This window comes from Salvelinus alpinus, chromosome 9, assembly GCF_045679555.1.
Source record: "Salvelinus alpinus chromosome 9, SLU_Salpinus.1, whole genome shotgun sequence".
NCBI lineage: Eukaryota > Metazoa > Chordata > Actinopteri > Salmoniformes > Salmonidae > Salvelinus > Salvelinus alpinus.
In genome coordinates this window covers 78,577,972-78,866,329 of record NC_092094.1, presented here as the reverse complement: position 1 = coordinate 78,866,329, position 288,358 = coordinate 78,577,972, and the positions used below count along the sequence as shown (strand labels likewise).

Here is a 288,358-nt window from a genome sequence, read left to right as displayed (position 1 = left end):
AATTGTAATTACTTCGCTACTATGGGCTATTTATTGCCTTACCTCCCCATGCCATTTGCACACACTGTATATAGACTTTTTTTCTATTATTATTATTTTTCTGTTATTGACTGTATGCTTGTTGATTCCATTTGTAACTCTGTGTTGTTGTTTGTGTCGCACTGCTTTGCTTTATCTTGACCAGGTCGCAGTTGTAAATGAGAACTTGTTCTCAACTAGCCTACCTGGTTAAATAAAGGTGAAATAGAAAATAAATAAAATGACTACAACTTATCAGAGTGTGGACCTAAGTTCATCTGTCAATCACCCACATGGCTATATGCTCCTAAAAACCTATGAGGAGATGGCAAGTGGCTATATGCTCCTAAAAACCTATGAGGAGATGGCACGTGGGTATATGCTCCTAAAAACCTATGAGGAGATGGCACGTGGGTATATGCTCTTAAAAACCTATGAGGAGATGGCACGTGGGTATATGCTCCTAAAAACCTATGAGAAGATGGCACGTGGGTATATGCTCCTAAAAACCTATGAGGAGATGGCACGTGGCTATATGCTCCTAAAAACCTGAGGAGATGACACGTGGGTATATGCTCCTAAAAACCTATGAGGAGATGGCACGTGGGTATATGCTCCTAAAAACCTATGAGGAGATGGCACGTGGGTATATGCTCCTAAAAACCTATGAGAAGATGGGAGAGGCCAGACTTGCAGCTCGTTGAGCGTCACAAATAGAACCAATTTCTATTTTAGCGCCTGGCCACGTAGATGCTCGACACCCGCGAGCGGTGTGGGAGCACTCAAGAAAAGGAGGCAAGTGGATCTCATACTGAAACCCAAGCCAATAGCACACGCTTGCTGTTCCTGATTACTTGTTAACTCTTTCCCTGTGTGTGTGTGAATGGATGACTGGGTGTGTCAATGTGTGTTAATCGGTGCATGTAGTGTTTCTGCACTTTAATGTGCCATCATTATGCAGTTTTACATATTCATAAGCTTGATCAAGTTGTCACAGGTTTACTTTCAATTGGTAATTTCATACTTCAAAACATTTTCTTCAGAACAATTATACGATTATCTTGAACCATTATCCTAACATGGCCTGTGCATTGTTATATAATTAAACCCTCACGTAATTGTTTTCAGGTTAATCATTTTTACTGATAAAAGTCTTTACAGTATGAGTAGAATAACTTTGCCTTTGCCCCTCAACCCAATGGTGCAACACAATACAAAAAGGGATTGAACTGACAGTAATCAAACACGGAATACATGTATCAAATCAAATCATTGAATCAAATCAAATTGTATTTGTCACATGCACCGATGTCATGCCCTGACCTTTGATATCTCTGTTTTTCTTTATATTTTGGTTTGTCAGGGTGTGACTAGGGTGGATACGCTAGTTTTTGTATGTCTAGGGGTTTTTGTATGTCTATGTTGGCCTGATATGGTTCCCAATCAGAGACAGCTGTTTACGTTGTCTCTGATTGGGGATCATATTTAGGGAGCCATTTTCCTCGTTTGTGTTGTGGGATCTTGTCTACGTATAGTTGCCTTTGTGCACTTCAGTAGCTTCACGTTTCGTTTGTGCTTTTGTTGTTTTTGTTTATGAGTTTCTCTTCATTAAATATGTGGAACTCTACTCACGCTGCACCTTGGTCTCCTCTTTACGACGAGCGTGACAGAAGATCCCACCAACAAAGGACCAAGCAGCGTGCCCAGGAGGAAGAAGTATCCTGGACTTGGGAAGAGATCCTGGATGGGAAGGGATCCTGGACTTGGGAGGAAATCCTGGCAGGACAGGATCGACTTCCTTGGCGGGAGTCGCCTAGGAGCAAGAGAGGACAGCAACGACGTCGGGGAGGTAGGCCACAGAAACTCCAAGGAAATTTTGGGGGGGTTACATGGAGCAGTCGGCGGAGCCGAGGAGTGGACCAGAGCCAGTCTGGGAGAAGAAGGAGAATTCAGAGGAGAGAGAAATGGGGGAGTTGTTGAGTTGGTGGAGGACGCACGGATTTGGAATAAAGGAACGTGTTGTCAGTTTGGTGCCACCTGAGTCAGCTCCCCGTACTCATCCTGAAATGTGTGTTAAAGTTCCAGAACAATTGATGCCGGCTATATACACCAGGTCTCCAGTGTACCTTCACAACCCAGTGCGTCCTGTGCCAACTCCTCGCACTCTCCCTCAAGTGCGCTTTCCCAGTCAGGTGTGTCCTGTTCCTGCTCCTCGCACTCTCCCTCAAGTGCGTGTCCCCAGTCAGGTCCGTCCTGTGCCTCTTTCCCGCACTCGCCCTGAGGTGCGTGTCATCAGCCCGGTGCCACCTGTACCGGTCCCACGCATCAGGCCTCCAGTGCGCATCCACAGTCCAGTACGTCTTGTGCCTCTTCCCCGCACTCGCCCTGAGGTGCGTGTCATCAGCCCGGTGCCACCGGTACCGGTCCTACGCATCAGGCCTCCAGTGCGCCTCCACAGTCCAGAGCTTCCGGCAATAGTTCCCAGTCCAGAGCTTCCGGCGACAGTTCCAAGTCCAGAGCTTCCGGCGACAGTTCCCAGTCCAAAGCTTCCGGCGACAGTTCCCAGTCCAGAGCTTCCGGCGACAGTTCCCAGTCCAGAGCTTCCGGCGACAGTTCCCAGTCCAGAGCTTCCAGCGACGTTTCACAGTCCGGAACCTCCTGAGACGGTCTACAGTCCGGAACCTCCTGAGACGGTCGACAGTCCGGAACATCCTGAGATGGTCTACAGTCCGGAACCTCCTGAGACGGTCTACAGTCCGGAAACTCCTGAGACGGTCTACAGTCCGGAACCTCCTGAGACGGTCCACAGTCCGGAACCTCCTGAGATGGTCTACAGTCCGGAACCTCCTGAGACGGTCCCCAGTCCAGAGCCTCCAGCTACGGTCCCCAGTCCGGAGCCTCCGGTGACGATCCGCAGTCCGGAGTCTTCGGCGATTAGCTGCAGTCCAGAGCCCCCGGTGACAATCTGCAGTCCAGAGCCTCCAGTGGTGGTTCCCAGTTCAGAGCCTCCGGCGATGATCCACGGTCCGGTGCCTCCAGCGACGAAGCCTCCAGCGACGGTCGGCGATCTAGAGCCTCCAGCGACGTTTCGGCGGTCCAGAGCCTCCAGCGACGGTCGGCGGTCCAGAGCCTCGAGCGACGGTCAGCGGTCCTGAGCCTCCAGCGACGGTCGGCGGTCCAGAGCCTTCAGCAGGGGTTCTCAGTCCAGAGCCTCCTGCGACGATCTACGGTCCGGTTCCTCCGGCGACGATCCGCGGTCCGGAGCCTCCAGAGACGACCCACAGTCCGGATCTTCCAGAGCTGTATATTTTGGTTAGGTCTGGGTGTGACTAGGGTGGGTACGCAAGTTTTTGTATGTCTAGGGTTTTTGTATGTCTAGGGGTTTTGTATGTCTAGGGGTTTTGTATGTCTATGTTGGCCTGATATGGTTCCCAATCAGAGACAGCTGTTTATCGTTGTCTCTGATTGGGGATCATATTTAGGTAGCCATTTTCCTCGTTTGTGTTGTGGGATCTTGTCTACGTATAGTTGCCTTTGTGCACTTCAGTAGCTTCACGTTTCGTTTGTGCTTTTGTTGTTTTTGTTTATGAGTTTCTCTTTATTAAATATGTGGAACTCTACTCACGCTGCGCCTTGGTCTCCTCTTTACGACGAGAGTGACAGCCGAATACAACAGGTGTTGACCGTACAGTGAAATGCTTACTTACAAGCCCTTAACCAACAATGCAGTTTTTAGAAAAGTAAGTGTTAAGAAGGTATTTACTAAAATAAACAGAGGTAAAAAATTGAAAAATAACGAATAATTAAAGAGTAACAATAAAATAACAGTAACGAGGCTATATACAGGTGGTACCGGTACAGCGTCAATGCGTGGGGGCACCGGTTAGTCGAGGTAATTGAGGTAGTATGTACATATAGGTAGATGTAAAGTGACTATGCATAGATAATAACAGAGTATAAGCGGCGCAAAAAGGGGGTCAATGCAAATAGTCCAGGTAGCCATTTGATTAGCTGTTCAGGAGACTGATGGCTTGGGGGTAGAAGCTGTTAAGAAGCCTTTTGGACCTAAACTTGGTGCTCGAGTACCACTTGCCGTGCGGTAGCAGAGAGAACAGTCTATGACTAGTGTGGCTGGAGTCTTGGAAAATCCGCACGCATTATCCTTTGTAGTGCCTTGCGGTCGGAGACCTAGCAGTTGCCATAACAGGCGGTGATGCAACCAGTCAGGATGCTCTCCATCTGAGGACCCATGCCAAATATTTTCCTGACCTGACTAGGAAACAACATATTAATAAAGGATGCACAGCAAATGACTTGGCTAGCTAGCAAGCAAGCTTACATGGAGCAGAAAACAGCTAGCTGAATTTCTAAAGTTTTAATGAGATAATGTTACAATATCTTACCTCCACCCCAGTCAGGAAAGAGTGCCTTGTCTTGCCCTGGTTTTGCCCTAGAAATCCTATGTAAATGTAGATTGCCAGAATGGGCAAACCAACATTTGTAGACGGCAGTTTTGGGCTCTAAAATTTGTTTATTATGATCAAGTTGGATCCCCACGGTGAATTATTTTTAGTTCTCTACAGATCGAGATTCACTGAGATCCAAAAGTACTGGGAAAGTGACACGTGTTTTATTGTTTTGGCTCTGTACTCCAGTACTTTGGATTTGAAATGACACAATGACCATGACGTTAAAGTGCACACTGCTTTAATTTGAGGGTATTTTCATCCATATCAGGTGAACATTTACAAATTACAGCACTTTTTGTATATAGTCCCCCCATTTTAGAAGATCAAAAATATTGGGACAAATTCACTTATGTGTAGTAAAAAGGTCCCATATTCATAGCCACAATGACTACATCAAGCTTGTGACTACACATAACTTGGATGCATTTGCTGTTTGTTCTGGTTGTTTCAGATTATTTTGTGCCCAATAGAAATTAATGGTTAATAATGTATTGTATCATTTTGGAGTCACTTTTATTGTAAATAAGACTAGAATATGTTTCTAAACTGTAACGGTTGTCTTCGTCCTCCTCGTCTGAGGAGGAGTAGGAGATATCGGACCAATACGCAGCGTGGTGAGTATTCATATTTATTTAGAATACTTGAAACAAACAAACAAAATAACGAATAAACTAACGAACACGAAACAGTCCCGTATGGTGAACAAACACAGAAACAGGAACAATCACCCGCAAACCACAATACAAAACAGGCTACCTAAATATGGCTCCCAATCAGAGACAACGACAAACACCTGCCTCTGATTGAGAACCATACCAGGCCAAACGTAAAACACAACATAGAAAAACGAACATAGACAACCCACCCAACTCACGTCCTGACCATACTAAAACAAAGAAATAACAAAAGAACTAGGGTCAGAACGTGACAGGTAGCCTTTTCCCACCTGTGTTTTGTGGGTAGTTGTTTTCTGTCTTTGTGTCTGTACCAGACAGGACTGTTTCGTTTCGTTTCATTCTCTTTGTTATTTTGTTTAGTGTTCTGTTTTTAATAAATTAACATGAACACTTACCACGCTGCACTTTGGCCCGATGATTCCTCATCTTCAGACGACGAACATTACAGTGGGGGGAGGGGGGGGGGGATATTAGAGGGTATTAACTGCCACTACAAATAATGATGTGGCTAGGCTATGTAGGCTTTCTATTCCATGTAGTACTTTAAGAATAGCAATGTAATTTGCACTTTGAATATTGATGCTAAAAAGCGTCACTAATCCACACAAAAAGGAGCTATTTGTACGGAGTGAGATTTGTTTCTTTATTCTGTAATGTTTACCACGATCTGTGTGTCATTATTTACAATTCGGTCTAAGGCACTGCATATCAGTGCTAGTGTTAGTTGTCTCTGATTGAGAATCATACTTAGGTAGCCTTTTTCCACCTGTGTTTCGTGGGTGTTTATTTTCTGTCTTTGTGTATGTCACCAGACAGGACTGTTTCGTTTCATTCTCGTTTATCGTTAGTTTTGTTGTTTTGTTCGAGTATTCGTTTTCATTAAAAGGCATAATGAATAATTACCACGCTGCACCTTGGTCCTCCTCTCTTTCTCCCAACGATGAACGTTACACTACCTAAGTATGGTTCTCAATCAGAGACAACGATAGACAGCTGCCTCTGATTGAGAACCACACCCGGCCAAACAGACAGAAATAGAAAACATAGAACACAAAACATAGAATGCCCAACCCAACTCACGCCCTGACCAAACCAAAATAGAGACATAAAAAGGATCTCTAAGGTCAGGGTGTGACACCCACCCAGAAAGTGCTAACCTCCCCTGTTATTGGGGGTATGAGTCTGAAAGTCTGTAACTTTATTACTCATCATTATTCAACCCGGCAGCACTACACCCTTGATTATACTCAGTTTTACAAAATGACCACCAACCAGCTCCAAATATTTACCAGACATTGAATATCCCTTTGATCAAGGTTAAGTTATTAATTACACTTTGGATGGTGTATCGCCACAAAAATAAAGGTGTCCTTCCTCACTCAGTTGTCGGAGAGGAAGGAAACAGCTTAGGGATTTCACCATGAAACCAAACAGTTGCGGAGTTTAATGGCTGTGATCGGAGAAAACTCAGGATGGATCAACAACATTGTATTTACTCCACAAAAGGAACCTAAATGACAGAGTGAAATGTGTCATTTTGGAGTCACTTTTATTGTAAATAAGAATAGAATATGTTTCTAAACACTTCTACATTAATGTGGATGCAGCCAGGAATTATCCATAAAACATGCATCTTGTTTGCAGTAAGGCACTAAAGTAAAACTGCAAGAAATGAGGCAAGGAAATTAACTTTATGTCCTGAATACAAAGTGTTATGTTTGGGGCAAATCCAACAAAACATATCACTCAGCACCACTCTTCATATTTTCAAGCATGATGGTGGCAGCGTCATGTTATGAGTACTCTATGCTTGTCATCGTGAAGGACTAGGGAGTTTCAGTCTGCTTTCCAACAGACACTGGGAGACAAATTCACCTTTCAGCAGAACAATATCCTAAAACACAAGGCCAAATATACATTGGAGTTGCTTACCAAGATGACGTTGAATGTTGCTGAGTGTCCTAGTTACAGTTGTGACTTAAATTGGCTTGTAAATCTATTGGAAGACTTGAACATGTCTGTCAAGCAATGATCAATAACCAACTTGACCGAGTTTTTAAAGAATTGAGCGCAGGTGTATCCTGTTTCCATTGATCATCCTGGAGATGTTTCTACAACTTGATTGGAGTCCACCTGTGGTACATTCAATTGATTGGACATGATTTGGAAATGCACACACCTGTCTATATAAGGTCCCACCATTGACAGTGCATGTCAGAACAAAAACCAAGCCATGAGGTCAAAGGAATTGTCCGTAGAGCTCCGAGACAGGATTGTGTCGAGGCACAGATCTGGGGAAGATCTGTGCCATTTCTGCAGCATTGAAGGTCCCCAAGAACACAGTGGTCTCCATCATTCTTAAATGGAAGAAGTTTGGAACCGTCAAGACTCTTCCTAGAGCTGGCCAAACTGAGCAATCGGGGGGGGCCTTGGTCAGGGAGGTGACCAAGAACCCGATGGTCACTCTGACAGAGCTCCAGAGTTCCTCAGTGAAGATGAGAGAACCTTCAAGAAGGACAACCATCTCTGCAGCACTCCGCCAATCAGGCCTTTATGTGGTAGTGGCCAGAAGGAAGCCACTTCTCAGCAAAAGCCACTTCTCAGGCCGCTTGGAGTTTGCCTGAAGGCATCTTAAGACTCTGACCATGAGAAACAAGATTCTCTGTTCTGATGAAACCAAGATTTAACTCTTTGGCCTGAATGCCAAGCGTCACGTCTGGAGGAAACCTGGCACCATCCCTACGGTGAAGCATGGTGGTGGCAGCATCATGTTGTGGGGATGTTTTTCAGCGGCAGGGACTGGGAGACTAGTCAGGATTGAGGGAAAGATGAACGGTGCAAAGTACAGAGAGATACTTCATGAAAACGTGCTCAAGAGTGCTCAGGACCTCAGACGGGGCAAAGGTTCACGTTCCAACAGGACAACGACCCTAAGCACACAGCCAAGGCAACACAGGAGTGGCTTCGAGACAAGTCTCTGAATGTCCTTGAGTGGCCCAGCCAGAGCCCGGACTTGAACCCCATCGAACATCTCTGGAGAGATCTGAAAATAGCTGTGCAGCGATGCTCCCCATCCAACCTGACAGAGCTTGAGAGGAACTTTAGAGAAGAATGGGAGAAACTCCTCAAATTCAGGTGTGCCAAGCTTGTAGTGTCATACCCAAGACGACTCAAGGCTGTAATTGCTGCCAAAGGTGCTTCAACAAAGTAAAAGGTCTGAACACTTATGTAAATATGATATTTCCATTTTTTATTTATAATACATTTACAAAAATTTCTAAACCTGTTTTTGCTTTGTCATTATGGGGTATAGTGTGTAGATTAATGAGAACAAAAAGTATAATTGAATTAATTTTAGAATAAGGCTGTAACATAACAAAATGTGGAAAAAGTCAAGTGGTCTGAATACTTACCGAATGCACTGTATATATGTTTTCTGTTACAGGAAGTAGTGGCTTGTCATCATGATTCTTGCAGCTTTCGTCAATGTGATCGGAATTCCTCTTGCTGTGAGCTTCTTCACAGAGGTTCATTAAAGCACTTCATGGATTGTAATGAATGTGCTGATAGACATACTTTTTATAATGGATCTTGCAAAGAATTTCCGTATTCGGTTCACCAGCAATGACACCGAGGTAGGTGAAGTCTGCATTTTCCAAATCATTTTTTATTAAAGCTATCACATGGTTGTAAATACCTGTGGTGCAACAGACAAACACAAAGTATTGAAACAGTTTTTATATTTTCTTCAAGCTCACATTGCTTTTTGTTCTATCTTCATAAGGTTGGCATGGACTTGGATCAAATTAGGAACTATTACTTGAAAACCTGGTTCTTTCCAGACTTACTGGCAGGGACACCTGTTGAGTACTGTCTTCTGATCAGTGGGGTGAGTATATTAATGAAATCATTGGTTGTAACCAAATCATTGGTTGTAACCCCTCAATTATTTGTCACATTTCATGACTTTAAACTAAAATGTCTTTACTGGATATTGGAGCTTTTGATCCCAGTACTGGGCTTGCTGGGGATTGCGCTTGCGCTTGATCAAGCTGACCCGATTGTTCAGCTTACTGCGTTTATTGAGTTTCTCTAGACTGCTGCTGTGTGCTCGCAGTTGGGAAGAGCCAGGTGCACTTTGCATGTGTTATATATTGGCCGAACCGGTCCTCCACTGTGTTCAACTGTTACGAATATCTGTCTATTTATATTTTAATGTTGTCTTTCTATCTGTGTGTGTAGATTCATGGCTGGAATGTTGCAGGAATAGAGGCTGTCCTGCAGTTCCTGCACATGATTGTGATCATAGTTGGTGTGCAACTGGAACGCCTGCTTTCAGTTCCTGGTTGCCACTCTCATAGAATTCCCTGAGAACAGCTGGGTTTCGACACATCCAACTAACACACTACCTCTGTATTACTTCAGAGTGTCTGTGCTAAAGGCTCCAGTCTAGTCACCTTACATTATGATTGTGTTAATGACAATGCAATAGGAATGAACAACACAGCCATTTGAATTGCCATGTTGTCAGGGTAAGTACATGTTTCGTTCCTTATGTCATTTGATGACTCTGAACTAGGGGTCCATCGGAAGTCCCAAAGACCATTCACTGTAGGCCTACACATTTCTTAGTTGTATAGGCATTGTTTAATTGTGTTATACCTTGCAAATGTACAATGCGTATGGATGATACCGTTTATCTCCCTCTTTGATTTCAGGAGTACCAGAGTGTGGGTAGTCATCATGACCCTGATGATTGGAACAATGATGTATGCTTTGATGGTGGCCAGAATAACTTCCATAGTGACCAGCGTCAGCGAACACATAATATAAGGTAGTGTTACACATTCGTCTCTTAAACACTGGAGGGCAGCATGAGCATGATGATAAGACAAAGCTTTATTGTTGCCACTGGTGGATGTGCTGTCTCTCAACTTTACCCATGCACTCTGTCCACTAGCTCATGACTACAAGATTCATATGGGTCTCTCAAGATTTAAATACCTTCCCCAGGGTGTCTACTATACGCAACCACGCTACCACAGATTATAGCTTATTGTGTGTGTGTGTGTGTGTGTCTGTGACCGTGGTGCAGGTTAACAATGTGATCCTGCGCCACAGGATCATCAGCCACCTGGAGAACAGATACCAGGGCAAGTGGTTCGATGAGAACGCCATCCTCATGGAGCTCTCAGCACATCTCAGACGGGTCCGAACTGGAATGACATCCAAATAATGAGCTTTTAAGACACTGTTAACACAACATGAAGAACAACAAACTGCTAGTTTTGCACTGACACATTTTGTAATTTTGGTCTTCCTCAGTATCTGGTTTTCGTAATGGATTTTGTATTAAATGATTCACTTAATTTCTTATGCTGTGTGTTTTGTCTCAACAGGAGGTGATCAGCTACAACTGTGCCAACCTCATTTCCAACATGCCGTGTTTAAAGACGCAGACCCCTTTATCGCTGAGCTGCTGGAGGTGCTGCAGTTTGAGATTTACCAAACAGGGGACCTGATCATCCGCAGGGGGTTTCTGGGAGACTGCATTTATTTCATCGACAGGGGTACCTTTGAGGTAGAGACCTTCAAATTCACCAATAGACTGTCTGATGGAGACTTCTTTGGAGGTAGTTTCGACACGGCACCACTATCAAACTTTAACCAATGTTGGGGTTTAGGTAGTGCCTCACTATTTGACTTTGTGGACCAAGTGTCTAAAATGGTGGTAGCTTATCCAAAACAAGTAAGGTTATACATCTGTTTGGTTTTGTGAAGCACATGGCTCATTAGTATTCTAGACTAGAACTACTAGACTGATCTTTTTATATGAAACAAGATAATGGGGCCTGTAGATGAGATCGAGCTGATGAGCTGTTGCGTATAGTGCGGCTCATGTATGGCACTCTATGTTTTAATGGGGAAATTATAGTGAAATAAGATTTCCAGTTGATTGTGTGTGTGAATAAAATAAAAAATGTGTGCTCATGAAATAATAAGCCGAATGTGAAAACATCAGTGATTTTTGTTGTTGTTGATTTAGAGTTTATAGTAACATGTACAGGGTTGCAGATGTAATTACAGGGTACAGTGACATTATTGAGCTCCAACAATGCAGGCCAAAGTGAAATAAAACCATACAAATAAGAATAAAAAATAAATAATATATACATTTTTAACAAATGTGGCAATGATAAATGTCCATTGGAGTGGGGGCAGGGTAAATGGCCGGTGGGTGGGGGGGTGGGTGGGGGGTGCTCATATACTGACGATGCTCATATACTGCCCGCGTCTGAGTGATGGAAGCAGGTAGAACAGGGCATGGCTCGGGTGACTGAGGTCCCTGATGATCTTCTTGGCCTTCCTGTGACACCTGGTGTTGTAGGTGGCCTGGAGGGCAGGCAGTGTGCACCCAATGTTGCATTCGGCTGAGCGTACCACCCTCTGTAGCGCCTTGCAGTCAGCGGCGGTGGAGTTGCCGTACCAGGCTGTGATGCAGCCCGATAGTATGCTCTCGATGGTGCTCCTGTAGAACACTGAGGGCCCACGGGAATAGGCTGAATTTCTTCAGCATCCTGAGGTTGAAGAGTTGCTGTCGTGCCTTCTTCACTACAGTGTCCTTGTGGTTAGACCGTTTCACCATTGAGACCTGTACGCAGAGGAACTTGACGGATTTACCGTCGCCACCACGGCCCTGTTGATGAGGATGGGGGTGTGCCCAGCCTGGTTCTTCTTGAAGTCTACAATCAGCTCCTTTGTTTTATTGACATTGAGAGAGAGTTTGTTTATTTGGCACCACGCCAACGGAGTGCCTACCTCCTCCCTATAGGCTGTTTCGTCCTTGTTGGTAATCAGGCCTAATACTGTCGTGTCGTCAGCGAACTTGATGATGGAGTTGTAACAGTGTGATGCCGTGCAGTCGTGGGTATACAGGGAAAAGAGTATCCTAGGGTATCCTGGGTGAAACTGTTGTAATGTGCTTCAGCATATCCACCTCACACTTTCTCCATTTAAATATACACAGAATTATTTACACCTTCAAGACAGCTCCGATTGAACTGCACATCAGTCAATTACCAAATCAGAAATGTTCTATGATTCCAATTTAGTGTGGAGTCCTTGGCTCCCTTTGGTTCTCCCCTTTTAGATTTTCACCCTGACAGTGACAAATTACTCCTCTGCTTGGCGAGATTGAAAATTAAAAGCATTTAGAGTTGCTCATGCATTTATGCTAATGAGAAATTCAGATATGATTTGCATGCAAAAGAGGCCAGTCTGAAAGCTCATCATTTCCCCCTCTCAACCCCCAGCCTCTTTGCGTTTCTCTGGGCTTTCTTTGACTTTTTATGCAAGCGAAGAAAATCTGCACACTGAATACACTTCAAAAGTAACATGTCATACGCCAAAGTTGTATTATGTGCATAAAATTCTGTGATGACCGTGAGGTGATGTTAGTTTTTATCCAGCCAAGCATTAGTGGCAAGGTTATTAACATAGCTATTTAGTATGGTTGGTCACGCTCACTACAAAACATTGGGGTTTATAGACTTTACATGCTGTGAACATTATTATTACATTACATTTTAAGAACTAAAAAGGTTTGTTTTAATGCGAAACATTTATAGAGCCACTGAGATCATTTAGGTTGAAATACGTAGCTGACCTGTGATTTTAGTGAGTCCAACTACTTCTTTACACAGCAAATACATTTGTGCTATTAATTTGTTTTGTTTCAGTTACTATAATGATTGTAACCTTGGCAAAATATGCATTAATGAAGGTAGAAAATTAAATGCAGGCTTAATTTGTTTTGTGTTCATGGCTTCCGCAAAATAGGTTTGATTTTATTGAGGAATTTGATGAGTAGGGAAAGCGCTGACATGACACTTGTATTTGTCATCATGTCACTTCAAGGAGGATGGCTCCGCAATTATGAATACGGGTGCACAGCAATTAAAAACTGTAGCGTTCATTAATAATTTTTATATTAATTTATCAGCGCATACTAAAATCATTGCTACTGCACTGGCTTTCCAATTACATTGCTTAATTAGAAATGTCAATATTAAGAAATAATTAAATTTAGGAATAAATTAAGGTTGTCACATTTACTCCTTAAATGTTTACAACCATCACTCAAATGATATCTCCTGTAATGTGTTTTGTGAGAGAAAAAACGTAGGGCTTATCCACTCAGAGGCTTCTCCTGAGTATTTTTAATATACTGATTTAACAATAGCTGTTCTTCTCTCGTCTGTCCTTTGCTCCCGTTCTGACCTCTAATCTCTCAGAGCTGTGCCTGGTGATGCCGAACGGCAAGAGCAGTGCCAAAGTGACAGCGCTGACCACCTGCCGGCTCTACTCCCTGTACGTCAAGGACTACAGGAGGGTCCTGATCCGCTTCCCTGAGTTCAAAGCTCAGATAGACGACGTGGCCAAGGAGATACTCATTGTATATGACCCCTTACTGTCTTAGAATGACCCTATCACCAAACATTGCAATAACTATAGTTGAAGTCGTAAGTTTACATACACTTAGGTTGGAGTCAATAAAACTCGTTTTTCAACCACTCCACAAATTTCTAATAGTTAATAGCTTTGGCAAGTCGGTTAGGACATCTACTTTGTGCATGACACAAGTAATTTTTCCAACAATTGTTTACAGACAGATTATTTCACTTATAATTCACTGTATCACAATTCCAGTGGATCAGAAGTTTACATACACTAAGTTGACTATGCCATTAAACAGCTAGGAAAATTCCAGAAAATTATGTCATGGCTTTAGAAGCTTCTGATAGGCTAATTGACATCATTTGAGTCAATCGGAGGTGTACCTGTGGATGCATTTCAAGGCCTACCTTCAAACTCACTTCCTCTTTGCTTGACATCATGGAAAGATCAAAAGAAATCAGCCAAGACCTCAGAAAATAATTGTAGACCTCCACAAGTCTGGTTCATCCTTGGGAGCAATTTCCAAACGCCTGAAGGTACCACGTTCATCTGTACAAACAATAGTACGCAAGTATAAACACCATGGGACCACACAGCCATCATACCGCTCAGGAAAGAGACGCGTTCTTTCTCCTAGAGATGAACGTACTTTGGTGCCAAAAAGTGCAAATCAATCCCAGAACAACAGCAAAGGACCTTGTGAAGATGCTGGAGGAAACTGAAAGGCCGATCAGCAAGGAAGAAGCCACTGCTCCAAAACAACCATAAAAAATCCAGACTACGCTTTGCAATTGCACATGGGGACAAAGATCATACTTTTTGGAGAAATGTCCTCTGGTCTGATGAAACAAAAATAGAACTGTTTGGTCATAATGACATCGTTATGTTTGGAGGAAAAAGGGGGAGGCTTGGACGGGGGTGGCAGAATCATGTTGTGGGGGTGCTTTGCTGCAGGAGGAACTGGTGCACTTCACAAAATAGATGGCATCATGAGTAAAGAAAATTATGTGGATATATTGAAGCAACATCTCAAGACATCAGTCGGGAAGTTAAAGCTTGGTCGCAAATGGGTTATCCAAATGGACAATGACCCCAAGCATACTTACAAAGTTGTGGCAAAATGGCTTAAGGACAACAAAGTCAAGGTATTGGAGTGGCCCTCACAAAGCCCTGTCCTCAATCCTATAGAAGATTTGTGGGCAGAACTGAAAAAGCGTGTGCGAGCAAGGAGGCCTACAAACTTGACTCAGTTACACCAGCTCTGTCAGGAGGAATGGGCCAAAATTCACCCAACTTATTGTGGGAAGTTTGTGGGAAACTGCCCGAAACATTTGACCCAAGTTAAACAATTCAAAGGCAATGCTACCAAATACTAATTGGGTGTATGTAAACTTCTGACTCACTGGGAATGTGATGAAAGAAATAAAAGCTGAAATAAATCATTCTCTCTACTATTCTGACATTTCACATTCTTAAAATAAAGTGGTGATCCTAACTGACCTAAGACAGGTAATTTTTACTAGGATTAAATGTCAGGAATTGTGAAAAACTGAGTTTAAATGTATTTGGCTAAGGTGTATGTAAACATCCGACTTCAACTGTATTTCCTATTGCGTCTCACCAACTAGGCTACCACTGAGTTGCTACTAAGTTGCAGATGGTTCTACACCAGGCGATGATTGTTCATTCTGACACCATCCCAATGTTGTTTGAGGACATCATTTCCAGGGTTTCTTGTATGTAGTGGTTGTTAGGTGACCTGAATTTGTTCTAGTGAATCTTGGTACATTTTAGTCATTTATCCAGAGCGACTTACAGTAGCAATTAGGGTTAAGTGCCTTGCTCAAGGGCACATTGACAGATGTTTCACATTGTCGGCTTGAGATTTGTGCCAGCAACCTTTCAGTTAGTTGCCCAACACTTTAACCGCTAAACTACCTGCAACCGTAGTCTTGTCATTTTACTCTTTTAGGTTCTGAGCTGAAGTAAGCTGAGTCTCAAAAAGCTGCATCCAAAGTAGACAACAAGGACAAAGCTAGATCCAGAGAGGACAAGGTCTATCAAGACAAGGATGCATAAGGATCCCCATATTCCACGTGGTAAGTCTTAAATATCTGACTTGAATTACTCAAAACTTCAATACAGTGGTGCTTATATACAGTATATGCGTTGTTTTGATTGAATGTTATTGGCCAGAAATCTTTTTGTATTTCAGGCGAGAGCAAAGTTGGAAATGACACTGATGCATTTCATTACACTCAGCACTTTTGGTCACTGTTTCCACTTACAAAATAAAATCTAGACTTAATATGATGTCCACCTAAATAAACAGGCAAGTGACAATCTATGTACACTACCGTTCACAAGATTGGGGTCACTCCTCTTTCTATTCTGGTTAGAGCCAGTTTGCGCTGTTCTCTGAAGGGAGTAGTACACAGCGTTGTACGAGAGCTTCAGTTTCTTGGCAATTTCTCACGTGGAATAGCCTTCATTTCTCAGAACAAGAATAGACTGATGAGTTTCAGAAGAAAGTTCTTTGTTTCTGGCCATTTTGAGCCTGTAATCGAACCCACAAATGCTGATGCTCCAGATACTCAACTAGTCAACTAGTCAACTCAACTAGTCTAAAGAAGTTTTATTGCTTCTTTAATCAGTACATCTGTTTTCAGCTGTGCTAACATAATTACGAAAGGGTTTTCTAATGATCTTAAAATTATTTTTTTAAACGATAAAATTAGATTAGCTAACACAACTTGCAATTGGAACACAGGAGTGATGGTTGCTGATAATGGGCCTCTGTACGCCTATGTAGATATTCCATTAAAAATCTTTAATTTTATGTTTTTTTTAATGGACAAAAAATTTGCTTTTCTTTCAAAAACAAGGACATTTCTAAGTGACCCCAAACTTTTGAACGGTAGTACTCCGTGTGTGTGCTCGCTTTCGAGAGTATCTGTGAGAAATGATCTAGCACAAGATAAGTCAACCAGATATATTCTTGTCTTTATCTTGCCGAGATCATCAACACACTGCAGTGAGCACTTTAATACTCTAATAACACAATCATACTGTTGAACAGTGTGAATACCATGTTTACTGTACAAAGTGAAGGTATTTATCACTTCTGAGGTTGAGGGTGACTCTGGGCTTTTATTGGACTTTTAATCAGTTTAAACCAATCTCCTAAAAGCACCTGTTGGATGCAGTGCATCGGATGAAACGGAGGAAGACTTGAAAGTGTTTATTGCTCAAAGGAAGGAAGGCTGGGCTCCAATGATAGGATCAGTCTCTGGGCTACAGCATTTTCTCTAGCTAGTTTCGTTTAGCTCAAAGCACATGTGACAGCACACTAATTACACTGCACTATTCCCTCAGTTGTAAAATGTTATTAGCACAGGCCTTATTGAAGTTGCTGCCGACTAATTACTTTGTTATTTACCATAGTAAAGGAAACCTTAAACTCATGGAATACTGTTAGCTGAATATGTTTATATACTGTATGTTTAAACAAGGTTGTTTTGATACTCCCATTATACGACGAGGCATTTTAAATATGACTAAATCATGGTATTTATCTTCCCATAAACAAGAAGATACCAAGCACCACTCATGCATAAAAAGTGAATGAAGAACAAAGACTGTTTTGGGTGTTATATTTGAGCATTGTTTGTTTCAGTGGAAGGTCATTTTCAGAACCTTGTCCAATTACATTTCTGTTCACGAGTCGATATCCATGTTGTATGAATACATGTGAAAATGGTCTCACTGCCTCTCTCTCCCTCAGCGTTTCTCTCTCTCAGCCTCTCTCTCTCTCAGCCTCTCGCCTCTCTCTCTCAGCCTCTCTCTCAGCCTTTCTCGCTCTCTCTCAGCCAGCCTGTGATACTGATAGAGTGAAGTATGATGTTCTGCTGTTATAAACACACCATGACCATGTGAGGTTATTGACCTGACCCTGATGTTTTCCACCTGTCAACATGACTCCTCTGCTTCTCCCTGCTGAACCAACAGGGAGAATAAAGAGACCCTGGCGACTGAAAGACTGTATCAATCAGGAGAGAGCGAGAGAGAAAGAGAGTGAGAAAGAGAGCGATTCCATTCTCCAGCCAGCGGCCCCAGATTAGCTCTGAGAGGCAAAGGAGCGCCCCCGCTCTTTGACAAATGAGAAAAGCCTCCGCCGGCCTGGCCAAACTGACAGGGCAAATGGAAGCAATTCCTCCCGAGGCGGGGGAGAGCAGCTGTGACCAAGGCCTGGTGTTCCAGTGCCACTCCAGATGGGGGACGGCCTCGCCACAGTGGCCTTGCCGCTAGACAATTGGCGTTTCTCTCACGATGGCGAGCGGGTGAGCAGGCGGCCCTGGGAGACGGTGTGTAACGCTGACCTGTGTGAAACCCCATCAGTCGCGGATCACCGTCCCCCTTTACCTGCCGGGGGGAGCCGCCACTGTGTGTTTGTTTCTCCTCCCACCCCTTCTGAGAAAGAGACGTTTGTGTGTGTCATGTGAAGGCAACAATACAGAGACTTGTATTAAGAGAAAAGTGTGCAGTATGGCCTCATGTGGTGGGATAACTCATTGACCTCAGGCTAGAAGCAGCAGTTTCCAGTGTCTGGGCATGGTAACCCAGTCTCAGCCCAGAGCCCTGTGATGGAGTGAATTACACAGAGACCCTGATGGATTAAACCGTCCCCTGGTGAGATGTACTGCTGCTATCACCGGAGACACTCACAGAGGTGACTGGGATGGGATGGTGGAGAGGAGAGAAGTGAAGGAGAGGAATGGTAGAACGATAAGGATTTGGAAAAAGGGGGGAAGAGGAAGAATAGAGTGTATAGGGGAGCAGATGAGGATAGGGCAAGGAGGGAAAGGAGTGCAGTGGGAGATATCCAAGTAAATAGGAGACAGGGTTTGTGGGAGAGGAATGGAAGTTAGCTAACCTTTAGTTCCCCTGTCAGTGTTCAGTGTGTGGGTGTTGAGGCTGACACTGGGGAGGTGAGTGAGCAGAGCGCTGCATCATGGGTGAATGCTGCTTTATCCAGGGCTAAATGGTCCAGGCTTCACGAAGACACACAGCCACTATAATTATCTATCCCCGCCTGAGGAATCAATTGTAGCTAAGCCTCATTTTTACCAGACGGAGATCCTGGCATTAAAGTTTTAAAAACCTCAAACTATTTAAAAGTCATGCTTTCAGGGACACACACAGAACATTTTCTGTTAACAAATAACTTAATAACTTTCAATTATTTATTCATGGTCTGTGCCGAATTTGACTCTAGGTTAATTTCTCTGCTTTATACATTGTTTAAATATGCATCACCTCTTGACTCTTATATAAGTGTGGCTGTCAGATCTATCAGCTCTGTGCTGACTTTGAGGGAAACAGCTATGGTCTTATTGCTCTTTTATAGACCTTACAGACTAGTTTAAATAGTGAGTCTATACAAGTGTAATTACTGTTATGCATGTTTGCTCCCAAAGCTAATGCCCATAGGCTTTAGCTCAGTGGGTTAACACAGTCTTGAGGCCAACAGACATCTGCGACCAGTGCCAGGATAATCTCATTCTGATTTGCATATTCATATGAACTCCATAATTCAGCAAGTGACTAAAATGGGTCAGGAGGTGATGGAGGATCAGGAAAGTGGAGCTAGCTTTCCATAGCCCCGGTCCCACTGAAAGCATGAGAAACAATGTGGCAGACCTGAAATAGTTCACAGCTTCAGAACATTCCCTGGGGGGGGGGGGGGGGGGGGTTGCAAATTGGCTCTCAGAAGAGTAAAAAGAAACAATTGCCCTTTACCTCTGAGGTTGCATGTCGTCTCTCAACCACTCACCGCTGGGCAGATTAAGGTCAAGTAGACCATTTTCCTTCTTTCTCTGCTCTGAAGGCAGAGCTAGAAAGAGGGGGAGAAACAGAAAGAGAATTAGAGGGAAAGAGAGGGATTCTGAAGGTCTTTCAAAGAGGTTTTACAGCCATCCCTGGTGATTTTCTCCCTTTAAACGTTGATAATGGCTGCTTGTCAGAGACGATGAGCTCAGAACTCACCTGCTGTTTCTCAAGCCGACTACGAGATCTCCTTTTACACACATGAATTATGAAAGAAATGCCATGTTGATCCCATTGCTGTTGAATGTGACTCACACATATGTCCATGAATAGATTACAAGAGGCAGATATGTTGAGAATGTAGGCTACCCCCAATTTTCTCTCTCTCAAGAATTTAGTAAATACTTAGTAAATCAACTTTCGCCTTTGCAGTAATGTATAATGAGTCATTGAAATATCGACGCAATTTGTGCTCATGTACATATCTACCTCAAATACTGTACCTTGTACCTCTGCACATTGATCTGGTACTCCCTACTACTGGATTGCCAGACATAGCTGCTGAGTGGGTGATTCTCACGAAACTTTCCACCATGATGCCTATTGGGTCACTAAGGATCTATAGTTATCTATATCTTAATTATTATTATGTTTATTGATCAGATATTATGTATTTTACCACAATTTCCACAACTACCAATGGAAAAATTCTCATTACCGCAATAGTTTTTTAAGTCCAAAAAAGTCATAAACAAATCAATTTGTAATCATTTTTAACATTGCTCACCACTGAATTATACATAACAATAAAAGCAAATATATATTGTTGTGCCATTCATCCGCCTCATGTTTCAGCATGATAATACACAGCCCCCATGTCTCGGATCTGTACACAATTCCTGGAAGCTGAAAATGTCCCAGTTCTTCCATGGCCTGCATACTCACCAGACATGTCACCCATTGAGCATGTTTGGGATGCTCTGGATCGACATGTACGACATTGTGTTCCAGTTCTCGCCAATATCCAGCAACTTTGCACAGCCATTGAAGAGGAGTGGGACAACATTCCACAGGCCACAATCAACAGCCTGATCAACTCTATGTGAAGGAGATGCGCTGCATAAGGCACACATGGTCACACCAGATACAGACTGTCTTTCTGATGCACGCCCCTACCTTTTTTTAAGGTATCTGTGACCAGTTGGGAAATTCGTAGATTAGGGCCTAATGAATTTATTTAAATCGACTGATTTTCTTATACAGTATTAACTGTAACTCAGTAAAATCTTAGAAATTATTGCATGTTGCATTTATATTTTTGTTCAGTATATTTTCTATAGTCAAAAGTGGACTTAAGCATCAAAAGGTGACCTTTTTAGAAAAAGTAAGTTCTCCAATGTCTTTACGGGTAGTATTGGTGTAATACAGTGTTTTCCATTAAAGACGGCCGTCGGCTAATCAGCCGGACAAATTATCAACCGGCTACTTTTTCCACTTCCTATTAACTAGGCTACTTTTCTTTTAAATGTTCAATTCACCAGTCGGTCGAGCCCTCTAGAATGAACAATATGCATCTTCTAGCAATCTATTGATAGGATAGGTGCCTGTCAGTCACAAAGCGAGCGATGACAGGGAAACGCAGTCTGCTGTCTGTCCCGCCTCCCGGTATAATTTGTGTGTGCTGTGGTTGGTTGGAGTCACATTTCTTTACACAGAGAAGGGAGAGAGCATGATGCTCATGAATTTGCATGTGCCATGTACAGTAATGTGGTAACCTCACGTAGCGGGCGTAAAAAAACCCCGCCTGAAACTAGATCCCCTACATACTAGACTTAACGAGATTGAGAAAAACCTTTGAGAGGTTCTCTTCTGCACTGCTCAACCAATCCAGTAAATGGGGAGGAGGAGTTAAGATGGAGTGTCGCCTTAACGTCCAAAAGCAGAAGATGAGTCACAGGATCTCTTTCCATTTCTCATGAAAACCGGAACATCCGGTTGTTGGGGGCTCTGGCTGGGCCACTCAAGGACATTCAGAGACTTGTCTCGAAGCCACTCCTGTGTTGTCTTGGCTGTGTGCTTAGGGTCGTTGTCCTGTTGGAACGCTGTCCTTTGCCCCAGTCTGAGGTCCTGAGCGCTCTTGAGCACGTTTTCATAAAGTATATCTCTGTACTTTGCACCTTTCATCTTTCCCTCGATCCTGACTAGTCTCCCATGCTTCACCGTAGGGATGGTGCCAGGTTTCCTCCAGACGTGACGCTTGGCATTCAGGCCAAAAAGTTGGTTTCAGACCAGAGAATCTTGTTTCTCATGACCTGAGTCCTTTTGGTGCCTCCAAGCGGGCTGTCATGTGCCTTTTACTGAGGATTGGCTTCTGTCTGGCTACTCTACCATGAAGGCCTGATTGGTGGAGTGCTGCAGAGATGGTTGTCCCTCTGGAAGTTTTGTCTATCTCCACAGAGGAACTTTGGAGCTCTGTCAGAGTTACCATCGGGTTCTTGGTCACCTCCGTGACCAAGGCCCTTCTCCCCCGATTGCTCAGTTTGGCCGGGCAGCTCTATGAATCCTGTCTCCGAGCTCACAATCCTGTCTCCGAGCTCTACGGACAATTCCTTCAACCTCATGGCTTGGTTTTTGCTCTGACATGCACTGTCAATGGTGGGACCTTATATAGACAGGTGTGTGCCTTTCCAAATCATGTCCAATCAATTGAATTTATCACAGGTGGACTCCAATCAAGTTGTAGAAACTTCTCAAGGATGATCAATGGAAACAGGATGCACAAGAGCTCAATTTCGAGTCTCATAGCGAAGGGTCTGAATTCTTATGTAAATAAGGTATTTCTGTTCTTTATTGTTAACAAATTTGCAAAATTTATAAACCTGTTTTCACTTTGTTATTACGGGGTATTGTGTGTAGATTGATGAGGATTTTTATTTATTTAATCCATTTTAGAATAAGGCTGTAACGTAACAAAATGTGGAAAAAGTCAAGGGCTCTGAATACTTTTCAATTTTTGTGTATTTTATTCCTCTTTTTAAACTCTGCATCGTTGGGAAGGGTTTGTAAGCAAGCATTTCACGGTAAAGTCTACACCAGTTGTATTCAGCACATTTGACAAATAAAATGTGGTTTGATTTCTTGTGTTCATTTAAGTATTTGAATGACATAATGTCTGGCCTTTTCATATCAAGGGCAGTCACAGACTGCTTATAATTAAAGAATAATAGTAATTTTCTGAGTCTAGCACGGAGACATGAATATGCAGCAACTTCTTCAGCTCAAATCGAAATTATGCTTATCGGGTACCTCACCTCACAGAAGGTGAGAGGTCAGTCTGAGCAGGCAGCCAGCATTTCTCTACATAATTGAGAGGAGTTTTGAATTAATTGTATAATTAATCTTGTCAATTTAAGTTACACAGAAGTCTGACCCTGAATTAGGCAGTCTGGAATATTCCAAATTGCCTTAATGTGAAATCTGGCTCCATAATGCACTTTGTTCTCTCATGATGAAATGAGGCAAGTTATTAGCAGAGATAAAAAGTGCATGCTGTAATAACCAGTTATTAGTCCTTATCACGCTGTGCCTTTATGTGATTCATTTCCTCACAAAGTAATTCAAATATTTTTTTAAAGGACGGCTTATTTTATTTGGTCTATGTACATAAATGAAAGTCAAAAATAATGTGCTGGAATTTATGAAATACAAACTAAACGTAACATTAAACCAGATGAAAACTTACTCAAAATACTTTGCAGAAATAATAAATTACTTTCACTGTGTTTGTTGAGTAAAAAAAGTGCTAGAATTGTTGTCTGCTCCACGTCCTCTCTTTCTGAACATACTTTAAGGTTCTTTAGCATGTACACCATGTCACTCAAGTTTCATATCAATATTCAAACCTTTTAGCACATAATCTAAGTCCCTCCCACCTGCCTACATCCTCTTCCCCCTCCAGCCCTGGCTCCCAGCCCTCAGTCTGGACCAGGAGAGAGGAGAGCACTAGCAGGCTGCCTAGCGGTTAAGAGTGTTGTTCCAGTACCCGAAAGGTCGCTGGTTCGAATCCCTGAGCTGGCAAAGTGGAAAAATCTGCTGTTCTGCCCTTGAGCAAAGCAGCTAACCACCAACAACATGTGATGAATTGGACGTTGATTAAGGCAGCCCCCCGCACCTGTCTGATTCAGAGGATTAAACGCGGGAGACACATTTCGGTTGAATGCATTCAGTTGTGCAACTAACTATGTATCCCTTCCTCCCTTCCCTGTGTGGAGGGGACTCAGCAGGGGCAATAAAAACTCAGCATGCGAACTCCCTGTCTGCCTAAACGACACCCATTATCACCTGCTTAGCGGTGATGGAACGCTACTTGTTAGGCCCTGTGGCAGGCAGGCAGCTTCAGAGGCCTGGGAGGGAGGCAGGCAGGGTCACATTAGTGCCTGGATCTCTCTGGTCATGTTGAGTTTCTGTATTTTGGAAGCCCGTACTGTACCACGGGAAACTCAGCACCCCTTAAATTTAACAGCCTCCATAATGTGGAATCATTATCTCTAACGGTGCACTTGTGTTAACTGTCCGAGTTTTGGTTTTTGAGGGAAGGCTTCTGCAAACCCACTGGGGGGAAGATCATTAGATATACTGGTGGTGGCCGGGCCTCAGTGCAAACTCTCCAAGCAGGCTGGATTCTAAACTGTGTGTGTCGTAACTGTGGGTACACTTAGTATCACATGCTTCATTCAACATTTTATAGCACACTTGCCTCAATAGTCAGTTCTCACCTATATCTCTCCGCCAAATCTGTTACTGCTCAGTGTATTAAACATTTATATATGTCAAGGTCAAAACAAGGCCTTAACAGCATGTCACACATCACTCAATCAAGTATAACGTTAGAGTCCAGTAGGGCTGACCCCATTTAATCGACTGGTCTATTTTTTGGTCGATAGGTTGTTGGTCGAGCTAGATTTCTTTAGTCGATCAGTAGCAAAACAACAAAATATCATTGTGTACAAGACACCTCTCTGATTCGCGCTGATTGGACTGATCCGTTGTGGAGTCCATTACTCTAAGATGTGCTACTATGGTTCTATTACGTAGGAACAATGGTGCAACACTAATACAAATAATATTATTTTATAACAAATTCTCCCCCGTTGGATAGTGGTTGCTGTCCGCGGTTCTGAAACACATCACTGCGCTGTTGAATGTTGCTATGTGCATAATAGCAAAGTTAACCAGTATACTGGTGTTGAGAACAATGTGGAGGAGACAGCAGCGGAATGAGGAGATGAGAAAACAGCCCTTGTCTTATTGTCTAATAAAAGTGAGGAGAGAGGAAACCCCAACTTAAATAGGTCTATAATCAATAGCCTAACTGTTAGATGTGCCTGGCTTGGGACCTCCGAGTAGAAGGGCCGGGTACATGCACGCTGACTTCTGTCTCCAGTTGTACAGTGTTTCCTCTGACACATTGGTGTGGCTGGGATCCGGGTTAAGCGAGCAGTGTGTTAAGAAGAAGTGCGGCTTGGCAGGGTCGTGTTTCGGAGGAAGCATGGCTCTTGACCTTCGCCTCTCCCGAGTCCGTACAGGAGTTGCAGCGATGGGACAAGACTGTAACTACCAATTGGCGAGAAAAATGGGTAAAAAGTACTACTACTACTACTAATAATAATAATAATGTGCCTGGCTTTATAAATCATGCATATATATCTACCTCAGGAGCTTAGTGTCACCTTAATTGGGGAGGACAGGCTCATAGTAATGGCTGGAACGGAATGAACGGAATGGTATTCCATTTACTCCATTATTATGAGCTGTCCTCCCCTCAGCAGCCTCCTGTAATATCTACAGTGTTTGTTTAATAGCCTACTGATTCCGTGAGCACCAAGCCTCACGCAATGACATGTTGAGTTGAGTTGAGTTTATTTTATTTTTACAGGGACAGTGCACATTAATCAACGTTTCAGTAAAAGTGCCGGTTTTAGCCAGCCGGCTAATTTTCAACCGCAGTCCCTGGGCAGGTTATTAAAAACAATTACAATATAGACAATCATTGAGCAGTGAGCACACGCAGAGCAACATAGGACAAGCAAGACGTAGCATACAGACAGAGCAACATAGGACAAGCAAGACGTAGCATACAGACAGAGCAACATAGAACAAAAAGCAGCAAGACAAAATTCATAAAAGCAACAGTGTTTCTACACCTCACAAGCTACAGACAACAGACAACATGGAAAGCGGCAATACACAGCTAGGGATTATGTTCACAAATCTGATTGACCTTTAGCCATGTCTTCATGTATTTTGTGAAAGTGTGATATGTGGTGCAGTTATGTGTGTCTGATGGCAGTGTATTCCAGACATGGGAAGCTCTCACAGAGAAAGCAGATTTACTAAAGATGCTTTACCTTAAGGGAACTATACAGTCACCTCTCATGGCAGACCTTGTGGATCTGCTGCCATATGTTTGGGTTTTCTGTTTAACAAATAATATTGAGTGGAGGGGGAGCCAGGCCATTTAGGATCTTGAATACAAGACATGCGTCGGTGTATTGCACAAGATTTTCCCAACTCAGGAGCTCATGCTTTCTGAGGATGTAACAGTGATGATGGCTATTGGGCTTCCTATCAAGCACTTTGAGAGCCTCTACTACTACTACTAATAATAATAATGTGCCTGGCTTTATAAATCATGCATATATATCTACCACAGGAGCTTAGTGTCACCTTAATTGGGGAGGACAGGCTCATAGTAATGGCTAGACAGACTGAATAGGTTTTAATGTTGTACAGCAAGCTTGGGCCCAACTAGTCAAGCAGTATGTTAAGTGGGGGAGTATCATAGATTTGAAGTACAGTTTTGCTACCTCTGTAGTCAAACAATTTCGTATAAAACCAAATTCAACCTAGCTAATTTCCGATATCTGAATGACCTTTTTCACATGCTTTTTAAAAGAGAGGTTGGAATCAAGTATGATGCCAAGGTACTTAAAATCAGATACCACCTGGAGCTTCTCCCCTGACACATAGACATCTGGCTCAGTAGCATCTGTTGCCCTCTTTGTGAAGAACATGCAAACAGTTTTTTTCACATTGAGATGCAAACACGAGTCACTGAGCCACTTTGTAACCTGGACCATTACAGTAGTGAGTTCTTGTGCAGCTTGTTGTTTGCTCTTTGCATGCACATATATCACTGTATCATCTGCATACATTTGAACTTCAGACCCGGTACAGACAGAAGGCTGAACAGGAGGGGCCCCAGTATTGACCCTTGGGGCACGCCCACATCATAGCTAAGAGTGGGCGACAGCTCATTGCTCACTCTGACACACTGAGTTCTGCCTTCAAGGTATGATTTCATCCATCTCAAGGCATCGGGGGAAAAGTTGAACTTGGACAATTTTGTGATGAGAATCTCATGGTTAACAGTATCAAAAGCTGTCCTTAGGTCCAGAAACACAGCCCCAACAACGCCCCCTTTGTCCATCTTGGACTTCACATTTTCCAGAAGAAAGCAGTTTCTGTGGAGTGTTTCGCTCTGAAGCCAAACTGCATGGAGTGTAATGTGAAGGGGCTGTTGTTGAGGTGGGCAATCAGTTGTTCTGCTACACACTTTTCAACAACCTTTGACACCACAGGTAGTATACTAATGGGCCTGTAGTTACACACGTCAGCAGGGTCGCCCGATTTAAAGATGGCCGTTATTATGGCCGACTTCCATGCCCTTGGAAACACCCCGAGACCAATAGATGTGTTGGTGACCTTAGTAATGGGGCCAATGAGTGACTCTTTGTAGTTTTTAAGAAAGATAGAGTCCAGCCCAAACACATCTTTGGCTTTAGAGTTCTTAAGTGAGCTAACCACCTTGTTCACCTTTGACTCAGAAACCTCCCTTATGATGAAGACAGGTTGAGTGTCATTTACTAGCACTGAGCCCAAGAAACCAGTGGAGGGGTTCTGTGTCAGTACCCTGACAGAGTCAATAAAGTAGGAATTGAAGGCTATTGCTATTTCGACTGCATCCTGTGTTAGATTGTCATTCACCATGATTTCTAGTCTTTTTGCAGTGTTACTATGGTCTTTCCCTGTTAACTTTTTTAGATTCTCCCAGATCAATTTAGAATTTCCCTTTGCTTCACCAATTATGTTAATAAACAAGTTTGCCTTGGCCTGTCTGATTTCTTTCATCACCTTATTTCTCAACATGGTAAACCTACGTCTGTCATGCTCTAATTTGGATCTTAGGGCTATTTTTAGAGCATAATCTCGTTCTTTCATCAATTTCCAGATTTCTCCATTTAGCCAAGGAAGAGTGCTCTTTTGGCAAGGTTTGGTTTTGATTTTCTTTAGGAAACCATTTATTGTAGTCTGGATTGTGGATAGAAAAACCTGACTATCAGCTTCCACGTCTGTATCGGACAAGAGATCATTCCAGTTAATTCCCTAAATTGCATTTTCAAAATAGTTGAATTCACTCTTAAGTATTCTTAGTGGATCCGGCTTTCTAACAGTAGAGAGGTTAAACCTGCTCTTAGACAGCTTTCTGGCTATAAGTGTCAGATTATGATCAGATAGCCCAGTAACCATATTGAATGATTTAGTCACTCTCTCTGGTTTATTACTGAACACCAAATCAATCTGTGTTTTAGAGCAACAAGTCACCCTGGTTGGCCCTTTAACTAGCTGTGTAAGGTCAGAGGTATTAGTGATCCGTTTGAGGGTTTTCCTACTAGACTTGTCTTCATAATTAATATTAAAATCTCCCATTAAGATAACCTCTTTCCCAAAATCACATGTCAAGTAAACAATTTCACAAATTTGCTGTTTTAAATCTTTGATTTGCTGTAATAAAGGCTTTACACATTTTTGTTGTTGTAAATATACAGAAAAATTACATTTATAATAATAATAACTCTCCCTTTTCTTGATCTCCTTATTGTTATTATTATTATTATAATAATAAGTCATGTCATTATCATTAGTAGGCTTAGTATAGCAGCCTTGTACAACCACCATGGAGCTGTAGGCCTAAGAGCGCATCCTGTTTTGCATGTTATTTGGGCATTAATACGTGTCACATATCAGTTTGCAAACAATGTAAAAAAATGTATATTTTAGATTTCTTAAGGTAGCTCCTAGTTTAGTGTTTTCTGTGGTGGTGGGGAATCAGTGGTTAACTGCAAGCATTGCAAAGCAATCCCTAACCTGCTATTCACTGGAGAGGGTGTGTAGTCCAAGTCTGGGTTTAAGGGTCTCTTTTCTAAGCTTAAAAGGATAAACATTCACATGCAACACCATGGGCCAGAAAAGGTTGAATACATTGGCCATGCTGTCAATCCAGCATGACTTCTGCTGCATTCAAAACAACTGGAACCTCAGACTTCAATGAGTTCCTTGATGAAAACCTGCTACAGAGCGCTCAGGACCTCAGACTGGGGCGAAGGTTCACCTTCCAACAGGACAACAACCCTAAGCACACAGCCAAGACAACGCAGGAGTTGAATGTCCTTGAGTGGCCCAGCCAGAGCCCAGACTTGAACCTGTCAAGCATCTCTGGAGAGACCTGAAAATAGCTGTACAGCAACGCTCCCCATCCAACCTGACAGAGCTTGAGAGGATATGCAGAGAAGAATGGGAGAAACTCCCCATATACAGGTCTGCCAAGCTTGTAGCATCATACCCAAAAAGACTCAAGGCTGTAATCGCTGCCAAAGGTGCTTCAACTTAGGACTGAGTAAAGGGTCTGAATACTTATGTAAATGTGATATTTCCGTTTAACATTTTTTATAAATTAGTAAAAAATTCTGAAAACCTCTTTTTGTTTTGTCATTATGGGGTATAGTGTGTAGATTGATGAGGGGCAAAAACAATTGAATAATTTTTAGAACAAGGCTGTACCATAACAAAATGTGGAAAAAGTCAAGGGGTTTTAATACTTTCCTAAGGCACTGTATGTATACTGTAGCCAAGAAAGTAAAACTAAGTGTATGTTGTGTAGTAAGCTGGTAGTAGTCCATGTGCCTCGCCCTAATAATTTGGTCCCTTTCCCCCTCATAACTTAGCCTACTGTTCTGACTTGGTGGTGCAGATGTAGCCGATAGCCTGTTTTAGAGAAATGTCATCATCGAATATTGTAAGAGCTTTCATTGTCTGCGTATATGCCCCCTTTATTTATCCTACGGTTCTGACTTGGTGTACAGGGAGAATACTGTAAGAATGGCCCACATTCTGAATTCTGTCGCTGTACATTTCAAAAGTTCTGAACAATAGTTTTATTGACCACGTTCGTTTTAGCTCACTCAGTAATGTATTCATCGAGATTACGGACTGACGCTCATCGTTCCCTTATGCCATAGTTTGTACATCTCAATTGTCAGTAGAAGCCACATTTGTTTAAGCAAGTCAGCCATATCAGCTATGTTTTTAAAAAAGGCAGTAAATGAGGCTGAATGAAGTGTTTCGCTGCCAGACAAGGCTCCGCTGATAGCCAGGTGTAGCGGTGGTAAGGATTCACTCCATGGTGCTGAAAAGAAAGCTCTGCTGTTAGAACAGCTTTATGTAGGCCCTAACAGTTTGTGGGCACCGTTTGTCACTGTTATAGTGCAATGAATTATTGTTTAGTGTTGTGTTGTGTAGTGGCTTTGCTGGAATGCATGTCAACATTTTTGGGGGAGTTTGTCCCACCAAGATTTACATGCTAATATCGTCACTGTATATGCTACTGTATCAAACAATCATTCATTTGTTCATGTCATCACACAGCATAGGAGTTGTTTACTGATATGAATTGCAATCAAGTATTTTAGTTTTAAAATAAAATAAAGCGAGCCTAAATTAATTAGCTTAAACAAGAATTAAACCGTTTCATTTCAGAAATTGCATTCATGAATGAATGCGACTGTTTTAAGTCTTTGCTGTATAAAGACAAAAAAAAACTCTCTTAAGCAGATAACATCTATGCTGGCTGGGTAGCATACAGGTTTTTAGGAAATGTTCGAAAAAGGCCCCTTCACAAAAAAACACAAGACTCTCTGGTATGCTTATAATGTATTTAGTGTTGTTTACATTGTTCCGAACGGTCTGAAAATGATATTGTGATCTATACAGCACCTGTTTGGCACACACACATACTCAGTGCTTGCTCCTTGACTTATTATTTTTCTTGATCTCCAGTATTTTCCACAACTAGTCAAATTTATTCCACACATCTGACTTCCCCTTTACCTCCTGAGCAACCAGAAAACATTCCTCCGTTTCTGCATCCATTTTGCTTTTATGGTGTTCGGAGTTTGTTATAACCAATTTATTCATGTGATTATGATATGTTATAAGTCGGGCCCTATTGGTCACGTAAAGAGAGCAAGGTTTGAGGGAATTTGGAATCTTTTTCCTAAACAAATTAAGGATTTTGATAACAGAACCTTTCAGTCAGAAATGGCTGTAATTATTTTGCAGCTTCAGCAAAATGGACAGCGCTATACACACTGTTGATGTGTGGTGGTCGCTGCAGCAGGGAGGAGAGAGAGACAATAGGTGCTAGTCACACAGTCACTCACTGTCTTTTTTAACACAGTGCAGCAAGTCTGAGCCCGGCCCGGCACAATCAAATTAATTGCTGGTCGGACTACCTCTAGTAATTTGTGTGTCTTAATTATTTAATCAAACAGTGTGCTTAAAGCATCAGACAAGCTCAGTGAATATAGTTAATTTGATTAAAGCACATAGGATGTGTCTATATATGGAAAAATACACGTTTAAAAATGTGGACCGATTGATTGGTCGAAAGAACAGACGACTCTTGGTCAACTAAGATTTTTGGGGGTCTGGGACAGCCCTATGGTCCAGCACACTGCATGACAATTCCAACAGGCAACATATTATCTGTGGAGGGGTGTTGGAAGGTCAGTAGAATCCTCCATTATGCTGGTTGTCGTAGGAAGCCTAAAAGGGTACAACTTTACCGGAGGGAATGGCCTGATATACAGTATATGGCTGATGTTGTTTTACAAGTCAAGTCTTATACAAATCTACTAATTGGAACCTATTGATTTACTATATGTTTTACTGTGTTTTACATCAATGCTATTGTTTATCTAACTCTAATGACAATGATTTGAATGTGTATAAAAATGCATGCACAGCCGTCTCTCTCCTGGAAAGCTTGAAGCCCCTGGGGCAGGCCTATCTGCAAGCATAATTACATTTTTTTACGAAACGACCTTGCTACGTCCGCTCTTTTGTCGTTCGATTTAGTCACGGCAGTAGCATGAGAAAATAAGCAGTAAAACCTCTCCTTCAGTCAGTTTGTGTGGATGCCAGCTGTATGCATTTTCAAAGGGGCTTTTTATGCTGTGACGTACAGTACCGCTGAACTGTTCTCCATAGATGCCATCTCTCTCTGGGAGAGAACTGCTATCCCAGCAGAACACTGTCACCCAGAATACAGATGGACAATCTGTCCTTGTGCACTTCTGAAGTACGCTCACATGGATAGCTCTATCTTGTAATGGGGGATGTACTTTTTTCCAGAATATGAATAAAATACATAGTGTTTCCATGAGAATATATATGAGAATGTTTTGTTGTTCTGTCTCTGTAGTCTGTGCCAGTCCTTCTCTCCTCCACCCAGTGCTTAGTTCTCACACAGGGTCTGCTGATAGCTCATAGCTGTGGTTTGCTCTCCTCAGGCCAGGGTGAATAGTTTCCTCCCTCTTCTTAAAGAGCGCATCAGGATCTTATTTAGGCCCTGTGGTAGAGAACATCATCCCAGGCTGAGAATCCAGCCACTGTGACCCAGCATGTCTGCCCCATGACCACTGGCATGTTGAGAACAACCTCTCTCCCCTCTTCCCTTACGACATCCAGTGCTAATTACGTATTATTCACATATTATGCCAATTTTATTCCCAAACCAGGCACCCTGCTGGTATCCATTGGAATCACAGTGCACCTAACTGTCTTTGGCTTTATTTTTCTCTTGTGTGTTCTCTTTGATTGTTCTGGGAAATCTTGTAAATGCAAATGGGGCCAAACAGAATGTAATTGGTGCTGTGTGATGATTAGGAGAGCAAAATACTGATTTCCCAACCGTAGGGTCAGCCCGGGTTTAATTAGGGGAAGCACAATCAGTGTCAATCCTCTTGGTATCCTGCCTGCCAGCCTGTCTGCCTGCCTGGTCCGTGCCAGTACAATCATACTCCCTTCAAGAGGGTCGCAAGAAAATGGCTGCTGAAAAAAAATAGGAAAGGAGAGCAGCAGTGGCTTATTTTGTCCTCAACAGGATTGTTTTGGAAATTGAACTTCTGGAGAAGGAGAAGCAAAGGCCTGTCTGCTGGAAGAGTTCAGGGGTAATGAACGGGCCTGTCTGCTGGAAGAGTTCAGGGGTAATGAACGGGCCTGTCTGCTGGAAGAGTTCAGGGGTAATGAACGGGCCTGTCTGCTGGAAGAGTTCAGGGGTAATGAACGGGCCTGTCTGCTGGAAGAGTTCAGGGGTAATGAACGGGCCTGTCTGCTGGAAGGGTTCAGGGGTAATGAACGGGCCTGTCTGCTGGAAGAGTTCAGGGGTAATGAACGGGCCTGTCTGCTGGAAGAGTTCAGGGGTAATGAACGGGCCTGTCTGCTGGAAGGGTTCAGGGGTAATGAACGGGCCTGTCTGCTGGAAGAGTTCAGGGGTAATGAACGGGCCTGTCTGCTGGAAGAGTTCAGGGGTAATGAACGGGCCTGTCTGCTGGAAGGGTTCAGGGGTAATGAACGGGCCTGTCTGCTGGAAGAGTTCAGGGGTAATGAACGGGCCTGTCTGCTGGAAGAGTTCAGGGGTAATGAACGGGCCTGTCTGCTGGAAGGGTTCAGGGGTAATGAACGGGGCAAAATGCAAAAAGGTCTAGCTACTGTACAGGCTTAGACATCCCTCTTTTTAAGAAAAGCTGCTTGTGAAAGACAGTGGGGAAGCTGAATAGGACAGTCTAACAAAGGACTAGTGTCATCAGACTGAATATCATACATTTTTTGTATGCTTGCCTATGATTAATGCAAACAAATTGTGCACAGCAGGACAATAAATAATTTTACGGCAAAAAACCCATCAAGAATCCCCAAATACTTCTCCTCTCACTAATACACATATTGAAAACAGTACCGTTAGGACCCAGGCTGCACAAATGAGTGAGAACCGCCAGGTAAAATGACTGTGACCAATCTTCATGATTATCCAATCAGTGTTCTGAAACGTCAATTGTTCCCAGTCGATAGATAATTAAGGGGGATAATTGGCGGTGTATACTCTGTGGACACTGGAGTTGGTGATGTTCCATGCCTTGCCTCAGCATCCAACTCACGGCCTTGTGCCCTGCTCCCCGCCTGCCCCACCCTCCGCTCTTTTTTAAAATGTTCTTCATTTTACCAGGCAGGTCAATTAATAACACATTCTTATTTACAATGACGCCTGGCAAGAGTCAAAAGGCCTATGGAAGGGGGTGAGGTTTGAAAGAATGTGTAAGACAAGCTGGAAAACCTAGACAGAACACACTTGGCAACAACACAGATACATCAGCAGACAGACCGTGGAAACAAAGCATCAAGATAAGAGACACCACCACACTTCATCAAGATAAGAGACACCACCATGCTGCATCAAGATAAGCGAGACACCACCACGCGGCATCAAGATAAACGAGACACCACCATGCTGCATCAAGATAAGAGAGACACCACCACGCGGCATCAAGATAAGAGAGACACCACCACGCTACATCAAGATAAGAGAGACACCACCACGCTGCATCAAGATAAGAGAGATACCACCACGCTACATCAAGATAAGAGAGACACCACCACGCTACATCAAGATAAGAGAGATACCACCACGCTGCATCAAGATAAGAGAGACACCACTACGCTGCATCAAGATAAGAGAGACACCACTACGCTGCATCAAGATAAGAGAGACACCACCACGATACATCAAGATAAGAGAGATACCACCACGCTACATCAAGATAAGAGAGATACCACCACGCGACATCAAGATAAGAGAGACACCACCACGCTGCTTCACGATAAGAGAGACACCACCACCCTACATCAAGATAAGAGAGACACCACCACGATACATCAAGATAAGTGATTGGTAGACGCTAAACTTCCCAGGAGTCACGTGTATCCTCTGTCACAGGAGGAGACGGTGGCTATGGAGACATATGTCACCGAATCTCTGGGACAGGGATACATTCGGCCTTCCATCTCACCTGTCTCCTCGAGTTTCTTTTTTGTGAAGAAGAAGGATGGAGGTTTGCGCCCGTGTATTGATTATCGCGGATTAAATAAGATCACGGTAAAATACAGTTACCCGCTACCACTTATAGCCAGTATGACCGAGTCATTACACGGGGCGCGCTTCTTCACAAAATTGGACCTCAGGAGCGCTTACAACCTGGTGCGTATCAAGGGGGGAGATGAGTGGAAGACAGAATTTAGCACCACTTCTGGAAATTATGAGTACCGAGTCATGCCGTACGGGTTAATGAATGCTCCATCAGTCTTCCAATCCTTTGTGGATGAGATCTTCAGGGACCTGCACGGGCAGGGTGTAGTGGTGTATATAGATGACATTCTAATATACTCCGCTACACGCGCCGAGCATGTGTCCCTAGTGCGCAGGGTGCTTGGTCGACTGTTGGAGCATGACCTGTACGTCAAGGCTGAGAAATGTCTGTTCTTCCAACAGTCTGTCTCCTTCCTAGGGTACCGCTTTTCAGCGTCAGGGGTAGAGATGGAGAATGACCGCATTTCAGCCGTGCGTAATTGGCCGACTCCAACCACGGTAAAGGAAGTGCAGCGGTTTTTAGGGTTTGCCAACTACTACCGGAGATTTATCCGGGGTTTTGGTCAGGTAGCGGCTCCCATTACCTCACTGCTGAAGGGAGGACCGGTGCGACTGCAGTGGACAGCTGGGGCGGACCGGGCTTTTGGTCACCTGAAGGCTCTGTTTACCTCAGCTCCCGTGCTGGCTCATCCTGATCCTTCCTTAGCATTCATAGTTGAGGTGGACGCGTCCGAGGCAGGGATAGGGGCTGTGCTGTCTCAGCGCTCGGGTACGCCACTAAAACTCCGCCCCTGTGCGTTCTTTTCGAAGAAGCTCAGCCCGGCGGAGCGAAACTATGATGTGGGGAACCGGGAGTTGCTGGCTGTTGTCATGGCTCTGAAAGCGTGGAGACATTGGCTTGAGGGGGCTAGACACCCTTTTCTCATTTGGACTGACCACCGCAATCTGGAGTACATCCGGGCGGCGAGGAGAATGAACCCTCGCCAGGCAAGGTGGGCCATGTTTTTCACCCGTTTTGATTTCACCCTTTCCTACAAACCAGGTTCCCAGAACGTTAAGGCAGACGCACTGTCCCGGCTGTATGATACAGAGGAGAGGTCCTCAGATCCCACTCCCATAATTCCAGCTTCTCGCCTGGTGGCACCGGTGGTATGGGAGGTGGACGCGGACATCGAACGGGCGTCACGTTCAGAGCCCATTCCACCTGACTGTCCAGCTGGGCGTATGTACGTTCCGTTTGATGTCCGCGATCGTTTGATCTGTTGGGCTCATACGTCACCCTCCTCTGGTCATCCTGGTATCGGTCGGACGGTGCGCTGCCTTGCTGGGAAGTACTGGTGGCCCACTTTAGCTAAGGACGTGAGGGTTTATGTTTCCTCCTGTTCGGTATGTGCACAGTGCAAGGCACCTAGACATCTGCCCAGAGGGAAATTACAACCCCTTCCCGTTCCACAACGACCGTGGTCACACCTATCGGTCGATTTTGTGACGGATCTTCCCCCGTCGCAGGGTAAAACCACGATCCTGGTAGTTGTGGATCGGTTTTCTAAGTCCTGCCGTCTCCTTCCTTTGCCCGGTCTCCCTACGACTCTACAAACTGCGGAGGCTCTGTTCACCCACGTATTCCGGCACTACGGGGTGCCTGAGGATATAGTTTCTGATCGGGGTCCCCAATTTACGTCTAGAGTCTGGAGGGCGTTTATGGAACGCCTGGGGATCTCGGTCAGCCTTACCTCAGGTTTCCACCCCGAGAGCAACGGGCAGGTGGAAAGAGTCAACCAGGATGTGGGTAGGTTTCTGAGGTCCTATTGCCAGGACCGGCCGGGGGAGTGGGCAGCTTACATCCCCTGGGCGGAGATGGCCCAAAACTCTCTCCGCCACTCCTCTACCAACCTATCACCATTTCAGTGTGTGTTGGGTTACCAGCCGGTCCTGGCACCATGGCATCAGAGCCAGATTGAGGCTCCTGCGGTGGATGAATGGTTTCGGCACTCAGAGGAGACTTGGAACGCTGCCCATGTGCGGTTACAGCGGGCCATCAGGAGACAAAAGGCGAGTGCCGACCGCCACCGCAGTGAGGCCCCGGTGTATGCACCGGGGGATTGGGTCTGGCTCTCGACCCGAAACCTACCCCTTCACCTGCCCTGCCGGAAGCTGGGTCCGCGGTTTGTGGGGCCATTCAAAGTCCTGAGGAGACTGAACGAGGTTTGTTATAGGTTACAACTCCCCCCTGATTACCGTATTAATCCCTCGTTCCATGTCTCTCCTCAGGCCGGTGGTGGCTGGTCCGCTCCAGCAGTCTGAGGTGCTGGAGGTCCCTTCGCCCCCTCTTGACATCGAGGGGGTCCCGGCGTATATCGTAAGGGCCATCATGGATTCTAGACGTCGGGCGAGGGGCCTTCAGTACCTCGTGGAGTGGGAGGGGTACGGTCCGGAGGAGAGATGCTGGGTACCGGTGGAGGACATTCTAGATCCGTCCATGTTACAGGAGTTTCACCGTCTCCACCCGGATCGCCCTGCACCTCACCCTCCGGGTCGTCCCCGAGGCCGGTGTCGTCGCGCTGCTGGAGCCGCGCGTCAGGGGAGGGGTACTGTCACGACTTCCGCCGAAGTCGGCCCTTCTCCTTGTTCGGGTGGTGTTCGGCGGTCGACGTCACCGGCTTTCTAGTCACCATCGATCTATTTTTCAGTTTCGTTTTGTTTTGTCTGTTTATACACACCTGGTTTCAATTCCCCCATCATGTTCCCTATTTAACCCTCTGGCTTTCATTTCTGTTTTGTCCGTGATTGTTTGTGCGTTAGGTGTTGTGATGATTACGTGTGTTTATGATTATTTCCATTTGTGGAATTTTTGCATATATTTTGAGTAAAACACTGTGGTTTCACTCAACACCTGTGTCCTGCGCTTGACTCCGATACTTCTCCGCACACAACCCTGACAGACACCACCATGCTACATCAAGATAAGAGAGACACCACCACGCTACATCAAGATAAGAGAGACACCACCACGCTGCATCAAGATAAGAGAGACACCACCACGCTGCATCAAGATAAGAGAGACACCACCACGCTACATCAAGATAAGAGAGACACCACCACGCTGCATCACGATAAGAGAGACACCACCACGCTGCATCACGATAAGAGAGACACCACCACACTGCATCACGATAAGAGAGACACCACCACGCTGCATCACGATAAGAGAGATACCACCACACTGCATCAAGATAAGAGAGACACCACCACGCTGCATCAAGATAAGAGAGATACCACCACGCTACATCACGATAAGAGAGATACCACCATGCTACATCAAGATAAGAGAGACGCCACCACGCTACATCAAGATAAGAGAGACACCACCACGCTACATCAAGATAAGAGAGACACCACCACGCTGCATCACGATAAGAGAGACACCACCACACTGCATCACGATAAGAGAGACACCACCATGCGACATCAAGATAAGAGAGACACCACCACGCTGCATCAAGATAAGAAAAACACCACCACGCTGCATCAAGATAAGAGACACCACCACGCTACATCAAGATAAGAGAGACACCACCACGCTGCATCAAGATAAGAGACACCACCACGCTACATCAAGATAAGAGAGACACCACCACGCTACATCAAGATAAGAGAGACACCACCACGCTGCATCAAGATAAGAGAGACACCACCACGCTACATCAAGATAAGAGAGATACCACCACGCTGCATCACGATAAGAGAGACACCACCACGCTGCATCAAGATAAGAGAGATACCACCACGCTGCATCACGATAAGAGAGACACCACCACGCTGCATCACGATAAGAGAGACACCACCACGCTGCATCACGATAAGAGAGACACCACCACGCTACATCAAGATAAGAGAGACACCACCACGCTGCATCACGATAAGAGAGACACCACCACGCTGCTTCACGATAAGAGAGACACCACCACGCTACATCAAGATGAGAGAGACACCACCACGCTGCATCACGATAAGAGAGACACCACCACGCTGCATCACGATAAGAGAGACACCACCACGCTGCATCACGATAAGAGAGACACCACCACGATACATCAAGATAAGAGAGATACCACCACGCTACATCAAGATAAGAGAGATACCACCACGCGACATCAAGATAAGAGAGACACCACCGCGCGACATCAAGATAAGAGAGACACCACCGCGCGACATCAAGATAAGAGAGATACCACCAAGCGACATCAAGATAAGAGAGACACCACCGCGCGACATCAAGATAAGAGAGACACCACCACGCGGCATCAAGATAAGAGAGATACCACCACGCTACATCAAGATAAGAGAGACACCACCACGCTGCATCAAGATAAGAGAGATACCACCACGCTACATCAAGATAAGAGAGACACCACCACGATACATCAAGATAAGAGAGATACCACCACGCTGCATCAAGATAAGAGAGACACCACCACGCTACATCAAGATAAGAGAGACACCACCACGCTGCATCAAGATAAGAGAGACACCACCATGCTGCATCAAGATAAGAGAGACACCACCACGCTACATCAAGATAAGAGAGATACCACCACGCTGCATCAAGATAAGAGAGACACCACCACGCTACATCAAGATAAGAGAGACACCACCACGCTGCATCACGATAAGAGAGACACCACCACGCTGCATCACAATAAGAGAGACACCACCACACTGCATCACGATAAGAGAGACACCACCACGCTGCTTCACGATAAGAGAGATACCACCACACTGCATCAAGATAAGAGAGACACCACCACGCTGCATCAAGATAAGAGAGATACCACCACGCTACATCACGATAAGAGAGATACCACCATGCTACATCAAGATAAGAGAGACACCACCACGCTACATCAAGATAAGAGAGACACCACCACGCTACATCAAGATAAGAGAGACACCACCATGCTGCATCAAGATAAGAGAGACACCACCATGCGACATCAAGATAAGAGAGACACCACCACGCTGCATCAAGATAAGAAAAACACCACCACGCTGCATCAAGATAAGAGACACCACCACGCTACATCAAGATAAGAGAGAAACCACCACGCTGCATCAAGATAAGAGACACCACCACGCTACATCAAGATAAGAGAGACACCACCACGCTGCATCACGATAAGAGAGACACCACCACGCTGCATCAAGATAAGAGAGATACCACCACGCTGCATCACGATAAGAGAGACACCACCACGCTGCATCACGATAAGAGAGACACCACCACGCTGCATCACGATAAGAGAGACACCACCACGCTACATCAAGATAAGAGAGACACCACCACACTGCATCACGATAAGAGAGACACCACCACGCTGCTTCACGATAAGAGAGACACCACCACGCTACATCAAGATAAGAGAGACACCACCACGATACATCAAGATAAGAGAGACACCACCACGCTGCATCACGATAAGAGAGACACCACCACGCTACATCAAGATAAGAGAAACACCACCACGCTGCATCACGATAAGAGAGACACCACCACGCTACATCAAGATAAGAGAGACACCACCACGCTGCATCACGATAAGAGAGACACCACCACGCTACATCAAGATAAGAGAGACACCACCACGCTGCATCACGATAAGAGAGACACCACCACGCTGCATCACGATAAGAGAGACACCACCACACTGCATCACGATAAGAGAGACACCACCACGCTGCATCACGATAAGAGAGACACCACCACGCTGCATCACGATAAGAGAGACACCACCACGCTGCATCACGATAAGAGAGACACCACCACGCTGCATCACGATAAGAGAGACACCACCACACTGCATCAAGATATGAGTGGTAGGTACTGTAGCCTAGCGGTTAAAAGCATTGGGTCAGTAACTGAGCGGTCGCTGGTTCAACTCCCCGTGCTGACTTTTCGTAAAATATGACTGTGCCCTTGAGCAAGGCACTTAACCCTAATTGCTCCTGTAAGTCGCTCAGGATAAGAGCGTATTCTAATTGACTAAATTGTCACTCAATTCTATTAAGTGTCTGGGCTTTGGTAAAATGCCTCTGTAGCATTAGCCTGGAAAAAGAGCAATTGGACTGTAATTCCTTTCCAGCTATTAGCCCATCACAGTTTGCTGTTCATCTTGTTTCTCACCCCAACCGCCTTAATTCATTAATTCACAAACAAATCACATCTCGGCCCGGGCACCTCAAGTTCTCGTGACAAGATATGGGCTCTCATTTGGCTTAATAATTTGTGGGTTTGTCAAGTTTTGTTTACGCTCCGAGGAACAGCTACTGTATGGATCTCGTATATATCTGGCCCAATGAGGCAAATCAGTTGTGCTGTATTGATTTAGATTTACTGTGCACTCCTCCACCTCTCCTCCACCTCTCCACCACACCCCTCTGCACCTCCCTCCCCACACAGCATGCATTCATCTGGGCTTAGCCCTAGCCTTCAGACTGGCTCTTATTCAAAATCTAGCAGCTCCCAGGACACAATTCAGTCCCCATCATTCAACATCCCCATTATCAGACTCATTAGTTCAGTCATTGTTTTGCTCTCATTAAGGAGAGATCCATCGTCTCGGACACCTCAGAATTAACATGTCACCCCACTGCTGCTTCTGAAATATCAGCAATACGCTCTAAGCATAGTCTGAGCACATCCTACTGTGTGTGTGTGTGTGTGTGTGTGTGTGTGTGCCACGTCGACCTTGAGTTTGCTGACATGCAGGCCTCTCTAGAAACCTGCTGACACACTTCATGCATGCAGATGTGTATGCCCCCACCCCTCACACACACACACACACACACACACACACACACACACACACACACACACACACACACACACACACACACACACACACACACACACACACACACACGGAATTGCACAAACATCAACAGTAAGACAGGAGATGGCGGGCAGGGCAGGTTTAAGATGCGAGGCACCCTGTGTGTGTGTGTGTGTGTGTGTGTGTGTGTGTGTGTGTGTGTGTGTGTGTGTGTGTGTGTGTGTGTGTGTGTGTGTGTGTGTGTGTGTGTGTGTGTGTGTGTGTGTGTGTGTGTGTGTGTGTGTGTGTGTGTGTGTGTGTGTGTGTGTGTGTGTGTGTGTGTGTGTGTGTGTGTGTGTGTGCGTGCGTGCGTGTGTGTGCGTGTATCGATCCTGTTTTTGGCTCTCATGCCCCTTCCCCAACAGTGGAGGCTATTCATCATGGAGGACATGACTGGGGGCTGAGCCACCGCTCTCTGTCAGGGTAAGGCAGACCTGGGCTAGGCTGGACTGGGTGTTTCACAGGAGCCGGCTGCTGACATGGACTGGCCCACTAACTCATCTCAGAATGCACTGTCATGTGTTAACTCGGTTTCTGTTATTTGTGCACGATGTGGGTTTACTTTAGTCTGGAACTGGAACGTGGCATTGAAAATCCTTCTCAAAGAACCATCATCCTAAAAGCCCTATGTCTAAAAAGAATATAGTATATTCATTTGTCTTCAGCATTATTTTGCTTGGATTTACTGTATGCATGTCTCCCGCAGTCCCTTTATCACAACCTGCCACACCTTCGTAGTCTGTCAGGCTCTCCCAGAGACGCTTTGATTGCTAGCGTCTTCAGGAGCCACAGGGAGACATTTGTCTTGCCTGTACACAGCTGGCCCAGGGTTGGCGGTGACGAGGACGGAGCAGAGCGCAGAGGGAGCGGAGCGTGGCTCGGCGTCAGATGTGTTCTAAATAACTTTGACAGAGGAGTTTTACTGTCTCTCAGGGCTGCAGCTAATCTGATGTGAGGGAATGACACGCTGAGGCAGAGACAGGACACAGACAGAGAGAGATAGAGGCAGACATTCAGCTGGTAGGAAACCTGCCCTCTGAATCTCTCCATCTCTCTCGCTCTTTCCAGGCTCGCTTCCTTTCCTGCCTCTCCCTCTCTCTACAGATGATTTGGGAAGTTAGCCTTTCCCTTCCATTTATGAAATTGATCACGTATTTTCTCTCTCTCTCTCTCTTTCTCTCTCTCTATACGCTCAGCTGGTGGGAAATCTGCCACCTGAATAGGATTGCAAAACTACTGGTAATTTACCAGTTACCGGAATATTGATCAAATTTGGTAATTAACAGGTAATCTATCTGTGAACTTTGGTAATTTATACTTGAATATGTACTTATATATGGTATACATTTTTTATATACTTGTCCATATTTTTTTTATATACTTGTCCATGAATTTCCAGTGGATAGACCATATGGTTCAAGAGAAAAAAATTGCCTAATTAATGAAAAAAGCTTCTAATTAACAATGGCATTATTTTGAATGAACTCTGAAACTCTTGACTTTTTTCAAAACTGCCACCAGTTTGGAGCCAAAACATTTACAACAAAGACATATTGACAGTAAAATAAATAAATATATCAATTCTATTTCATGCTGAAACCCTCATATTTAACATCAATAGTATTCACTAAGTTGATGGTTTATATTTAGGATAATGTTTAACAGCTTTGTCATTCTATTGTTTATTTAAAAATCATCTTATTTTTGTATTTCATACATTTTACATGTGATAATGGCATTTACATTTTACATGTGATAAGAGGGCCAGAGATAATTAGACACCTGTGATAATCTGAAGTGCCCAAAAAGGTCACTAGATGTCATCTGATAAAATTCCCGCAAAAACTTGAAAGTTACCAAAATGATGGTCGTTTACTGGTAAACTTTTAAAGTTTCCAGTAATATACCCTCCCTTTGAAACCCTACCGTTGAATCTTTCCCCCCTCTCCCTTTCTCTTGCCTCTCGCTCTTTCCGGGCTCGCTTCCTTTCCTGTCTCTCCCTCTCTTTACAGATGATTTGAGAAGTTAGAGCCTTTCCCTTCCCATTTATGAAATTATATTGTCTCTCTCTCTCTTCCTCTCCTCTCTCTCTCCCTAAGTCGTGTATCAGTGTTAATGTTGACACTTTATTTATTTATTCTAGTCTTATTCATTTTGACAAAAATATCATTAAGTCTTATTCACATTTTTGTCATTTGAATAATTATATTGTCAAAAGGATGAAAATAGTGGGCCATTTTAGTCAAATAAATTCCCTTTCATTTTAGTTACATTACATTTGTATTGCCTCATCAACCTATAGTAAATATACATTTCTGGCTGTGTCCGAATACCCATAGTAGCATACTACAGTGCATACTTAAACTGCATACTATGTACTCATTGTCGCATACTATTTAACATGTACCGTTTAGTAAAAAGTATGCAGTATGCCACGGCCACAACATAGTAGTGGCTCCTGATTGGCTGAGTAGGTGGGGCGGGGCCGAGTGCGGGTGAATTTTTCCAACTTCAACAGACATGCATCACATTAACCAGCCTGATAATAGCTCATTTCCAATTCAATTAATTTCTCTAAATTCTGAATAGAATAGGAATGGAGTTATAGACCTACTTAGGATGGTATATAGGCAGACTATCACATTCGACCTATACTGCAGCCCATTGTCACACCATGACCATAGAGAGCTGTTTATTCTCTATGTTGGTTGGGGCGTGATAGTGACTAGGGTGGGTCATCTAGTTGATTAATGATTTATGTTGGCCGGGTATGGTTGCCAATCAGAGACAGCTGTTTATCGTTGTCTCTGATTGGGGATCATATTTAGGCAGCCATTTCCTCATTGTGCTTTGTGGGATCTTGTCTACAGATAGTTGCCTGTGTGCACACCAGTACCATCACGTTTCGGTTGTTCTTGTGCTTTATTGTTTTGCTTGGTGAGTTTCAATGCATTAAAATATGTGGAACTCTACGCACGCTGCGCCTTGGTCTGATCATTATGACGAACGTGACACCCATATAGCCCATATATCCTACTTAAAAAGGACTGAAGACAGAAACTGATCATTTGGTTCCATTTCAACATATTTAAATCAAATCAAATTGTATTTGTCACACGCGCCAAATACAACAGTGAAATGCTTACTTACAAACCCTTAATCAGCAATGCAGTTTTAAGAAAAATATGTGTAAAGTAAAAAAATTGATAAGTAAAAAATGATAAATTAAAGTAACAAATAACAATAGTGAGGGGGTACCGATACAGAGTCAATGTGCGGCGGCACCGGTTAGTCAAGGTAATTGAGGTAATTTGTACATGTAGGTAGAGTTAAAGTGACTACTAGTGATGCGCCCCAGGTTATTGGTGAAACTTAAGTACCCTAATACACACACCAAAACTGTTCAAATCAAAAGGCTATTGCACAGAAAAACGTGGACAGTGCATCGCAAATTCTGAATAGCTGGACAGTAACATAATAAACTGAAGCGCTGATCATTGAGAACGAGACCAGAATGATTGTTAAGGCTAGATCCATACATGTAGTAATTCAATAGGTAGCCTAGCCTACAAAACTTAAACAATCCATATTTCCTAATCAAAAGGCCTGATTTACATGACATCAATAACGCAGCCACATTCCGAGGCCCCGGAGCCAACACATTCTGAAATAAAAAGATTGTTTAGTATTTCACTTAAAAGCTCTGACGACGGCAAAGAGAACAAGTAACCCTTTTCATTGAGAACAGAAACAAGACATCTGTTTTCAACGATGTAGCCTACGATGCAATACTCGTGATCATTTTAAGGAGAACAAAAACTACTTAGCCTACATTTGAATACCACCGCAGAAGTTTTGCTATTCGCCATCTTCCCAATTAAGTAGCCTTGTTTTGTTGTTTGGCTACTTGAAGAGAACTAGGGCCTGTCACTCGCAGACCACCTCTTCCAATGCATTGTGGAAAAGTGTGCATCGAATTCTACTAGACGAAGAGCTGAAATGAGTATAACATCCTGGCATCTAAATCATACTTGATTTTTCGACAAACAAATAAGAATTATATTATATAAGAATTATCTGGCCATGTAAATTCCTAATTCAGCCAGAGAGAGAGAGAAAGAAAGAGACACACACAGTGAGACACACACAGAGAGGGATATACAGAGAGAGAGAGAGAGAGAGAGAGAGATGCAGAGAGAGAGAGAGAGAGAGAGAGAGGGATATACAGAGAGAGAGAGAGAGAGAGAGAGAGAGAGAGATGCAGAGAGAGAGACACACACAAAGAGAGAGAGACACACAGAGAGAGGTACACACAATGCGAGAGAGACACAGAGACAGAGAGAGAGAGAGAGAGAGAGAGAGAGAGAGAGAGAGAGAGAGAGAGAGACAGACAGACAGACAGACAGACAGACAGACAGACAGACAGACAGACAGACAGACAGACAGACAGACAGACAGACAGACAGACAGACAGACAGACAGACAGACAGACAGACAGACAGACAGACAGACAGATAGTGAGAGACACAGGCAGTGAGAGGCACAAGACAACAGACGGTAGTATCGGTTACCGCAAAGTAGTATGTGTTGCACCTCCATCACTCGTCGAGTCATTGCCATTGTTATCAACAGCGTTCCACAGACGCCGCAGCCCCATCAATGTCCAAAAGTAGAACAGGAGCTAATGACTGTTTCGCCCAGTGATGTAGTCGGGTCACTAAACCTCGAGTCCAAATCGAGTCCCAAGTGCCCTTTGATCGAATCCAAGTCCGAGTCACCAATGGTTGAGACACCTGTCCCTATGGCTGAAATCCGAGTCTCAGTGATGTAGTCCTTGTCCAAGTGCTCAAGTCTGAGTCACTGGGTCCACATTAACTCAAAGTTATTTACCCAGTCAGATATAGCATAGCAGCAAGAGGAATTTAGTCAATAAATAGCTTGCTTCCCCTTTTCCTTTCTTTCTGTGCCACCAAATGTTTGCACATAGGCTACTGGCAATGTACCAGGGCCACGTTCAGTTGAAAAACCTTCTTGAATGTTGCAGATAGAAATACCACGAATAGAGCCGACGTTATTCCTTATTCAACATGCCAAAGGCATGTTTGTTCTACATAGCATATTTCTATCTGAACTTTCCAAAATGTTGCGTCCTGCTGAATGTGCCCCAGGTTGTTAACTATAGCTAGCTAATGAGGTAACATGACTGAATAGGGTGTAGCCTAAACAAATGGTGAACGTTCCGGTTCACAACTAGCCTAGTTTTAGAAGGGCCCGCAATGTGCTTTATAAATGCAAAATGCGGCCCACCAAAGCACAATAGAAAGAAAAAAACAGCGTGGTATTATGGGCCATGTCTTTTGAACGGTAGCCTAACAGCAAGAATCAAGCCAAAAGATGGAGACTTGGCTATGTTGGCTACAGAACCTGTATAGCAAATGCAGTGGGAAAAGTGGGAGGTTTGAGCGAGATTACAAATTCAAAGACAGCCTACTTTCCTATAGCCTACTCAAGGGAGAGAAAAACATAGCTGGATAGACTGTTTAACTATTAAACTCAATGCTGCTATTGTTTTAATTTTGTAAATCCGCTGGTATTTCTTAACCAGGCAAAGGGTAGCTAACTAGAAGGCTGGTGGTGATTGGTTAGCTAAGGTGAAGCAAGAGAGTCGCCTGCACGATGTGTATAATCGGAGGCAGAGCCAGAGCAGTGCCTGTCTGCCCACACTCATCGCTTGCTCCCCCGCAGCACACCAACTGATGTTTGCTGTGTTCGACAGGTGTGACACGTCCTTCCCACAGAACTGCACTGAAAAATAGGTGTTTGACAAATATTTTTGTCAGTATTTTTGTTGACGAAGTTAACACTGTTGTAGATGTACCCTCTCAGCAGACTCTGAGAGTCAAATTCCATCCAGAGAGAGCAGCTATGTGGGGAGTTTTCAAAATTCATAGCAGGGTAATCCTTTCTCCCCATGGGATGACTGGCCCTGACATTCCCCCTGCATCACCGCCGCTCGCCCTTAATCCGCACCCGTGCCCTCGTATCACAACTAAGGACAGGCTCTGTGGTTTTAATGGCTGTAGTATTGTCATTGTGTGTCTGTGGTTGGTGTGGTCAGACAGGGAAAGGACCTTGAGTGCCTGTCTCTGTTTGCATGACAGACTGTTTCAGGGCCTGTGTTAGAGGGCAAACGGAGAATTATGGTTTTACATTAAATGGGATGACAGAGGCTGTCTGAATGACAGAGGGAGAGACTCAATTGCGTTCGTGTGTTTGTGAGTGTCTTTCAAGCTTGAGTGTATATGTGATGCACACACAGAGAGAGAGAGAAACTGAGTGAAATGGTGAGCGCAAAAGAGAGAGATGCCTGTCCTTGTGCCTCCTCTCCGCTCCTCATGCATCATTACCTCTCGCCAGCAGGCTGCTCCCTGGGAGTCTGTGAGGTGAACTGTCCTCCTGCAGACGGGCCGGCCTCAGCACTGCCCTCCAGAAATTAATCAACACACAAACCCCATGAGCACCTCCAACGGACAGACTAGCCACCATGTCTACGCACGCGCCTGCAAATTAGACAGTCCACTTCACAGTGGAGGAGGGGACGACATGAAAAAGTTTGATGGGGGACAACATGTTTCTTCCAAGTGAAGAGAGAGTGGACATTTACAGTAAAGTGAGTACACAGGCAAACATACTGTACCTCTTGACAAATCCATATTAAAGACAGCTGAGTTCAGATCTCCCTGAAGTGATTGATTACCAATGGTAGACTGTGTATGAATCGGCTTGTCTGTTTTAAACCTGTGACAGACTGCCAGGTGTGCCCTCGCCCAGGAGACTGGGACTCCTCTGCTCTCATCCTTCTAGACCTATCGGCTGCCTTTGATACTGTGAACCATCAGATCCTCCTCTCCACCCTCTCCGAGCTGGGCATCTCCGGCGCGGCCCACGCTTGGATTGCGTCCTACCTGACAGGTCGCTCCTACCAGGTGGCGTGGCGAGAATCTGTCTCCGCACCACGTGCTCTCACCACTGGTGTCCCCCAGGGCTCTGTTCTAGGCCCTCTCCTATTCTCGCTATACACCAAGTCACTTGGCTCTGTCATATCCTCACATGGTCTCTCCTATCATTGCTATGCAGACGACACACAATTAATCTTCTCCTTTCCCCCCTCTGATAACCAGGTGGTGAATCGCATCTCTGCATGTCTGGCAGACATATCAGTGTGGATGACGGATCACCACCTCAAGCTGAACCTCGGCAAGACGGAGCTGCTCTTCCTCCCGGGGAAGGACTGCCCGTTCCATGATCTCGCCATCACGGTTGACAACTCCATTGTGTCCTCCTCCCAGAGTGCTAAGAACCTTGGCGTGATCCTGGACAACACCCTGTCGTTCTCAACTAACATCAAGGCGGTGACCCGTTCCTGTAGGTTCATGCTCTACAACATTCGCAGAGTACGACCCTGCCTCACGCAGGAAGCGGCGCAGGTCCTAATCCAGGCACTTGTCATCTCCCGTCTGGATTACTGCAACTCGCTGTTGGCTGGGCTCCCTGCCTGTGCCATTAAACCCCTACAACTCATCCAGAACGCCGCAGCCCGTCTGGTGTTCAACTTTCCCAAGTTCTCTCACGTCACCCCGCTCCTCCGCTCTCTCCACTGGCTTCCAGTTGAAGCTCGCATCCGCTACAAGACCATGGTGCTTGCCTACGGAGCTGTGAGGGGAACGGCACCTCCGTACCTTCAGGCTCTGATCAGGCATCAGGCCCTACACCCAAACAAGGGCACTGCGTTCATCCACCTCTGGCCTGCTTGCCTCCCTACCTCTGAGGAAGTACAGTTCCCGCTCAGCCCAGTCAAAACTGTTCGCTGCTCTGGCACCCCAATGGTGGAACAAACTCCCTCACGACGCCAGGTCAGCGGAGTCAATCACCACCTTCCGGAGACACCTGAAACCCCACCTCTTTAAGGAATACCTAGGATAGGATAAAGTAATCCTTCTAACCCCCCCCCCCTTAAAAGAGTTAGATGCACTATTGTAAAGTGGTTGTTCCACTGGATATCATAAGGTGAATGCACCAATTTGTAAGTCGCTCTGGATAAGAGCGTCTGCTAAATGACTTAAATGTAAATGTAAATGAGACATGCCCAGGGTAACAGGGCAGAGTGCATGAATGCCAGTTTGGGTACAGAATGACTTGTCATTGACAGAGAGAGCGTGAAGATCCCTGATGCCTGTTGGTGACATGTTCTGGCTGACTTCCCTCTCCGTCTCGATCCCCAGGACTGTATTCCCACTGACTGTATAAGTGACCTCATGTCTCCGGGAGACGGACTCTCTGGCAGGAGATCAGAATATGAAATTATTATATTATTAAAGCTGTACCTTTGACATTGTCCTCTGGTAATACGTCTGTTGCAGCTCGTTTTTCTAGCATTGATTTAAATGCATGCAGCTACTCTTTACAGTGATCTGAAACTGTATCACCAGAAATCATGTGGGAAAGACATTGGCTAACTCATGTTCAAGTTTAGAGTTTAGTTTGGAGAGATTATTAGTCACATGCACAGGGTCACAGATGTAATTCCGGGGCACACTGAAATTCTGAAGCTCTGAGCTCCAAAGGTGCAGGTCAAAAGAAGTGAATGGGACAATAATACAGATCTGTAACAATGATAAATGGGGCGGGGGGGTAAAAAGCTATTGGCCAGTCTTTCAGTTTTTGGCATGATGCTCCTGTACTGCCCACGTCTGAGTGATGGAAGCGGGGGAGAGAACAGGTTGTGGCTTGGTGGCTGAGGTCCCTGATGATCTTTTTGGCCTTCCTGGGTCACCTGGTGCTGTAGGTGTCCTGGATGTCAGGCAGTGTGCACCAAATGGTGCGTCCCGCTGAGCGTACCACCCTTTGTAGAGCCTTAAGGTCAGCAGCAGTGGAGTTGCCGTACCAGGCTGTGATGCAACCTGACAATATGCTCTTGATGGTGCTCCTGTAGAACACTATGAGGGCCCTAAGAGACGGGACACATTTCTTCAGCCTCCTGAGGTTGAAGAATCGCTGTCGTGCCTTCTTCACCACGGTGTCCTTGTTGATTTACCCTTCCAGCTCCTCGGAGATGTGTATGCAAAGGAACCTGAAGTTTTTGACCGTCTCCACAGTGGCCCCGTTGATGAGGATAGGGGCGTGCCCAGCCTGGTTCCTCCTGAAGTCCACAATCAGCTCCTTCGTTTTGCTGACGTAGAGGGAGAGGTTGTTTACCCGGCACCATGCCGTCAAAGTGACTACCTCCTCCCTGTAGGCTGTCTCGTCCTTGTTGGTGATCAGGCCTACTACTGTTGTGTCGTCAGCGAACTTGATGATGGAGTTGGAACAGTGTGAGGCCACACAGTCGTGGGTAAACATATGGAAAAGTTATATATGGAAAAATACTGTATGTATGTTACTTATGTTTTAAATGGGCATATATGATGAAAACACACAGTGCATTTGGAAAGTATACAGACCCCTCCACCTTTTCCACATTTTGTTACGTTACAGCCTTATTCTAAAATTGATTAAATAGTTTTTTCCCCCTCATCAATCTACCCACAATAACACGTAATGAGAAAGCAAAGCAGTTTTTTCAACAACAAAAACCTAAAATATCACATTTACATAAGTATTCAGACCCTTTACTCAGTACTTTGTTGAAGCACCTTTGGCAGTGATTACAGCCTTGAGTCTTCTTGGGTATGACGCTACGCTAAGCTTGGCATACCTGTATTTGGGGAGTTTCTCTCATTCTTCTCTGCAGATCCTCTCAAGCTCCGTCAGGTTGGAAGGGGAGCGTTGCTGCACAGCTATTTTCAGGTCTCTCCAGAGATGTTTGTTCGGGTTCAAGCCCAGGCTCTGGCTGGGCCACTTAAGGACATTCAGAGAGACTTGTCCCGAAGCTACTCCTGTGTTGTCTTGGCTGTGTGCTTAGGGTCCTTGTCCTGTTGGAAGGTGAACCTTCGCCCCAGTCTGAGGTGCTGAGCACCCTGGAGCAGGTTTGCATCAAGGATCTCTCTGTACTTTGGTCCGTTCATCTTTGCCTCGATCCTGACTAGTCTACTAGTCTCTGCTGTTGAAAAACATTACCACAGCATGATGCTGCCACCACCGTGCTTCACCGTAGGGATGGTGCCAGGTTTCCTCCAGACGTGACGCTTGGCATTCAGGCCAAAGAGTTCAATCTTGGTTTCATCAGACCAGAGAATCTTGTTTGTCATTGTCTGAGAGTCTTTAAGTGCCTTTTGGCAAACTCCAAGCGGGTTGTCATCTGCCTTTTGCTGAGAAGTGTCTTCCGTCTGGCCACTCTACCATAAAGGCCTAATTGGTGGAGTGCTGCAGAGATGGTTGTCCTTTTGGAAGGTTCTCCCATCTCCACAGAGGAACTCTATAGCTCTGTCAGAGTGACCATCGGGTTCTTGGTCACCTCCCTGAGCAAGGCCCCTCTACCCCAATTGCTCAGTTTAACTGGGCAGCCAGCTCTAGGAAGAGTCTTGGTGGCTCCAAACTTCTTCCATTTAAGAATGATGGAGGCTACTGTGTTCCTGGGGACCTTCAATGCTGCAGAAATGTTTTGGTACCCTTCCCCAGATCTGTGCCTCGACACAATCCTGTCTCGGAGCTCTACGGATAATTCCTTCAACCTCATGGCTGGGTTGTTGCTCTGACATGCACTGTCAACTGTGGGACCTTATATAGACAGGTGTGTGCATTTCCAAATCATGTCCAATCAATTTTATTTACCACAGGTGGACTCCCAAGTTGTAATAACGTCTCAAGGATGATCAATGGAAACAGATGCACCTGAGCTACATTTCGAGTCTCGTAGCAAAGGGTCTGAATACTTATGTAAATAAGCTATTTCCGTTTTTTTTTTTTTATACATTTGCAAAACTGTCTAAAAACCTGTTTCACTTTGTCATTATGGGTTATTGTGTGTAGATTGCTGAGGAAATTGTTTTATTTAATAGATTTTAGAATAAGGCTGTAACATTACAAATTGTGGGAAAGTCAAGGGGTCTGAATACTTTCCAAAGGCACTGTATGGTAATACACTACATTACCAAAAGTATCCAAAATCATGGGCATTAATATGGAGTTAGTCCCCACTTTTCTGCTGTAACAGCCTCCACTCTTCAGGGAAGACTTTCCACGAGATGTTGGAACATTGCTGCAGGGACTTGCTTCCATTAAGGCCTGGCTCGCAGTCGGCGTTCCAATTCATCCCAAAGGTGTTCGATGGGGTTGAGGTTGAGGTCAGGGCTTTGGTGCAGGCCAGTCAAGTTTTTACACACCTGTCTCGACAAACCATTTCTGTATGGACCTCGCTTTGTGCACGGGGCCATTGTCATGCTGACACAGGAAAGGGCCTTCCCCAAACTGTTGCAGCATAATTGGAAGCACCGAATCGTATAGAGTGTCATTGTATGCTGTAGCCTTAAGATTTCCCTTCACTGGAACTAAGAGGCCCAGCCCGAACCATGAAAAATATCCCCAGCCCATTATTCCTCCTCCACCAAACTTTACACTTGGCACTATGCATTGGGGCAAGTAGCGTTCTCCTGGCAGTCGGACTGACAGATGGTGAAGCATGAGTCATCGCATTTCCACTGCTCCAGAGTCCAATGGCGGCGAGCTTTGCACCACTCCAGCCAACACTTAGCATTGCGCATGGTGATCTTGAGCTTGTGCTCGGCCATGGAAACCCATTTCATGAAGCTGCTGATGAACAGTTATTGTGCTGACGTTGCTTCCAGAGGCAGTTTGGAACTCAGTAGTGAGTGTTGCAACCAAGGACAAACTATTTTTACGTACTTAATCACTCGGAGCTTTCCTAGACGTTTCCACTTCACAATAACAGCGCTTACAGTTAATCAGCTCTAGCAGGGCAGAAATTTGATGAACTGACTTGTTGGAAAGGTGGCATCCTATGACGGTGCCACGTTGAAAGTCACTGAACTATTCAGTAAGGCCATTCTACTGCTTATGTTTGTCTATGGAGATTGCATGGCTGTGTGCTCAATTTTATACACCTGTCAGCAACGGGTGTGTCTAAAATAGCCAAATCCACTAATTTGAAGGGGTGTCCACATACTTTTTTATATAGTGTATATGTATCCACACATATTGGTACATATATGTTGAAATATACAAGAATTGGCTGTATTCAAATGTTTATTGCTTTTACACAGAGAACATGTCACGTTCTGACCATAGTTCTTTTGTATTTTCTGTGTTTTAGTGTGGTCAGGGCGTGATTTGGGTGGGTTATCTATGTGTTGTGTTTCTATGTGGGGTTTGTTGTTTGGCCTGATATGGTTCTCAATCAGAGGCAGGTGTTTGTCATTGTCTCTGATTGGGAACCATATTTAGGTAGCCTGTTTTGTGTTGGGTTTTGTTGGGTTTTGTGGGTCGTTGTCTTCTGTCTTTGTGTCTATGCACCAGATAGGACTGTTTCGGTTTTGCCACATTTGTTATTTTGTATTTCGTAGTGTTCACGGTTTTGTCGTTATTAAACATGATGAACACTAACTACGCTGCGTCTTGGTCCGATCCCTGCTACACCGTTACAAATCTGCCGTTACAGTACAAACCATTACGAACCTGCTCTTTCCATGACATAGACTGACCAGGTGAATCCAGGTGAAAGCTATGATCCCTTATTGATGTAACTTTTTAAATCCACTTTAATCAGTGTAGATCAGGGGTGTCAAACTCATTCCACGGAGGGCCTAGTGTCTGCAGGTTTTTGGTTTTTCCTTTCAATAAAGCCCTAGACAACCAGGTGTGGGGAGTTCCTAACTAATTAGTGATGTTAATTCATCAATCAAGTACAAGGGAGGAGCGAAAACCCGCAGACACTCGGCCCCCCGTGGAATGAGTTTGACACCTGTGGTGTAGATGAAGGGCAGGAGACAGGTTAAAGAATGATTTTTGAGACAATTGAGACATGGATTGTGTATGTGTTGCTTTCAGAGGGTGAATGGGCAAGACAAAAGATTGAAGTGCCTCTGAATGAGGTATGGTAGTAGGTGCCAGGTGAACCGGTTTGAGTGTGTCAAGAACTGCAACACTGCTGTTTAAAAAAAAACGCTTAACAGTTTCCCGTGTGTGTATCAGCAATGGTCGACCACCCAAAGGACATCCAGCCAGCTTGACACAACTGTGGAACGCATTGGAGTTAACATTGGCCAGTATCCCTGTTGAACGCTTTCGACACCTTGTAGAGTCCATGCCCTGATGAAATTAGGCTGTTTTGAGGGCAGTTAAGCAATTTGACGGTTTTCAGCAGTTCCCACAGATGAACTCATGAATCTCATTTTTATGTCTCTGCCTGCAGTTTGGAGATGATTGAAGTTAGCATATCGTTAGCTTAGCACAATTGCTGGAAGTCTCCCGGTATAGTAGCCAGCAGATCGCAACGTTGTATCTGTCTCAATGGCGCTGCCCATGCGCTCACAGATGCCATAGTGAGACAGATACAACACTGCGATCTCTATGCGACAATGGGACAGAGAATGAGGGCGTGGATAGAATCTTGTTTCTTATGATTATCAGTTAAATTAACGATTTATAAAATATTGATTACTATGTAAAGCTTTGTAAGACTATAAATGACCAACCACCGAGCTTTGGAGTACTTAGAAGGTGAAGTGTACATCGGCTGATGTAAAAAGGGCTTTACAAATATATGTGATTGATTCATTGATTGATCTAGTTCCCTGTTTTTGAGAGGAGCAGGCTACTGTGGGAGACTTCCAGTATTTGCACTAAATTAATGATATGCTAACTTCAATCATCTCTAAACACGCATGCAAAGACAACCTAAATCTCAAAATCTCGCAGTATCCCTTTAAGCCATGTCAGTGTCTGGAATAATATCCACCATTTCTTTCTGCCATGAGTCATTTATTAGTTATATTAGTTTTAAAACAACATAATGACGATACCCGCACACTGTCAAAGGCTCATTTGCAATCAATGAACAAAAACCTACTCACCAATTACTACGGTCACTCTTTCAGGATTCAGTCTGTCTTTTTTCTCCCCGTTTATCTTTACCACCTACCACCTAATTGTTTCAAATGAAATAAGATCAATGTGTCAAATAATTATCCAAAGTCATAATGACACAGACAGATATTTACATTTGAGTTAGGTCTGAAGTAAAGATACCTTAATAGAAAATGACTCAAGTAAAAGTGAAAGTCACCCAGTAAATTACTACTTGAGTAAAAGTCTAAAAGTATCTGGTTTTAAACGTACTTAAGTACAGTGGTGGGAAAAGTACTCAATTGTCATACTTGAATAAAAGTCCAAAGTAAATGTTATATATCAAATTCCTTATATTAAGTAAACCAGATGGCACAATTTTCTTGTTTCTTTATTTACAGGTGGGCTCAGACATAATTTACAAATTCAGTATTTTGTGTTTAGTGAGTCTGTCAGATCAGACGTAGTAGGGATGACGACACATTATATTGATAGGTGCATGAATTGGTGTTGATGTCCTGCCTGAGCATACAAAAGGTAACAAGTACTTTTGGGTGTCAGGGAAAATGTGATGGAGTAAAAAGTACATATCTTCTTTAGGAATGTAGTAAAGTAAAAGTAAAAGTTGTCAAAAATAAAAATAGTAAAGTACAGATACATCAAAAAAAATACTTAAGTAGTACTTCAAAGTATTTTTACTTAAATACTTTATACCACTGCATACATATGGAGATTTTTATATAGCGAGTAGAAAGGCCTTTCCCATCCGAAACAGTGTTGGTTTGTATGAACAGCAAGTAGCCTCTTTTCACAGGCGATGTATCTCCGACACAACACCTGTTATCCTATATGTGCATTCTGTGTTGGAGACCCCTCAAACAAATGACCCAATGTGATTGGGTCTTGAAACTTGGAGACAAAATTCTATTGAGCCTTAGAAAACTACTCCCTCACCCCAAAGGCTAAGCCCCTCCTAGCCATGATCTCATCAAAACGGAGCTGCTCTCCCTCCCATGGAAGGCCTGCCCGTTCCAAGACCTCTCCATTATGGTTGACAACCCTGCCCTCCAGACGTTCTTTGGGACAGTAATGTTCGAGACAGGGTGAATTTCGATCGGCAAAACACAAATAATTCACACAGATGCTGTAAAAAACTACAAAGTACTGTAACACTGAATGAAAATATACATGCAACATGCAACAATTTCAATGATTTTATAGTTCATATCAGGATAAATTTGTTAGGCCTAATCTATGGATTTCACATGACTGGGAATATGGATATGCATCTGTTGTTGACAGATACCTTTAAAAAAAAGTAGGGGCGTGGGATCAGAAAACCAGTCAGTATCTGGTGTGACCACCATTTGCCTCTTGCAGCACGATACATCTCCTTCACATAGAGTTGATCAGGCTGTTGTCCTACTCCTCTTCAATGGCTGTGAGAAGTTTCTGGATATTTGCGGGAACTGGAACACGCTGTCTTACACGTCAATCCAGAGCATCCCAAACATGCTCAGGTGGATGGATTATCTTGGCAAAGAAGACATTCTCACTAACAGGGGTGTAAACTAATTTGTGCACAACATTTTTGAGAAATAAGCTTTTAGTAAGTTCAATGGCTTGTCTTCCAGTGCTGTGTGCCTTTGGTAAAGGCTTGGTTATAGTTCTGTAGTATACCATTCTAATGGCTTGTCTTCCAGTGCTGTGTGCCTTTGGTAAAGGCTTGGTTATAGTTCTATTGTATACCATTCTAATGGCTTGTCTTCCAGTGCTGTATGTCTTTGGTAAAGGCTTGGTTATAGTTCTGTAGTATACGATTCTAATGGCTTGTCTTCCAGTGCTGTGTGCCTTTGGTAAAGGCTTGGTTATAGTTCTGTAGTATACGATTCTAATGGCTTGTCTTCCAGTGCTGTGTGCCTTTGGTAAAGGCTTGGTTATAGTTCTGTAGTATACGATTCTAATGGCTTGTCTTCCAGTGCTGTGTGCCTTTGGTAAAGGCTTGGTTATAGTTCTGTAGTATACCATTCTAATGTCTTCCAGTGCTGTGTGCCTTTGGTAAAGGCTTGGTTATAGTTCTGTAGTATACCATTCTAATGTCTTCCAGTGCTGTGTGCCTTTGGTAAAGGCTTGGTTATAGTTCTGTAGTATGCCATCATAATAGCTTGTCCAGTGCTGTCTCTCTTTCCTGGGTGTTCCTACACCCTCTCTGTTCTGATGGACTGGATGGACACGGGGGAGTTTCCTTTTCTTTTCACCACCACACTGTGCAATTTAAACCTGCCTCGGGCATGTAGATATTATTCCCCAGTGATAAGAACCAAAATTAATGGAAATTGTTTTCGAGGGATCATTATTACCATTCTCCTTTGGATGTGTTTTTTCTTCTTCATATCACCACAGACTCTCTTCACTATTCTTCTTATTTTTTCATGTTTGACAAATGTACGCAGATTTTCCTGTTGTGGGTTGGGGGTTGAGGAACCATTGTGTCTGCATGAGCAAATATGAGTTATTATCGTGATAATTAGTAATTGTGCTATTACTTTTATTTAACTTTCTAACTTATATCATCATGCCAGTTTGGTCAATGCTCAAAGTTATACAGTATGTTTTAGGCGCAGTCAAGAACATTTAATACCTTATTTTTAGGTCGTGTTTTCCCCTCTACTGTGAGTGCATCACTGCATATAGCAACACATCATCCTCATGTCAGGCGATGGAATGACATTCCCTCCATGCTGCTCTATGTGACACCTCTGGCTAGATAGATGAAGAGGCGTCTTTGCTCAAGGCCTGCTTGGGAAAGGGTAAATATCACCCTTGTTCCTGTGGCAGGGAAATCCGCTATTTAAATGGTACGTAATAGAATTGACATTTTCCAGTTCATTATGCAACCACTGACCTTCAGGATATATGACTGGGATCGTTCTGCAGCGTGTGTACTCACACTTCCCTCTAATGGGAAACGTTTGACCTTGTCAGAGACGCAGGGAGGTCAGGAATGAAGGAGGCTGAGCTTCACTTCACTCTAGAGAGAGAGGAAGTAAAGAGGACGTAGTGGATGAGAAGATATCAATAACACCTAGAACACCCTTCCTTGAGAGATGTTACATGGCCAAGACATGCAAACATGTAATTTATTATGGAATTAAGTAGGTTTGATGGTACCAGAATGTCAGTCAAACACACATTTTGGACATTTGTAGCATTCTTATTACAGTATAATAAGAAAATGATGTGTAAATAAATACAGTACCAGTCAAAAGTTTGGAATGAAGTAGTAACCAAAAAAAGCGTTAAACAAATCAAAATATATTTTTGATTTTAGATTCTTCAAACCCTTTGCCTTGATGACAGCTTTGCACACTCTTGGCATTATCTCAACCAGCTTCATGAGGTAGTCACCTGGAATGCAATTCAATTAACAGGTGTGCCTTAATTTGTAGAATGTTTTTCCTTAATGCGTTTGAGCCAATCAGTTGTGTTGTGACAAGGTAGCGGTGGTATACAGAAGATAGCCCTATTTGGTAAAAGACCAAGTCCATATTATGGCAAGAACAGCTCAAATAAGCAAAGAGAAACGACAGTTTCAAGAACTTTGAATGTTTCTTCAAGTGCAGTCGCAAAAACCATCAAGCTCTATGATGAAACTGGCTCTCATGAGGACCACCACAGGAAAGGAAGACCCAGAGTTACCTCTGCTGCAGAGGATAAGTTCATTAGAGTTACCAGCCTCAGAAATTGCAGCCCAATTAAATGCTTCACAGAGTTCAAGTAACAGACACATCTCAATATCAACTGTTCAGAGGAGACTGCGTGAATCAGCCCTTCATGGGCGAAACAACTACTGCAGGACACCAATAAGTAGACACTTGCTTGGACCAAGAAACACAAGCAATGGACATTAGACAGGCGGAAATATGTCCTTTGGTCTGATGAATCCAAATGTAACATTCTTGGTTCCAACCGTCGTCTCTTTGTGAGATGCAGAGTAGGTGAACGGATGATCTCCGCATGTGTGGTTCCCACCGTGAAGCATGGAGGAGGTGTGATGGTGTGGTGTTGCTTTGCTGGTTACACTGTCAGTGATTTATTTCGTGTTCAAGGCACACTTAACCAGCATGGCTACTACTGCATTCTGCAGCGATACTCCATCCCATCTGGTTTGCGCTTAGTGGGACTATCATTTGTTTTTCACAGGACAATGACCCAACACACCTCCAGGCTGTGTAAGGGCTATTTGACCAATAATGAGTGATGGCGTGCTGCATCAGATGACATGGCCTCCACAATCACCTGACCTCAACCCAATTGAGATGGTTTGGGATGAGTTGGACCGCAAAATGAAGGAAAAGCAGCCAACAAGTGCTCAGCATATGTGGGAACTCCTTCAAAACTGTTTGAAAAGCATTCCAGGTCAAGGAAAGGGTGGCTAATTTGAAGAATCTAAAATATGAAATATATTTTGATTTGTTTAACACTTTTTTGGTTAATACATGATTCCATATGTGTTATTTCATAGTTTGATGTCTTCACTATTATTCTAAAATGTAGAAAATAGTCAAAATAAAGAAAAACCCTTGAATGAGCAGGTGTGTCCAAACTGGTACTTGACTGGTACTGTACACTCTACACAGTGGTGTAAAGTACTTAAGTAAAAATACTTTACAGTACTACTTAAGTCGTTTTTTTGGGGTACCTGTACTTTATTTGACTATTCATATTTTCGACAACTTTTACTTTTACTTTACTACATTTCTCAATAAATTAATGTAATTTTTACTCTATACATTTTCCCTGACACCCAAAAGTACTAGTTACATTTTGAATGCTTAGCAGGACAGAAACATTGTCCAATTCACACACAAGAACATCCCTGGTCACCCCTACTGCTTCTGATCGATCAGACTCACTAAACATAAATGCTTCTTTTGTAAATTATGTCTGAGTGTTGGAGTGTGCCTCTGTCTATCCGTAAAATAATTAAACAAGAAACTCGTGCCGTCTGGTTTGCTTAATATAAGGAATGTGACATTATTTATACTTTTACTTTTGATACTTAAGTATATTTAAAACTAAATACTTTTAGACTTTTACTCAAGTAGTATTTTACTGGGTGACTTTCACTTTTACTTGAGTCATTTTCTATTAAGGTATCTTTACTTTTACTCAAGTATGACAATTGGGTACTTTTTCCACCACTGGCTGTACATCTGAATAAGATTTTATTTTGAAATGATTGTAATTCTCTGGTGTGAAGTGTCTAGTATGTTAGACCTTGATCTTGGTTGGTGTCTGTGTTTGTCAGTTTGTGTGGTTGTGTACAGAACTAGGAAGATTATGCCTATTGGACCAGTAGTATCTTCGTTCATTCAACTTCAAATTCAGCTGAACAAAATCTTTAACTGAGTTTTCCTGTTGCGTTTGGTTGTATTTTGAAAAACTAAAACTCTCACTGATGTATTCAGTGTTAAATCCATCTCTCTCTGTCTCCAGACTTAATGAAAGAATAATCATATTGGAGTCTTTCATGGATTAGGGCATTTTGAATATGACTTGTAATCTCTCCCATTTGTCTGAAACACAATGACGTCCACTGGTCGCTCTGTAGAGATAATCTCATTACTGGGTCGTCTTTTGTTTTTAGCTCCCTGCCTTTTATTCTTTATTAAAACATTTTGGTGCATTAAACATGCTAATTTGTAACTGTGCGTAATTGAGGTCCTGCTTTTAAAAACCTCTCCCCATTTGTCAGAAGATTATGAATTTCATCCCGTGGATTACATTTTGGTGGAGTTCAGTTCCATGAAATGGACTTGGTTCCAATTATTTATAAGGCTGTTCAAGCTTATTAACGTAAGAAGAGCATTTCTCATAGCCAAAAGCCTTGTCATACTAAATGTGATGGTGTGCCATTTAGACTTCATTTCCCCTTTGGTTTAAATAATTGAGTTCAGTTCTGGTTTAGGCTCCAGATAACAGGTGGATGTTGGTGATTTGCAGGTTGGCATTCTCAAACCGATCAGTTGATCAACATTCAGAAGGATCACGTCAACACTGTAGCATGTGATCTTTGTCCCACACATCTATACTTGTATGTGACTAGCTAGATTAGAAGATAGCTAGTCCAGAATGGAGTGGACAGCGTCCTATGGATGTTTGAACTGGTTTAAAAACAGGTATTACACAAAAAGTCATTGATCGTTGGATATTTTTATTTCATGGGACTTAGATGTTAGGAAATCGGCGATGAATGTGACCGGGAGATGATAGCTCATTTTCAAAAGAAAAATAATAAGATGAAAAAACGACATATCTGGTGAGGACGTCAAAGCGTGTAGCTGGGTGTGTTGTTCAGGTTGTCTGTCTGGTTCACGCTGCGGCTTAACAAACGTTCATATGGATCAGGGAATCTCTCTATTCAAATATTGATCAACTTTTGATTTTGTGTCAAAACATATTTAAATTTTAACACCACCGCCCTGTCTCCTGTGGAGGGATGCCTCTCTTCCTGGTTGTCACTAGAGGCGGGGAGCGTGCAATTTCCCGATACCAGACTGCTTTCATATCCTTGGTGACATAAGTGCCAGTGTGATACAAAGGGGTTCTTTTTAAAAATGTTTGGACAGATCACTCAGGGGAGAAGTCTTTGATTATGTGTGTTGGCAGAATAGGCACAGGCTTGCTGAGTGAGTGTAGTGTCTGCATGTCTGCCTGCTCCTCTGCCGCTCTGCTATCATTGATTGTGATAGGTTGATTGTTTCAGTCCTCCTCACCATGGCTAAAGGGAAGCCATAGCCCGACCCCCTGACACACTGGTGTTTATGGGCCTTCTCTTAAAATCGTTTACATTAGGGAAATGAAAATGTCATGTTCTAAGAATGAACCAACTGGACTTACTTAGCCTATACTCAATTATCAGTGGGCCTAATTATCAATCTCATTTTGGATGAAATGGCTGACTGAGAAGACTGAGTACGGTATATGAGAAAAGGTATGAGAGCGTACCTAAAGATGAAGGCTTGTGAGTAACATGTGGTGTTTATGTCGACACCTGTTGATGCCCTATAATCCCTCCTGTCTGTCTGTCTAATAGGAGAGAGCGGAGCGGTCCATGTCATTAGTATTCTAACAGCTGAGTCCGTGTCTTGGCTCTTTGCTCTCTTGTCTCAGCAGCACTGGGGAATGATTAGGTTGACGGGCGATAGGCGACGACACAAGAAAGCAACAACCCCTCCTCCTCTCTCCTCCACCACCACTCCCCTCCTTCCCTTCAACGCATCAGCCTCAAATTACCCACTTGGCTCGGAATATTATCAGACCAATCGTCTCTGTTGTAATTACAGTATCTGTGTCGCCTAGCCTCCATTAGCCTAACAAAAGGGCCTCAGAATCAGGCCACTTTCGGAAAATAACGGGAGCACACTTGACTTTTATGGAGAGATCGTCGCTCACATCTGACGCCATTACCGAACAAAAAGCCTTGAATGCCTGGCTGTGGCTGGTGAAGTCTTCGGTGCTACCGTGAGAGAGGCAGACAGTGCGATTTAAACTCTGCTCTGGATGTACTGCAGTGCACACAGAGAGGCATCGGTATTGTACAGTAGGCCTCATACAGTGACAGCATTTTCTCTCCATGCTCTTTCATTCCTTTGACAGCAACACAAAAACAAATATCATCAAACTGTATCCTGGGCTAGCGGAGCTTGTATTTCAATCACACTGCGTTAGACGCTGCGTTAGACGAGTTACTTTCTCTCAGGCTACGGAGGACGCAATTTGTATTCTGAAGCGTGGCGTGTGTTTGATCTCAGCCATGTCCCTAAGACATCATTGTGTAACACCGTAAAAGCAAGGCGATACAGAGCGTATGAAATACCAAGGAAGTTATTCATAAATATTAGATGAGATCAGAACAGCCGCTTGCTCTCCTGCGGCAAGTTCCTGGGTCAAGCCATCGAGATCCCTTTGATTTGTCCCACATGGGCTGAGTGGTGGACTACACAGCAGGCCTGAAAGAAAAGTGCTCTGAACTAAGATGGAAGCGCTGAAAAACATGAATCCAAATCTCAAGCAATCAAATTCTGTTCCTAATAATAAAATGGTAATAAAGCCTAAATGTTTCTATTTTGTTTCATTTTCTGATCCTTTTTTGTATGATTTATTATTCTTTTGTTTTGATTGTGTCCCTAGCATAAGCCCAACCTGAGGAGATTCATCTGCATGCATTCTCTCAGCCCTTCCTCTCCCTCCACCACAGCTGCTGACACAAATTGGTGAAATATCACTTTGATCTTGCCTCCTGAACAACAAACAAAACACACACCTAATTAGCTTCATTCAGAATCGTTCCAAATGCTCTGGTTTGTTATGAAAGTGCTCTATGACTTGGAGGAGTTGAAAACAGGAGTTGAAACGAGTCCCACGCCCTTGTATGGATTCTCTCTCTACAGCTAGGACCTTGACGTGGTCTGGGCACTGTTGGCAGACGTGCCCTTAAACTGTTGCGTTACTATACGACCTTTGAACTCTAGGCTCCGTGTAGTGATGATCGCTCCAAGAGGAAAATCTAAATGAAAGACAAGTACCTATATTCCGTGTTTTTAAATCATGTCAGTAAACCATGCCTGTGAGGTATTTCACTTTGAAGTATACAGTGCCTTCATAAAGTATTCATACCCCTTTACTTATTCCACATTTTGTTTTGTTACAGCCTGAATTCAAAATAGATAAAATAGTTTTTTTTCTCACCCATCTACACACAATATCCCATAAAGACATAGTGACACAAAATCTCAATACATTTCAAATTCAGGATGTAACACAACAAAATTTGGAAAAATGCAAGGGGTGTGAATACTTTCTGAAGTCACTGTAAGTGAGTATGGTATAGTACTGTATGGACTAAGCTGCAAACTCTCCCCATTACGTTTTGCAGTAGAAGTTCTTCCCAGGCAGTTAAACGTGGGCTCAGCTCGGTGGGGATCTTGTAAAGGCAGTCTTTGGATGTGTGCCTCTTGGGGGACACTTCACACAGTGCTCTGCACAGGAGTCTCTGTGAAGAGAGGACCAGTGACAGCCATCAAGGAGGGAGGCTGTGGGCTCTGCCACCTCACCGCATGGACAGGACCACCATCTTTCTCTCTTTCTGTTTCTCTCCCCCTCCGCTCTTCATGTGGAGAACAATTAGTGTTTGTATCGTTTGTACACATACACTGAACATACTGAAACGTGGTCTAAGTATGCAGTATGGCACACATAGTCGCTTGTGGTCTCCCAGTCTAGTTAGGTTTTACTCACTTTATGCATTTTTTTATCAAATAGTATGTAATGTATTGTTTATTGCATTCCACCTGCCTGGGGACTAAAGCTCCCTGTTTGTATATGCAGACACAAACACACACATACACACACTCAGGTCCTCACTGCCTCCCTGCCTGTTCTTGCAGACAGATCAATGCAAATGCTGTTATTTACCCAACCCTGAAATTAAAAGACTATGGATCAATCTGACTTGCTTCCTCAAGCCAAGGTGTGCTCACAATGGCAAGCTGGCTTTTTACATGTGCTAAAAGACCCATAGAAACGGCTGCCATTTTATTTCTATCTCTTGCACAGAGAGACACATGCAAACACCTCATATCCCTCTGTCTCCCTCTTACACATTCACACAAACGCATGCGCGCACACAAACAAACACACACACACACACACACACTCACATACTGGCGCTGTGGAAGAGGGCTGCATCCTGAGCTGTTTTTCGGGCTGACCCAATTTCTGTGCTTGGCCAGGCAGGCAGGCTTGTGCTGCTGCTGTGCTGTGCTCTCTGCTGGGGAAGATCCCGGCAGATTCCCCCTGAACAGCCCCCAGCCTCCTGACAGACTAGAATAGTGGCATGTTATCCCCCCATGGATTCAAGGCCTACGCCTGTTTGTTTCTAGATGTGTGTGTGTGTGTGTGTGTGTGTTCTCTCTCTGTCTGTCACGCACCCGCAGACACACACACACACACACACACACACACACACACACACACACACACACACACACACACACACACACACACACACACACACACACACACACACACACACACACACACACACACACACACACACACACACACACACACACACACACACACACGTACACACAGACATTGAGAAATACATTAAAACCCAGATCTGTATTAATCTGGTCCCTCCCCTTCACTGTGTTTGTGTGAAATTATTGTTTCAATCTTGCTGCATCAGGAGGCCCTGAAAGTTATAAATTAAACATAAATGCAAATGCGCTGAGCCATTGTTCCTCTTCCCATTCAAACAGATCAGTGTGTCTGCGGATTAATGCGAGAACAGTGCGCTTGATAATGAGCAGAGTGGAATATTTTAGTTGTAAAGCTACCATGACACACCCAAAGAAACACTATCATATACAAGAGCAATGTGTCATATAACCACATATTCCACCATTAACTATAGTATTCTTAATGATCTGTAACACCCTCAAGATAACGCTGTTACAGCCAGATGCATAGCATAACAGATGCAGCTGTTTGCACATAGAATGTGGTGTTGTTTGCTGGATTCCGCCTGCTCGTATGCTCATGTAAGACAACAATAGGCAATGCCATTGTAATAAACAATACATGACACCATATGCATTGACAGCTTTTCTATCCTGACGATTTACATAGAAAATGTCCTTGCGAATCTTCACACACGCACACGCACACAAACTACACACCAACATAAAGGTGAACTCTACCCAGGGTGTCCTAGAGTCACCTGATCAAGCTGTTCCTTCTCTGCCATCTGCTCTTGATGCTGTGATGTCTGGCCAGGCAGGCAGTTCTAAACGCTAGATAGTGTCAGGACTGTGTAGTTTACTATCATGATCTAATCTCTGTTACTCTTTACCATATGGACCCATCAAGACTAATGGGGAAGAGACTCTATTGATGTATTTTGCTTTCACTTTTCTGCTTTCGAACGAGTGTCTGTTTGGAGTGTATGCAAGGGAGGTAAGCCTACCTTTCCATTATTCATATTGCCATGTTATAAACAGTGCCTGGATTTCTATAAATGGTGTTTTAAACCAGGCCGTTGGAGCCATGAATGCTGATTGGCTGAAAGCAATGGTATATCAGACCACATACCACTTGTTTACTGTTTTAATTACGTTGGTAACTAGTTTATAGCGATAAGGTAATTCGGGAGATTGTGGTAAATGGCCAATAATCATTTACATTTACATTTAAGTCATTTAGCAGACGCTCTTATCCAGAGCAACTTACAAATTGGAAAGTTCATACATATTCATCCTGGTCCCCCCGTGGGGAATGAACCCACAACCCTGGCGTTGCAAGCGCCATGCTCTACCAACTGAGCCACACGGGACCACAGCTAAGTGCTGTATCCAGGCACTCCGCATTGCGTTATGCATAACAACAGCCCTTAGCCATGGTATATTGACCTTATACCACACTCCCTCATGCTCTATTTCTTAATTATAACATCAGGTGCACTTCAATGTTCTTTTTCATGTCTGGTCTACTTGTGCTTACACTCTGTCTCCACCAGGGGTCTTTCTAGGTCCCTACTGTCGATGGGAGCTGCAGATGACAGTGAGGCAGAGGAGTCTCATTCACTCGGAGCAGTCAGGTCAAAATGTCACATTCAAGAGCTTGCTATGACATGGGATATAATGTACAGTACCCTTGCGTTTACGAGAAATGTGTTCCTCGATTGGGTGCCGTCATCATCATCAGCATCATCTTCACCATTATTACTATCATCGTCATCATACTTCTGTAATGAACCGTCTCCATATCAATTTTATACAGCGTTTCCGCTGTTAATAATCTCCGTCAAGTGAGCTGCTCTCCCTCTACCTATGTAAACCCCAAAGGACTCTGACATCAAAAGCTTTTACTATATTTAGCTAAATGTTACATGAATTACATTGACCCCGTCATTATTGTAGGGAACTACCAGGGAATAATTTATACAATTATATTGTAGTACAAATGGTAAATACAGTCTGTTACATAGTACTTACTATTGTGAATTCTGTTTTCCAAGAAAATACAAAAAGAGCCTTACATCAGATAATTCACTGGTAGTTACTCTGTTCTAAAGGCCTGTGCACTGTCAGGTGCGACCCTTTATGTGTCAAATCGTTAGATAAATGTATACATTTCACCCAAAATAAAACAAGCTGAGAGAACAGACAAAGGGAAAATAAAGAGACCTAATAGGCAAGGGCAGTGACGTCACTCGTGTTTAAGTTCTGGAGCCTATTCTACATCAAGAGGGTAAAAAGCAATGTGCTCATAACGGCTGAAGATGATTCAAATGTTACAAAAGGTTACATTTCACATCTCGACTAGGGCAGTTACAGCGTGTGATTACATACTTATTCTGATGGCAACATTATTGCGCTCAGCAGCTTCTGTGGTTGCGTGTCTGTCTTTCAGAGCTGCAGAAACTGGATTGAGCCGAGGGAGAGCAGAGCGGAGTAGAGCAGGCAACACTCAAACCCAGATCTGGAGTTTTGGCATGAATTTAAAATGGAGCTGCCCATCTTTAGAGGACACACGCCACTCTGAGAGTTAGGCCTAGCCTACGTTGCAAAATAATATTGGTATAAAATGAAAGGTAGTATATTATGTAGGCTATTCCTCTTTTCAATAGGAATATTTCCTCCTGATACCATGCTATAATTCAACATTTGTCTATTGCAAAATAATAGTGACTTTCCTTCGATGGATAACATAGGAAACTCCAGTCCGGGTTTTCTTTGTGATGCGCGTTGGACCCTGGAGGAGGATAATAGCTGGTGGAGTCTACTCTCTCTCATGCCATGCTGGGCCAGAAGGGCTCCGGGAGACATGCACTTACCCATATCCGGGTTGGAGAAAAAAAGTTTCATTTAAACCTGGACGACAAACTTTCAGCATGATGCCTCACTGACAGCGCCACAGCCGCGGCTGTCAGCGACTCATTTCACCGCGGATTATTACGAGCATTACAGCGCTAGAACATAGCTTCGTTTTTCAATTGAAGATTTTTTTCCTGCTTGACTTTTTCCTCTGTCTGTTTTTTTTGTGTGAGAGTGTTCTGCTCGTGGGTCAGTGTCCCTGTCTGAAATGTTTAAGTGACAATGGCTGCGCAAGTGGCATCAGCACCGACGACAACTAATAATAAGAAAAATAAATTGTCTGGCAGTTTGGGTCAAGAGATACATTCGGGGAAATCGGGAGGAGGAACTATATCGAGGTCTGGAGCAATGCTTGGAGCTGGAGATGGGACTAACACAATGAATAATGTAGACCATCACCACCAAAACGAGCTCAACATGGTCAATTCAACTTCTCCGAATAACAATTCTGACACACGGGAGAAGGAGAGTGGAAATAACATAACATCGTCAAATTCGACGACCTCTCTGGAGGGAATGGAGACGGGTTTGATAGCAAACCATAAACAGAAAAATGTGAGTGTAGATCCCCCTCAGCACCTCACGCCGCCGCAACAGCAGTCACAATTTAACCCGTTTCCTCAGCATCAGCAGCACCAGATACAAAGTAACAACATCAACAACAGCCAAGCGACAAGGGGAGAGAGTGAGAATCAGCACCACGGAGGGAAGAGGGGTGTTTTGACGAGCCAGACAGAGCAGCAGATGCTGAGTAAAGGTGAAGGGGATCATACCTGTAAACCAGGGGAGCGAATGGGTGCCAGGTATGAACATGCCAACTTGGGACCAACGACCGACATCAACAGCCAGCCCCAGAGCGCAGGAGGGGACAGCGCTATTTCAGAGTTTAATAACTACTATGGCACTTCCAGAGTAGGGGCCTGCTATGATCAACATGGCGGACAAAGCACTGGGATGGGGATGATGCACTCCTCGGGACCCAACAACATGGACTCAGTGCACAACTCCCACGAAGGATACCACAACAGCCAGTACAACCACTACCCTGGCTACCGGCAGGGCTACGGTGGAGCGGGCTACGGTATGATGGCCCCATCCAGACAGGGCAGTAACATGCTGATTGGCCCTGGCAGCAACACTCCAGCTAGCCATGTCAAGGCTACTATGGGAGCTGCTTCCTCCGGTTCTGGTGGAAGTGTTGGGGGCTTTCAGAGATTCCCAGGACATACTCAGCATCCCTCGGGAGCCACCCCGACTCTAAACCAACTGCTGACGTCTCCAAGTCCAATGATGCGAGGTTATGGCAGTGGCTATCATCAAGACTATAACAGTCCCTCTGCACAACAACAAGCTGGCATCGGCTTAGGCAAAGACATGACTTCTCAGTATGGCTCCACAACCCATGGCTGGCCAGGGCAACAGAGAAATCACCCGTCCATGAGTCCTGGAAACGGAGGGCAAGGTATCAGCAGACCACAGGTGAGTACTAGTTTTACAAACTCAGCTGTAGCTCATTAACTTGAGAGGCACTCTGAGTCACACCTGTCATGAGCTGTCTGGCACAGTTGTTGAAATGCACTAGGCCTAGGTTACGTGTATTATTGCACTGTAATAACTTGTCCCTTTCGACTTCAAATAAATATGCTGTGTGCTGGTGAATATTGCACTTCTAATATTCATCTACAGGTAAAGTAATTGTAGAAGAGAATACTGTCTGGTTTCAGATCTGCTCAAGGTCACTCTTGCGAGAAAAACAATAGCCTGTCAGTCACGTATGTATGCAATACATTGTCATTCATAACATCTATTTTACACAATTAATTTATTTGTCCATGAAGCGTAAATATAGGCTTGGGAACTAAATATAATTTTGCGCGTAAAGGCGCGTAAAACGGAGTAAAATGATCATTATTAATATTTATTTGGTTAAAATCGATGCAATGCATTTGCTTATACTATGTGTTTATTCTTTACCACAGCGTTTTGACTTGAAGAGCTTTATTTGTGTAAGATATTATGCTATTATAATTGTTTTAATTAAAAACAATTAATGGCGTTGGAGATTCGCTCTCTTGCTGACGTGGTTGGAGACACGTTGCAAAACGCCCTCTGGAAGGACGCGCTGTATAGGCTCTCGTCGAATTATAGACTTTATTCATTAATATTGGTTTGAATTACAATAATGTCATATTGCTATCTTCAAAATGTCATATATTTTAATTATTAATCGATGTTTGCACAAATAGAATAGCCGCTATGACTATCAAAGACGTGTCTGTGTACCACGCTGTCCGCCTGCGCTATTGGTCTCCATCAAAAGGTTTGGCATTTGAATTGGAGGTAAAGTGGCTGTAATACTCTCCAGACGGCTGCCTCTGAGTTGACATCAAATCTGCCATCTGATTGGCGCTCCATCTCCCCACTGTGTGCTGAGCGCTGCTAATGTAAATCGAGCTGAACCCTCTGTTCAGGTGCGCGACCCGGGGCATGGTGAGAGCGGGATGGACCATTCACAACTATGCCTACAGATAGAACGTCGTCTTCTAATAGGGCTGGGCGATATATCGAAAGAATTCGATTAACTCGATTTGATGTTTTAGCGCAATGTTTCAAATTAGGTTTTTATTTTTTGTTCCAAATGAGGTTTTTATTTTTGTTTGTTTTTATGAGCATTCTGTCTTTTTGGTCTCATCTTTGCTCCTTCTGTGCTGTGTGCACTGTGCACCTTCCCACTTGCACACAGACACCAAGCCCCTCCCTCCCCCTGCCACTCACAATAAAGATGGAGAAAGAACTTCCTCCTTTCTGACAACAAGCAGTTTCATCTCCCCATTTCCACGTTTTGTCCCACAGAATGGGTCAAATGGACACCGAAACACAGATACATTATTTTGCTGTAATAGAGGAGAACTTAACCTTTCTAATGATACCCTTTTTATGCCTCAACTCCCAAAATGTAGAACAGAGCAGACCCTACGAAAACGAGAGTACTGTATGAATGAACATGTGGAAAATGAACGCTCAGTTTCTGTTGTGTGCTGCATTGTTGTACCACATACCACTAGCAGCATTTTAGCCACACACTCAGGGCTGGCTCCAGGCGACCTAAACGGTTGCTTAGGACACCCGGCCATTAGAGGTCCCTGACCCCCCCAAAAATAACTTTTTTTTTTACACATTTGGGCCGCAATTTACTGTTGAAAGTTAGAATAGCAGAATACACAAGGTGCCAGTTCGACATTTTATTGTCCTTTAGCAGTTTTGCTCTTGTTTTATCAGTCACTGACAGTCACTCAATTAGCTACATCAGCTAACAATTTTTAGATTGTTAAGTTAGTCTAGCCAGTTATCTAAACTTGCAGTAATCATGGCCGAATACCGACCGGGCAAGCAGGGCACGTGCCCAGGGGCCCCTGACCTACAGGGGGCACCCATTGATATTGTTAGTCACTCACTCAGATATCACTAATATGGCATAAGTCATGTGCAAAATGTGTAGAATTGCAGGAAATTTGCTTTAACACTGCAAAAACGTATTTCCACCCCATGGCAGAATGGGTAGCAAATTCACTTTAAAACAGCAAAAAGGTCTCTCTGCCCCATGGCAAAAATTTGTAGAATTGCATGAAATGTGTTATTAAATTGCTAAAATTTTGCTCTGCCGCATGCCAAAATGTGTAGAACTGCTGAAAACGTGTTTTGAAACTGCAAAAATGTCTCTCTGCCCCATGGCAAAATGAATAGAATTGCAGAAAACGTGCTTTAAAACTCAAATCAAATTTTATTTGTCACATGCGTTGAATACAACAGGTGTAGACCTTACTCTGAGATGCTTACTTACAAGTCCTTAACCAACAATGCAGTTTTAAGAAAAATAAGAGTTAAGAAAATATTTACTAAATAAACTAAAGTCAATGTGTGGAGGTACAGGTTAGTCGAGGTAATTGAGGTAATATTACATGTAGGTAGGGGTAAAGTGACTATGCATAGATAATAAACAGCGAGTAGCAGCAGTGTAAAAATAAATAAAAAGGGGGGAGTCATTTTTCTCTCTGCCGTCAAGAGGGGAGCGCAAAACAATATATGCCCTCTTGGTGGGGGGGGGGGCTTAAGGCCCCCAAACGGCTAGAGACGGCCCTTCACAGACTGTTTTGTGCTAACTGAGTTAGTCTGTGTTTTATAAATGTGCAATCAGCATAAAAATATGCATTTATATAAGGAATTGGCAACTCGTTCTCATGCTGAGAAATAAGCATCATCTTATCCAGGAAGGCCACTTGATTTCAATATCTAAACAAAGTGAACAAGCTATGTTGTTCAAACAGTTGGAGACAGACAGAAGGGTGTGTTCATAACAGTTCAACTGTTCTACCTTGTTAGCAAGCAAATAGATCCACGTTGGCTAGACTTGAAATATAAAGATCAGCTAGCTATTCACGAGCGCGTGAGCTTGTGCTTGAGAGATTGTTTGAGACCTGTGTTAAATTTCTATAATGTCTGCTACAACAAGTTGGCCATTATTAGTGGATGTGCATCGTTCTAGTAAACTTTGTAACAAAAATGGCATTTTCATAGACAGACTTGAAAGCCAGATCAGTGATTATTGCAAAAAAAAGTAGGTTAAACAAAAATAATTAAATGATGCATCCCGAGTGGCGCCAGCGGTCGAAGGCACTGCATCGTAGTGTTTGAGGCGTCACTGCAGACCAGGGTTTGATCCCAGGCTTTGTCACAACCGGCCGTGACCCGGGAGTCCCATAGGGCCCAGCGTCGTCCGGGTTAGGGGAGGGTTTGGCCAGGGGGGCTTTACTTGGCTCATCGCGCTCTAGCGACTCCTTGTGGCGGGCCAACCGCCTGCAGGCTGACTGCGGTCGTCGGTTGAACAGTGTTTCCTCTGACACATTGGTGCAGCTGGCTTCCGGGTTAAGCGGGCGGGTGTTAGGAAGAGCGGTTTGGTGGGTCATGTTTCGCATGACTCGACCTTCGCCTCTCCCGAGCCCTTTGGGGAGTTGCAGGGATGAGACAAGATCGCAATTGGATATCACAAAGTTGGGGAGAAAAAGGGGGTAAAATACAAAAATGTAATTATTAGTGGGTCTTATGGTTGTGGAAGGCTTATATTTAGCCTAGGTATAATTTATTAGATTCTTCCTGACTGTTAGAAATGCAATGTATTGACCTTTAATTATGCAACAAAGCTTATGTAGAGAAAACGTACAAAAAAAATCTAGATATGATTTTTAGGTCATATCGCCCAGCCCTATCTTCTAAGCTATTGAATAAAGAAGAGTGGTATACAAACAGTATGCCTCTGGTTGTGTTATTATGTGTGAATGCATTTTTGTTCTCAATGATGTGCTCTGCTGAATATGACCCAGATATTTGACCCCAGGGCAAAGTGGAGGTGTAGCCTACTCTCGGTCGGTCTCCCTCTTCCAAACAAAACGGTACATTTCTGTAGTTCCCAGGAAGACCAGTTTGCATGGGGGATTTTGATTACTGTTATCATTGTAGTAGGCCTAGTAATTCCATAGTAATTATAGCCCATATTTTATATCTTAGACATGTCATTCAACAGATCATAAATTCTTTGTCTGAAGTAGTTTTAGTATAGTCATAATTTAGGAAATGTGAAGGCCTATTTTGTAACACTCTTTATTACCACATGCCACAGTAGGTTTCATTCCACAATTGTTAATAATATTTTGGGATGCACAACAACCGCTGTGCTATGTATCTACAATACATCATACACCGCACATTGTCATGCATTTTGTCTTACATTACTGTACAGGAAAATAATTCAAAGTCATTTGTAAGATTATGCCAGGTTTCAGAATAGCGATATGGTGTATTTATTACAATTTTCCATGCCATCCAAACATTATGAACTGCGGTGGCTATAATAATAGTTAGTCCTTGGAAGGTAATGATTGGATATGATACATACCGTAGCCGAGCTGGGCAACCATTTAGATAATAAGCCTCTCCTTCAGCCTCAGACAATAAGGCCTTTCAAATTGTAATTGGTAAATACATTTTAGTAATGATATTTGTCCCTATTATTTAAAGACCTCTGTGGGTTAAAGATTGGATAATGGGTGCAGAAAAATACACAAGATCATACACATTAATTTACAGGCAGAAGATATCTCTAGAGGATATGAATTCAGAAATATATCTTATTATTATAAAAATGTACAGTATGTTATGCACAGGTTGCTTGTAATTGAACTCAGGTTATAATGTATATATTTTCATACAATAGTATAATTAAGCGAATAATGCGCGAGGGAGTGTGGTATATGGCCAATATACCATGGCTAAGGGCTGTTCATGGCACGACGCAACGCAAAGCCCCGAAATGCCTTATTGCTATTATAAACTGGCTACCAACCTATTTAGAGCAGTAAAAAGAAATGCTTTGTCATATCCATGGTATACGGTCTGATATACCACAGCTGTCAGCCAATCAGTATTAAGGGCTCAAATCACCCAGTTTATAATGTATTTTATTTAAACCCCAGAGAAGAGGTTGTATGTTTGCCGTTCCATATCAACAAAGATACTGTATACATGTGGAAAAACAGGTTTGTAATCGACTGTGAGCTGTACCTCAGTTCACCCACAGGGGTTTTGTGTCAGGACCAGTCTAGTGTGGATCCTCCAAATTGGCCCATGAGCTGTGTTTATGCACGTCAAATTGTGTGTGTGTTTGTGTGTGTATTTGTTTGAACACGCCTAAATCAACTGTCGGCAGAATCTCTCTCTTTCAAGTTCATTTTCCCCACACTACCTCTCTTCAGGAGCTAACTGTGTGAGGAGAACAATTTCCTCATTTACAAGCCTGTTTCCCTCTCTCTTTTCTGGCCGGCCGCCAACAAACAGACTGGGACACACACACGCACACACATACATGCACACGCACACGCACACGCACACACACACACACACACACACACACACACACACACACACACACACACACACACACACACACACACACACACACACACACACACACACACACACACACACACACACACACACACACACACACACACACACACACACACACACACACACACACACACACACACACTACAGGAAGGTGAGCCCTAGTTGAAGCTGTTCTCTCGTTTAAATGGCATTGTCCCGCATTTTCAATTACTCTGGCCAATTTGTTTGAGGAAACGGGAAGAGGAACAGACACGCTCATATAGTGGTCCATATACACAGGGCTGGTGCTTCATCAAATATGTCAATCAGAACACCTTAGTCAATAAAGAAACCATTTTATTTTTTGGGAATAAAAGTAAACTGTTCTAGCTTTAGTGTTCACTGATTTAACACATTGCTTATTTTATTCTCTGTCTAGTTATGCCTTTTTGTCTTCAGATTTTTTTACTCACTTATTTTCAGTAGTTTATGTGTGAGTGTGTTCGATTGTGTGTCCTTGCATGTCTGGCTTTATGTTCATATTCTTGCTTGTCTGTCTGGGCTTGTGTGCACATTATTTTGTATTTAATTGGTGTGGGTGTTTGGGTGTGTGTGTGTTTGTGTGACAGCGCAGTTGGTTTCAGACTGAAGTAGCCTCGTCAGCGCTAGCATACCAGCCTCAACTCCAGCGCTCACTCTTTCCCTTGCTCGTCCTCCATGCTTTGTTTATGCTGGTTTGTTTACATCTCAGGCTCTCCTAGCCCAGTTTAGCTCAGCCTAGCGCTGGCTGATTAGGAACAACACAGTCAAATGTACTCTGTTGCTTCCGATAAGGGGCTGATAGACAGCCTGGGTTTTCATCTTGCAGGATAAAACACAATGCTCAGGAGCGTAATTGGCAGCTAGGTTATCCCGGGACTGCCCGTGGTTTTCTTCAAATGCCAATTAATTCTGATTTGCCATAAAAAAATTGACCAGTCATATCTTCAACTGTACATATAATTAGCTGCTAATAAAATAATTGTAGCTTTTTGTTCGGGCCTGTGATGCACTTACAACAAACAGAGCCAAAGGTTAGCAGACAAATAACCTGAAGCAGAGCAGTTATATAATTATATATGTTTTTTAAATCAGTATTATTTTTGTTTGGGTTTTGGCTGTTTGGACCATAGGGTGCAACTTTATTCAACCCAGCATCACAGATTGTTGCGAAATAGACACTAATTGCTTAAAATATTTTTTTTGCATACAGTGCATTTCAATTACAGATAAAGACAGTAGGTTACTTAAGACAGAAACAATAAGAGAGAGGTTGGTCAGAGAGGATGGGTAGGTGTATAACGTGAACATCTAGCAACCCAAAGGTTGTGTGTTCAAATCTCATCATACAGTTAGCTAATTAGCTACTTTGCAACTACTTATTACTTTTTAGCTACTTTGCAACTACTTATTACTTTTTAGCTACTTTGCTTTCATATGTTCTCATGTTCTGAGCAAGGAACTTAAACGTTAGCTTTTTTACATGGCACATATTGCACTTTTACTTTCTTCTCCAACACTTTGTTTTTGCATTATTTAAACCAAATTGAACATGTTTCATTATTTATTTGAGGCTAAATTGATTTTTATTGATGTATTATATTAAGTTAAAATAAGTGTTCATTCAGTATTGTTGTAAGTGTCATTATTACAAATAAATTTAAAGAATCGGCCGATTAATCGGTATCGGGTTTTTTTGGTCCTCCAATAATCAGTATCGGTTAGGTCACCTAACAGTACAAACTGAAGATAAATGGGGGGCAATTAATTCACATACGGTGTCCAGGGCACAGCTGGGGACTGAGGGGGGTCTATAACAAGCGGCAACAGTGAGAGACTTATTTCTGGAAAGGTGGATTTTTAAAAGTAGAAGCTCGAACTGTTTTGGCACAGACCTGCATAGCATGACAGAACTCTGCAGGCTATCGCTGCAGTAGATTGCAACTCCACCCCCTTTGGCAGTTCTATCTTGGCAGAAAATGTTGTAGTTGGGGATGGAAATTTCAGAATTTTTGGTGGCCTTCCTAAACCAGGATTCAGACACGGCTAGGACATCAGGGTTGGCGGAGTGTGCTAAAGCAGTGAATAAAACAAACTTAGGGAGGAGGCTTCTGAGGTTAACATGCATCAAACCAAGGCTTTTAAGGTTACAGAAGTCAACAAAAGATAGCGCCTGGGGAATAGGAGTGGAACTGGGGGCTACAGGGCCTGGGTTAACCTCTACATCACCAGAGGAACAGAGGAGGAGTAGGATAAGGGTACGGCTAAAGGCTATAAGAGCTGGTTGTCTAGTGCGTTGGGGACAGAGATTTAAAGGAGCAGATTTCTGGGCGTGGTAGAATAGATTCAGGGCATAATGTACAGACAATGGTATGGTAGGATGTGAGTACCGTGGAGGTAAACCTAGGTGTTGAGTGACGATGAGAGAGGTTTCGTCTCTGGAGGCACCAGGTGAGGTCTCCGCATGTGTGTGGGGTGGGACAAAAGAGCTAAGGCATTTTGAGCGGGACTGATGGCTCTACAGTGAAATAAAACAATAAGAACTAGCCAAGACAGCAGTAGACAAGGCATATTGACATTATAGAGAGGCATAAAGCAAACACAGGTGTTAATCAGGAGAGCTAAGACAACAACTTTTCATGTGTATTACATGATTTTCATCACAATGCATTTCGTGTGTATGCCATGCTTTTCTTTCATCATAACGCATTTGTATACATTATACAAATTCCAATTTGTTGTGGCTAACTTTAGCTAGGCTCGGGGTTAGGGTCTTTGCTAGGTAAAGCCCCGCCTTATCTCAGCTCACTGGTCACCATAGCAGCACCCACCCGTAGCACGTGCTCCAGCAGGTATATTTCACTGGTCATCCCCAAAGCCAACTCCTCTTTGGCCGCCTTTCCTTCCAGTTCTCTGCTGCCAATGACTGGAACGAATTGCAAAAATCACTAAAGCTGGAGTCTTATATCTCCATCACTAACTTTAAGCTTCAGCTGTCAGAGCAGCTTACCGATCATTGAACCTGTACACAGCCCATCTGTAAATTAGCCCACCCAACTACCTCATCCCCATATTGTTATTTTTTTCTCCTTTGTACCCCAGTATCCCTACTTGCACATTCATCTTCTGCACATCTATCACTCCAGTGTTTAATTCCTAAATTGTAATTATTTCGCCACTATGGCCTATGTATTGCCTTACCTCCCTAATCTTACTACATCTGCACACACTGTATATAGATTTTTCTATTGTGTTATTGATTGTACGTTTGTTTATCCCATGTGTAACTCTGCGTTGTTTGTGTCGCACTGCTTTGCTTTATCTTGGCCAGGTCGCAGTTGTAAATGAGAACTTGTTCTCAACTGGCCTACCTGGTTAAATAAAGGTGAAATAAAAGTTTTTCGTGTGCATGGCACGTATATTTAGCATAAGTAATTTGTGTCTATTTCACAATAAACTGTGATAGTGTGTTGAGTTTATTCCCAATCCCAAACGGCACTGTCTGTCTGTCTGTCTGTCTGTCTGTCTGTCTGTCTGTCTGTCTGTCTGTCTGTCTGTCTGTCTGTCTGTCTGTCTGTCTGTCTGTCTGTCTGTCTGTCTGTCTGTCTGTCTGTCTGTCTGTCTGTCTGTCTGTCTGTGAGACTTCAGGGAAGCTCCCGTCAACACTGCCTCAGCTCCACCAGCCAAACTTCTCTTTGGTTATTCCTCCCAGCAGGGGTGTGAAGAGGGCCTCATAGTGTCTTTTCTGTGGAGAGAGAGAGAGAGAGTGTGAGGCAATCGGAAAAGGATGGAAATATAGCGGCGAGCGACAGCAGCATTTGAACTCACACAGGGCTACTGAGGCATGGGGCAGACTTCAGAGACTGAGAGAGAGAGTTGTGAACAGGGGAAATGTCAGAGTACTTGCCCCAGCCTCTCCAAGTCAAAAGAAAGGGATGATTATACAGTAATATGTGTTTACGACCAGAGTGGTTGGTCGGGTGATTTCAGCCCCTCTCTCTCTGGTACCCTGGAGCAATCCTATTCCCCTCCAGCGGTGGGGTGCTGTGTGTGTGGCAGGCTGCCTGGCTGGCTGGCGGGAGGGGAGGGCTGGACTGGGCAGGGAGCCAGGTCGGTGGCCTCACTCACCTCCCACAATCCCCCTGACCTTCACACATGCAAATTAGCCACGTGCAGCCGGTGAATGGGAGGAGAGCAGAGCACACACTACCCCCTCCTCTCAGAGGAAAAGGGATTTCTCTCTCTCTATTTCTTGTTATTGTTCCAGCCCGCCTGTCTCCCCCACTAGCCCTCTCTTGCTCCCCCTCTCCTCTCCTCTATTCTCTGATCTCCTGGGTGTTTTCTAAGCATGTGGTCCTCCAGTGGAAGGTTAAAGGGAGTCGAAAAGAGGGGATATACCCCAGTGGGGCTGTCTCTACCTCTATATCCTCCCCTCTGCATCTCTCTCTTCCTTTGCTGCCTCTTCCTCTCTCTCTCCCTCTGCCTCAGTAGTGGAGAGAGGCAGGGGGTTCATGGAGAGGAGAAAAGCGAGAGGTGTTTGTATGCTACAATATTTATACACAGAGTATATCAGTATCATTCTGACATCATCCCCTTGCCCTTTGCCAGGGGAGAATGCTGGATGATAGCCCGGCACTCACTTAGTGTGTGTGATGATCGGCACACTTCTCCGCCTGGCTGCTGTGGACTTTAGTTTGTTCGTCTGTCACATTGAGACATAGCAGTCTGGCAGGCAGTTTGTTTGTCTCCATGACGTTCTATGTGTCTGATGAACAATATTCAACTGTTACTATTGTTTTGGTGACCGTATGTAAAGGTGATGATGATGATGATGATGATGATGATGATGATGATGATGATTTAGAGTCTGTGGTGAGATGCGGGACTGTGTTGACCACCTCTGTCGGATCAGGCTGTCATTTACACCAATCAAAACTGTAATAATATCATCTAGATCCCCAACACACCGTATGACACAGAAACACTGGCTGACTGGACATCAGCACAAAAGCATGAGAAAATATGGACGCCGTGTCTCTGTAAGTGAGCTCGCGAACAAACTCAGTAAACCTGTTCAAGTATTTCTGTGCAATCTTGAGAAATCATTTGGGATTTCAATAAGATCAATATGTAAATTCACTAACCGGTTTGTACCTACACTGTGGTTACACTGAAAATATATTGTTTTAGCAAAAGCACCTACAACTGATTTAAAATTGAATGCAATAGCAGAGTCTCCGGCATATTTTCACTACAAGGTAACAGGAAACAGAAACTTGCAGAAGCACTACCTCCCTCCACCATCCCATGTTGTGTCTCCTTGATGAACGTCCATTGGTATTGTTGAATCAACATGTAAAAAGGTTACCATAATGTCAGCTGTATGTCAGAGGGCATGCTGGTTGCTCTGATGTAGATTACATTAGCATAATCCATAGTTGGGCTAACAACGGGCTGCTCTGCCCAGTAGGGAGGCTGTGACATGCTCTGGGTTAGAAGGGACCTGGTGTATTCAGACTGATGTGGTGGCGTGTGATGATCACACCCTGACATTTGACATTTATCCTAAATGGAGTTGATTGTAACAGAATGCTTTTAATACCAACATCTCCAGTAGTATATTACACCGCATACAGAGTCTCATCATTTCTTTTCACTGCGTGTGTGTGGATATTTGTTTATGTGTTGGAAATCACAGACATGCACATTTCTCAGAAAATTCTGGAACATCCAGTGACAGCGCCAGAATTGCAGACATGGCTTCAGTGGTTGCTGCAATCTGAAGGGAAAGCATTTCTAAAATGTCTTCCCTCTGTCTCCCACTGTCCCTCTCATTCTCTGTCTCTCTCTCTTTCTCGCTCGCTCTTCTCTCTCTCGTCTTTCTCTACCCTTCTCACCCTCTGTCCTCTACTATCGCTCTCGCTCTCTTTCCCAGAATGTTGTCAACTCTCCTCTCCGTCCTCCTCCCCAGTCAGTCAGCCAGTCTTTGGGGTCGACCTTCAGCGCTGTAGTTAGTTAGTGGATGACTGTGCTGCCTGCTGCACTCATTAACCATCAGACATGAATAGTTCCATCATAGAAGAGGAGGAAATAAGACAATCAGTTCAATTAGAAATAGTTACGAGCTTGGAGGGCGAGAAGAGCTGGAGGACGAGGGGACCTGGGCTCTGGAGGTCCTTAGCCTGTGTGTGTGTGTGTGTGTGTGTGTGTGTGTGTGTGTGTGTGTGTGTGTGTGTGTGTGTGTGTGTGTGTGTGTGTGTGTGTGTGTGTGTGTGTGTGTGTGTGTGTGTGTGTGTGTGTGTTTGGCAGGAGTCACTGTGGTTTGGGGGTCAGTGGAAACACCCCTTGTTGACCTGTGACCCCTAACCCTCAGCCCTGTGGCATAATGAGCGCTTGTTAAAGAGAGGAGGTTTGAAATGCCAGGCCAATGCCATCACCTTAACGGACATCCTCACATTCCCTTCTTTTCTTAATTAGGCCATGGATTTTTATGCTGATTTGCACTTTCAATGTTTATATAGTATGTAAAGTAGAAATCCAGGGTCAGAGTCGTCTCTCTGTTTTCTACCAATCAGGGCCCTTTATTTGTACTCTGTTATGACTTGGGTCTGCTGTGAGATGTATTTACTTCATTTCTCCCTTCATATCTTCATCATTATGTGGTGAAATTGAAACAGCTGTACTCCTCTGGGTGTTGCACATGTAGGCCGATACAAATCATCTGCCACTTGGAGAAATGAGAGGGAAATGAGGCCGGGCACAAAGGAGAGGGCGATAGGGAAGTGATTGTGTTCCTAGGATGAGCCTTCTCCATTGAGAGCACTGCTGCTGTCCAACTGGGAAATTCAGATGGGTCAATATTACATTGTTCAGAGTGGCACTGAGGAGCAGGAAACGAAGAGGTTTCTGTCACTTGGCAGATCAATTAGATCGAGCAGAAGAATCTCAGATTACAGAAGAGGACACAGATGATGTCATATGTCCTAATGTATGGGTATTGTGGAGTCCTGTGAATGTGTGTTTCAGAGATAAATAGTGCTTGAGAGAGGCCCTATTCTCCCGGTGTTAGGGTCCCCCTGCCTTCTGCCTGTGCTGATGTCTAGTTGGGCATGCAGCTAGCTCTGGTTTCTGCATGTCGGGTGCCTCCGCCCCATCTATTCCCTGTTGGTTCCCTGCTCAGGCCTGTCACGTGTACCATTGGGCTAAACTATGGGCCCTGTGTGCATCAGAAACCATTATACGTAATGGCCTTTCCGCATATCATTCTCCCCGTGTTATGACACTTATTTTATGACTGCTTACATATCAAATATTTAAATAAACAGAATAGGGGCTGGTTGATGCCGAGGGGGGGAAAGACATTAATTTCCAAGCGCGCAGGCAGCAGGCAGGCAGCGAGAAATAAAGAGAGAGGGGGGGGGGGCAGTAGAGAGGAGGGAGAGAGAGAGGAGAAAGGCTGCAGACGCAGAGAAGAGAAATGCTTCACTTGCCTCCAATCAAAGTGGAGGAGGACGTTTTTTTGCTTACGCCTCGCAGCGGCAGGCGGGTGGCGGGCGGGCGGCGGCAGAGGGGCCATCCGTCAGCGTTTTTCCCCGGGCTGGGGCTGACGGCGGGCCCCAGTGGCTCATAAAAGCAGCCCAGCATAGTAATATCAATCGTGTGCCAAGGAAAGCGAGCGGGAGAGAAAGCGGAGGTAAAAACAGAATATAACACAACAATGTGTAAAAAAAGAAAGGACAGAGAGGGAGGGAAGGGTAGCAGACTGATTTATATATCTATGTTTTTTCTGGAGAGAGAGAGAGAGAGGCAACAAGGTCTTGTGGCTGAGCCGAGCCGTCTTGCGTCGGAAAGCGTTGGTGGCAAGCCCATTACTGTCAGGCTAATCTTAAAATAATTAATTGCGAAGTCGACGCTTTTAAAGAGTATTGTAATTGAATCCTAAATTAGGCCTGGGAAAGAGGACACGTCCTGCTTTACTGTGAGCCTGCTCCCATTCCCTCCCTCCCTCCATCTCTCCCTCCTTCCCGCATGTGGAGGAGATAGAACGCGAGGCAGGAAATGCTAATGAAATGCATATTTGGGGGAAAAGGGCCATCTATAATTTAGATGTTTCTTTGAATTTGAATGATGAGTGAGTGCTGTGATTTATTTTACTTGCGGAGAGGATCATTCTGTCAGGTTTCTATTCTTGTAAACAAATGCAAAGAAATGAGAATAAAAGTAGAGTAATAAAGTAAACAGAATGGAATGAATAAATTGAGCTTTTGTCATGAATAATTTGTGAGGGATGGAAGAGAAAGCCATGTTTCCTCAGAGAGATTGACATTTTGTTTTTATATTGTTACTTGTGACTGACTTGAAAGCTATTGGATATTGACCACAACATGAATTGTATATTGTTTTGCTCCACACACACACACACACACACACACACACACACACACACACACACACACACACACACACACACACACACACACACACACACACACACACACACACACACACACACACACACACACACACACACACACACACACACACACACACACACACAGACACACACACACACACAGACACACACACACACGTTAAACTCTCTGTAGACTCCAAGCCTCCATCTAACTGAGGTATGTTTTGAGTGGAGCCCTCAGCCAGTGGTCCTAGTAGAGGAATGGCGGCTTGCTCAGAGCCTTTAAACTGTAAAAGCAGCTCCATGTGCTTCCATTTACCCCTGCTGCCTCCCAGATGGGCTGCCTGCCTGCCTGCACTACGACCCCTGTCTGGCCTGCTGGATCAAAGCTCCGGGACGGGGCTGCCCTCCATAAAACGTCTGCCTTCTCTGTGACTTGACAATGGTGATGGCTTTGAGGTTAGATAGAGAGTTTGAGCTCCATGGGGAAAAATGGGAACCCTTATGGTGAGACCTAAACCATTTGTGTTGGGTGTGTAGCTTACTGCTGGGTCTGTATTGGGCGTACTGAGACTATTAGAAGAAATAGTGTGAGACGGACTCTTCTCCCTGTTATTCTCTTTCTATCTATGGATCAAACAACACATTCCTCCTACATTATAAGTATTGCCAAGTGTCTGTCCACTGTCCAAGACAAATACACATGGTAAAATGAAACAGGCCGTTCAGTGCAATTTAAGGATTTGCTTTGGACTTTCTCAGTGCTTTACTATGTCTATGCTTTAAAAACACAGCAATAAAACGTGTTACGGTTGTAGTCTATTAAAAGTAACAGAAATGAAGGTAATTCTTTCTGCCACCTAATTGTTTGTCCAGAGAAGGGTGCATATTGACAGTGTAAGTGTTTATGAATAAAGGATTAGTTAACTGTTCCACATCCTTAGGCTTTAGTGGCCCTTCTACAGGCTGAGAGAGGCCTGGGTGTGTGGCTGGAGCCTGGGTGTGTGGTGGCTGGAGCCTGGGTGTGTGGTGGCTGGAGCCTGGGTGTGTGGCTGGAGCCTGGGTGTGTGGCTGGAGCCTGGGTGTGTGGTGGCTGGAGCCTGGGTGGGTGGCTGGAGCCTGGGTGTGTGGTGGCTGGAGCCTGGGTGTGTGGTGGCTGGAGCCTGGGTGTGTGGTGGCTGGAGCCTGGGTGTGTGGTGGCTGGAGCCGGGTGTGTGGTGGTGGAGCCTGGGTGTGTGGTGGCTGGAGCCTGGGTGTGTGGTGGCTGGAGCCTGGGTGTGTGGTGGCTGGAGCCTGGGTGGGTGGCTGGAGCCTGGGTGTGTGGCTGGAGCCTGGGTGTGTGGTGGCTGGAGCCTGGGTGTGTGGTGGCTGGAGCCTGGGTGGGTGGCTGGAGCCTGGGTGTGTGGTGGCTGGAGCCTGGGTGTGTGGTGGCTGGAGCCTGGGTGTGTGGTGGCTGGAGCCTGGGTGTGTGGTGGCTGGAGCCTGGGTGTGTGGTGGCTGGAGCCTGGGTGTGTGGTGGCTGGAGCCTGGGTGTGTGGTGGCTGGAGCCTGGGTGTGTGGTGGTTGGAGCCTGGGTGTGTGGCTGGAGCCTGGGTGTGTGGTGGCTGGAGCCTGGGTGTGTGGCTGGAGCCTGGGTGTGTGGCTGGAGCCTGGGTGTGTGGTGGCTGGAGCCTGGGTGGGTGGCTGGAGCCTGGGTGTGTGGTGGCTGGAGCCTGGGTGTGTGGCTGGAGCCTGGGTGTGTGGTGGCTGGAGCCTGGGTGTGTGGTGGCTGGAGCCTGGGTGTGTGGTGGCTGGAGCCTGGGTGTGTGGTGGCTGGAGCCTGGGTGTGTGGTGGCTGGAGCCTGGGTGTGTGGTGGCTGGAGCCTGGGTGGGTGGCTGGAGCCTGGGTGTGTGGCTGGAGCCTGGGTGTGTGGTGGCTGGAGCCTGGGTGTGTGGTGGCTGGAGCCTGGGTGTGTGGTGGCTGGAGCCTGGGTGTGTGGTGGCTGGAGCCTGGGTGTGTGGTGGCTGGAGCCTGGGTGTGTGGTGGCTGGAGCCTGGGTGTGTGGTGGCTGGAGCCTGGGTGGGTGGCTGGAGCCTGGGTGTGTGGTGGCTGGAGCCTGGGTGTGTGGTGGCTGGAGCCTGGGTGGGTGGCTGGAGCCTGGGTGTGTGGTGGCTGGAGCCTGGGTGTGTGGTGGCTGGAGCCTGGGTAGGTGGCTGGAGCCTGGGTGTGTGGTGGCTGGAGCCTGGACATGCATTAGGCTCTAGGCCAGCTGTCATTGATTGCTCAGCACCACCAGCCCATGTTCTCATCCAGCTTGCTGATTGATTCAGAGGTCTTAAGCGATTGGAAGCGGCCTGGGCTGAGCACGCTCGCCTGGGGTGGCCTGGAGAGGCTGTGGGAGTCACAGCCAGCCCATTTCCGGGGCACTCCCAGGTCCACCAGCGCATTCAGCCAGGGGCACAAGGCATTATGAGGACAATCAACCCCCTGACGCTCTCGCCTTGTGCCGCTTGGGAGGGGGGTGATGGGGGGGACCAGGTTTATTGTTACACGCACACACACACATACACACACACCCTCTCCAACCCCCTCTCAATCTAGCCTCAATTTCTGAATGCAGTGAGCAGTGCGAGTGTGTATTGCGATCAATTTACCAGCCTGCTGTTGCCTCATCCATACAATGCCCTGGCAGTGATACACGAACAGCAGCCAGCGCATTTATGAAGGAAAATAAAAAAAATAATGAAAATATATTATTTTCCAATTAACTTTGTAAATTTCCCGCTGAGCTATCAGACAGTCGCTGTGAGGAGTCCGATAATGAAATCAATTTGGTTCAAATTGTTTCAGGTGACTTTTAATGAGTATCTAATAGCCGCCAGAGGATAGAAGGTCAGGATATCTGTTTGTTGTTTTAAAAGTAATTGATGGCTCCGCTGAGAACATGGATATCCAGAGAGGACTGGGCTGGGGCCCAAAACACAGAGCACGACGACATTCTGCCATTCCCTGTAGAGAAGTGGTGATTCTCTTGGACTGCACTATGGCTTTGAATGCTGTACTTGAGAAGTGATGGAACGTAGTACGACAAATGGATTGATGAATACCTAAGGGTTAAAACATTGCCATTATAATTAAGGAGCATATTTTGTACTGTAGTAGTGCGCAGTCTTCCATTTTTCTAATCCTCTACTTGAGGCCATGCTCGTCTTGCTCTGTGGTTACGGCGGCAGCTGAATAGCCTGTTTATTATAACAGCTAGACACACAGAGGCTGATGGATGAAGGAGAGAGTATAGTTCTGCCCAGAGGAGCCTTTAGCTTCATTTGTGTATCTATTGCTCCTCTTAATATTCACTTATGTATTTTTCCCCTTCTCTGAACACATTACCGGGGAATAGCCATTGCTAATTCATAAACACGCTTGATAATTCTGCCTCATTTATAGTTATTGGAGCCGTAAACTATAACTTCCCCTTCCAGACCATTCTATTAGCCTAGATGGTAATTCCCCTGAATAACTAGTGTATATTTAATATCAGTGTTTATGGCGGGCCTGGTCTCTAAAGAGAGAGAAAAAACACTGCAGATTTTTTGATAAACAAATAGCCTCCTATCCTCCCTGGAGCAATGGAGTTATTGTTGTGTTTTTCCCTCTTTCATATGGCTGTGGCCGTCCGACCCGGCGTCTCGTCTCTCCAGCAGCATGCCTCTCTGCCTGGCCTGCCTGGCTCTCCGTCTCTGACTGACTGGGAGGGAAAGTGGAGCACATTCCTCTCGTGCCACGACTGCCCTCCCTTACATGAAATAACTGTGTGGCGTCTGAGACTCTTTCTCAGGGTTTCTGCTGACAGGAAGTGAAACGTCTAGCACTCCAACACAGCGCAGGCCAGCTCCTCAGAGAGGCCGGGAGAGACAGGCAGCATCCGCCTCCTCTTCCTCCTCCTCTACATCAATATCAGCTCTCCTCTAGGACTCCTCAGACACCAGCTAGCCGGCCAGCCAGCCAGGAGAGATAGGTCTCATCATCTATTTATGTGGCTCTGACGATTTAATGGTAGAATCAATGGGTGCATCTGCTGGCAGTGGCACTACCATTGCAGACCTGGCATAACACTGACAATTCATTACTGTTGACTGACTGGCGAGGGATACAGGATACTGGCATGGATCTGGTGTGGCGAGAGCTGGGCTGGTTGTTGGCAGAATCTTCGTCCAAGTTGTTTGGGTCCAAGCTGTTTTGAATGTGTCTCTTTCTGTTAAGTTCTTTATTTGTTTTCATTCTGTGCTGGTGTGTGTCCGTCGTCACACACCTCTCGTTTTGTCATTGAGCTTTTTTCCCCCTCAGTCTCAGTCTTTTTCCAGGAGGAAAATAGTTCCTGCCATCGTCTGACCCCAATCTCTCCTCAGACAGATGAGTTCCCCTCCCCTCCCTCTCTCCCCCTCACCCCCCCATCCCTCCTCTGTTGCCTGGTCTAATGACGGCTGCGTGCTCGCCGTGAGGAACCAAACACTCAGCCACTTTTCCTTAGCGCAGGGGGGATGCGTTTGCAGACGCACAGGGATGTGTTGTAAATATTGGTGTCAAATGCGGAGGGCACTCTCACCGACTGGCACCTTAGCAGCCTCAGCATCCTAACACCAGGGAGAGCAATTACCAGCATGATCTCAACACAATAGTATGATGTTACTGCTGCTGCCTGCCTGCCTGCCTGCATGACAACACACTCTTATCTGCCTCCTCTCTCTCTCTACCTCTATATCTGTCTCTCGCTTTCTATCTCGTTCTATTCTCTCTCTCACTATCTATCTGGCTCTCTTTCTCTGTCTTTCTTCTTCTCTCAGTCTCTCCTCTCTATGTCACTCTCTGTCCCTCCCTCCCTCCCTCTCTCCCTCTCTGTGATAATTTCATGCTTCTCATTCGTAGCCGGCCTTCATGCCTAGCTGCCTGTGCCACCCAGAACTGAGCCTGTTGGGCTGAGCAAAGCCAATTTGCCCCGCCACGACTCCCCACGGACCATTCACACGCTCACCGCTGACATTTGTAAAGAGACGCTTTGCAACGCGGCGAGGGTTGATGTGTCAAGCGGAATGAGATTTTGTGTTTATAAAGATTCACTGACAAACTTTCAGTCCTGGGAAAGCGTCTGCTTCTTTACACTGCCGGGGAACGTGGACCACACGGTCAATGTTGTTGTAGGGTTATTTAACCGTTTACCAGCAAAGTACGGTGCAGTTACCCGCTGAATGTTACGTGTTTAACATTAGTTTAGAAGATGCATGACACAAGACCATTCAGGCTAGTAGTTAAATATCAGTGACTGCGTAAAAGACTGGACAAGAGCTTATACCTGTAAATTATTCCAAAGAATGCATGTATTCAACATTTGCTGTCAGATGATCCTTCACTGTGTATTTTGCTCTCATCGTGACTGGGCAACGAAGAGTTAACCTGCTCCTCTCCTCTCCGCCTGATGACATCGGTATTGTCTTTGCATCCATGAAATTAATTTTCTAATCTTAGTCAGCAGGAGTGGGGAATTTGCACACATGAATATGGAAGTCGATCTGCCCTCCCCTCCCCAACCCTGCAGTCTCTTCCCCCTGTTCTCTTCAGTATGAAACAGCGGGCCGTAACCGTCTGTGTTTCGGGCTAACGCAGCGCTTTGTACTGCAGGCACAGCCATGTGGTTTCATAGGAAGTGGCAGATTTTGTGCTTCCCTACTTGGAAAGGATGTCATTCAGATTGTCTGTTGTTTCTGTGTCTGCATGTCAATTCTCAGGGGACAGGGGTTGGTACAATGGATGGAGAACGACATCCGTCTACAGTATAGCTAATTACATTAAACATCGGTGATTGGTTCTCTTTGTTTCTTGTGATGTGCACATAGTGTTAGCATACTGGTAACCAGTATGATGTATGGACATATGCTCACTATGCTGTGAGGCTTGGGACTGGACGAGAGCAGCCAACTACAGCTAGCCAACAGGGCTTTTCTCTGGGCGGGCTCAGACCTCGCTCCTCTCCCTCTGGACCATCCATCCGACTCAGCCTTGGACCAAACCCATGCCAGAGGAGAGAGGATAAACACAGGTTAGCAGCTGTGGCTGGTGCGGCAATGTTTATGTTGGAGGGAGGTGGTGATTTGGTCATCTGTGTGGAGGACAGGACAGTGATGGTCACTGTGACTGGCCTGACTGCAGTGTTGGATCTATGTGTGTGTGTGTGTGTGTTTGTGAGTTGGGCTGACACTGGCTTCTCCTTTCAACAGCTCCAAGACTAGCAGTTTATGATGGAGCTGCATATGGACACATGCAGGCACACACACACACACACACACACACACACACACACACACACACACACACACACACACACACACACACACACACACACACACACACACACACACACACACACACACACACACACACACACACACACACACACACACACACACAGAGAAACACAATCACACAACCGCGTATAGGAGGCAAACAGTTAAATTAGCCAATAAATCTTTGATTTATGTACCCACATTCAAAATGAAATTATAATAATAACCATTAAATCATATTGCTTTTATGTCTATTTGATTTTTATTAGTAAATTCTGTTGTTTTATAATTCACATTTCACATTGTTTTGTGGGGAGTGTTTTGTTTTTGCTGATTAACAACTTTGCACATTAAAGTGAAAGACTGAAACCATTTTGAAGTCATAAAATCAGAGTCAATAGAAGTCTGAAAAGCAATTTAACAGGTTTCACCCGATACTAATTTTGCTCGTGTTCTTTCTTAATAGCTTTGTTTTGCAATAAGCTCACGAGAGTTGGAAACTGCAGGGGAGTTCATCAATTGAATTTCAGATTGAGTATTGTCTCTTAACACCTCAATTGAATGGCATGCCCAGATGAACCAAACTGAAAATACATTGGAACAAATACAAGCAATTCTACTCTATTCCCTGTGACTGTTTTATTTACAGTCCCTTTTGGCGAAAACATGATTCAATTCATTCTATTCATCTCTTTTCAAAAGTACAGATGTTTCTCCAAGGGACAAAAGTTCCTCATCGAAGGTAGTCTTTTGGTATAGTATGAACTATATAGTTGACTCATCCCCAGAAATAGGCCTAGTTTGGGATGAAACCTCATTTGATTGAACTTTACAGGACAGCATTGGAAAAAACATTTCTATCATTTTAGGAGATCTAAAATGAGTTTAGGAAACCAAGTTATGTTGCTGCAGCCTCCATGGCTTGCAGTTATGCTGTAACTTTAAGAGGCAACTCTTAGACATTTCAGCATTTCTCTGTCTCCTTCCAATTGAATTGTGTGTGTGTTTCCTTCCTCAATCTCAGGAGCCCTAATTCTTCGTCTTAGTGTAGCAGTGGCATTTTGAACTTGGAAGTGACATGAGGAGATTTGTTCAAGTTGCGCTCAGCGTTTTGGGGAAAAGGGGACCCACTTGAGATGAATTGAGGAGGAGAGTGGAAGGAGGGAGGGAGTGGAGGAAAGGGGAGAGAGGGAGGGAGGTGCGACCTGAGTGTGTCTCATATCGGAGCAGAGTGAGCGGCACGGTGCCCTGGATGTGTGGATTGAAGAGCGGCACCCTTTAGCCATTCGCCTGTCTAATTAATAGGAGTGTTGGGCAGGCAGGGAGGGGCAGGCAGACACACTGCTGCAGGTAGGGAGGCAGGCAGGGAGGGGCAGGCACACACACTGCTGCAGGTAGGGAGGCAGGCAGGGAGGGGCAGGCAGACACACTGCTGCAGGTAGGGAGGCAGGCAGGGAGGGGCAGGCAGACACACTGCTGCAGGTAGGGAGGCAGGCAGGGAGGGGAAGGCACACACACTGCTGCAGGTAGGGAGGCAGGCAGGGAGGGGAAGGCAGACACACTGCTGCAGGTAGGGAGGCAGGCAGGGAGGGGCAGGCAGACACACTGCTGCAGGTAGGGAGGCAGGCAGGGAGGGGCAGGCAGACACACTGCTGCAGGTAGGGAGGCAGGCAGGGAGGGGCAGGCAGACACACTGCTGCAGGTAGGGAGGCAGGCAGGGAGGGGAAGGCAGACACACTGCTGCAGGTAGGGAGGCAGGCAGGGAGGGGCAGGCAGACACACTGCTGCAGGTAGGGAGGCAGGCAGGGAGGGGCAGGCAGACACACTGCTGCAGGTAGGGAGGCAGGCAGGGAGGGGCAGGCAGACACACTGCTGCAGGTAGGGAGGCAGGCAGGGAGGGGAAGGCACACACACTGCTGCAGGTAGGGAGGCAGGCAGGGAGGGGAAGGCAGACACACTGCTGCAGGTAGGGAGGCAGGCAGGGAGGGGCAGGCAGACACACTGCTGCAGGTAGGGAGGCAGGCAGGGAGGGGAAGGCACACACACTGCTGCAGGTAGGGAGGCAGGCAGGGAGGGGAAGGCAGACACACTGCTGCAGGTAGGGAGGCAGGCAGGGAGGGGCAGGCAGACACACTGCTGCAGGTAGGGAGGCAGGCAGGGAGGGGCAGGCAGACACACTGCTGCAGGTAGGGAGGCAGGCAGGGAGGGGAAGGCACACACACTGCTGCAGGTAGGGAGGCAGGCAGGGAGGGGCAGGCAGACACACTGCTGCAGGTAGGGAGGCAGGCAGGGAGGGGCAGGCAGACACACTGCTGCAGGTAGGGAGGCAGGCAGGGAGGGGAAGGCAGACACACTGCTGCAGGTAGGGAGGCAGGCAGGGAGGGGAAGGCACACACACTGCTGCAGGTAGGGAGGCAGGCAGGGAGGGGAAGGCACACACACTGCTGCAGGTAGGGAGGCAGGCAGGGAGGGGCAGGCAGACACACTTCTGCAGGTAGGGAGGCAGGCAGGGAGGGGCAGGCAGACACACTGCTGCAGGTAGGGAGGCAGGCAGGGAGGGGCAGGCAGACACACTGCTGCAGGTAGGGAGGCAGGCAGGGAGGGGCAGGCAGACACACTGCTGCAGGTAGGGAGGCAGGCAGGGAGGGGAAGGCAGACACACTGCTGCAGGTAGGGAGGCAGGCAGGGAGGGGAAGGCAGACACACTGCTGCAGGTAGAATACAGAAATACCAAAAGTGGCTATGATGTGTTCTAGGTTTAAAATGATGAAGTTTAAAGAGGGTCATGTGGAAAATGATATTCCTAAAAAAATAAATTTTGTTCCAAAAAATGAACCTCTGAACCTCACACATTTGGGTGTATTTTATATAATAGGATTTTATCATTCTCGTGTATGTGTGATTATTTGGCTTTATCTAAAAATATAAATGCAACATGTAAAGTGTTGGTCTCATGTTTCATGAGCTGAAATAAAAGATCCCAGAAATGTTGCAAATGCACAAAAAGCTTATTTATCTCAAGTTTTGTGCACACATTTCTTTACAACCACAGATCACGTTGATTGGCTGGGCCTGGCTCCCCAGTGGGTGGGCTTGGCTGTTAAGTGGGTGGGCCTATGCCCTCCCAGGCCCAACCATCGCTGCACCCCTGCCCAGTCATGTGAAAATCATAGATTAGGGTCTAATAAATTTATTTCAATTGATTGATTTCCTTATATGAACAGTAATTCAGTAAAATATTTTAAATTGTTGCATGTTGCGTTTATATTTTTGTTCAGTGTATGTGGTACCCAGATAATGGGTTTTCAACCTTAAACCTTTACATCACATTGTCGTAGGGACCAGATGTTACATAGTAGACACATTGTGTTTGAGTGTACTTTTTTACACTCTCTAAATGGTTAAATGAGTGGGAAATAGATGTAATTGCTGCAATAGTTTGTGAGTGGGAAACATATAATATCATCCAAAATTGACATTATTTTGCCATATAAAATTATTTTATAATGTGCTAATTTCCCTAATGTGGACAGTTTGTGTTACCACCTTACACAAGGTCACATTTTTTACCTCATACAATTGAGTGTAATTACCTCAGATTGGTGATTGCTTTAAACAGATGAATATCTTTGGTTTGGTACCGTTCATTTTGTTATACGCATCTGTCCGTCACAGGACTAAGAAAGCAGTTGTCACTTTCAAATAGCAAGGAAAAAACGGGGAGCTCCCTTTCTAAAAGTTGCTGGCCACATGTAAATATACGGATTTGACAGTCAAGCTGTCACTCAAATGAGAGCCCTTTCATTATTTAGAACTACCTGTGGAGAGCTGATTCGTTGAAATTATCCAGTCAAAAAAGTGTTGTTTCCTTTTTCATATTGGCCATCTACCGTAAACATCGTCCCACAAGGAGATGAGTTGCTAAATGGATAGTTGGTTCTCGTCTATCGATGGGTAGTATACCTAAGTTCGTTGTGGTTTGTCTTTTAGAGGAGCACGAATGGCACATGTAACGGCAGCGAATCATCCCAGTTCCATTGGTTTTCACACAATATCAATGTGAGTGATTCATTTGTTTGTGCTATTGATTATAGAAGAACAAGCTCATCAATTCCAGCTTCAAGTGGATACTTGACTAATGTTGACACGTGTGCAGTTTATAAGGTACTAATTGAGCAAAATACTAGTAATCTGAACACAAATCAGATCCGTATGTGTAGACAGTCATTTTCAATTTTTGTTCTTCAAAATATCTCGACATATTTCAGCTAATCCATTATTAATGTGGACATTTCAAACCAGTGTTTTGACACTGGGCTATAAATCAAAAAGCCATGACAACAGGAAGCAGCAACAGCATAATTTTCAACGGATCTTTTAGGAATATAAATTATTATTTTAACATTATTTTTCAACATGAATCTACTTAAGTAGGTCAAATCGACTGAATGAGCCCAGAAACAAGCTGTGATTTGTTGATTTGGATAAATATTTGTGAAATTGTGAAAATGCTCCACATACTTATACAACATATTCAGTAGCATATCTCTTTTCTATATGTGGTCAGGTTATGGTCACTGTGGTCAATAGGCATGGTGAGTCGGTGGTTGTGGTCCTTCGTCTGTGGGTACAGTCAGTGGTTGTGGTCCTTAGTCTGTGGGTACAGTCAGTGGTTGTGGTCCTTAGTCTGTGGGTACAGTCAGTGGTTGTGGTCCTTAGTCTGTGGGTACAGTCAGTGGTTGTGGTCCTTCGTCTGTGGGTACAGTCAGTGGTTGTGGTCCTTAGTCTGTGGGTACAGTCAGTGGTTGTGGTCCTTAGTCTGTGGGTACAGTCAGTGGTTGTGGTCCTTCGTCTGTGGGTACAGTCAGTGGTTGTGGTCCTTCGTCTGTGGGTACAGTCAGTGGTTGTGGTCCTTCGTCTGTGGGTACAGTCAGTGGTTGTGGTCCTTCGTCTGTGGGTACAGTCAGTGGTTGTGGTAAATGTGTGGTTAGTTGGAGAGGTGATTGGTTGCAGAACAAGCTAGAAAGAGCAGGCAACAGAAAACACCGTCCATCACTCCCTTCTCACAGAATATTGACTTGTTCTTTTATATTATTTTTAGGACATATTGCATTTACTATATAAAAGTGTTTGAAAAAATCATTGTATAACTTTCCCCAACTGAATGAATGACTTGGTATTTTCTCCGTGACATGTCTCCTGGATATTGTCCCTTGATTAGCAGCCAGGCAGCACGTGCAGTACAGTACAGTAGGCCATTCTGCTTCTCCCAACAGGGTTGGTTCAGTCTTTATTGGTGGGGATGTGGAGCTATTGTTGATGGAGGCAGGAGATGAGCCACACGTAGCCCCATGTCTGTCTGAGACAGACAGAGGCAACACATGTCATAAATCATCCATGATGCAGCACAGCGGAGAGGAGACATCACACTCCACATAATCTGCCTTGCTCACGAATCCACAATACAGGTGACGGATTAACAGCCTGACATTTTGGCTACGATTTCCCCGTTAACTCACCGGGACCCAGAAAAGAACCTGTAAATGTGAAATACTTGAAAGGAATAGATTGCTCCTGGCACCTCTCTCTTTTCAGGTTCAGTGTGCTGTGTAACAGTTGTTCAAACAGAAGAAGGGTATTTGACAAACAGAAGTATTTGATATTACTGTTATATTATACCCCTGTAGTCCACTAACCAGTTGTGGATATGGACTAGATTCACCCGAGAGAACCCTTTGTAGGGAGGCCTAGGGGCATCAACCCCCTGGAGAGATGTGACAGTGAATCATGTATTCTGGTGCGGTCTTAACTGCACATGGCATGAATAGATTTTCTAAAAGTATTGCTATAAAAAGTGGCACTAACCCTTTTCTCTCCCTTCTCCTGTGCTCCCCCTAGGTGGCTTCCGTGGACTTCATGGCTATGAAGCGCTCCCATCTTTACGGGATGGGCAACAACCCCTACTCTCAGCAGCAGCAGGGCGGGCCCTACCCCAGCCAGCCATACGGATCGCCCGCTACACACAGATACCCAATGGGAATGCAGGGGAGGGGCCAGGCGGGCATGGGCGGCATGCAGTACCCTCAACAGCAGGTATGTACACTATGTCCATATGAGGAAGATGCTATAAAATTGTGCTACTGTTTTGTTGCACACTTGCTCCCTAGGGCCAGGAGTTTGCTCCCTAGGGCCAGGAGTTTGCTCCCTAGGGCCAGGAGTTTGCTCCCTAGGGCCACCATGCGAATTACCAGGAAAAAAAACAATTTTCCTCCCTGATGGTTGACACTTGATTTGAGTGTACTTTAATACCAAGCCATGCTGTGTTCTCTAAGTGTATCATGTCATGGTACAGTAGTGTGTCAGATTGACTAGTAAGTATCTCAGTGTGATTGAGAAAGCATCCTCTGTACAATAGATTACAGGACTTGTCACAGTTGTCATAAGTAGCATTACAAGGGATATTTGTTTCTCATTTGGAACACTATCTATTGTATTTCATTTCAGATTTGTGCCATGCAGTGCCACCGCTCTTATTTCCGTGGCTGGCATCTGGAATTGTCAGCGGTGTTCATCAATGCGTTCTCCATTGTCTCGCTCTGAAATGGGCTCGTTGATGTCTGTAGTGTGATGAAACCAAACCCAGTACTGGGAAGTCATTCTAGCAACAGTCAAAATCTGTATCTCACAGCCCAGAGTTGCACTTCACTAAGACAATGATTCAGTGTTCAAAACAATGATGTGTTTCCCTGTTTAACACACGCTAATCCCATTTGGTGTGTCATGACTGTCCATGAGAATCCAAATAAGTCAGATCAGTTTTGCAATGAATAACTTCAATCAGACCCCCTCTCACCCTAGAGGGGGAAGAAAATAACTAGTGGGGGTTAATAACTCACGCCCTGTTGTAAATCAAGGGAGAAGATTCAGCCCTGCGCTCTGTTTCAACAGACTTTTCCCCGCTGAAACTCTAACATGTTCAAAAGCGAATGCTGGAACAATATTTCTAACATAGAACGTGGGGAACAGTCAGAGGCAATCTAAAGAACATGAATGTCATTTTGTTTGTTCTTTTGTGATGTCATTAAAAATGCTATAAAGGAAGTACTGTAACTTGGAAAGTATACCCACTACATATATGAAATTTCCATACTCCACAATTTTGAATGTGTTTTTGTTAAGAGTGGGATGTGATTTTGAGAAGCTATAAGAGATAATTGTTTTACCTAACGTTGCACAGTGAGTAGTTACCGCCCGGAGTGAGGTCAGGGAGCGTGCCAGCCTGCCAGAACTGCTCCTTTCCAGCAAACTGTATAAATTATGGGTTAAGAAAAAACACACCAGGCCAGAAAAACGTGAAGCTGCAGCTGCATGTTTAAAGTGGTTTCTACTTTGAATCTCAACACAAGGTGGAGATGATAAACTCACCTCCCGGACAATCACTGGCACGGCTGACTAGCTGTCCTAAGTAAAGTATCCTTGAAAGTGAATTTAAGAAGGACCATCCTGTTACTCTGCTCAAACCATCGACGCGGATGGCTAGCCTATCTTAAAAGAAGCATCTTCAAGAGCGAATGGAAGGAAATTCAACTCTGTAGTTCTGTTCAGGACTACACGACAAGTCATCGGATACCGGACAATTACAAAAGAGGACAACAGTAGAAGACTTGTTGGAACCATTTTGTACAATCAGAGCCTTACAAGCATGCCACGAAAAGGTCCAACCCCCTTTCCAAGGCTGCCCTGTTCACCGAGAGATCCCCGGTGAACCCAGGCATTTCACGTAAATACATTCATGATGTCTTACTCAAAGCGGGTGGCGATTTGTGTGCGAAGTAAATGGTCACTGTAGGTGAGAGTAGTTTCTGAATGTACCAATGTTAAGTGGCTCTGTCCCTCTCTCCCTCTCTTCTTTAACAAGCAGCCATGTTGTTGTCATTCCACTAGTGACCTGTTGTTTTCAGCATATTAAGTCTCTAGTCAATAACCGGTGCAAGGTGTGTATGTTTATCTTGTGTTCCCATTGAATTAGTAAGTAAAAAAATAATTAAACCAATTTATGTAGTACTGAATAATAAGTAAGGCTGGGTTTTTTGCAGATGCAGGAGGTTACGACTGTTCAGAATGGTGATATTATACAAGGTTATGATTAATAAGTTGACTGTTTATTGATAGGTAAAGACCTTTTCGAGTTTAATTTGGGAGATGGTAACTCTTTAAAGAACCGCTCTCGTGGTGCCCCAGATCCTAATGAGTTAATTGTTACATGATTAATATAATCGGGTAACAATTAAACATAGTTAGTTAATTAGATAAATAACAGTCTTCAGATGAATGTTAAAGTCAAGTCACGACAGATGTAAGTGTGTGTGTTTGTTTGTATGTTTGCGTACATGCATGTGTGTAGTGAGTTAGAGATACTGTATGTCCCAATACAGAGACTAGGCCAATGGCTCAGTCAGTTTGGTTGGTTGGTTGAAAGCAGGCCAGTCTATTCTGGGTAGAATGCTCGTCCCCCTGCTGTACTGCTATATTTAACCTGGCCTGATGGTCTGAGTTTTAATGTGTCTCGCCAAGTTTTGTTGCCCACATAGTGAGAGGACAGATGATATTGAAGAGGACAAACAGACTTCATTCTTTCTGATTACATTTATATAAAACATTTATGCAAACATGCACACGCACACACACACACCCAATGTATTATAAAAAAATAAAAAATAAACTTTTTCTCCCCAATTTCGTGGTATCCAATTGGTAGTTACAGTCTTGTCTCATCGCTGCAACTCCCTTACAGACTCGGGAGAGGCGAAGGTCGAGAGCCGTGCGTCCTCCAAAACGCAACCCAACCGAGCCGCACAGCTTCTTGACACAATGCTCACTTAACCCGGAAGCCAGCCGCACTAATGTGTCGGAGGAAGCCCTGTACACCTGGTGACCGTGTCAGTGTGCACTGCGCCTGGCCTGCCACAGGAGTCACTAGTGCGCGATGGGACAAGGACATCCCTGCAGGCCAAACCCTAACCCAGACGACGCTTTGCCAATTGTGCGCCGCCCCATGGGTCTCCCGGTCGCAGCCGGCTGCGACAGAGCCTGGACTCGAACCCAGAATCTCTAGTGGCACAGCCTTAGACCACTGCGCCACTCGGGAGGCCAGACCCAGTGTATTCTGAAGTAAATGCTGTACACAGTACTACCCAGTAATCCACACTGTTCATAAAGCAGTATAGACTGCTTTATGAACTGTGTCGTTTAAACTGTTTTCATTATTTACTCTCCCATTCTCATGCTCAATATTAGCTCTCTACTATGTTATTCTCATTGTTGTCCCTGATTATAGCTGGACCCCAGGGTCTATCCAGCGTGGCTGTGTGTGTGAGTGTGTGTGTGTGTGTGTGTGTGTGTGTGTGTGTGTGTGTGTGTGTGTGTGTGTGTGTGTGTGTGTGTGTGTGTGTGTGTGTGTGTGTGTGTGTGTGTGTGTGTGTGTGTGTGTGTGTGTGTGTGTGTGTGTGTGTGTGCGCGCAGACTGACTGAGACTAGAGACCACGTCAGAGACTTCCTTGCTATAGGCTGCTTCTGGCTTGTTCTGATGACATCAGCACACTCCGGCTCCACATACAACAAGATCTCATAGTTTCCCTTCGAAATTCGACGTATTATGGATGAACGTCTATTTTTGATGCATTAATTCCGTGTGGTTATAGGGTTAACTCTGGGTTGTTACTGGGTTAAAACAGAAACAACTCAGAGGTTTAAGTTTAGGTATTAATCCCGAGTGGTTAAGGTTAGGGTTAAAACAACCCGCTGTTTACATCAACTATCATCAAGTAGTGTCACGGCTTGGTAGAGCATTGTGAATTGCGGAGGCGTAGTGGTCTAAGCAGTGCTCTCCGGCTGCGATCATCAGTGCTAGGCAATCGTTGACATTTTTGTTGGGGTGAGCGCCGAGGACGGCATATAATCGACTTTTTCGGGACCTTTTCGAGCGTCCGAAATCGCCATCTTTTTGCAGTGACCGGGCTGCCACATACACACAGGCATCAGAGACCTACTCTAGCAGAGGAGAGGGATTTTGTGAAAAAACACACGTACACAGGCTAGCCCTCACACACGTATACATGAGTGGGTAGTGGACGGGCACACTAGAGCCGGAAGAATACCCGTATCGCAATATTTATTTTCATGGCAAAAATGGTTTGCTATAGCTTGGAAATTAAATAAATGTGACTCTGGATGACAACATAATGTTTGTTTCCAACATTAGGGCTGTTTTTCTAAAGAATTTAAATCCGATTTGTGTTTTGTTTCCTTGCTACGATACTAACGAGGGTCGCGATATTGGTATCGTTCTGGCCCAAATGCACACACACGTACACAAAACAAACTCCACACAAATTCCATTTTGGTCTTTTGAAAATCAAAGCTATTAAAAACAAGATGGAAGACCATAGGGCCAGCAGATATCACAGAGCCACCACGCAGAATAATCAGCCAAATAAAATGAGTTGTTATCCCTCGCTATGGCCAAGGGATGCGTACTTCTAAATGTTATAATTATCAGAAATATTTCTGAAATATAACCAACTGAAAAGTAATGAGTTTATATCTGGAGACATGGAAACATTTGAATCATCAGATTCATCTTTACAGGATGAAGAGCAAGACAAATGGAGACTAGGCGATGAGAGAGAGGGTCAAAGAGCAAAAGAGAGCATCTTGTTTCTGATTGGTGCTGGAGCCAGGGCTGTCTGTGATGTACTGCTACATGACAAGCCTCTGACTGTCTATCCCCCATGATGCATTGTGCTCCCGGCAGGCAGAGGGCTTGGCGTGCTGTAGACAGGCGTGCTGGATGGTTGCCAGGCAACGTGATGTCACAGGCCTGCGTCGGTGGCACCCATGATGCCCTATTGGCTGTCATGTATCGTGTGTCTGTGTGTCTGTGTGTTGTGTTTAGGCTGAGTGTGGGTTCACCATCCAGGTTACTGCTTGTATCAGTACTCCCTCCCACTATGCATTGTAGTGGATAGGTTGGCTAGGGGTTTACCTTTACAATTCATGGCCCCAGAACATCGATCCCCTCTCCTCTTTTCCCAGTGACAGTGTGACTGGGCCTGCTGTGGCAGGGATGCTTTTCTGCCTCCTGTACAAGTGTCTGTGTGTGGTTAATCGCTGTTGTCTGGAACAGTGACAGGCGTGTAGATTAGTTCTATCCCAGGTTTAGTCCTCTCCCTGGGGGGGTAGAGCTGCCATGACCACCCCTTAGCCTGGAGCACTCCAGTGAGATGCTGGGAAAGAACTGGGAGCACCTACAGGTATTAAATCGCTCTCACACACACACACCCGCACGCACACACACACACAGCTCCAGCCCCAGCTCTCCTCAGCAGGCTCACACAGTAACCCAGCTGTGTGGCATCAACGTAAATGTTTTGTCTCTCCCACCTCTCCTTAAAGCACAGCTGAACTATGTTTTATCTCTGAAGGAAAGCCTCCGCCCTCAAGCAAATGTGGAGCTGTGTTCAATTAAGTGTGTGTGTTTGTGTGTGTGTGTGTGTCTGTGTCTTTGTGTGTCAGTGATGTGACAGAGGCAACATTGGTCCACAGGAGGCAGAACAAACAGTGCAGGGAGCACGGCAGAAGGACCTGTCTGATGACAGGACTAGACAGGTATTTCTTTGGAAGTGGAATGAACTTGAAAGTAAAAAGGCTGCCAATTCCACTGTAATTTCCTGTGATGTCAAAGTTGGCAGACAGAAAGGAAAAGGAATTTGAAGGAAACATTAGTGTTTGATGTGTTGGAGGGGAGGGAGGGGGGGGAGAGAGAGATTGTCTGTGAAATGAAAGAGGTAAAATGTGTCAACAAGCCAGGGAGGAACTATTACCAGTGGCTGCTGCTGCTTGTTCTGACAAACTGACTTGCCTCGGCCAAGTTAATAGAATCCAATCATTACACTGGAGTGGAAATGTGGCTGTGGCCAGCGTCCATTCTTCCATTGGTGAAGACCTCTGTCCTTTCTGCTAGCCTTTTCTTTCCACTGCTACTTTCAGAGCTTCTCATTCAAAGAAAGGTTGACTGAAGCTCTTTCCTCTCTTCTGTTCGTTCATTTAACCTATGAAGTATGACGTTACCCGTTTTCTTCGTTCCTTCCCGCACCATAAAATGTTGGATCTCACTCTCCCAGATGGGCTCCCATCACCTCTTTGCCGTGGCTATTGACTGCATGGAATTAGCCGGGGTAATTTATGGCATTGATTGAGGCGTGTTTCTGCCCTGGTGAGGAACACTTTGAGCCACCGGAATCACTTAGGAACCTGGTGGCTGTCTGGGGGGATAATGTACTGAGCGCTGGTCAGCCTGACGGATGGCTGAGAGGGACACATCAATTACACCCGGAAAGTCAGAGAAGATAGGGGCCGGGGCCGGTGGGGGCCCATGGTGGGGGCTTGTGGAGGATGGTGGGGGCCGGCGGTGGGGTGCAGTGGCTCTTTGAAAGGCATTTTGAAATGTTGAAGGCTGCTCTTCAAAGTCCTCCCTCTCCTCCATCCATCCATCCATCCCTCTCCTCAGGGACCAAGGGCATAATTTCCAAACCACAATTAAAACAGGAGACATTAAGAGGGATGGAGAGAAGGATAGAAGAAATGAAAGAGAGAGGGAAGGAAGGATGGAGAGAAAAGAGGACGGCGGTACGGTGCAGCTGCCAGGAGATGTATGGAGGCTGATTAATTAAGGTTCCTCCCGCTGCAGAATACATGAAGTTTCAGGATCAATTAATTAGTGGGAACCCTGCGCTTGTCAATGACTCTAATGGCCTGTTCTCATTTGTTATTTTTATTACCATACTGTTCTATATGCCCCAGCCAATCAGCCATGAGGAGCAGGACGCCATGCGTCCATTAGCGACAGATAAAAATGTTCTTGCACGTCGTCCCTCACACAGCCAATTTATTGTTTTTCCATTTAAACCCAGCGTCAGTTGTATCGAGGTACATTCAAATGTTTTTGCAGTCGCTTGTGAAAAGTGTTAGAATAGGTCGGGAATTGCTCCTGTTTTGAAGCTGTCCCCATTTTTGTGGAGATTAGTGGGAAAATGCTACTGTAGCTCTGTCTAAATTGGTGAATTGAATCCAGAGATTCCACATACCCTCAGCCTATGCTTTGGATTCAGGAAGACTTCAAATACAATCACTAATGGTGTATAGTGGGTGTACATACACTCTGTGTGTCATAATGGCCAATGACTTTCTGATAGCTGATGGCTCATTTCTCCCACAAACAACAACACTCACTGGGGTATTTTGTATTGCCTTATTTGTGCTGAAAGCCTACAAACAGCAGGACAGAATGAAAATAGTATCTGCCTTTTAGCATTGAGCCAGATGGAAAGAGAGAGTGTGAGAGAGAGAGAAGGGTGGATAGAGAGACAGAGAAGTGGAAGTATAGAGGGATTGTGTGTATAAGAGAGAGTGTGGGGGAGAGAGAGAGACAGAGGAGATGTCTCTGTAGTTATGGGTAGATTTGTTTCTCCTCTAATTGGCAGTGCTAAGATTAATCTTCCTCTTGCTCCAAATTACAGATTTCCACAGTTCAGGTCTGGTTCATCAGTCCACTGTTTGTCTTGCATTTAGACTGGCTTAAATACACCGAGTGTACAAAATGCTGGCTATCTTGGCAGAGTTCCTCTGTCAAGTGTCTGTGTTCTTTTGCCCATCTTAATCTTTTATTTTTATTGGCCAGTCTGAGATATGGCTTTTTCTTTGCAACTCTGCCTAGAAGGCCAGCATCCCGGAGTCGCCTCTTCATTGTTGACGTTGAGACTGGTGTTTTGCGGGTACTGTTCAATGAAGCTGCCAGTTGAGGAATTGTGAGGCGTCTGTTTCTAAACTAGACACTCTAATGTACTTGTCCTCTTGCTCAGTTGTGCACCGGGGCCTCCCACTCCTCTTTCTATTCTGGTTAGAGCCAGTTTGTGCTCTTCTCTGAAGGGAGTAGTACACAGCGTTGTACGAAAGCTTCAGTTTCTTGGCAATTTCTCGCATGGAATAGCTTTAATTTCTCAGAACAAGAGACTGACGAGTTTCAGAAGAAAAGTATTTGTTTCTGGCCATTTTGAGCCTGTAATCGAAAACACAAATGCTGATGCTCTAGATACTCAACTAGTCTAAAGAAAGCCAGTTTTATTACTTCTTTAATCAGTACAACAGTTTTCAGCTGTGCAAACATAATTGCAAAAGGCTTTTCTAATGATCAATTAGCCTTTTAAAATGATAATCTTGGATTAGCTAACGCAACGTGCCATTGGAACACAGGAGTGATGGTTGCTGACAATGGGCCTCTGTACGCCTATGTAGATATTACATTATAAATCAGCCATTTCCAGCTACAATAGTCATTTACAACATTAACAATGTTTACACTGTATTTCTGATAAATTTGATGTTATTTTAAATGGACAAAAAATTTGCTTTTCTTTCAAAAACAAGGACATTTCTAAGTAACCCTAAACTTTTGAACGGTAGTGTACAACCGCTTTTTACGTAGTATTTACACTATCACTCGTATTTCATATGTCACAGTGCTTCACTGGTACGTATGCTATGACGCTGGTAAAGTTGTCTCGCACACCTGCCACACCTGCATGAGCAACACAATTCCCCAAGCTCTGGGACAGTGCTGGTCAGAAAACAAACTAGCTAGCTGATGGATGCAAACAATGTCGTCCCCCCGTCCACCAATTTGTAATTTAAAAAAAAAAAGTTATCCCCCAAAGATCTGCAAAAACAAAGCAAAACGACATCTGTTTCAGTAGCTATATACAGTTGAAATCGGAAGTTTACATACACCTTAGCCAAATACATTTAAACTCAGCTTTACATAATTCCTGACATTTAATCCTCGTAAAAATTCCCTGTCTTAGGTCAGTTAGGATCACTACTTTATTTTAAGAATGTGAAATGTCAGAATAATAGTAGAGAGAATGATTTATTTCAGCTTTTATTTCTTTCATCACATTCCCAGTGGGTCAGAAGTTTACATACACTCAATTAGTATTTGGTAGCATTGCCTTTAAATTGTTTAACTTGGGTCAAACATTTCTGGTAGCCTTCCACAAGCTTCTCACAATAAGTTGGGTGAATTTTGGCATATTCCTCCTGACAGAGCTGTGTAACTGAGTCAGGTTTGTAGGCCTCCTTGCTCGCACATGCTTTTTCATTCTGCTCACACATTTTCTATAGGATTGAGGTCAGGTCTTTGTGATGGCCACTCCAATACCTTGACTTTGTTGTCCTTAAGCCATTTTGCCACAACTTTGGAAGTATGCTTGGGGTCATTGTCCATTTGGTAGACCCATTTGCGACCAAGCTTTAACTTCCTGACTGATGTCTTGAAATGTTGCTTCAATATATCCACATAATTTTCTGCCTCATGATGTCATCTATTTTGTGAAGTGAACCAGCCCCTACTGCAGCAAAGCACCCCCACAACATGATGCTGCCACCCCCATGCTTCACGGTTGGGATGGTGTTCTTTGGCTTGCAAGCCTCCCCCTTTTTCTTCCTAACATAACGATAGTCATTATGGCCAAACAGTTCTATTTTTGTTTCATCAGACCAGAGGACATTTCTCAAAAAGTACAATATTTATCCCCAAACTGTAGTCTGGCTTTTTTATGGCGGTTTTGGAGCAGTGGCTTCTTCCTTGCTGAGCGGCCTTTCAGGTTATGTCGATATAGGACTTGTTTTACTGTGGATATAGATACTTTTGTACCTGTTTCCTCCAGCATCTTCACAAGGTCCTTTGCTGTTGTTCTGGGATTGATTTGCACTTTTTGCACCAAAGTACGTTCATCTCTAGGAGACAGAACGCGTCTCCTTTCTGAGCGGTATGACTACTGTGTGGTCCCATGGTGTGTATACTTGCGTACTATTGTTTGTACAGATGAACGTGGTACCTTCAGGCTTTGACAGTGCTACTGACTGTAGTGGTGGCGCTTGGCTTGCTCATGCAAATTCTATAATATATTTTGTTATTTTACGCCTCAAATGAAAAGGTTATTTGACGCATCAGATAGTGTTATTTGACGTGTATCTTTTGACACACAGTGACCCGGCCATCCATACTGCGGCCATCCATAATGCGCTGGTCACACTCCAGTAGCGCCTGATGGAACTCCACAGGTCACAATGTCAACGTGAAAATCATTTACAACGACTTTATATGACTAAGTTAGCGTTTACAGTCACTCATCTAGCAGTGTGTTCCATGGCAATGTGCAGTATAATCTGCTTTCCTAATGTCAACCACTAATTATATGGTGCGGTGTTTGACTAGCAATGTGCGGTTTGCATTCACAGCGTTCAAAAGTAATTGACACAAGTTATAGCTTGCCTCTACACTCTGTATGGCGATAAAAGATAGCTTTCAACGGAAGAAAATTGAATTAAAATGGCCCAAGATAACATTCTAGCATCAGTGGTATTGTTACTCTTTTAAAATGTATTGATGCTTTGAGTCACATGTAAATGGAATTCAAGATAGCTTTCTGTGAAATTGGTTGACTTCCAAAGATTTCCAGTATTTCCAGGATATTGTGGGGGTAGAGGGTCAGAGGAGAGGTAAGGAGGTTTAAAGTCTCCCCCACAGGCTTTAAAGAGACTGGGAAATCCTTCCCTCCTTCCTCTCCTAGCTGGATCACAGGCGGAATTCCTCCTCCCTAAAGACCAGGGCTTATTCAAACATTTTCTGCTCATATCTTCTTTCTTTCGTCTGAGTGTTTTTTTCTCTCCCTATTTTTCTTGGCCTCAGAATGGGGTCAGCAGTTTAGTGGGGAAAACATTTGAATCGGTGGCACCAGCCCAGAGCTTGGCGGTGCACGGTGCTGCTTACACATTACAGAGCGGTATTAACCTCTCCTCTCTCCTCAGACATCTCCATTACAGCCCCTGTAACAACACAGCCGCACCGTACTCCAGCCAGTTAGCAATAAAGACCAACGATACAACTAACTGCCTGCCCAGGTTTTTATCCATCGATTGAAGCGTGCTAGAAAAGAGCAGAGGCACAGCACAGTGTCTCTCTCTCTCTCTCACACACACACACACACACACACACACACACACACACACACACACACACACACACACACACACACACACACACACACACACACACACACACACACACACACACACACACACACACACACACACACACACACACACAAACACGCAGCAGCAGCCTCTGAACGGAGGGAAACAGGAGCCAAGGCTAAAGGAGAACAATACAATACAACCACACGCTGTCAAATTCCCTCAATCAATGAAATACTATTAGCTCCCACTCATTCAGCCAGTTTCAGTCTCAGGCTGCATTCAAACTGCAGATGTAGTGTTGATAGTGTCATCAGGTAAATATGAGTCCCTATCAGGCTGCAGCACTGTTGATTTAAAATGTTCAATGAAATAGAATGGAATAACCTGCAGTATTTTATTAGGATCTGCATTGGCTGTTTCTGAAGCAGCAGCTACTCTTCCTGGGGTCCACACAAAACAAGAAACATGGCATAAAACAGAACATCAATAGACAAGAACAGCTCAAGGACTGAACTACACAAATGTTAAATAAGAACAATAGAACTATAAAAAAAGGCCCTACTGACATTTACACACATTACTGACAGTTACCCACACATAAGTACATATACATATGCCAGAGTTATTGCTGATGTGTATAATGTTGAATCATCAGTGTACATAGACGCACAAGCTTTGTTTAAAGCTAGTGGTAGATCATTAGTAAAAATAAAGAACAGTAAAGGGCCAAAGATGCTGCCTTGAGGAATACCACACTTGACATGTTTTACATTAGAGAACTTTTCATTAAAGAAAACCCTCTGTGTAACATTAATGCATCAGTTATAGGTATAGGGATAGGGAAAACTCTGGGCTCATGTTATAGACTACAATTAGGGCTCAGAGTTTTTCTTGGTCAGTTAATGTGGTCAGAAAAAACTGTTAATGCATTAGTAATTGCACTGGTGAGAGTAGAGGCAGAGTAGAAAGGGAGAGAAGAGAAGAACAAGATGGAGAGACAGAAAAATCAAGAGAGCCAGAGAAGTGGAGTCGAGAAAAGCGGAGAGACAGAGAGAGAAGAAGTGGGGAGAGAGAGATAGACGAGAGGAGGGAGAGTGGAGATCAAAGGAGGCAGTTGGAGGTTAGTCACCTTGGCAGCCACGGTAGGCCATGTAATCTCCCTCCTCTATGTTTAATCATGAGCCCAGATTGTTGATCGTCTCAGCGGGCCGGCCGCATCTCATTTTGGGGCTCACCGCCACTCCGGCACACACACACACACTCATGCAGGGGGAAATTAAAAGGAAATCGTGCACTTATCTACCGCGGCTCCACATCACCAGCCTATAGTGCTTACTCAGAGAAACACCTAATCGTATCAGCTCCTCACCTGACGTGGCGTTGCTGGCTGATGGGGCTTTCATCTAGAAGCAGCCTGATAACCTTTGTTAACAGCTCTGTCTATGAGGTTGACTCAGTACGCACACCTGGCATTGAGAAAGTCAATGGTGTTTCATCTGATGTCAAACTGATAACCTTTGATAGGAGCAACCCTGCTAGCTTGCTCAATGTACTCATTCTGCATTGACATGGTGTATTATTAGCGTAGCTGTACTGTAGCTTATGGTGTTGCTGGTGATGTCCAGTTCTCTTAATCTCTGGTCATTCTCTCTCTCTCTCCCTCTCCCCACCCTCTCTCTTAGCCTTCTCCCGTCTCCCTGTCTCTCTCCCACCCTCCCTCTCTCTCTGTCTCTGATGTGCTTGCAGTGTTGTGATCCGTAGCGAGGGCGTTAGCGTGCTAATGCTAATACTAATACAGTCCTCTGTATTCCCGTCATGTCTGTTCTGGCTGCTTACGCCTCCAACACCGCTCTGGTTGGTTGGATCCATATGTCACTCAAATGGGCAACCTGTGCTCTGGCAACAGCCCAGTAGCCATCCAGCCGTATCGCCACAACGATGGAATTAAGAAAATTCTGTATATGCACATTGGCCCAATTGAATTACAAGCAGGTTTTTCTATCCCGCCCCATAGGGTTCTAAATAGGTTGTCGTGGTGATGGCTGTCTATTTTCTGGCTTCGTTCTCTCATGACTTTTGTTTTCATATGTTTTTGATGGTTTGTTTGGATTCTTCTGTGGCATTGTCCTTTTTTTATTGGTCTGTGTTTTTCCTGTTTGAAGCCCGAGCCTTGGATTTTATGATATCAGTATTACATTTTATGGTGAATTATTTGCGTCACAAAACATAAAGGCTGTCTGTTTCTATGAACACCCGTCTTTCATGTGCTGTTAAGTTTTAGGATCTGTATTTTTCACCTTTATTGCATACGGCTGTGCGTTATTGACTGAGAGAGTCTGCAGGACTCAGCAAATATTGGAACAGATACTGTGTGGTGCTTGTCTAATCTATAACAGACATATTCCCATTCATACTGTACACTGAACAAAAATATAAAACGCAACAATTTCAAAGATTTTACTGAGTTACAGTTCATATTAGGAAATCAGTCAATTGAAATAAATTCATTAGGCCCTCATCTATGGATTTCACGACTGGGAATACAGATATGCATCTGTTGGTCACAAATACATTTAAAAAAAAATGGCCTTCACAATAGACCTCAGGATCTCATCACTGCATTTCTGTGTCTGTAACGTTCGTCTTGCGGAGAGAGATTGGACCAAGGCGCAGCGGGTGATGAAGACATGAATTAATTTATTTAACAAGACGTAAACGAACACTAACACGAAAATATACTTGAAAAATTACAAAACAACAAAACGACGTAGACAGACCTGAACTTGAGCACTTACATAAACACGAAGAACGCACGAACAGGAACAGACTACACAAACGAAACAGTCCCGTGTGGTAACACATACAGACACGAGATACAATCACCCACAAACAAACAGTGAGAACATCCTACCTTAATATGGTTCTCAATCAGAGGAAATGTCAAACACCTGCCTCTAATTGAGAACCATATCAGGCAACCTATTTAAACAAACATAGAAACACATAACATAGAATGCCCACCCCAACTCACGCCCTGACCAACTAAACACATACAAAAATAAGAGAAAACAGGTCAGGAACGTGACAGTGTCTTCAAATAGATAAAATGCAATTGTGCTCCCTCAAAACATGAGACATTTGTAGCATTGTGTTGTGTGACAAAACTGCACATTTTAAAGTGGCCTTTTATTGTCCCCAGCACAAGGTGCACCTGTGTAATGAACATGCTGTTTAATCCGCTTCTTGATACGCAACACCGCCCAGGCGGATGGATAATCTTGGCAAAGGAGAAATGCTCACTAACAGGGATGTAAAACAATTTGTGCACCAAATTTAAGATACATTTCTGAGTCTTTTATTTCAGCTCATGAAACCAACACTTTACATGTTGCGCTTATATTTTTGTTCAGTGTAGAACTCTGTTAAGCTCTCAGGAAACACACCTGAATGCAAACATGAACTTCTGTATGTTGTCTTCTCCTCCTGGCTGAGCCAATCAATACCATGACATAACTACACATGACATTATTATGACAGCGTTCTTCAGACTACTGTGTAGTGTAGTACTTGCCCCAACATACATAGGCCTATTATCTCTACAATAAAGCCTCCTGAAAAGAGGTTTAGCATAGCAACATTTCAGCTCACAGAGTAGACCTACCTATAAACACAACTAATGCAGTCAGACAGGTTGCTGCTTGTTGAGGTTTCATTCTGTCTCATCTGATCTGTCTGTCCTATAGAAAGGAAGGGAGCAGGCAGCCCACGGTTGTTGTCATGGCTGAATCACCATGGAGGATAAGCCTCGATACCAAACCTGTCCTGTCTGTTAGCGCCTGACAATGACTAGACAGGGAAGGATTGTCAACATAGTGTTGAGCCTGGTTCTCATTGGCTTTTATGGTGTGTGTGTGTGTGTGAATCGCTTTTAGGCTAAATAGTGTGCGTTTGTCTTTTTTTGTGTTTGTTAATGCATGTGTGTGAGTCTATATAATATGCGTGGTGTATGTACATATATGTGTGTGTTTTTAAACAGACTGAACGTGGGATGTTTCATTAAGCTCAGTTGACGCAGTGAGATGAGACACACACGTAGGACACGCACGGACACATACACACAAAAACCATGTCAAATATATACTCAAAACATCAGAATTCAGATTCAGAAAACGTTAATGTCCTCAGAGGCAATTCATCTTGCAGCAGTCATAAAAACATATAACATCTAGAAATGAACGTGTCTGTTAGATTTCCAATATAATAGACTGTACACTTTGGACAGTATCAGGTGCGTTCTCCAAGCCACAGCATCTTTTCTACTGATATATAAAAGAGTGGGAAGTTGTCCAGGGTCCCAACATCAGGCCCTGAAGATGTAACTGACCTGGTCTTTGGCCTGCTCGGGTTTCAGCCCGTTTTACCACTGGTTTATCAACTTTGTGAAGACGGTTTGGCTGGACCGTCACTCCCACGCTCATTTAAAGGATCAACTCTGAACGCTCCCACTTTGATCTGAAACAGACTCATAGTGACTGTTACGAGTGAGATCACAGTAATATCATCATCCTAAAAATAAATCAGTTATTTGTGGAGCCTGCTTATGTCAGGGAGGGACGTTTAAAATGAGAATGTTTGGAGCGTGCGTGTGTTTCTGAGAACTCCTGGGATATTCAGACTGGGGTCCGCGGCCCCCTAGCTATTACAGGGAGTCCGCAAATAAATTATTTAAATGTTTTTATTAATATTGCTAGTAACAGACTAAACAAAACACATTTTGAATTACATACAGTACCTACAGAAGAAAATAGGAGAATATCTTCATTTATTTTACCCCCAATTTCGTGATATCCAATTGCGATCTTGTCTCATCGCTGCAACTCCCCAAAGGGCTCGGGAGAGGCGAAGGTCGAGTCATAAGTCCTCCGAAACATGTCCCGCCAAGCCGCGCTTCTTAACTTCTCTAGGGTACGTGAGACGTTAGCGTCCCACCTCTTCAACAGCCAGTGAAACTGCAGGGCGCCAAATTCAAAACAACAGAAATCCCATAATTAAAATTCCTCAAACATACATGTATTTTACACCATTTTAAAGATACACTTGTTGTAAATCCAGCCACAGTGTCCGATTTCAAAAAAGCTTTACGACGAAAGCAAACCAAACGATTATGTTAGGTGAGTGCCTATTCACAGAATAACACAGCCATTTTTCCAGCCAAAGAGAGGATTCACAAAAAGCAGAAATATAGATAAAATGAATCACTAACCTTTGATGATCTTCATCAGATGACACTCATAGGACTTCATGTTACACAATACATGTATGTTTTGTTCGGTAAAGTTCATATTTATATCCAAAAATCTGAGTTTACATTGGCGCCTTACGTTCAGAAGTCACAAAACATCCTTTGATTTTGCAGAGAGCCACATCAATTTACAGGAATAGTCAAAATAAACATTGCTAAAAGATACAACTGTTATGCATGGAATTTTAGATGCACTTCTCCTTAATGCAACCGCGGTGTCAGATTTCAAAAAAGCTTTACGAAAAAAGCAAACCATGCAATAATCTGAGTCGGCGCTCAGAGCCCAATCAAGACACAAATATAGCCGCCATATTATGCAGTCAACAGAAGTCAGAAGTAACAATATAAACATTCACTTACCTTTGATGATCTTCATCAGAATGCACTCCCAGGAATCCCAGTTCCACAATAAATGTTTGTTTTGTTCGATAATGTCCATCATTTATGTACAAATTCCTCCTTGTTGTTCTAGCGTTCAGTACACTTTCCAAACTCACGACGCGCGGGCAGGTCCAGCGGAAAGTACGGACGAAAAGTTAAAAAAGTTATATTACAGTCCGTAAAAACATGACAAATTAAGTATTGAATCAATCTTTCGGATGTTTTTAACATAATTCTTCAATAATGTTCCAACCGGAGTATTCCTGTGTCTTCAGAATTGCGATGGAACAGAGCTCGCTCTCACGTGAACGCGCATGGTCAGAGCATGGTCACTTCATGGCAGACCTGACTCATTCCTCTCTCCTTCGGCCCCACTAAACAGTAGAGGCATCAGACAAGGTTCTAACGACTGTTGACATCTTGTGGAAGCCTTAGGAAATGCAACATTACCAATATCCCACTGTATCTTCAATAGGAGCTGAGTTGAAAATAGACCAACCTCAGATTTCTCACTTCCTGGTTGGATTTTTTCTCAGGTTTTTGCCTGCCTGTTGAGTTCTGTTATACTCACAGACATCATTCAAACAGTTTTAGAAACTTCAGAGTGTTTTCTATCAACATATACTAATAATATCCATATTCTAGCTTTTATGGCTTTGTAGCAGGCCGTTTACTCTGGGCATGCTTTTCATCCGGACGTGAAAATACTGCCCCCTACTCCAAAGAAGTTAACACCTGCTTGTTTAACCCGAAAGCTTGCTGCACCAATGTGTCGGAGGAAACCCCGTTCAACTGATGAACGAAGTCAGCCTGCAGGCACCCAGCCTGTCACAAGGAGTCGCTAGAGCGCGATGAACCAAGTAAAGCTCCCCCGGCCAAACCCTCCCCAAAACCGGACGACGCTGGGCCAATTGTGTGCCGCCCTATGGGACTCCAGGTCATGGCCTGTTGTGACACAGGAGTATCTCCCTTCGAATGATGTCAAAATTATTTCTCAACTCCTAATATTGAGCAAAGTACACTCATTGGAGAAACTTACAGTCACTGGAGTATCTGACATAGGCTTTTAAAAAAGCCCCCACGAATACCAGTCACTGTAAGTGTGACTATCTACTAGTAAGCTTTCTTGACGTGGACATTCGTTTTTGCCAACACATGGCTAACCTTTGTTTAACAAGTTAAACAGCTGCTACTAGCGGACATGGGTTTGTGTCAATGCGTTCGAGTTAGCCTATTACATAGAAAGTTATATTATTAGAGTTGCCGCTCCCTCTTCCAATTATAACTATCTACCAAATCTATTCATTTCAAATGTTGATTACTTCTCCTTGCCATAATATTTCACCTGATAAGACATAAAGCTAAATCTTTATGATGGGGAGGGTCCCTGGTTTCCTGGGCGGGGGCCTCTGGTCAAGAAAAGTTTGAAGACCCCTGCCGTACATCAGTTTGTACAGTTGAACTCCGGAATGATTTTTACATGCGCTGAAATGGCCACGTATGCCACATTTAACGACGGTTAACTCGTGGCCGGGGCTGAAAACGATTCAAGGAAAACACGGCAAGAAAAGTGTCGTCAGACTACACTGACTGGCAGCAGTAAATGTTTGGATTTCTGGGGCATAGTAAACCGTGTGATGCATGTGTGCGTTTGCTGGGGCAGCTGCTCATTAGAATGTGTTACGTAAGCAGAGTTCAACATTGGGAAAGAGGGATGGAGGGATGAAACGATAGATTGTAGTGAAGGGGTTGTGTTTGATGGCACGCGGGGCGGTCGGGTTGGGGAAGCTACTCGTGCATTCCAAAGACAACAGCAGTTATTTTCCTGGCTCCCATCACCACGACATCGAGGAAATCCTCAGAGAGGAGGGAGAGAGCCTTTCATTATGTCGCCATAAAGCCCAACACGGAGGAATCAACACTGGGACAATACACGGATTAGCCCAGTGGTGTTGGCACACGTCGGGGAAACTAATACACATTTATGGACACGTTTCTGTGAATACACACACAGACAAACAAAAACACACACACACACACTTAGTAGCCTTGTGTTAGTGTAATGAAAACCACAATGTGTCTCTGGGAATACCTAGCCCATAGGTAGTGTGAGTCTTAACTGCTCTCTCTCAGCCATGTTTCCTCTATTATAGTTATGGCCTGGTCTGGGCTCACAGCACAGAACAACTTATACAGTCTGTCCCCCTCCCTATGTGTGTTCTGGCAGGGGGAGAGCGGATGGAGGGAGGGAGAGGGGGTTGGCAGGAGATGGGACATGCAACATTTGTGAAGACCCCAGTTGCTCTGTGACTGGAGTTGGCAGGGGAGCATGGCTAGAATGGTTTGTCACAGTTGAAACAAAGCTGCTAACATGATGTGGCCATAAGTCAACCAGGAATAGATAGAGGACCTGGTTGAAGCATAGAGGTGGGTCCAGGCTCCTCGGAATGCTCTCTCTAGGGAAGGAGGGTCAATTAATGCCTGACTGGTTGTTCCAGCAGAGGGGAGGTGCTAGCTGCTCTAACTATTGTGTGATTGGTTGTTCAAGCAGGTTCCCCCCCAGTACGGCCAGCAGGGTATGGGAGGATACAGCCAGCAGCAGCAGGGAACACCTCCGGGATCCTACTTCAGCCCCCCCCAGCAGAACCCCACCGCCCCCACACAGCCCCCCTACCTGCCTCCCCGCGCCCCACCCCAGCAGGTAAGACCTCACTTACAGTCAGAGAGGGGGTAAATGTAAAACAGACTGAAGATCAGTGTCTAAGGGACACTTCATCCTGTTCTGTTATCCCAGAATACTTTTCTCCCACACAGACCTCTTGTCGTGTGTGTGGGCAGAGAGTCTGGCTCTGGCCCGGAGGTTTGATGAGTCGTCCAGATTATTCATATGGGCTATTTCTGGCATTTCCTGCTTCCTCTACTTTCATTCAAACACACTACACACCAGACCTGGGCAGACAAGTCTTATTTTGTAGTTTATTTGAAAATACCAACTTTTCAAATACTCAAGGTTGTCAAATATAGTTTAAAGTAAAAGGCAACTATTTTCTTTGATAGTCAAATACAGGTCCAGAAAAACAAATCATATTTGAAGCTATTTGAATATACACTGAGTGTACAAAACATTAAGAACACCTTCCTAATATTGAAGTGGATTTAACAGGTGACATCAATAAGGGATCACAGCTTTCACCTGGATTCACCTGGTCAGTCTATGTCATGGAAAGAGCAGGCGTCACTAATGTTTTGCAAACTCAATGTATATACGCAAGTTATTTGAAAACAAACTAATATTTATTGGATAGCGGCCAAATATTTGATGAAGAACCAAAAACTACAACAGTTAGTTGAATTAGTCTAAATATATTATCATAACCCTGGTTTGGAGGGCTCTTAGGTATGAATCTCGATAGAGCCTATAGCCTAGAATTACATACGAGGGACATGCAGTCATCTCAACATTAGACTAAAACCCATTTTGCAGCTTCAAAATGACTAACAAATGTGTTTTCATAATGTGTGACATAAGGTAATGCAGTAACACTTGACATCCAGTTCCCTATACATTTGTAGTAACTTTGATTATTACAATAGCAATATTGTTGTTAAGTAGGACATTGGAAATTGCTTTATAATTGCATAATAATGTAGGTATTACATAAGTGGAGTAAGGAACAGTCAGTATTCCTCTTGTCTACAGTAGTTACAAAAACTCCGTTCTTTGCTATGCAATTCAAATGCAATTACCTTTCGTCAGTTTTATGCAACAACATGCGACTAAAATGATGCTCCAAAAGTAATTACACAGGCAGTTTAAAGGTCAGTGATACTGAGAATTCTAGCAGTAACAAAATATGGCTATTAAGTGTCAAAAGGAAAGTAAGTATCCCAAAACTGAATCAACTACAGCCAGGCTAGGTTGAAAATCATGTAATTTAGCAGTATGAGTAAACCATCCCTTTAAAGATGGTATTGTGCCCTCAACTCTGGACCTTGAAGCCAGTGCCACTGCGTTTTTTAATTGTTCCCCTCTAATCAGGGACTGATTTAGACCTGGGACACCAGGTGGGTGCAGTTAATTATCAGGTAGAACAGAAAACCAGTAGGCTCCGGACCTCGTAGGCTAAGAGTTGAATACGCCTGATATGGTGTGTGTTTGAAAAAATAACACTTACCCTCAGATGCCTCCCTCTGAAGTATTTTTAGGTATCATACAATGAATTGCAGTTTTCTACCTTTTCAGTGACATGTTGAAAGAGTCATACATTAGCATCACAACTTATGTATACTTATCTGTACAAAATATCATTGGTTGATTGGTTTGACTTGATTATGTACACCTGGGGCAATGGACATTCAGGAGAATGGACATTTATGAAAATGTTCAGATAGAAATGTATTGTGTAGATCAAATTCCACTGTGAGATAGAAATAGAATGACTCTATCGTCAACATGCAGTTCCAGATACAGCCCTGCCATTAGTTGAAGGCGGCCAATCCAATAGTTTCAGAACGGTAGTCGCCTCTGAGATCTATATTCCAATATTTTATTTAAGTAGTTGCTTTCTCAGGTCTGTATTCAAATAGTTTTGAAAAGTTGCACTTTCTGAGATCTGTATTCAAATAGTTTTGAAAAGTTGCACTTTTTGGGATCTGTATTCAAATAGTTGTAGTCACCTCCAAAGTAACTATTTATTCCCCTGGAGTAGTTACTTTCCCCAAAGCGTAGTTAAAACTGTAGTTATCCCAGGTCTGCCGCACACACACACAGACAGACAGACATGGTTGAGTCAGTGTGGGGGCACTCCAGGATTTCAGTGAGAACTGAGTTCAGCAGGATATGACCAGAGAAAGAATGCATTCAGTCAAGGAGTGCGTGTTTCTGCCCCTTTTACAACTTTGGTTGCATTTAAACTACTTTGGATTACAGAGTCCAGTTGAGGCTTTCTCAATGGTGGCCGCAAGGTCAACACTCTCTCTTTCTCTCTCTCCCTCTCTTGCTATCTCTCTCTCTCTCTCTCTCTCTCTCTCTCTCTCTATCTTGCTCTCTCTCTTCTTCCTCAAAGTGCATTAATCAAATCCTTTATCTGAGTCTCTTCTCTTCTGGCTAGGCCTGTAGTGTCTCCAGACTGCAGGTTGGAGCAGGGTGAGGTGGGCCAGCCAAGCTCAAGGCTTTTTGGATTGAGCCAGCCAGCAAACAGCCCTCTACAGCACACAGCCTCCGGGATCTATGTAGAGTTCTAAAGATTTAGTGTCAAATATTTTTAGGCCATTGGAGGATGTAGAGTGGTCCAAGAAGGTAGGGGGTACAGATGGATGATCATTTCTGTAAGGTTACAATATAAAACCGACCTGTGAGCGAGCGTGTGTATGTGATTTACAGTAGAGAGAGTACCACCGTTGCCACCCTGATGTTATTGTGGCTGTGTGAAATCCTTGTCTCATGTCAGCTCCCAGTCATAAAGAAAGGTCAACATTTGACCTTTTCACAGCTTTCTGTGCCGATCAGTGGAAACACACAAACACAAAGCACTGTGAGAGAGATTAGGATGTTATTGTGGTTGTGTACCCTCTCTCATGACCTCTAGTTACCAGAGGAGGGACGTTCCACCCTGTGTGATTTGGGTGGTTAGCTGTTCCACTCAACATCTATTAGGTAGGTGAAAGGACATCCTTCACTTGATTGAGTGATTGCAGCTTCTCTGACCATCATATTTGCTGTGAAACCCAAGGTTCCTACAGAAACACAACTAGTATCCTTCTTTTATATCCCCCTGAAGGGGGGGTGGGCTCTTTATTGGAGTGTGTTTCACTGGCATAACCCTGGGGATTGTAGAAAGGCTTTCTGGTTCTGACCCGTCAAAGCTGTTACTTCAGAACATCTCAGAAATGCATCTGTCATGATGAAGGGGAATGAAAACCCTGGGTCTTTGTTATATTCTCAAGCAATTAAAGGTGTAATATGCAGAAATCGCTCTGCCATTTCCTGGTTGCTGAAATTATGATAGTTACAGTTTATGTGACAAAACAAGCAATGTATAAGTGTAGAGAATCATTGTACCATCTAAACTGCTGTTAAATATATTTTCACTAACCAAAAGTATTGTATTTTCAGCTGTTTGAAGTTCAAATCAAATCAAAATCAAATCAAATGTATTTATATAGCCCTTCGTACATCAGCTGATATCTCAAAGTGCTGTACAGAAACACAGCCTAAAACCCCAAACAGCAAGCAATGCAGGTGTAGAAGCACGGTGGCTAGGAAAAACTCCCTAGAAAGGCCGAAACCTAGGAAGAAACCTAGAGAGGAACCAGGCTATGAGGGGTGGCCAGTCCTCTTCTGGCTGTGCCGGGTGGAGATTATAACAGAACATGGCCAAGATGTTCAAATGTTCATAAATGACCAGCATGGTCAAATAATAATAATCACAGTAGTTGTCAAGGGTGCAGCAAGTCAGCACCTCAGTAGTAAATGTCAGTTGGCTTTTCATAGCCGATCATTAAGAGTATCTCTACCGCTCCTGCGGTCTCTAGAGAGTTGAAAACAGCAGGTCTGGGACAGGTAGCACATCCGGTGAACAGGTCAGGGTTCCATAGCCGCAGGCAGAACAGTTGAAACTGGAGCAGCAGCAAGTTGGTGACAAAAACCAAAAGTTAAATTCGCAAAAACAAAACTTAAGAACGGGAAGCATAGAAATAGCTCACATAGAAACAGATCTTCTTTGCCTTGCTTTCAATGGGAATGACAGATCTATAACTCACATTTCTATGTGAATTTGGTCAGGTCACCCAAAAAGTGACATTGCAGCTTTGATGAATTGCTGTTAGAACTCATAATAGCAGTTTCTCTGTCTGAAGGGTTGCTCAACCATCTCTCACCTGTTTTTTTGCTGTCTGTCAGTAACTGGTCTTTGTCTTTGTCCATCAGTTTTGTTAACACAATACATGTTCCTCTCTGCCTATTTTGCTAGGAAGAGTATTCTCTTTGTGTGTGTGTGTGTGTGTACTTGTGTGTTTGCGTGCATGACTGTGTGTGTGTGTGTGTGTGTGTGTGTGTGTGTGTGTGTGTGTGTGTGTGTGTGTGTGTGTGTGTGTGTGTGTGTGTGTGTGTGTGTGTGTGTGTGTGTGTGTGTGTGGGCAACTGTGTACTTGCTTCCTCGGCAGATAGACACCGTTCCCTCTCGGGCTGCCATTCTTTTATTTTCCTAGGTAGCTAGCTGGTATAGTGTGTAGTGATTGAAACATCCATGTCCTGTTCCTATCTAGGGCCCTTATCTAACTGAAGGAGGCAGAGTGTGACAGGACTACTCCAATGTGGGGATTTGTCATGTTGTTCACAATGTTACCAGGCAGGGTCATCGATTGGTTACACCTTAAGCGGTGTCACTCTCAGGAGTGACACAAAAATATTTCACAAAGGAGAATTGTACTGCATTGCCCCTCATTTCTTCAGTGAAAGTGTCCGGTCTGTTCCTCTGTGAGACTGCTGATCTCTAGGGCTGTTTCCTGTTTCCTATATTACGCCCAACTACTTCCTGTTGTCTCTCTGAGGGGTTTTACCCCCTCTACTCTACTCTGCTGTACTCTGCTCTGCTGTACTCTGCTCTGCTGCACAAAGCTCTACTCTGCTCTGCTCTGCTCTACTCTGCTCTGCTGTATTCTGCTCTACTCTGCTCTGCTGTACTCTACTCTGCTGTACTCTACTCTGCTGTACTCTGTTCTGCTCTACGGTGCTCTGCTCTACTGTGCTCTGCTCTGATGTACTCTGCTCTGCTGTACTCTGCTCTGCTGTACTCTACTCTTCTCTGCTCTACTCTACTCTGCTCTGCTGTACTCTGCTCTACTCTACTCTGATGTACTCCACTCAGCTCTGCTGTACTCTGCTCTGCTGCACTCTGCTCTACTCTGCTCTACTCTACTCTGCTATGCTGTACTCTGCTATGCTGTACTCTGCTCTGCTGTACTTTGCTGTACTCTGCTCTGCTGGGCTTTATTCTGCTTCCCTCTACTGTGTTCCCATCTCTCTCTCTCTCCTCTATCACCTAATGACACAAGGTTAATTAAAACACAGTCACATTCGCTGGCTGCTCGCCTTCATCGCCATTCCTGCTCTTGCCACCGTCCACCAGTCTGCCACCGCCGGTTTAATCATGACCGCTGATAACACGTCGCCCAGCGCACCGCACCCAAGGATGCCACGGCAACAACTGACTGGGAGAGGGGGAAGGGAGGGATGGAGGGCCATTCAAAGTTCAATGTCATTAATTGGTCAGCATTTGAATATTAGCTAAGAACCGTTAATTAACTGGATCATAAAAGCGCTGCTACAATTCGGAGGGGGGTGGATGGAGAGAGAGAGGGATGGAGAGAGGGAGGGAGGGAGGGCAGGCCTGGGAGAGAGAGGGCGTATGGTAGAGGGAGCCGGGTGCCGGGCGATAAGAGAGACCCATCCGTGGTAAAGGTCTGGCCACTGTAATTTGCGGGAGCTGCTTTAATTGTCGTAACCTTTTAAATGGCATAGTTTATCAGAGTCCTCTAAATGTCCCTGCGTATCGCTAGGCGCCAGCGCCACGGCAACCAACACAGCGCTCCCGTTGGCTGCCCGCAACAAGCACTTAAGCCTGATGAGTTTAGAAAAAAAGGAGAAAAACGGTTGGTTCCATTTTTTTTGTCAGTTGGATTGTGTTTTTAGTTGTGTGTGTTTTCACCTCTCCGCTGACTGACACTTACTAATTGCGTGACTGGAATGTGCCACCGTGTTTTTCTGATTTATGTTTGTTTGTACCATTGTGATTCAAATGCAAATGGTAGGTGTTTTTTTGAAGGGTCAGGACAATCTTAATCACGCTGGAAAGGATAGTGTTTAGCACTATGCACCCCAGGGCCCTCATTTAGCACAACAATTGTTAGAAATGCCACTAAATGTTCCAGCACACAGAGTTTTGAAAAATACACGGATGCACACAGAATTGTTGGACAATCACTGATGAGACTGCCAACAGTGCTATTGTTCTGCCATCCTTGAACAAGGGCAACAACGGCTGTATGGAAAACAGTACTAGTTTTGGTGAATACTATGTTTCCCTTACCCACATAGACGCCAGGTTTCTGGCATCCATATATCATTCCACATTGTTTAAATGAGGGACAGAACCAGCGGGAAGGACATGGGCCTGTTCTGAAGGGTCCATCTGAGGTCTGTCTGTCTCTGTCTGAAGGGATCAGGACACAGAGAGACACATCTGATTCCTCTCCATAGCTGAATGACAAGTCAGAATACGAGCAGTACCAATGACATGTTCAGTTAATACAGTACTGTCACATCGAGACTGCTCCCAGGGGACGCAGAGAGAGAACGGATATCACAGGGCTGGACGGGGGACGGGACATGGGGGGGGGGCAGGGGGAGTAGTGTGCGTTCCCTCTAGTGGGGGTTTTGTGATAAAGGTCAGACGGATTGGTGCACTGCTCGGGTTCTGCTGTTTGGTGAGAATCTAATCTGAAGGACATGGTAGTAGAACAGACCTGGACAAATGGATCAATTAAAATCCCAGGAGAGGAGAGGGGGAGGTCCCTCCCTGGCTGGTTCTCTGTCACTGGACTGGGTGATGGTTGGAGAGACAGGCTCTGCTGCTACAGCATACAGGCCTTCTCCACACACATGCGCATGTACACACACGCAGGTATGCACGCATGCACAAAGGCCCACACACAATGGCACACCCAGTCAAATACAGTCAGATATGTGTGTGTGTGTGCAGACACGTATCGTTTGGAAAGGGATCACCACATATTAGCCTTTACACTAAACAAAAGCTGTGAAGTCAATCTGCCAGTCAGTCTGCCAGTCAGTCAGTCTGTTTTTATTCCTACTGTAGAGAGACTGCTGTATTGTCTAGCAGTCCTGTCTGATCCAAGCTGCCAGTTTATAAGCAATCTAGTTGATTTTCCGCATTACAAACCTTAATAAGAGCTGGCAGTTTCTCCCTGGCAACTCCATTCTCTCTCCTGTATTATTGTTCAGCTGGCTGATTGCTTAAATGATGGCGTCCCAATCCGAAGTGCCATTGTTGTCTGTGCTAATGACATGCAGGAGCCATGAATATGGATGGCCCGCATCCCTCCCTCCCTCCCTCCCTCCCTCCCTCCCTCCCTCCCTCCCTCCCTCCCTCCCTCCCTCCCTCCCTCCCTCCCTCCCTCCCTCTCCTCTCCTCTCTTCTGCCTGCCTGCCTGTCTTTGTCTGTCCCTGTTCCCTGTTCTCTGTCGTGTCTCTGATGTGCCGTGCTTTGTGTACACAGACGCGTGTTTGTATTTTTAAACGCCGCGATTTTCACATCCTCAGCTTTAAATATGAACTCTAAAAATACACCCCTCAAGAACTATCAGGAACAGGCGTGCGCGCGCACGCACACACACACACACACACACACACACACACACACACACACACACACACACACACACACACACACACACACACACACACACACACACACACACACACACACACACACACACACACACACACACACACACACACACACACACACACACACACACACAATAAAGCAGAGATGAGAGGTTCCATCAGCTAGCCAGTGTGTGATTCAACACAGCTTGTTGTCACTGTCTCTCTGTGGCACTCCCATTACTCCTCTATGTCTCCTGTGTAGTACAGTACCCTGTTCTCCTGTGTAGTACAGTACCCTGTTCTCCTGTGTAGTACAGTACCCTGTTCTCCTGTGTAGTACAGTACCCTGTTCTCCTGTGTAGTACAGTACCCTGTTCTCCTGTGTAGTACAGTACGCTGTTCTCCTGTGTAGTACAGTACCCTGTTCTCCTGTGTAGTACAGTACCCTGTTCTCCTGTGTAGTACAGTACCCTGTTCTTCTGTGTAGTACAGTACCCTGTTCTCCTGTGTAGTACAGTACGCTGTTCTCCTGTGTAGTACAGTACGCTGTTCTCCTGTGTAGTACAGTACCCTGTTCTCCTGTGTAGTACAGTACGCTGTTCTCCTGTGTAGTACAGTACGCTGTTCTCCTGTGTAGTACAGTACACTGTTCTCCTGTGTAGTACAGTACCCTGTTCTCCTGTGTAGTACAGTACCCTGTTCTCCTGTGTAGTACAGTACCCTGTTCTTCTGTGTAGTACAGTACCCTGTTCTCCTGTGTAGTACAGTACGCTGTTCTCCTGTGTAGTACAGTACGCTGTTCTCCTGTGTAGTACAGTACCCTGTTCTCCTGTGTAGTACAGTACGCTGTTCTCCTGTGTAGTACAGTACGCTGTTCTCCTGTGTAGTACAGTACACTGTTCTCCTGTGTAGTACAGTACCCTGTTCTCCTGTGTAGTACAGTACCCTGTTCTCCTGTGTAGTATAGTACCCTGTTCTCCTGTGTAGTACAGTACGCTGTTCTCCTGTGTAGTACAGTACGCTGTTCTCCTGTGTAGTACAGTACCCTGTTTGCCGCTTATCTATCTTGTGGTGCTCACTATCTCCCATTCAAATCTCTTTCTCCTTATCTTTCTACCTCTCTCTATCTCTTCCTCTCTCTCTACCTCTCGACCTCTCTCTGTCTCTTCCTCTCTCTGTGTGTAGGGTTGACAGGCATGGGGAGGTTGCCCAGTGGAAATCAGAACTGCCTCTCCTCAGGGGGCCAGGGATGCGCTGGGGCCACGGGGCTTTTTAAAGACGCACAATTAAGCTTCATTTTGTATGAATATTAATGGCGTTGGTGGCAGATCTGTAAGAGATCTGTGAAGGTGTGGGAATGACTTATTCATCTGGTAGTCATGAGGTGCCTGACAGGAGAGAGAGAGGGAGTGAAGAATGGAGGGATGGAGAGAGAGAGAGAAGAGAGGGCCATGCCACTGACAGAGATAGCCTTTCTACTGGGGTAGAGGAAGACTATCTTTGTTTTTCTTCATTTGTTCAATTCATTTATGAATGCTCTCTATCCATCTCCAAGCCCTCAGACAAATAGCCTATTGACCAATTATCAGTCTATATATGCAATATTACCTCATGTTACGCAGCTCTACACACGGCTGTCTGATATCATTTAAGTCAGTCAGATTCCTGCATTCCCTCATGTACACTTCTCTTCAATACCCCCTTTTCTATTACTCTAAGATGAAGCCTTGTTAAAAGTGTGTGTGTGTGTGTGTGTGTGTGTGTGTGTGTGTGTGTGTGTGTGTGTGTGTGTGTGTGTGTGTGTGTGTGTGTGTGTGTGTGTGTGTGTGTGTGTGTGTGTGTGTGTGTGTGTGTGTGTAAAGACATTATTAAGTATAGCTCCAGGTGTTCGGTATGGAGTGGATGATATTCTAGTTGGTCATCATAGCTTCTAAATTAGTTCAGAAATAGGATTTTCGAGACATTGACATAAAAAATACATAAAGCAAAATGAGACTAACCTCACCTTGGCTGTGCTCATTGATTCTCTCTCCCTCTCCCTCGCTCTCTCGCGCTCTCTCCCTCGCTCTCTCTCCCTCGCGCTCTCGCTCTCCCTCGCGCTCTCCCTCTCCCTCGCTCTCTCGCGCTCTCTCCCTCGCTCTCTCGCTCTCTCTCCCTCGCTCTCTCGCTCTCTCTCCCTCGCTCTCTCGCGCTCTCTCCCTCGCTCTCTCTCCCTCGCTCTCTCTCCCTCGCGCTCTCGCTCTCCCTCGCGCTCTCCCTCGCGCTCTCCCTCGCGCTCTCGCTCTCTCTCCCTCGCTCTCTCGCTCTCTCTCCCTCTCTCTCCCTCTCGCTCTCCCTCGCGCTCTCCCTCTCCCTCGCTCTCTCGCGCTCTCTCCCTCGCTCTCTCGCGCTCTCTCCCTCGCGCTCTCGCTCTCTCTCCCTCGCGCTCTCCCTCGCGCTCTCGCTCTCCCTCGCTCTCCCTCGCTCTCCCCTCTCTCTCTCTCTCTCTCTCTCTCTCTCTCTCTCTCTCTCTCTCTCTCTCTCTCTCTCTCTCTCTCTCTCTATAGTAACAGTAAAAGCAGATGATGATGTCAGGACTTAAACACGAGCCTAACCTTACTAACCTTACCTTACAGTTGTCACAGCATTCCATTCGAGTAAATACACATCACACTCACTCTCTCTCTCTCTCTCTCTCTCTCTCTCTCTCTCTCTCTCTCTCTCTCTCTCTCTCTCTCTCTCTCTCTCTCTCTCACACACGCACATTTCTGCCTAAGTAAATAATGACTAGTCTTTGCAGTGTCTCTCCAGTTTTCAATAAAGTTAATGTAGTGATGCGTGTGTGCCCGTGTCCGTCTGTCTATCTGCCAGTGTGTACACTAGTGGAGTGGTGAGTGTGGCCAGACCAGTCTCAGGATGTCTGCATTAAATACTTTTCAAGTGGATGACTTCCCCTGTTTTCGTCTCTGTTTACCTTGGGAAGTGCTGTGTGTTTGTGTAAGGAACATTGCTGTGTGTTTTTACAGGGAAAACAGCTGTATGTTTGTGTAAGGGGCGTCGTGCTAAATGAAGGGTTGCCTCTGGTGTGGGATGTAATAAAGCTTGTAGGTTGGCATGGTGCCAGTGTAGAGTAGAGTGTACCCTGGTACCCTGCCTAGTGCACTAGCCAGGGAGGCTCTATGTCAGTAGGATTCACCGCCGTAGTACTAAATATAGAACCTCGTCTATTTGTTTGGGAATCCTCAGCCTCGCTGCTGTTGTAGTGAATGACCTCCTGAGGTTATTCAGAGCCACTTAAGTCATGTCAAGAGATTGTACAGACGATGTGTTTGTGGTGTCCGTGTGATGCCAGCAGAGAGAGAGGTAGTCCTGTACCCCAGATAGAAGCATCCTGCCATTGTCCTGGTGGCTGTCTGATAACTGAACACAGTGTACGATGAGCTGACTACGAAAGGAACTCAATTAGAACATTACTTTTTTATCTCTGCAAAGTAAATTGGTTTACAGACTTAATATGGTAGTGATTTATAGTTAAGAGAAAACAATTTGGGGGAAAGGATGAAGGTGTGTTTCTCAAGATATCAGATTTGGTGGAATAGACTACTGTTGATGGGGTGTTTTGGTGTATGCGTTTGTGTGACAATACATTCACCCACGCTGGTGTGTCCACCAGTAGGTGGTTTATTGTGGAGTATTGGGTTGTAGTGTGTGTGTGTGTGTGTGTGTGTGTTTGTCTACACTCTGTGGATGTGCTGCAGTAGTGTAGGCTGTCATGTCTCCCATGCTAAACAGTGTGTCCAGCAGCACTCAATTAAAACCTAATTACAGTCTGGTATTACTGTCCTGTATTTACTTCTATCTATCTGGTCCACTGTCTGACTGGGGGACACTCAGCTCCACTCTGCCTGTATACCTAACACACACGCACGCACACACACACACACACACACACACACACACACACACACACACACACACACACACACACACACACACACACACACACACACACACACACACACACACACACACACACACACACACACACACACACACACACACACACACACACACACACACACACACACACACATATACACACACACACACACACACACTGTACCTGAGGTTTCAGAGCTTGACAGGCATTCAAGCCTCCTTCACAGCTGGTCAAAACATGGAGGGAGGCTAGCTCACTTTAATTCATCATGTGCAAAGCTGCTGTTAGAGCTCTGCTTCATTCATCAGACCCCTGCCCCCTGAGACACACACTCTAATGCATGATGTCATTTTCTGTCAAACTCTCCCTCCCCCATCATTTTTTTTCTCTATGTACTCTATTCCACTCTTTCTCATTCTCTCTCTCCTCTCTCTTTCTTCTTTCTCTATCTCTCTCTTGCTCTCTCTCTCTCTTTGTCCTTCTCTGTCTCTCTCTCTCTCTCCAGGAGGCTCCGCAGGAGAGCTACAGAGACAGCACCAGGAGTCAGCAGCATGTCCCAGGGAATTCTGGGAAGGCCAACCTTGAGGACATGGGTCTGATCCCGCAGGACCGCCCCTCCAGCCTCCCGGTGAGTGACAGCTCTCCCAGCCAATCCCCACCATTACTAAAGTGTCATATAGGAGTGTCACTTTTTTTTTTAAAGTCGCCTTATTTGAGTGTGTCAAATATGTAAAAGGTAGTAGACAAATACAAACTGTATTTGTGTTTAATGAAAGAAACAGAGGGGGAAGAGAAAAGCACAGTGCACACTCCAACCCTTTCTCTTCCCTCCCCTTCCTCTGTGCTCCCTGAGCTGTCAGTGCAGGATTGGTGGAGAGCCCTGTCACTCAGGGTGGGATCAGAGCTACGCTCTTCAATCAAACGATCCGATTCCCTTTAGGCTCCTCTTCCCCCTCAGTCTCTGAGGGCAGACCTAGATTTCACTGCCCATTTCGGATCTAATGCCCACATTAACACTACGCCACTCTGTTGTGTGTGCACTGCCTACATAAGTAGAAATGGGCACCTTAGATTAGGCTCTGCTACACTAAGTATTGTTAGAGTGAAGAGGAGAAGCGGAGAGGACAGGAGGTGCGAGAAGCAGAGAGAAGAAAAGAGGAGGGGGGAGAAGTGGAGAGGAGAGGAAGGGATAGGAGGGAGGAGAAGCGGAGAGGAGAGGAAGGGAGAGGAAGGGAGAGCAGAGGAAAGGGGAGGAGAGGAGCGGAGAAGCGGAGAGGAAGGGAGAGGAGAGAACAGGTGTACTAGGGTAATATTCTGAGCTGGATCCTGCCTTATACACTAATTTGATTTAATTACAATGAGCCTTGTGAGTGCAATAGTCTCTCAGCTAGTCAAGATGGAGGATGTAGTTCAACACAGGCACCATCAGACTCACATTCCTTTCTCTCTTCCTCTCTTTCATTTCCTCTCTGTCTTTCTGTCCCTATCATCTCCCGCCTTTCTCTCGTTCTCTCTCTTTTAACCGTCTCCCTCTTTACGGAAGTGTAACCCTCTGCTGTCTCTGTCTGTCACATGCTGCCTGTTTTACCTCTCTCTCTCTCTCTCTCTCTCTCATCCTCCTTTCTTTCTCTCTGATCCAATACTTCACTGCCATTCCCTAGCTCTCTCAACATCGTCCCTCTCTTTCTCTCTCTTTAAGCATTCCCCCTCTCCCTCCCTCTCCTCTCGATGTCTCTGAACTTCAATCATGAAAGGTTTTTTTGTAAATGAGAGATTGCGTTGATGTGTCAGTGTGTTCCCAGAGCGTCTCAGCTCAGCCTTCACTACACTACCATGCACATCACATCAGTTCACATTATGTTGCTTTAATCCCAGCATCGCCTCAGAGCAATTTCTGGACTATTTCCAACCATAGAAACAGATAGACTAGATGTTAATCTGCAGGGATGTTTGGCAGGTGTATTTTGTTTCTAGAACGCCCATGCGTTGGTTTTCTCTTTGTGTGTGTGTGTGTGTGTGTGTGTGTGTGTGTGTGTGTGTGTGTGTGTGTGTGTGTGTGTGTGTGTGTGTGTGTGTGTGTGTGTGTGTGTGTGTGTGTGTGTGTGTGTGTGTGTGTGTGTAATTGTCAGGAAGCAGCCAGAACTGTTTTCTTTCACCTGTCTGATGTTGGGTCTGAAGCTCCTGTCATCTCCCCACTGGGGGAACCGAGGGTCGGGGAACTCTATTATGACTGTGATATGTGGTTGTCCCACCCAGGTATCTTTAGATGAATGCACTAACTGCAAGTCACTCTGGATAAGAGCGTCTGCTAAATGACTCAAATGGAAATGGTAATGGAACTGTCCTGTTATTGTTTCTGATTGTGCTGGAATGTGGTGTGTGTGTGTGTGTGTGTGTGTGTGTGTGTGTGTGTGTGTGTGTGTGTGTGTGTGTGTGTGTGTGTGTGTGTGTGTGTGTGTGTGTGTGTGTGTGTGTGTGTGTGTGTGTGTGTGTGTGTGTGTGTGTGTGTGTGTGTGTGTGTGTCTGCATCTATTCAAGCCTGGACACTTATTCACTTTTAGCTTGACTTTTAGCTTGACTTTTAGCAGTGGTGTTGGGTTGATCTCTAGCTTGTGAGAGCAGCTTCCAGCCCTGACACCTGAGGCTGTGCTCCAGTGAAGCCTGTTCCTCTAGTCTAGTCTGAGCTTTCACACGCTGCCTACTGTAGCCTTGCCGTTCCAGTCAGTACATGTTGCCCTGCTCTCTCCTCTCCTCCCCTGACAGCCAGTCAAGCAGTCAGCCTGCTCTGTTCTGTTTCCGTGACAGTGAGTGGAGGGGGAACCATGTGGAAAGAGTGGGAGAGAGAAGGGGGGGCAGGGAGAAGTGAGGCAAAATGGACTCAGACACCTTTGAATCACAAGTTGTATGAAATGTGTAGGTTTTAGGTGTAAAGTTTTTTTCAAATCCTAGATAATGTGAGTAACACACAACTCCGACCTTCCACATTCCACACATACATGGTGGTGTGATGCTCCAACTGCGGTGGTCTCAGCCAGACTTTCATGAAACAAAAGAGAAAAATAGAATGACCACTCTCCCTCCCTCCTCCTCTCCTCTGTTTTTCCCACTGCTGCCTGGGCCATGATTGACAGGGCGCAGCTGGGGAGGCCGATACCCCCGCTCCTTAAACACACACTTCACACGCACACACACACACTCCCCCTCAGTTTGTGTGTGTGTGTGTGGCACCAGTCCTCCCACCCATGGTGTGTGTATGTGTGTGAGAGGAGCATGCCACGCATGCTCCTTATGTTCTCCCCGTGTTCTCTTCAGAGCTGTAATGTCACAGAGGGGTTAGGGCTCTGCACTGTGGCCCACTCAACCCCACTGCATGCTGGGAAGGGAGGTAAAGGGAGTGAGTGAGGAAGGGACAGAGAGGGAGGGGGAGAGAGGCTCAGAGACGGGGGGGACTAGTGCATCATACTGTATCCAGCTACCCAGTTAAACTGCTACCTACTCTTAGTCTACTGTGAAATACTGTACAAGGGTTAGAAGAGAAACACTGTTGTTTGTGTATTACACACACAGTATTTTCCTATGATCAATATTCTGTCAAGTGCATTTTGTGGAACTCATGCAGACATATTTTCTATGTTTTGTGCACACACACAAAACATGTGTTTTGCACACTTTGTACCCAAGTCTTGCTCCAGGCCAGACATGTGAACCTGGCTTTACTTAAAAGGCACCCTGGCTGACTTGCTTCTGAAGGGTTACTACTTGAGCTTGTTTAGCAGCGTTTAGCTTGGCGTCAGTCCCTCTACATCAATGATTCATTGGGAAGCAGACTCATGTCCTGGCTCTGTATAGAGTAGGATAGCAGGCATGACCAGAGGCTGTAGCAATTCTCACAAAATAGGATCCGTTATGAAAGGGACTCTGTAGTTGGAGTCTGTGTGAGATTAGCTGCTGTGGGTCTTTTCTTCTAGAAACTCAAGCATCAGTTGTCGGGTGACTGGTTTCCACTGTGTGGAAGCTCAGCCCAACTCACAAACCAACATAGTTCCATAGAAACTGTGCAGGTGCATTTGGGCTGTGTGTGTGTGTGTGTGTGTGTGTGTGTGTGTGTGTGTGTGAGTGTGTGTGTGTGTGTGTGTGTGTGTGTGTGTGTGTGTGTGTGTGTGTGTGTGTGTGTGTGTGTGTGTGTGTGTGTGTGTGTGTGTGTGTGTGTGTGTGTGTGTGTGTGTGTGTGTGTGTCAGGGTTTCCTTTAGGAACATGTGGCGCAGGACACCCGCAGCATTTTAATTTGCCCGGACATTTGAGAAAGTGACCGGACACATATGCATTGGGTGGGTAACCTGATTAGGGCGTCCACCCACAGCGCTCAGAATGACTTAAATCACATTTAAATTACGGTAATTCATAGTAACAGAACATGCAAGTTGAGGATGCAACTATGTGCAGTCTTTCTTACCAAATTCGGTTGCGCACTTTGAAGACTTTAGAACAACTGTCCACATGTACTTTTCCTCAGCCAACAAGATGAGTAATGAACAGCAACATCACTAGCCTATGTCAATGCACTATCCTCATAGTAGAAAAGTTGACCTGTTCTATTGGTCAGCGTGTCGAGAAATAAACAGCCTGTTCCAAACAGACTCTGGGACAGTTGTGGGACGATAAATCCCAAATGTATACATCCGGTAGGCCTAGGCAAAAACAGATATATACATTTTAAGCAATGTGTCTGAAGCAACAGATTTAGCTTAACGTCCAGCTTAAACTGTTGATAAACTAGTATTATTTCACATTATACGCGCAGCAATGCATACAAGACAGTAGGCTACACGGAAATGTTCGTTCCATAATACAATGCATGGGAAAACACTATTGTCGAAGTGCACCGAACATGCGAGCGGTTTCATGTGACAGAGATGAAAATATCCGTTAGAAATGTAGAAAGAGGGGAGATGTAATATGCAACAACTAGCATGGGTTGCTAGTATGACTAGGATTGTGCCTTTTGGCTACTGGACAACGAAAGAAAGTTTATATAAAATAATTTCCTCCACGGATATTGTCTGAATTTGGCTAGGCTACTTTGAAGCAAGGTAAGACATTCATAATATGTAGTAAAACATTCAGGTTTCAAACAATTAAGTATAGGTTTTCAAAGCGCATACTGCCTCCAGCTCAATGCAAAGTGGTGTGTGACAGCTCTCTCTCTCTCTCTCTGTGTGGAGAGGAGAGGAAGCGGAGAGGAGAGGAAGGGAGAGGAAGGGAGAGCAGAGGAAAGGGGAGGAGAGGAGCGGAGAAGCGGAGAGGAAGGGAGAGGAGAGAACAGGTGTACTAGGGTAATATTCTGAGCTGGATCCTGCCTTATACACTAATTTGATTTAATTACAATGAGCCTTGTGAGTGCAATAGTCTCTCAGCTAGTCAAGATGGAGGATGTAGTTCAACACAGGCACCATCAGACTCACATTCCTTTCTCTCTTCCTCTCTTTCATTTCCTCTCTGTCTTTCTGTCCCTATCATCTCCCGCCTTTCTCTCGTTCTCTCTCTTTTAACCGTCTCCCTCTTTACGGAAGTGTAACCCTCTGCTGTCTCTGTCTGTCACATGCTGCCTGTTTTACCTCTCTCTCTCTCTCTCTCTCTCTCATCCTCCTTTCTTTCTCTCTGATCCAATACTTCACTGCCATTCCCTAGCTCTCTCAACATCGTCCCTCTCTTTCTCTCTCTTTAAGCATTCCCCCTCTCCCTCCCTCTCCTCTCGATGTCTCTGAACTTCAATCATGAAAGGTTTTTTTGTAAATGAGAGATTGCGTTGATGTGTCAGTGTGTTCCCAGAGCGTCTCAGCTCAGCCTTCACTACACTACCATGCACATCACATCAGTTCACATTATGTTGCTTTAATCCCAGCATCGCCTCAGAGCAATTTCTGGACTATTTCCAACCATAGAAACAGATAGACTAGATGTTAATCTGCAGGGATGTTTGGCAGGTGTATTTTGTTTCTAGAACGCCCATGCGTTGGTTTTCTCTTTGTGTGTGTGTGTGTGTGTGTGTGTGTGTGTGTGTGTGTGTGTGTGTGTGTGTGTGTGTGTGTGTGTGTGTGTGTGTGTGTGTGTGTGTGTGTGTGTGTGTGTGTGTGTGTGTGTGTGTGTGTGTGTGTGTGTGTGTGTGTGTAATTGTCAGGAAGCAGCCAGAACTGTTTTCTTTCACCTGTCTGATGTTGGGTCTGAAGCTCCTGTCATCTCCCCACTGGGGGAACCGAGGGTCGGGGAACTCTATTATGACTGTGATATGTGGTTGTCCCACCCAGGTATCTTTAGATGAATGCACTAACTGCAAGTCACTCTGGATAAGAGCGTCTGCTAAATGACTCAAATGGAAATGGTAATGGAACTGTCCTGTTATTGTTTCTGATTGTGCTGGAATGTGGTGTGTGTGTGTGTGTGTGTGTGTGTGTGTGTGTGTGTGTGTGTGTGTGTGTGTGTGTGTGTGTGTGTGTGTGTGTGTGTGTGTGTGTGTGTGTGTGTGTGTGTGTGTGTGTGTGTGTGTGTGTGTGTGTGTGTGTGTGTGTGTGTGTGTGTGTCTGCATCTATTCAAGCCTGGACACTTATTCACTTTTAGCTTGACTTTTAGCTTGACTTTTAGCAGTGGTGTTGGGTTGATCTCTAGCTTGTGAGAGCAGCTTCCAGCCCTGACACCTGAGGCTGTGCTCCAGTGAAGCCTGTTCCTCTAGTCTAGTCTGAGCTTTCACACGCTGCCTACTGTAGCCTTGCCGTTCCAGTCAGTACATGTTGCCCTGCTCTCTCCTCTCCTCCCCTGACAGCCAGTCAAGCAGTCAGCCTGCTCTGTTCTGTTTCCGTGACAGTGAGTGGAGGGGGAACCATGTGGAAAGAGTGGGAGAGAGAAGGGGGGGCAGGGAGAAGTGAGGCAAAATGGACTCAGACACCTTTGAATCACAAGTTGTATGAAATGTGTAGGTTTTAGGTGTAAAGTTTTTTTCAAATCCTAGATAATGTGAGTAACACACAACTCCGACCTTCCACATTCCACACATACATGGTGGTGTGATGCTCCAACTGCGGTGGTCTCAGCCAGACTTTCATGAAACAAAAGAGAAAAATAGAATGACCACTCTCCCTCCCTCCTCCTCTCCTCTGTTTTTCCCACTGCTGCCTGGGCCATGATTGACAGGGCGCAGCTGGGGAGGCCGATACCCCCGCTCCTTAAACACACACTTCACACGCACACACACACACTCCCCCTCAGTTTGTGTGTGTGTGTGTGGCACCAGTCCTCCCACCCATGGTGTGTGTATGTGTGTGAGAGGAGCATGCCACGCATGCTCCTTATGTTCTCCCCGTGTTCTCTTCAGAGCTGTAATGTCACAGAGGGGTTAGGGCTCTGCACTGTGGCCCACTCAACCCCACTGCATGCTGGGAAGGGAGGTAAAGGGAGTGAGTGAGGAAGGGACAGAGAGGGAGGGGGAGAGAGGCTCAGAGACGGGGGGGACTAGTGCATCATACTGTATCCAGCTACCCAGTTAAACTGCTACCTACTCTTAGTCTACTGTGAAATACTGTACAAGGGTTAGAAGAGAAACACTGTTGTTTGTGTATTACACACACAGTATTTTCCTATGATCAATATTCTGTCAAGTGCATTTTGTGGAACTCATGCAGACATATTTTCTATGTTTTGTGCACACACACAAAACATGTGTTTTGCACACTTTGTACCCAAGTCTTGCTCCAGGCCAGACATGTGAACCTGGCTTTACTTAAAAGGCACCCTGGCTGACTTGCTTCTGAAGGGTTACTACTTGAGCTTGTTTAGCAGCGTTTAGCTTGGCGTCAGTCCCTCTACATCAATGATTCATTGGGAAGCAGACTCATGTCCTGGCTCTGTATAGAGTAGGATAGCAGGCATGACCAGAGGCTGTAGCAATTCTCACAAAATAGGATCCGTTATGAAAGGGACTCTGTAGTTGGAGTCTGTGTGAGATTAGCTGCTGTGGGTCTTTTCTTCTAGAAACTCAAGCATCAGTTGTCGGGTGACTGGTTTCCACTGTGTGGAAGCTCAGCCCAACTCACAAACCAACATAGTTCCATAGAAACTGTGCAGGTGCATTTGGGCTGTGTGTGTGTGTGTGTGTGTGTGTGTGTGTGTGTGTGTGTGAGTGTGTGTGTGTGTGTGTGTGTGTGTGTGTGTGTGTGTGTGTGTGTGTGTGTGTGTGTGTGTGTGTGTGTGTGTGTGTGTGTGTGTGTGTGTGTGTGTGTGTGTGTGTGTGTGTGTGTGTGTGTGTCAGGGTTTCCTTTAGGAACATGTGGCGCAGGACACCCGCAGCATTTTAATTTGCCCGGACATTTGAGAAAGTGACCGGACACATATGCATTGGGTGGGTAACCTGATTAGGGCGTCCACCCACAGCGCTCAGAATGACTTAAATCACATTTAAATTACGGTAATTCATAGTAACAGAACATGCAAGTTGAGGATGCAACTATGTGCAGTCTTTCTTACCAAATTCGGTTGCGCACTTTGAAGACTTTAGAACAACTGTCCACATGTACTTTTCCTCAGCCAACAAGATGAGTAATGAACAGCAACATCACTAGCCTATGTCAATGCACTATCCTCATAGTAGAAAAGTTGACCTGTTCTATTGGTCAGCGTGTCGAGAAATAAACAGCCTGTTCCAAACAGACTCTGGGACAGTTGTGGGACGATAAATCCCAAATGTATACATCCGGTAGGCCTAGGCAAAAACAGATATATACATTTTAAGCAATGTGTCTGAAGCAACAGATTTAGCTTAACGTCCAGCTTAAACTGTTGATAAACTAGTATTATTTCACATTATACGCGCAGCAATGCATACAAGACAGTAGGCTACACGGAAATGTTCGTTCCATAATACAATGCATGGGAAAACACTATTGTCGAAGTGCACCGAACATGCGAGCGGTTTCATGTGACAGAGATGAAAATATCCGTTAGAAATGTAGAAAGAGGGGAGATGTAATATGCAACAACTAGCATGGGTTGCTAGTATGACTAGGATTGTGCCTTTTGGCTACTGGACAACGAAAGAAAGTTTATATAAAATAATTTCCTCCACGGATATTGTCTGAATTTGGCTAGGCTACTTTGAAGCAAGGTAAGACATTCATAATATGTAGTAAAACATTCAGGTTTCAAACAATTAAGTATAGGTTTTCAAAGCGCATACTGCCTCCAGCTCAATGCAAAGTGGTGTGTGACACGCTGAAGTCTGCCTTGCGTTGCCTATGCATTTGCTGTTCGAGATGCTGTAGCTCTTACACTGTCTGACAGATTTTCCGCTCAAAGGCCTTACGGCCAATCTGCATAGGCCTGACGGCCTATCTGCTGCATGTGTGATAAATAAGATATGTAAAGAATATACTGTACACACTCGCCAATTTAATTCCATGAAATTATGCAAATGAATCTATAGACTGATAAGCATGACCAGTCAAATGTATTTTCATCGACTGGTATTTCCGACAATGAGTAGGCTAAAAAGCATAATTTCACAATGGGAATTTTTATTTTACTCCTGGACAATTTTTATTTATCGGCTTTTCGATTTTTTTTTATCCGCCAGAAGCAGATAAACCCTGGTGTTTGTGTGCGTGTGTAAGTTAATTAAGTGTGTGTGTGTGCAACAAGATAGCACATTTTCCCTTCAAAATTCGACGTATTATGGGTGAACTCTATTTCCCACGAATTAATTCTGCGTGGTTACTGGGTTAAAACAGAAACAACTCAAAGGGTTAAGTTTAGGTATTCATTCTGAGTGGATAAGGTTAGGGTCATGGTTTGGGAAAGGCTTAAAATAAAATAATTCTAAACGATGCGCTATTACCATCAAGTATCATCAAGTATTCTCACGGCTTGCTGGAGCATTGTGAACTGTGGTGGCGAAGGGGTCTAAGCAGCACGCTCTGGCTCTGAGCAGCACCAGTTCAGTGCTGGGCACTCGTTTAAAAAATGTTGCTGAAGGCATATATCAACATTCAGGGGACCTTTTTGGAAATCACTGTCCATTTCTAGTGATCAGTCTGGTGTGTGTGTGTGTGTGTGTGTGTGTGTGTGTGTGTGTGTGTGTGTGTGTGTGTGTGTGTGTGTGTGTGTGTGTGTGTGTGTGTGTGTGTGTGTGTGTGTGTGTGTGTGTGTGTGTGTGTGTGTGTGTGTGTGTGTGTGTGTGTGTGTGTGTGTGTGGGTGGGTGGGTGGGTGGGGGTGTGTGTGCAGCAGAGCATCAGTCCAGGTCAGGGGTGAGCCTGTTCATCTGTGGAGGAAGACTGTAAACTCAGGACCTATCCCCTTCCCTTCGCTCCACTGAACCCTAACACAGGACACACACACACTATATATATTTAATTTCTTCAGAGTGAGGCAAGACGGAAACAGAGAGGGATGAACCTGGTTAAGCAAACACAGCTCAGCTCTACTGGCGCCTCTATACTACCCCTCACACCAGAGGAGAGGAGAGGGGAGAGGAGGAGAGTGAGACGAGGAGACTGGACTGTAGCACCCACTCAGATCAAGGGGAACAGTTTAAGGCCAACTTGAGAGAGCGAGAGGGAGAGCTGTAACTACTACCCAGAACAGACATACAGTGCCTTGCAAAAGTTTTCACCCCCTTGGCGTTTTTCCTATTTTGTTGCATTACAACCTGTAATTTAAATATATTTTTATTTGGATTTCATGTAATGGACATACACAAAATAGTTCAAATTGGTGAAGTGAAATAAAATAAAAATATTGTTTCAAAAAATTCGAAAAAATTTAAAACTGAAAAATGGTGCGTGCATATGTATTCACCCCCTTTGCTATGAAGCCCCTAAATAAGATTTGGTGCAACCAATTACCTTCCGAAGTCACATAATTAGTTAAATAAAGTCCACCTGTGTGCAATCTAAGTGTCACATGATCTCAGTATATACACCTGTTCTGAATGGCCCCAGAGTCTACAACACCACAAAGCAAGTGGCACCATGAAGACCAAGGAGCTCTCCAAACAGGTCAGGGACAAAGTTGTGGAGAAGTACAGATCAGGGTTGGGTTATAAAAAAATATCATAAACTTTGAACATCCCATGTAGCAGCATTAAATCCATTATTAAAGAATGGAAAGAATATGGCGCCACAACAAACCTGCCAAGAGAGGGCCGCCGACCAAAACTCACAGACCAGGCAAGGAGGGCATTAATCAGAGAGGCAACAAAGAGACCAAAGATAACCCTGAAGGAGCTGCAAAGCTCCACAGCGGAGATTGGAGTATCTGTCCATAGGACCACTTTAAGCCGTACACTCCACAGAGCTGGGCTTTACGGAAGAGTGGCCAGAAAAAAGCCATTGCTTAAAGAAAAAAATAAGCAAACACGTTTGGTGTTCTCCAAAAGGCATGGAAGAAGGTACTCTGGTCAGATAAGACTAAAATTGAGCTTTTTGGCCATCAAGGAAAACGCTATGTCTGGGGCAAACCCAACACCTCTCATCACCCAAAGAACACTTTCCCACAAGCATGGTAGTGGCAGCATCATGCTGTTGGGATGTTTTTCATCAGCAGGGACTGGGATACTGGTCAGAATTGAAGGAATGATGGATGGCGCTAAATACATGGAAATTCTTGAGGGAAACCTGTTTCATTCTTCCAGAGATTTGAGACTGGGATGGAGGTTCACCTTCCAGCAGGACAATGACCCTAAGCATACTGCTCAAGCAACACACGAGTGGTTTAAGGGGAAATATTTACATGTCTTGGAATGGCCTAGTCAAAGCCCAGACCTCAATCCAATTGAGAATCTGTGTTATGACTTAAAGATTGCTGTACACCAGCGGAACCCATCCAACTTGAAGGAGCTGGAGCAGTTTTGCCTTGAAGAATGTGCAAAAATCTCAGTGGCTAGATGTGCCAAGTTTATAGAGACATACCCCAAGAGATTTGCAGCTGTAATTGCTGCAAAAGGTGCCTCTACAAAGTATTGACTTTGGGGGGTGAATAGTTATGCACGCTCAAGTTTTCAGTTTTTTTGTCTTATTTCTAGGTATGTTTCACAATGAAAAATAATTTGCATCTTCAAAGTGGTAGGCATGTTGTGTAAATCAAATGATACAAACCCCCTCAAAATCCATTTTAATTCCAGGTTGTAAGGCAACAAAAATATGAAAAATGCCAAGGGGGGTGAATACTTTCGCAAGCTACTGTAGAGAGAGAGAGCTGTAACTACTACCCAGAACACAGAGAGAGAGAGAGAGAGCTGTAACTACTACCCAGAACACAGAGAGAGAGAGAGAGAGCTGTAACTACTACCCAGAACACAGAGAGAGAGAGAGAGAGCTGTAACTACTACCCAGAACACAGAGAGAGAGAGAGAGAGCTGTAACTACTACCCAGAACACAGAGAGAGAGAGAGAGAGCTGTAACTACTACCCAGAACACAGAGAGAGAGAGAGAGAGCTGTAACTACTACCCAGAACACAGAGAGAGAGAGAGAGAGCTGTAACTACTACCCAGAACACAGAGAGAGAGAGAGAGAGCTGTAACTACTACCCAGAACACAGAGAGAGAGAGCTGTAACTACTACCCAGAACACAGAGAGAGAGAGAGAGAGCTGTAACTACTACCCAGAACAGAGAGAGAACACACATCTAGAGTAGAGAATCAACCAGAGTCTATGGTCTGTTTAGATATAGTTTAGAGGCTGTTTATACAGAAAATTGGTGTAAAACCCGTACAAACTGTATTTATAATTATTTGACAATATTTTAAGTTGACAGTAATTCTATTTCACAATTTCTGATATATCACATACCTTTTATGATTATGCCTCTACTGCCATTCATTCCAATTAGACGGGTTGGGATTTCTCCCTGACCAATATGGCTGCCATTTTCACCCCATTCTGTAACTTTGAGGGTTTATATACTGTATCCGCTCTAGAAATGGCAGAGACATTCAATCCCCTCCTGGATCAAGATCCCTGTTGCATAAATTGTTGTGTGTGTATTAAATTATAAATATATATATATACACAAAGTATATACAGTTGAAGTCGGAAGAATACATACACCTTAGCCAAATACATTTAAACTCAGTTTTTCACAATTCCTGACATTTAATCCTAGTAAAAATTCCCTGTCGTAGGTCAGTTAGGGTCATCACTTTATTTTAGGAATGTGAAATGTCAGAATAATAGTAGAGAGAATGATTTATTTAAGCTTTTATTTCTTTCATCACATTCCCAGTGGGTCAGAAGTTTACATACAATCATATAAGTACTTGGTAGCATTGCCTTTAAATTATTTAACATGGGTCAAATGCTTCGGGAAGCCTTCCACAAGCTTCCCACAATACGTTGGGTGAATTTTGGCCCATTCCTCCTGACAGAGCTGGTGTAACTGAGTCAGGTTTGTAGGCCTCCTTGCTCACACACGCTTTTTCAGTTCTGCACACACATTTTCTATAGGATTGAGATCAGAGCTTTGTGATGGCCACTCCAATACCTTGACTTTGTTGTTCTTAAGCCATTTTCCCACAACTTTGGAAGTATGCTTGGGGTCATTGTCCATTTAGAAGACCCATTTGCGACCAAGCTTTAACTTCCTGACAGATGTCTTGAGATGTTGCTTCAATATATCCACATAATTTTCTTTACTCATGATGCCATATATTTTGTGAAGTGCACCAATCCCTCCTGCAGCAAAGCACCCCCACAACATGATGCTGCCACCCCCGTGCTTCACGGTTGGGATGGTGTTCTTCAGCTTGCAAGCGTCATGTTTTTTCCTCAACGATGGTCATTATGGCCAAACAGTTCTATTTTTGTTTCATCAGACAAGAGGACATTTCTCCAAAAAGTACAATCTTTGTCCCCATGTGCAGTTGCAAACCGTAGTGACGGTTTTGCAGCAGTGGCTTCTTTCTTGCTGAGCGGCCTTTCTGGTTATGTCAATACAGGACTTGTTTTACTGTGGATATAGATACTTTTGTACCTGTTTCCTCCAGCATCTTCACAAGTCCTTTGCTGTTGTTCTGGGATTGATTTGCACTTTTCGCACCAAAGTACGTTCTTCTCTAGGAGACAGAATGCGTCTCCTTCCTGAGTGGTATGACGACTGTGTGGTCCCATGGTGTGTATACTTGCGTACTATTGTTTGTACAGATGAACGTGGTACCTTCAGGAGTTTGGAAATTGCTCCCAAGGATGAACCAGACTTGTGAAGGTCTACAATTTTTTTTCTGAGGTCTTGGCTGATTTCTTTAGATTTTCCCATGATGTCAAGCAAAGAGGCACTGAGTTTGAAGGGAGGCCTTGAAATACATCCACAGGTACACCTCCAATTGACTCTTATGATGTCACTTAGCCTATCAGAAGCCATGCCATTATTTTCTGGAATTTTCCAAGCTGTTTAAAGGCACAGTCAACTTAGTGTATGTAAACTTCTGACCCAATGGAATTGTGATACAGTGAATTCTAAGTGAAATAATCTGTCTGTAAACAACTGTTGGGAAAATTACTTGTGTCATGCACAAAGTAGATGTCCTAACCGACTTGCAAAAACTATAGTTTGTTAACAAGAAATTTGTGGAGTGGTTGAAAAACAAGTTTTAATGACTCCAACCTAAGTGTATGTAAACTTCCGACTTCAACTGTACATTTTTTGAAATAGCACCCCGTGTGTGCACTTTGGGTAATAACATATGCACCAGTATGGTACAGAGACGGTATGATCACCTGGATACTGCCCAACGTACGTGCATGTGTGTGAATGTCAGAGTGGGGCTGGTGTAAAACTAACGCCTTGTTAACTGGAGGTGACATGAAAGAAGAGGACGGATAGAGAACAACACACACACACACACACACACACACACACACACACACACACACACACACACACACACACACACACACACACACACACACACACACACACACACACACACACACACACACACACACACACACACACACAGAACAAGTGAAAAAGCAATCCCCTTCCAGCTGGTATGGCAGCAGTGTATGTATTTCACTAGAGTACAGGGACATACTAGCACTACTGGCTTGGGTAATAGGCCATGTTCGCAGTTCTTGCATTTGTCTGTGTGGGGAATCCCAGATGGGATGGCTGGGTGTGGGGTGGAGTCAGTTGTCTATGTGAGAGAGCTAGAGGAAGATAGAGATAGTACCCTTATCTCCTCTACCTCGCTCCCCCTCTCTCCTGTTTTCTTCAGCAGGGAATAGCAGGCTATGTCCAGAGGCACCAGTGATATCCTCCCTGGTTGTACTCTAAATACCCTATATATATATATATATATAAACCCCCAGTAGAGGTATCAGAGTGATTCGGTCCACCTCCCCCTAGGAGAGGTACCAGAATGGTTCAGTCCACCTCTCCTCCATTTTCCCAACAGCAGTCTTTCAGTCCACCTCTCTACCATTCTCCCCCCAGGAGTGGTTCAGTCCACCTCTCTACCATTCTCCCCCCAGGAGTGGTTCAGTCCACTTCTCTACCATTCTCCCCCCAGGAGTGGTTCAGTCCACTTCTCTACCATTCTCCCCCCAGGAGTGGTTCAGTCCACTTCTCTACCATTCTCCCCCCAGGAGTGGTTCAGTCCACTTCTCTACCATTCTCCCCCCAGGAGTGGTTCAGTCCACTTCTCTACCATTCTCCCCCCAGGAGTGGTTCAGTCCACCTCGTAACCTTCCTGGATATTTTTATAATTCATCATCAGCTGCCTGCCAGCTAGCGCCCGCATCGAAATATTCTCACCACTCAAACTGGCTGTTGGAAGTCTGAAATTACATCTGTCTTTGAAGTTGGGCACACTGTTAGGGTTGCTATAGCGACGGGGATGGGGAGGGGGACTAGCGACCTCCTCGGGAGGAAGGATATGCATGAGATACACAGTGAATTGTCCTGATGGTATTATTGTGATATTATTACCATCTCATAAGTGCCTATTGTTACTTGTTAGGTTATTAGTGGTTCACAACATTTGTCTTCCCCGGCACGCACACTTCCTGCCTGACATTCTCCATTAGATCCATTAAGCTCTGGATCTGATGCCTGAATGTCTTTCTTGAGACAAAAATACAACTTCTTACCAATGTTGTTTTATTTGTGGTATGCGTAATCACACACACACACACACACACACACACACACACACACACACACACACACACACACACACACACACACACACACACACACACACACACACACACACACACACACACACACACACACACACACACACACACACACACACACACACACACACACACACACACAGACTACCCCACAGTTTGTTTGAGCTCCTAATATTCCACTAACAAATGGAATATTCATGTATTTTGCTGTGCTGGTGATGCAAGGGGGCTGTGGGTGAGAAAGAGGCAGGGTTGTGGCGAAGGGGTGGAGGATGAGAGCAAAGCCTAATCTAAGACCTAGTACTCTATGGCTTTTGATGGAGAGAGAAAGAGCGAGAAGGGGAAAACATTTAATGGAAAAGCTCGACCAAATTTGTTTCGCCGCAATTTGTATGTTCCCTGCCTGTAAGGAATCATACGAGCATGAGACAGAGAGAGGGAAAGAGTGAAAGAGCGAGGGATGTGCTAGAGGTGGTGAGGGGAGGAGAGGAGGAGAGGAGAGAGGCTGGGGGGGTGAAAATAATGTTCCATTAATGCAGAGCGGAGCATGTGAAAGTCCCGGCGCCAATCTGCATTTCCCCAAAGTCTCAGCGTTATACATTTTTCATGAACAGTGAGCGGGAATTAGCGACGGATTGCTGCTGCATCTCGCTCCTCGTGGTCTGAGGCTATGGAGAGAGGAGAGAGAGGGGGAGAGCGACAGAAGGGGGGGTTAGAGAGAGCGAGGAAGGGGGTATAGAAAGAGTAAGAGGGACAGCAAGAATGAAGTAGAAGAGGGAGAAAAGAGAGAGGGATGAAGGGAGAGATGCCCTTATGGGTGGCTGGTGCAGCTCCATTGTACCGGCAGGGTAATCAGGTTGTTCTCTCTCTCTCTCTCTCTCTCTCTCTCTCTCTCTCTCTCTCTCTCTCTCTCTCACTCTCACTCTCACTCTCTCTCTCTCTCTCTCTCACTCTCACTCTCTCTCTCTCGTTGATTGAAATGTTAGTATTCTTTGTGTACTAAGGGCTACTTAGAGTCCAGGCCTGTGCTGCTGGCTGCCTATACAGGGTGCTAAGGATTGGAGGTGAGAAGGTATGGATCTAGGTCTAGGGGCTGTTGTTTTGGTAGTTTGACCTCTAGCCCCTTCCCAACAGAGCCCCCTAGTGGCTGTGCAGCTGCAGCCCCTGTCAATTTCCAGGCAGTGCATTGTGGGAGTTTGACTACAGCTCACCAGATAGAAACACAATTAGAGGGGTTTTCTCTCTCAGACAGCACACTCAAGACTGGGTTGTTGCAGGGGAAAGTGACTGGGAATGTATTTGGATCTGTGTCGAGGGGAGCATCAAGGAGTGCTGAACACACACACGCAAACACCCAGATTTGGACTGCTTGATGCTTTTCTCACAGTTGACTTCACACAGCAACATTACAGTACTGGCTCAGTACCACTTTCTCTGCAGTTTCCCACAATGCTCTCTGTGCAGGAGTTGATTCTGTAACTGTAACATGTCAACACACACTCACTAGCACTGAGCGATTAACCAACATTTGTTCTTTTTCCATTTTTAAACAACTAATTGACTGATGTCGGTTCAATTATTTGAGTTCCGTTTCGTCGTTTTTTTTTCTTTGAGCTCAATGCGCAATTTTGTCAGACAGCACAGGCAGCAGCTCTATAAAGACGATTACTTGGAATTAAATAATAGTCATCAAATAAAACAAATGTAGTTTACACAACAACGGAAATATTTTATTAAAGTAAAGTAGTGATGGTTAATAAGTGATAAGCAGTAATGGGCAGTCACGAACATCATTGGACTTTTATTAATAGTTTTATTCTGTGTTGTTACAGCATTCACCCCACATAATGCATAGTGCATTTAATGTTAATTTGTTTTTATCTAAACCGAAATCGAAAAGACGGTGATCATTCAAAAAATAATCTATCCGAACCCAAACTGACCTTTAAAAAACACTAATCGCTCAGCACTAAACCACACACACCGCCGGCAGCGTTAATGCATAGTCTCACTGCTGCTCCCGTCAAAGTGTGCAACAATAAATCATATGGTGAACGCTGAAACAATGCAAGCTTTTGAAAACAGCATGTTTACATTTTTTAAGAAGCATTTAATTATCCTCCAACCATGACTGGCGACGCCCGCGGCCTCCGAGGATACACCGCACACACATCGCAGGCTCACCTTACGGCCTGCTGGGACGGCCACCACACCTGCAAGGCATGTCTCTCTTAAGTACCTCACACACACATACACACACACCCACACACACATACACACACACCTCATACATACAGGCATATGGAAGGGTGAACTCTATCTGTACTTTGCTTTAGAAAGGACCCACAGTATACTTTTTTAAACTTCATATTCATCATCTCCAGCACCACCTCAACATCAATGTGAAAATGGCGCATTTCTATGACATCATCAACCAATTATTAGGCAATTAGTAGGCAATGCCTACTCATAATTGATTAAAATCACGCGATGCACACCGATGATGTCATTGGAAATAGTTATCTTCCTGTATTTTATTTACGACAGAACATAGAACCATTTTCACATATGTTGATGTTGGGGTGGTGCTGGATATGAAATGTTCCTTTAATATAGTCTACTCCTGTGTCCTCACTATCTACTAGTGTCTACAGGACTGACACATTTTTTTCTCTGGTGTTTTTTTTGGACTCGTCTCAGTCTCTGTGTAGATAATGTGTGAAATGATGTCTGTAAAGAGGCCAATTAAAGCCGACTTATCTGCTGTCACCACGACACACACTGACACGGAGGGGGACAGGGACTGTCACCAGCAGCATGGAGTGTGCGACTCAGAGCTGTTCCTTCGCAGCCTCTCCTGACCTTCGGAGTGTGACCGTATCCAGCCAGCTCTGGTTAGGCAGCCACCCAAGCATAGGATTCTGGCCATGTCCTGGCTTCTCTCTTCTCGCCTTGTCTCCTCTCCCCCTTACCCCTCCCCTCCCATCCCCTCTGACCCCAATATCATCCAGACATGGTCTATAGGGGAAGAATGGGTCTGTTATTATGGCTCCTGTCCATCTGTCTATAAACCCTCTCAAACACTGCCTTATGGCTGGGTGCTGATTGACGTGGAGATTGGATGTGGTGTAGTCTCACCAGCACCACACACACACACACAGGCACACACACACACCACCGGCAGTATGATCATGTTTTCATACTGTTTTACCCACTTTATATGTATATACTGTATCCTAGTCATGGCTCTTCCTATATGCCTATTGCTGTACATACCTTTTCTATTAATATTCTGTCCATGCTGTCTCTACACACCATTATATGTACATATACAGTACCAGTCAAAAGTTTGGACACACCTACTCATTCAAAGGTTTTTCTTTATTTTTACTATTTTCTTCATTGTAGAATAATAGTGAAGACATCTAAACTATGAAATTACAGATAAGGAATCATGTAGTAACCAAAAAAGTGTTAAACAAATCAAAATATATTTTAGATTCTTCAAAGCAGCCACCGTTTGCCTTGATGACAGCTTTGCACACGCTTGGCATTCTCTCAACCAGCTTCACCTGGAATGCTTTTCCAAAAGTCTTGAAGGAGTTCCCACATATGTTGAGCATTTGTTGTGTATAAAATGAGCTCTAAAAGTATTGGGACAGTGACACTTTTTGTTCTTGTTTTGGCTCTGTAATCCAGTTCTTTGGATTTGAAATGGTACATTGACTGAGGTTAAAGTGCAGACTGCTTTAATTTGAGGGCATCTTCATCCATGTCAGATGAACCGTTTAGAAATTACAGCACTTTTTGTATATAGTCCCCCCATTTTAGGGAGCCAAAAGTATTGGGTTAAATTCACTTATGTGTATTTAAGTAGTCAAAAATGTCATATTTGATCCCATATGCCTAGCATGCAATGACTACATCAAGCTTGTGACTCAAACTTTTTGGATGCATTTGCTGTTTGTTTTGGTTGTGTTTCGGATTACAGTGCATTCGGAAAGTATTCAGACCCCTTGACTTTTCCCCCCTTTTGTTATGTTACAAACTTAATCTAAAATGGATTAAATAAAACATTTTCCTCACCAATCTACACACAATACCCTATAATGACAAAGTAAAAACATGTTTTAAAAATGTTTGCCAATGTATTAAAAATACAAACAGAAACACCGTATTTACGTAAGTATTCAGGCCCTTTGCTATGAGACAAATTGAAATCGAAATTGAACTCAGGTGGATCTTGTTTCTATTGATCATCCTTGAGATGTTTCAACAACTTAGTTGGAGTCCACCTGGGGTAAATTCAATTGATTGGACAGGATTTGGAAAGGCACACCCCTGTCTATATAAGGTCCCACAGTTGACAGTGCATGTCAGAGCAAAAACCAAGCCATGAGGTCAAAGGAATTGTCCGTAGATCTCCGAGACAGGATTGTGTTGAGGCACAGATCTGGTGAAGGGTACCAAAACATTTCTGCATTATTGAAGGTCCCCAAGAACACTTTGGCCTCCATCATTCTTAAATGGAAGAAGTTTGGAACCACCAAGACTCTTCCTAGAGCTGGCCGCCCGGCCAAACTGACCATTCAGGGGAGAAGGGCCTTGGTCAGGGAGGTGACCAAGAATCCGATGGTCACTCTGACAGAGCTCCAGAGTTCCTCTGTGGAGATCGGAGAACCTTCCAGAAGGACAACCATTTCTGCAGCACTCCACCGATCAGGCCTTTATGGTAGAGTGGCCAGATGGAAGCCACTCCTCAGTAAAAGATACATGACAGCCCGCTTGGAATTTGCCAAAAGGCACTTAAAGACTCTCAGACCACAAGATTCTCTGGTCTGATGAAACCAACTCTTTGGGCTGAATGCCAAGCGTCACACTTGGAGGAAACCTGCCACCATCCCTACAGCGAAGCATGGTGGTGGCAGCAGCATGATGGTGGCAGCATCCATTTTTCAGCGGTAGGGACTGGGAGACTAGTCAGGATCGAGGGAAAGATGAACGGAGCAAAGTACAGAGAGATCCTTGATGAAAACCTGCTTCAGAGTGCTCAGGACCTCAGACTGGGGCAAAGGTTCACCTTCCAACAGGACAACGACCCTAAGCACACAGCCAAGACAACAAAGGAGTGGCTTCAGGACAAGTCTCTGAATGTCCTTGAGTGGTCCAGCCAGAGCCCTGACTTGAACCCGATCAAACCCAATCAAAAATCTCTGGAGAGACCTGAAAATAGCTGTGCAGCGATGCTCCCCATCCAACCTGACAGAGCTTGAGAGGATCTGCAGAGAAAAATGGAAGAAACTCCCCAAATACAGGTGTGCCAAGCTTGTAGCGTCATACCCAAGAAGACTTGTGGCTGTAATCGCTGCCAAAGGTGCTTCAACAAAGTACTGAGTAAAGGGTCTGAATACTTATGTAAATGTGATATTTCAGTTTTGTATTTTTAATACATTTGCAAACATTTCTAAAAGCCTGTTTTTGTTTTGTTATTATGGGGTGTTTCGTGTGAGGAGAAAAAATGGTTTAATACATATTTGAATATCGCTGTAATGCAACCAAATGTGGAAAAAGTGTCTGAATTCTTTCCAAATGCACTGCATTTTGTGCCCAATAGAAATGAATGGTAAGTAATGTGTCATATTGGAGTCAAAATGGGAATGAGCCGTTCTACCTGATGGAAATCTCCTGTGAGCTCCATGTATCAGCGTAAATCCAGCCGGCCGATACAATTTGATTTGGGCCAGATTACAACTGTTTTGCTGGACGCTATATATAGCAGGCAGCTTTATAGGCAATACATCTGTGTGTGTGTGTGTGTGTGTGTGTGTGTGTGTGTGTGTGTGTGTGTGTGTGTGTGTGTGTGTGTGTGTGTGTGTGTGTGTGTGTGTGTGTGTGTGTGTGTGTGTGTGTGTGTGTGTGTGTGGGTGAGCAGCCGTCTTATGAGAACGAGAACGTGATCTACCGCTTGCATGTAAATATCAGAATCGGAAGAATTGACGTTCGCGACCATCCCCTATCTGCAAGCGTAGCCAATTCCATTACACCTTATTGATATCTAGATTTAACCAACCAATCAGAATACATACAAATTGAAATGCATAGTGGCAAGTGAAAACATAAACAACCCTGTTACATTAATACCCATTCAGATTGGTTTAATTGTTTTTGTTTCACTACAAGGCCTGGCCGTGTGTGTGTGTGTGTGTGTGTGTGTGTGTGTGTGTGTGTGTGTGTGTGTGTGTGTGTGTGTGTGTGTGTGTGTGTGTGTGTGTGTGTGTGTGTGTGTGTGTGTGTGTGTGTGTGTGTGTGTGTGTGTGTGTGTGTGTGTGTGTGTGTGTGTGTGTGTGTGTGTGTGTGTGTGTGTGCGTGTGCAGCTTCAGCCAGAATGAATGGTGTTAATCCAGTACAACATGGACATGAATGCCCATTATATAACAGCCAAGACGCATGGCTCACTGTGTTCTGCTAATGGCGGACACCTCTCTGAAAGAAGGTTGGAGAGGGGGGGAGGCTACAGGAGAGGATTGGAGGACGGGGGGAGTAGAGGAGCAGATGGGGAGGAGGGAAGGTTAGGAAGAGGGAGGGAGGGGAGGTGTTGGTGTGTTTTGGCTCAGGGCCAAGGGTGACACCTGTTGTTCAGAGGCAGAGAGTTCACATAGTTTGATTTGATTGATTAGGATCCCCATTAGCAGACGCCAATGGCGAAAGCCAGGCTTACTGAGGTCCGACACATAACGAAAAAGACATTACAGACAAAAGACTTTACAATTTGAATACAGTTAAAAACATTAACATGTAGTGTGTGTGTGTGTGTTTACATCTATCAGTTACACATACATGTCATACACACAACAAATAGGTCAAATGGGGGAGAGGCGTTGTGCCGAGAGGTGTTGCTTGATTTGTTCTTTTGAAACCAGGTTTGCTGTTCTCTGTTCGTTTCATATTTTGGGGTTTTGAAATTATTCCCAATATATTAGATTGTCTTTAGTCCTCTGGCAGTTTTCACTTTCTGGCCGAGCTTAATTTTCTATTACCTGTTGCTCTTGCTGTCTGTCCTTCGGTAAAGTGACCGTCTATTCAGTCAGGGGACAGGCCATGGACGAACAACCAATGATGTGTTGTGTTGTTAGCGAGTGAAACGTCCTCTCCCAGGTGACTTTGGGAGGTTAATACCCAGACACAGACTCTGCCTTGCTCTACCATCTCCAGTAGTTTATGCACCACTTCAATCACAGACACTTCTGACTGTCTGAAGAGAGAGGGGGAGAGAGGGAGAGAGGGAGAGAGAGAGGGAGAGAGAGAGAGAGGGAGGGAGGGAGGGAGGGAGGGAGGGAGGGAGGGAGGGAGGGAGGGAGGGAGGGTGAGAACACTGGCCTGGCTTTGATAAACTCTGTGTTCTATACTAGTCTTTCATTTCAGTCTTTTTTTTCGTCACACAGTTTCTCTGTCTGCTGTGCTTTTCTCCTCTGTACTTATTCTGTCTCCTTTCTTTCACTTCCTGTGTTCTTTTTGAGCCTATCTCTTTTTCCTTCCTTCCATCTCGCTCTCTCTCAGTCTCTCTCTCTCTTTCTCTCTCTCTTTCTGTCTCTTTCTCTCCCTCCTATGCATTCGTCCAGTGTTATAAGTCGGACTGTGGTAGTTGGGACAAGGTAGTCTGTGCCAGTATAATGCAGCAGCTTTGTTCTCCAGACCGGTAGTGCCACAAATAGGCCCCCCTTTCGCAGTAGCAACAGGTTCTGAGAAGCCTGTATCCATCTGCCATTGATAAAGCCTCTCAACAGCTGAGCACTGTCTCTTTCAACGCCCCTTGTGTGTGTCTGTGGGGGGAGGTCTTGTAAATTGGGCAATCTCAAGAACACTCACAGCACAAAAGTTGTTCTTAAACCACTGTTTTAAGGTGTATATTTGAGTATGCTTTAAAATGCCTGTTTATTTTACCCTACACTTGGTTCCTCTCCCCTCCCTCCCTGTGTGGGAGTGTGTGTGTTCCCTGTGTGTTCTCATTGTCTCCTGTACCCTGGGGCTGTGGTTGTTAATCCAATAGAAGAAGGTGAGCTTGTCTCCTCCTCTGACACCTCCCCTCAGTCTTCCTCAATTACATCCAGAGCAGGAAGCACATTTGCATTGTATTACTGCTTTAGCTTGCATCATCACATCTGTCTCCACGACAACCGTACATAGCGCACCCCATGATCACATTTAATCTGCAGGCCCAGTCGTGCTGCACTGCCAAGGGTTGACCTGGTTAACTTTGCATATTTATTTAACGTTATATTTGTTTAATAATGCATAGCGTGAGAGCGGGTGCGACGGTGTCAGTGGGTGTGCAGGGCTCGACGGGAGGCCCAGGCACAGAGACAGCAGGATCCAGGGCTCTCTCAACCCTCCCACCTCCAGCAGAAACCTAGTTACCTCAGTAAATACCAGGCAGGTCAAGCTTGTGTGTGTTTTTATATGAAACATGTCCGTGTCTGTGTGTATTTTGTCATCTTACTGTGATTCCTTCTCTCCCTCTTTGTGTGTCAGACGGGAGTGGTGTGTTTTTGTGTTCCCTCTTCAAGGTTGTTTCTTCCTCTCTGCTCCTCTATAGAGCGCTCTTGAAAGCAATTAGAGGAGCAGTAGAGAAAGGCAAAAGGGCTCGGAGTGAAGCTCCACCGCTGCCTCTCAACACACACACACACACACACACACACACACACACACACACACACACACACACACACACACACACACACACACACACACACACACACACACACACACACACACACACACACACACACACACACACACACACACACACACACACATTACTCTAACACTTTAGACCATTCACACAAAGTGGCTTTCAGAAAAACTGTAAGAATTGAACAGTTAAAGCCACTTGTTTGGCTGGATAATTCCTGAGTAGCGTAGGCCTCCAGTAAAGCCCTCATCTTGGACCCTGGTGTGTTGAGTAGTGAATACTGTGGAAGGAAGAAGCCTTGAGAGGAACCAGACCCTAAGGGGGAAGCCTATCCACTTCAGAGTTACAGATGACTGTGTCTCTAACTATCCCACTTCATCTTTCTTTAACCCCCCCCCCTCTTTAACCCCCCCTCTCTATCCCACGTCCCACCCATCCCCACAGTCTGACAGCAGCAGAACAAACAAATGGCTTTAAAGCTATTGCATTATTAGGACATGTTAATGTGTGGCGTTCGTGGAAACCGTGTGAGCGAGGGGTAATTTCGAAGCAGGCTGTGATAGCGGAGAGAGAGAGAGAGAGAGCAGAGCAGGGAGCAGAGGCAGGCAGAGCAGGGCTAATGGCACCCAGACTGCTCCTCTAAGGCAGCACATCCATTACAACACACATTATTGCCACATAATGGCTTATTTGTTGTCTGGAAAAATTGCCAAGGCGTCTGTATGAAAGAGGAAAGAGAGAGTGACAAAGAGGAGAGAGAGACGAGCGACGAGGAGGAGGAATGCAGTGCCTGGGATGAACTCAGATCATTTGGAATTGAGTTACACAGGTTATGATTAGTTTCTTATCAAGTTTTTCTTTCTCTCCCTCCAGCCGTAGTTAGTTTAGATGTCACGATGACGTCTTTAATGACAGGGGGAAGTTGTCTCTCTCTGATGATTTGTTTTGGGTGAGAGAGGATATCTGTCATATGGTGTGATTGCAGGGTTGAGTAAGTTTTATCCATGTTTACGGTTATGTTCGTTCTCCAACTGCAGCGAGGAGTTATGAGATAGGTGGGTGGAGATGGGCGTAGGAGTCTCTGAGCTTTCGGAACAACCCGGGCACTGTCTGACAACCTAGTCTGGCACTGTGTGACGCACGCCCGGCATTGTGGGTGGTCTGCCCTTCTTCTGCACTGTCCCTAATTATCTGGAGAGGAAAGACAGACTGGTAACTAAACCTAATGATACACACACACGCAGACACAGGCACACACACACACAGGCAGACACACACACAGGCACACACACACACACAGGCACACACACACACACACACACACACACACACACACACACACACACACACACACACACACACACACACACACACACACACACACACACACACACACACACACACACACACACACACACACACACACACACACACACCATCCGAAACTTTGGGTTGGAGACGGTTGTAACCATATAGATCTTATTAAATTACTAAAGTATAATTCTGTGGTTGTAACTTTCACACAGAGGAGTTTAGCCAAGCCTGCAGGTTGACGTTTATTGTGAATAATCTTGTCCTGTAGGCAGAGCTGAGCGATTTCCACTAGATCAGCCAGCTGCAAAGGCAAAATTGACTATATATTGTAAAAATGTATAAAACAAAAATAAGCTTTTTCATTTATGGTTCAGGTTAGGCATAAGGTTAGCAGTGTGGTTAAGGTTAGGGTGAAAGTTTTATGACATTATGGCTGTGCCAGTTACTGACTACCCTGCAGAGCTGCCTCCAGTGCACGAGTCATCCCAATAAATGCCATCCTGCCTCCCCCTCAGAGTTCAACTTCATTCCAGTGTTACAGTGTATCATTGTATTCTCTCTCTCCATTCAGCAATGTTACTGCCTCTTGTTGACATTTACATTTTAGTCATTCAGCAGACACTCTTATCCAGTGCGACTTACAGTTAGTACAGTTAGCCTTATAGAGTAGAGCATCTTCTAGTGGCCTGTAGCCAGCTCCAACACACTCATATGCATATCTCACAAACACACACACATATAGAGAATGTGGCTCGCAATAGTCCTTTATGTACAACCTATATACAAGCATTCATTTACATAAGCCAGAGTACACTCTTCGAAGTAAAGGAGCCTGGAAGAACCTTTTGCGGTTAAAAAAAATGGCCACACATTTGGGACCTTTCCAGTTCAAAAAGGTTCCTTGAGGTCTTTGAGAAACCCCTGTGTAAAGGTTCAAACCGGAACCTTTTTGTGAAGGGAGGGGTTCCGTTTTGAACATTTTTTAATACTATATTGTAGAGGTGGCAGCCTATCAGAAGATTGGAGGTGTGGCTTATTGGAGGTATGGCTTTCAGATAGTTATTTTTGGCCACCCGTTAGAGTAAATGTCATTCTTGTTCATCAAGTTTGTACACTGCAAATTAAAATGTTCCTTGTAATTTAATGCACATTGCATATTCAAATACTGTATAATATGAATAATATTAACATTGCTGATTACACATAGTAATAAAGTGGTAACTATTCCAACATTGGGATTTGCATAGGCTCTTGATGTACTCATACACCTCTGTTACCCTCATTGAAGCTACACAACTGTCAGTGTTCAACCTTAACATGTGATAACAATACAACAGAACAGATGAACAGGAAGGAAATGTACACCCCTTGACTAGCAATGGTTCCTTAAGTACCTCCGGGGATTCCTTGAGCATCTCCAGTGTTCCTCAAGTCACCACTAATTCTATGAGTGTATAGGAGACACTTGATTAAACAGCATACAGGAACTCTCTCAGGCTTACACTGAAATTGGCAGAGACAGAAAGTTGGGGTAAGATGGGTTGTCTGATTTGGTGTGTGTGTGTGTGTGTGTGTGTGTGTGTGTGTGTGTGTGTGTGTGTGTGTGTGTGTGTGTGTGTGTGTGTGTGTGTGTGTGTGTGTGTGTGTGTGTGTGTGTGTGTGTGTGTGTGTGTGTGTGTGTGTGTGGCGTCGGTCGGGGAGTAGTTCTAAAAGCATGTGGTTAGTTGTGAGAGTAGCGTGGGTATGTGTTGGGGGGTAAATGATGTGGAAATCTAATTCACCTTCAAGTGTCCTTATTTTTTCTCGTTTTGCCTTCCTCCTTCCTTCCTCCTGGCTTTGAACGCACTGCCGTGCCAACTTCAAAGGCAAGCATCACTCCCTGCGAGTCTGTGTGAATGTGAGTGAGTTTGTGTGTGTGTGTGTGTGCACACGCGCTGTGAATGAGGAACGATGGAGGGGTTTAGATGAGAGGGGACGTCTCTCTACTCATCTAATGCTACACTCTGTTCATCAAAGGCAGACGGGTAGAGGAGTCCACGTCCTTCCTTCCCTCTTCTCCATCTCTCCTTCCCTACTTCTCTCCTCTCCTTCTCTCCCCAATTAAAAGGATGCTGCCTGGAGAACATGTGTCTGTGTGTGGGAGGGTTGTGGTTGGTTTAGGTTGGAGGTGGTGGGGTGTTGATTGACAGACCTGACACCCCCAGTCAGTGTGAAGTGAAGGGGACATGTCTCTCTGTGTTGGTGTGTTGGCCATAGAAGCCACAGTATGCTGTCGTCGAAACCCCTTAAAGGTCTCAGGGACATGCAATCAGACTTGAAGAAACAGACAACGGAGAGATGGAGGGATAGAGAGAAAGAGAGGGCCCTTTCCTTCCCCTCTCGTCCTGAGAGGCCGGAGTAGGGCCGCAGAAGCGGTAGTACTGGAGACCGTAAAGGTTGCCTCTTTTTTCTCCTCCTTTCTCCCCCATTTCCTTTCCTCGCTCTCTACCAAACGATCTCTACTCAAACTCCCTGGCAAATTAATTTCACAGCGCTCCGGAAAGATGTTTGTGTGTGAGGCAGAATCCATTTCTCAATATTACCCTAGGCCTAGTTCTCCTCTCCTCTCCTCAGCCATTATAAGTGTGTTATAATAGTGTTGCTATAACTTGATGTACTGGTGTACTGTTGCAGGTGTGTTCCGAGTTAGTTTGCTCTAAGTTACTGTGCTGTAAGTTACTGTGTGTTATAAGCTGTAAGTCTTTTCTAAGTTATGTTATTCTAATAAAAGTGGGCCAGTGGGAGATTGAGTGGTGATTATGCGCCCGGTGAAAAGGTGTTCATAATTCCTCAGTGTCTCGCCGCCCACGATACCACCGCCATTTTTCTTTTATCACAGCTTGAAACCTCAGTCAAATCAGCCAGAAATGCAAGTAGAAACAAATGGTCTGGGTTGTAAGGTATCTCGCATCGCATGCACACACACACAGGCACGGACACACGTGTGCACACACACACACACACACACACACACACACACACACACACACACACACACACACACACACACACACACACACACACACACACACACACACACACACACACACACACACACACACACACACACACACACACACACACACACACACACACACACACTTGGGAACAGGGAGTGGATGAGGCTGGAGCTGAGAGGTCACTTGTTTCTTTCTTAACTGCACTGTGTGTCCGTCTGTCTCTATCCCGCTACAGTGCTTTAAACAATCTGTGGCGTTAATTCTATCTTTCTCCCTGTTAATCACAGTTTCCTCCATTTTATTTTGCTCTCTCTGTTTCTCTCTCTCACCATGTGTAAAATATTACCTTCCTCTCTTTCCCACCTCCTCTGTCTCTCTCTTGATCATTTTTATTTATTTATTTATTTATTTCATTTCATTTCATTCATTATTATATGTCTATCTCAATCCCATCTCTTCAGGAAGCCCTGCTATTTTCAAATCAAATCAAATCAAATTGTATTTGTCACATGCACCGGATACAACAGGTGTAGACCTTACAGTGAAATGCTTACTTACAAGCCCTTAACCAACAATGCTTTAAGAAGTTTTTAAGAAAAATAAGTGTTAAAATTTAAGTAAAACATTTAAAATAAAAGTAACAAATAATTAAAGAGCAGCAGTAAAATAACAATAGGGAGGCTATATACAGGGGGTACCGGTACAGAGTCAATGTGCTGGGGTACCGGTTAGTCGAGGTAATTGCGGTAATATGTACACTACCGTTCAAAAGTTTGGGGTCACTTAGAAATGTCCTTGTTTTTGAAAGAAAAGCAATTTTTTTGTCCATTAAAATAACATCAAATTGATCAGAAATACAGTGTAGACATTGTTAATGTTGTAAATGACTATTGTAGCTGGAAATGGCTGATTTTTAATGGAATATCGACATAGGCGTACAGAGGCCCATTATCAGCAACCATCACTCCTGTGTTCAAATGGCACGTTGTGTTAGCTAATCCAAGTTTATAATTTTAAAAGGCTAAATTGATCATTAGAAAACCCTTTTGCAATTATGTTAGCACAGCTGAAAACTGTTGTCCTGATTAAAGAAGCAATAAAATGGGCGTTCTTTAGACTAGTTGAGTATCTGGAGCATCAGCATTTGTGGGTTCAATTACAGGCTCAAAATGTCCAGAAACAAAGACCTTTCTTCTGAAACTCGTCAGTCTATTCCTGTTCTGAGAAATGAAGGCTATTCCATGTGAGGAATTGCCAAGAACCTGAAGACCTCGTACAACGCTGTGTACTACTCCCTTCACAGAACAGCGCAAACTGTCTCTAACCAGAATAGAAAGAGGAGTGGGAGGCCCCGGTGCACAACTGAGCAAGAGGACAAGTACATTACAGTGTCTAATTTGAGAAACAGACGCCTCACAAGTCCTCAACTGGCAGCTTCATTGAATAGTACCCGCAAAACACCAGTCTCAACGTCAACAGTGAAGAGGCGACTGTGATGCTGGCCTTCTAGGCAGAGTTGCAAAGAAAAAGCCATATCTCAGACTGGCCAGTAAAAAGAAAAGATTAAGATGGGCAAAAGAACACAGACACTTGACAGAGGAACTCTGGAGTGGGTCTAGGGTTTCTGAGGTAATGGTGTTGATGTGAGCCATGACCAGCCTTTCAAAGCACTTCATGGATACAGACGTGAGTGCTACGGGTCGGTAGTCATTTAGGCAGGTTACCTCAGTGTTCTTGGACACAGGGACTATGGTGGTCTGCTTGAAACATGGTATTATAGACTCAGTCAGGGAAAGGTTGAAAATGTCAGAGTAGACACTTGCCAGTTGGTCAGCGCATGCTCGGAGTACATGTCCTGGTAATCCGTCTGGCCCTGCGGCCTTGTGGATGTTAACCTGTTATAAGGTCTTACTGACATCGGCTACGGAGAGCACGATCACACAGTCGTCCAGAACAGCTGATGCTCTCATGCATGCTTTAGTGTTACTTGCCTCGAAGCGAGCATAGAAGTAATTTAGTTGTCACTGGGCAGCTCGTGGCTGTGCTTCCCTTTGTAGTCTGTAATAGTTTGCAAGCCCTGACCGGTTAGAGTCCCGCTCCTTGAAAGTGGCAGCTCTACCCTTTAGCTCAGTGCGGATATTGCCTGTAATCCATGGCTTCTGGTTGGGTTATGTACGTACGGTCACTGTTGGGACGACGTCATCGATGCACTTATTGATGAAGCCAGTGACTGATGTGGTGTACTCATCAATGCCATCAGAGGAATCCCGGAACATATTCCAGTATGTGCTAGCTAAACAGTCCTGTAGCTTAGCATCTGCTTCATCTGACCACTTTCTTATTGACCGAGTCACTGGTGCTTCCTCCTTTAGTTTTTGCTTGTAAGCAGGAATCAGGAGGATAGAATTAGGATCAGATTTGCCAAATGGAGGGCGAGGGAGAGCTTTTTTCCCCCTCTGGTTGCACATTTAACATTAGGTAAAATGGATTTAAGTTCCCCTGCATTAAAGTCCCCGGCCACTAGGAGTGCCGCCTCTCGATGAGCGTTTTCCTGTTTGCTTATGGCCGTATTCCGCTCATTGAGTTTGGTCTTAGTACCTGCATCGGTTTGTGGTGGTAAATAGACAGCTACGAAGAATATAGATGAAAACTGTCTTGGTAAATAGTGTGGTCTACAGCTTATCATGAGATACTCTACCTCAGGTGAGCAAACCCTCGTGCACCAGCTGTTGTTAACAAATATACATAGACCGCCACCCCTTGTCTTACCAGAGGCCCCTGTTTTATCCTGCCGAAAAAGCTTAAAACCCGCCAGCTGTATGTTATTCATGTCGTCGTTCAGCCACGACTCTGTGAAACATAAGATATTACAGATTTTAATGTCCTGTTGGTAGGCTATATGTGATCATAGTTTGTCTATTTTATTTTCCATTGATTGTATGTTGGCTAAAAGGACCAATGGTAGAGGGAGATTACCCGCCCGGCGTCGGATCCTTACAAGGCACACAGATCTTCATCCCCGATATCTCTGTCTCTTTCTCCTGCGAATGACGAGGATGAGGGCCTTGTCGGCCGTTTGAAGTAAATCCTTCCCGTACGACTCGTTAAAGAAAAATGATTCCTCCAGTATGGGGTGAGTAATCGCTGTCCTGATATCTAGAAGCTCTTTTCGGTCAAAACACACGGTGGCAGAAACATTATGTACAAAATAAGTTACAAATGACGTGAAAAAACACACACAATAGCACAACTGGTTAGGAGATCGTAAAACTGCAGCCATCTCTTCCGGCGCCATTATAATGGGAGCCCTGCTTTTTCTCCCTGTCACCTCTCCATATATCTCACTCAATTCTTCCCTCCACGCCTCTCCCCTTTCCATCTCTCTCCTCTTCCCTTCCTGTCCTTCCATGACTCAAGGAGCCCTGCTCTCTCCTTCTCTCCTCTACATATCTCTCCCTCTTTCCTCCTTCAAGCTATCGCTCTCCTCCCTCTCTACTCTCTCTCCTGCCCAGGAGACTGTATGTAAAGGTCATCCCTGCCTGACATTTTCAGAGGCCTCATAGATTTTTTTCACTTCTTATTTCTCGTATTGATCCCCTCATTCCCCCTTGCCCTTAACCCTCCTACCAGAGACCAAGGGCCGACTCCAACTCCGGGGGTCAACAAGCTCCAAATAGCTTTTTCTCTTTTCTCCTCTCTCCTCACCCCTTCACATCAGACATGGCTGTGGAATATGAGATGGAGGGATGGAGGGAGCAGGAGGAAAGGAGAGAGAAGGAGAAAGAGATGGAGACTTGACTGTAAACTACATTTGGAGGCATCAGTCATCTCTCAGACTATTCATAGGCACAATTATAGTGTGTGTTGATATTCTAAATAGTTAGTGTGTGACTCAAAGCTTGTGTTTTCTGGCTGTGTGCTTGTCTGAGGGAGGTAGAGAGAGAGAGAACTGAGAGAGAGAGGGAGGGAAAGAGAGAGCGAGACAACTGAGAGGGAGTAATAATGAGAGAGACAGAACGGAGAGAGGGAGATGGAGGGGAGAGAGAGAACTGAGAGAGGGAGGGAGAGAGAGAGATGGGGGAAGAGAGAGAGAACAGAGAGGGGGAGGGAGAGAGAGAGAGAACAGAGGGGGAGAGAGAGAGATGGGGGAAGAGAGAGAGAGAACTGAGAGAGGGAGGGAGAGTGAGAGATGGGGGGAAGAGAGAGAGAGAGAACTGAGAGGGGGAGGGAGAGAGAGATGGGGGAAGAGAGAGAGAGAACTGAGAGGGGGAGGCAGAGCGAGAGATGGGGAAGAGAGAGAGAGAACAGAGAGGGGGAGGGAGAGAGAGAGATGAGGGGAAGAGAGAGAGAGAGAGAACTGAGAGGGGGAGGGAGAGAGAGATGAGGGGAAGAGAGAGAGAGAACTGAGAGGGGGAGGGAGAGAGAGATGAGGGGAAGAGAGAGAGAGAACTGAGAGGGGGAGGGAGAGAGAGATGAGGGGAAGAGAGAGAGAGAGAACCGAGAGGGGGAGGGAGAGAGAGAGATGGGGAAGAGAGAGAGAGAACTGAGAGTGGAAGGGAGAGAGAGAGATAGGGAAGAGAGAGAGAGAGAACTGAGAGGGGGAGGGAGAGTGCGAGATGGGGGAAGAGAGAGAGAGAACAGAGAGGGGGAGGGAGAGAGAGAGATGAGGGGAAGAGAGAGAGAGAGAACTGAGAGGGGGAGGGAGAGAGAGAACTGAGAGGGGGAAGGAGAGAGAGAGAACTGAGAGGGGGAGGGAGAGAGAGAGATGAGGGGAAGAGAGAGAGAGAACTGAGAGGGGGAGGGAGAGGGAGAGGGAGAGAGAGCGATGAGGGGAAGAGAGAGAGAGAAATATGGTGCTCATTGTCCTGTTCCTCAGGCTTGCAGTTCCTTCCTCCTCCAAAAGAAGATGTCCTCACGAGACAAGTTGTGGTGAATAAAATGGCCAAAATAAGTGGTATAAACAAAAAAACATCTCTCTGATATGATAATGTTCCCGCACTTTTTTTGTTATTATGCTAATGTTTTGGGCCGCATCAGTAATCACTTTCAAGCCTTCAGCTAGAGGTGGAAAAAACATTCAAACAAAAGCTCTCAACAATGCAGAGGTGTGTGTGTGTGCGTGCGCGCGCGCGTGTGTGTATGAGTGTTCTGTGCTCCGTTCATCTCAACCACTGGGCTCTGGGCTAGAGAGAGATAGATAGCTACAGTAACCTAACGAGCCCCAAAGGTCCCAGAGCAGCCTTTAACAATATGTCACAGGCTGCAGGGAGAGGTCAAAGGGCTCGCTGCTGATTCTGTTACATCCAGAGAGAGGAGATGGCCCCCAGTGATGGTCAGAGAGACAGATGGTGCTACAGTAGTTCACCATGTCACCAGAATAGCTAGTGCAGTGTTTCTCCTATTCTCTTTCTATTACCTAGGTGGGGCAGGTCTCCTTGTGGATGTGTCCTCGATAAAAATAAAAAAAGGAATTTCAACTGAGAATTTTGTGAACAATGACAATCTTCTGTTTGAGCACGTCATGCCTCCTTTGTTCTCCTGTCTTTATAGTGCACTCAACAGACTGGCTCAGGTAACCGTGCGGTACGACACCAATTGTGTGTAAAGACACATCTATGTAAGAGAGAAAGTCATGGCGAGAAAGAGAGACTGGAGAGAGAGAGAGAGACTGGAGAGAGAGAGAGAAAGAGAAAGAGAGAGAAAGAGAGAGAGAGAGACTGGAGAGAGAGAGAGAGACTGGAGAGAGAGAGAGAAAGAGAAAGAGAGAGAAAGAGAGAGAGAGAGACTGGAAAGAGAGAGACTGGAGAGAGAGTGGAGAGAGAGTGGAGAGAGTGGAGAGAGAGAGAGAGAGAGAGGAGAGACTGGAGAGAGAGAGAAGAGACTGGAAGGAGGTGTGGGACTCCTAGGTGAGGTATAGGCAGGGTTTCAGGTCTCCACTGAGCAGGAAGTAAGCCATGCCTCCAAATCACCCATCAATCACCAAGGATGACACTCACACACACATGCAAAAGCACACTCAAACAAGTGATTTTTCAAATGCTGTATAATGACAGTGTGAGGGTGTATCATGTAGCAGTAAGGGCTAGGTGCGTGTGAGCACAGATTGTGTTGCATGTGGGGTCTTGAAGAGCGCGTCGGACGCGTCTTAGCCTCAGAGCAGAAACAACAGGAGAGAGACGCCTAGACACAGCTACGTTTCTACCTCCACCTATATAGAGATCAACCACACTGAAACGGTATGCCTCTCAGGGAAGACATCACAGCTCACTCAATATAATAATGGCTCCCTCTTTTTCATCTGAGTGCTTTTCGTCCGGCCCTATTCAGTTGACCTTATATTCTAATATATTCTGATATTCTCTCTCTTCTTTCTTCACCCCAGTTCTAATCATTCATCTCGTTTCCCCTCTGCTCACCCAGTTTGAGTTGAAAACAAGGCCTCGGAGACCCGTTTGTTTACCCGTGTTCGGGTAAGACCTTGAGTTTTGGGATGTTTTCAAAGGCAGGTTGGTGAATTAATATTATTCCCTCGACTGAATACGGATTGTTGCGGTGTCTTGAAGTTGGAAGGTGTTTTTATGCATTTGTATTTCTGTTTGACTGCATTTGTGTCATTGTGAGGGATCCGTTCTCAGGTCAGCAGGACAGTGGGGAGGATATTGCTGTTACAATGCCATTCACTGGACTAGCATTCACAAACCCTCCAGTGTGCCTCGTACATGAGAGAGAGAACAGGCAAACAGTAAAGCGCCATCCCACTATCCCTGGACAGCCCTCTCTTCGGAGAGGGTTTATAGGAGAGGTAGAGGAGGCAGGAGGGTTGTCCCATTTGTTCAAATCACAACAACATCACTCGAGGCTACCACTGCACGGTGAAATGAGAATAATACCAAAAACAACAGTGCTCGTATGTTTCTGCTGTAATAGTCAGGCTTGTTATCACAGAGCCAGTCTCCTGCGAACAGTGATTTAGACTGGGATAGGCCTCAGGCTGAGAAGGACCAGGGAGAGACAACAGAAACGTGCGAGTGATGAGAGAACATCTGAACGGCAGCAGCTCAACTGATCTCCCTAGACAGGCGTGTATTGGATACAGGGACTATACATCTCAGGGGTGTCATTTCTCACAAGCTATAGTACATACATAGTCCTCTGCCCACAGCCCCTGACCACAGCTTAACAGTTAAACCCCTTCATCAACAACCTATTACACGTCATAGAGCAACTCGCTCTGGTTAGCCCCGCAGAGGAGAGCAGGCCTGGTACAGCGGAGTAGAGGCAGGAAATGTGTTTAGACTGATGGATGTGTCCTCTCTCAACTCTGCTCTGCTTCTGTCTGAGCCACATTATGCCACAGCCCCCTGTCTATTGATCTGGCCTGCCTGATAGCATATGTGTTGTGACTGGCCTCGCAAACACACTCACACTGGGTTACTGCATGTTACACACACACACGCGCGTGCGCCGCACACTCCTCCAGCGGGCATGCTGTTAGTGTGACATAAGTGATGATTGTGGTATGTTTTCTGTGTTGCAGCACCTGGGGTTAATCCTCTGAAAGGTGACTCAGCCTCTGATTTGTCTGCCTACAGCCTCTCGCACCGCCCTCACGTAGTCCTCACTAGTCTGACTCACATCCTCTCACAATATCCCTGTAATAGTAGTATCTGTGCGTGTCCATGTATGTTGATGTGAGCTACAACTGTCATGACTCGGGTCGTCCTGATGAGCCTTAATAACAGGCCTCTGATCAGGCATGTAGTGAGATGAAGGACGTGTGTACTCTTGTTCTGGAACACGACTCTGACAGGACTCCTGTGTTCTTTGCATAGAGGAAGACTGAGGGCCTTTGTTCTGGCAGAATATCAGTGACACCAATTAGTGGATGTATGTCTTTGAACCAGGGAGAGACAACAGAAACATGCGAGTGATGAGAGAACATCTGAACGGCAGCAGCTCAACTGATCTCCCAAGACAGGCGTGTATTGGATACAGGGACTATACATCTCAGGGGTGTCATTTCTCACAAGCTAAAGTACATACATAGTCCTCTGTGCTGAAGCAACATGGTTTTGGAAGAAGCTGTTAGAGCCGAAATGTCGCTGATTCAAATTTCTGAGCCGCCTAGATGAAAAATCTGTCGATGTGCCCTTGAGCAAGGCACTTAACCCTACTTGCTCCTGTAAGTCGCTGTGGATACGAACATCTACAAAATGACTAAGTTGTAAATGTTATCCTGTCAGTTGTCATTATTTCCACCCAGTATGACTGAGTCTCAGGCTGAAGGTAGAAGTTTCTCCAGATCTACGATCAGATATTATTACAAACGGGTTGCAGGACAATTCGACCTACTATACTCAAATCAAATCAAATTGTATTGGTCACATACACGTATTTAGCAAAATGCTTGGGTTCCTAGCTCCAACAGTGCAGTAGTATCTAACAATTCACAACAATACACACATCTAAAAGTAAAAGAATGGAGTTAAGAAATGTATAAATATTAGGGCGAGCAATGTCTGAGTGGCATTGAATAAAATACAGTAGAATAGAATACAGTATATATACATATGAAATGAGTAAAAGTATGTAAACATTATTAAAGTGACGAGTGTTCCATTATTAAAGTGACCAGTGATTCCATGTCTATGTTCATAGGGCAGCAGCCTCTAAGGTGCAGGGTTGTATAACCGGGTGGTAGCCGGCTAGTGATGGCTATTTTTCAGTCTCTTGGTCCCAGCTTTGATGCACCTGTACTGACCTCGCCTTCTGGATGGTAGTGGGGTGAACAGGCAGTGGAGGGGTGGTTGATGTCCTTGATGATCTTTTTGGCCTTGCTGTGACATCGGGTGCTGTAGAGTGTATGGAAGGAGGTGGTTGGGGATGTGCCTTCAGTGATTCTGAAGGAGTAATAATGTTGTTGATGGTTTTATGCTTTACACATGCTAATAGAATGGCTCCATTGTTGTGCCCTTAGACCAGTAATAATTTCTGCAGACTTCCTATCAGAGGCCCAGACGTCTTTCCTCCCTCCTTCCTCCTGCACTCTTCATTATGGAGCCTCTCTCGGCTGTCTGTCTGTGCTGGAGGCTGACATGCCGGCCAAATGAGACACAGGGCCATGGGCTGACCCTGTCCCCCTCTTTCTTTCCCCCTGTCTCATTCTCACTGTGTCCTTATCCCCTCCCTTACTTCCTTCCTTCAGGTCCCTTCTCCCATATCCCCCTATTCCCCAGTCCCTCTCTCCATCTCTCCCTCTATTTCTCTCCCAGTATCCCCCATCCCTCTCTCCCTGTCTCCCGCCTCACGAAAACAATAGTCTTCCAGCAGCAGCTAAGGTCTGTGTTGCTGAGTTCAGCCCGTTCCCAGCCCATACACTCTCCATGCAGGCAGATGGCAGGGCCTGAGACAGGGAGGATAAGAAAAGCATCTGGTCTCTTTTACTCTGCCTGTCCCTCCTTTCTTGCCCAACCCCAGGGATGGGACAATGCTTTGTGTTGGTGGCGCCTCTCTCACCCAGGCCTGATAACAAAAAACACTGGGTAAAGGGGTGTGTGTGTGTGTGTGTGTGTGTGTGTGTGTGTGTGTGTGTGTGTGTGTGTGTGTGTGTGTGTGTGTGTGTGTGTGTGTGTGTGTGTGTGTGTGTGTGTGTGTGTGTGTGTGTGTGTGTGTGTGTGTGTGTGTGTGTGTGTGTGTGTGTGATGTACTGACAATGGAGATGCACAAGAAATGAGTTTATTGTTGAGTCACAAAATTCTGTCTCTATCTACCATCGTTCTCTCTCTTCTCCTCCTCTCGCCATGAGTGCTCCCAGGCAATCATATTGTATGTGTCTAGACTGTAACATGATCTTTACAGATCAGTTTTATCCAGTCCAAGACTGGAGTAATAACAAACACACACACACACACACACACACACACACACACACACACACACACACACACACACACACACACACACACACACACACACACACACACACACACACACACACACACACACACACACAGATAAATCATCTGCATCATCTGCATCTGCATGGGCACCCTGGCACGTGGTTGGCAGTGAGTCTATCATTAAGAACCATGCCAACCTAGAGTTATTAGTTTTGATCACATAATTCATCTATTATGAGAGCCTGTAAAGCCACCATAATTGAGGCTATCACTGACTGAGTGTGTGTGTGTGTGTGTGTGTGTGTGTGTGTGTGTGTGTGTGTGTGTGTGTGTGTGTGTGTGTGTGTGTGTGTGTGTGTGTGTGTGTGTGTGTGTGTGTGTGTGTGTGTGTGTGTGTGTGTGTGTGTAGAAAAAAATACATGTGGTTTTGGACACATTTATAAACAAATCACGTGAAAAATGACACGTTAAGATTATTTTTTTTAATGTATTTTTAAGCGCGTCAGACCAGGTTTTTAGACAAGTGTGGATTTTCACGTCAGTTTTTTTGCATTTATTTTTCTCATATGAACAAATCGCGTGAAATAATTGTTTTAAGCTCCACATATGAAAACAGCTACAGTTGAAGTCAGAAGTTTACATACACGTTAGCCAAATACATTTAAACTCAGTTTTTCACAATTCCTGACATTTAATCCTTATGGCCAAACAGTTCTATTTTTGTTTCGTCAGACCAGAGGACATTTCTCCAAAAAGTATGATCTTTGTCCCAATGTGCAGTTGCAAACCGTAGTCTGGCTTTTTTATGGCGGTTTTGGAGCAGTGGCTTCTTCCTTGCTGAGCGGCCTTTCAGGTTATGTCGATATAGGACTCGTTTAACTGTGGATATAGGTACTTTTGTACCGGTTTCCTCTTGCTGCGTGGTCCCATGGTGTTTATACTTGCGTACTATTGTTTGTACAGTTGAACTTGGTACCTTCAGGCATTTGGAATTTGCTCCCAAGGATGAACCAGACAGGTCTTGGCTGATTTCTTTAGATTTTCCCATGATGTCAAGCAAAGAGGCACTGAGTTTGAAGGTAGGCCTTGAAATACATCCACATGTACACCTCCATTTGACTCAAATTATGTCAATTAGCCTATCAGAAGCTTCTAAAGCCATGACATTATTTTCTGGAATTTTCCAAGCTGTTTAAAGGCACAGTCAACTTTGTGTATGTAAACTTCTGACCCACTGGAATTGTGATACAGTGAATTATAAATGAAATAATCTGTCTGTAAACAATTGTTGGGAAAATTACTTGTGTCATGCACAAAGTAGACGTCCTAACCGACTTGCCAAAACTATAGTTTGTTAACAAGAAATTTGTGGACTGGTTGAAAAATTAGTTTTAATGACTCCAAACTAAGTGTTTGTAAACTTCCGACTTCAACTGTATTTCACATGTGAATATTCGATTTCACATGTGAAAATGTGATTTCTCATGTAAAAATGCAAATTTGACGTGTTTTTATGTAACGGAGGGAACACTATCTGTTGTAATCTCAGAGGCACAGTAGTCGCTGCTGTCTCCTTTGAAGTCGGAATGCAGAAAAGTCTCCTCTTCCTCCACACAGAAGAAATGGCATCACTCTGCTGGGTTTAATGGAGGGAGATTCTGGAATTTAGCTTGATAGGTTCCGTTTCTTTCTTGTTGGAGTTGTACTCTGTGGATGGATCTTGGGTCTGGATCCTGAGCCAGTCTAGGGGGACCCTGTAGGAATGAAGTCTGGGTGAGTGCCCGGTCTAGATTTGGCACCAAGTGGTCCCAGCCAGCCGTTGAGGTCCTGCTTAGTGACCAGAGTGATGGGCCCAGAGGAGGCAGACAGGCTGAGCTGAGGGTCTGTATCTGGGGGTCTTAATTTAGCTCCTCTCTCAACCTAACCCTCTGGAAGAGTACTCATGTTTGCTGTAGACAGGCTGAATGCCTTAAAGCTGTGCATTACATTTCAGTAGCTGTCATTCTTAACCGACTACATCTTTACTTAGAGAGATGTTTTACAGTCAATACTATACTGTATCTTCACATAAGGCAGAAAACAGGTTTGAGACACATTACTCTCACATGTAGGCATATGATTTCACTTTTCAAGGAAGTAAACGATCCATACATATAGATAATATTACCCGGTCATGTGTTTTGAAATAAACGTCTAACACCTAATGTAAAGGACAAATGAATAATACCGTGTTACATCATGCATGGGAATATCACTTTAATAACACTCAATAAAACCCCAATGTAATGTAAACCCTGTCTGTTTAGGTATGCTCCCTGTAACGACGGCTGACCCCTCTTCAATCTGCTTCTAATGCTTTGTTTCCCCCGGATACTAATGACAGCCTTTCTCCCTCTCTCAGTCCCTCTCCCCCTCCAATTAAACACAGAACCAGAGAGTGAAGGAGGCAACAAAGGGAATGGATGAATGTAGGTGGCACCCCAGCTGCCTGTACTGTCTGTATGTTAGGCAGAACACATCCTCCTCCTGTTTCTAATGTGTACTTGAAGCAGAGGAAAGGCAAGGCATTGACACTACCCCTGGTTCTCTTTTTATTTTTTATTTCCTTCCATGATAAAAGCTTGAGTTCCGTTTAGATGTTTAAACAGGCAGCTCCACAGACAGCCGTGCTGTGGGTGCATAATTAAGGACCCCTGCTCTATTGAGTTTCCAGTCGCGTCTCGGAAAAGAGACACAAGCTGCAGTCTCCCGCTCGCTAGTCTGGAGTCCCCTTCTGCTGGGCTGGGCCCCCTTCCCTGTCTCTCGCTCTCTCTCCTTTTTCTCCTTCACGTCCTCCCTCCCTCCATCTCTCCCTACCTCGCTCTCTCTCTCCGTTCTGCGCGGCACGTAAGGCCCTGAGTTAATCATTCATCAGCATGACAACCTATCTATTTTTATTGGTGTGGGGGACTTTTCTCTCGCTCTTTCTCTCGCTCCCTCTCTCCTTCCCCCCCTTTCTCTCTTGCTCGCTCACTCGTTACACTCACTCCAGAGGGAGGGGGGAACAGATAGAGGAAGGGGGATAGAATAACTTTGTCCTTGTTTTGGTTATGTGATGGGATAAAGAAAGAGAAATATTTAAATTACAATTGAATGAAGCAGCCGGCGGGGAAAATAAATGAAGGAGACGAGAGAAGAAAAAGACCTAGAGAGAAAAGAGGCAGGAATGAGTGAAGGGAGAGAGGGGGGACTGGGGGGGTGGAGAGAGAGAGAGAGAGAGAGAGAGAGAGAGAGAGAGAGAGAGAGAGAGAGAGAGAGAGAGAGAGAGAGAGAGAGAGAGAGAGAGAGAGAGAGAGAGAGAGAGAGAGAGAGAGAGAGAGAGAATTTAAAGAGAGATATGATTAAAAGGTCTTTAGGGGGATGAGAGCCCAGAACTAGTTTCCTACTGAAGACTGGTTGTAATAAATAAAACATTTCTGCAAATATGCCGCTGGTGCGCTGTGCTGCAGCGCCACCACGGAAAACACACAGAGAGAGAGAGAGAGAGAGAGAGAGAGAAAAAAGAGCTAGGGAGAGAGAGACGCAATGGAATTCGGTGCTGAAACCAAAACTAAAATGTTTGGTGGGGAAAAGCACACAAGAAAAGATTACAGCTGTCCTTTCATGTTATTTCTCTCTATTTCCCCTCCTCTCTCGCCCCCTCTCTCTTTTACTGTGTTCTTAGCTTTGGAGGTTTTTGTTTCGGCGCTTCTAAAACAGTTTCTCCCCTCCCCTCTTCTCCTCTCTTCTCCGCTCCTCTCTTCTCTGCTCCTCTCTCCTCTCTCCTCTCTCCTCTCTTCTCTGCTCCTCTCTCCTCTCTCCTCTCTTCTCTGCTCCTCTCTCCTCTCTCCTCTCTTCTCTGCTCCTCTCTCCTCTCTCCTCTCTCCTCTCTCCTCTCTTCTCTGCTCCTCTCTCCTCTCTCCTCTCTTCTCTGCTCCTCTCTCCTCTCTCCTCTCTCCTCTCCTGTGTGTGTGTATTATTTTGAGACAGACTGTTCTGGGCTGATTGTAGTGAGCACAGCCTTTCCTGGCCTGGTCCTAGACTCAGACACACACACACACACACACACACACACACACACACACACACACACACACACACACACACACACACACACACACACACACACACACACACACACACACACACACACACACACACACACACACACACACACACACACAAAGGGACAAACCAGGGACACATTCACCCTCAGAGATTGGGAGGAAGGACACACAGCAGACACAAACACACACACACAAATGCGCACACACACCCCTCCATCGGGACACAGTTGGGTGAATGTCAGAACACATCTTTACAGTCTTCGTGCAGCTAAAGGTATTGACATATCAGCCATGAGAGATGGTCCAATGTAGGGAATGCTATGTCTGCCTATGGCGGTGTGGAGAAAGGCAGTGTATGGTTCTGTTTATAGTACTAACAGTAGAGGCTTTCACACACAGACAAGACACCAGAGCTGTATTCAGTGTATTCAGTGTTTTTGGGGATGGCTGTATCTCTTAACCTCATTGGTTAATGTTGAGTGACGCCGTCTTAATAAAAAGACCCCCGTCCCCCCCCACCCCCTCTATTCTAATATACTTAAAGACAGAGAGACGGGTTGTTTATCATCCTATCTACAGTCACATCTCCACAACCTGCATTCTATCCCTTTAACTCCCCCTTCCTTCCCTCCTTCACTCCTTCCCTCGCGTCTCTTCTCCTCTGTCTTCTTTTTTCATTTCACTCTCAGACTCGATGCGTTGCAACTCGTTCGGCGTAATTAAAATGAGTCCAAGGGGATGGAAAATGAAGGATAGAAGAAGTGAGTGAGACAGGAAGAGGGATAGGCTCAGACTGGAAGAGGAAGGGGGGGCGAGAGGAAAGAAAGAGATGGAAACACAGGAGAGAGAGAGAGAGAGAGAGAGAGAGAGAGAGAGAGAGAGAGAGAGAGAGAGAGAGAGAGAGAGAGAGAGAGAGAGAGAGAGAGAGAGAGAGAGAGAGAGAGAGAGAGAGAGAGAGAGACTGGCCTGGCTTTGATAAACTCTGTGTTTAGCAATGGGTATGTGTGAACATGATCAGTACCTCCTTTGTATGAAAGTGGGAAAACTACTGTGAATTTCAATGGCACCATAATGACCCTCCACTTATTCAACATCACAGAGCAGAACAAACCCTCTAATAACTACCACCAGGGCAATCCACCAATACTGTTTTAAATACAAGTATTTGCACCAAAGTATTACAGCATTACATCCTATTTTAAATGAATGATGTAATGGTTGTATTTTGCTATAAATAATATATCATGTATGATCCCTGTATCTCTACGCAGTCTTAAATGTATAATGACAGTGATGTCACATAGTTAAGTGCACCATATCAATATCTCTCCTCTCCCTGTGTCCCCTGGAATCTGTCCTTCCTTGGCTTCATCTCTACATAGGTAAGTGCTTTGTACTGTGTCACAATATTGCCTGGTATTGTTTATGCTGGGACATGACACTGTCCTCAGTGCTAGCTAGGGCATGTAGTGTTTCCTCACCATGTGACTAGTATGAAAACCTTTAGTATAGCATACAGTAGTGGTAGAGAGAACACACTTTCTCTCTCTCTCACACACACACACACACACACACACACACACACACACACACACACACACACACACACACACACACACACACACACACACACACACACACACACACACACACACACACACACACACACACACACACACACACACACATCTTCTGTGTATAAGCACTCGCTCAAAGAGAATAAGTCTCGCTCAAAGAGAATAGGGCTTCTTAGTGGCTTTGGCAGACTTGGCACCTTTAATGTGTGCATGGGAATGAGAGAAAAGGGGGAGAGGGAGAGAGAGAGAGAGAGAGAGAGAGAGTGAGAGAGAGAGAGAGTGAGAGAGAGAGAGAGAGAGAGAGAGAAAGAGAGAGAGAGAGTCACCCTGCCACCTTCGCAGTGTGTGACTGAAGGTTTCTGTGATAGTACTGAGCCGGTGAAGAATGTCTTTTGAGTTGAATTGGGTTCCATTCCACACTCAGTGTGTCCCTCTGAGAGCTCCATACATGCCTTATCTGCCTGCAGTGGATGGGCTCCACAATAGTCAGAGTATGCACACACACACACACCTCTCTTTGGAGCTATGAATGTAGCCCACCTCAGAGAGAGCGTGAGAGTGTTCACTATCTGTAGCTCCAGACTGCTCTGTTTTGTGTTTCTGCCCTTGGATGTTTTTCCCAAGGTTTGTTGACTAGACAGTGAAAGTGACCACCTTAGTTGCCACTTGAAAGCACATCTCGAATGTGCCTCCACACAAACACCCATTCCCAGCAGCTTGTTCTAAATTCACCACACACACTCCCAGCACCCTACAGTAGGTTGTTCTAAATTCACCACACACACTCCCAACACTCTACAGTAGGCTGTTCTAAATTCACCACACACACTCCCAACACCCTACAGTAGGCTGTTCTAAATTCACCACACACACTCCCAACACCCTACAGTAGGCTGTTCTAAATTCACCACACACACTCCCAACACCCTACAGTAGGCTGTTCTAAATTCACCACACACACTCCCAACACCCTACAGTAAGCTGTTCTAAATTCACCACACACACTCCCAACACCCTACAGTAGGCTGTTCTAAATTCACCACACACACTCCCAACACCCTACAGTAAGCTGTTCTAAATTCACCACACACACTCCCAACACCCTACAGTGGGCTGTTCTAAATTCACCACACACACTCCCAACACCCTACAGTAGGCTGTTCTAAATTCACCACACACACTCCCAACACCCTACAGTAGGTAGGCTGTTCTAAATTCACCACACACACTCCCAACACCCTACAGTAGGTAGGCTGTTCTAAATTCACCACACACACTCCCAACACCCTACAGTAGGTAGGCTGTTCTAAATTCACCACACACACTCCCAACACCCTACAGTAAGCTGTTCTAAATTCACCACACACACTCCCAACACCCTACAGTAGGCTGTTCTAAATTCACCACACACACTCCCAACACCCTACAGTAGGCTGTTCTAAATTCACCACACACTCCCAACACCCTACAGTAGGCTGTTCTAAATTCACCACACACACTCCCAGCACCCTACAGTAGGCTGTTCTTAATTCACCACACACACTCCCAACACCCTACAGTAGGCTGTTCTAAATTCACCACACACACTCCCAGCACCCTATAGTAGGCTGTTCTAAATTCACCACACACACTCCCAACACCCTACAGTAGGCTGTTCTAAATTCACCACACACACTCCCAACACCCTACAGTAAGCTGTTCTAAATTCACCACACACACTCCCAGCACCCTACAGTAGGCTGTTCTAAATTCACCACACACACTCCCAACACCCTACAGTAAGCTGTTCTAAATTCACCACACACACTCCCAACACCCTACAGTAGGCTGTTCTAAATTCACCACACACACTCCCAACACCCTACAGTAGGCTGTTCTAAATTCACCACACACACTCCCAACACCCTACAGTAAGCTGTTCTAAATTCACCACACACACTCCCAACACCCTACAGTAGGCTGTTCTAAATTCACCACACACACTCCCAACACCCTACAGTAAGCTGTTCTAAATTCACCACACACACTCCCAACACCCTACAGTAAGCTGTTCTAAATTCACCACACACATTCCCAACACCCTACAGTAGGCTGTTCGCTCCTGTGTGGTAGATGGACCATTAGTCCTCCACAGGGCCTTATCCTCCTCTCTACTCTGACACTACACTCTCTCTACTCTGACACTACACTCTCTCTACTCTGACACTACACTCTCTCTACTCTGACACTACACTCTCTCTACTCTGACACTACACTCTCTCTACTCTGACACTACACTCTCTCTACTCTGACACTACACTCTCTCTACTCTGACACTACACTCTCTCTACTCTGACACTACACTCTCACTACTCTGACACTACACTCTCTCTACTCTGACACTACACTCTCACTACTCTGACACTACACTCTCTCTACTCTGACACTACACTCTCTCTACTCTGACACTACACTCTCTCTACTCTGACACTACACTCTCTCTACTCTGACACTACACTCTCACTACTCTGACACTACACTCTCTCTACTCTGACACTACACTCTCTCTACTCTGACACTACACTCTCTCTACTCTGACACTACACTCTCTCTACTCTGACACTACACTCTCTCTACTCTGACACTACACTCTCTCTACTCTGACACTACACTCTCTCTACTCTGACACTACACTCTCTCTACTCTGACACTACACTCTCTCTACTCTGACACTACACTCTCTCTACTCTGACACTACACTCTCTCTACTCTGACACTACACTCTCTCTACTCTGACACTACACTCTCTCTACTCTGACACTACACTCTCTCTACTCTGACACTACACTCTCACTACTCTGACACTACACTCTCTCTACTCTGACACTACACTCTCTCTACTCTGACACTACACTCTCTCTCCTCTGACACTACACTCTCTCTACTCTGACACTACACTCTCTCTACTCTGACACTACACTCTCTCTACTCTGACACTACACTCTCTCTACTCTGACACTACACTCTCTCTACTCTGACACTACACTCTCTCTACTCTGACACTACACTCTCTCTACTCTGACACTACACTCTCTCTACTCTGACACTACACTCTCTCTACTCTGACACTACACTCTCTCTACTCTGACACTACACTCTCTCTACTCTGACACTACACTCTTAGGATTAAAGGAGACTCAAATAACCTTTTGGGGTTCAAAAGATTGCCACAAAGGTTATTTGAGGAACCCCTGTGACATGATGCATATCTTTTCGCAAAAGCATAATATCACATATACATATATTGTTTTACCTTTTTAATAATATATTGTAGCGGAGGCAGCCTATCAAAAGATTGGAGGCATGGCTAATTGGAGGCGTAGCGTTCAGAGTTATTTTTGGCCACCCGTGAGAGTAAATGTCATTCCTGTACCCTCATAATATGTCTGAACACTACAAATGTACTGTAAATGTCCTTGAATATTTATGCATATTACATATTCTGATTTATTAACATTGTTGATTACACATAGTAATGGAAAGTGGAAACTATTCCAACATTGGGATTTGCATAGGCTCTTTAGGAACTCATACACTTTTGTAAGCCTCATTGAAGCGTGGAATCTGTCAGTGTTCAACCTTAACATGCGATAACAATACAACAGAACAGATGAACAGGAATAACATTTACTCTCACGGGTGGCCAAAAATAACCATGTGAAAGACACTCCCCTACTAAGCCACGCCTCCAGTCTTCTGATCTGATCCCCTAGGTCATATCTTAATAACCCGGCATCAACAACCCAACCTGGCTCTTTTTAATGAAAACAACCCAACTGACACAATGCCTGCAACCCAGCAGTTGGGTCATCCAAACAACCAAGCATTTATAAGAGTGTAGGCTAGGTTGAACATACTGTAGCTAGGCAGCGACCTAAGCCAACACTTAATAATTATCATCATAAACAAACCTCATTACCATCACAATAAACTTGTTGTAATTAAAACAGGAGGCTACAGTTAAATAATATATTTGGTTTGACAGACAATCTTGTATTATTCACCATTGCTATTAAAATAGTACTCATATAGGAATGGGTAATTGTTTCACAAGTTGCTAGCTATCCCATGAAGCCCTCACTGAAAATGACATGTTTTCATCTGAGTCTGCAATAAAGTTCCTCCAGGAACCCTTTGCTACATTTAAAGATGAATGGTTTGTCCGAGAACCCCACAACTAACCAAAGGTGCAAATATTAACCTATTGACTGCAATGGTTCCTTGAGGAACTCCAGGGTTCATTGAGAATCTCCAAGGTTCCTCAAGTCACCCCTAATTCTAAGAGTGTAAGGGATTGACTGGCCTACCATAGCTGTTTCCCTTTGATCAACACTCAGGCAATACTACACTGGGAATATTTTTCAACATTTTCAGAATTGGATCTATCCTTCTTTTTACCGTGGCAGACAATTCTTTCTTCCCTTCTCTCCCATCTTTGGTTTATTTCCCCAGGCGGGCCGGAGAGAAGAAGTTTGTTGGCCTTTTTCAGTGGCAGGGTCTCTGGTTTAGGAGGAGAATCAGTCACAGTTACACATATTGGATTAGAGGACGATGGAAACTGAATTGAGTTTGTCCTCCCTCCCTCCCTCCTTTCCTACTCCTCTCATGGGGTAGAGGAGTAGGATGGAGGGATGATATTCTTCTTTTTACTTCTAGCGTTTTTCTCCATCACCCCTTTTCCTCATGTCTGTAACCTCTGCCAATCTCTGTCCCAGGGCACCTGAGGGTGGGCCCAAGGCACGGGGGAATCCCTCTATTGGGGTGTAGGAGACTGTCCGGTGAGACAACGAATGAGATCCTTGACCCACAGTGCAACTCTAACTGCCTACAAAAATTATTCTGTCTGTCTGGGGGTCTCCAGCCTGGTGTGTTAGCCTGGGGGTCCGGGTGTCAGGGAGGGGACAGAGATAAATGTCGGCCCATCACCAATGATCAGATTAGGGGGTCACAGAGGGTCCCCTGTCTGGGCCGGGGGTCTTACTGTCTGAGGCCTTCATCTATCTTCCCCCAATCATCTCTCATCTATCCCTCCATCTCTGCCAATCAGAATAGAGGAGAAAAGGATGCCTGACTCTCACCTCTGGACTGGTGTAATTGACACATGGGCTTTAATGCTATAATCCTGGGATCTCTCCTCTTGACGTTCATACATCATTGATATTTAGAGGCATTGCTGTAGTAATTTCCCATTCAATTCCATTCGATTCAATACAATGTCATTCTCTATAGCTAATTCCACAGCGTGTAAATGGCTTTGTCAACCTGTGAATCCTCCCCCCTCAGTCAGTCTCATTCAGGCCATTAGATAACATTGAGTTCCAGTCAGTCATTCTCAGTGAGCCCAGTGTGAGGGTAATCCCTCTACTCACTGAGAAGTGACCATACATCTCCTGACTACAGTATGCCTCTCTGCTCTGCTCCTCCTCAGACCTACAGTGTACAGCTGTCAGCCTCTCTCTTACGCTTTCTGTCGTTTTCTCCCTCTCTCTCTTATCGTCTCTCTCTTTCTCTCGCTTTCTTTCTCTCTCTCTCTCTTACTAATTTAAATATCTTTTCCTTCAGATGTTTTTCTTGACTCATTTGATTATCTTCTTACATGTCTGACATAGTTCTCCTGGCATGTTTAACGTGTTTGAGATGTCTGGGGTCCTACACAGCGGTCATGCTCTTAGCCATGGCATTCTTTACGTCAGAAACGGACATATCTATTTAACCTTTCCCCCTTCAGGAATGTTTTTCTGTCTCTTAGTAGGGAACTATTTCTGGTCTATGACGAGATAGGCCTTATTGTTGGTACACTCTTCGAAAAAAGGGTTCTTCAAAGGGTTCTCCATATGGGGACAATGGAAGAACCCTTTTAGGTTCTAGATAGACCCTTTTTTTTCTAAGAGCGTGTTGTTGGTTTGGATTGGTTTGACTTGGATTATGGTGTGTAATCTGTTGTTGGTGAATCATGTGTGTGCGCCTGTGCATGTGCATGTGTGCGTGTGCGTGTGCGTGTGCGTGTGTGTGTGTGTGTGTGTGTGTGTGTGTGTGTGTGTGTGTGTGTGTGTGTGTGTGTGTGTGTGTGTGTGTGTGTGTGTGTGTGTGTGTGTGTGTGTGTGTGTGTGTGTGTGTGTGTGTGTGTGTGTGACAGTGTGCGTGTGACAGTGTGTGAGGTCTGCCATAGCTGGCTCTGTATGATAAGCTGGCCAGGAGTCAAAGAAGGGAGGCAGAAGGGGCATCTGGCTTGGAGCCACATGGCCGGCGGCCTGCATGAAGAGTGGAGAGAGAAACAAGTACAATTGAAGAGAGAGAGAGAGAATCCCCCATTACTCCCTCGCTCATTGATCAGCGGAGGAGAGGAGGAAAGAGGAGAAGGGAGAAATAATGATATGGGCTTAATTATGGATTTTGATAATCGACATCAAAGATAATGAAAGTCTTGGAGACTTCCCAAAACTCTCCAGTGCATTCTAGAACTGATCCCCCAATCATCTCTTCCTTTCTTCATTTCTCTCTCCTCTCTTTGTCCTTCCAGATATTACTAGCACATATATTCCCCAAACACGTTCCGTGTGCGTCAGCCTTGAAAGGCTAAAACATTATTGTAAGATGACCAGAATGAAGCTATTTTCAACCTTAATTCTGAAAGAGAAGCCATGTTTCTAACTCAGTACTGTCTCAGACCACAGATACGCCACATGACCAACAGTATGTGGACACCTGCTCGTCGAACATCTCATTCCAAAATCATAGGCATTGATATGGAGTTGGTCCTCCCTTTACTGCTATAACAGCCTTGTAATGCTATTGTAAATATATTTACATTTAATGGGACCACCTGTATGTAAAATGTATGCCTGCATGACTGTAAGTCGCTTTCGATAGAAGCATTTGCTAAATGGCATATATACAGTACACTAAGTGTACAAAACAGACGCCCTCAATCCGGTGTGCCTGGCACCTACCACCATACCCTATTCAAAGGCACTTAAATCCGTCTTCTCCCCTTCATCTACACTGATTGAAGTGGATTTAACAGGTGACATCAATAATGGATCATAGCTATCACATGGATTCACCTGGTCAGTCTATGTCATGGAAAGAGCCTGATGTTTTGTCCACTCCATGTATATTATATATAGTATTATATACTATGTGTTTATTCTACTTACCATATCAACAATTGGTATTTCATATTAGGCCAGATATGTGCTTTGAAATGTCTGCAAACTGTTATCGTCATAATAAAAGTATTATTATTGCCCTCTGTGTAGGCATGTCACACATGAGTATTGGGGAAAGGTTATGCACAGGGTTAATGTACAACTGTGTGTGTAAATCTGTATTCAATGGAGGACTTTATTTCACAGTGAATCTACGAGGGTTAGAATGCAGATGCTTGTGCTATTCTGTGTCTGTCTGCGTCTGTGTGTGGGTGTGGGTGTGTGTGTGTGTGTGTGTGTGTGTGTGTGTGTGTGTGTGTGTGTGTGTGTGTGTGTGTGTGTGTGTGTGTGTGTGTGTGTGTGTGTGTGTGTGTGAATCTCTAGGCCTGTGCGTGTGTATGTGTCAGTGTTTTTCTGTACGTCTGTGTGTGTGTGTGTGTGTGTGTGTGTGTGTGTGTGTGTGTGTGTGTGTGTGTGTGTGTGTGTGTGTGTGTGTGTGTGTGTGTGTGTGTGTGTGTGTGTGTGTGTGTGTGTGTGTGTGTGTGTGTGTGTGTATGTGTGTACTTAGTGTGTCCTCAGAGAAAGGGGATCAGTGAGAACAGGTCTGTGGTAATGAAGCTGGGAGCCGGGTCCTGGTCCTTATATCCATCTTGTCAGCCGCAGTAATAATCTGATACATCATTACTGTCCCGGCCTACACAGGGCCTCCACAGCACACGCTCAGCCCATGCTTCACTCAATGGCTTTTTAAAAGGGCCCGTCCTTGAGCGCCAGCGAGCCTCTGGAGTGGCTGCATATTAAAAACTTCCCCTCTCCGTCCACTGTGGAGCGCCCTCCTCGCCACGACACGCCGCCGTGCTGCGAGGAGAATTCATAAACGTGCAGCCTCAAACGGCAAGTACCAGGGAGGGCAAACAGGAGAGTCTCTCCTCAATCTCTGTCTCTCTCTCTGCCTTCTCTCCTCATCTCAACCTCCATTCCTCGCCCCCACCCTCTTCTTTCTCTCTCTCCCTCTCTGTCCTCTCTCTTTCTCTCTCTTTCTCGTTCCCCTCCCCCCCTCTCTCTCCCACTCTCTACCCCCTCTTAGGCTGTGGTCAGTGCTAAGACAGAGGGGCTGTGTCACCTGTCTCTCTCTCTCGCTCTCTCTCGCTCTCTGTGTCTCACTCTCTGTCTGTCTGTCTGTCTCCTGCTGGGGCAGAGTCTGTAGAAAAGACTGGGCGCCGTGTGGCTTTACTGTTCCCTCATAAAACACAGACATACTAACACAGGGCCTCTCACTGGGCTCCTTACAGCTCCTTATACTGCCGCTTAATGCCTTTGACTGGGGCCCAGCCGCCTGGCTGGCTGAGGAGAGGAGGGGGGGTAGGGTAGGAGAGGAGGATAGGGTAGGAGAGGAGGATAGGGTAAGAGAGGAGGATAGGGTAGGAGAGGAGGATAGAGTAAGAGAGGAGGATAGGGTAGGAGAGGAGGATAGGGTAGGAGAGGAGGATAGGGTAAGAGAGGAGGATAGGGTAAGAGAGGAGGATAGGGTAAGAGAGGAGGATAGGGTAGGAGAGGAGGATAGGGTAGGAGAGGAGGATAGGGTAGGAGAGGAGGATAGGGTAAGAGAGGAGGATAGGGTAAGAGAGGAGGATAGGGTAGGAGAGGAGGATAGGGTAAGAGAGGAGGATAGGGTAGGAGAGGAGGATAGGGTAAGAGAGGAGGATAGGGTAAGAGAGGAGGATAGGGTAGGAGAGGAGGATAGGGTAAGAGAGGAGGATAGGGTAGGAGAGGAGGATAGGGTAAGAGAGGAGGATAGGGTAGGAGAGGAGGATAGGGTAAGAGAGGAGGATAGGTTAGGAGAGGAGGATAGGGTAAGAGAGGAGGATAGGGTAGGAGAGGAGGATAGGGGTAAGAGAGGAGGATAGGGTAAGAGAGGAGGATAGGGTAGGAGAGGAGGATAGGGGTAAGAGAGGAGGATAGGGTAAGAGAGGAAAAGGGGGAGGAGGGGGGATGAGAGGAGAGGAGAGGAGGGGGTAGGTGAGATGTGTAGAGGAATGGAGGGGAGGGCGGGGAGGAGGGGAGAAGGAGAGGGGAATTGGAGCAGGGGGGTAAGTAGGGGAAGGGAGGAGGGGGGGTAGGGGAGGAGTGGAGACGAGGATAGGAGGAGAGGAGAGGAGTGGAGACGAGGATAGGAGGAGAGGAGAGGAGTGGAGGGGGGAGGACAGTAGGTCATAAAATGCTCATGGCTGTTGTAAGAGGAGGATAGGGTAGGAGAGGAGGATAGGGTAAGAGAGGAAAGGGGGGAGGAGGGGGATGAGAGGAGAGGAGAGGAGAGGAGAGGAGAGGAGAGGAGAGGAGAGGAGAGGAGAGGAGAGGAGAGGAGAGGAGAGGAGGGGGTAGGTGAGATGTGTAGAGGAATGGAGGGGAGGGCGGGGAGGAGAGGAGGGGAGAAGGAGAGGGGAATTGGAGCAGGGGGGTAAGTAGGGGAAGGGAGGAGGGGGGTAGGGGAGGAGTGGAGACAAGGATAGGAGGAGAGGAGAGGAGGGGGGAGGACAGTAGGTCATAAAATGCTCATGGCTGTTGTATCTCCTACCATTGGATTGTGTCTGTTCTTTAAACACAGACAGCGCTTCCAATCGATCCTACCATAGAGCATCATCCACTATTATGAGACAGGCTTGTCAGAGTGTGTCTGAGATGGCCAGACTTACACACACACTCAGAGACCTGGCGCGCTGGGCCTGCTAATCAATAAGTGATGGAACGTAAGTGGGAGTGTTATGTGTGGGGACAGAGCTCACAGCATGGCAGACCTAAAGGATATGACAGAGAGAGGGTAGCCGGGGCAGGACAGGCCTGCCGGATGACTGGAGACGTCACCCAAGAATGGCAGGAAGCGACAGTGATGTGAGAGGAGCAGGCAGGGAGGTGGTGGTTGGGGGGGGTCAGGCAGGGAGGTGGTGGTTGGGGGGGGTCAGGCAGGGAGGTGGTGGTTGGGGGGGGTCAGGCAGGGAGGTGGTGGTTGGGGGGGGTCAGGCAGGGAGGTGGTGGTTGGGGGGGGTCAGGCAGGGAGGTGGTGGTTGGGGGGGGGGTCAGGCAGGGAGGTGGTGGTTGGGGGGGGGGGGTCAGGAAGGGAGGTGGTGGTTGGGGGGGGGGGGGTCAGGCAGGGAGGTGGTGGTTGGGGGGGGTCAGGCAGGCGTCCACTTTCGTTATTAATCTCTGACAACTATTTTTCTGCTCTCTCTATCCCTTTCTCTCTCTCTCTCTCTCTCTCTCTCTCTCTCTCTCTCTCTCTCTCTCTCTCTCTCTCTCTCTCTCTCTCTCTCTCTCTCTCTCTGTCTCTTTATGTTTACCTACGTGTCACTGCTTCAGTGCAGTGCTCCTCTCTTCTCCTCTCTTCTCCTCTCTTCTCCTCTCTTCTCCTCTCTTCTCCTCTCCTCAGTGAGCTGAAACACTGTGAGAAATGCTCAGCTCTGCAGCTCTCTACTCTGCTCTCCTCTACCATGAACCAGGCCTTGAATCCCAGCCAGCCAGTCCATCACCACCCCTGCACATTACACTCCCTCTCCCCTGAAAGTCCTTCAGAAGTGCTCTGGTTGAGTGCATGAAGCTGAACCCCACTTTCTTGCAGCGGAAGAAGGATCAAGTTTTTTGACATATTTGTTCAAAAAAACTCAGCAACCAACTTGATAGATTCAGCATTAGCCTTTGTAAATGTTGTGGTTTTATCTTTGTGTGTGACTCCAGTCTCCAGCACTGTGTCCAGTGTTTGGGAGGAGGTTGATTACATGTTCGACTGTGGTCACACTAGTGACAGAGGATGTTTCGTCCCTGTTTCTCCCACATTATAACACGCTCCGCATTTAGGGAAACAACCATGGTGTATTAAAGTAAGTGTTAGTGAGAGTGTGAGTGGTCCAGTCTTTACTGCTGTAGTTGAGACAGCTGGACAGGCCAAGTCAGCCAAAGCCAGTTTGTTGGTGACTGTGAAAACGTATGAAGTTCAGGTGCAAACCAGGGCTTTGGGGAAGAAGTAATATCAGAGCTATTCTACAGTAGATGAACGGACAGGAGCTGTGTAGACCTATATTCCTTCAGGAACATTTAAAAGCCTTACTTCTTAGAGGTACTCTGTTGACTTGGTGTTATAGGGACGGACGTATGTTCACATTTCAGTTAGACTGGAATCCTACCTAGCCTAGTAGAGGACTTGTCTGGGACAAAATGGTGGCTAAACATAGACTTGTCAAGGTGTTTCCTTTTTGACAAAATTCCCAGTCTGTGTTGGCTGAATGGCCTGCATGTGTCACCTAGGCATGTATTCCTGATATAGGGTATAAATATACAGTACTCTACTTCAGTTTGTCCTCACAATCCACAAGTGTCGTTCAAGGTGAGAGCTGTTAACTGTTCTCTTTCACTTCTCTGTCACTACTTCCCTACCTCTCGCTTTCGACCCTCCCTCTCTCGTTCTTTTACTCTCCCTCCCCCTTTCTTTCTCTCTCCGCCGTGCTCCCCTCCGTGCTCCAAGGTATTACTCCCCCTCCTAATGTAGCCGCGGCGCTGATGTGTGTGTGTGTGTGTTTAGGGGGGGGGGGGGGGGGCGTCTCCAGTGTCTGGTCCTTTCATGTGTCACAGAGCTAGCTGCACGGCTCATGTTTGCCAATGAGGCGGCTACACTGGAGCTAAGCTAGGTTAAGCCTGAACGCCGCTTCGCTGTGCGCCGCGATGCCGAGCCTGTTATAGCAGGCCTGGAAGAGACAGACAGAGAGAGAGAGAGGGAGGCCTCTCACCTGTCACTCACGCACCACATCACACACTTCACACACACACACATGCTCAGGGGATACAGGATAAAGCCATGTGTGTAATATGCATTTATTTATTGTATGTGAACATTGTAGGCTATTTTTAATTTAGCCATTTTTTAGGTTATTTACTTTTCTTTTTCCCATTATTTTATTAAATAATTTCTATTGTTATGGCAAGGTAATGTTGACTTTGTTCTTGTGTGAGGCTGGTGCCGTACTGCTATTCTGTCCTCCCCTCCCTCTATCCCCCCTCTTTCCCTCTCTGTTTCTCCCTCCAGTGTGTCGCGCCTTTATTGTTCCCCCTTCTTTATGTATTAGCATCCTTCATGCGTTCCGTGGCGCTTGCTGAATATGCAATGAAAGCTGTGGGGTCATTGGTCTCTGCTCATTTTCATAATCTGGAATATTGAGAGAGGGAGGTTGGAGCGCTGGAGGGGAGGACTGAATATGTCCCCTCTTCTTTCTTTGATACATGTTGTTCTCCTCTTCTCTCCCCTTATTTTCTCTTCTTTTTTTATCCTCTCTTTTTTTCCCCTGCTTCTCTTGTCTTTTCTTCCTATCTTTTCCCCACCTCCTCTTTTCTGTCTGCTCCAGTGGGAGGAGACGAGAATAAAAGAGAAATGGTTTCTCCTTATTCTGTCAAATGGATAATCTTAAGTCATTCATCTGTTTATTTTCCCTATCTCTTTCTGTCTGTGTCTTCGCATTGTAAATGGGAATACACCTTTAGAATTTGACATGTAAAATACACAAATAATACAGAAATTCACACACACACACACACACACACACACACACACACACACACACACACACACACACACACACACACACACACACACACACACACACACACACACACACACACACACACACACACACACACACACACACACACACACACACACACACACACACGTAGAAGAGATTCTTTTAAATAGTGTATTTTCATTTGAACCTAACATTTAATTTGATAAGGAACAGACCATGAACGTAAAGGAAGTAGCACAACAACTAGGCTATATGGCTATAAACACCCTTTAGAACTTCCTGTCCAGCCCCTGTTGTCACGGTTATTATTAACCAAATCAGCTTGAAATGCCTCGGCAGGATAATTCATTAATGTATTCACTAACTTCTGTTTCATTAGTGTCTTTGTTTACTGGATTAGCTGGAGGTGCCTGGATAAAGATCGGTAAACACTGGGTTTGTGTTTGGACCCTCCAGGCCTCCGTAGCTCCCTCAGTGGTCTAATCTCTCCAAGCAGATAGGTTTTCCTGAGGGCCCCATCTCCTCTGCACCTCCTCTGCATCTCCTCTGCACTTCCTCTGCTCCTCTGTGTCCGTCTATCCCCACACCAGACCAGTCCAGAGCAGACTAGAACAGTCCAGTCCTTGGAGCCTCCAGGATAAAATACAACACACAGCTCTAGGGGTCAATAGAAGTGACCTCTCTGGATATGGACAGATTGTTGATATAAATCCTCTGTGAGGTCTGCTATTGCCTGGTGTTGATGTGTTTTAGCACTGAGATGATTGGGGTCTGGAGGCCAGATGGTCAAGGAGAGGTGAGGTGAGGGAATGTTTGTTGCACCTTTGTTGTACTGTGATCTGTAGCTTATGTTGTATACTTGGTTGGTTTCTGCATTTTAATGTTGGTTTATTTAAATTCACCTCCTCCTCATTGAGCTTGAAGTGTGGACATGTGCCCAATGATTTTTTTCCTCTCCTCTCCTTTTTTTCCCTCTCTCTCATTCTAATCTTTCTCTATCTCCTCCTTCTCGTTCGTGTCGCCTGAGAGCAGGTGTCTATCCTCTCCCTCTCTCCCATGTTACCCTCTCACTCTAGCCCTCTCCTCATGTCTCTCTCTTTCTCTCCCATGTTACCCTCTCACTCTAGCCCTCTCCTCATGTCTCTCTCTTTCTCTCCCATGTTACCCTCTCACTCTAGCCCTCTCCTCATGTCTCTCTCTTTCTCTCCCATGTTACCCTCTCACTCTAGCCCTCTCCTCATGTCTCTCTCCCTCTCTCCCACCCCTCCTTTCCTCTCTGTCTCTCCTTGACTCCCTCTCTCCGGAGCTTCAGGGATTTGACTCTAACCGGCCCTGGCGCCCATAATGAAACCAAATCTATTTAAAGCCAAAAGCGATACAAGTTTTAATTTCCTATTCCAGACAGCCTTTTTGGCTACACAGCATTTCACATCCACTTAATAACTTTTACCCCTCCACCACCCTCCTTCCCTCCTTCCCTCCATTCCTGCCTTCGTTCCCCTCCTCCCCCTCCTCCCCCTCTGTGTATTTCTCTTCTAGTGGGCCCTTATTGGCTGCAGAGGAGAGGAGAGGCGCAGGCTGCCTCTTCAAGGGCAATATCTGTCAAATGATTCCCCAGTGAAATGAAGATAGAAGCCATGAGAGAGAAAAGAGATGGGGGGGGGGGGGATAGCAGCCAGCGTTCCTTTTCTTCTATCGCTCTCAATTCAATATCATCTCACAAAACAAGTTAAAGATAGATCTGCAGAAGGAGTCTTCATGCTTTTTACATCTCAAAAGGAGGAGCTGGAAATGAAAGATTTGTGTGAAATGGGAAAAAGGGACTTTTTTTTGTTGTCAGGACCAAATACAATGAATGTTTTTTTTACATGATTGAATAGGGATTTGTTTACACACACACACACACACACACACACACACACACACACACACACACACACACACACACACACACACACACACACACACACACACACACACACACACACACACACACACACACACACACACACACACACACACACAGTATTACTGAAGCCATTTGTTTGTCTTGTTTGGTGATGTAGCTGAAATTGAATTTGAGACGCAGTTATCTGATATTTGGGGGTATATATGGAGTGTCTTATGAGATGAGAAATGTCTCTTTTTCCAAGCTATTCAGGGATCTGGTCTGGTATAAGGGTTTAATAAACCGGTCTTCGATGAGGAGTCAGTCAGTCACTCTGGGCTGTCAGTATGCACAGCGTCATCTGCTGGCGAGGACAGCTACTGCCACCATCAACAATGGCTCTAAACAGCAGCCATTCACTTTAGTACTGCAACATCAATACAAAGTGTTTTCCTGTTTCATTTACAAAATGTTTGAATGCCCGTTCATAATTTGACAGATGTCATCAAAACAGTTGATGCTGATAGCCCATAATAATATCATTTCTATCTTCTGTAATTCTTGAGGGTAATTTAAATGTACAGCTGATCTGTACATGTCCAGAATTAAATGAACATTTTCCAAGGTGTCATCTGTGTGTTTTCGGCCCCCAGCACCAATGACAAATGCCCTAAGCACTGTGTCAATAGTCACAACGTGACAGGTCTAAGCAATAAGGTGAATGCACTTTGAAGTAAATCTCAGCTCTGTTAAAAGTCAAGAAAATCTTTTGGAGTATCATTAAAACAGGTTCAGGAGTATCATTAAAACAGGTTCAGGAGTATCATTAAAACAGGTTCAGGAGTATCATTAAAACAGGTTCAGGAGTATCATTAAAACAGGTTCAGGAGTATCATTAAAACAGGTTCAGGAGTATCATTAAAACAGGTTCAGGAGTATCATTAAAACAGGTTCAGGAGTATCATTTAAACAGGTTCAGGAGTATCATTAAAACAGGTTCAGGTGTATCATTAAAACAGGTTCAGGAGTATCATTAAAACAGGTTCAGGAGTATCATTAAAACAGGTTCAGGAGTATCATTAAAATTGGTTCAGGTGTATCATTAAAATTGGTTCAGGAGTATCATTAAAACAGGTTCAGGAGTATCATTAAAACAGGTTCAGGAGTATCATTAAAACAGGTTCAGGAGTATCATTAAAACAGGTTCAGGTGTATCATTAAAACAGGTTCAGGATTATCATTAAAACAGGTTCAGGAGTATCATTAAAACAGGTTCAGGAGTATCATTAAAACAGGTTCAGGAGTATCATTAAAACAGGTTCAGGAGTATCATTAAAACAGGTTCAGGAGTATCATTAAAACAGGTTCAGGAGTATCATTAAAACAGGTTCAGGAGTATCATTAAAACAGGTTCAGGAGTATCATTAAAACAGGTTCAGGAGTATCATTAAAACAGGTTCACCAACATTAGATGACTATATAGAACACCCTTGGCTGAGATAAGTGAATCCAATCAATGATGAGAATACGCAGATCAACTGATACCTGACACGGATATGGTGGCGTGGCAGGAAGATCGGTGTACCGTGAACCAATAGGTTGTGAGTTCAAGTCCCAGGTGAGGACATGTTGAATAATAATTACTGTATAAATGAACATGCACAATGTAATCATGCATGTCAAATATGTAAGTTGAAAATACTGTGTGTGATTATCCCTAAATGGCTCGGTGATGTGTAACGCATTTTTCTTTGGACACATAAATGTTCCTGCAACATTCCCATGAAAAGCATTGAGAACATTCATATCATAACTTCTGAGAACATGGCAGCCACGTTCTAGTTGAAACATTCCTTGGAACATCACAGCAACAGTCCTATGAAATGACCTAATGAGACTCTTTAGGGAACGTTCTCCAAACGTTTGTTGTTAGCTAGGTCTCTTGTTCCTGTAAGAGGAACAATCTCAACGTCAGTGTCGGAATGACATTGACACGTTTTTCCTGAAGTGGTGTCCCAGGCTGCTTCTCATGCTTGCTTGCCAAGTACATCCTCGAATTCCTATGTGTGATACATGCAGTGATACAACACAGCCGCAGAGAGAGTGAGAAAGAAAGGGGGGGATGCAAGAGAGTGAGAGAGAGAGTGTGAGGGCAAGAGGCAGAGAGACAGGAAGCATGTCTTCTACATTGTGCTGCTGTATATATCTTAACACTATGCCCCCGAGGTGAACTGAAATATACAGCCCTGTGACAGTACACTACTAAGACATTGCCATGAAATCATACCAGACCGCCTTTTTATAGTCTGCCTCCTCAGCCACACACACACACACACACACACACACACACACACACACACACACACACACACACACACACACACACACACACACACACACACACACACACACACACACACACACACACACACACACACACACACACACACACACACACACACAGTAGAGTGAGAGGAAGAGAGGTCTGAGACTGGGAGGAGATGTGTGTTCTTGAACAAACGCTGCTCTCTCTCTGGTTTGAACAGATCTGTGTGTCTGACGCCGTTTCATCTCTTGTGTTATTAGATCAGCCTCTCACGGGTGTCACCTCTCCTTTGACAGCGCTTACATCAGCCACGGTGTCCTCTGATTGGCTCAGCCACTCTAGCATATTACAGATAGTTAGTTGGTTTCTCTGTTGGGTGATTGTTGGATGAGAACGGGCCAGTGGGGTCATCATCAGTCTTGGGTTTCTCAGAAACATCAGTTTGAATATGGAAACTAAATGGTGGAATGTTATCTATGTTCCTCTAGTCTTCTTGGGATGTCTGCCATGGTTCTGGCCAATCTTTCACTTGTTTCTGCCCCATACCTAGCTCTCTCAGTATTGTGTAACCAGGTTCTGTTCGAGAAAGTTTGTCTTGTCCTGTCTGGCATCCTGAAGTTGTCTTTTCTGTCACTCAGCTTTCAATGCGGGCTGTCACATCATGTTTATCATCATTCTGAACACTGAAAAGTTCAAGAGAGAAAAATATACTGGAGAACAAATATGTATTAAAGACAAGTATAGAGGAAAAATATCAAAGTGGCCAAGACAAAATGTCACAACTTTTGGGCTAAGACACTGACATGTTGTTTTGTGCGGTTTTGTTTTATTTGCTATTTATTCTGTTTGAGAGACCGTAGTCCTTTCTGTTACATACATGCCTGGTTCAGGGGCTTTATACTCCTTCTTATGTAACATTCTTGTATTGTCAGCTTATGATTTCTCATCTTACAACATTTCTCACTTTATTATGCCTTAAGTACATTATATTGTATTCTATTTTTCTTGACTTAATTGTACATTTACTTGTCCGATATACCTGACTGTTTTTTTGGTGTTGTATTCAACAATATAGTTGCCAAAAAAAAACATTTAATGCTGCGTATTTTAAGGGCAATGTAATATTTATTAATGCATTATTCATAGTGTAAGGCAAATCAAACACATGGATTCATTTGTCTCTGTGTGTTGGCCTGTTATTAATAAATGTTATATATCTGGGCCTAGGGCTGTGGCGGTCGCAAAATTTCGCCAGCCGGTGATTGTCAAGCAAATAACTGTCGGTCTCACGGTAATTGACCGTTAATGAACATAAACATGTTTAGCATCTCCTGGCTTCCACACATGGCCTACAAGCTACTGATGCTGACCTTTGGAACATCTACATTTAAAAAAGTCTAATAAAGCCATGTAATATAGCCTACACCTTCACAATGAATCCATTATTTATTTTAGACAGGTCTAAAGTAGCAGGATATGATGAAAATGTAGAAATTCTATTCTGTTCGAGAGAACAGAATGGCATACTCTGAGTTGTCCTTATGTTAGGTCCTGATGTGGCTATGCCAAATGGCTGTGGGCGACACTAGTTAATTTAGCAGACAAGATTTGCTTAGAATTTGCTTAGAATTCCGTTTTATATTATTTTATAGTATGAGAATACAATTGAACAAAGCTGAATAAAATATAAATATTTTCTCCAAACGATTTGAGGGAGTGCGCACATGCGGCTATTCTGTATTAAGCGGTTAACAAAGAAACATCTACTCCTATATGCTTAATTTAGAGTTATTAATGTAACTTCAGTTGTTCTACAAACGTTGGGCTATATGTTTTGATTTTTAATACATTTTTAGGCTGCATGATGCGACCGAAATTATATTTAGGAAAAAATTGCTTGAAAGGAATGAGCTCTGCATAGTTTTCTCCGCAGGCTGTACACACTACATCAGTCTCTCATTCACAATTTGACAAGCACTTGATAATGCCTAGAATTTCACGGCGGCATCCCCTTTATGGCTGGAATGCACTCTATGAAAAAGTCCATGCCTTTGTTGTGCCCTTCTCCCTGAGTGCTGTGTGCTCTCCATCAAGTGACTGGGTCTTTCTCACAGGCTACAAGTGAAGACAGACACATCGGGGACGCAACTGCGGGCATCCTTATCCAATTCCGAGGTGCATATTGAAGATATTGGAAGGAAGAACTGTCCACATTTACTTTTCGTCAGCCAACAATCTACTATCCCCCATGTTATTCGATCAAGAAAAATATTTAATTTGATGTGGATGTTTTGTGTCTTTGCCGTTAACGTTGCACCTTTTGGTGTAAATGTTTGAGGACAGGGTTTTGTTCTTTCTGGATCCCATTAGAATGGTGATCACATTAGGTATGACCTAGCTAAAATGAACTGGCTAACGTTAGTGATTAGACATGAACCTAGCTACTGTAGCTAGCCAGCCAGGCAGAAGAGAGGGCTGCTGCAGGATTGCAAAATGTATGATCCCCCATATAGCTAGCTAGCTAACTTGCTACATAGCTAGATATCTAGATATATTATGACATTTGTATCTGTGATAGCTATGATTCCTAAAAATAGTAAGCCTACTGGCTGTTGTTGATTGCAATAATTAATGTAGCATAAGCCTGAAGCCTTACCCTGATAACTTGTACAATTCCCTTCCATTCATTGTAACAATTGCTTCATTGCTCCATTGTAACAAGGATAGGCAGGGGCTGGAGAGACTGGACAACATGCTCATGAGGCTGCAAACAGGGCTAACGGACAATCACAACCTCACAGGACAAATACATAGATATACATACCATACATAGCTAGCTAATCTTCACCCAGTAGCTCAGCTTGTCACTGGTCATTTCCTCTTTCTTGCATGCTTCTAATTCTGACTCTTTGTGTGCTAGGCTATAGGCTTAGTGCCGTGGTCACCAACCGGTCGATCACTATCCAAGGCATTTCTAGTCGATCTCCAAGGCATTTCTAAAAATGTATGTAAAAAAAACTAAGAAAAAGCATTTTATTTTTATTTTTTACATCTCATGCTGTTGGTGGTAGGTGCACCCAATTCAGCTGCCCTGTGCGCCGGGTAGAAATGTTCTGATTCTGAACCATTTCATGTTTCTGAATGTACAAACTCTGCCTTCTTGGCGGACCCGGAGAGCAAATTAAGTGCACTATAGGCAGTAAAATAATGCTACAGCAAAGTTGATACTGTGAAAATGTTTGAAATCATGACTAGAGAGAGACTGTCAACGAATACAGCAAAGAGCTGCTGTTTAAGTTCTTACTCAGCACTGTCAACACTTTTTATTCAACACTTACAGTGCCTTCGGAAAGTATTCAGACCCCTTGACTTTTTCCACGTTTTGTTACGTGACAGCCTTATTCTAAAATTGATTAAATTAAATATTTTCCTCACCAATCTACACACAATACCCCATAATGACAGTTTTTAGAAATGTTTGCAAATGTATTAAAAATAAAAAAAACTTAAATATCTTATGTACATAAGTATTCAGACCCTGATATGAGACTCGAAATTGAGCTCACCTGCATCCTGTTTCCATTGACCATCCTTGAGATGTTTCTACAACTTGATTGCAGTCCACCTGTGGTAAATTGATTGGACATGATTTGGAAAGACACACACCTGTCTGTATAAGGTCCCACAATTGACAGTGCAGGTCAGAGCAAAAACCAAGCCATGAGTTCGAAGGAAATGTCCGTTGACCTCTGAGACAGGATTGTGTCGAGACACAGATCTGGAGAAGGGTACAAAACATTTATACAGCATTGAAGGTCCCCAAGAACACAGTGGCCTCCATCATTCTTAATTGGAGTAAGTTTGGAACCACCAAGACTCTTCCTAGAGCTGGCCACCAAGCCAAACAGAGCAATCGGGGGAGAAGAACACGATGGTCACTCTGACAGAGCTCTGACCTCTGTGGAGACAGGAGAAACTTCCAGAAAGACAACCATCTCTGCAGCACTCCACCAATCAGGCCTTTATGGTAGTGGCCAGACAGAAGCCACTCCTCAGTAAAAAGCACATGATAGCCCGCTTGCAGTTTGCCAAAAGGCACCTAAAGATTCTCAGACCATGAGAAACAAGATTCTCTGGTCTGATGAAACCAAGATTGAACTCTTTGGCCTGAATGCCAAGCGTCATGTCTGGAGGAAACCTTGCACCATCCCTACGGTGAAGTATGGTGGTGGCAGCGTCATGCTGTGGGGATGTTTTTCAACAGCAGGGACTAAGAGACTAGTCAGAATTGAGGCAAAGATGAACGGAGCAAAGTACAGAGAGATCCTTGATGAAAACCTGCTCCAAAGTGCTCAGAACCTCAGTCAGACTGGGGCGAAGGTTCACCCTCCACTAGGACAACGACCCTAAGCACACAGCCAAGACAACGCAGGAGTGGTTTCTGGACAAGTCTCTGAATGTCCTTGAGTGGCCCAGCCAGAGCCCGGACTTGCTTCAACAAAGTACTGAGTAAAGGGTTTGAATATTTACAGTGCCTTCGGAAAGTATTCAGACCCCTTGACTTTTTCCACATTTTGTTGTGTTACAGCCTGAATTTAAAATTGATTACATTTAGATTTATTTTTCACTGGCCTTCACACAATACCCCATAATGTCAAAGTGGAATTATGTTTTTCGAAATAAATAATAATAATAAAATGTCTTGAGTCAGTATTCAACCCCTTTGTTATGGCAAGCCTAAATAGGTTCAGGAGTAAAATGTTGCTTAACATGTCACATAATACGTTGCATGGACTCATTCTGTGTGCAATAATAGTGATTAACATGATTTTTGAATGACTACCTCTTCTCTGTATCCCACACATACAATTATCTGTAAGGTCCCTCAGTTGAGCAGTGAATATCAAATACAGATTCAACCACAGAGAAGACAACCGAGGTTTTTCAATGCCTTGCAAAGAAGAGCTCCTATTGGTAGATGGGTGCAAATAAAAAAAGCAGACATTGAATATCTCTTGAGCATGGTGAAGTTATTTAATTACACTTTGGATGGTGTATCAATACACCCAGTCACCACAAAGATACAGGCCTCCTTCCTAACTCAGTTGCCGGAGAGGGATTTTAGTAGTTACTGCTCAGGGATTTCACCATGAGGCCAATGGTGACTTTAAAATAGTTACAGCATTTAATGGCGGTGATATGATAACACTGAGGATGGGTCAACAACATTGTAGTTACTCTACAATACTTACCTAATTAACAGAGTGAAAAGAAGAAGGAAAATATTTCAAAACATGCATGTCACCTGTGCGTCATCACTCACATGGACTCCATCACTTCCCTGATTACCTTCCCTATATATGTCACTCCCTTATCTCACTCCCTTTAGTTCTTTCCCCCAGCGCACTCTTTACCATGCATCCTATTTGCAACAAAGCACTAAAGTAATACTGCAAAAAATGTGGCAAGCAATTCACTTTTTATCCTGTTATGTTTAAGGCAAATTCAATACAATACATTACTGAGTACCACTCTTCATATTTTCAAACATAGTGGTGGCTACATCATGTTATAGGTATGCTTGTAATTGTTAAGGGCTGGGGAGTTTTTCAGGAATAAAAGGAAATGATATGGAGCTCAGCACAGGCAAAATCCTAGTGGAAAACCTCGTTCAGTCTGCTTTCCAGACGGTGGAAGATAAATTCACCTTTCAGCAGGACAATAACCTAAAACACAAGGCCAACTCTACACTGGAGTTGCTTACCAAGAAGACAGTGTATGTTCCAAGTTACAATTTTGATTAAATCTACTTCTACAAAGTATTAACTCAGGGGTGAGAATACTTATGTTAATTAGATATTTATGTATTTCATTTTCAATAAATTATCTAAAATATCTAAAAACATGTTATAACTATGTCATTATGGGGTATTGTGTGTACAGTTGAAGTCGGAAGTTTACATACACTTAGGTTGGAGTCATTAAAACTTGTTTTTCAACCACTCCACAAATTTCCACAAAGCTATAGTTTTGGCAAGTCGGTTAGGACGTCTACTTTGTGCATGACACAAGTAATTTTTCCAATAATTGCTTACAGACAGATTATTTCACTTATAATTCACGGTACCACAATTCCAGTGGGTCAGAAGTTTAAGTTAACTGTGTCTTTAAAACAGCTTGGAAAATTCCAGAAAATGATGTCATGACTTTAGAAGCTTCTGATAGGCTAATTGACATCATTTGAGTCATTTGGAGGTGTACCTGTGGATCTATTTCAAGGCCTACCTTCAAACTCAGTGCCTCTTTGCTTGACATCATGGGAAAATCAAAAGAAATCAACCAAGACCTCTGAAAAAAAATTGTAGACCTCCACCAGTCTGGTTCATCCTTGGAAGCAATTTCCAAGTGCCTGAAGGTACTACGTTCATCTGTACAAACAATAGTACGCAAGTATAAACACCATGGGACCATGCAGCTGTCATACCGCTCAGGAAGGAGATGCGTTCTGTCTCTTAGAGATGAACGTACTTTGGTGCGAAAAGTGCAAATCAATCCCAGAACAACAGCAAAGGACCTTGTGAAGAGGCTGGAGGAAACAGGTACAAAAGTATCTAACCCACAAAAAACGAGTCCTATATCAACAGGTTATGGTTATGTCCTATAGGTTGTGTCCTATATCGACATAACCTGAAAGGCCGCTCAGCAAGGAAGAAGCCACTGCTCCAAAACTGGCATAAAAAAACAGACTACGGTTTGCAACTGCACATAGGGACAAGGATCGTACTTTTTGGAGAAATGTCCTCTGGTCTGATGAAACACAAACAGAACTGTTTGGCCATAATGACCATCGTTATGTTTGGAGGAAAAAGGGGGATGCTTGCAAGCCGAAGAACACCATCCCATCCGTGAAGCATGGGGGTGGCAGATTAATGTTGTGGGGTGCTTTGCTGCAGGAGGGACCGGTGCACTTCACAAAATAGATTGCATCATGAGGCAGGAAAATTATGTGGATATAAATCAAATCAAATTTTATTTGTCACATATACATGGTTAGCAGATGTTAATGCGAGTGTAGCGAAATGCTTGTGCTTCTAGTTCCGACCATGCAGTAATATCTAACAAGTAATCTAACCTAACAATTTCACAACAACTACCTTATACACACAAGTGTGAAGGAATTAATAAGAATATGTACATAAAAATATATGAATGAGCGATGGCCGAACGGCATAGGCAAGATGCAGTAGATGGTATAGAGTACAGTATATACATATGAGATGAGTAATGTAGGGTATGTAAACATTATATAAAGTGGCATTGTTTAAAGTGGCTAGTGATACATCAATTATTACATCAATTTTTCCATTATTAAAGTGGCTAGAGATGAGTCAGTATGTTGGCAGCAGCCGCTCAATGTTAGTGATGGCTGTTTAACAGTCTGATGGCCTTGAGATAGAAGCTGTTTTTCAGTCTCTCGATCCCCGCTTTGATGCACCTGTACTGACTTCGCCTTCTGGATGATAGCGGGGTGAGCAGGGGCAGTGGCTCGGGTGGTTGTTGTCCTTGATGATCTTTTTGGCCTTCCTGTGACATCGGGTGGTGTAGGTGTCCTGGAGGGCAGGTAGTTTGCCCCCGGTGATGCGTTGTGCAGAGCCTTACGGTTATGGGCGGAGCAGTTGTCGTACCAGGCGGTGATACAGCCCGCAACGTTATATATTGAAGCAACATCTCAGGACATCAGTCAGGAAGTTAAAGCTTGGTTGCAAATGGGTCTTCCAAATGGACAATGACCCCAAGCATACTTCCAAAGTTGTGGCAAAATGGCTTAAGGACAACAAAGTCAAGGTATTGGAGTGGCCAACACAAAGCCCTGACCTCAATGCTATAGAAAAGGTGTGGGCAGAACTCAAAAAGCGTGTGCGAGCAAGAAGGCCTACAAACCTGACTTAGTTACACCAGCTCTGTCAGGAGAAGTGGCCCAAAATTCACCCAACTTATTGTGGGAAGCTTGTGGAAGTCTACCTGAAACGTTTGACCCAAGTTAAACAATTAAGGCAATGCTACCAAATACTATTTGAGTGTATGTAAACTTCTGACCCACTGGGAATGTGATGAAATAAATAAAAGCTGAAATAAATCATTCTCTCTACTATTATTCTGACATTTCACATTCTTAAAATAAAGTGGTGATCCTAACTGACCTAAGACAGGGAATTTTTACTCGGATTAAATGTCAGGTATTGTGAAAAATTGAGTTTAAATGTATTTGGCTAAGGTGTATGTAAACTTCCGACTTCAACTGTAGATGGGAGAGAAAAAATATAAATGTAATAAATTTTGCAGCCAGGCTGTAACACAATAAAATGTGGAATACTGTAAGTCAAGGGGTATTAATACTTTCTGAAGTCACTGTATATGTGTTTAATATACTATTCAGATAAGAAACGGTCTGATCACAGAACATTCAATAGAATTCTAGAAAAATACCACCGGTCACTAAAACTATTCTGATTTCAGATGACCAAACCTTTCAAAATAACAAAGACTCAATATGCTATTTTTTTTCCGTTGTTGTAAATGGCAGTTGTTCGGGAAAAAGCATATAAGATACACATTTTCACAGGTGTTTTTTCTTAACTGTTTACCATTTGATTAATGGGGTGCTATAGCATGTCGTATCATTTGAAAGGGCAGTTTCTCAGCTTTCAAAATATGTATCATGTTTTTATATATGGTTTGATTCCAGCAAATTATGCTCATTAATGTATGCAGAGGCCATAGTCTCAGTAAATTCAGGAGTACCAAAACTCTCCTACCAATTATGCAACAATGCCAATATGGCGATTTACAGTCGCTGGTGTTCTAAAGCCTAGTGTTTCCTTTCCCCTTTAATGAAGGAAAGGAATGCGGTGGGCTGGAGGCTGCACTCTCTCACACTCCCTCTTTCCTTCTCCTCTCGCCCCCTCTTCTTCTTACGTCAACAGAATCACCACAAATGAGATATTTCCTCAAGAGGGAAGGCTGGGGAGCAAGGTCTTCCTCTGTTTGTCTGTCTCTCAAACGCAATGGAAGGCTCTGGGGTGTTTTCTCTCTTTCGTATCTCTGTCACTCTCTCTCTTTCGCTCTGTATTTTCTCAACTTGAGTTTTAGGCTGGAGGGAACCCGTGGTGAATTGTTCTAATGAAAGAGACAGAGGAGGGGAGAGAGAGTAGGAAAGAGAGGAGAGGAGGGGAGAGGGCAAGGGCATCCTTGACTGCTGAAAAGAAACAGCGAGAAATTGGGTAGAAAAACAAGAAAGACTAGTTGGAAATGAAAACAAAACATCTCCAATTAAGGGAAACTTTAGTTTCCTGGTCATGGACATTCAGTCACAGTCTCTGTTGTGAAGGGATGATGAATTACCCTCGCTTGTCCCTTTGATGCTAAACTCCTGCAGTTTCTACCACCTACATAGTCTTCCTCTCAATTCTCTACATGCGTGCATATCTGCCTGTCCGTCTGTGCCGGTGTACGGCACAATATGTGTGTGTGTGTGCGCGTGCGTGAGTGGGAGTGGATGCATGTGTGTGTGTGTGTATAACACAGCAAGCTTGATGTAGAGAGCATCTCCCTGTCTGTGCTTAGAGACAAGGAGCCAATAGATATTTGGAGCCAGCCAGGCCTAACTATCTGTATTTATGATGATATGCAGGCAGGTCACAATGTGATATCTCTCACCAATCCACCAATCGTGTATCGATCGGCTTGGTCTGCGGCCAAGTAGCGCTGATGGACGACCGAGGCAGCCACTCTGACAGCAAGCATGTCCAATCACACCAGTTGGGGATGAGTTTGCATCGCACCAATCAAATCAGCCGCCCTAATTTTTATCACTGTCATTTTGACAGTGATGCATAACGCAGAGAGAGAGTTGCCAGCCAGGGAATGAGGGGAGCTCTGAGGCAGAGGAAAGAGTGAACGGAGGGGGTGGTGTAGAAAAGTAAAGCCCCCGAAAACAAGTGGAAAGATCTTAAGTTTTCCTCCCTGGCCTAGCCGTGTGAACGCTGTTTCCAGTCCGCTGCCTCTCTCTCTCTGTATCTCTCTGTCTGTCTCTCTCTCTCTCTCTCTAGCGTCTCATCTTCAAATAGCTTTTTTATTTGTTTTTACGCATACTCTTTATTTTACCTTCCTGTCTCTGCCTTGTCTTGCCTTGCTAAACGCTAATAGATTGCATCCTTTCTCTAGAGGTTAAATCGGAACAAATCAAAACTCTCATCCTTTCGTGTGTGTTTTTTCTTCCATCCTTCCCTTTTTTTCTTTCTTTCTTTCTATTTTTCCCCCTCCTCTATCAAGTTGAAGTGAATGGCGCATCATTGTGCCTTTCATCTCAGAAAGGCGATTGAGTGCGGCCAACAACCACAGAAGGTAATGTTGTCTAGTATTGAACTGCATAGAGCTGAGGAAATACAAAGGCTGGGGGAGGAAAGCTGAGGCAGTGCACAAAGGAAGAGTGCTACAGGAGGGATCTAACCTTGTCTGGCTCTGATGTTCCTCTTTCTACTTTGTACTGTAACACTGCCAGCCTTACCCATTACTGGCACCAAGCCTGTCTGTAACTCAGTCTCTATTTTCCTCTCTCACTCAGGAGAGATACATATGGGCCAATCGGAAGTTCAAACAGTAACAAAGCGTTCACCCTGCCACTTGTTTATATGGACTTTGTTTACAAACATTGGAGTAAAACAAGCTTACATTTGGGGCTCTGATGGGGTATGAACGTTGAACTAAGCTCATGAAGCATTTAGAAGTCTAATACTTCAAGAATCAATGGCTATACAGTTATAATTCATTAATTAACAGTCTAAAAATGTATATAGAAACTGCAGATTGTCCCTGCAAAGTATCTGGAGAAAGTCTGTGCATAGTACTGTAATAAGGGCTCAGAACGCGTGCTAGTTGGTTGGTAGGGAGAGATATTGAAAAACAAAAGACACCGAGGACGAGGGCATGTGAAATTTGAGCAAACTCGGACTGGACTGTAGAATAGTATTATAGAGCACTAGGTTAAGGTGTGAAGTCTGCCCCACCTCTCTTACCTCACCCCCTTTCCCTCCTCCCTCCCCCTCCATCCCCAGTTGGTCCTGTCGGTGTGCCAGGGTCGGGTGATTACCGGCACTCTCTCCCAATTATGGGCTGATTATTTCGGTGTGCTCTAATTGACTGGGGAGATATGCAAATGGATGTCATTTGGGATGATAAAGGCTCCACGGTGCAGGATGCACTGCATTATTTAGCCGTGTGGCTGCTATGTGCGGCGGGCGGGCTGGGAAGCAGCGGCACGGCGTGAAGGATTTGGCGGATGCTTTAATTGCCGAGGAGAGAGAGGTTAAGCTGAATGAGCAGTTGAATTAGAAACGAGGAATTTGGCAGTTTTAATTATTTCTTTATTTGATGTTCCCCCTTTCGCTTTCAGTTCTTTCTCCCTCTCTGGAGTGAGAGAAGGGGGTGGGGGTGGGGGGGTATGGCAGAGCTGAATACCATACATAAAAACATCAGTAGATGCAATAAGTGTAAAGCAAATAGGTGCGTAGGGGTGGGGTGAAGGGGTGGAGGGGAGTGTGAGTGGTCTGCTTGTGCATTAAACCAGTTAAGAACCTTTGTGGTTAATAAAAAACATTTCAACAGCTCAGACAATAATGGCCTGCCTGGCCTGTCGACTCTCATGAAGCCGCCCACTTTTAAATGGAAGACTGGTGCATTTAAATAAAAACGGTTTGGCGGTATACAAATGACCCAGCCGCGATAAGACTGCAGGGTGGGTTGTGTGGTGGCAGCCTCGACCTCGATATACAGTAGGGTACAAACATTTATCCAGCGAATTAAAGGTTGAAGCTGTGGAGGGGTACTTTATCGTAAGTCATTATTCAGAGAGACAGTGAAGCAGTGCGCTAAGTGAATAGGGCCGGCGTGTGTTAAGCACTCGTCCTGCTCGGCCCGGCTCTATCGGACTCTGTCGTATTATCAGGGGGAATCATAGTGAAACGCAACACTAATCCATTGGTTTGGAGACAAGCGCCACCAGATTTGGGCCTCTTTGCAGGCTTACGTGTAATAGGGCTTCAAACGGGTCCTCCAAACAGACTCTTCATATCTCCACAATACTGAGGCTTAGAGAGGGATAGTTATCACTCTGCAAGCTGCCTATCGGCCCAACCACAAATAACACTAATGGGCTAGTTTTAGCATTAGTGCTCTCACACACACCAACCAGACTGGAAACTCAGACCAGGCGGTAGGCTGTCTGGCAGCCGTATGAGCCTGAGGATGGTAGATTTGCTCAGGGCATGTGTATGGACAGTACAACAAGGAGACATTGGCTTCTAGGGGTATGGTGTATGTCTTTAGATGTATGTATTTAGAAGTGAGAGAACAAGGGTTAGAAACCTCATTATGTTAACTACTAGTATCTAAAGAGGACATGTGTTTTTTGCCTGTGTGTTGGTGTTGAACATCTAGACCAGATATTCCCAAACTGGGGTATGTGTACCCCCAGGGGTACGCACAATGCCGTCTGGGGTACGCCAAATAAAAATGTGATTCACATTTTTTACATTTTTTTATATATATTTTTTTCACATTTTCAAACAGTACATTTATATTTTCCAACGGGGCTATACATTTGTGTGAGTTTTCTTTCTCGCCTGAGTAGCCTCGTTTCACTGCCAAAAATAAAATGAAAACATCTAGTGTTCAGTGAAATAAAAACACAATGTCAAATACAGGTAGCCTAGTCAAATAATTAACATCCAATCCCATTAACCGTTACTCTCTCGCGGGAAACCTTCACTCTTGCGCAGACATTTAGAAACGAAACATGACAATTTGAAAAATAAGCCACGGGAGTTTTTTGAGCGAGAATAAAGATGACTTTCGAGTAGGAAGACATGTATAAAAGCAAGGGGTGAGCTAGGATAGGCAAGCCCCATACTATTGTGGAGGACTTAATTATTGCTGCTGCAGCAGATATGGCTGGGACAATGCTGGGAGAAAAGGCCCAAAAAACTATACAGACAATGCCTTCATCAAACAACACTGTTTCACGACGCATCAATGACATGGCAGGAGATGTTTTGAAACAATTTCTTATTTGAATACAAGCCAGTGAATTCTATGCGTTACAGCTAGATGAGTCAACAGACTTGGCGGGCCTGGCACAGCTCCTGTCCGTTATGTTTATGGGGGGTCAATTAAGGAAGACATCCTCTTCTGCAAACCACTTCAAACCAGGACAACATGAGAGGATATTTTTAAAGTACTGGACAGCTTTGTGATAATATGTGTTGGTATCTGTACTGATGGCGCAAAAGCCATGACAGGGAGACATAGTGGAGTGGTAACGCACGTGCAAGCAGTTGCTTCCGACGCCACTTGGGTACACTGCAGCATACACCGAGAGGCTCTTGCTGCCAACGGAATGCCTGACAGCTTGAAATACGTTTTGGACACTACAGTGAACATGGTTAACTTTGTTAAAGCAAGGCCCCTGAACTCTTGTGTATTTTCTGCATTATGCACTGATATGGGCAGCGACCATGTAACGCTTTTACAACATGTGCTGGTTATCAAGGGGCAAAGTATCGACACGTTCTTTTGAATTGAGAGACAAGCTTAAAGTTTTCTTTACTGACCATAATGTTCACTGGTCTGACCGCTTGCATGATGACGAGTTTCTCACACGACTGGCCTATCTGGGTGATGTTTTTTCTCGCCTGAATGATCTGAATCTAGGATTACAGGAACTCTCCGCAACTATATTCAATGTGCGGGACAAAATTGAGGCTATGATTAAGAAGTTGGAGCTCTTTTCTGTCCGCTTTAACAAGGACAACACACAGGTCTTTCCATCATTGTATGATTTTTTTGTGTGCAAATGAACTCAAGCTTACAGACAATGTCAAATGTGATGTAGCGAAGCACCTGAGTGAGCTGGGTGCGCAATTACGCAGGTACTTTCCCGAAACGGACACAAACAACTGCCCTGCCTCCTGTCGACTTAACGATATCTGAACAAGAGAGCCTCATCGAAAGCGGTTCTGTGAAAGCGGTTCTGTGAAGAAAAAAAAATAATTGAAGCCACTACCAGATTTCTGGATAGGGCTGCGCTCAGAGTATTCTGCCTTGGCAAATCGCGCTGTTAAGACACTGATGCCATTTGCAGCCACGTACCTATGTGAGAGTGGATTCTCGGCCCTCACTAGCATGAAAACTAAATACAGGCACAGACTGTGTGTGGAAAATGATTTAAGACTGAGACTCTCTCCAATACAACTCAACAAAAAATCTCACTCATTATTATGTTTAATAAATGTATCATATAGTGTGTGTGTGGCAGGCTTACAATAATGGCAAAAAACAACATTTGAGAGTGCGCTGACCCTGGTGCTAAAGAAGGGTAGGCAGCTGGAGGTTGAATGTTTGAAGGGGTACAGGACTATAAAAAGTGTGGGAACCACTGATCTAGACAGTTTTTGTTATAATGCTGTGGTAGTATTATCATGTGATTGCCTGTGCTTTGTGCAGCCATTGTAGTGGAATAAAAAAGCACATATTGCTTTCTCACACTGTGTCTCTGCTGCAACTTTAGAGGCCCTGAAAAGTTTGTTCTCTCTCCGCTTTTGTTTGAGACAACAAAGAGAAAAAACACATGCTTGAACATAAAATAAATGTGATTTTGAAACATAGTAATGTCCCTCAGATTGGCTCCAATAGTCCGGATGTGGTTGGCAAGACAACCATCTGTAAAACACAGCCATGTCCCTCAGATCCTAGTACCTGATATGTTCTGGAGATATAGACAGGGACAGGAGTTCCTGACCAGATTACTAGTGAATTCTGAGTTCTGCTCTTGGTCGACTTGGTTGAATCGCTGGTGTTATACACAGACACATCTCTGAGATGTTCCAGAGAAGAGGGCTTGGGCTGCATGGGTGGTCGTCATGACACCCAGCCAGCTATGGAGATGTGAGGTGGAGTATGACTTCCCATCAATGCCAACCTCGAGGCCACGACACAATAGACAACAGGCTCTGGGACATTGAGGAGTGAGGACAGTGAAATGACTGTTGTCTGGCCCATAAGGATCAGAGAGTTGTCTGAGCAAAGAGTTCTGTCAATCAGCAGCATGCCCAGGTGTTTTGGAGCCTGTGGCATACCAGGCAAGTCCCCTCAGATCATTCAAATGAATCATCATCATTTCCACCACAATCACCAGCATCATCACCATCATCACCATCATCAGCATCACCATCATCAGCGTCATCATCATCATCACCACAGCCACCATCATCATTATCATTATCACCACATCCACCACCATCAACACCATCATCAGCATCATCATCATCACCCTCATCACCACAGCCACCACCAGCATCATCACCATCATCAGCAACATCACCACAACCACCGCCATCATCATCATTATCACCATCATCCTCATCATCACCACAACCACCACCATCATCAGCATCATCGTCATCACCTCAACCACCGCCATCATCATCATCATCACCACCATCATCACCATCATCGTCATCACTACAACCACTGCCATCATCATCATCACCATCATCACCATCATCAGCATCATCGTCATCACCACAACCACCACCATCATCATCACCATCATCAGCATCATCAGCATCATCGTCATCACCACAACCACCATCATCAGCATCATCATCATCACCATCATCACCACAACCATCAGCATCATCACCATTATCATCTCTCTCTCACTTGCCCAGCTTGTTTCCATCCCATGCAAACACATGTACACATCTCTCTCCCTAGCCTGTCTGAGCCTATGCCAGAGCTGTACTGTGTAGCTGGGAGTGTTATCATTTCGTTAGTCTCCCTCCGTCTCTGCATGTGGTATTTAACAGCACCTTGAGAAGGGTATTACAGTGAGCTCTCTACATGGGGCATCCCATTACCCTCCACTCCCCCACTCCCTCCCTGACACACAACCGTTCAGAAGATCATTTGCATGGCATTTCAACTCAGGGTTTGGGGATGGAAAAACATCTTACGTGTAATAGCATTTCCACTTAAATCCCACCGCTCCGTAGAAAGAGGCAGCAGCAGCGCAGCAGTCCGAAGGCAGTCACGAGGACTGTGGGTCCATGTGTGAGAGAGAGAGTCCCCCGTGGGCTCACAACAGACAGCTATTCAACCTAATTACAGCTGTCATCATTCTATTTACTCAGAGAAAGAGAGGAATAAGCCTTCTATACTGTACGAGTCCACTAAATCAGTTTTATATACCAGTGGGTACAGTGGTTGAGGCTTTGATAGCAACATCATGGGTAATTAACATTGGGATCTTTGCATTTTAAATGTAACTTTTCCCCTCCATTAGAGCTTCCCCTCTTATGTCACTACAGGCACTTTGAATATCAGCGTTGAACCTTCTCACGCCCTGTGTTAGGATGTCTCACCAACTGGAACCCTCCACCATCCCACACCCTCCTAGCCCACTAGCCTCCCTGTCTTCCCCGCTGCTGTGGCTCTGTGACTGGGCTGAGTAAGCAAGCCTGTCTGGCCTGGTGGCAGGGTGTTGGCAGGAGGGTGGCAGGGGGACACTGGGGATGGCAGCTGTAGTGGCAGGGGGTGGCTGGTGTGTCCAACAGCAAGGTGACACGCTGGACAGCACTGCCCCAAGAGCCTCTAACCAGAGTTGACAACACCAGCCCTGCATGGCCCCAGCCCTCTGCTCCGGTCCCAGCTAGCTACAGTCTCTGACCTAGCCCTAGCAGCAACTACAGTCCCAGCCTCTGCCCTACTACCAGTCCCAGCACTACCCTACCACTTTTGTTAGCGCTTGTGAGAAAGCCTCCCCTGCCCAATACAGCCATGCTGGTTCACCCTGCTTCAGGCTTGAGAAAGCAGTTTGAATGTGTGCCTTGCAGTATTGTGTGTGAGGAAGTGTGCGGGTCAGTGCTCTCTCTCTTCCTCTGGTCCACAGACAGGAAGCTATGGTGTGTTACCTGACTCCTCCCTGTCTAGACAGTGTGACCAGAGAAACCTGGCTTGCCCACTCTGCCTGTCCCTTCCCTTCCCAGTAGCAATCATTAATACACATCTGTGCCCAATCAGGGGGGACATCCAGGGGATCAGTGGGAAGCAGGCAAGACCCACTGCTTACTGAATGACAGGGGGATTTCTCCCACTCAGTCAGAGCATGTTAGTCTGGTGGTATGTGCGTGTTTGTACTGTGTGTGTTGCCTCGGCTGTCCCCTCAGTGCCCCTGCCTGTCTGAGTCTGACAGGCTGACAGCCTCAGAGAGGGAGAGAGAGATGCCAACACCCCAGAGGTGAAGGGTCACAAAAGACTGCATCTCTAACGTAGTGTGAAACATCTAGATAGGGGGTCATTACGTGGGGGTCTGGCCATCTCAAAATAAGTGGTTATTATCACCTCAATATTTTCTTATTATTACAATTACATGCTTCAGAAGCACATTAAGTAATACAAGATGCCAACTGGGAGTAGTTGACAGCTATTTGGAGACTCAATGCACAGAGCAATTTGTAGCAGAGAGGCAATAAATTGGATTTGGGCCACTTTGGAATGGGCCCCAGCTAGCTTGTTGGGTATTTGGACGGGTGCTGGCTGGGCTGGCTGTTCGCTGCTGTAAATATCACTGTGGAGAGTGTGGAGGAGTAAGCAGCATCTGGGCTTCTTCACTGTTCATCTGTGGAAGAAGCTGGTCTTATGGGCTCTCAGTCAGATCACTGTTTAGATGTGGTCAACCAGGAGTCTAATCCAAACCGGTCAGTCCTCAAATCGTCCAAATTAATTATATGCTTTTCTGCCCAACGGTTATTGGAGAACTGGCGACTGGCAGGTAATGTAATTATTCACAGTGCTTTCCCCGTTTTTAATTGGCTCTTAGGTTAACAATATGTTGGATGTCACATTGGATTCACCTGTTTGGAAAGCTGTCGCCATGGTTTCCCTGTTTGCAGGACCCCACTGTGTCAAATGGCACACACCTGCGGTGACCTGTGACTGCCTCCTCAGAATAACAGCTCTGCTTATTGGTTGAGACAGCCTCTGACATCATCCAGCTCAGTGGTAGAGAGACCTGTGTGTGCTGGGCTGATGATGCCATGTGACAGACTGAGACAGCCTGGCCGGGCATATCGGTCGGGTGGGCAGCCACGGAGGCATGACGAAAATAGAAGCCTGTGCCACCACAGAGGACTAGTTCACGTTTGTCACCAGGAAATCTGCTTATTGGTGCTCATTTTTGAAGCAATGTTATACATACTGACAATATGCCACAATGCTTTAGTAAACAAATGCTTCAATCACCATGTTCTGCTTTAGTAAACAATTGATCACAAAATACATACCATACTTGTGAAAGAACCACACTAGTTTGGTTCATCTTCAGCTGGTACCATTAAAACAATATTTTCACTATGGCCATTTTAGGAGACACGTGAGAGGTGGCTGTAGTAAGTGTAGGTTAAAGGTCGTGGAGGTAGCTGGGGAGAGATCCTGTGGGGCCTGACTGACTGACGGTGGTGGGTGGATAGACAGACAGACATGTAGCTCGCTACAGCGTGTGGCGTGTGGTCCACGTACCGCATCAGCCACCAGGGGTGTCGGTGGTGGACCTCCCTCAGTGCAGCTGCAGCTGGAGAGATGTGGTCATGTGTGTTGAAGAGGCAGACATCACACACACACACACACACACACATACACACATACACACACGCACGCATACACACACGCACAAATACAGACACGCACACACACACACAACACCTGGACCATCTACCTCCCTCCCGCTCTCTCTCCCTTCACCCTCCTCTTTTATCAGACTATAGTTCAGCAGTTTGTCAGCATTAATAGGGGATTCCCTGGAAAAGATTCAGATGGGGGAATACCCTCAGCCAGTCAGTACCCTCCCTCCCTCCTGCTCCTCCCTCTTCTTTCTCTCCCCACAGGGGATGTGTGTAACAGGAACTCACCCTGAGTACTGGCCCATCATACACATCACATAGAACAGACTGTCTGACCTACACCATCAAGGCACTACTGCTCTGTTTCACAATGTTTTGCATGTGAAGAGCCAATGTCGTGCTTGTTCAAATACACAGAGTATATCAAACATCAGGAACACCTTCCTAATATTGGCTTTCACCCCCGCCATCAGAACAGCCTCGTCGGGGCAGGGGCTCTACAAGAGTTCCACGGGGATGCTGGCCCAACTTGGCACCAAACCGGTGCGCCTGGCACTTACTACCATACCCCGTTCAAAGGCACTTAAATCTTTTGTCTTGCCCATTCACCCTCTGAATGGCACGCATACACACTCCATGTCTCAATTGTCTCAAAAATCCTCCTTTAACCTGTCTCCCCTTCATCTACGCTGATTGAAGTGGATTTAACAGGTGACATCAATAATGGGTCATAGCTTTCACCTGGATTCACCTGGTCAGTCTGTCATGGAAAGATCAGGTGTCCTTAATGTTTTGTACACTGTCTATGACCTACAGTGTAGGTCATAGACAGGGGTTGGACAAAATACATCACAGCATTGAATAAGATTTGCTCATCATTGTACTCACCTACCCTCTCCTCTGTCTCTCTCTGTTCCAGGACCTGTCTGGCTCCATAGACGACCTCCCTACAGGGACGGACGCTGGTCACAGTTCAGCCGTCAGTGCTACAGGCTCCACCAGTAGCCAGGGGGAGCAGAGTAACCCGTCCCAGTCACCCTTCTCACCCCACGCATCACCCCACCTGTCTGGCCGAGGCAGCGGCCCATCGCCCTCTCCTGTTGGCTCCCCCGTGGGCTCTAACCAATCACGCTCCGGCTCTGGCCCAATCTCCCCAGTTAGTGGCCCAACCACAGCACAAGGTAAGCCTACAGGGTTACTAAGGCAAATAATGTCACAAAAAGAATCCCTGAACATCATACTGGTGATTAACCGTCTGTTCAAATATCCTGTTCAGGTATTATGACACCCTGCAGGAAATTGATCAGAATAATGTTCTTTAGAAGTGGCCATTTCAAGCTGACCCATTTAGCTGATCAATGTAGTTTCCTTGGTCCCCTTTCTATTGGAAATCATTTGTCATTTATCTTAATTTTGAAAAACATTTTAGATGCACAGATACAGATGGTTGCTGTTGGCTTCTGTGTTCTTCTGCCAAAATAAGACAATAGCAGATGTCTGTGTGAGGATTCTGGGCTGTGTCCCCCTAGAGGAATAGCAGAGCGTTAGTTTAGATAAACAGTGAGGTAATGAATGGGAGTGTGTCGGACAGGCCTTGGACAGGCCAGAGTGACACAAGGCTATGAGATGTGGACGTGACCCTGTCTGCCTGCCCTCCCCGCCCCTCCTCGTCTAACCACAGCCTCCGCTGCTCTTCCTGATTGAGGCCTGACCGGCACGTCTGCGGCTCTCAGGCCTGTCAATCACGCTGACGAGGCGGGACAAATGCGTGAGCTCCTGAGGCAGGCGGGTTGTTCCGGGCGGACTGAGCTTGTGCAGGAGTGATTGACACTAATGAAAAAGCAGGACAGCCGCTCCCGAGGCGGACGGCAGGAAATGCCGAGAAATCCGGAGTGAGATGGCGAGACGGGAGGTGGATCTCATCGGCGGGACAGGTGTGATTAATACAGCATCAATAAATATTCTCCCATCATGCGAAAACACATCCTCATAGAGACAGGATCTTAGTCTGCTAACAGCTGCTAGGGTTTACCTATTGTAGCTCATAATAATGGCCGGAACGGAGCAAATGGAATGGCATCAAACACCTGGAAACCATGGAAACCATATGTCTGATACCACTGATTCCGCTCCAGTCATTACCACAAGCCTGTTCTCCCCAATTAAGGTCCTACCAACCTCTTGTGGTTTATACTCTCACTTCTAATGAGAAATACCAACACCAGACATAATACTGTGTATGCGAGGGAGAAACACTGAGTACTAATGTTGTTGTGATAGGAAGAATTGATGACTTTCTCCTTACTAGCAGGTCCTAGTTGTGTGATTTCTCTTACCTGCAACCTGCCTCCTCTCTAAACATACCAATAAAAGACATCTGCCTCTGTGCAGAATGTGGCTGACTGGCTGTCCCTAGCCCTTGGTTCATGGGTCACTCTTCCATACCAGTGACCTGGAGGTGCAGAGTAGCATGGTCCAGTCTGTGGAATTGTCACTGGTCAGGTCTGCTCTACTGCACGCCACTGCGCTTTGACCGTGATGTGACCGGGGCTGTGGTTTATCGCCCTCAGACGGCGGCTGTCAGGTCTGCCTCGGTTACCGGGACAATGCACATGTCACATGGTCGAGCGCTCACGGGACACTTGTCACCCCTGACAATGGTCAGAGAGGAGAGCAATTTCACAGTGTCAGCCTTTCATCTGTCTGTCACACACACTATATACACCTTCACACACACTCGCTAACACACACACTGACTGACAGTGCACATGCAGCACACGCCAAATAAATGCACATGCTCGCACAAACACACTTACACGGGCAATATGCATGCACACAGACGCTACACATTCATTTCGCACAGACACACACACTATAATCTCAGTGATAGACAGTACAGACAGAGAGAATGGTGTGTACGTCGCCTTAGAGACAATCACGCCTACAGAAGGACATATTGATCTTGGAGTCGTAGAACGCCTCTGGTTCCCCTGGCTTCACGCTTTTCATTTCTCCTCCTCTCCTCTCCGGCCCTCTCTCTCTCCCCCTGCAGTTTCTCAGTCTCCATGAAGCAAAATAGAATAGACTGTAAAATTATCTTGGGTTTCCTGGCATTTGGATTCTCCTCGAGCCAGGAGGAGGCACACACAGCAAATTGATTTTCCTGTTGCGCTAGATTTGTGACAGTCATAGCAGAAATCACATTGCTCAGCACCAATGTCTCTAAACCAATTCGGAGCACCCCGCATTTTTCGGCTTCGGGGGACGCAAACGGCATTACTCTCATCTGTATGCCAGGCGGAATGGGATGCGCGTTGAGGAAATCCATCAGTCGCTCTGAGCGCACTCAGTACGCTGTGAAGGATGAGGAGAAGGAGAGACTGTGGGGCTTTGCGAGACACCCAGCGTCTCGTCACTGAACAATATCTCTGCACCTCTGTCCACTGCTGGTTATCAAAGCCTCTCTCTCTCACAGTCTCTAGTCAAACATCGCAGTAGGGATGTAACTAGTGATCCCTCATCCCCTCTCTCTATGATTCTGTTCACTTTGATGCTTGTATGTTCTGTTGTTCAGGGGTGGTGACAGACAGTGTGTCCACCCCATTGACAGACAGTCTTAGGGCGACACAGCCTTTCTCCTTGTTGTCTCTCTGATCATCATGGTGATGTAACCCTGTGTGTGTACGGGCCTCAGGGACCAACTGATGAGACTGCCCTTTGACCTCTAAGACTGTACTGTGCAATGCAGGAAATCTAAAACTTGTATTTTAAAAAGGCATTGTAAGAGGTTTACAAAGGCCTCGTAAGTTTGTAATTTTCACTTTGAAATTTAGACTTGATATTCCCTTACGAAAAATGTATCAACCCCTACAAAATGTCCACTATTTTCCTGCTATGGCAAACTATCTCAAATTAACAAACTACATCTGTAGTAGGAGAGTGACATTCTTTTAGGGATATTTGTGTGTGTGTGTGATGATGTTTTTGTCACATACACCAGATACAGGGTCAGCCATAGTAGTACGGCGCCCCTGGAGCAAATGCTGGTTAAGTGCCTTGTTCAAGGACACACCGACAGATTTTTTCACCTTGTCGGCTCGGTTATTCAAACCTGCGACCTTTTGATTACCGGCCCAACGCTCTAACCGCTAGGCTTCCTTCCACCTTAGTAAGTGTGTGGTTGTATATGAAAGCTGCAGTAGATCCACTCACTGTTGTATTACTACTAATGGACATCCTCACTCCCTGATGACCCAACACGGCCACTGCTTGAGCTGCCCGCCGTAGAAAATCAAACGCCTGTCTCCCTTTCTCTTATTCTCCTCCAAGGTCCATCAAGGTCCATCTAGCATTGCCACAGCCCCACTCAATCCCTCTCCTCCCCCAGCCCCCCCCAGCACTCCTTCTCCTCCCCCAGCCCTCCTCCTCCCCCAGCCCTCCTCCTTCCCCAGCCCTCCTCCTCCCCCAGCCCTCCTCTTCCCCCAACCCATCCTCCTCCCCCAGCCCTCCTCCCCCCTAGCCCTCCTCCTCCCCCAGCTCTCCTCCCCCCCTAGCCCTCCTCCTCCCCCAGCTCTCCTCCCCCCTAGCCCTCCTCCTCCCCCAGCTCTCCTCCCACCCTAGCCCTCCTCCTCCCCCAGCTCTCCTCCCCCCTAGCCCTCCTCCTCCCCCAGCCCTCCTCCTCCCCAGCCCTCCTCCTCTCCCCAGCCCTCCTCCTCTCCCCAGCCCTCCTCCTCCCCCAGCCCGCCTCCTCCCCCCTAGCCCTCCTCCTCCCCCAGCTCTCCTCCCCCCTAGCCCTCCTCCTCCCCCAGCCCTCCTCCTCCCCAGCCCTCCTCCTCTCCCCAGCCCTCCTCCTCTCCCCAGCACTCCTCCTCCCCCAGCCCTCTTCCTCCCCCAGCCCTCTTCCTCCCCCAGCCCTCCTCCTCTCCCCAGCCCTCCTCCTCTCCCCAGCCCTCCTCCTCTCCCCAGCCCTCCTCCTCCCCCAGCCCTCCTCCTCTCCCCAGCCCTCCTCCTCTCCCCAGCCCTCCTCCTCCCCCAGCCCTCCTCCTCTCCCCAGCCCTCCTCCTCTCCCCAGCCCTCCTCCTCCCCCAGCCCTCCTCCTCTCCCCAGCCCTCCTCCTCTCCCCAGCCCTCCTCCTCCCCCAGCCCTCCTCCTCTCCCCAGCCCTCCTCCTCCCCCAGCCCGCCTCCTCTCCCCAGCCCTCCTCCTCCCCCAGCCCTCCTCCTCCCCCAGCCCTCCTCCTCTCCCCAGCCCTCCTCCTCTCCCCAGCCCTCCTCTCCCCAGCCCTCCTCCTCTCCCCAGCTCTCCTCCCCCCCAGCCCTCCTCCTCTCCCCAGCCCTCCTCCTCCCCCAGCCCTCCTCCTCTCCCCAGCCCTCCTCCTCTCCCCAGCCCTCCTCCTCCCCCAGCCCTCCTCCTCTCCCCAGCCCTCCTCCTCCCCCAGCCCTCCTCCTCTCCCCAGCCCTCCTCCTCTCCCCAGCCCTCCTCCTCTCCCCAGCTCTCCTCCCCCCTAGCCCTCCTCCTCTCCCCAGCCCTCCTCCTCTCCCCAGCCCTCCTCCTCCCCCAGCCCGCCTCCTCTCCCCAGCCCTCCTCCTCCCCCAGCCCGCCTCCTCCCCCCTAGCCCTCCTCCTCCCCCAGCCCGCCTCCTCCCCCAGCCCTCCTCCTCCCCCAGCCCGCCTCCTCCACTGCCTCATTTTCTTCTAAAGACTTGATTGAAGATTTCTGACGAGCGCTTGGAGAGTAAGCTGTTTATCTGTGCCTGCTTGAAGTGCTTCCAGGGCTAGAGGAGCTTCCGAAAGGTCAGGGCGAGTCACGGCGTGAGAGAGAGAGCGGCTACGGATGGAGGGTGAGGGAGGAGGAAGAGTACAGACCTGTCAGGTCTGGCGTGGGTACCCCCCCACACACACACACCGCCCCTTTCTCCTCCTCTCAGTCTTCCTCCAGTGCTCCACTAGCCAGCCACATTAGCTTTAATCATAACGCATGTAGGCTTAGGATAGGGGGGTGTATCTATTGTAATTTAGATGTTGCAGCAAACACAGCTGGTAGACTGGGTTCTGTGAGGTCTGGAAAGATCAAAAATAAATAATTGAACCAATGGGAGATGCAACTGAGCATCTATGTTGGCTTAATTACTCATAGCAGAGGCGTAGTCCTATTGTGATACAGTACAAGGAAGAAACCAAAAAATGCAGACGCAAAACATTGCTCTAGACATATGCTACGGCTATTAGATGTGAACGTTAGCCCAGGTCGCTTCGTTTTAGTTGGGGTGTGGCGCAGCGTTAGTGAATGTACTTCCAGCGGTAGTTCCAATGGCCAGTCCCTCAGTGTGTGGAGAACTGCCTCTGGCCGTCCCTATGTCCCCTCCTGAGCCAGCACAGCACTGGAGCATACTTCCCACTGAATCCCCCTCTTCCTGTCCTGTGCCTTCTTCTTTCTCCCTCCCTCCTTTCCTCTGTCTCTCCATTTCTCCACACCCCTCTGGACTTAGGGAACTTGGCCTCCTGATGGTTGGTACAGTACAAAGTGAAACTGCTCTAACTGCCGCCCGCTGGATAGCCTGCCTGTTAAAAGGAGAATCAAAATGCTAGCTCGCTGTATTGGCCTTTTAGAGAAATCCCGTTCTGCGCTAAGTGGAACCTGGAGCAGTGTGCACAATTATTTTCCTGCAGCAGGCAGCATGGTACACTGGCTGGCTGTTCTGGCGCTGTTCCCCCCCCTCTGTCTCGCTTTTACCTTGAGCTGCACTTTTCCTCCTCCTTGCCGTACCCCCCCAGCCCAGCTCAGCGCTAGCTTAGTAATGAGGTCCATGGGAGAGCGTTTTCCCGCCCCAGCAATTTCCCCCGTCTCCTACAGGGAGCGGTAACTCACGTTTGCCGGTAGCCCCAGGTTGGAAAATCATTGACTTATGCTCATTGAGACCTAAACCACAATTATTGCCACCCGCTGTTTACGGCTTACAGACCCCAAAGACACACTAGCATTACCTTGCCTGTGTGTGTGTGCGCATGCGTGCGTGTGCGTGCGTGCGCGTGTGTGTGTGTGTGCGTGCGTGTGTGTGTGCGTGTGCGTGTGTGTGTGTGTGTGAGCCTGCAGGGTGTATTCTACCAACCTGAGGGGCTGCTGAACAAGCCCTTCTCCCTCATTCTCCTGTCAGTCCAGTAGCACTCAGTGCTATTAATTAACTTACTCAGAACGGCTTCTGTGTGTGTGTGTGTGTTTTTGTGCGCACCTCCCTTTCATCATCAAATACAGTGCTCAGTGGGTCTGAGCTGACGGTGAATCTGCATGGGATGCGCCACACACTCAGAGGCTTAATATTGGCAACCCTGAAAAACAGAGAGGAATATGGCCACTAGTACCCATGTGTGTCTTTGAACTCAGTTCAGTGGCATTTGTGTTTGAAACTCTTCAAAAAAAATCTTCAAAGAAGAAACCCCTGTCTTCAAAGGGCCTTGCATCGCCCTAACAATCCTTGCCGAGGAATATTTGAAAGTTTATTGGGTTTTAGTGGTAGCATTATCTAAAAACGCATGACCTCCAAGGCTTTTGGCCTTTCACTTTCTATCGTGGGACAAGTTGTTCTTGTTAAACATTTCAAAATGGAAATTACAGTAATTTTTTATTTTACTCCTGAACCACTTCAAAGACACTTGGCTCTCATTTGTAGATATCTTCCTTTCCTTCCTCTTCACAAGTAGTGGTGGGTTTTCCAACAAGCAGTTATTTCCTCTCTAACTTCTGTAGTGATGCAGCATACTGTACCCATATACTCTTAGTTCACCCACGAACTTCGTTACGCTTTAAATTTACACTGTGTGTGTACATGTGCGTGCGTGTACATGTGCGCGCGTATACGTGTGTGTTCCCGTGGATGCTCCTGACCTGTGAGTAACAGCTAGGTCCTAGGTGAGAGCGATAGTGAGGTGTAAATTGCTCCTGATGCTGTTTGAGAGAGAAGGGGAGAAGGAGAGGGATAGCAAGCCAGCCATTGTGCTCCGCCTGATTGACAGAACTTTTAATTGTGTTCTGGAGCACCTGTGGATGCCCCCCCCCCCCAACACATTCCCTTTCCTTGTGCCAGTAACAATACAGAATCACTCCTGTTGTGGAAAAAGCCTCCAACAGTCACGTCTTTCAAGCTACCCTCCACATGCTATAGTCACTTTCGGTTAGCACAAGCAGACATGTGAACAAACACCCTAATGTTGCCAGTCATTGGTAATAAAGATGCTGTGTTTGAGAGGCAGAGGGATGGGGGATTAAGGTAAAGCCTGCTGACATTTAAACCTGCTTCTCTCTGCAACGGAGGCAGCGCTGAGGCAGGAGGCTGAGGAGAAAAGCCTCCTGATCGTTGAATTATTAATCAGACTCAGTCTTACACGTGCTGCCAGGCCTTCTGGACTGTCTGTTTGTTTTATTCTCAGATGATTATTCAATGGAGCTCATTAAAAATGAAGGTGGAGGAGAGGAGAAGAGAAGAGAGGAAAGGAGAAGAGAGGAGATGGAATGAGAGGAAAGGAGAGGTGAAGAGAGGAGAAGAAAGGAAAGGAGAAGAGAGAAAAGGAGAGGAGAGGAAAGGAAAGGAGAGGAGAAGAGAGGAAAGGAGAGGAGAAGACAGGAAAGGAGAGGAGAAAAGGAGAGGAGAAGAGAGGAAAGGAGAGGAAGTGATTTCTGGTACTGAATTCCATTCGTCTTGCCCTTTTTTCCTTTCTATCCTTTTCCTCACATCTTCTACTTATCTCCCTACTGAACTCTCCCCTCCTTCTCCCTCTTTCCTCTCACCTCTTGTCATTTTCCTCCCCTCCATAGGCTGTTGTCTCCCCCCCCCTCCTCTCTCTCTCTCTCTCTCTCTCTCTCTCTCTCTCTCTCTCTCTCTCTCTCTCTCTCTCTCTCTCTCTCTCTCTCTCTCTCTCTCTCTCTCTCTCTCTCTCTCTCTCTCTCTCTCTCTCTCTCTCTCTCTCTCTCTCTCTCTCTCTCTCTCTCTACATAGGCATGTGGAGAGTGCACTGGAGGATAGAGGGTGCTACTCACTATGCATGCCCTCACCCCCACTGCCATCCCACAGATACACACACCACCCTCCCAACCGCTCAAACATGATGTGACAATTGTAGCCCATTGTAGCCCCCTCACCGACTGCAGCAGGCCTGCCTGGCTGGGAGAGGATATGGGCACGAGGGGAAAGGTGACCTTGCAGAGGGGGTGTTGTCACGGGTCACTGGGACTGTAAACGTCTCTAACGTGCCCCCGGTGCGACAACCAAAAATCCCTCCTCCGAAAACATGTGCTGATTGTGGTTAGCCACACAAGGGCTGAGCCTGTCCACCCTGCTTTTCCCCATATTCCCCTAGCCCTCTGAGGACCGGGGACATGACTCTTCATGCCCCTCCTCTTAGTTTACCCCACGTCTTCCTCTGGCTGGCTGGTGTGTGTTCTGAGGCTTCCAGCTGCTGGTGTGGTGGAGGCTGAAGAGAGTGATGTCCTTTTGTTATTGTAGTGTTAGTGCTGCATTGAGGCTTCTCCTCCCCGGAACAGGGTGACACACTCGCTAATCGAATATTCTCTCTTCCAAGAGTTGCTGCTGGAGCAACTTGTGGTGGTGTGTGTGTGTGTGTGTGTGTGTGTGTGTGTGTGTGTGTGTGTGTGTGTGTGTGTGTGTGTGTGTGTGTGTGTGTGTGTGTGTGTGTGTGTGTGTGTGTGTGTGTGTGTGTGTGTGTGTGTGTGTGTGTGTGTGTGTGTGTGTTTCTGTATCTCTGTGTATGTAAGTGTTAATGTGTGTATGTGTGGGCAGGCGGGTGGATGGAAATGTTGTTTATGCAGTTTATGCAAAGTAATTACGTTGACTTAATTGGGTTTGTTTACGTGGAGTGTGTGCCACCTCCAGTCATGTATTTACCGCTGTACACAGTGACCATCTCATCTGTGCTCTATGTATCTCTCTCTCTCTTCACACGTACAGCACAGAGAACAGTGCGGTCTCTACATAGGGCGTCATGTACATTGAACAAAAATATAAACATATTTTTATATTAAAATATACAAATGTAAATGTAAAGTGTTGGTGCCATTTTTCAAGGTCACAGAAATGTTCCATACTCACAAAAAGCTTATTTCTCAAAAATGTTGTGCACATATTTGTTTACATCGGTTGTTGGTGAACATTTCTTCTTTGCCAAGATAATCCATCCACCTGAGAGGTGTGGCATATCAAGAAGCTGATTAAACAGCGTGATCATTACACAGGTGCACCTTGTGCTGTGGACAATAAAAGGCCACTCTAAAATGTGCAGTTTTGTCACACAACACAATGCAACAGAAGTTGAGGGAGCGTGTAATTGGCATGCTGACTGCAGGAATGTCCACCAGAGCGGTTGCCAGAGAATGAAATGTTAATTTCTCTACCATAAGCCACCTCCAACATGAGAATTTGGCAGTACATCTAACCGGCCTCACAACCGCAGACCACGTGTATGGCGTTGTGTTGGCCAGTGCCCCGTGGTGGCTGTGGGGTTATGGTATGGGCAGGCATAAGCTACGGACAATGGACACAATTGCATTTTATCGATGGCAATTAGAATGCACAGAGATACCGTGAAGAGATCCTGAGGCCCATTGTCGTGCCCTTCATCTCCATGTCTCAAGGATCTGTACACAATTCCTGCAATCCTGAATATGTCCTAATTCTTCCATGCCCTGTATACTCACCAGACATGTCATCCATTGAGCACGTTTGGGATGTTCTGGATCGACGTGTACGACAGCATGTTCCAGTTCCCGCCAATATCCAGCGACTTCGCACAGCCAATGAAGAGGAGTGGGACAACATTCCACAGGCCACAATCAACAGCCTGATCAACTCTATGTGAAGGAGATGGGTCGCGCTGCATGAGGCAAATGGTGGTCACACCAGATACTGACTGGTTTTCTGATCCACGCTCCTACCTTTAAAAAAAATGTATTTCCAGTCATGTGAAATCCATAGATTAGGGCCTTATGAATGTCTTTCAATTGACTGATTTCCTTATATGAGCTGTACCTTAGTAAAATCTTTGAAATTGTTGCATGTTGTGTTTATAATTTTATTCAGTGTAAATATACTTTCATTTGCTATTTATTTTTTGGTTCTGTTTAAAGGAGAGCCACACATTCCCCATATTTTGGAACAAAATGTTGTTGTCGTGAATGATTTCCTTTTTTCTCCATTGGTTCGAGCCTTTAGTAGCAGAGGGAGGTGAGGGAGGTGTACCTGTTTACCTTCCTCTGGGTTAAATCAATCCACAAACGTCCATCTTCCGTTCCCCTAATCAGCCCCACTGGTCTGTAATGGATTTCTAAATCACAAGAGGAGCATCAGGGATCAATACACCTCAATGGCTTTGTTTATATGAGGATTACCCTAATTACATTGCTTCCATAAGAGATCCACACAGTGATGACTGGTTCTATGTTGCACTGTACTAAGAGACATTTTCATAGGCACACATGCTCATTTGCTATGTTATGTGGGCCTGTCTATGATCTTTTTATAAATCCGGGACAAAGCCTTTTTAATTGAATAACCTCGAAGGAGGATGAAATGTGGATAGAGGAGAATAGAATTAGACAGAGACTGAATCCTTTACCTGTGTGTCCTTCTATAACAGAACATGTCATTTCAGGGCAAAATGTATGTTTTGAGAATAATTATCTGTTTTTGACTCATCTCACCTTGGGCTTTGTGAAAGGATGATGAATCCATTTCAGCCAAAACGTGTCTTTGTTATTAGATTAAAATGAAGGTAACTGTCACAGATGATACAGTACAGCAGCTCAGCCTGTGCTTTCCGTCAGTTTACTGAGTGGTGTTACCCTAAAACATGTCCCCTCTCTTTTTGTGCTGATAATATGTGTCTCACTGCATTCTGTCCTCCTGTGTTTCTTTACAGGGTCCCAGATGCCCCCCCAGATCCCCGTCAACATGTCGGATGTCCCTCACTCCCCCTTGACGCAGTCCCCCATGCCTCAGGAGAGGGGTAAGTCTGACCACAAAGTGTGTGCGTGTGTGTACATGCATATGTGTGTGTTTGTGTGTGTGTGCTTGCTTGCATGTTTGTGTGTTCTAGTGTATTGTGTGTGCGGTAATTGCAGATTAGCCCTAGGTTAGTGCCCACCTGTGTGTTGAGCAGAGTTGTGGATCTGGGCTGAGTGGAGCAGTAGCGGAGGGGTCTGAGGACAGAGAGTTAAGCCTCTTACAGCCCTGGCTATGATAGTGAGAAGGCATTAGCCTCCCTCTCAGTGACACTGGCATTGTTCCCCAACACTCTCTGGGAACTGGCAGACAAAGGCAGGACGTGACATCATGGCCAGAGGTACAGGGTGTTCTATAGCTGGGCTGTTAGCAGGTACAGGGGTTGGGATTGTGTACTGGGAGGTGTACACAGACACACATACACACACCTTAGAGGGGGTCAAACGTAACGATGTTCCCGCGATGCATGTTCTGATCCAGTGAATGATGTATAATAGACCGATGGCTCAGTGGGTACAGAACAAACACCTCACCAGCGGGTTCCCAGGGAGGGGCTGGTGGAGAGGTGATGTATTACTGGATGAGAGGTCAGCTCAGGTCATGGGAACCATTCTTTGTTAAACCTTAACTGTTACTGTCTGGAAATCACTAAACCCTATGTTCTGGGAGTTAGGGAGTTTTTGAAGTGGATTCACTTCCGACTTCCTGAGTTGATTCTCATATGCAATGCTAGTTATTGCCATGATAACAGAGGCTGACTACATACTGTGAATTACATACAATGAATGGTCCCTGATTGAGGCTTCCTCTCACAACGGCCAATATTGTATTGAGTTCAGGGGAAAAGTTAATCTCTTGAATGAAGCAAATGACACTCAATAATAGTGATTACAACTATAGAAGTAGCCCCGTGTAAAACAACATTGTCCCTGTTGGTTTGTGTAAAGGAGGTAGGATGACTATAGCATTAACATGGAGTATTATGCTCCTCTACAACTCACCAAGGACCAGTTAACATCTGAGAGAGAGAGAGAGAGAGAGAGAGAGAGAGAGAGAGAGAGAGAGAGAGAGAGAGAGAGAGAGAGAGAGAGAGAGAGAGAGAGAGAGAGAGAGAGAGAGAGAGAGAGAGAGAGAGAGAGAGAGAGAGAGAGAGAGAGAGAGAGAGAGAGAGAGAGAGAGCTGTTACATAAAACATAAAATAAACATAAATGTAATGCTCGGCTCTGGCTTCACGTGACCCTGGAAGCACAGTGGTTAACATACTGTAATGCTTTTTTAGAATATATGAGTAAATCCCATGGTGCAAGTGGCTGCTCCTAAGAGCTGCTCTCATTTCCATGAATACTGTTGAATGTACTTTCTCACTCCCTCTCTCCCTCTCTCCCTCTCTCCCGTTGCTGCCAGTTGTTGTTGTCCAGCTAAGCTCTACTCTCTTTGCCTGCCTGCCTGCCTGCCTGCCTGCCTGCCTGCCTGCCTGCCTGCCTGCCTGCCTGCCTGGGGGAGGGAGGGAGGGAGGGAGGGAGGGAGGGAGGGAGGGAGGGAGGGAGGGAGAAATCCTTGAATGCGTTATTTGCTTTTAGCAACTGTCTGCACAATGTTCCTCTCTCCATCCCTTTTCCAAACAATTTACACAGTGTTTTTCAGAATCCATTACAATAATGGAAGCAAAACATTAGAATAATGTCCCCCTTAAACCCATGCTCGTCTAAGCACTTTCAGGCCTCCCCTCTTGCTCTCTCTTCCTCCCTCCCTCTCTCTCACAGCCTCATCACATGCTCTCTCGCTCTCTCAGCAGAATAGGCCGATATGGAGGAAGACAAATACTCTTGCCATCTACGGCCTGCTTTTAACAACCCTACTCAGTAAAGAGCTGGACTATAGAGCTGTATAGCCTCTGTGTGTGTGTGTGTGTGTGTGTGTGTGTGTGTGTGTGTGTGTGTGTGTGTGTGTGTGTGTGTGTGTGTGTGTGTGTGTGTGTGTGTGTGTGTGTGTGTGTGTGTGTGTGCGTGCGTGCGTGCGTGCGTGCGTGCGTGAGCCAAGCCGAGCCCAGCCGATCCATTTAAAGCTGATCCAGGATATTAGAGAAGGCCTCTATCTCTTCTGATTGGCTGCAGCGCTAGCGACCTTTACCATTCGAGGCAGATTGGAGACCTTTTCTGTGGCTTCGCTCTCAGGTTTAGACTGTAATGAAATGGCTTTCAGTGATAATAGTGAATCCCTGTGAGGATCACTTCAAATGTCAATTTGAATGGTGGAGGGAAGCTGAGCTGAGAGCCTTTTCCATGAATTGAGAACTCACGGTTCCTGGAACAGCTTAGAATTACACAGCAGTCATGGTTAAATCGCTGTCTTATTCCCCAAGTGCAATTTCTGCACACGTACACACACACACACACCGTTTTCTCAGCCGACAAGGTGAAACATCTTTTGATGTGCCCTTGAGCAAGGCACTTAACCTAATTGCTCTAGGGTTGCCGTTGACCCCATTCTCTGAGTTGGAGTATACAACACAAAAACACACATGCTTACAGTATAATACACACGTGTACATGTGTGAAAACGGGACCAATATAAGCACGCACCAAACTATTGTGATTATTATAATGACACAAACACACACAAAAGCAGAAAGCCCAGTCGATTTTGTGCGTGTGTGTGTGTATCGGTTGTTCCCCTGGCCTCCATGTCACCCAGTCCTATCAATGTACAGTGTATCAGTATATACGGCCTTACACACAATGCCCTGCCAGCTTGCCATACTAACAATCTGATGACTATCTTCGAGTAACAAGATCTAAAGACATTATAGAGGATTATAGTATTGTCAGGATCACCCCTCGGCACCCAATCACAGCGTCAGAGGGAGGTTAGGAGAGAACAGATGCGTCAAGTCACCTGTTTCGCCCTGCATAAAGAGTGGATCTTTAACTCTTTGCCGAAAGGAGGTTTGTTTGTGTGTGTGTCTTTATGTGTGTCGACATAGGCTGCAATACTCTTAAGCACAGTCCGTTGTCAGTGCTGTCTCTCTGTGTGTTCCAGGCTTTATGTCCAACATGCAGAGAAACCAGTCTGGCTCCCAGTTTGCACCACCACTACCTCAGTCGGGGCCTTCCATGTCCCCTCACCCCTCTCCTGGTCCTGGTCCTGGAGGACAAATGTACCCAGGGATGGGGCCCAGGCCCTACCTCCAGGGTGGCTCCAGTGGCCCCTACGGACCCCAGGGATCCCAGGCAAACCAGTATGGACCCCAAGGTAGGAGTACTATAGCTGTTGTGTCATTATACTTACCTTTACACTATGTATGCAGTGGATTCGGCTATTTCAGTCACACCTGTTCGTGACAGGTGTATAAAATCGAGCACACAGCCATGCAACCTCCATAGACAAACACTGGCAGTGGAATGGCCTTACTGAAGAGCTCAGTGACTTTTAACATGGCACCGTCATAGGATGCCACCTTTACATCAAGTCATTTCATCAAATGTCTGCCCTGCTAGAGCTGCTCGGGTCAACTAAGTGCTATAATTGTGAAGTGGAAACGTCTAGGAGCAACAACGGCTCAGCCGCAAAGTTGTAGGCCACACAAGCTCACAGAACTGGACTGCCGAGTGCTGAGGCGCGAAGCGTGTAACATTGTCTGTCCTCGGTTGCAACACGCACTAACGAGTTCCAAACTGCCTCTGGAAGCAACGTCAGCACAAGAACTGTTTGTCGGGAGCTTCATGAAATGGGTTTCCATGGCCGAGCAGCCACACACAAGCCTAAGATCACCATGCGCAATGCCAAGCGTCAGCTGAAGTGGTGTAACGCTCACCGCCATTGGACTGAATCCTGCTTCACCATTTGGCAACCCGACGGCCGCATCTGTGTTTGGCAGATGCCAGAAGAACGCTACCTGCCCGAATGCACAGTGCTAACTGTAAAGCTTGGTGGAGGAGGTATAATGGTCTGGTGCTGTTTTTCATGGTACAGGCGAGGCTCTTTAGTTCTAGTGAAGGGAAATCTTAACGCTACATTTGTGGCAACAGTTTGGGAAAGGCCCTTTCCTGTTTCAGCATGACAATGCCCCCGTGAACAAAGCGAGGCCCATACAGAAATGGTTTGTCAAGATCGGTGTGGCCTGCACAGAGCACTGACCTCAACCCGTCGAACACCTTTGGGATGAATTGGAACGCTGACTGCGAGCCAGGCCTAATCGCCCAATTTCACTAATGCTCTTGTGGCTGAATGGAAGCAAGTCTCCGCAGCAAAGTTCCAACATCTAGTGGAAAGCCTTCCCAGAAGAGTGGAGGCTGTTATAGCAGGGGGGGGGGGGGGCAACTCCATATTAATTGCTATGATTTTGGAATGAGATGTTCGACGAGCAGGTGTCCACATACCTTTGGTCTTGTAGTGTATATAACAGGACAGTTAGTAACTCTGGTATACAGTAAGAGTATGAACGGGTCATGGCGCATGAGTAAGAATCCCTCTAATGGATCCACTTACTGAGGAATGGCTTTAGTATTTCCATATTCAACCAGCACTACTTGGCAGCCACTTAAGACATTTTATTCTCTTGTATTCAAGAGGAAATGTTGTGAACCTTGACATATATGTCACCTCTCTACACAGTGTTTTAAGGAAACAGTAGGATGGACCTGGTTCTTCCTCTCTTTCTCTTTCTCCCCTCTATGGGATTAAGCCATTTGTCAGAATATTCATGAAGCACTTGAACTCTAGACGCTACCCATGCCTATATCATTATTGGATTAAAGACAGATTGACGTGGCAGACCCGGCTGATAAAACATGTTTTCTGAGCTCAGTGATAACTGCCCACCAACGTCATTAAAGCCAATGAGGAGGTCAGTTTGATGTTATCATATTTTGACCTGTGGTAGACTTGTGGGAAACAGTAGAGAGGATACTTCTAGTCTGAGAGGGCATTTCAATCAGACCCACATTGCAGTATTCGTACCATAGTCTTTCCCCCTTGGTCAAATAAAATCACAGAATGGTTTGAAAAAGGAGTCATAAACTGTAAGGGCTGTTGTCCTCCTCTTCCTCAGATGAGGAGAGGAGAGAAGGATCAGTGGACCAATACGCAGCATTAGGGAAATATGCCATCTCTTTATTTGACACGACGGCACACGAGACAATCACCCACAAACAAACAGTGAGAACACCCTACCTAAATATGACTCTTAATTAGAGGAAAACGCAAACCACCTGCCTCTAATTAAGAGCCATACCAGGCAACCCAAAACCAACATAGAAACAGAAAACATAGACTGCCCACCCAAAACACATGCCCTGACCTAAACACATACAAAAACAACATAAAACAGGTCAGGACCGTTACAGAACCCCCCCCTCAAGGTGCGAACGCCGGGCGCACCAGCACAAAGTCCAGGGGAGGGTCTGGGTGGGCAGTTGACCACGGTGGTGGCTCCGGCTCTGGACGCTGTCCCCACACCACCATAGTCACTCCCCGCTTCTGTCTTCCCCTCCCAATGACCACCCTAAAACTAACATCCCCTAAATGAACGGCCAGCACCGGGAGAAGGGGCAGCACCGGGACAAGGGGCAGCACCGGGACAAGGGGCAGCACCGGGACAAGGGGCAGCACCGGGACAAGGGGCAGCACCGGGACAAGGGGCAGCACCGGGACAAGGGGCAGCACCGGGACAAGGGGCAGCACCGGGATAAGGGGCAGCACCGGGATAAGGGGCAGCACCGGGATAAGGGGCAGCACCGGGATAAGGGGCAGCACCGGGACAAGGGGCAGCACCGGGACAAGGGGCAGCACCGGGATAAGGGGCAGCACCGGGATAAGGGGCAGCACCGGGACAAGGGGCAGCACCGGGATAAGGGGCAGCACCGGGATAAGGGGCAGCACCGGGACAAGGGGCAGGTCCCGGCTGAGGGACTCTGGCAGATCCCGGCTGAGGGACTCTGGCAGATCCCGGCTGAGGGACTCTGGCAGATCCCGGCTGAGGGACTCTGGCAGATCCCGGCTGAGGGACTCTGGCAGATCCCGGCTGAGGGACTCTGGCAGGTCCCGGCTGAGGGACTCTGGCAGGTCCCGGCTGAGGGACTCTGGCAGGTCCCGGCTGAGGGACTCTGGCAGGTCCCGGCTGAGGGACTCTGGCAGGTCCCGGCTGAGGGACTCTGGCAGGTCCCGGCTGGACGGCTCTGGCAGGTCCCGGCTGGACGGCTCTGGCAGGTCCCGGCTGGACGGCTCTGGCAGGTCCCGGCTGGACGGCTCTGGCAGGTCCCGGCTGGACGGCTCTGGCAGGTCCCGGCTGGACGGCTCTGGCAGGTCCTGGCTGGACGGCTCTGGCAGGTCCTGACTGGACGGCTCTGGCAGGTCATAGCAGGACGGCTCTGGCAGGTCATGGCAGGACGGCTCTGGCAGGTCATGGCAGGACGGCTCTGGCAGGTCATGGCAGGACGGCTCTGGCAGGTCATGGCAGGACGGCTCTGGCTGGTCATGGCAGGACGGCTCTGGCTGATCATGGCAGGACGGCTCTGGCTGGTCATGGCAGGACGGCTCTGTAGGGAGGAGAAGGAGAGACAGCCTGGTGCGTGGTCTAGGCACTGGCTGCGCTGGAGAGGAGGAAACAGCTGGAGAGAGAACCCGGAGAGACAGCCTGGTACGGGGGGCTGCCACCGGAGGACTGGTACATGGAGGTGGCACCGGGTATACCGGACCGTGAAGGAGGACACGTGCTCTTGAGCACCGAGCCTGCCCAACCTTACCAGGCTGAATGGTGCCCGTAGCCCTGCCAGTGCGGCGAGGTGGAATAGCCCGCACTGGGCTATGCAGGCGAACCGGGGACACCACCTGTAAGGCTGGTGCCATGTACGCCGGCCCGAGGAGACGTACTGGAAACCAGATACGTTGGGCCGGCTTCATGGCACTCGGCTCGATGCCCAACCTAGCCCTCCCAGTGCGGCAAGGTGGAATAGCCCGCACTGGGCTAAGCACGCGTACTGGGGACACCGTGCGCTTTACCGCATAACACGGTGTCTTACCAGTACGACGCCTTCTACCTCCACGGTAAGCACGGGGAGTTGGCTCGGGTATCCTACCCGGCTTTGCCACACTCCTCGTGTGCCCCCCCCCCAAGAAATTTTTGGGTCTGACTCACGGGCTCCCAACCGCGTCGACGCGCTGCCTCCTCATACCAGCGCCTCTCAGCCTTCGCTGCTTCCAACTCCTCCTTGGGACGGCGATATTCCCCTGGCTGAGCCCAAGGTCCTCTACCATCCAGGATCTCCTCCCAAGTCCAGGAGTCCTTGTTGCTCTGTTGAGCATTCCCTTGCCGCTTGGTCTTAGCGTGGTGGGTGATTCTGTAAGGGCTGTTGTCCTCCTCTTCCTCAGATGAGGAGAGGAGAGAAGGATCAGTGGACCAATACGCAGCATTAGGGAAATATGCCATCTCTTTATTTGACACGACGGCACACGAAAACAAAACACTTACAAAATTACAAAACAAGAAAACGACGTAGACGAAAACCTGAACATGAACTTACATAACTAAAACGTAAAACTCACGGACAGGAACAGACTACATCAAAACGAACGAACAACCAAACAGTCCCGTATGGTACATACATCGACGACACAGGAGACAATCACCCACAAACAAACAGTGAGAACACCCTACCTAAATATGACTCTTAATTAGAGGAAAACGCAAACCACCTGCCTCTAATTAAGAGCCATACCAGGCAACCCAAAACCAACATAGAAACAGAAAACATAGACTGCCCACCCAAAACACATGCCCTGACCTAAACACATACAAAAACAACATAAAACAGGTCAGGACCGTTACATAAACTGTGTTGGAATACTCATACTAACCCCACTAACCGTACTATTTGTGACATAAATTGAGTATATAGTATGCTTATTGGTCATAGTATGGATATACTGTAGTTAGTATGCCAAATGTTCCCGGATGTTGTACTACATTCGCTAAAATACGAAGTATACAAGCAGTGGACACTATTTCCGTGCTTTTAGGCTACAGAATACAATTCTTCCAAAAATGTGCGTTGCTTCACATCATTTTCAGATTTAAAGAAAATGGCGGAAAGTATGCTGCTGATGTAACGGGTGCTTTCCTCCTCTTCGTCTGAAGAGGAGGAGTAGGGATTGGACCAAAGCGCAGCGTTGTTATATGACATACTGATTTATTTAAATGATAGACGAAACACGAAAACTCTTTAACAAACTACAAAACAAATAAACGACGTAGACTGACCTAAAACATGAGAACTTACAAATACACGAAGAACGCACGAACAGGTACAGACTACAAACAAACGCTACAGTCCCGTGTGGTACGAACATACATACAGACACGGAAGACATAATGAATGTATTAACTGACAAGACGGACACGAAAAAACACTTGGAAGATTACAAAACAACAAACGACGCACGAACAGGAACAGACTACATACACGAACAACAAAACGAAACAGTCCCGTGTGGTGCAACATACACAGACACGGAAGATAACCACCCACAAACAAACAGTGAGAACACCCTACCTTAATATGGTTCTCAATCAGAGGAAACGTCAAACACCTGCCTCTAATTGAGAACCATATCAGGCAACACATTAACCCCAACATAGAAACACAAAACATAGACTACCCACCCAGCTCACGTCCTGACCAACTAAACAAAGTTAAACAAAGGAAAAATAAGGTCAGGAACGTGAAGTCCGACGAGAACGGATACAAATTCATTGCTTTAACTAATTATGGAAAAATGCTAAGAAAATGTTGAGTAATGTATTAAAGTAATGACTTTTCAAATAAGTTACGTTACACGTTATGTTGGCTAACAATTTGTAAAATAGGCTATCCTTTGGAACCGCATTGCATATCATTACAGCAGTATGTGCCGGTATGTTAGCTAGCTAGCTAACGTTAGTTGGCTGCTAATACATTGAACTTGCCAGTATATTAACTATATGCTATCTAACTAACTAGCCAACATTTATTGACTTGATTATTCACATCATTCTTAGCTTAGCTAAGTGGTATAGTCGTTGTGTGTTCTCAATGGACATTGTTAATTCGGGTGTGTTTGTAAATTTGTTCTGGCTACTCTCATTTGAGTGTGCCAGAGCACAGAATAACTGATGAATTTACGAACACTCACAACGCCCATTGAATATGGCCGGTGTCAGTAAACGTTGGCAAAAAAAGCAGAATTAAATTGTTGCCAGCAGCACAGTTACAGTCACCGACACTCTGGATAACATGAAAACAGCCTAACCAGCTCTGCTAGTGCGAGTAAAGTGGTCAGAATGAGGTGTTCTCTCATTTGTGTCTGGTAGTAGCTAGCAAGCTAACCAACGTTAGCCAATTAGCTTGGGTGCTTGACTGCCGTTCTGAGGCCAGAACGCTCGGATCAACCCTACTCCTCGGGCCAGAGCGCCCAGTGAGCACTTTGAAAGCCCCGAATTTACGAACAAACAATCTGACAACGCTCTGAATTTACCAACGGCCTCAGATTGAATTTATGAACACACCCAAAGTTATAATATGTCTAGCTAGTAATTTGTTATGATAACAAGCTAGCAAGGGGTTGGATAGCAACAGCATCAACTTCCAGTAGACAGGCCTGGAAGTTGACTAAAATGAACTAATAGTATATAGTATGTAGTACATTCAGTACCAGTCAAAAGTTTGGACACACCTACTCATTCCAGGGTTTTTCTTTATTTTTACTATTTTCTGCATTGTAGAATAATAGTGAAGATATCAAAACTATAAAATTTTACACATGGAATCATTTAGTAACCAAAAAAGTGTTAGCCACCCTTTGCCTTCATAACAGCTTTGCACACTCTTGGCATTCTCTCAACCAGCTTCATAAGGTAGACACCTGGAATGCATTTCAATTAACAGGTGTGCCTTGTTAAAATTTGTGGAATTTCTTTCCTTCTTAATGCGTTTGAGCCAATCAGTTGTGTTGTAACAAGGTAGGGGTGGTATACAGAAGATAACCCTATTTGGTAAAAGACCAAGTCCATATTATGGCAAGAACAGCTCAAATAAGCAAAGAGAAACAACAGTACATCATTACTTTAAGACATGAAGGTCAGTCAATCCGGAAATTTCAAGAACTTTAAAAGTTTCTTCAAGTGCAGTTGCAGAAACCATCAAGCGCTATGACGAAACTGGCTCTCATGAAGACCACCACAGGAAAGGAAGACCCAGAGTTACCTCTGCTGCAGAGGATAAGTGCATTAGAGTTAACTGCACCTCAGATTGCAGCCCAAATAAATGCTTCACAGAGTTCAAGTAACAGACACAACTGTTCAGAGGAATCAGGCGTTCATGGTCGAATTGCTGCAAAGAAAACACTAGTAAAGGACATCAATAATAAGAAGAGACTTGCTTTGGTCAAGAAACTCGAGCAAAGGACATTAGACCGGTGGAAATCCAAATTTTTGATTTTTGGTTCCAACCGCCGTGTCTTTGTGAGATGTGAGAACAGATGATCTCCACATGTGTGGTTCCCACCGTGAAGCATGGAGGAGATGGTTTGATGGTGTGGGGGTGCTATGCTGGTGACACTGTCAGTGATTTATTTAGAATTCAAGGCACACTTAACCAGCATGGCTACTAAAGCATTCTGCAGCGATATGCCGTCCCATCTGGTATGCGCTTAGTGGGACTATCATTTGTTTTCAACAGGACAATGACCCAACACACCTCCAGGCTGTGTAAGGGCTATTTGACCAATAATGAGAGTGATGGAGTGCTGCATCAGATGACTTGGCCTCCACAATCCCCTGACCTCAACCCAATTGAGATGGTTTGGGACGAGTTGGACCGCAGAGTGAAGGAAAAGCAGCCAACAAGTGCTCAATATATGTGGGAACTCCTTCAAGACTGTTGGAAAAGCATTCCAGGTGAATCTGGCTGAGAGAATGACAAGAGTGTGCAAAGCTGTAATCAAGGCAAAGGGTGGCTACTTTGAAGAATCTAAAATCTAAAATCTAAAATATCTTTTGATTTGTTTAACACTTTTTGGTTACTACATGATTCCATATATGTTATTTCATAGTTTTGATGTCTTCACTATTATTCTACAATGTATTAAAAAAATTAAGAAAAACCCTTGAATGAGTAGGTGTGTCCAAACTTTTGACTGGTACTGTACTCATTAAGTATGTAGCATACATTATGTTAGTATGGGTATTCAAACACAGCTATGGTCTGTGGTCACTCAATTTGACCAAACACTGTGTATTATAAGTTATAGTGTGAATTAAGTGTATTTTAAACCAGTAACCTGTCAGATATGCTGGCTATCGTTTCCCCGGTCAAAAAGTCTTCCAAAACACACCAGTCCATTTCAGCACTTGGTGGGAAAAATTCTTAGAATACCTCTTCGCAATTACACTGGCTTTTAGAGTTGAGTGTTCTCTATACTGCTTTAGAAAGAATCAGTCACTCCAATATCTTTGCATCTGCTTTTGTGTTTCGTTCCACTGGATGGGCACCAAAGGAAATGTTGGGGTATTAGTAATGTGTGCTCTAATGTGTCACTGTGATGAAGGCACCGTCCATGTGTGTGTTTTTATAATATCGCTGAGACCCTGACATTAGTTCATGTTGATTAATAGCTCTAATGCATGTGGTATTTGGCCTCTCTCCTCCCACTCTTATGTGCTAATGTGACTTAGCTGGGATGACAGCCAATGGCTGAGGCAGAACAAAACTGAAATATAAAATCCAATTTGTGTAATAAAAAGTCTGGAGTCGGATGAGCGTGAAACGCTGCACAGCTGACAGGAGGGATGTTCTTGCCAGTGACAAGCCAACCCCTCCACCCCCATACACTCTAAAGACAGAGTACACACACATACACACGCTCTTCTCTCTCTTTCATTTTCTCTCTCTCTCAACACACAAGCACACATACCCCCCCTGAGGAACATGTGTGTTGGAGTGGGTCCATGGATCCCCCAGACGGTTGCAGTGTCCTGGTGGTGGGGGTGCGGGGTGGGCTCTGGGCCCTGGTTATGAAAGGGTTTGTTCAGGCTGGTCTGTTCAGGCTGGTCTGTTCAGGCTGGCCTGTTCAGGCTGGCCTGTTCAGGCTGGTCTGTGTTGGCTGGGGCTTGGGCTGAGGTGAACAGGCCAGGCAGCTGCTGCTCATTGTTCTTAATGACGGCTCCATCTGCTTCCCGTCTCTCCCGTGCCACAAAATTACTAACCCATTAAACCAACATGGAAAAGCACTCCAAGTTCCTGATCCCTGCACTCTGTTTTTCTTGGCCAGTCTTGGCACTGCTAGAAGATCCAAGCCTCAGGCTGTGAACAACTGAACACACATCAGTGTGTGTGTGTATCACCAATACACGCTCTCTTTCTACACTCTAGCTCTCTCTTTCTCTCTCTCTCTCTGTCTCTCTCTCTCTCTCTCTCTCTCTCGCTCTCTCTCGTCGCTGACACACACTGACACGCTGAGCTTGTACTCTGGCTAAGAACATGAAAACTGTCTCATGTTTCATTGTGTAACTTAAATGCGACAGCATTTGTCTTTTATCAAGGGAAAGGATACTACAACCTTCAGGTCAGCACAAGGAAATCCACCTACCTCCTCTCTACTAACGCAATGAGGTACTGCATCTGGGTTAACCACTTACAATGTTTAACTACAAAATATGTTGACCGCCCTTTGAACCCCCTTTCAAACACAAGAGGCCCAAGTTCTTCAGCATGATCTTGTACAGTTTGTTGATACCAGGCTCTGTTAAAGTGCCTCCAGTTGTTCCCGCAGCTGCTCTGCAGACGTGCTCTATAAGCCATGTACACTACAGTAGATACAGACCTGAGCTATGTGGAGTGCTGTAAGACAGAGTCAGTGAAAAGAGGAAAACTCTGCTGTGCCTCTCCCACAGCTAACATCCCACTCTCACCCCCACCGCTCCAAGGTTAAGTACCCCACTGGTAATAGCCATGCTTTCGACAGCAGTTTGTGAGCCTGGATGCTTTGCTGAGCCCTCCTACCTTATTTGGTAAAAGGAGAGCTCAATCCCAGAGAGCCGCAGGGGCAGTGGAGGTTTTGGGAAATGGGTTGGACCAAGTACGGAGCCCTGAGGTGCTCCGTACCTGCTGCACCACAGACGCCCTGCTGAGAGAGATGCTGAGGTGGCTCTGAGAGGATCTACCTGGGGCCTCAGGCCAGAAGAGAGGGAGGGAGGGCGAAGAGAGCGAGAAAGGAAGGCGGGTGAGAGTGAGGGAGAATTTGAGAGAATTTCTGAGGAATAGAAAAGGAAAAAAATCACTTTTACCCATAATTCTTCTCTCCAAAAGAACGCTTTCATGCCCTTCATTTGTTTGTGTTCGGCAACATACTATACAGTTTGTTTTTAACGTTAGCTAAGCAACTCTGGCCATTCTCTATGTCCTGCAGCTGTAGACTGCTGCTGTGTAATCTGCGTTACGTTCCTCAGTGATGGAGTCCACAGATTCCAGCCAAAGCCAGGGATGGGTGAGCCGGTTGTTAGCAACGCTGCATCCAGTCTGCTGAGGAAGCAGTGTCTGTAATCTGTTCGGTCACAGTCCTCCTTTTCCCGCAGGAGTGTGGAGATTAAATACAGCTCGGCAACAGAATGCATGACCATGCCTGGAATCTCCATGTAATTGGTATCACACCGCAGTCCTCTCTCTGCCTCTCTCTGTCGGTTATAAATACCACACCTCCCAAAGGCAACCGCAGCCTGAGACGGCAGGGAGGGCGGGGTCAGGAGAATAGTAAGGTATGGAGGAGAAATTATATCTCTCTGCCGATTTTTCTCTCTGTTTTGCTTGTAAATGTGCCTTAACAGCAAAAGGAGCGGATAAAGCTGATGCTTAGGTGTGTGAGTGCTGTGTAAAAGTCTGAATGAGGACGAGAGGCCCCGCAGAGCAGCCCTGGATCATGTAGTGGTATTCTGGGTAAGAGATGGGCCCCTCGGTGGCTGTAGAGAACAGAGCGGAGCAGGCAGCGGCAACACTACTCCTTCCTGAAGTAGCACCCTGGCATGGCACCAGCTGCATTACCAGCCATCTTGGAGATGAACTAGTATCACGCTGAAGAAGAACACCTCACAGGAAAGCTGAATGTAAATCCGTCTTGTCCGCCTGAAAAAAGCCCCAAAAACTAGAATACAACCAAGATTTTTTTCTCAAACAGCTGCTTGAAGTGTATCTCTGGTCCCCCTAAACATAGCTCTTAAACTGAAGATAGTCTCTTAAATGTCAATACAGTATGATTGTTGAACTCTGTGAAGAACACATGTCCACTTTTATGTGATCCTTCCTCGTCCATACGACTCTCATGGTAACGTTTGTAGAAGTGTAAACCACAGCAGATAGGAAACCCTAGCCCTCATGGAAACTTCACAGGCTCTGCCTCTTGCTCTTTTCTGATTGGCAGCCTGGATGCTAAAGATGGAAAAACCCAGTTGGAATATCCAAATGGGCCTCAGTGATGGGTCTCACACAAATGGGCCTCACACAACAACACACACACAAAAAGAGCACTGCGAAGCAATGGAGCAGAGCCAGAGCCCAACCAGTGTGACTGGGGTTCAGCAGCTGTACGCTGTGGGCCGCTGACTCAGGCGTTTCAGGTGCAGCACGTACTGTACAATGAGGAGGAGATGGAGGATACCACAAGACAGATGATTCCAAGGGTTCTCAACAATGTCACTGCTGAAAAGAGAGTGGAATGGTACTGTGCCTCACTGCATATACACACATGCACACACACACATCCACACACACCCTATCCATGTTTTAATATATCCTCCTGTGCTTGTCCTCCAACCACCTTTTTCTTTTAACGGTTCCTTTTTTGGAAAGTTGGCGATGAGGCCCCAAAACCCTTGACAGGTGTCAACTGTGTTCATAATCAGACTCCCCAGATACATATCTGGCACTCTATATTTCCTGCTACACTACATTTCATCACACTTTCTGGGCAAATTCAACTGGAGCAACAGAGTTTCATGGGAAGGACTTGTTTTGATTTGATATAAATCCCGTCTCCGGGGGAGCTTTTTTTTCTGTTGGACTCGCAGGCTTACGTCACAAGGAATGTCTTTCCTCTGAAGCAGCTCGAGGACACCAAAAGCTATTTCCATTTTTGGAGTCTGTTCCATGCGCGGAGTATTGTCATTGAACTTTCCTCATTCAGGTTTAAAGGGACTTGATCCCCTTTTCCAGACATATTCTCAGAGGATTAGGCTTTGAGCCCCGACTAAAGCACTCTTAATCAAATCAAAATAAATAGCCCCCTTCACAAAAGGGACTCCACATTTTCCGTGTGTGTGTGGTGTGTGCGCACATGCATGTGTGTGTGTTTTCTTGAATGTTTGTGTTTGTGACTCCTTTTCCAGCTGGTTCTGGAGTGTGTTAAGCCTAAATGTAGGGGTTTAAATGTGCGTTAGGAAGGCTTGTGCCATTATGGCTGCTGGGGCAGGAAGAAAGCCGTTACTGCAGATTACAGAGGCTCTCAAGTGTTTCTCAAACTCAAGCTTTGCAATTGTTCACATGGTGATTCAGCATCCCTCCCCTCCCATAGATGTAAAATCTGCAGCCAATATATCAATGGCAATGTCTTCAGTAAAACAAACAACTGTATTCACAATTGCATAGATACACCCTACAGAGGCTACTGAGTCAAAAGTGTAATGATGTAGTATGTGTCAGTTAAGCTGTTTCATCTGACATTTGCTTCTTTTTCACATATGATGTTGATCACAATTCTATCACAATATAATCCGTGTGCTGTGACGTCGTAGCTACATATTGTAATAATATGGTCATTTAGCAGGCGCTGTCATCTAAAACAACTTACAGTTGACTCGTAAAGCATGTATAGAAGAGTATCCTTGTGTGCCAAGCCTCTAGGTTCTCCTCTGCGGTGGATGCAGAGCGAATGAGAGAAAATGACTACATGGAACTAGCATAAGATAGATAACTGTCACTTTATTCATGCTGAGGGATAAACTTACTGTTATTGTTAAACTGGCCTCTGCTAACTCCCAGATGTTCTATTTCTCCTCTGTCCTCAGGTAACTACCCACGTCCACCCAACTACGGCGGGACCCCCAGTGCCAACTACAGCGGCCCCGGCCCTGGCATGACCAACAGCCTGGGTATGAATGCCAGCAGCCCCATGCACGGCCAGGGTCCCGGGCAGCCCATGCCCATGGGCCGCAGTCTTGGCGCGGGCAGCCGACCCTACCCCAACATGGCCCCCAGTTCCCCCAGTATGCCCCAGCCGGCAGGCCCAGGGATGGGCCCTCCTTCACTGGGCAACGTCAACCGCAAGGCCCAGGAGGCAGCCGCTTCCGTTATGCAGGCCGCAGTCAACTCTGTACAGAGCAGGTGAGATGACATGTTTGTTTTTTTCACCAGTGGTCTCTCTGATGATGTGTGATTTGTGTGTGATTTGCATGTGCGTGTGTGCGATCTGTGTATGAGAGTGACATTGATAGACAGACAGAGAAGAGGAGAGGAATTGGGCAGAAGGCTGATCACATTACTGCAATGTTCCAGTAAAAATTTTCTATTTGGAGAAGAGACTATTTTTACTACCCCCTGAAATAGTCTGCTAAAATGTGTGAGCACAGGGCATCACTCACTCACTTATGTCACTGCAGAGACTTTGGGGCTTTACGCTCTTCAGACTAAAGTTTCAGTGCGTAGTTCTCTATGCTCAAACTGTGGGGAGATATAGAGCAGCATTTTGTGCCATGGAACTCCTTCAATTAAATCTCTTCTTGTTTAATACTAGAGTACAGTAAGAGCTTCATATAGGACAGGGTTCCCCAACTGGCTGAATTTGTCCCATGGGTAGTTTTATTTGACCCCCCAAGTTGTCTGAGCAAAATATCTCTCTATATATATATATGTATATACTTTAAAAAATATATTTTAATTTTTTATTGTTGGACATAAAAGACTGTAAAAATACCAGGAAATCAGCGACAAGTGATTTTAATTTAGGAAATCTGTTCCCAGGTAATCCCACGCATAATAGAGAGACGTGATCGTATACAAATGTAAGCAAGGTTTGAAATGATTATGTTTCAGTCAAATATTATATCTGTTTGGGCTTCTTGCGATCATTTTGCAGTCAACAAATTATTTGTAATTATGTTCCGGTCCCCCGTCCATCCGCTTAAGAAGAAATCGGTCAGTGGCTGAATAGAGTTGATGATCCCTGATGTAGGGCTTCTATCTATCTGGAAGGCATTTGAAGCACAATCTCTCTGGTGAAATTATGTCCAATGGAATATTGTGTTAGAGACTGAGTAGCAGTAGAAAAAACAGAGTCGTACTACGATGCACTATGTTACCTTGGAAAACACTTAACAAGATTTCAAGTGAACATAACATGCCCTTCACATGTACAACACAACACCAAGCTACTTAGGAAACTCAACATACCCTTGGACACCAACATAAAAAGCAGCATTATGAAGAGCCTTGACACATATCAAGCAGCACATATTTATAGGGCCGGGACGATACCAGTATCGCAATATTTTTTTCCATGGCAAAAATGAAAACACGAAGCAGACCTTACTCTTTGGTCCTTTAAAAACCTGCTGTATGAAATATTGCGTGCTATTGTAAGGTTCTGTATTTATTTTCTTAGTCAACCTTGTGTTCTGTTTCTTTGTGTTCTTGAACGTAGCCCTGTTTCTTTGTGTTCTTGAACGTAGCCCTGTCTTTCATTTTTGTTCTTTGATTTCACCTGTGTTAGTTACTCACCTGGTCTCATCAGCTCCTTATTTAGTTCAGTTCATTCTGTTTGTGCCTTTGTGAGGTATTGTTAGTTTTGACTCTATTAAGCCTTTTCGTAGCTCGTTTGTGAGAACCAGTTATATCCTTCAGTCCTAGTTTTGATGCACCTGTCTGTTTGCCTACCTGTGGGTGACCGATTCCTGCCTTCTGCGAAATAAACACCTGCCGCGCTCTGCGTGTGAATCTACACCTTTTTCTCCCTGAGTATTCATTACAGCTTTGAAAATATATGTGACTCTGGAGGACAACATAATGTTTGTTTCCAACATTAGGGCTGTTTTCCTAAGTTAAATCCGCTTTGTGTTTTGTTTCCTTGCTACGATGCTCACGAGTATCGCAATACTGGTATCGTCCCGGCCCTACTTATTTATGTACTTACAGTATTTATGCTAAATGGAATGGGGAATGGGTAGATGGGTGTTATTTAGCTAGTGTGCTTGAGTGTTTCATGTGTGAGTGCTTCCCAGAGCAGGGCAGATTTGTGAGGAGGAAGTGGTAGGATGGTGTGTGGGCAGTAAACTCTGGCTGAACCCTGTCTTGGGACTATTTGTAAACATGGACCAGTCTTTCAAATGGTAGGAGGAACAGAATTGGTTATACTGAGCAGCTTGGGGCTTTGCCTTCTGAAGCAATGCGGACGGGCGGAGGCCAATCACCAATGCTTCTGCTGAAGTGGCCTTGTGAATGTGTATCCCTATTTATGTACAGAATATCATTAATTGAAATGAGGCTGGGAGCATAGTAACTAAAGGTTGTCTCTCCATGCCTCTTGGTTCTAGGCTTTGGGATAGTTAAAAGGCTGTCTCTCCATGCCTCTTGGTTCTAGGCTTTGGGATAGTTAAAAGGCTGTCTCTCCATGCCTCTTGGTCCTAGGCTTTGGGATAGTTAAAAGGCTGTCTCTCCATGGCTCTTGGTTCTAGGCTTTGGGATAGTTAAAAGGCTGTCTCTCCATGCCTCTTGGTCCTGGGCTTTGGGATAGTTAAAAGGCTGTCTCTCCATGGCTCTTGGTCCTGGGCTTTGGGATAGTTAAAAGGCTGTCTCTCCATGCCTCTTGGTTCTAGGCTTTGGGATAGTTAAAAGGCTGTCTCTCCATGCCTCTTGGTTCTAGGCTTTGGGATAGTTAAAAGGCTGTCTCTCCATGCCTCTTGGTTCTAGGCTTTGGGATAGTTAAAAGGCTGTCTCTCCATGCCTCTTGGTCCTAGGCTTTGGGATAGTTAAAAGGCTGTCTCTCCATGGCTCTTGGTTCTAGGCTTTGGGATAGTTAAAAGGCTGTCTCTCCATGCCTCTTGGTCCTGGGCTTTGGGATAGTTAAAAGGCTGTCTCTCCATGCCTCTTGGTCCTGGGCTTTGGGATAGTTAAAAGGCTGTCTCTCCATGCCTCTTGGTCCTGGGCTTTGGGATAGTTAAAAGGCTGTCTCTCCATGCCTCTTGGTCCTAGGCTTTGGGATAGTTAAAAGGCTGTCTCTCCATGCCTCTTGGTTCTAGACTTTGGGATAGTTAAAAGGCTGTCTCTCCATGCCTCTTGGTCCTGGGCTTTGGGATAGTTAAAAGGCTGTCTCTCCATGCCTCTTGGTCCTGGGCTTTGGGATAGTTAAAAGGCCAGAGGACCTGAGGGACCTACTGGGTACATAACTTAAAAGCATGTCTGACATGTATTGGGGTTCAAAATCGTGGCTTGATTTAAAAACCAATAGAAGAATCTTAACATGTATTCTAATACTCACAGGCAGCCAATGCAGACTTTAAAACCAGTGTAATATGTGCTCTCCGTCTGGTCTTGGTCAGTACCTGTGCTGAAGAATTCTGTGTATTTTGCAGTTGACCAATGGCTTTTTTGGGTAGACCAGACAGGAGAGCATTACAGTAGTCAAGCCTACTTGTAATAAAAGCATGTATGAGTCTCTCTGTATCAGCCTGAGAAACGGCCGCACCGTGGCAATGTTCCTCAAGTAGTAAAGAGCTATTTTGGTCACATTCCTACTGTGTGATTTGAAATGAAGTTCAGAATCTAAAATGACACCTAGGTTTTTTTACCTGGTGTTTTATCTTTATTGCCCGTTAATTAAAATGTGCGGCCAGATTCTCTCACTGTGCTTTGGCTCCAACAAGTACCTCGGTCTTGTCTTGATTTAGCTGGAGGAAGTTGTGAGCCATCCAACTATTTAAATTACTTGTACAATCTAATAATTTATCTGTGGAGGTAAAATCCTCTGGTGACACAGAAATGAAAGTTGTGTATCATCTGTGTAGCAGGGAAAATCAATGTTGTGCTTTCTGATAACGCTGCCAAGGGGTAACATATATAAACTGAACAGTACCGGATCCAAATTCGAAACCTTGTGGAACGCCACTTGTGGTATCTATTTTCTCTGAGTTATGTTCACCAAGGGTGACAAAAACTCTCGACCGGTTAAATAGGTCCTAAACCAATTTAGAACTGGACCGGAGAGAACGACATCATGGTCAACAGTGTCGAATGCCACACTTAAATCCAAGACTACATGAACAGAAAGCTGTTTGGCATCTGTGTTGGCTCTAAGATCATTTACCACTTCAACTAAGGCCGTCTCTGTGCTGTGGTGGGCATGAAAACCAGATTGGATTTTTTTTTAAATACAGTTGGCACTTAAAAAAACATTTAGCTGTTTGAAAACCAATTTCTCCAGAATTTTGCTTAAGAATGGAAGGTTGGAGATTGGCAGAAAATTGCTAGGAGCTGAAGAATATAGATTACTTTTCTTCAGAAGGGGTTTCACCATAGCAGTTTTTAGTGCAGCGGGGAAAGTGCCTGTGAACAGGGAGTGATTAACAATAGCCTTCACTTCTTCAGATATGCAATTAAAAACTGTTTTGAAGAAGGTGGTGGGGATAGGATCGAGAAGGCAGGTAGAAGGCTTGGGATATCACTTTCCTGAGCACGTCTGTGTCAACCAGGGAAAATACATCCAGATTGCCTTTGCGTGTTAGGCTGACTGATACTCAACCTAACGTTGGGTTGGATATCTTATCTCTGAAATATGCCGCAAACTCATCCATCACATTTAGATGTGGAGGAAAGTTCACAAAGGTTTGCGGGAGTAGGATTTATCAGGCCATCGATGGTGGAGAAGAGCACTCTCTAATTATTCTGATTATTAGTGATCAAGTTCGAAAAATGTGCCCGTCTGGCATTTCTAATGGCCTTGTTATATATGCCAAGTTGCTCTCTCAGAATAGCATAATGGACCAGATAATGGTGATCAGATAAAGCAACGTCAACAATAGAGGATATGTCAATAGAAAGCCCTTGGTAATAACCAGGTCCATCTAGAGTATGGCTGTGCTTATGGGTAGGCACAATAGCATGTTGGATAAAGAGAATGAAACAAAACACGTTTCATATTTAAAGAACTCATTTGGATTAATAAATAGGCCTACAATAATAACAATGATAAAAACAAATGATTATAAAATTCGAAAAGAAAAAAAAAAGAAAGTGCATCCTACCTGAATAGCGAGTTGCACCGTAGCCTGCATTTGGCCGTGCCAACATTCTTCTCATCTTCATCCACTACAATATGACAACTTCTCCATACGGGGGGACATTCCCCTTGTGGCAGGGCTCCAGACGAACATTTTCCTTTTCAGTTAGTGGCACCAGCCCATGATTTGTTCGCACCAATTTATTTTCAGGGCCTATCATCTTCTAAAGTCATTCACAGTGCTTTATTAAAAGTGTTATAGACTACTGAGATGGTATTGAAGAAATGCGTTGTTTCATCATCTTGTGATGTGATTACACATTTTATTTTGCAACCTAATCTAGAGATTGTCATGCATTTTTGATAGACACTTATACTATTGTTGTTATATTTTACTGTTAAAATAGGGCTGAATTTTGTATTTAAAAAAAAAATGTCAATTGAGATGAATCTGACTGCATCTTTACGTGCTCTAAGGTCACAGGCTGATTTATTTGGGGCTAATTCACCACCTGAGGAAGTGGAAAGTCAAAACACATTAGCTAGATCACGAACTCTAAAGATAATACCCACTCATAGTAGTCATGTACATTTCATGTAGAAAAGCCTACCGTCCAATACTTTACTTACACTTTATTGAGTTTAATTCTACAGGTACAGTGCACTTTCATCAATGTTTCAGTAAAAGTGCCAACCGCAGTCCCTGGGCAGGTTATTAAAAACTATTACAATAACAATACAGACAACATAGGACAAGCAACACGCAGCTCGCAGGCAGACAATAGCACAAAAAGCAACAAAACAAAATACATAAAAGCAACAAACATTGTTTACACACCTCACAAGATACGTACATACAGTACAACAGATAACATGGAAAGCGGCAATACACAGCTAGGGATTATGTTCACAAGTCTGATTGGCCTTTAGCCATGTCTTTATGTTTTTTGTGTGAAGGTGTGATAGGTGGTGCAGTTACGTGTGTGAGGTGGCAGTGTGTTCCAGACATGGGAAGCTCTCACAGAGAAAGCAGATTATCTGAAAGTGCTTTTCCTTAAGGGAACTATACAGTCACCTCTCACGGCAGACCTGGGATCTGTTGCCGTGGGTTTGGCTTTTCTGTTTAACAAAAGTACTAAGTGGGGCGGAGTTAGGCCATTTAGGTTCTTGAAGACAAATCAAATCAAAATCAAATCAAACTTTATTGGTCACATGCGCTGAATACATGTGCAGACCTTCCCGTGAAATGCGTACTTACAAGCCCTTAACCAACAGTGCAGGACAAGACAAGGAGCTTATGCTTGCTGAGGATGTAACAGTGATGATGTTTATTGGGCTTTCTATCAAGCCCTTTGAGAGCCTGTTTGTACAGTAGACAGAGTGAATTGGTTTTAATGTTGTACGGCAAGCTTGGTCCCAACTAGTCAAGCAGCATGTTAAGTGAGGGAGTATCATAGCAATTACAGCTTTGCTGCCTTTATAGTCAAACAATGTCATATGTATCGGAAATTAGCTAGGTTGAATTTGGTTATTTGAGTTACTTTTTTAACCTGCTTTTTAAAAGAGAGGTTGGAATAAAATATGATGCCAAGGTACTTAATTGGATACCACCTGGAGCTTGTCCTCTGATACATAGATAGCCGCCTCAGTAGCGTCATTGCTCGCTCTGACACACTGAGTTCTGCCTCCGAGTTATGATTTCATCCATCTCAAGGCATCCGGGGAAGAGTTGAACTTGGACAGTTTTAGTGATGGGAACTTCATGGTCAACAGTATCAAATGCTTTCCTTAGGTCTAGAAACACAGCCCCAACAACATCCCCTTTGTCCGTTTCTGTGGAGTGGTTTGCTCTGAAGCCAAACTGCGTGGGTTGTGAAGGGGCTGTTGTTGAGGTGGGCCATCAGTTGCTCTGCTACACTTTTCAGTAACCTTCGACACTACAGGTAGTATACTCATGGGCCTGTAGTTACTCACGTCAGCAGGGTCACCTGATTTAAAGATGGGTGTTATTATGGCCAACTTCCAGACCCTTGGAAACACCCTCTGACCAATAGATGTGTTGGTGACCTTAGTAATGGGGCCAGTGAGTGACTCTTTGTAGTTGTTAAAGGTAGAGTCCAGCCCAAACACATCTTTGGCTTTAGAGTTCTTTAGTAAGCTAATCACCTTGTTCACCTCTGACTCAGAAACGTCCCTTATGATGAAGACAGGTTGAGTGTCATACACTGGCACTGAGCCCAAGAAACCAGTGGAGGGGTTCTGTGTCAGTACCCTGACAGAGTCAACAAAGAATGACTTGAACGCTGTTGCTATTTTGCCTGCATGCTGTGTTAAACTGCCATTCATATTGATTTCTAGTCTTTTTGCAGTGTTACTATGGTCTGAATTTCCCTTAGCTTCACCAATTATGTTGATTAAAAAGTTGGCCTTGGCCTGTCTGATTTCTTTCATCACCTTATTTCTCAACATGGTAAAACCTACGTCTGTCATGCTCTAATTTGGACTTCCGCGCTGTTTTTAGGTCACGGTCTCGTTCTTTCATCAGTTTCCAGATTTCTCCATTTAGCCAAGGAAGAGTGCTCTTTTCGCCAGGTCTGGATTTGGTTTTCTTTAGGAAGTCATTTATTGTAGTCTGGATTGTGGATAGAAACATCTGACTGTCAGCTTCCACATTTGTATAGGACAGAAGATCATTCCAGTTAATTCCCTTAATTGCGTATTCAAAATCATTTAATTCAGCCTTAGGTATCCTGAGCTGATCTGGTTTTCTAACAGTAGAGAGGTTAAACCTGTTCAGTAGAGAGGTTAAACCTGTTCAGTAGAGAGGTTAAACCTGTTCAGTAGAGAAGTTAAACCTGTTCAGTAGAGAGGTTAAACCTGTTCAGTAGAGAGGTTAAACCTGTTCAGTAGGGAGGTTAAACCTGTTCAGTAGAGGTTAAACCTGTTCAGTAGAGAGGTTAAACCTGTTCAGTAGAGAAATTAAACCTGTTCAGTAGAGAGGTTAAACCTGTTCAGTAGAGAGGCTAAACCTGTTCAGTAGAGAGGTTAAACATGTTCAGTAGAGAGGTCAAATATGTTCAGTAGAGAAGTTAAACCTGTTCAGTAGAGAGGTTAAACATGTTCAGTAGAGAAGTTAAACCTGTTCAGCAGAGAGGTTAAACCTGTTCAGCAGAGAGGTTAAACCTGTTCAGTAGAGAGGTTAAACCTGTTCTTAGAAAGCTTTCTGTGTCAGATTATGGTCAAACAGCCCAGTAACCATATTGAATGATTGTCACTCTCGCTGGTTTATTACTGAACACCAGATTAATCTGTGTTTTAGAAGAAAAAGTCATACTGGTTGGCCATTTAACTAGCTGTGTAAGGTCAAAGGTATTAGTGACCCGTTTGAGGATTTTCATCATTAATGTTAAAATCTCCCATTAAGATGACCTCTATCCCAAAATCACATTCCCTAAGCATGTTATTAAACTGATAAAAAACACACTTTTGGTGGAAGGTGGTCTGTACACTCCAATAAATTAAAAATATATTTGGGGGGACAGTTTAACGTTTGGCCAATATATTCTAGTTCATTATCACATGACCAATCAATTTGTTTACATCGGATATGTTCTTTAATTTAAATCATCGTTGTAGCCGGGCTAGGGCTGTTGCGGTGACCATATTACCGCCACACTGGGGTCATGAGTCATGACCGCAGTAAAATTCCATGTCACGGTAATCTCCTGTTATGCACACTGAATTAAAGTAATGCACTCTGGACATGCGTTAGTAGTACCCAATTCGCTAACGACCATCAGGTCCTAATGGCCTGCTACTCAGGGCTCTGTTGTCCCTCTATCAGGTCTTAATGGCCTGCTACTCAGGGCTCTGTTGTCCCTCTATCAGGTCTTAATGGCCTGCTACTCAGGGCTCTGTTGTCCCTCTATCAGGTCTTAATGGCCTGCTACTCAGGGCTCTGTTGTCCCTCTATCAGGTCTTAATGGCCTGGTACTCAGGGCTCTGTTGTCCCTCTATCAGGTCCTATTGGCCTGCTACTCAGGGCTCTGTTGTCCCTCCATCAGGTCCTAATGGCCTGGTACTCAGGGCTCTGTTGTCCCTCCATCAGGTCCTAATGGCCTGCTACTCAGGGCTCTGTTGTCCCTCCATCAGGTCCTAATGGCCTGCTACTCAGGGCTCTGTTGTCCCTCCATCAGGTCCTAATGGCCTTCTACTCAGGGCTCTGTTGTCCCTCCATCAGGTTCTAATGGTCTGGTACTCAGGGCTCTGTTGTCCCTCCATCAGGTCCTAATGGCCTGGTACTCAGGGCTCTGTTGTCCCTCCATCAGGTCCTAATGGCCTGGTACTCAGGGCTCTGTTGTCCCTCCATCAGGTCCTAATGGCCTGCTACTCAGGGCTCTGTTGTCCCTCCATCAGGTTCTAATGGTCTGGTACTCAGGGCTCTATTGTTCCTCCATCCGGTTCTAATGGTCTGGTACTCAGGGCTCTATTGTTCCTCCATCAGGTTCTAATGGTCTGGTACTCAGGGCTCTATTGTTCCTCCATCAGGTTCTAATGTTCTGGTACTCAGGTCTCTATTGTCCCTCCATCAGGTTCTAATGGTCTGGTATTCAGGGCTCTATTGTTCCTCCATCAGGTTCTAATGGTCTGGTACTCAGGGCTCTATTGTCCCTCCATCAGGTTCTAATGGTCTGGTACTCAGGGCTCTATTGTACTTCTAACCACTCTGTGGAAATGCAAATGACATCTAAAATCCCATCAAACACTTCTCATCAAAACAGTCGGCCTATCTTACTTTTAAAACTCACCTCACTGTGATGATCAATTTTAAGAAAAGTTATTTTGTCTTTAGTACACAATTGGTCTAGCCTATGCTCCAAAATTAAACAAATTCTAGTAATTGTCTTTGAGTGTGTACTGTATTGTTATGCATACTGGGTGGACTGTTTACCTTATGCTATGCTCCAATCTTTCTACTAATAAGTCCAGGCGAGAATATATAGGCCTAGGCAATTCTATTGGTTCATTGATTGTGCAGGGTGGCTTATGGTTAGCCTGCAATCATAGTGAATTTGTATTTTATTTTGAATAGCCTAGTAATAGGGCATTTTTTATATTTTCATAATTAATAGGCGGACTCATTACCTTTAGTTACAAAATATCTCACCACTGTGTGTCTTCATCTCCTCCTCTTTCTCCTGCATTCCTTTCTCGAGCGCGCAGAGAGGGGCTGTCAAAAGTTTAATATGTTTCGTTGTGAAAACATGTTACTTGGTTTGCAAAATTACGCATTGGGTAGCTGCAGGAACAGGGTTGGAGAGCCCATGGCATACAGAGTTTGGACGGAATATCACCTATCGCACAGCGAGAGTCAGGCATGCTCCTCAAACAGTGGTTGATGCTTAGAGTGAAATAACCGGAGAGTAGCCTACCAGGCATGATTGAAAAAACGAACCAGCGGGAAAGCGGCCTCTATTTGCTATTCATACGGATGTCTTTTTCCCCCTGCCCCTGTTCCTGCCCATTTGATAATGGGCCATTCTAAATTGAAACTATTTTTACATATTAGTAAAGACAAGATTCAATTGAGAATAGTCTGGAGCAGTGGAAACGCGTTCTCTGGAGTGATGAATCACACTTCACCATCTGGCAGTCCGACAAACAAATCTGGGATTGGCGGATGCCAGGAGAACGCTACCAGCCCGAATGCATATTTCCAACTGTAAAGTTTGGTGGATGAGTAATAATATTCTGGGTCTGTTTTCGTGATTTGGGCTAGGCCCCTTAGTTCCAGTGAAGGGAAATCTTAACGCTACAACAGACAATGACATTCTAGATGAGTCTGTGCTTCCAACTTTGTGGCAACGGTTTGGGAAAGGCCCTTTCCTGTTTCAGCATGACAGTGCCCCAGCGCACAAAGCGATGTCCATACAGAAATGGTTTGTCGAGATCAGTGTGGAAGAACTTGACTGGCCTGCACAGAGCCCTGACCTTAACCCCGTCAAACACCTTTGGGATGAATTGGAACGCTGACTGCGCGCCAGGCCTAACCGCCCAACATCAGTGCTCGACCTCACTAATGCTCTTGTGGCTGAATGGAAGCAAGTCCCCTCAGCAATGTTCCATCATCTAGTGGAAAGCATTCCCAGGATAGTGGAGGCTGTTATTGCAGCAAAGGGGGACCAACTCCATGTTAATACCCATGATTTTGAAATGAGATGCTCGACGAGAGACGAGCAGGTGTCCAGCCCACATACTTTTTGTTATGTAGTGTAGCTTAGCAGTTTCCGATAGGTGTTGGAGTAATTGTGTTTGTTACTTCCAAGCGAATCAGACAAGTAGGGAGCAAGGTAGACTTGGCCATTATTCAGGTCATCGAGGTATGCTGTTTACTGTCCACTCTGCCCCCCCCCCGATCCATATGCAATCACAATGGCCAATGCGCATTTCGCATTTTGTATCTCAAAGCCATATCAAATATCTTTGTAGTTGCTATTTAGCTCATAATTGAGAGTTGAGAAATAAAAAGTATACCCACAGAAAGATGTGAACATCCTATCCCCATCTGTGACAACAGGATAGCTGTGTTTTCCCAGCAATTGGATTTAAAAATGTTATACAATCAGAACACTTTTCTTTCTCCTTGAGCATTTTTTCCAACGGGAAAGAAAGAGTAGCTCACTCGACACAGCAGCAGGCCCCAGCCTAACAGGTACAGGGGCAGGCAAGCAGACACTTTTATTACAGGATTCAGGAAGATAATGTACTTTAATGTTTGGACAAATCATGGTTTTAGCCTTCTAAAAAATAGCCCGTTTTTAGTTAGGTGAATGAATGTGCAGCCCGCACCGACGCAACCAATACATGTTTTTCCTGCACAGCCAAGTCAAAGGGTTGCAAAATGTGACGAAGTGGTCGCAGTCTGGAGCCCTGCCTTGTAGGCTTTTCACCATAGGCATACTCTAACTTTTGTTTCACTTCAATTAAAAAGGCCTCCATCTTCGCAATCAACAGTAGCCTGGGCCAAGGGAATTTTTTTCTAGGAAGTCGGAAGTTGAAGTCGGAAGTTTACATACACCTTAGCCAAATATATTTAAATTCAGTTTCACAATTCCTGACATTTAATCCTAGTAAACATTTCCTGTCTTAGGTCAGTTAGGATCACCACTTTATTTTAAGAATGTGAAATGTCAGAATAATAGTAGAGAGAATGATTTATTTCAGCTTTTGTTTCTTTCATCACATTCCCAGTGGGTCAGAAGTTTACATACACTCAATTAGTAATTGGTAGCATTGCCTTTAAATTGTTTAACTTGGGTCAAACGTTTCAGGTAGCCTTCCACAAGCTTCCCACAATAAGTTGGGTGAATTTTGTCCCATTCCTCCTGACAGAGCTGTGTAACTGAGTCAGGTTTGTAGGCCTCCTTTCTCGCACATGCCTTTTCAGTTCTGCCCACACATTTTCTATAGGATTGAAGTCAGGGCTTTGTGATGGCCACTCCAATACCTTGACTTTGTTGTCCTTAAGCCATTTTGCCACAACTTTGGAAGTATGCTTGGGGTCATTGTCCATTTGGAAGACCCATTTGCGTCCAAGCTTTAACTTCCTGACTGATGTCTTGAGATGTTGCTTCAATATGTCCATATAATTTTCCTACCTCATGATGCCATCTATTTTGTGAAGTGTTAATAAGAAATTTGTGGAGTGGTTGAAAAACAAGTTTTAATGACTCCAATCTAAGTGTATGTAAACTTCCGACTTCAACTGTACATGGGAAGGTATTATGTACCGTGTCCACTCCTCTTCTATTTGTGCCAAACATGTTTTAATCTAAGGCAAAATCCTACACCGTCCTCACTGGACTAAACTCAGGCTTAGATCTATCCTGATGTCGGCCCTGTTTGCGACAGGTGTCGGCAAGCTCCTGCTTCATTAATACATATAGATTACTTGTAGTTTTTCATGTTGTCTGTCTGTAATTTTTGTAATGACTTGGTGCTGCCTATCTTGGCCAGGACGCTCTTGAAAAAGAGATTTTAAATCTCAATGAGCCCTTCCTGGTTAAATAAAGGTTAAATAAATAAATAAAAATATGTTTTGGTTCTGCTATTCTCTACATAACTATTGGTCTGCCATCTTTGATACAATATCTAAAGTATTACAAGTGTTTTTTGCTCCTACTGCCATAACATCATTATTTGGGGTAATACCTGAGACAATCCGGACCCTCTCTTTCTAAAATTATCCGCCGCAATTGTTGCAACCCCTATTACTAGCCTGTTCAACCTCTCTTTCTTATCGTCTGAGATCCCTAAAGATTGGAAAGCTGCCGTGGTCCTCTTCAAATGGGGAGACACTCTAGACCTAAACTGTTACAGACCCGAATCTATCCTACCCTGCCTTTCTAAAGTCTTCGAAAGCCAAGTTAACAAACAGATCACCAACCATTTCGAATCCCACTGTACCTTCTCCGCTATGCAATCTGGTTTCCGAGATGGTCATGGGTGCACCTCTGCCACGCTCAAGGTCCTAAACGATATCATAACCGCCATCGATAAAGACAGTACTGTGCAGCCGTCTTCATCGACCTGGCCAAGGCTTTCGACTCTGTCAATCACCGCATTCTTATCGGCAGACTCAATAGCCATGGTTTCTCAAATGACTGCCTTGCCTGGTTCACCAACTACTTCTCAGATAGAGTTCAGTGTGTCAAATCGGAGGGCCTGTTGTCCGGACCTCTGGCAGTCTCTATGGGGGTACCACAGAGTTCAATTCTCGGGCCGACTCTTTTCTCTGTATATATCATTGTCGCTCTTGCTGCTGGTGATTCTCTGATTCACCTCTACGCAGACAACACCATTCTGTATACTTCTGGCCCTTCTTTGGACACTGTGTTAACAAATCTCCAAACGAGCTTCAATGCCATGGCCTCCAACTGCTCTTAAATGCTAGTAAAACTAAATGCATGCTCTTCAACCGATCGCTGCCTGCACCCGCCCGCCCGACGAGCATCACTACTCTGGACGGTTCTGACTTAGAATATGTGCATACAACAAATACCTAGGTGTCTGGTTAGACTGTAAACTCTCCTTCCAGACTCACATTAAGCATCTCCAATCCAAAATTAAATCTAGAATCAGCTTCCTATTTCGCAACGAAGCATCCTTCACTCATGCTACTAAACATACCCTCGTAAAACTGACTATCTCACCGATCCTTGTCTTCGGCGATGTCATTTACAAAATAGCCTCCAACACTCCACTCAGCAAATTGGATGTAGTCTATCACAGTGTCATCTGTTTTGTCACCAAAGCCCCATATACTACCCACCACTGCGACCTGCATGCTCTCGTTGGCTGTCCCTCGCTTCATATTCGTCACCAAACCCACTGGCTCCAGGTCATCTATAAGTCTTTGCTAGGTAAAGCCCCGCCTTATCTCAGCTCACTGGTCACCATAGCAACACCCACCCGTAGCACGCGCTCCAGCAGGTATATCTCACTGGTCATCCCCAAAGCCAACACCTACTTTGGCTGCCTTTCCTTCCAGTTCTCTGCTGCCAATGACTGGAACGAATTGCAAAAAACTTATATCTCCCTCACTAACTTTAAGCATCAGCTGTCAGAGCAGCTTACCGATCATTGCACCTGTACACAGCCCATCTGTAAATAGCCCACCCAACTACCTCATCCCCATATTGTTATTTATTTTTGCTCTTTTTCACCCCAGTATCCCTACTTGCACATCATCATCTTCACATCTATCACTCCAGTGTTAATTGCTAAATTGTTATTATTTCGCCACTATGGCCTATTTGTTTGCTTACCTCCCTAATCTTACTACATTTGCACACACTGTATATACATTTTTCTATTGTGTTATTGACTGTACGTTTGTTTATCCCATGTGTAACTCTGTGTTGTTGTTTTTGTCGGACTGCTTTGCTTTATCTTGGCCAGGTCGCAGTTGTAAATGAGAACTTGTTCTCAACTGGTCTACCTGGTTAAATAAAGGTGAAATAAAAACATATATTTAAAAAATACTACAACACTACCAAAATACACATCTGACTTTGTAGCCTTTGTGAGTTTGTTGGCAAGAAGGTTGATTTTACTTCTGTGGAAGTCGCCCTCTCCTCCCTCTCATTTTCTGTGGATTAAAGATGTCTTACACTTTAGTAAATTGGAGAAGATAAAATTTACCCCACGGTGGTTTTTCTGCCAATTCTACCGAATGTGGCAACCTTTCTTTACCTATGTAGAGACACTGCAATTTCCCTCTACAGTAAACTGCCTACCTGAGCTTTGTACTTAATTGATCTACCTTTGTGAGTGTTTAATATTAGCCTGTCTTATTATTATAATTGTTCTATTCGTTTTGAAGACTAGCCATGTTTTATTTTTTTGTGCACTTTTTTGTTTCTAATGTATGTTTTGAAAGTATTACTTAAGTATTTTATATTTTCATATGGGAGTATACATTTCTACCTCATTCAAAAAGCATGTTCCTATGGTATATCAAATGTATAAAACCACAAGTTCAATGTACTGTATTTCAAACATTGTTTACTGTAACTGTGAAAGAAAATACCAATAAAAAGTTACAAAAAATAAATAATAATAAGTATCTCGGTCTCGATGCGATGGAGATGATGGCAAGGGATGAAAGTCGACCTTGATCCGGTTTTGACCGGATGCTGTTGTGGCTGGTATAGTGAGGACCAGCTGCATTAACTTTGTCACCTCTTGGATTTGTCTCGTACCATTTGTGAACTGTACTATCCAACAAGATCAGCCTTAAGTCTAACGAATACTTGGCATATTTTGACAGGTTCTCGTTTGCTGGTGTCAAACTTTTGTGACATTGTTTAGATTTTTTCCCAGTTCACTAAGCCAAGGAAATTAAATTCACCAAAGTGCTCAAACCTGGCTCTCATCTGAACATTGTTATTGTCCAGTATGTTGTAGTAAATTCACCCCGTTTTTCTACGAGTTTCGCATTCTGCCAGGCCCAGTTCATTGCATTTCTGCTCGAATCGCTCATAGAAACTATCAAAGTCTTGTCGCTGCAGAAACTCATATCCATCACTTTGTTCTGCAGAACACGGAAGTACACGTCAGTTTAATTGAAAATTCCTACAATAGGCAGCATGTGTAGCATGAATTAGCTAGGGCTTTCAAAATCTCACGGTTCTCTTTTACCTTGGCATTGTGCATGCTGATGTTCAATCTCCGTTGTTCATTCAATGCCAGATCTATCCGTGAGCTGCCAAATGTCTTAAGAGCTATCTGGCTTTGGATGTGAGACACCGATTTCACATGCTTGTTGAGTGCTATAGGCAGTAACTGTCTCTTGTCCACACGCTGTCGCTGGTGGAGAACAGCAGGCGGGAAGCAGTAGAATTGGCTGCTAGCAGCGCAGCCACAGAGCCAGTCTTTCCGTTGATAACAATCAGATTGAAATTATCGTGTTATTTTCTGTCCTTTCCTTTGATGTTAGGTTCCTAAGCTCAGGTGTTGGTGTTCCATTCCTTATCACCCCCTGTTAAGCTAGAAAATCAACTTTAAAAACTGTTTCCGATGCAATATGTTAGCCATTCTGATGAACGTAACAGCCAAAAGGCGGCTGATGACGTATGACGTCCACAGGCAGGAGGGAGCCCGGCCTATCCTCCTGCCTGTCCCATTACTTTTTTCACTCCAATACGCATTCATATGTATTATTTGAGTGCAATAATGAATGGGACATATTGACACATGAAAGACAGCGAAGCTCTCTGCCTGCCTTTTGGAGTCCGTTAGCTGGCAGTATATGGTAGAAACACGCATGCGCATGTCATGTCAATGCCTTGCATTGAGTTTGGAGTTTGAAGGGCTGGAGACAGGCACACAGTGAGGCTGCCTTTCCCCTGGCATCATTGTGTACTGTACCAGATCACTGCAAATTTGGGTAGTAAGAACTAGTTCAGAAATTGATTTTATAATGCAGAAAAAACATGACAAAATTATTATTGATTTAAAAAAAAATATATATATATATATATATATAAAATAATTGTTTATTCATTTTCACAGGGTAGGCACTGACCACACTTCACTGTAGTGTTCCTTGGGTTGAATTAATGCCGTTTGTTTAGCACTTTCCCTCAAACTCTTGTTTCCCTCTGCAGTAGACCTCCCTGTGTGAGGTCCCCAGCCCTCCACACCTCTTCTGGACCCAGTCCCCTGCCCCCTCTTCCCACCACACCCACCCCTCCTCCTCCTCCTCCACCTCCTCTCCAACCTCCACACCCCAACTACAACACCCCTCATTCTCAGCAACACGGGTAGGTCAACCAAGCACCATCTCCAAACCACTAACCCTAACCTGTTACTGTTCAGCCTGAAAATGTGCTTATTTGATGCTCGTTATGGGTGATATTGCACCTACCTGACACCTAAACTAATCTGGCCAAAGATAGCATCACTGGCTAAAATTGCTTATGAGGGATTTCACTGGTTGCTAACTGCTAACCTGTGTTTAACTTTCTGTTGCCAACTCTTGCTAAATTTGCATGGCTCTCTGAACTCCCTTTCAACACCCAAGCAATATGTTGTTTTCAGCAAATCTGGAGGTTTCAACCCTCTTGACATTCATTATGTTTAGTTTGTTCAGAGGCCAGCCATTTCGATGACCACCACAGTGCTCCATTCATCTCGTGGTGGGATATCAGAACTCTAAATAGAACTATAGACAACATCTGCCAGTTTCAGTTGAATCTCGACATCGCTCATAAGTAATATCACAAACAAACCAAAAGAGAGTTCCCTTATGTGGCTTTCTTTTGAGAGTGAAACAGAGAGTCAGCATCATCCCCAAGCGTGTTAATAATGACAAATGAATCCCTCTCCATGTTGAATTTGTTAACATGCATTTCTCTGTGGAGAGAGCGCCCACCATGGTCGATGGTGATGCATCATGGGGCCGGTTGGCATTTGGAGAATCCTGTCTGTGTCTGCGTTGGTTGACACTGTGATTAATGGTCAGGAGAGCGCTGCAGACAGACTATGTAAATGCTGAAGGAGCCATTAACAGACATCTTCACTGTCAATAAGAAGTGGCACAACATCATGCATACTGCTGGGGCAAATCACAAAGCCTGTCAATCTCCACTGTCATTCTACCAGACACCCAGACATAGGCCCACGGTGAGAGAGGCTGGCGGGAGAGGGCGGGAGGGTGGGAGGCATTGTCTTTGCCTACCTGACTCTCTTAACCACTCCACCACAGTTTTTCTGTCATCCTCACCTGTCCCCTCTTTCAGCACAGTTACCCACTCTCTCCCTCCCTCAGCCCTGTCCTCTTTCTTTCTCATCACCCTCTCATCCAGGCCTTCGGAAATGGTCTCTTCCAGTTGCTCTCCTAGTCCATAATATAGCATACATACAGTTGAAGTCTGAAGTTTACATACACTTAGGTTGGAGTCATTAAAACTCGTTTTTCAACCACTCCACAAATTTCTTCTTAACAAACTATAGTTTTGGCAAGTCGGTTCGGACATCTACTTTGTGCATGACACAAGTAATTTGTTCAACAATTGTTTACAGACAGATTATTTCACAATTCCAGTGGGTCAGAAGTTTACATACACTAAGTTGACTGTGCCTTTAAACAGCTTGGAAAATTCCAGAAAATTATGTCATGGCTTTACAAGCTTCTGATAGGCTAATTGACAATATTTGAGTCAATTGGAGGTGTACCTGTGGATGTATTTCAAGACCTACCTTCAACCTCCGTGCCTCTTTGCTTGACATCATGGGAAAATCCAAAGAAATCAGCCAAGACCTCAGAAAACAAATTGTAGACCTCCACAAGTCTGGTTCATCCTTGGGAGCAATTTCCAAATGCCTGAAGGTACCACGTTCATCTGTACAAACAATAGTACGCAAGTATAAGCACCATGGGACCACGCAGCCGTCATACCGCTCAGGAAGGAGACGCGTTCTGTCTCCTAGAGATGAACGTAATTTGGTGCGAAAAGTGCAAATCAATCCCAGAACAACAGCAAAGGACCTTGTGAAGATGCTGGAGGAAACAGGTACAAAAGTATCTATATCCACAGTAAAACGAGTCCTATATCAATATAACCTGAAAGGCGGCTCAGCAAGGAAGAAGCCACTGCTCCAAAACCGCCATAAAAAAGCCAGACTACGATTTGCAACTGCACATGGGGACAAAGATCATACTTTTTGGAGAATGTCCTCTGGTCTGACGAAACAAAAATAGAACCGTTTGGCCATAATGACCATCGTTATGTTTGGAGGAAAAAGGGGGAGGCTTGCAAGCCGAAGAACACCATCCCAACCGTGAAGCATGGGGGTGGCAGCATCATGTTGTGGGGGTGCTTTGCTGCAGGATGGACTGGTGCACTTCACAAAATAGATGGCATCATGAGGTAGGAAAATTATGTGGATATATTGAAGCAACATCTCAAGACATCAGTCAGGAAGTTAAAGCTTGGTCGCAAATGGGTCTTCCAAATGGACAATGACCCCAAACATACTTCCAAAGTTGTGGCAAAATGGCTTAAGGACAACAAAGTCAAGGTATTGGAGTGGCCATCACTAAGCGCTGACCTCAATCCTATAGAAAATGTGTTGGCAGAACTGAAAAAGCGTGTGGGAGCAAGGAGGCCTACAAACCTGACTCAGTTACACCAGCTCTGTCAGGAGGAATGTGCCAAAATTCACCCAACCTATTGTGGGAAGCTTGTGGAAGTCTACCCGAAACGTTTGACCCAAGTTAAACAATTTAAAGGCAATGCTACCAAATACTAATTGAGTGTATGTAAACTTCTGACCCACTGGGAATGTGATGAAAGAAATAAAAGCTGAAATAAATCATTCTCTCTACTATTATTCTGACATTTCACATTCTTAAAATAAAGTGGTGATCCTAACTGACCTAAGACAGGGAAATTTTACTCGTATTAATGTCAGGAATTGTGAAAAACTGAATTTAAATGTACTTGGCTAATCTGTATGTAAACTTCTGACTTCAACTGTACTTACATACATGCTGTGAATACTAGGTCCCCCTCCATAGAAAGGCACTGTATGCAAATACTTTGTGTCTCCCAGTCTGTCCCTAGATGTGGAGATGGTCGGCAAGTAGACTAGTGATTAGAGCGTTGGCGTAGTAACCGAAAGGTTGCAAGATTGAATCCCGAGCTGACAAGGTAAAAATCTGTCATTCTGCCCCTGAACAAGGCAGTTAACCCACTGTTCCTAGGCTGTCATTGAAAATAAGAATTTGTTATTAACTGACTTGCCTAATTAAATAAAGGTATACTAAAAAAAATGGTCTGAGGCTGGCTGAGAATGCAATTAGTGCTGTCTGATGAAAACACAGAGGGAAGGAGAGAGTGTGTGTGTGTCTACGTGTGTGTGTGTGTGTGTGTTAGAGGGCAGCTCTACTGACTCTTCCAGCTGACTTTGAGGAGGCAGAGAGCTGACAGCCCCCTGCTCTGCGGCTGCACGTGCATGGTGTTGCCATGGAGAAAGCAGGAAGCGAAGGCAGGGGGACCGATTTAGGAGGATTGTTGACCTCCCCCCCACATCTCCTATTGTTTATCTCTGTTTCTCAACCCTTGTTCTGTTTTGTTCTCGTCCTCTGAACAGCTGAGGAAGATTAAGGGGGAATTGGAGTGAGCTGAAGGCTCTGAAACACTGTGTTTAGTGTTTACTCTTTTATAGTCCTGATTCTGATCTGAGAGCAGCATTGTGAAACATTTAAACCTCTTGTTGTCTGTCTGAAAACAAGCGGCCAACAGCCTGAACCTTGTCCCTGGGCTCGACTACTCCAGATTCATTACGCAGAGTGAAAAGAATGCCTAACGAGCAGAGCAAGGCCACTATGATATCCTGTGGCTGGAGGGGATCTATGATTACATCTAGATAAGTGTGATGGGGATGCTAGCTAGTGTTTTCCCCAGTCCTCAGAGATGTTCCCTTAAGTGCTTTGAATTATACATGATTTCCCATTTTCATGATCAAATCACCAAAACACCCATACTTGGTCTGATTGGCTGACATTTAGAATAATATTATGTTTGAATCTTAAAGACTGTAAACTTGCTGTCGGTAATGTAAGTCTATCAAAGGCACTTGGGTTTGAATCGGGTTATGTTGAGGTTTTAAGTTGAGATGATACTATTGCACGGCTTGTGACTTGGTTTGGATCAATGATCGGAAGTAGGAGTAAAGTCTCTTGAGTGAACACTGGTGTTGGGATTTGGAGAACATAACCAGAGAGTAGTATTAGGAAGCTAGGTGTTGTCCTGGCTCTGTTGGCTGAAGACAGAAAGTATTTTTTCAAATGACTTTGGTAGCTCTCCCTGGAGCTACAGAAAAACGGCTTGTAGAAAATAAGCACTTAGAGAAAAGCATGCTTAAAATAAAAATAAATTAAAGGAAATGGAAAGAGAGAAAGCAAGAGAGAAGAGCGCTTAGGGGTAAATCCTCGCCAAATAATTCATTTCTGACCTCCTTAGTAAGTAAATTTACTAAATAAATAAGAGCTGCTTGAATGTCAAGAATGCATTGCTGTTGCCGCCAGCGTTGTGGCTCACAGGCAGCCTTGGCATCAGCTCCAGCTAGGCTTTAATAAATGGCTTCTCTCCCTTCAGAACTGTTTGATGTAAGGGGGAGGGGGGCTTTTCTCAGGATTTAATATGTTAAAAGGCTGTCCTTTCATTCATTGTTTTATTTTTGATTCTGTTTGGGTTGAGTCAGGTAGGCAGGCAGGCGCTAGCTGAGCTGGCTGCTTGGAATGGAGCTGTGGCTGAGAGGGAGCTGCCTTGAGAGCAGATTGTGCCCATATATAATTCATATTGTTCATACCCTCCCACTGACTACACCGTGCAGACCCCCCTCCCCTCTCTCTTTCTCTCTCTCTCTCTCTCTCTCTCTTTCTCAGTCTCTCTCTCTTTCTCAGTCTCTCTCTCTCTCTCTCTCACTTCTGCTCGCTCTCTCCCTCTCACCAGTCAGGGTTGATGGAGGGTGGTGGGGCTGGGTAATGATAGGGTCTGGATGGTGGCAGTACTTTAGTACCCCTATTTTCTCCTGCCACACTGAATTCACTCCCTGTTGTAGCAGTGAGTGTTTGCAGTGGACAGGCAGGAAGGGGACTTTGACACTGGCACTGTAGTGCTGGTCTGGCATGGAGTTGTGTGTGTGACTGCAGCTGGCTGTCTGGCACCCGGTAACCATGGCAGCCCTTGGCAACGGCCCTCTCTCCCTTTCTCTCCCCAGCCGTGCTCAGAGACAGGCCTCCTCAGATGTCCTTCACACATGTGGGCAGAATACTAAGGACAGACAGCAGAGTTCCATGCAGGGGGATGAGGGGAGACAGAGAGACAGGCAGGCAGGGAGGGCGACAAGACTGGGACTGGGACTGACTACAGGGCTAGTCATTTAAATAGAACAGTGATTACTAATCTGTTTATCTGCTGAAGTGATTCAAAGCACATATTATTTCCCTCAGAATATTTCAAGAGGCTCTAAATGTGGCTAACACCTCATGAGAGCATTACTCATAATGGTTTGCGCTGGTAGTAATGCTCTAGTGTTTTCTGTCTATCTTGTTTCTGGGCTAAAACTAAATCCACATTTTATGGTTTATTTTATTAGTTTTTCCTGACTTCATCTGGCCATATTCATGCTACAACTTGCTTGCTCACAGACTCAATTGAAAGCAGTGTCAAATCAGCAGTATCTTTTTGAGAAGCAGAGCACAACAAAACAGCTGTGTTCTCCCACACAACACAACACAACGAGAGAGAGCGAGAGAGAGAGAGATCAAAAACAATAGAGGGTGGGGCTGGGTTTGATCCTTCTCAATTAGAGGAGCTCAGATTCCCCTCAACCGTTCCCTAGCTCAGCTAGCTCAGCTCACGATACAATGATTACGCTACAATGACTACTGGATGGTAAGCCTGTGCTGTGAGCTGGAAATACGCCCCCCACAGTCTCACCCGGGACACACTCCCTCTCTCTTCACTATCTTTTCCTCCCTCATCTCTCTATTTATCCTCTCCCTCTTGTTTTTCTCCTTTTCGCTTTCTCCCACTCCCCTCTTGCTGCGTTTCACCTCTCTTTCCCTCTCCACCGTCCGTCTCTCCCTCCCTTTCTGCTTTCCCCTCGTTCTCTGCGGCAACAGGTTTTTTTTTCTCCCCCAGCGAAGGTGCCCGAGAGCAAGATAAATGTGCTGTGCCTTTTTTGATAGCAGCACATGCATACATTAAGTGTGATTAAACGGCCTGCGTTCCCTCCATCAAGTGTTTCCTAATGGGCTTTTTTTATAACATGAATTTGTAATAATGGACTAGCCCCACAGTCGAACTCCACTTTCTTGTTGTTGATGTTTTTCATGACATTATTCTCGTCAGCACTGGCGCTGGGATTTTTTTTTAATGTGGGGCGATGTAGGGTGTAGATGCAGTAGGGAGAAATAGCACTTTACGGAACTGAAACGATATACTCCGACACGAGGTGGCAATGTCGCCATGTTAGCTACCGATTGTGTTGAATTCTTTGAAGTAACAGAAAGTACCCAATGATACCACATGATTTCCTTGGAAATACCCAGCAAATCCCATAGTAAAACAGTACTGTCAAATAAAGTGCTGCCAAGAAAACAGTCTATAACAGGCAGGATTTGATTGATAGCAGTGTATGTTGTTGTCTGTGAGCCATGGTTTTTCCTGTGAGCCCAGGTCCATAGAGGGATTACATATGTATCATCACACATGCTCTATGACTAATTACATCTGTGAGATGATAAACCTCCCAATAATCTCAAACCCATCCCTCCTCATCCCTCCTTCTGCCTGGTTAGTCACTGTCACACATCCAATACATTGTTGTCCTCTCTGCTTGGGGAAGTTCAGCTCTTTTGACTGACTGACACAAATCCGCATTGAGTGTTTTTTTTTGTCCTTGTGATCACAGTGTTGAGATGAATGTAGGATGTAGGATTGCCCTCCAGACAGAAAGGCAAGGGTTTTACTATGACCTTGTCAGTGTGGCATTTTAACACAAAGCTGCCCCCACTACTGCTACTACTACTACTACTACTACTGTCAACCCTTTACTCCATGTTCCTTAAATACCCTTTCTAGTCTGCTCTACTCTCTCTCCACTTCAAGGAAATGATCCACAACAGATGAGGGGATCTTCTGTACTCCTACCTCTCTCTCTCTCACTCCCCCCTCTGCCACTTCTCTCACTCTCCTTTTCCTGTTCTCTCGTTATCCAAGGGATTATTTGGACCAGCAGGAAGTAGAGATGGTCCAACTGCTATCCATCCTGGTGCGCTGTCTGTTGAGTTGGTACAGGGCTGGTACAGGGCTGGTACAGAGCTAGCATTGTACAGGGTACAGGGTATGGAGCGGTGACAGTCTGTCTGCTGTGTGTGACGCTGGTTCAGCAGGTTGCTGATAAGCCCTCTGATGTCCTCCCAACACGCCGTGATGCGACGAGGCATGGAGAAAGAACGGGATTGATTTCAGCCGTCGCCATAGCAACAAATAACATGATCCTTTCCAGAAGCACACCTTAATTAGTTAAATTATGACTTCGTGGGGAGAGGAGGGAGGGAGGGAAGAGGGCTGAGGAGAGGAGGGGTGAGGGATTTGCAAGGGATGAGAGGAAGGATAGGAGGATGAAACAGCTTTCTATTCAGCTGTTACTCACACACACACTTGCTTTTAAAGAGATTCTGTTTTTTTCTAGGAAATGTGCCCATACATTTTCAGGATGATGGTTTATACAGTACTGAAACGTATGGGCATATCCTCTGACTGGCATGGCCTTATAGCTTTGCAGTAGAGGCAGAAAGTCTAATCTATTACGTAGTCTTTTCTACTACCATGTCAAAAGCCAACTAATTGCTCTCCACACCAAGTAGCTGGGTCCAGTCTTTCCTCTCTAACCAGCTCTTGTCTCTCTCTCTCTCTGTGTCCCAGACAGGGCAGCTACCCAGGCCCTGGCATAAACCAGATGGTGCCCCCCATCAACCAGTCGCAGGGCAACAACTCAGGCATGGGCACGCCACAGGGTCCACCCTACAATATGCCACCCTCAGGTAAGACCTGGGCAGGCCAACAAGGTACCCAACAGCAACCAAAGTAGTGAACAATTGTCTAAAATGGTTGTGAGATTAAGTTGAGTCTTCTATAGCCTTCAGTTTGACAGACTTCAAACCAATCAAATCAAATCAAATGTTATGTATCACATGCGTCGAATACAACTGGTGTAGACTTTACATTTAAATGCTTGCTGACAAACCTTTTTCCAATGTTGCAGAGTAAAACAATAATATAAAAATAATAAGAAAGAAATATATACAGTACCAGTCAAAAGTTTGGACACATCTACTCATTCAAGGGTAATAGTGAAGAATAATAGTGAACATCAAAACTATGAAATAACACATATGATATCATGTATTAACCCAGAAAGTTTGAAACAAATCAAAATATATTTTAGATTGTTAAAGTAGCCACACTTTGCCTTGATGACAGTTTTCTACACTCTTGGCATTCTCTCAACCAGCTTCATGATGTGGTCACCTTGAATGCATTTCAATTAACAGGTGTGCCTTGTTAAAAGTTAATTGTGGAATTTCTTTCCTTCTTAATGCATTTGAGCCAATCAGTTGTGTTGTGACAAGGTGGGGGTGGTATACTATGGCAAGGACAGCTCAAATAAGAAAAGAAAAACAACAGTCCGTCATTACTTTAAGACATGAAGGTCAGTCAATGCGGAACATTTCAAGAACTTTGAATGTTTCTTCAAGTGCAGTCGCAAAAACCATCAAGCGCTATGATGAAACTGGCTCTCATGAGGACCACCACAGGAAAGGAAGACCCAGAGTTACCTTTGCTGCAGAGGATAAGTGCATTAGAGTTACCAGCCTCAGAAATTGCAGCCCAAATAAATGCTTCACAGAGTTCAAGTAACAGATACATCTCAACATCAACTGTTCAGAGGAAACTGTGTGAATCATGCCTTCATGGTCAAATTGCTGCAAAGAAACCACTACTAAAGGACACCAATAAGAAGAGACTTGCTTGTGCCAAGAAATACGTGCAATGGACATTAGACCAGTGAGTCAAAATGTGTGATTTTTGGTTCCAACCGCCGTGTCTTTGTGAGATGCAGAGTAGGTGAACGGATGATCTCCGCATGTGAGGCTCTCACCATGAAGCATGGAGGAGGAGGTGTGATGGTGTGGGAGTGCTTTGCTGGTGACACTGTCTGGGATTTATTTAGAATTCAAGGCACACTTAACCAGCAAGGCTACCACAGCTTTCTGCAGCGATATGCCATCCCATCTGGTTTGCGCTTATCATTTGTTTTTCAACAGGACAATGACCCAACACACCTCCAGGCTGTGTAAGGGCTATTTGACCAAGAAGGAGAGTGATGGAGTGTCTCCCGAGTGATGCAGCGGTCTAAGGCACTGCATCGCCGTGCTAGAGGCATCACTACAGACCCTGGTTCGATACCAGGCTGTATGACAACCGGCCATGATCGGGAGTCCCATAGGGCGGGCTCATAATTGGCCCAGCGTCGTCTGGGTTCGGGGAGGGTTTGGCCAGGGTAGGTCGTCATTGTAAATGAGAATTTGTTCTTAACTGACTTGCCTAGTTAAATAAAGGTTAAATAAAAAATATATACTGTGCCTTCGGAAAGTATTGAGACCCCTTGACTTTTTCCATATTTTGTTACGTTACAGTCATATTCTAAAATGGATTAAAGAAAAAAAACGCCGCAATCTACACACAATACTCAATACACAATACACATTTGGAAGAAACCTGCCACCATCCCTACGATGAAGCATTGTGGTGAAAGCATCACGCTGTGAAGATGTTTTTCAACGGCAGGGACTGGGAGACTAGTCAGGATCGAAGGGAAGATGAACGGAGCAAAGTACAGAGAGATCCTTGATGAAAACCTGCTCCAGAGCGCTCAGGACCTCAGACTGGGGGCGAAGGTTCTTCCAACAGGACAAAGCACACAGCCAAGACAATGCAGGAGTGGCTTTAGGACAGGTCTCTGAATGAACTTGAGTGGCCCAGCCAGAGCCCGGACTTGAACTTGATCTAACATCTCTGGAGAGACCTCAAAATAGTTGTGCAGTGAATCTCCCCATCCAACCTGACAGAGCTTGAGAGGATCTGCAGAGAAGAATGGGAGTAACTCCCCAAATACAGGTGCGCCAAGCTTGTAGCGTCATACCCAAGAAGACTCGAGGCTGTAATCGCTGCCAAAGGTTCTTCTACAAAGTACTGAGTAAAGGGTCTGAATACTTATGTACATGTGATATTTCTGTATTTTTATTTTTTATACACAGCGAGTTACTGTTCTGAAGATGGTTATTTTCCTGCAGACAGCTCTGTTCTGTTATTTTTCTTGTTCCGTTGGCCCTCCTGAGAACAGATTAATGCAGTGCGCCCCTTTCTCCTGCTCTCTCTTGCCCTTCACCCCTCCACATTGTGCTAAACACACCTCGGAGAATGCAAGGCTCTATTTGAAAAGAGCTTTCTGCTCAGCCTTACAAAACTAAATATCAGGCTGCATGACATTTGGAAGACTTCAAATGAATTAGAGTGCCAAGGTTCTTAAAAACTCATCTCAGCTGCCCCTGGGGTTGGTAAAAAGCTATTAGTTTCACATAGTGCTGAGCGCCGAGCTGAGAAGTGAAATAAAGGGACAAACCTTGGGACTCTTGGCATGTAGGGACACTTTCTTCTCAATAGGAAAATGCTTATTCAGTCCACACTCGGAAAGTAGTCTTCAAGATATTATTCATTTCTACCAAGAACTTTTGAAAGAAGTTACCTAAAGATATCAAAAATGTTAATACCATATTTAAGTCTACCAGTTCATAAACATAGTAAGAGCAGAATTTATATTTGTGGTGCTGAAATACCTATTCAATGTTAGACAAAAGCGTAAGATATATAGTCAGCAAGGCCGAGAGAGTGCAATGGTATTTCATTTAAAAGTTGTTTTTTTTTCTCAAGCAATGCCTTCTTCATTTTTATTAGTTCATTTTGCCTTTATTCCTTTTGAGAAGAATCCCTGGAAGAGGACCTTGGAGATAGAAAGGACGTGTTCATCTCCCCAGCGAGACAGACATTTTGATAATACTTTCTCCATTATCCAGAACTGTTCTTTGGCTTCAGAACAGCTCATCATTTGGCTCTGTGTGCGCGTATTTCAGAGACAAGATGTAGTACAATGGCTACAATGACTAATAACCCCATCAACTCCTTATGTACATGCTATGTGAAGATTGCTCCTCATACACTAGCCAGTGGTTCCCAAACTTCTTCAGTTACTGTCGCACAAACTGAATTTAGCTCTGCCCGGAGTACCCCTGAAGTACCCCCTCATGTACATTTAACCAGTAGACCTCTGGTCTCGTCAGTCTTCTCAAGTACCCCCTGTGGATAGGCCAAGTACCCCCAGGTGTGAACATCCATTCATTATGCACTCATATGTTTCATTCAAAGTTTGTCTGGTGCACTCATGATGCACCAATACCAGAGTAGAGTCCTTATTATCCCAGAGCGGCAATTCACTCATGATGCACCAATACCAGAGCAGAGTAGAGTCCTTATTATCCCAGAGCGGCAATTCACTCATGATGCACCAATGCCTTTTAAATGAACTGTCCACTGCAAATCTCACTTTTAAAAGGGAATATTCTGTTAACTTATGCCCAAATAATGTTGTTGACTCGTTCTATACTCGCGTATTTGTGGTCAAAGCATAAATTGGAGAAAAAACACAAAAAAACACCTCAAACTTGTATCTCAAACAGACCGTTTATTTTATTTTTTTGCTATTTCCTCATAGAGTATGATGTCATACTCCTGTGGAGGATGAGCTGGCCATCAGCGGTGTAGAGGAGGATGAGCTGGCCAATCAGCGATCTATATTTTTTATGACCGGTATACGCCCACACCATTCTGTTGTTGTGGTACGCCCACACCATTTCAACACAGAAAAGCAGCTTTTTAACATACTTAAATAAAACATTTTGGAAGGAAAACTTTCACTCATACTGTAAGTAATAACAGGTCATATTTCATAGAAATCTGTAAACACTGGAAATATACTTTAAAATGTGTGAAAATCTTTACTTGATTCTTCCCTCCATTTTCTTCTGTGTAGGGCCCATGGGGATGGCTGGGGATGGGATGGTGACTCCTGCTGGGAAGCAGAAAATGGATGGCAAGGAGGAGAGCATGCCCACCAATGAACCTCCCAGACCCAAGGTACAACCTCTCTCGCTCTCACGCTCACACACTCACACACTCACTCACTCACTCACTCACTCACTCACTCACTCACTCACTCACTCACTCACTCACTCACTCACTCACTCACTCACTCACTCACTCACTCACTCACTCACTCACTCACTCACTCACTCACTCACTCACTAATGAACCAAAGGCATCTGATCAGCATATGCTGCATTAGCACAGCAGGCATAATTTAGTTTTCTTGCCATATTTAATAATTTGTTCAACACTTACAGTTCATAATGTTTTCTTGATTTGTTTTTGTCATCATCTCTGTTCCTTTTGATGTGTTGGCAGCTATAACTGCAAAGAGGTTGTTTAGAATCCTGCACACATCCACACACGCTGTGCTTTCCCTCCTCGCCACAGCCCAACCCACCCTAATGCTGACTGCTCACTTCTCCCAAATGAAGCTCAGCTCAGCAACAGCTTTGCACTTTGGCTCTTTCCATTCCTGCTTTTTGGTTTTGCCCCCATCACTTCTGTGAAAAGCCCAGTCTTTGTTGATAGTAGTGGTGGGTGTTGAATTATTGAAGGCAATCTGAGCTGTGTGAAGACCCCCAGAGCTCCCTTAAGAGATGATGTGTCTGTACTCTGTAGTAACAAGACAAGGCCTTAGTCTCCCTGCCCTGGCAGACTGGGGGGGGGGGGGGGGGGGGGGGGGGGGAGGAGAGAGAGAGAGAGAGAGAGAGAGAGAGAGAGAGAGAGAGAGAGAGAGAGAGAGAGAGAGAGAGAGAGAGAGAGAGAGAGAGAGAGAGAGAGAGAGAGAGAGAGAGAGAGAGAGAGAGAGAGAGAGAGGCATGGTTCTGCTGACATATGCAATCTGTCACTGAAAAGCTCACACACATAGACAGAGCACTTGTTCCCTGCATTCTGAGTAGTCTTTCTTTCTTTCTTTCTTTCTTTCTTTCTTTCTTTCTTTCTTTCTTTCTTTCTTTCTTTCTTTCTTTCTTTCTTTCTTTCTTTCTTTCTTTCTTTCTGTGTCTCTCTTTCTGGTTTGCTGAGTGTTTCTGATGCACACAGCTGTTCGCAAGAGGCCTTTTAGAACACTTTTTGTTCACACACGGTAGTGGTTGGGGTGAAGGAATGGGTGAGGAAAGAACAGAGCAATACGAAAAACAGAATCCATTCCACTCTGTCTCCACCACTAACACTCACCACAGTGCTCTCTCCCTCTCTCTGTGTATGTTACAGGATGGCTACAGTGGATCCCAGTGTGTCTCCCAGCCTACCACCCCTGGTGCCATGCCTGTCCCCTCTCCCCTGTCCCCCAGCCCAGCCAGCCTGTCCTCCTACCATGGGGATGACAGTGACAGCATTAGTAGCCCCGTCTGGCCAAAGACTCCCTCCAGCCCTGTATGTGACACTCTTCCTTACATTCCAACCAATATCTTCCAATGTTTTATTTGTTGTAGTTTTTTTTCTTCAGTATGATGACTGATGTGAGTAGTTGTGCCAGTTTGCAAGGTTGGAGCTAATTCCATATATCTTTCCATCTCTTCCGACTCAGAAGCCCAACTCGTCCACCATGACTAACGAGCGAATCACACGTCTGTATGATATGGGTGGGGAGCCGGAGAGGCGTGGCTGGGTGGACCGCTACCTGTCCTTCATGGAGGAGAGGGGTACACCTGTTCCCCACCTCCCTGCCGTGGGCAAGAAGCCCCTGGACCTCTACAGACTGTACATGGTGGTCAGGGAGATAGGGGGCCTGGCCATGGTGAGAGACAACCACTGAGTTCATTTCATTGTGTCTTACAGGACCGATAGACACTGCTAAGTGTTTTTCTCATGTATTGCAGGACAGAAATAATGTTGCACTATACACTTTTGATGTGGTTGATTAGACTCGTCAATATCACTTATCTGGTAGTCGCTTTGAAGTGGGACAGAGCAACTGGTTAGCAGTTACAAGCCAGGATACATACAGCGGACTAACATGCCATTGTATTAATGCTCTGTCTCCTGTCTCCCTCCCCACCCCCCCTCCCTACCATCCTCTCCTCTCCTCTCCAGGTGAACAAGAACAAGAAGTGGCGAGAGCTGTCCACTAGTCTGAGTGTTGGTACCTCCAGCAGCTCCGCCAGCTGTCTGAAGAAGCAGTACATCCAGTACCTGTTTGCCTATGAGTGTAAGGTGGAGCGGGGAGAGGACCCGCCGGCCGACAGCAACACTGGGACTGGGGGGGACAACAGGAAGCAGGCCAAGTTGCAGCCGCCCTCTCCTGGTAAGGACCGGTACTTATGATGATGATGATGACGGTGGTGGTGGTGGTGGGGGTGATAATGATGTTGTGTAGACTGTAATTCTGGCATGTAATTGGAAGATTGAGACTTTTCATGCCAGCGGTGTGTACGGACTTCATGTATAGTTTTGTGTGCCTTTTCGTGGACTGATAATGTGTCTTGGAAGAAAATAAAAACAAGGTTTACTGAGGTCCCCCTGATATTATCACCAGTTATAGTACCTCTAGGCAGATATATGGCTTGATTTGATTACAGCATTAGAAAGGTTAAGTAATGTAATTTTGGGTAATGCTACTATGCTATTTATAAGACAAAGTATTTGTTTTTCATGTTGTCCCTGACACTGTGTTTCTAAGCACAATTACTGTGCTCAGCTAAGGAGAGAGAGCTGGAGCGTAAAGGTTGCGTCTCTAATTCAGAGCGTTGATGAGAAAAGGGACCCTGACTTTTAAATAGAACACCAGAGCCTCACCTGCCTGAGTCACACCAGATTGCTTTTGCTAAGAGGGTGGAGAAGAGCACCTGCCTTCACCACACAAGCACACCACACCCACGCAGATGTAAAGAACATGACACTGCTTGCTTAGTGAGTGCCACTTCAGTCTGATTCGGCTAACACTGAGGCTCAAACCCAGGACCTTGTCTTTTTCTAGCACACATGACCGCCCTCCCAAAGTGTCTTTCCAGTCCCGCCACGTGAAAAGCTAGCTATACGGTGGCGCAAGTGGGGACTCTTCAGGCTGAGGTGTAAGTTTCACACATCCCCATGTGCTACACAGACACACACCTACTCTTGCATATGTCTGCATCCCAGCCTCTTAGCCACTTGATGGAGACATAACCTTCTGATATGAATATTTACCTTCATTTTGAGCCAGGTCAGTGCGTCTACACTGAACCAAAATAGAAACGCAACATGAAACAATTTCTAAGATTTTACTGAGTTACAGTTCATATAAGGATTGAAATATATATATTAGACCCTAATCTATGGATTTCACATGACTGGGAATACAGATATGCATCTGTTGGTTACAGATACACTACATGACCAAAAGTATATGGAAACCCGCTCGTCGAACATCTCATTCCATAATCATGGGCATTAATATGGAGTTGGTCCCCCGTTGCTGCTATAACAGCCTCCACTCTTCTGGGAATGCTTTCCACTAGATGTTGGAACCCTGCTGCGAGTTGATCAGGCTGTTGATTGTGGCCTGTGGAATGTTGTCCTACTCCTTTTCAATGGCTGTGTGAAATTGCTGGATATTGGTGGGAACTGGAACACGCTGTCATACACGTCGATACGGAGCATCCCAAACATGCTCAATGGGTGACATGTCTGGTGAGTATGCAGACCATAGAAGAACTGGGATATTTTCAGCTTCCTGGAATTTTGTACAGATCCTTGCGACATGGGGCTGTGCAAAATGAAATGGCACGACAATGGGCTTCAGGATCTCGTCACGGTATCTCTGTGCATTCAAATTGCCATCAATAAAATGCAATTGTGTTTGTTGTCCGTAGCTTATGCCTGCCCATACCATAACCCCACTGCCACCATGGGGCTGTATGTTCACAACATTGACATCAGTAAACCGTTCGCCCACACAACGCCATACACCCTGTCTGCCATCTGCCTGGTACTGTTGAAACCGGGATTCATCCGTGAAGGGCACATTTCTCCAGCGTGCCAGTGGCCATCGAAGGTGAGCATTTTCCCACTGAAGTCGGTTACGACGAGTAACTGCAGTCAGGTCAAGACCCTGGTGAGGATGACGAGCACGCAGATGAGCTTCTCTGAGACGGTTTCTTACATTTTGTGCAGAAATTATTCAGTTGTGCAAACCCAAAGTTTCCTTAGCTATCTGGGTGGCTGGTCTCAGACAATCCTGCAGATGAAGAAGCCGGATGTGTAGGTCCTGGGCTGGTGTGGTTACATGTGGTGTGCGGTTGTGAGGCCGGTTGGACGTACTACCAAATTCTCTAAAACGATGTTGGATGCGGCTTATGGTAGAGAAAAGAACATTCAATTATCTGGCAACAGCTCTGCTGGACATTCTTGCAGTCAGCATGCCAATTGCACGCTCCCTCAAAACTTGAGACATCTGTGGCATTGCGTTGTGTGCCAAAACTACACATTTTAGAGTGGCCTTTTATTGTGCCCAGCACAAGGTGCACCTGTGATATGATCATGTTCTTTAATCAGCTTCTTGATATGCCACACCTGTCAGGTAGATGGATTATCTTGGCAAAGGAGAAACGCTCACTAACATTTGTGCAAAACATTTGATAGAAATATGTTTTTTGTGCATATGAATGATTTCTAGGATCTTTCATTTCAGTTCATAAAACATGGTACCAAAACTTTAAGTGTTACATTTATATTTTTGCTCAGCATATTTAATGGAAATAGAACATACACTGAAAATGAATAAAATATTTATCAGTTTTATATCACACAATTTCGAATCTGAAATCTTTCGGACATCAGAGCAATGTTGAGGGAATCCTATTTGAGTCAGAAAAGGATACGCATATGATAGGTAATATGTACAAAACCTTGCAGAGATCCTATCCAACTGACAATCTCTTAGAAAAAAATATAAACTATTGAAACCAAGACTTAAAAAGAACTGATATTGTCACAAGATGGAGCGTTGGAACATAACTAACAAAATTACAGTTAATTAAAGTTAACTTAATCCAGTATAAACTAATGTACTGAATTTATTACACAACACAAAATTCACAAATTCTACAGCACAACGACAGAGCCATGTTGTAAGTGTAAAACGAACAATGATTCACTAATGAATGCATTCTGGGAGTGCGATAACGTCCAAAAGTGGTGAGATACCAATGGGTTGGACTCATTTAAAAAAAACGTTAACTTAAAAACTGGAAATTAATTGATCCTCCATCGTTAAGACAATGTATTATTATTAAAATATTGAAAAAATTAGGGCTTCAGAGAGAAACAAAATAGCACAATTTAAAGCCATATGGCATAAAGTATTACAGAAAGTATTACAGAAAGTATTACAAGCACTAGAAATATCCAAAGGATGAAAAATGTTTGTAATTTTTTTATTATTAGACAAACAAGATAGGTACGGTGGGATACATGTTGGTCTGAACAAGTATGTTTGTTGCAGTGATGGAAAAAGTACCTCATTTTCATACTTGAGTAAAAGTAAAGACACCTTAAAAGAAAATGACTCAGTAAAAGTCACCCAGTAAAATACTACTTGAGTAAAAGTCTAAAAGTATTTGGTTTTAAACGTACTTAAGTATCAAAAGTAAAAGTATAAATCATTTAAAATGTCTTATATTAACCAAACCAGACGACACAATGTTCTTGTTTTTTAAATTTACGGATAGCCAGGGTCACAGTTCAACACTCAGACATCATTACGGATAGCCAGGGTCACAGTTCAACACTCAGACATCATTACGGATAGCCAGGGTCACAGTTCAACACTCAGACATCATTACGGATAGCCAGGGTCACAGTTCAACACTCAGACATCATTACGGATAGCCAGGGTCACAGTTCAACACTCAGACATCATTACGGATAGCCAGGGTCACAGTTCAACACTCAGACATCATTACGGATAGCCAGGGTCACAGTTCAACACTCAGACATCATTACGGATAGCCAGGGTCACAGTTCAACACTCAGACATCATTACGGATAGCCAGGGTCACAGTTCAACACTCAGACATCATTACGGATAGCCAGGGTCACAGTTCAACACTCAGACATCATTACGGATAGCCAGGGTCACAGTTCAACACTCAGACATCATTACGGATAGCCAGGGTCACAGTTCAACACTCAGACATCATTACGGATAGCCAGGGTCACAGTTCAACACTCAGACATCATTACGGATAGCCAGGGTCACAGTTCAACACTCAGACATCATTACGGATAGCCAGGGTCACAGTTCAACACTCAGACATCATTACGGATAGCCAGGGTCACAGTTCAACACTCAGACATCATTACGGATAGCCAGGGTCACAGTTCAACACTCAGACATCATTACGGATAGCCAGGGTCACAGTTCAACACTCAGACATCATTACGGATAGCCAGGGTCACAGTTCAACACTCAGACATCATTACGGATAGCCAGGGTCACAGTTCAACACTCAGACATCATTACGGATAGCCAGGGTCACAGTTCAACACTCAGACATCATTACGGATAGCCAGGGTCACAGTTCAACACTCAGACATCATTACGGATAGCCAGGGTCACAGTTCAACACTCAGACATCATTACGGATAGCCAGGGTCACAGTTCAACACTCAGACATCATTACGGATAGCCAGGGTCACAGTTCAACACTCAGACATCATTACGGATAGCCAGGGTCACAGTTCAACACTCAGACATCATTACGGATAGCCAGGGTCACAGTTCAACACTCAGACATCATTACGGATAGCCAGGGTCACAGTTCAACACTCAGACATCATTACGGATAGCCAGGGTCACAGTTCAACACTCAGACATCATTACGGATAGCCAGGGTCACAGTTCAACACTCAGACATCATTACGGATAGCCAGGGTCACAGTTCAACACTCAGACATCATTACGGATAGCCAGGGTCACAGTTCAACACTCAGACATCATTACGGATAGCCAGGGTCACAGTTCAACACTCAGACATCATTACGGATAGCCAGGGTCACAGTTCAACACTCAGACATCATTACGGATAGCCAGGGTCACAGTTCAACACTCAGACATCATTACGGATAGCCAGGGTCACAGTTCAACACTCAGACATCATTACGGATAGCCAGGGTCACAGTTCAACACTCAGACATCATTACGGATAGCCAGGGTCACAGTTCAACACTCAGACATCATTACGGATAGCCAGGGTCACAGTTCAACACTCAGACATCATTACGGATAGCCAGGGTCACAGTTCAACACTCAGACATCATTACGGATAGCCAGGGTCACAGTTCAACACTCAGACATCATTACGGATAGCCAGGGTCACAGTTCAACACTCAGACATCATTACGGATAGCCAGGGTCACAGTTCAACACTCAGACATCATTACGGATAGCCAGGGTCACAGTTCAACACTCAGACATCATTACGGATAGCCAGGGTCACAGTTCAACACTCAGACATCATTACGGATAGCCAGGGTCACAGTTCAACACTCAGACATCATTACGGATAGCCAGGGTCACAGTTCAACACTCAGACATCATTACGGATAGCCAGGGTCACAGTTCAACACTCAGACATCATTACGGATAGCCAGGGTCACAGTTCAACACTCAGACATCATTACGGATAGCCAGGGTCACAGTTCAACACTCAGACATCATTACGGATAGCCAGGGTCACAGTTCAACACTCAGACATCATTACGGATAGCCAGGGTCACAGTTCAACACTCAGACATCATTACGGATAGCCAGGGTCACAGTTCAACACTCAGACATCATTACGGATAGCCAGGGTCACAGTTCAACACTCAGACATCATTACGGATAGCCAGGGTCACAGTTCAACACTCAGACATCATTACGGATAGCCAGGGTCACAGTTCAACACTCAGACATCATTACGGATAGCCAGGGTCACAGTTCAACACTCAGACATCATTACGGATAGCCAGGGTCACAGTTCAACACTCAGACATCATTTACAAACGAAGCATTTGTGTTTAGTGAGTCTGCCAGATCGGAGGCAGTAGGGATGACCATGGATGTTCTCTTGATATGTGTGCGAATTAGACACATTTTCCTGTCCTGCTAAGCATTCAAAATGTAACGAGTACTTTTGTGTTTCAGGGAAAATGTAAGGTGTAAAAAGTACATTATCTCCTTTAAGAATGTAGTGAAGTAAAAGTTGTCAAAAATATAAATAGTAAAGTAAAGGACAGATGCCCCAAAAAACTGCTTAAGTACTTTACACCACTGGTTTGTTGAAATGTATGTACATCTGAAGCTAGTTGGTTTCCATCCTATTGTTGACAGAATATTCTAAAATCTGCAGAAAAACAATATGTGCATTTTCCCACCTGAGATGTGTTACCTTCTAAATGACTTGTTGCGGTTAAAAGGCTGTGCGAGATGAAGTAGAGCACACAAAATGTACTTTTTCGCTTACGTTTTCATGTACTGCATAAAAATCTGAAGTTCATTGCGTTTCTATTGTATTTTGAACTCTACGGATAGTTCTGTCACAAACTGTTGTGTTAAATGGCACATGTGCCGACTCTGGTCTTGGTACGTGTGCTTTAGCCAGCAGCTAGCAGATACAGTGCGGGTAGACTAGTCTACATGATGAGATTATTATGGATATGGATATGATCACATTTTATTGGTCACATACACATATTTAGCAGATGTTATTGCGGGTGTAGCGAAATGCTTGTGTTCCTAGCTCCAACAGTGCAGTTGTATCTAACAATTCACAACAATACACACATCTAAAAGTAAAAGAATGGAATTAAGAAATGTATAAATATTTGGGCGAGCAATGTCTGAATGGCATTGACTAAAATACAGTAGAATACAGTTTATACAGTTGAAGTCGGAAGTTTACATACACCTTAGCCAAATACATTTAAACTCAGTTTTTCACAACTCCTGACATTTAATACGAGTAAAAATTCCCTGTCTTAGGTCAGTTAGGATCACCACTTATTTTAAGAATGTGAAATGTCAGAATAATAGTAGAGAGAATTATTTATTTCAGCTTTATTTATTTCATCACATTCCCAGTCGGTCAGAAGTTTACTTACACTCAATTAGTATTTGGTAGCATTGCATTTAAATTGTTTAACTTGGGTCAAATGTTTTGGGTAGCCTTCCACAAGCTTCCCACAATAAGTTGGGTGAATTTTGGCCCATTCCTCCTGACAGAGCTGGAGTAACTGAGTCAGGTTTGTAGGCCTCCTTGCTCGCACACACTTTTTCAGTTCTGCCAACACATTTTCTATAGGATTGAGGTCAGGGCTTTGTGATGGCCACTCCAATACCTTGACTTTGTTGTCCTTAGGCCATTTTGCCACAACTTTGGAAGTATGCTTGGGGTCATTGTCCATTTGGAAGACCCATTTGCGACCAAGCTTTAACTTCCTGACTGATGCCTTGAGATGTTGCTTCAATATATCCACATAATTTTCCTGCCTCATGATGCCATCTGTTTTGTGAAGTGCACCAGTCCCTCCTGCAGAAAAGCACCCCCACAACATGATGCTGCCACCCCCGTACTTCACGGTTGGGATGGTGTTCTTCGGCTTACAGACCTTCCCCTTTTTCCTCCAAACATAATGATGGTCATTATGGCCAAACAGTTCTATTTTTGTTTCATCAGACCAGAGGACATTTCTCCAAAAAGTACGATCTTTGTCACCATGTGCAGTTGCAAACCGTAGTCTGGCTTTTTTATGGCGGTTTTGGAGCAGTGGCTTCTTCCTTGCTGAGCGGCCTTTCAGGTTATGTCGATATAGGTCTCGTTTTACTGTGGAATCTGTTTTCTCCAGCATCTTCACAAGGTCCTTTGCTGTTGTTCTGGGATTGATTTGCACTTTTCGCACCAAAGTACATTAATCGCTAGGAGACAGAAGCGGTATGACGGCTTCCTGAGCGGTATGACGGCTGCTTGGCCCCATGGTGTTTATACTTTTGTACTATTGTTTGTACAGATGAACGTGGCACCTTCAGGTGTTTGGAAATTGCTCCCAAGGATGAACCAGACTTGTGGAGGGCTATCATTTTTTTTCTGAGGTCTTGGCTGATTTCTTTTGATTTTCCCATGATGTCAAGCAAAGAGGCACTGAGTTTGAAGGTAGGCCTTGAAATACATCCACAGGTACACCTCCAATTGACTCAAATGATGTCAATTAGCCTATCAGAAGCTTCTAAAGCCATGACATCATTTTCTGGAATTTTCCAAGCTGTTTAAAGGCACAGTCAACTTAGTGTATGTAAACTTCTGATCCACTGGAATTGTGATACAGTGAATTATAAGTGAAATAATCTGTCTGTAAACAATTGTTGGGAAAATTACTTGTGTCATGCACAAAGTAGATGTCCTACCCGACTTGCCAAAACTATAGTTTGTTAACAAGACATTTGTGAAGTGGTTGAAAACGAGTTTTATTGACTCCAACCTAAGTGTATGTGAACTTCCGACTTCAACTGTACATATGAAATGAGTAAAAGTATGTAAACATTATTAAAGTGACGAGTGTTCCATTATTAAAGTGACCAGTGATTCCATGTCTATGTTCATAGGGCAGCAGCCTCTCAGGTGCAGGGTTGAGTAACCGGGTGGTACCCGGCTAGTGATGGCTATTTAACAGTCTGATGGCCTTGAGATAGAAGCTGTTTTTCAGTCTCTTGGTCCCAGCTTTTTTTAACCTAAAACAGCTGAAAATACAATATTTTGGTTATGATAAATATATTTCACAGCGGTTTAGATAGTACAATGATTATGATTGGTTGAAGTGGACAGAGAATAGTCTCCATACTTTGCTCTAACAGAGGAGAGACCTCATATTGCCTTATCTGTATATCTGTCTATCTGTCTCTTGACACCCACTATCCCTCTATCTATCCACTCATCCACTCTGCTGCTCCCTGGTGCCTGCTTGGCTGGCTGCTTCACTGACTCACGCTATATATACCTGACAGCTAGGTGATGATGTTCCAGAGTAGGGAGAGCTGTTGAGCAGCCAAGATGGGAGGAGGGGAGGGGATTTCCCCTGAGAATGATTAATGAGGCTGGAGTCATGGATATAAACAACTCTGACCTCCAGTCAACCTCTATTCACACTCACACGAAGCCTATGAGCCAGCGCTTTCTGTCTTATGTCATCCACCTCTACACACCTACACACTAACACACATCTCTCCCTCTAAATGTAGAGTAGAGGGCACTTGAGTTCACGCTTTGTAAATGTCCCCTCCCGCCCACTCTCCCTCCTAGTGTTGCCCTGCCTGTCTTTCTGCCTGCCTCCCAGTGTTTTTCTGTCTGCCAGCCTATCTGTCTGCCTGTCTACCAGCTGGGATGGGAATGCTGTTAAAACCTTTACCTGCAGTGGGCTAAATCAGTGTCACACACAGTGTTTCTTGGTAGTCTTAAACAAATCTACTTTGATACAAAACTATACATCTCACACACATGGTTATGGGCTTAAAAAGAAGACACATGTACCATGTCAGATATCGAGTTGAGATGTATTCAATTTTGAGTTTGTATCCCAATATTACACTTTTATATCACAGAAGACTGAAATATAACAAAACCATTTGACATAGGAACACCAATTTTTTATGAAATGATGAAGAATATGAATAACATCCCATAAGGCCACTAGGTCAGTTGACTGCAGGAAAGGGCTACCCGCCAGTAACCCCTGGTTCCAGTGTTTACGTTCTGAGTTGCTCCACGTGTGTGTTTGGTCCCTGTCTATGGAGCCGAGGGGATATTCTGGGAAGAAGAAAATCCCAAAGACACTCCCCTTCTATGCACTCTCTCCCTTTCTCCCTCAATCCCTCGCTCCTTCTCTCCCAGCCCCACTGCAAGCAAAGCCCTTGGCTCAACCATCAGTCTAACTCCCCCTCCTTTCCTCTCTCTCTCTAATCTGATGTGGAGGCAGGGGGTATTGTTGAATAATTCAGAAGTAGTATGAATTTTTAAAGCCATTCTTTATTCCTGTTGGAGGCGTGCAGTGCAGAGAAAGGCCACGGAGGCCTGTTTCAGAGGAGCTGTTTTACTAAACGCTCATTAGGATTCACAGAACCAGCCTCTCTTATCTACTAAAACTAGCCATCATGTTTTCATTCCTACTTGTACGCCTTTCACTACTTTCGCTTTGTAGGGTTTTCAAGTGTAATGTGGCATGGCATTACATAGTTTCTTGTGTTGTTACAGATCTTCAATAAATTTCATATTCCCATGCACTGAAAAATTCATAGCCATGGCTTCATATGATTTATGCATCATATGGTATGATACTAGCTTCATATCATGTTAGCAACTTAACCCCTATTTGGAGTGAAGTGCAGTATGGTTGGGCCACTGGTACGGTAGTCTCTCTCTGATATACCGTAGGGAGTGCACAATACAGTACAGTATAGCCTGCATGTGGGTGAGCCTCGCCCCTACAGACACCCCCCTTCTATGTTAACTACGGCTGTGGCCCCAGGCGTACCCTCCTAATGAACCCCTCACCGAGATCACCCTGCCAAAAATGAAAAACAATCTTCAGAAAGCTGCCAAATAAGCGCTCCACAGCGACTGCGGCGAGTTCCACACCATTCTTTCCAGTGAGCAATTCCCACAGAGAGGGCTTCGCTTCCTCCTGTATCCCTGTCTTCTTCCTCCTCCTCCTCATCCCCTTCTTCTTCTTCTCCTCCTCTTCGGCCCCTTCGTAGCAGTCCCTGCGTTCCCCCTCTACTCTTGGCAGGCAGGCGCTGGGGCTAGGCTAGTGTTATTGCTGCCCACGATGGGAGTTTGTGGTTGTTAGTGAGATGGGCCCCAGTGGGCCCTCTGATAGGCTAAGAGGATTTGGGGGAGCTGGCCCCCCTGCCTGGCCTCACATATATCACCCATGTCAATGGCTGTGTTGTGGCTGTGGCCTGGCGTTCTGTCAGAGGGCCACCCCGCCTGCTACAGGTTAACATGGGGGAAACAGGAGGCCATCTTTCCAGGCCATCTGAACCGACTTCATTTTAGAGAGGTTTTGGCCTCGGAACTCCCTCAGAACCCCTTCATTTCCTCCACCCTCGCCCGTTCCTCGGCCCTCTCTCCAAATCTGCCTGGTCTCTATGAGAATTAAAGAGGCTTGGCGAGTTGCCATAGGCTGGCAGTGTGAAAGTGCTACTCACTCAATAGTGTTTCAATGCACTCCACAGGAGATTCCCTATTCATTTATAATCATCTCTCTCTCCCTCTCGATCTAACAGCTAACTCAGGGTCCCTGCAGGGCCCCCAGACCCCCCAGTCGTCAGGCAGCAGCTCCATGGCAGAGATGTCAGGTGACCTGAAACCCCCCACCCCAGCCTTAACCCCCCAGGGCCAGGTCACCCCCATCCCAGCCAGCAGGTATGCCATGACCCATCATTCAGGCACTCTCACTGCTTCATATCATGTTAGCAACTTAACCCCTATTTGTAGTGAAGGTTGGGAGTGAAGTGAGTATACATACTGTACTTCAGTATCTCGGTACGTATGTGAAATTTTCTAGGTCCTTAACTTTTTACTTCCTGTCCCTCTGTCTCCAGGAACAGTGTGGTCAGTGTGCAGGACCCGTTCTCTGAGGTGAGCGACCCGGTCTTCCAGAAGCGTAACTCCCTTCCCCCGGGGGGCCCTGGGGGACCGTACCAGCAGGGGGTCAATATGCCCCCTGACGTGATGATGAGGATGCAGTATGAGAAGGACCCCTTCGCTGGCATGAGGAAAGGTGAGTAGACCATTGACCCAGGCACTGGCCACTGTGCCGTACACAGCAATAAGCTGATGAGTTGTACAAACATGGCAGATGCAGAGCGTTGTCCTGTGACTGGAATATAAAGGCTGTTTCTCACATGAGATTTGCCTTTATGGCATTTATGAGTCCCTCTGATGTCTTATAGTGTCTCTTGTCCCAACTTCATCTTTGTTTTTTCCCCCCCCTACATTTCCACCCGTCTTTCCGAGCAACACCTGTTTTCACCTACTCATTATCTGGTCTCTCACCTTTGAGACCAGAGGATGGTTAGAGTTTAAAAGCTGGCATCTGAAAAAAAGTTGTGAGTGAATAACAAAGCTTGGTTAGCATCACAGCACATTGCGGGGTCTCCTGATCGTGCTGATGATTATTAGTAGGAGACTAGTGCCACCTAGTGGATGAACCATTACACCAGCAACACCACTGTTTCCAGCATTCTATCCATTCATACTGTGTTCATCTGGTCTCTCTCCGCAGTGGCAGGAGGGGATTCCTACATGCCAGGCCAGATGCCCAGCGGTGGCATGCAGGAGATGTATGGCAGGCCTCCATCAGGCATGGGCCAGCGTTCCCAGTACCCATACGGACCGGGCTACGACAGGAGGTAAGCATAGGGGCACTAGACACCTGAACTGATCAGCTATAGATTAGAAACCAATGTTGCCTGGTTTATGTTTTCATGCAAACTGACGGCTTGTCTGTCTGTCTTTCAGACCAGACCATGTGATAGGGATGGAGGGGAGCATGGGCACCCCCGGGAGCCAGAGCAACATGGGACCTTCCAACAGCGAGGGCAGCATATACTCTCCCAACAGATACCCCTCCCAGCTTAGGTGAGGAACACATCTTCAAAATGTAACTGAAGAAATTATATTTCTTACAGAGGGAAGTTCCCTCTCTTTTTATAATTGAATGATCACTTCCTTCTGTTATTTCCTATAGACATGAGGGTTACGGGCAGCAGTACCCTGGCATGTCATATGGAATGCACCCCTCAGGGATGTACCCACAACAACAGGTGAGAGACAGACACTAAGGAGCTCATTGATCTGGCCTCATGATGCAGGTGTAGCAGAGTATAGTTGAATGATTGGTTTAGTATTGAATAAAAGCATCACCTTGATATCTTCTGCTTCTCCACAGGGTTACAAGCGCCCCATGGAGGGTATGTACGGCCCCCCAGGCAAGAGGCACGAGGGGGAGATGTACGGCCCCCCAGGCAAGAGGCACGAGGGGGACATGTACGGCCCCCCAGGCAAGAGGCACGAGGGGGACATGTACGGCCCCCCAGGCAAGAGGCACGATGGGGACATGTACGGCCCCCCAGGCAAGAGGCACGAGGGGGAGATGTACGGCCCCCCAGGCAAGAGGCACGAGGGGGAGATGTACGCCATGCAGTACGGCAGCCAGCAGCCTGACATGTACAACCAGTACAGCACTGGTTATTCTGGTCCTGAGAGGAGGCCCATGCAGGGCCAGTTCCCTTACCCCTCCCCCTACAGCCGAGAGCGCATGCAGGCCTCTGGCCAGGGGCAGCACCCCCAGCACCCCATGGGTCCCCAGATGATGGCCGGGGGGCCACCCTCCAACAACGGAGTGGAAGGACCCCAGGGGCCCAACATGTGGCCCTCCAGGACAGACATGGGTTATCCCTACTCTAACAGACAGGGGGCACCCTCCCAGGTACCGCCATATGGTCCTTTGGGGAGAGGAGAGGATATGGAGGGCCGACCCATCCAAGATGGTCAGTGGCTCGGGCACGGAGGCCATCGCCAGTCCTCCTACATGTCAGGTGGTATGACCCCTATGTCCTCTCGCCAGCCCCCCTCTGCCTACCAGACCTCCCCCTCCATGGCCAACCACCTGCCCCGAGCACCCAGCCCCGGCTCCTTCCAGCGCTCCATGGAGGCACGGATGTCCCCCAACAAAGCTGCCTATATGGGCTCCATGAAGATGCCATGCAAACCGGGCATGCCCATGCCAGGGCAGGGTAGTGGGCACCCAGGCCAGGTCCCACCTAACCTGCGGAGAGACCTCAACTACCCTCTAGGATCTGTAGAGGCCACCATGCCCCTTCTCAAGCCCCGCCGCAAAATGACCTCAAAGGACACTGGTAAGAGATTACCAAGTCCTTTTATTTGCTGTCATTGTCAAACCAGCACTGTTATTATCTTGATATCTGTGACAGGTATTACAATCCTGTCTCCTCTAACCCCTGTCCTCTCCACAGGAACCCCAGAGGCGTGGCGAGTGATGATGTCTCTGAAGTCAGGTCTGCTGGGTGAGAGTACCTGGGCCCTGGACACTATCAACATCCTGCTGTATGATGACAGCACTGTGGCCTCCTTCACCCTCGCACAGGTAACTGGAGACACTCTTTACTCTTCTCTTATTGTTGTTCTCAACCAATCCAGGACTGAGCCTTGATGACAGTCTGAAATGATTTACGTTTAGTAATGCTTGACAGTTCTCCACCCCCAAACAAACCAACACAACTTTATCAGATTACACTGTAAATATTAAGGGACGCTAAAGTGCTTTAAAACCAAAGCCCTGATGTCATTTGTTATTTTGTTGTGTCTGTAGTTGCCTGGCTTCCTGGAGCTGATAGTAGAGTACTTCAGACACTGTGTGATGGAGATCTTTGGCATCCTGGAGGAGTATGAGATAGGGACCATCGGCCAGAAGACCCTCCTGGGGCCTGAAGCCTGTAACCAGGGGGAGGAGCTGACCTCTGAACCTGAGATGGACTGTGAGGCCAGCCAACCAGAGCCTGAGCCTGAGCAGGAGGTGGAGAGGGGGGAGGTAGAGAAGGGGGAAGTAGAAAATGGGGAGGACAAACCTGCTGACATCACAGAGAAAATGACAGTGGAACTGATGTCTCCCCCCAGTGCAACGGAACCAGCCCCTGAGGGAATGAAGGAGGAATCTGAAGCCGAAGTGAAGGTAAAGAAGGAAGAGGGGGAGAAAGAACAGGAGGGAGAGAAAGAAAAAGGGAAAGAGGAAGGAGAAAATCCCACCGAGAGTAAGAAAGCCACAGCTGAAAGTAAGGAAGACTATCCTAATCAGTCAGAGCCAAGGCCACAACAGGCCAGCAAGTACGACAAGTTTCCCATTAAGATCCTGCACAAAGAGGACCTGATTGAGGACATGACGGAGCAGCTGGCTCACGTGACAGAGTTCACTAGCGGACTGCTCCACTGGCAGGTAGGCGGGGGGGATTCCACGGCCCACATCCAGACCCACTTTGAGGGCAGGGGAGAGCAGCCTGACAGGACGGAGGGAGAGCGAGACGAATGTGCCATTCTGAATAAAGAGCAGGAGACTGACTCAAGGACAGAGGAGAAGGGGAATCATATCACCGCCACCATCGATGACATACTGTGTGCCCGGCTCGAGGCTCTGTCAGAGGGCCACCCCACCCACTCTGCCCCCACCTACCCATTCAGGCTGCACCAGGGCGGGGGCCACATGCACATCACCTTGCTGGAGGACGAGCCCCGCTGTTTGAACGAGGCTCCCCTCTCCACAGCTTCTCCTTGGCAGGACTCCCTGGCCAAGCGCTGTCTCTGTGTGTCCAACATCCTCCGCAGCCTCTCCTTCATCCCTGGGAACGACTCAGACATGTCCCATCACCCAGGCCTGGTGCTGATCCTGGGCAGACTCCTGCTGCTCCACCACCAGCACCCAGAGAGGAAGAGGACGTCCCCTAGCTACCAGAGAGAGGAGGTGCAGGAGCGTGGCCTGGCCTGCAGTAAGGATGAGTGGTGGTGGGACTGTCTCACTATACTCAGGGAGGACACCTTGGTCACCCTGGCTAACATCTCTGGCCAGCTGGACCTTTCCCTCTACCCAGAGACCATCTGCCTGCCCATCCTGGATGGCCTACTCCACTGGATGGTGTGTCCCTCTGCCGAGGCCCAGGACCCCTTCCCCTCGGCCGCCCCCCACTCCCCCCTAACCCCCCAGAGACTGGTGCTGGAGTGCCTGTGCAAGCTGAGCATCCAGGACAACAACGTGGACCTGCTGCTGGCCACGCCACCGTTCAGCCGCCAGGAGAAGCTGTATGCCACCCTGGTGCGCTATGTGGGTCAGCGTAAGAACCAGGTTTACCGCGAGATGGCTGTGGCCACCCTCTCCAACCTGGCACAGGGGGACTCCACGTCGGCACGCGCCATCGCAGTACAGAAAAGCAGCGTGGGTAACCTGATGGGCTTCCTGGAGGATGGAGTAAGCATGGCCCAGTACCAGCAGAACCCCCACAGCCTGCTGCACATGGCCCACCACCCCCCCATGGAGCCCCCCAGTGTTAACATGATGTGTCGGGCTGCAAAGGCTCTGCTGGCTATGGCCAAGGTAGAGGAGAACAGGCCAGAGTTTGTCTTGTACGAGGGCAGACTCCTGGACATCTCCATCTCCTCTGTGCTCAACCCGGGGGTAGCCAGCATTGTATGTGAAGTACTCTTTCAGTTTGTTAAAAAATTATGACAGGAGGATAGACAGGCCGGAGTCAAGAGATGGACAGAGAGACGATGAGATGAAAACCTTATTCTGTGGTTTTATAGTTTTATTTAAATTAAATGGAAGAAAGTTTATATATATATATATATACATATAAACTTTCTTCTAGTTAATAAAAAAAAAATATATATATATATATATATATATACATACATACATATATATATATATATATTTAGCTCCTCTGCCCCAATTAACACTTTGGTTTTGGGATTTGAAAGATGATTTTAATACAAATATTTAATACCTGCTGTTGTTTAAATGTTGTATATTGTTTGAAGACTTTTGTTTGTACTTTTGTTTTGTTTAACCAAAGCTGGTGCCAGATTTTGGAGAGGATTCTTTCATTTAATTTTTCTCTTTTAAATGTTTTGGAATTTTATAAATGTTTAAATCTGTATGTATCATATATGGTTTGTTTTGTTAACGAAGCACAGATTTATTTCAATTGTGAGAGATATTGCACATAGAACTTTTCTTGCCACACAAAAAAGGAACATTGATTTTACACAAACATGTAAATGTTTCCATCGCTGGAGAAATTGTGCAATAGGACTAGTGCAAGATGTCTGTTGAGGGCAACTAAAAGATGTGAATCTTTTTTTAAACACTTGCAATATGTGATTTTGACCATGGGTAGGCAGTGTTGCATCAGCCAATCAAAAACATTTAAAATATTGTCCTAATTTTAACTGTCAAACGTTTGACTTGCTTCATCGTTGTCAATCATTACTACTACATCCGGGAGTCAATTTTCACAAAGGAACAGTATCTTAAGCACTTGCATTTGTTTGATTTCCTTTTTAACCCATGTATATATATATAGACTTATGTACATTGGACACTACTTCACTCTTTTTTTCAGTTTTGGTTGATTCTCTACATTCACTATCAAAAATAATGTTATTACAAAGTGATGGAAGTTTCTGACTATTACAACAACTACTTTTGTTATTGGTAAGATGTGTTATTGTCGTTATACATATTTTGTTATTGGGGTCAAATATTTGAACAGAGGTTGTATAGGTCTCTGTATGTATAAAGTTCCTGTACTACGCATTGTAATATAGCTTCAAGCTGATCAAAACAATATTTGGTAATGAAATGTGGAAATGCCAGGGTCAGGGATAACTAGCTGAGGTTACAGAAGACTTGTGAACATATTTATTTTCTTTTATGTCCTTCATTCATGTAAATTGACATATTTTTAAGCCAATGTAGTTCAAAAATAAAACTCAGAAAAGAACCCACAACACACACAAGGTCTGACAACCCTTTTTTTCTTCTTACTCAATGACTACCTTTGATTAATCATAAATCTTTATACTCTGTGTTCCACATGTTATGAATAAAATGTACACTGACTATTGTGAAGCACCGGGAGAGTTGCATTGTGTTCAGACAATCTTAGGATAATAAAACAAACATCAACAACTTACTATTAGTGTTTCTCAAATTGAAAACACAAAGAGAGAAATATTACAATCCCTGCTGTTCTTCTGAAGCGCCCCTGTACACTGCAAACTGGCCTAACCTCATCATTTGAATGACCTACACTCCCCAACCACAATCACAACCATGAGAAATGGGATGAAATGAAGGTAAGGGTTATACAGGGAGGACTGCTCTACGTGTTCCAGGCCACATTCTCCGTATATCCAGTATGCCTCCTCTAACTCAGGAATATTGTGACTGAGGACAAGGCTCCTGACTTCACCTCCATCATTCCTTGTGGACAACATCACTGATATGTGTAGGGGTCAGGTAAGGAAAACAGCCTGTACTTTGGAGTTGTTCAATCTGATAGCACCCCCTTACTACATATTGTATCTATTCACTCCAGTTTACCGTGCAGACAAGTCCGAATTGGACAGAGAAAATCTGTTTTTCAAGCTTACCGTCTGTGGTTATTTGTTGCTCAAATAAAGCACCTAGATCTTATTCAGAATTTGCCCTCTGGATGATGGTTGATGATCTTCTGTCTTCTTCTGACAGATAAAATCTACTTTAAACTGTCTTAATAACAGCCTTCCACTTCCTGTCTTTAGACTGACACGGATGGCAAGACACAGTCTTATGAGATGTCTTCGTATCATTTTAGGTTTGATTTCAAAGGGGATTATTAGAAGGATTCTTCTGCGAGCGAAACTCGAGAAGCAGAGACGCACCCACGGTATATTTGTTGTATAGTAGTGCCTGTGAGGTACTTCGTGTACCTCAAACTTCCTTCCTTGCAATTCTCTAACTACCTGTCCTTTGGCAGTCTGTGTTGATTGATAGTGAGCAGATAGTCGTATTTGAATGAAACACTGAGTCAAAGCCCCATTTAGGATACCTTAGTTCAGAATGTCAGAACATGGGTAGTTGTTCTGTAAATCTATTTTATTTTAGATTTTTTCTTTCACTCAGGGCCCACCACAGCAGCAGGCCTCCCACACACTGCTTCTGAGTGGCTTAGTCATAGCTCTGACAGCCAGGCTAGAAGTGGTGCCAGAGCTGCTGCTGGTCTGGTGGGCTCCCTCCCACCTCTTACCAATACTGGAGACGGGTGAATGAGTGTTGGGTAAAGGGAGTGTCTGACACTTTCAACATAACACAACGTGTCTGTGTGTGTGCACGTGTGTGTGTGAACATTTGCATGTGTGTGGCTGTTGAATAGCTTGTAGGGAAAGTCAGTCTATGAAATGGGGATTCTTTGTATATTTAGTTGACCTAATGTGTGTCTGAGCCCCAGTTCATGCAATGATCATTCTATCATCACATCCTCCCCTATTGATTATGTTTCACAACTCTGATACTGAATGGACTTGGTTGTGTCACCGACCATCCTATTGTAAGAATCTTCCCTGAGAAGATGTCCATATTGGCACGATGTGGGCCCAATGCGGTCTCAAATATTGGCTCCATGTAGGCTGCCGATGCGCCTTATTTATGAAATGTATTTATGAAACTTTGATTTCAATGCATAAACTGCATAATTTTCAAGCCTTAAAAAGGGTATTTAGGGAACGGGATACATTGTATCAGAAAGACAACCATGTCTTTACAATCATACCTATATTTTTTAAAAGAGAAACTGTTTGTCATATGTCACATGCACTTATTTAAGTATTTTTAAAGACTTCATCATTGATAGTGTACAAGATTTTAAAAAATTGGGCTTCACAAAACAGAACCCTTAAACTGGACTGACACTGAGTAATGGTTGCACACAAAATAACTGTGTACAAACCATGCCCCCATATATTAAAATGAGCCCTGCCTCTAGCTGGGTTTGGTGTGGGCTAGCCTGTGTTGGGCTAGTTTAAGCTAGCCCGTGTTAGGCTGATGTGGGATTGGTGTGGGCAAGCCTGTTTTGGACTTGTGTGCTAGCCCGTGTTGGGCTGGTGTGTGTTTGCCCAGTGTTGGGTTGATGTGCGATTAGTGTAAGTTAGCCTGTGCTGGGCTAGCCCATGTTAGGCTAGTGTGGACTTGGTATGGGATAGCCCGTGCCCACCGAATACCTACATGGTGCCAATGAGGTCATGTTTGCTGGGTTATCCTGCCCTTAGTAGTATGTAACAGAAAATGTCCCTGGACAAAGGCCCAGCTACATTCTGAATCAGCCCCATTTTGTTCTTAGACAGTAAGAAAGGGATATCATATTGAGTCATTTTCTAAGACAAATCAAGCTTCATCCACAGGTCAGGACTTGCTGTGACTCCAGTATTTAAAGCCTGAACTCTTGGATTAAGGGTCAATAGAAAGCATTGATAACATCCACCATTCGGCACATATTAGGTTAAGTATGAAAGTGCATGCAACAGCTTTATCCACTACGTCAGTATCCACTACGTCAGTCTCATATACAATTAATATGATGTAATCCACTACCATGAAAGTATTTTGGATTACAGCGTCCATATGCTGTTAGATTGGAAATATGTTTTATGGCAATACCTCCTGAGACTGCTGCTCAATAGCCTCCTCGATGATGACAAGGATGATTCTGGCCCAGTGGGAGTGAGATTTGTGGAGAGAATAGATCCTTGTATTCTTGCTGATCCATATGTGTTGTCAGGTTGGGGACTGTTGAGTCGGTGACAGTAACACAAAGTGGACTTGTGATGATTTATTGTGTCTCCATCCAGAGAGAGCGGGCGCTCCGGACCATGCAACTCGGGACAAGAACTGTGATTTCCTTTGCTCACAGGAGTGGCGCAGATCCTGAGTGGCACAGATCCCAAGTGGCGCAGCGGTCTAAGCCACTGTCTCGCAGTGCTAGAGGTGTCACTACAGACCCTGGTTCGATCCTGGCACTGTGTCAGTGTAGTATGTGTGGGTAGAATCTAGTGACTGTGCATAAATCCAGTGTGAGAGAGTCAGTGCAAAAAAAAGATATACAAATATCTAATAAAGGGGGTCAATGTAAATAGTCTGGGTAGCAAATTGATTAACTGTTCAGTGGTCTTATGGCTTGGGAGTATAAGCTGTTCAGGACCCTTTTGGTTGCTGTGCGATAGCAGAGAGAACAGTCTATGACTTGGGTTGCTGGAGTCTTTGACCATTTTTTGCGCCTTCCTCTGACACCGCC

The 288,358-nt window shown here is 45.1% G+C and overlaps 1 protein-coding gene across 3 annotated transcripts; it reads left to right on the top strand.

The window, feature by feature from the left end:
• Nucleotides 1-68,480: 68,480 nt before the first annotated feature.
• Nucleotides 68,481-285,159, top strand: LOC139530681 (AT-rich interactive domain-containing protein 1B-like). Of its 3 annotated transcripts, none has more exons than XM_071327300.1 (22): nucleotides 68,481-70,083; nucleotides 96,212-96,406; nucleotides 115,642-115,791; nucleotides 127,926-128,048; nucleotides 208,782-209,043; nucleotides 219,786-219,872; nucleotides 222,908-223,120; nucleotides 235,956-236,271; nucleotides 253,327-253,482; nucleotides 261,163-261,281; nucleotides 265,388-265,491; nucleotides 266,716-266,877; nucleotides 267,032-267,241; nucleotides 267,538-267,748; nucleotides 278,741-278,879; nucleotides 279,059-279,237; nucleotides 279,742-279,868; nucleotides 279,978-280,097; nucleotides 280,207-280,282; nucleotides 280,408-281,377; nucleotides 281,495-281,625; nucleotides 281,851-285,159. In XM_071327300.1, exons 1-22 carry the CDS (start codon nucleotides 68,827-68,829, stop codon nucleotides 283,750-283,752), a joined length of 7,209 nt encoding a protein of 2,402 aa, XP_071183401.1. In that variant the 5' UTR covers nucleotides 68,481-68,826; the 3' UTR covers nucleotides 283,753-285,159. The 3 variants fall into 3 exon arrangements, with proteins under 3 accessions (XP_071183401.1, XP_071183400.1, XP_071183402.1); XM_071327299.1 differs by having other exon boundaries at nucleotides 115,639-115,791; XM_071327301.1 differs by lacking the exon at nucleotides 253,327-253,482 and having other exon boundaries at nucleotides 115,639-115,791.
• The last annotated feature ends 3,199 nt before the right edge of the window (nucleotides 285,160-288,358 follow it).

What these genes read in the sequence shown, in the direction of transcription:
- LOC139530681 (XM_071327299.1), top strand. Translation starts at nt 68,827, where the DNA reads ATGGCTGCGCAAGTGGCATCAGCACCGACGACAACTAATAATAAGAAA. An exon ending in TGCAGTACCCTCAACAGCAG is followed by an intron (nt 96,407 to 115,638) that starts GTATGTACACTA and finishes TGGTTGTTCAAG; the next exon opens with CAGGTTCCCCCCCAGTACGG. An exon ending in ACCGCCCCTCCAGCCTCCCG is followed by an intron (nt 128,049 to 208,781) that starts GTGAGTGACAGC and finishes TCTCTGTTCCAG; the next exon opens with GACCTGTCTGGCTCCATAGA.